Here is a 288,358-nt window from a genome sequence, read left to right as displayed (position 1 = left end):
ATTTATAGTAAACCATTGATAACCGCATACACTACGCTTAGATTAAAAAGACAAACTGCTTTGTAATAATCCTTATAAACAATTATATACTGTCAACACTAGTATCAATGTTTTAGTAATAATTTTATATATAACAAAAAAAAAATCTAGTCATATCATGCGCTTGTTATCTTCAGTTTTTAATATTTAAATAGATCTCTATGTAACGAAAATTCTTTAGTTATTCCTATGTAAAATAACACTGATATTATTGCGTCTAATTTAAGAGTTAGGCGAAAGCAATTATATTATATACAATTCATTGTTATGTCCGATTTAAAGGTATTTTTATTATATATACCTTAATAACAATATAAACGATCACAAGTATAAATAAATTTATGTGGTTACTCCTTAAACTATCATTAAATATTCATTTTCTTCAACCTTTTTCATGTAATTTCAATCCTGAACAAATTTTTTTTGGAGGTAAAGTATATAAGATAAACATTTTCGATACCTTTTTAATGCAAAGATTAATTATTGATTCTCTATTGTATTTGTTCCGTTATTACAAGATAAAAACTTTGTTTCCAATTATTATTACAAATAAATTTTAGGATTACAATATTACTGGATACTAATAGTATTAAATATATAATTTATAAATAACCCTTAATAATCATGCATTTACACTACGGCACAGCCAAAAATTTTCATAAAACCCGCTTATGTTTAAAGACTTACTTATTGAACGTGCTAACTACAACGTGCGCAAGATTGTGTAGACAACATTATCGTTTCGTTAATTAATATTTGTTTAAAAAAAAAGTATTATAATATCATAGAATTCTTATAAACATATATTAATGTATGTGTATTACAATTAAAAACACTTTAATTAAGATATAGCGACCGAGAATTCGGTAAAGACCTACCAGAACTACGATTTTTAATAACTTTAAAATATTTAAATCACAGACTGTTTTGGCTTAACATCAATATGTTTGAAATTTGATTATGTGTTCAGTGTTTAGTCACCTTGTAGCACGGGTAGATAACTGAAATAACGAGTTAGAGCGACTTTTACTGCTTGAATTGTAAACAGTATAAGTAGCACGCTTAACCTATAAAGTAGAATGGTTAGTGAATACGTTGTATAGTTGAATAAATATTCCATGGAAGATATCTGTTTAGGAATCCCCGCTGTCCACAGGCAAAAATTGTTGCTGCGCCACAGATGACAGCACCATATCTATGGGCTTTGTATCATCGTACAAGGAAGGTGCTTCACATAAAATAGCAAATGTACCAACTATGGAAGCAATGGTAAAAATCCAGAGGAACAATCTATCAAGTACCATAGCAACAAAACCCCAGTCTTGATCTTCCTGTATGAAAAAATTAATATATGTATAATTTATCAAGGAAGAAAATATCGTGAGGTAAATTTAATATATTACAATTAACCATTTTAAATATTATTTTACGCTTACCGCATTGAATTCGTCCTGGCGTTGCATGTGATGTTGAATAAACATAACGTTGTGGATGGCTTTCTCCAATTCGAAAGGGTACTTCTTTTTTGGGGTCACATCGCTCAGTGAGTCGTCAAGTCCGGACATAACAGACGGCAAGCCATTGTACCCTGCTCCAAGGTTACCGAGCGCGCCAACAAGACCACTAAATCTATTAAGGCGATAAATATAAATATTATTTCAAATATTTATATTTAAATTAGATGAAATTTTTGCAAAACTAAAAGGGATATAAATGAAAAACAAAAAAAACTTACTTTCACCTTAATATTTAACTTGGCTAAAAAAGTTGAATTTTAAGTTTTGTATAAATATATGATCTTTATAAATGAAAATAGTATCAGTGTATACTATGTAGCAAAACTAGTGCAAAAATAAAATACTCGTATATTAAATACAAGTATCAGTTACCTTTAAAAGTCTCACTAATTTTATCTTTATCATTTAATTATTATGAATGATTAATTGGTAAGACATTTCAACATGTCAGTGAAAGACATAATAAAAAAATATATAATAGAATTATCAGATTCTTAACCTATTAGTAGCGGTTGTTGTATGTAGTCCATTGCAACCTCCTGGGAGATGATGGCGTAAGGAGTCAGGACTCGAGGCATTAGAATTGTTCTGTTCAGCTGCAGCTAAAGCATCTTTGAACTTGTTCTTCATGCTTCTCCCGGCTATTTTTTGCGCAGCCAAATCTCTAAGCAAATCCTTCGGTACTCTCATCAAAAGCAACTTTGGCAACTTCGTTATAAAAAACTTTCTTACCCAAGGTTGCATCTTATGGGTGCTAGGTTTTCGGTAATGAACGTTTAATATTATAATGGTTATAACTACAGAGAGCCCCACCAACAACATAGTGAATAAAAGATACTTCCCAAGTAGAGGCAGGGCGAGGGATGTTGATGGAATAATCTCAGATATTAAAAGGAAGAACATAGTTTGAGAGAGAAGTATTGATATACTTAAAGCAATTTTTTCTCCAGAATCAGCTGGCAAATAAAAAACAAGGACGGACAGATAAGATATTCCAACACATGGTACTATAAGATTGACGGTGTAGAATAACGTTTTCCTTCTTAGAGTTATATTGAAGAAAATATCTGGAACAAAATATTAATTGCTATCAAAATATAATAATGCTTGTAATGTAATCCTTTGCAATTTTGTTTGTTATGACGTTCAAAGGAGCTATTAAGTCGTGATAACAAAATTTTCAGTTATGCTATTAAAGTTAATTTAATGACATTTATATCTCCCAAACTTATCCCTAGTTTTATAAACCAATTCAAAGTAAAATGTGCAAGTGTAATGTAAAGCAAAGTATAATGTAATCTACACCTGCCATATTGATATCGATAAATCTTTTTAAAATTTTATTATTGAAATAAATATTTAAAAAAAAAAAAAACAAAAAATATTTTGCCAAAACGTGAGAAAATCTTTTAAAAATAACAAAACAACATATATTACTTAAATTGAACGCTTGGCATTACAACAAATCCTCAAAAACACGGCTGTTTCCTAATCTTACCACAACGGGCCGTAAATACCCCGCCGCTACGACAACGCTTATCTATGTTAAATTATTGCGTTTAGCCGTAACAGGTAGGGGTTTAATCTGGGACTGAAGCGTCGGTATTATAAAGCATTACATTCCAATAAGAAAACATATTTGACGTCCTCGTGATTTCATTCCGTCAATTTAGAATAGAAATTTACTTTAAAATTAGATTTACTAAAACGCTAAAAGTTACCTACGCTTAAAAGGTTACACGATTATATTATTACGAAGAAAATAGTAAAGGAGATTTCCGAGAAATCGTTTTTGTACGCTTATTTTATCCTTCTTAGTTCAATAACATTTTCTAAATAAAGGTTTTGTTGATTATGTTTATACTTACCAGGGTAAGGTTCTTGGCAGCATGGATAATAACGTTCGTGCCTTTCAGCTGGTACTCCAAGGATGTCCCATTCCACGGAAGGATAGTATTCTCTGAGGTCAATGCCCACCTCCACCATATCACCCTTTTTTTGGTTAATGTGTTTCAAATCAATCTAGAAACGAACGTCATTAGACTTATAATATAATATTTCTATTTAACATTGATTTTATAATACATATATGTGTAGTTTTATGTTTTATGTTTAATATACCTGATCTCCATCATAACTCCAAGAACCGAATTTAAGAAAACAAGTTTGTTGATCGAATGGAAAATAACGGACATCTATTTCGCAGGACGATTTGAAGATGGCTGGTGGTGTCCAAAGTACTTTACCAGTGTGATGAAGAACCGCTTTCGTCATTGTTGTAACGACATACTCTCCGTCAGCACTACGAACACATATTATATTCTATTATTTAACTTTTTGACAAACTAGAATACGATATGCAAAAAATATCTTTTTTTATAATAATTGGAAAACTATAGATTGAGATAACTTTCGATTAAATATGTTAAAGAATAAGTGCTAAAGAGGATACAAGGCTGTCTTGGATTATATTGTGACTTTCTATCAGCCACACTAGTAGGAATAAACTATGATTATAAGAGATATTTTATGCTTGTCCTTAAAAACCGTCGGAATCGTCAACCAGTACATGTGTGGAAAAATTCTTTACACATGAAAACGTTTTAAAAACGCTAACACTTAAAAATACATAGCCATAGCCGACTTTCTTATTTGAAATTATAATAGCCATGAAGACATATAAATATCGAAAGTAATAAGTCCACCCAAACTATATTAGTGCATAGATACATTACGTACCCATATACGAGGGAAGGTTACTAAACCATCTAGTTAAGAGTTCCTTGGTAATGTGAAAATTTTATAAACAAGAATGAATTACATCGCTAAGCATCATTATGCTTACTTATTAAATCACATGAGAATTAATTATATAATATTTATAGTAATTTATGATTATAATATAATATTTTACTTCCTTTTGTTAAAATATATATAATAGTATTTTTTTTTTAATATTGCGTTTATAATATTTATTATTTTGCTATGAACCGTAAAAATATTTAAAGCTGACACGCTTAAATTGTCCCTTTGAGTTTATCCTCTACGACGAAGTATATACAGTTAAAACATCTTATATCCAACCATCCATCCAATAAATCCAGCTATTTGAAAATACGTATGCGACTTAGAGGAATCTGTACCAAATATATTGCTGTATAAACGCCGAAAATCACACGCAAATAAATGGGCGGACATCTGCTTGGGAATATAAGACCAGAAGTAACGTTACTAAGCGGTAAATAAAATATAAGATTGTAAAATTGGTTGCTTTATCAAAATTTCTTCAAATTCACAACCATTCCTTAGCTTGAATTTTTGATATTTCAGTTTGATTAGAAGGAAATTGAACCGTATTTTAATACATTTATTAAATTAACGGAGAAACAAACAAACTATTACTTCGTCGTAATATTTGTATTGCCTCTTAGCTATTAATCTAATTAATTGTAGTTGTTTTGTGGCCCAAGACTTACTTAATATGCTTTAGAAAATAAGGTTTATCTTCTTCGAATTCATCGTATGCTTAGAAAAAATTACTTCGTGTTTTTAGTATCAATTTGCAGTAATTAAGATATAGAAAAAAAGTAATTGTGTTTTGAATAACTTAAATAAATGTTATAGTAAAAATGAGAAATATATAAGAGAATAATTATTATATTTTTTTATAAAAATAATTGATAATCACATTACCACTAACTGTACCATAAGAATTTTATTAATCTATTTGATTAAAAACAATGTTTGTAATAAATGAAACTACTAAAATTGTGGAAAGGATTTTCGGAGGTACAAAATTTATACACAAAAAATTATTTGTTTAAATTTTAATTTGAGGATTTTTTTCCTCTTATAAATTAATCTTTGCTCTAATAAAAATCGTCATTTTAAGCATCTATTTAAGAAAAAGAAAATATACGTTTTCGTTTTTCTAGTATTAGAAATAACAACTGTTTGGCTATCAAGATTTAGATGATAAATACAAAGAGGAATTGAAATAAATGCTCGCGCCCTTTGTGGTTAAAATACATTAAGATACAGGAAACATTATTATGAATTAATTTACCGCTATATAAAGAAATAGGTTGTTAATTTATTAAGCCTCGGAATAAATAACAATTGGAAATAAGTTGCTGCCTTTTACAGCTTGTACCAATCTCAAAGAAGTAAAGCATAAGATCGGCCGCACGTGCGTTCACTCTGTACATGATTAATGGTTTGTTGGCTTGTTTTGACACAAGTGATGTATAATTCACCAAATCTTTATTGCTATTTGGCCAATTAATTAACGTATACGCTCAGAGAGTATACTGGAAATTTTATCAATTAAATTCATTCGCTTTAAGTTCGTAACTTGATTTTATTATTCCGAAAAAATTACGAAGATATTAAACAAAAGTAGTGTAGTGTGTTAGTTAAATTCTACTATTTAATTCTTTTGTAAGTAATAGAAATATGTCCACAGCATTGTTTCGTTTTGTTGGTACGATTCTTCGGGATGTCCGACGATGATTTATTGGACAAACATCGTTCAATCTTGTATCTTGTTGTTAGATTCGATTTGACATAACTTTTTTTAGATAACAATAATTTCAGTTAGATAAATATAGAAATCAAACATAACAAAATCAGAGAGATCATGTCTAGAAGTTTAATGTGACATAAAAAAATATACAGCGCATTCACAAACAAGAGCAAGCTATTAACTCATTTTTTTAAATTATTAACTTTAAAAAGTCGTTTAACCGAGATTTGAAACTGGTTAAACTGATTAAGATAATTGTTTTCGAAAATATGTATATATCGCGTTGACAATTTAAATTAAAATAATTTAGTATTATTCATATTTGTGGTAATAAAATATTTATTGTATGAATGAACAATTATATCAATTATTTTCAAGTAATGAAAAATATTTCTGCTACTTTTGATTTAAAATGTTTTAAGAATATTCCTATTGAAAATAAAATTATGAAAAATAAAATGAAAGTATATCTTAGAAAACCTGAAAAATAAAAAAGAATTAATATATCGAAATAATCTGCAAATAACAAGATCCCAAAAGAAACGCCCTGAACCATAAATATAGTAAAATGCTAAGGGCTTTTTGTATCCACTTACTTGTTATATAAAACGATATCTGGAAGCCAAATGTGCTCTGAAGGAACATAAAGTTCCTTAACCCCACCGTACTCCAGAGGGTCCCATTTAAATTTGTGGTCTTCCCATTCCTAAAAAGACACCCATGTAAATTGATCCGCTTAAGTCAACAATTTGGTATTAATAAGACGTAATAAGAAGATAAAAAAAAAAATACACCAAAAATATTGGAGTTTGAAATTTAATAACATTTGTGTTTAGTCATGGAAAGTTATGAAAAGAATCTTGTTTCAATTAAGTCTTTACTTACATGTTCCAGCCAGACGTTGGTTGTCAGAATTTGATCTTTCAAATTCTGAAACAAAAATGTTTGCCTTTATATCTTGGAATTACAAAATTGTAGAAAATACTCGGTGAAAATATAAGTCTTTATTTCAAAAAGTCGGAGTTAGGTTTTACAGGCGTCTGGTTTAGCCAATCGATTGACAGTCAATTTTGGGATATTGCCAAGAAACCTTGCTACAAAAAACGTATCAATATCCTATAGAAATAAGGAACCGAAAATAGTGTAGAATCTCTGCTTTTGATAAGTTCCTAGCCAGTGAAATGTAATTTTCGCGTTCAATAAATACATGTTATGTATTTAATTCATCATTATTTACACAGCTCCTAGTGATTTTTAACATCAATCAATTGTATCAAAAAAAATCTTAATATATAATTACGTCATAAGACAAATCAAAAAGTTAAGACAGTCAGTAACACTACAGACTCATAAAATTTATTATGTATCTAAATTATGTTGAAATATCTCATCTCAAAGTAAGCTTTATTTAAATAGTCGCGTAAAGTAACGGCCATCATCCAGTAAATAATAAAGCTGTTTAATATGTATGTCACAACCAAGGTACAGTAAATATTTTGTATCCCTCTTTATAAAGCCTCTTTGTGTCCCATAGTTAGCATTCCTGGTGGTAACAGTTGAGGAGTTACGTGAGGAATCTGCACCTCAAGTTATAATGTAATTTGTATTTAAATATATCCCTTTTACGCTACACTAAAGCTTTGTTCATATTTTTACTTTGTTTTTAGGGATAAATAAATGTATACCTATATACTTAATACATATTAATTCTAATCAATTATAACTTACTTTCAATATTACGCTGTCATTAAGTTGATAGATGAATTACTTTCTTATAAACTTTTTAGTTTAAGGCAAGTAAAATGGAGATCAAATTTCTCAAACATTACTTTGAATGGAGATACATGAGCATAGTCTGTACAATTTTTTATACTCATTAAATGATTATTTTGATGAAAAATCATCCGGGAAATAGAAAACTATAAGTTTTTTTAGCCATCCATGAATCGTCAAGCGAAAAAAGAGTCTAACGTTCAACATTAATCCATCATATCATCGATCTTTACACGTGGTACATATACGTGTAAACTAGGGTGTTATAACTGCTGTCCTAGTCATGGTTGGATAGTTAATTAGGAGATGCGAATCAGGCGACGATAATGAAAAATGCTTACGATTTTCGCAGTTAAATTGATACAATGTAAGTGATGTTACTTTAAAAAAATTCAAATTTTCTCATATATTTATATGTCCATTACCTCAAATATTAAACGTAATGTAGATTGATCTATCTGAGTATTATTTACCTGAGATTTTGCTTTTATTGCAACGAAATTATTTAGACTACAAGGATAGTAAGTAATGTAACTTTTAACTCATTTTAATTACCTTTTCTTAATAGTACTTTTTGTTATTTAATTTACATAAATAATGTAAAACATACCGATAGTTACAATAAGCTAGAATAAAAGTTACGCTCGTTCTATATTATAAAAAAAATATAGAATCAGGTCAGATTTTTTGAATTTGTATATGTTTTTATATTGTAATAATTTTTCATAGTTTCTGATGTTTCATATTATATGAACATAGTTTTTGTGTAATACATATTGGGCATAGAGACGAAGCCTCCTAGCATTCCATGGATTCACCGTGCGGGTACCGTGTCCATCGCGTTGCAGGGAGGGGAGCTTTAGCAGTGCCTCGGACTTGCGACCCACGTGTAGGTTTAAGGGTCTCTATTTAACACGCGTTAAACGGTCACCTCCACTGTCCAAGCTCCTCTCTCTACGTAACCAAATTTGAAATGATCCTATTAGGGCTATCTATAGAGTTAATAGAGTATTTGTTTTAGAGAAAATTTGTAAGCGTATATACTAATGCATACATATATAACAATATTCAATATAACAATATTCAAGAAATTTCACGAAGAAAATGCTGACAGCCGTAACATAATCATCATCTCCTCATTCATGACCATTTATAAACAATTTTCAGATGATTTGTCGACAGGAAAATTACTTTTTTCCGTTTGTTATAGGAAACATTAAAATTGTAATAAGCAATCCACTATTAATTTAGCACTAAAGGATTTTTTTAATGTTCGAATGTTCAGAATTTGATACTTTAATTCAAATTAAATATTACTGCTTATTACGGGAAAAACACATTCTAATGACGTCGTTAATTTTTGTTTAATAAAAAAGTTATTGTAAAACAACATGTTTATAAAAAAGCTGTGAGAAAAATCTACTTTTTAACAATATTAAATAAAAAACACACTTACATTTATTTAAAAAAAATGTAGCCCGGATCCAAGCTGTTATAAAAAGTAAAAAGTAAACTTACCAGGTCAATGAGCTGAGAAAGCCGGAGACCAAGTTTTACCAGCACTGTATTGTTATTTTTATCGACTGGTCTGATAAGTCTATTGTAATTACTTAACAAATCGTCATACAGCCTCTTAGCATCGGGGTTAGCATAACAAACACTGCACACAGTCAATAATATTAAAATTGAAAATGCTGACATTTCGTAATATAAAGTTATGAATTTTTTAACAATACTTCGAGTTTATTCGATTAGAATATGGAAGATGAACTGATTTTATTAAATAAGAAAACACCGATGCATGGAATTTGCGTAGTTTTTTGTCTTAAATTTTAGGATAGTTGACAGCTACGCCCGCCGAGCATCAGCGAAAGTGGCGCCTCTACTGGCAGATTAGAGAACCATTTCGTAGGCTATTGCGCACGCTCGTAAGTAAATTTTATAGGGGGAAATAAAATAGGCTATGACTCTTTTTATAACCAATACAAACCTATTTTATAATAATGGACTATGGAAGACACTGTAACTTTAAATGTTATTATTATTTATGTGAAAATACCTATAATTCAATTCAATGATTGCATTTATGAAACAGCAAAATGGATTTTAAAAAACACTTTAGTCATAAGGTATCTTAATAAAAATATATAAGTTATTATCCAGTGTTTTCATTATACCTATTTTTTATATTTTTAACTATTTCGGAATCCTTAAGTTTTTGTGAATGTTATGTCAGCCATATTTTTAAGCAAATACATTATTTACATACCAGTTTTGGATCGATGTTTTACGCTTGCGCGTTGCTTCATTCATTACTTCAAGTAGTGCGTTACGCAACGTAATAGATGGCGCTAGGAGTGTTAATGGGCAATGTTTGTGACTAAGCCTTTCTAGGCAGAATAGAGTAACTTTGAAAACAATTTCTATTAGATACTTCTTGCTGTTGATAATGCTTTAATGAAAATTTTATTTAAATAAATACATGTGGATGTGTGAGTGAGTTTGATTGTAAGGGTTTTCATTATTCTCTGTATACATTTATAATGACATCTTTTCCTCACATTAATTCTGTATAAAAAAGGGAAACGCGATAATTAAAATATTACTTGTTATCTACTTTGTGCTGTGAGTCAAGTATATTAACAGCTCAGGTTATTATCAGGTTAAAGCTAACAAGCCGACATTAAAGAAACCACCCGCCCTCAAAATTGGGAATTTTATAGTTTCCTATAAAAGTACGAAGAGAATGAGAAACTTAAGTCCCTTTTCCCGATCGGAGCAGCAAAAGGTTTGACGGTAATGCGAACATAAAACGAGCGGGTTCTGCAAACTTAAACGAAAAAGTTTTGGCCTTTTTTCAAATCTCGAAATGTCGTTATTTTTTTCTTTTAATTGAAATTCCTATATTGACCCGAAACTGTTTCATGGACTTTTAAGTTTTATTTTGAAAAAAATCAAATTACTTGTGCATTATTAATAAGAATATTATTTTATTAAAAAGATAGGAACGGTCGTATTAAAACTATAATAGGTATCACGATTGTGTTTTAGCTGCAATAGTTCACTTTATTTTAAGGATTAATATATATTTTTTTATTGTAGCACATTTAATTCCCACCAACTGCAATGCAGTTAGCAAATACACCTTTAATTCCGTAACCCTCGAGAATTAGTATTAATTACGGCGCAATCAAATTGAGATAAATTGCCTTAAGCTGCTGCAGTGAGGTTAATGAATCTTATTTCTCTAAAAGTAGTTGTGAATTATTGATGTATTAATTATACTATGATTACCATTGATAACTTTAATTTGGTCAGATGTTACTGGATGCGATGAAAAAGTATAGATGGTACAAAGAAAATCATACGAAATGTATTCATTATTACATACTTATTCGTTAGATAATCACTTAGCTGAAAATTTATAGAAATATAAGTATGTTACACAGAAGTACAGCAATCAAACCATAATCATGGCGTATATTACAATAAAACCAGTAGGTCTCAAACTATACATAGTGAGACAAAAGTTTATTCTGTAAATGTAGAGAAATGAGTGTTGTAGCTTCGCATTTAGTTCATCCCGGCGGGAGCTTGCTCTTTGTTTGCTTTAATGAACGACGTTTCCCAAATTTTATTTTTTTCCCTATTTGCCTATTAAATTAATATATTTTTGCTTGTCTGTATTGTGTTTTTGTTTTCTCTTAGCATCTGTAATACTTATTATCTATAACCAGGTATTCTTAAAATAGTGTGATAGATAATTTTGTCTAATGTTACCATTACAGTGTCTTATATTAGTCAAGACGGTTAAAAGAAATCTTCCTAAAACTTTAGTTCTTGAGAGAACTTGTGAAAGCCATTGACTTAAAATCATGAATCTTAAACAATCAACATTTTCAAATACTTAAAGCTCTAAGGATTCTAAAGACGACAGAGACAACAAATTATAAATTATGAAACTATCACTTTAAAAACCCTTCCTTTGTAAGATTTGTTTGTTTTATTTCTCTAATTAAAAATAATCCCATTGTGTCTACCACAATGGAGCTGTACGTCTGTGTGCATTGAGCGTGAAATCAAGGGCTATCTATTCTTTGCGACGATAAGATGCGAATAATTATCGTATTTAAATGTTTTTAAAAATTAAAAGCAAAAAAATTTTATTCTATATTATAACACTTTCAGTGATACATACAGCTTCATGCGATATACACATGTTAATAGAATGTATATCGTAGAAAATAGATGCTTCTGAACAAAAATATAGAATGTATCAAGTTTCAAATATTGATAAATTTACTACGGGATATTTCATATTGCCAATATTCCAATATTCTCAAAGGTTGTGATGTATGTATTGTCTCCATATTTATTGCAGAACATTGAGTTATGCAAGATTTAATATGTCAGTGTACTGGTTAATCTCATTCTGATATTGTTTAAGCAAGTATTGACAATAAATATTGTAACAAAATATTATTAAAAGTGGACTTGTTTAGTTTCAGCTTTACAATTATTACTAAACATGAAAGCCTGGTAGGTTTATCAAGATGTCAATACAAAATTCCATCGAACGACCACGTTAAGTATTAAGTTACTCCTGTAGTATTATATTATGTAAGTAAATGTACAAAAAATATATATAATTAGATTAAACCACGTACATTTAGTTAGACATAATGTATAAAAGTGGATGTATTAACTCGTAAGGTTCAGCCCCTTCAAGTCGTGACAAGGGTGTACCATTTATCATAATATCAAGATGTCGAGCTTCAGCTAACTCTTATTAGTTTTCTGGGACACTGTTTTATTCAGGAACAAGTCCTAATAAATGGTCGAATCGATGTTTAAGCGCCGGACCTCCATTATTATAGTAATGATGTAACTGAAATTAATTTATATATTATAACAAGATTTTTTTCGTCTCAGTCGTTTAATGCACTACTTCTAGTTTGTATAACCGTAACAATGCCAATTTTAAAGCTGTAATACTGCGTGTCGATTATTTAGTTAATGTGGGAAGCAATATCCTCGTCCTTCTCCTTAGTTTATATATTTTTTATATAATCTGAAATGTTTATTCTTCTTAAAAATATAACAGATTTGAAACCTCACCTAAGGCTGTCTGTCATACTTAATCTTTTGCCGCATCATCCGTTAACATTTCGACCTTAAATATATATCAAAAACAATTCATGAACGAATAAAACAATCGAGTAGTGACTATATCTTTGTATAGTGAACGATACTAATAAAAAATCTGTTATTAAATAATCGTTTCCAATAGGAAATATTCTCTCTCTCTAATGTGTAAAAAATTTGTTGTTAATATTGTGGTGTTAAAAGTTAATGAAATATTATTTTAAGTTGTAATATTAAAGGATATTTTCAAAACGTTAGTTCCTATTTTATTAAAATAAGACAGCCAATTAAAGTTAAGGAATTGACTGTAAAATTTCATGAATAGCACTTTTAAATAGTAATTTTTTTTTAAGCCAACTTTATTTTGTTGTAGTTTCAACGAGCTGCTTAAATGACTGAGATTAATAAAAAAAATATTATAACACTTTGTTTTCTGACGAATTAGATTACATATACTCTTATGTTAACCACAAGTGATTTAAACCTTTAAATGTTATAAAGATAAGAAGAAACTTTAAAATTATCAGCTAAGAGTAGAGTATTTTTGTAATAGATTTGGTATCAACAGTGACTGTCCAAAATTTATGTTAAAAAAACGAGTACAATACTATCATTATTTTAAAAATAAAAGATTTTATTGTGTCTTATTTATGATTTATATTTAGGACATTTTTGGCCGCTGGCTCATTAGCTGGGTCAATTTTATATTTGTTTTTAATGCAATTATTGTAAATCAAACAATTTCAACTGAGATCCGTTTAGTCTTTTCCTCGTTAAAAATCAAAAATATTTATTATATAATTCATCGTCAGAACCTCGAGGTTCTTTGTACGACCGACAGTGCATATGCAATTGTATTCTCTGCTGATAATACACGGTAGGACACATAAAATATTTTAAAAGTTTATAACATTCACACCCTTACCACCTTGGCATAAGATCTATATCGGTGTACACCAATGTTATGGAGTTAAACGGAGCCGCAATGCAGGCGACGTATTTAAAACTGGTATGCAAGCCTGAAACTGATTTATGCTAAGGTCCTAAATTTATTAGAGTCCAGATTTACATCAATTAACAGACTATGAGATTCATGTTTTAATTATAAGTTTGCCTAAAAAGTTTATTAACTGGTGTGTATGGCAAAGTGACGGTTATTTCATCAACTTATTTAACTTGGTTTAGGTTTAACGAACTTTTGTAACTAAAATTTTAATTAATATTAAATGTATGAGAGTAGTTATGCATAATATGGAATAGATATTACAAAATATCACATTATCTCAAACAAGGTATCGGAATATGTTCTTTCAAATGTCAAAGGTATAGAAATGGGATCTCTCAATAGGTTTTTTTGTAACTTCAACGACACAATTCCGATTTCCTTATTATAAGTCGATATGAAATACTCTTTAATATCAACTAACTGGAAACGTCTATCGTTTCCTGCAATCGGTATTAATTTCTAACTTGAGGTTTAAGGCTGTCCACTTACGAGCGACGCCTAGTACTTGTTTTTTTATTAATTTTAAATTTTCGTTAGTTTATTTAGTTGTGAACGAATATTATATAAATATATAAAATCTTTAATATTATTTCTTTTAAAAGTGTGATAATTTTAATTTATGTTATTTATTTTAAAGCGTCGTTATGTACGCATACAATTAACAGAATATTAAATGTTAATTGCATGTCATTTTCAAGGACTGACAGATGTGATTTATCTCCACGATTTATTGTTACTTTACAAGTGCTAAGACAGCCTTATTTCCCACTGCTAAGTAATTGCCTCAATTCCATATCTCGTTCAGCTTATACTTGGTTTGTAAAAAAAAATAAATAACTAACATAACATTGCACATTTTATAGAGCTTTGAATTTTCACGGATAACTCTATTGATGTGCTCTCTTAGTTAAATGGACCACGGTGGCTGTGATGCTTCCTTTCTAACTTTATCTTATATGACCTTTTATGAGTGTATTCCATTTAAATTTAAATATGAAAGTAAAAGAAATGCTGGTGTTCATTTGACTGTTTTAGTTCCTTTATCATCACAGAATAAATAAAACTTATAATTTTATTAAAGCTTTCAAAGGTTGATTATTGTAAAACTACGTATATTTTTTTTTGTAACACTTTATAATTAATGAGTAGAAGTTATTATTATTACGTATTTAATTTATTAGTTCCTGAGATATAAGTAAGACATTTAATTCCATGCTTTGAATGTAATCAGACGACCTTGTCTAGGCTTAACAAAAGGTTATTTTTTTTTATATATAATAAACAAGACAATAGGAGTTGAGTTGGAAATTAAAAACTGACAGGCACAACCCTTTACCGAATAAACAAGGTCGGAAACCACCTTTGTTTCCCCATTGTACCAGGAATTTCCATTAAATGCGTACATTAAAACGAAAAGATAGCGTTTCTCAAGATCCTAGATTACGTCGTAGACAGTACAGAATGAGAGTGCTCTTCAAAAGAATAATTATTCGGGACTATTCTATGATTATACTCGATATTTTTTCGTTCAATTAATTTTTCTGTTATTATTGTTTACGAAATGTTTCAAACTAGAACAGCTGTTTCGTTCATTTCTATGTTGTTTATTGTATGCTTAATAGTAAAAGAAAAAAATTCAATCAATTATAGTATTATACTTTATTACATGGACTTCAAAGAAAATCGTTCTAATATACATTATTGAAATGGAGACAAAAATTTTGAACGTAATTTAACACTATCCAGTGAAAAAATATTTATAGAGATCCCTGTGATTATATGATGAGAAAGAGCATTAAAATCAATCTAAATGGAGGATATAGTAAAAAAATGTATGGTTTTACAAACAAAAAAAGTATGAGATAAACTAATAACATGTACTTATGTATTAATTCATGATTAATATACTCAGATCTTGACATATCTAATATATTAGGGGTTTAATAGCACACAGTCAGGTTTTAGTCAGATCATCAGGCTGAAATGTCTTCATAGATAGACATCAAAAACAAATATTAAATAAAAATATATAAGTGTTTATATTTCAAAATAAATTATAACATATTAACAGTTTATGAGTAGACATATAGTTATGTGTTATTTAGGTTTTTTTAATTTTAAACAGACCATACCCTGAGGCAAGTAAAAACTGAGGACGTGGCATTCACGGAACGGGTCATCATCTTCAGTACTGATGATGTGATGAGATAAGAAAAATAATAATGTACACATTAACAGGGAAATATTAAAGAGGACATATTATAAAATAAATGTAATATTTCAACCTTACGTGTAATTTAGGTTTAAAAACCTATTGTTTGTAGTTCTACTCATATTAGGTATCTAGGGAAATCTAGGATATAAAGTAAAAAAATAAAATAAAAGTCATCATAATATGTATATAACAAACAATACATAATATTAATAGGTTAGAGTCCCCTCATGTATTATGTATGATCAGTAGGTTCAACGAGGGTATTTCAAAACCGCTATATTTAATGTGACAACGCGAACCGCTTTCTTTGGGACTGTTTCGTAAATTAGTAAAAAAAACCTATCATGCAAACATAATACTTATCGCCGTAACAATAAAGGTGATTTTCGGGCAGCGTTTCCCATTTAATAGTAGAACCTAAAAATCTTCCTTTTCCGTACATGTTATGATTTTGTATGTGATATTAATGTGTCAAATTAGGGACTATGATTGTGTCTTGATAAAAGATTTTTTTTCAAAATGATGCCAGTCAATGCACCTTGTGATAATTTCAAGATTATTAAGTTTAAAATAATATTTCTTTATATCCTTTAGTACAACTGCGTTTAAAAAAATTGCATATAATATATATTTGCTATAAGATAAACTGGGTGTGAGAGAATAAAACAATACCAGCATACTAAAGGACAAAAGGACTGTTTTAATGAGCTCACTTGCAATAACTCATAATGTGGCTTTAATAAAAATATAACTGTTTTCAGACTGTTGATTTAGTGAAGCCGCTTTTGATAAAATATTTCATATTGGGAACTAACCTTCATTACTTTAATAGTAGCACTATACATTAATGGCATATAAGTGGATTAATGATTAATATTTATTACTAATTTAATAAAATGTTATTTCATATTAAATCTGGGGATTATCAAGGGTAAATAAAGTACCATGGTGACCCTAAATTATCGCGCCTAAAGTGTTCAAGAACGGCAACACTCGCTGGTCCGCCCATTATATTAAAACAAATACGAGCGTCAATTTCGGGTTACGCATCGCCTCTGATATTTAAATTAATTTCTTGCTATTATTTCGTAACCTTTAATATAACTGAATTTATATTATGAATATAATTCAATGTAATCATTTTATAATTCTCATATATTCATTTATATTAGATTTTTTATAAAAATATCTCATATCTGTTCTATAATATACTGAATTGAATTTTAGAATTAATTACGCTCGATAAAATAGTGACTTAGTATTTTGTTCTTATATTATTTTTCATTGAATCTAAGTAGCGTATCTCACAAAAGAATATCAGAACGAAAGAATTGAATTATAATTGTAAGATATGTTTAACTTGATGGACGTATTCAGACTACACAATCGGGACAGAGTGAACTTTATCCCTAGTTTGACGTTTTAATTGTGACGAATATATTTGATTGCGGTTTAAAAGTATTATGGGATATGAAGGTATTAATGATTCGAAATTATCACTGGAATGCTCGAGGATCCGACCGCAACGGTGGACCATTCATTATTTTCAAACAAATAAAAGCAAGTTGACTGATTTATTTCGTTTGGTTCCTGACCAAACGAATTCGATTTGAGTATTCCTTGACGTATAATATTTATGTGTGAGCTTAAATTTTTTTGTTTGCCATTAATCGCTTACAGTTTTCTAGGAGATTATTAATAAAAATATGAGCAATTAATTAGGGATACAACGCGAGCATTTTATATAGAAACCTATAATATATTATTCTGATGTTGAAGACAAACAAGCTGGAGATTCAACCGAAATTGTTGTTGAAGGTGTGTTGTCACCCTAGGGACAACAAGAATATGGGACGGAATTGTGAGATGGGGCTAAAAGGGAATAGGGTTTAGGGATTTTAAGCATTCAGTTGTTTTATTATTCTCAAATTTATCAAATACTGAATGAAAGTTTTAACCAGTAAAATTATATTTTATATTTAACTATTATCGTAACGAATTTCACAAATTTTTTTAAGACTTAAGTCCGGTATATAATATGTAATATGAAAGTTATTCGTTATTCCATATATATTTACGATTAAATGAGAATCCTAAAAAGTTTTCCTCTCATATTCATTTAAAAGCAGATCATATTTCTCCGTCTGAGTCACATCTGGCCAGTTAAAAGTTGATAGTGAATTGGCATGAATACACCGCGTAACTTTGTCAACGGTATGGTCTAACACATAGGAAATTATAATTTGTATAAAAAAATATTGTTTATATACTGTAAGCTCAATAAATAAGCGTAAATATATTTTTGAATATTTGAATGAAATGTATGTCATTTATTTTTACTTGTAAGTTAAAATGGCTGATTCTTATCTGGATTTAACTTATTATTGTACTGTAAATAAAAAAAATTATAACAGTACTAGAGTATAAATTTAGCGATAAGGTAAAAAATCTTTTTCTATGACTTAAGTCTATTTACAGTATCGTGCTTGAAAAAACATCTTCACATGCTAGTTTGGGGACGGAAATATTTCCATGTACTTATTAAAAATTTCTAAAATTGGCTGAAAAGAATAACTGAAGTACGTTCGGTTTCCTCTTTAAGCAATCAAAGAAAAGTTCTAATCAAATTAGTGTAGAGAAGTTAGTCTATATAATTATGTGGTACCGAGCCTGTAGAAAATATAAAATATTAGTTATTATTGACGAAGGAACCTCGACGCTAAGTAGTTCACTGGCACACTAATTTGTAGGGTATTAAAACAATTCTCACTAAACTGTGAACATCCCTCTGTTTCCGCGTATATGATTATACATAACATACAAATTTTATGCTAAATAGGTAAACATAAACCAAATGAAAACATAATAAATATTCATGCACATGAAAAGTTCTGTTGAGGAGTTAGATAGAATTATTGCTCCTTATATAACATTAAAATTTTCTAATATAAAACATATATAGCAAAAAAATATTCATAAAGTAATATTTTCTACGTTATTCTTTAGCTCAGTTAGACATTTTTATGTAAATAGTCTTAGATTCTCCGGAAAAAAATATTGTGATATTTTTATCAATTGTGTATTAGAATTTAAGCAAAACAGACAAATAATACTTATTGTATATGTATATATAATGGTTGGAAGATTGGGAGAGAAAGTGTTTAATGATCAATAATAATATATAAATATATAAAATTTAAACGAATGTCAAATTAAAATAAAAGACAATATTAAACAAAACAAAAAAAAACAATTCGTTAATCGTGTAAAATTCCGAAACGATTTCCTGAATAGAAGCCGAATTTGTGAAGGAATGAGCAATATTACACTAGATAGCAGTGGAAGTATACACAAGAGGAACGCAAAAAGACCATGACATATAGCTTTCCGTATATTTGGAAAGCATCGCGTATCCCGAGATTAACAAATGGATCGCGTGAAAAACTTCCCGCAATAAATTTCGCCGAAGTCACAATACTCTGCACGAACGACACGTTAAATTTTATTACAGCCCCGAGCCCTAAGCGTTACGTGGCCATTAAACTTTGGATATTATTAAAATGATCTCCAACAAAGGTTACTGGTAAAATGTTAATAGGAAAGTTTAGATTTAAGATCGAACGTATAACTAAGTCAATTTTTTTTTTTTATTGGCTTTCGCATATATTTTTATTGACATTCATTTTTTTTAAATCTTAAATGGACGTTAGTATATAACTACTGAATTAGTTAAGATTTTTGTGTGGAGACATCAAACTCATTAGAAGAATCTATCCATGAAACGCGTGAAATTAAAATCTTATAAAATCGGAAAAGATGTCGTTACACACTAACACATTTGTTTACAAACTAATAAATGCATTTAAAATTATATTCATTAAGCTTTTGCGATTTCCATTTTAAATAAAAGCAGTCTGTAAGTACATTTGAACGGACTTTATATTATTATTTCTCTTAACAATAAACAGGCTACGGGGAAATTTCAGAAACTTTTACTCTGATTAATTGAAATGTTAATGGAATTTCACTTTGAAGAACGAAGTCAAACTGTTAACAGTAATTACAGTGTTTGTCTATATATTTAAAGACGCAAACAATATTATTAACATAGGTATAAACAAACTACCGGATACGGGAAGGCTTGTGTGTCTGCTACATTTTCAGTAGATATAATATTTGAATGGAAAAATATGGAGATTTTTCACATTTAAGATTAGTCGTTATGATATAACTGATATTTGTGAATCTCAAATATGTCTGTAATGTTTCATGTGTATGTATTATAATAAAAAATAATTGAGGAACGAGGATCAAAATGCTGATACACAGTGTACCTCTAACGAGATATATCATGAGTTTTGGCATAAAATAATACTGATAAATCATCATTTTCTTTCCAATAATTGGTTTTTCCTGATTTCTTGCTCTCGTTATACTATTTTGTAACAATATACGAATTAGTATTTAATGAAGTAGTAATGAAAAGGTTAAGCTTTCGTTTGGTATTTTGCCAAGAGTCCAAACTAGTCGGCGATGAATAAAATTTTCAGTTATTTTAACAATTTAATTTAATTATTATCTAAATGTGATTTAAAATCAACACAGATAATAATATTCTCACATCATCTAATCTGTTAAACAATACATTTTGTAAGTCCAAAAGTTGAAAACTATGTCCATCTGATGTTTCATCTGCCTATAATATTTAATGAATTAAAAAGTAAACAAAGATAATATTACTTCTTCTTAGCATAACTTTTATTTAACTTATTCTTAAAGATTTTTCAATCTTATTCGTCGGATGGCAGTCAAGAGTGTAGGGTCAAATATAAACAAATGATTTGGGACAAAAGTTTTTGCTCTTAAATATTTAGAAACTTCAGATGTAACTAGTTAAACTATTCGTTGTTTAAATAGATGCCTTCTCGAAGTCCTGATAGTATTTGCTCAATACCGAAAATAATTATTCTTTCAACCAAGGTACAGTAAAAGAAAATATTTGTTGTTTAAATTTTTGGACAACAGTTTTACCATCTCAATCAGTATAAATAACGTTAGTGCTTATGTCAAATACAAAAACAGAAGTCCACTCGAATAAAATAGTTAAGCACTACTTCACTTCTGCTAAAGGAGTTTTAAAGTAAAAGTTTTCATATAGAGTCCTGTTCTCATTTGTGGTTGGAAGTACGTTATATCAGTGTTGTATTTTGATAGGGTAGCGAGTCCAGAGATGAGCTATGAGCAGTGTTGCCTTTTTAGTACACAGTTATTTATTTATAGTATTTTGTCCTTAAATTTCGGTACTGCTTCCTTACTACTAGTATTCTACTATTTTTTAAATCAAAATTGTGTTTTGGGAATTTATAACATACGGTGTATATTACTTTTTACCGTGCAAGAAGAGTATTCTCCTAGTGTAGAATGGGATTTTTGTACAGGTCGTTTCCAAAACAGCTCAATACCGTGAGCTTTCTAGATACAAAATGAAATTACTACTGCGGTTTTTCTAGAGTGCTTCAATGTAGAGTTCTTCGAGGGGTGTAAACAGGTTCCTTAAGGGTCGACAAAACGCTTGCAATGCTCCTTGTGTCAGAGGTGTCTATAAGCCACTGTAACTGTTTAACTTGAAGCGAGCCATTTGCTTGTACATAATGCTTGTATTAAAATACTTTATACGAAAAAAATAATACCGAAAATATTCGATTATTAACTTTACCAAAATGATTTTCATTAAATTGTAACTGGTAACTTTTGAAAACTTACAATGTTTCTGAACTTTTTCAATGCATCATGACAAGCATTAAAAAATGATTTATAAACTTTGAGGACCAAAAGTTTCTGTTTTTAAAATACAATGGATATAAATGTCATCAATTTTTTACATATATTTCAATACTTTCTTGTTAAACAAGTGTTGTTAAAACATTGATTAATCGCAATAAACAAAATATATTTTAGGTTCTGTGGTTTTTAGATGACAAAACCGCTCCTGAACAACAGAAATCGCAATATTAATTTCAGTCAGAGATTATCTACGGTGTTATGTTAATGCTTAAATTTTAAATAATGTTATTATTTTATTTCTGTTCAACTTAAGAGGAGGTTCTTGAGCGACTGCCTTTATAAGTGTTATACTTACTGCTTTTTTAAATTTTAATTGATTATTATTCATATAGAATTATGGAATGTCTTATTTTAATTTAAAATTGTTGAAACATAAATTTGTAAAACTGGATATCATGTAGGTACAGAACGTGACAATTCAATCACGTCCAGTAATTTTTGGTGATTGTTAGATTTCTCAAAATTGGACAAACATTAATACGGATGCCTTTATAGGTTTTACCGGCTGCGTTGGATGCAATAATTCATTAAATTCAAATTCCGAATTGAAAAAAATTCTTAAGCGAATAGAATAAAGAATATTATAATAATGTACATATATAAAATTATTTGTCTTTTAATGACAACATACTAGGAGTAAACGATCAGATGGAAAGTTACCGTAATATTAATGTTATAATATATTATAAGGACGTCCTATTCATACTTTATAATCCGTATATTTACGAACTGAAAATCGCCGTCGTAATTCTGGGAGATTCAATTTAAAATCACTTGAAGCTCGACCATTCGGGGATGTACGAATAATTGGTATTTCCTTTGCAGTTGCAGTCAAAAATCTCTAGAGATATCACCCAATAGAACCGCGTCAAATCCAATTTCCTAACGAATTGCTTGTTTTAGCAAAATCCGAAGATATCTGGGAACTCCGCAAACTGTCTCTATACCTAATCTCTAGGCATTACTTGCAGCAGACTAAGTGTTTGTTTGTACGATACCCTTTTATTCACGGTAATATTATAAAGAGGTAGGATTTTATTGTTCGCAAGGAATAGGTTTCCTAACTGCCGTTATATACCGTTTTGAGACATTTCTTCTCTGAGGATAAGAGGTCTGTAAGAAAATATGTACTATTTTAACGAAAGTTATTACAAGGATAACCTATATTAGGGGACGCTGTCTAAATTATTCATGACAAATACTTTAATGTTATTAATTAGACAAATGTATAAAAAATAAAAATAAAGATCTGGAAGCCAATGCGTCATAATTATGTAACAATAGCTATTGCCATTAAATTCTAATGTGGTGTCCACCGTGTATATATTTTAAATTTATTAAAAAATATTATACCTATTACTATAATTCGTATTTTCTAGAGAATCTTAATATATAGTTGAATCATGGGTTTCACAGACATATAATAAAAAGCAAGAGATAAATCACTCATATGAATATTTTTAATGAGATCTAAGACTTACGCGAATTTTATTCATTTAAATGAAACTAATATTTTTGGGATATACTACACGTGCTTTATTTTTGGTTAAAACTACATACTCCCGACGTTTCGGTTACTTTAAATGAACGTTTTTAACTCTCGTAATTTTTTTTTGTGTAAAAGGTATTTTATATTTAAAGGGGAACATTAAACTTTTTTTCTAAATAACGAGAGTTATATTACCATTACTACATTGAATTCGCCATAAAAAAGTTTAGACGCTTTTCCTCCATATATCACGACCTAATTTCCAAAGTTTTCGTTTGGGACCTTCAGAAAAATCCAACGGGGATCCAGTCTAAATACTTTTTTTAAAATACTCAAATTACTTTGAAATTTGAATACACTAAAATTAGTTGAAATCTTGATTAGATGTTGATGAAAGCTTATTAAAAAAATGATTTTTATATTTGTAAACGTTTGTTTAAAAAAATATTTCTTTTTTGTTCCTCTACAAATTCCTTTTTCTTGTATGTGCAGATAATATTACTTCACAAAGAAATTTTCTAAATATATCAATATTACAAAGTTAAAAGGACGTGTATTTATCCGTACAATATAAAGACGAATATCTGAGTTAAATTTCATATTAAGAATGACAGAATATAAAATCTTTAAAATATAATTATAATATTTAAATATCACTAAATAAGGTATTTCAGGAATCGATACGAAACAATTCAAACTTACATTATGGTTTAAATTAAATCTATCTAGAATATGTTTGAACTGGTTTGCAATATTCAAATTCCAACGTTTCACCGAACATTTGTCTCACAGATGACATCCTAGAAATTTAAGTGCAGGTTACGCTTTGAAACATTTGTTTTGATCGAGCTATTGAAGAATTCCTCAGGATTTTATTGAATGGATATTTTTGGTAAAATACGTGACGACTCATAGATAACTTGACTTAAATTTGTCGTAATATATATATATATATATATATATATATATTTTAAATTCAATAACTTAAAATAACGTTTAATTCCCGTTTAACTGTTTTTATTGCGATTTTTCGTGTGTTATTTATTGCTCGACATAAAATCGACATTCAGATTATAAATTATTTTCCACTTATTTTTCCTCGACAATTCATAAGTGTTTTCCCGAAATATATGTAAATAAAGTTATTTTTGATTTTAACTTTATATTTAAATGTGAAATCAATACTCATAAAACTGTCGTAACAGTGCTCTAAAGTATTCATAACTTTAATAACACATTGACGTATAATGATCATTTGTGTTTAAAAATATTTTTGGAAGTATTTTTATCATTAACGAGGTCGTCCTTCCTATTGGTTCTCGATATAAGAGACATTTTAAGGTAACTGCCGACTTTTATGTGCTAAAGTGGCTGGAGTGCACTTCAGAATTTCACGTCACACCTATTAAGGGAGGAAACATGCAATCAATAGCCTTAAAGGGCGCCGAAGGCTTTGCCCAGCTGTTCTTGATCGCTGTTGGGTAACGGATTTGAACCATTATTGTTTATTTCGACCTTGTACCTACTTTCTTTGTAATTTATGATCGAATAAGCCTTTTCATTTTGATAATTGAAAGATTTAACATTTATAAATTTGTATTCTACTTTAAATTAACTGTTAATAGTAGTTTTGTTAATATTTATTTTTTATTTTATTATTACGTTTCGTCTCCTCGATGTACTTTTAAATGGAATACATGTAATATATTTCCATAATTGTTTCACTTTACTGTTAACTGTATTTGCTAGATGCTATCAAAATTATTTTCTCTAGTTTTATAGCATCAAAGATAGTTGACTTTATGTGTGCTGTCGGAGTCAGTAAATGTCTATATGTTATTTGTCGATTTTAAAAACCGGCGTGAACCTTGTAAGTGCTATTAATGTGTGGCAAAACATTTTTAAAACATCTTATAGTTGAGTTGGAATTTGTGACATATACTTTTAAAATGAATAAAAAAAAATCAAGCTTACTATTTAGTTTTATTATTTTTTAATACTTCTATACATTCTGGTGAGATGAATGAATCTTTTATAAAAATTATTGGTGGATATTTTTAAGAGCTTAAAAAACTACTACAAAAAAACCGTCTAAAGGCTGTTGAAATCATAATTAAAATAGCATCAACTTAGTAATGGAGCCGTGTTTTGAATGTTTTATTGGCATCTAGAGCAGGCTTTGTAATTCCAATAAGGTATCTTTTACCTTTGCCAAAATGCATTTAAAAATAACCCTTCGTGGGATACGATAGAGATTATTTTGGATTGTATATTTACATTAAAATGACGACTCCTGTGCACTCAAATCCGAGTTGAACGGTATTCTTAGGTTTATTAATATACTTAGGCTTATAAGGTTAGTCGAACCAACCTAATAAACAATCGCGGTGTGGTAATATAATTTTTGTTATATAATAAGAGTATAATTAAGGATTTTAAAATATATTATAAAACAGTCTGAAGCCTGATAAAAATATGGTTTTAAAGAAATTTTTCTAAAACACTTGAATAACAATCAAATAAAAATAATCCTAAAGGTTTATAGCTAATAATATATTGCATATTATTTTAGTGTTACTTCACTGTTATTTTGTTTGTCGGAAGTACATATTTAAAAAAAAAAAACAATCAAATCTGTCTGTTCATTGCTTATGACGTTTTATGGACAGCTTTATAATGTTCTATTCACTGGTAACATTGTTGTAAACATTTGTAAATTGCCTATTCACCAGTGTGTGTGCTCTGTGCATCCACGATAATTTACTGGGACTTCTATTAAAACTGAGTTTCCTTTAGATCTGCAAATTATATAGCGACTATCCTTTGCATAATAGGAAAAAAACGTTGATTGATATATTGATAATATTATTATAAACATGCTTTTCAGTACAATGTATTTTCAATTTCAAAGCTAAACTAATACAATTTGCCAAAGGTTCCTGGGATGTCGCAAAACAGTTTATTGGAACTTTGTGTTTACGGTACACCAGATATTAGGAGCGTCGTCGTGACTCAGGTAAAAGCGATCGAGCCATTTAAGCGTACTATAAATTCATTTTCTTTAAAGTTTTGACACAACATACTTACGTAATATGTGAGGTGTACCTGATGCAACGTTATATAGTAATTTTATTAGCTGGAGATGTTTACTTTATAAATTTCTTGTTATGAATACTATTATGAAATATTGAACTTACAATATTTTGATTAAAAAAATATACTACAGTATTGATTTCAAAACGGTGTTATTAACAAAGTAATTTGGTGTAAAAAAGTGTACTGTCCTTTGTTAAAATGATATAAGTATGAACATTGTATAAAATTTGTAACGTCAGTAAAAAATTAAAAATTATCGATTACTGTGCGAGCCTTCCGATAATTGATAACTACTGATATGATCCACTGCAACAAAAATCAAAAGAATTTTAAGAAGCCTTTTAATTGGCAAATTTCCAATAGAATATATATCTCTCCATGTACTGCTAGAAATTTAAATTTCAGGATATATCAAGGAAATGTAACACGATAAATTCTTCTGTCAATATCAAGTAATTCCATAGCGCATAGACCGATTCAAAGTTATTCGCAGATATGTATAAAGGAGTTTTGATGAATTGAGTTATTGAGCGTGATGTTTAATGATTCGGAGTACGTGAATTTTGAGGAGTTTGTGTTGTTTGTCGTTTCTACAGCACATATATAACGATAATTATGATAAATGATCTCTTAAAACTAATCTCGTATGTGGACTATTGTTTGGCACGTGATAATTTGGGGAGAAAGGTAAAAACGCAGTACTGTATATTTTATAATATAAAATTTTATACGTAATTTAAATAATTTCTATTTTTTTTTGTATTTAAATCGAGAATATTTGGTTAATATTATTATTCTCGCAAAAAAAATATGTAAAAATAATGTTGGCTTAAAATGTGGTTATAAAAAACGATATTGATATAAAAAGAACATACTTACATACATTGATGTATTTTTTTAAAAATGTTATCATTATTTGTTTATAATAAGAAGAATAAAATAAAAATAACAATATAACAACAACAAAATGTAGTGATAAATAATTAAGGCGTCAAAAAAAATATATATTTTAGATACATACATACATAAAATTTTTTAGATGTTTCTTGATAATCTTATATATATTATAAGCAATCCTCCTTTTTGATTTGTTAAAGTACTCACTGGCCACTAATTACTCACTGGCCACTAATTAATTATTCTTAAAAAGATTCTTAAAAAGATCAAAAGATCTGTAGTCTTGTATCGAGTCATGGCATTCCTCGTGAACCGTCGGAACAGTCGGAGCTTTGTAATTTCGGCAACGTGAGACATTTCCTAGTTTTTATAAGACTCTGTGAGATATAAACAACCATTATGTTAATTCATTAATTTGTTAGAATTATTAAATAGTTTTGTTTGTAATTAGTTTCTTTTTAGGTTTCTTTTACATAATGTTCCTAGAAAATAATGTCTCTTATTTTGATTTATCAATCTCATTACTAAGCAGATGCTAATAACTTCATAAAATAATTGTTTCAAGTCTTAAAGTACTTAAATTCCATGAAACTTAAACAACATCTCAAACGGTTATGTAATTTCATACAGTGCATATTTTAAAATAGTTTTTTTTTGGCGAATTGTTTTATGTGATGCAAGAACAAGTATCTACTCTTTTTAACTAAGTTGTGAAACCTAATAAGTACTGGGGTTGGTGAGACATATAACATGCCTACACCTTAGACAAAAGACAACGTCAGTTGGAACAGTAAATAATATAAAAAAAATAACAACGAACGCACAGAAAGAATATATGTTTTATATTATTGTAATAAAACTTTTATGTAATGAAGAAATATTTTAGAAATTAAAGAATATAAAAATGTTTATTTTCACCTTATAACATTAAGGCCGTCTTAAGACATTCGTACGTGTGTTGCTGACCTAACTTAAAGTACTTTGACACTTCTTTGCATTAACTCTTCGGATACTGTTAGTATACTATATTTTTATTTATCTTGAGATAAAGTTTCCGCGTTATCATCTTATTAGTGATGTTAAAACTTTGGACTTTTATAAACGGATCATGTTCTGTAAAATGCATTATAGCAAACATTGTTTCTCATATCTAAAACAATGTCTTCTATTTTGTCCAACTCATTACTCTACTTAGCCATCTCTCTTCAAGAATTTACAGTGATATATATATATATATATATAATTTCAATTAATGTTATATATTAAAAAAGGTAACAGAGCTTAAATAATATCGCTACTAATAAAAAAACTATTTTATTTATACGACTGCATGTAGATAAATATTATTAAATGTTGCTTCATCTTTTAAATTAACTCCGTAGAATGATGTAAAATGCTAATTTCTTCATAAAATTTATTACAATACAAAACAGAGTTATAGCATTTTTCTAAACAGGTATCTCTCTCTATACTTAGCAGTAAGTTAATTCCACACGTACCAACCATGTATTTATTATAAAAATTTGTACAGATTGCACTTAGCTTGGAAGGTGACAAATGATTTGATTTAAATCATACGCCATGTATCTTATTTAGTTATATATCATAAAAATTCAGTTAAAACGATGTCTAAGTCACGTAGCACTAATGCACAAAGAGTAAAAAACCTTGCAGAACGGTAATGGAAATATTAAGTTACCGGTCGCGAGAGGGAATTGATTTCACTGATCTAATAAAAGTGGGTATCGGGACTCGGGTCTCGTCTCGAGATGTATTTGATATCACGTGTCAAAGAGTAAGTGGTCTTATAAAAGTAAAATTAAAACTATAGCTTAGTAGATCCGAATGTTTGTTTTAAAGGGAAAATAAATATATATATTTGTTTTTTTTATTTTGACCCTAACATAATAAGGTTCGATTTAATTTTTGAGAACTTGAGTATTGTAAAAATATTGTATTATATTTTAATTCGGATCCTATTATTAGAAAGAAAATATCGGCCTACCATGTGTTTTATAGTAATCATATTTATTTTTTAACATTTGTATTTTTTGAATATATAAGTAAATATTTCGTGTTAAAATAATATTTTGATTCTCTATTGGTGAAACATGTATTTTGATATAAATTTTATTTAAAAAATCTATATAAGTATTTTATCAATGTGTAGTCGTTTTTAAGATGTCAGTGACATTTACATTTCGCTTTTTAGGGTTTAAAATGAATATACCTAATATTTACATCTACATGTTTAATTACTTGGAATTTGTCAGTAATTAAAGTTAAGCATTTGTTAAGGTTTATCGCTTAGGTTTACATCAACTGAGAGAAAAGTTTCGCAACAAATTATGAATCTGAAAGATTAGAAGGATTTCCTTATACATATTTATGTATGGAGAAGAGCAATTTCAGGATTTTTTATTGAAGTTCATTACCTCCATATATAATTTCTACTATAATGAACATTACTCAAGAGTCAAGGTTAAGGTCTGAAAAAGCAAATCAATATTATAATTCTCAAAAGTCATTTATTAGATTAAGAAGACTGTAACGGGTCAGTCGTGGAAATTGTATGCTAACCTGGGTTAAAGGAAATAAAATTTGACCGCGGTAGCGAAATATAAATATATAGTTTAGGTTATTTAACAACACATATAATATTAGATTTTCTATACATTCACTGTGAATGTCCACAAATCCAAAATGACTTTGTCTGAAAGTTGTTTAATCGTTCCCATTGTCTATGATTTCTCAAGTCATGTTTGACAGCTTTATGAGACTTTGCGGTTAATAATTACTGAGCGCACAACATAAGGTTCTTTGAAGTCAATGTTAAGTTATTTGAAAGTTACGTGATTCAAAATGTAGTTTATCATTTATTCAAAATCTAAAATGAAATTTATATTATGTAGTTATACATACATTTATTACGGTAGATAAAAAAATATTTCTTGACTACAAGGTTATTAGCAATTTTTATTTTTTTATATTCTTTATTTAAATAACCTATACGTATTATATAAACTGTGCTCTTGGAAAAAAATTGTGATGTCCAATATAATTTTATTTCGCACCTCTACGTGATAGCCGCTAAGAATATTATATTATCATCATGGCGTCAGATATTTCTCTTCATATTATAAACACGTTTTAAACATTATCGACACATTGACATTAGAGGATATACAGAGTTCTGTAATAAAATTTCAATACAGCTCATCACATGTCATAGTGGTTTATAGTTATAGATCGTGCACTACAAGGAAAGTTAAAAGCTTGGTGGTTGACAGAATCCAATCTGCAAGTTCGATATTTCACAGTATGGTGGCCACGTCATTGTAATTCTGTAGACAATTCGTCAAACAAAAATGATCTTTCGAAATACAAGTATCTGTTCGGGAATAATTATGAATAGATTGCCAGATTTGATGTGTGATAGTTACAACTTGTATTGAGGATTGCGGAATTGACTGTCAGTATGCAACAAAGTAATACGAAATTTAAATAAATGAATAGAATTATATATTCATCGACACGAGTTGGATGGGAAAATGCGATTTTCGGGATATCGCGTCAAAGTCGTTTAGATTGATTGCATTGATCAGGATTTTGTAAGAAGATATATAGAAAGCGACATTCACAGACTCATGTAAGAGATGATCAGGAAGTTAAAGATTAGTTTGACATTTCATAGCTGCCAAAAATTATCATAGTGACTTAAACTTATTTTGAATATTTTACATTGAGAGACAATATTGAAAATAGTGATTGTTAACTCAATATAGCAATGGACAGTTTAAAATAGTTTCAAAATAATTTTATTAATCAAGTCTTGGTCACTCTACAAATACTAAATGTTTGAGGCTTTGGTACCTATAAGCTAGGAACTGTCAGCTGCACAAAACATTTATTTAGAAATATTTGACAAAATATAAATATTATTTGAAAAAAAATGATACTGAAGAGTGTATCAAAAGTTATTTCCTTTTATATATTTGTGTTGTAACACTGTAATAAGTCAATAAGGCACTCGAATATATCATTGATAGCTAAGAATCGTGTACAGAGAAAATCTTTCGCAGTTGTTGTTGACGCTAACAGCCCTACTTGAGATATCACAAAACACTACTCCATCAAACGTATCTTCTAAAAAGCAGATGCTGATTTTCTGGAATTTCAATTCTTGATCATTTATATTTAATAATATAAGTATTGGTTGTGATTCCATTGAATTGATACTCATATTATTCTTTATTTAAATCACAATTGACCAATCATACAGTTGTGCACTAACTACTGTGACAGGGAAATACCATTTTGAAAATCCTAGGATCCTATAAGTTCGCCTTGTAACTGAAAGCCTTTTAATTTGTTATTATAATGTATTTATAACATAAGCTGGTAGGATTTGTTGAATTGAAGAGCCGTCTTCGGATAATGTTGAACAAAATTATGCAAGACGCAATTTTACTAAAATACACAATCCAAAACGATATTTGGACCGGCAAAATAAATTCATCTTTTATAAAGTTCAAAAATTTACAGCAATATTGCGAGACCAAAAAAAAAAAGTTGCCACTCTATTATTTATTTCACTTAAACGTTGAGAATTGTGTTGTAAGTTCCAATCTGAATTTCGTTTAAAATCAGATCGTCAACGAAAAAGGCCACTTGATTTTAATTATTATTTATTTGGACTAAATTGGTTTAGCTTCGTTTCGATCCTTGTTTCGTATTCGATGAAAATTTAAGAGATATTGTACAAGAAAGTTCCAAGGTACGATTAATTCAATATTAATTAAGAGCCCACTTGAGTCCACTTGATAATGCTACCTATAAAATTCGATACATTTGCGGTTATTAAAAAACTCTAATTGATATTTTACTTTTGTAATATATATAATTCCATCTCGCTTTATTAAATTTTAGATTTATCGACACACTTGAAATTATTTAACGTAAATATTTTTAATACGAGTATTTTAATATAATCGAGAGATTACCTCGTTATTTCTTCCAGTAAGAAATTTCATCCCAGGTTTGGGCTTAATGAAAAAATATCAAGAACTCGCACTTTAACAAGCCTTAGTAAGTATCAGATTTTTTTTAAGAATATTTAATAATATATCTTTCCTAAAGATTTACGATCTGATTCATATAAAAAATGGACTTTTATAATATTGACAATGGTTTTTTATTTGTAACGAACCTATTGCTGACTGAGTCTTGCTAATCAGGAGTTATAAAAATTATAAATATACGTTTACTGGACTATATCCAATAAACATTCAGTCCTTGATGACGTGACGGACATTCATGGTATTATGTTTTTATTAGTCCGTATTTTTGTGTATTATATAAAAAAATGTCCTCATTTCTTTAAAAGAATTTTAAAAGATGGCTACAAATGGTGTTTAGACGAATTGTCATATAAGAGAGGCTATTTATTTTTACTATTAATAATCTGGTGGTTCTAACAATTACTAACAAATACTATATATTTTACGTTCGATAAAATAATTCGTCAATGAGAAAAAATATCGTTAATACTAAATATTATAAGCGGCGATTATACTAATTAAGTTTGATTTTACACTTAATTCGCAAAAATGATAAACGATATATTTATTTACACCTAAATAAAATATTGTTTTATTCAAAAATATTTTATATAAATATGTATGATAAAACATTCAATGTCTTGTATTAATTCATTTGAATTTAGCTTTGACTACGAATAATTATATTAAATAAATTACCATTAACATTAATGAACGATGTATTCCTTAATAATGTTATGATTAGCTCAATCCCGGACAGTTTTTCTCAACAAGACAATATTTAAGAACATTTTTTTTTAAAATGCCAATAAGTCCTGTTATATTAAATTTTAATTCTCTTTGGTATATTATTTATATAGAAAATGCTTTACAGGTTTTAGAAGTAGTTTATAATGATAATAAACTCCGAAATGTTTCTAAAGTTTAGACTATTTACTTAGAAATACACTTTTAATTTTATGAGATCTAAGGCTCGCGAGTATTCATTTAAATAAAACTATTACTTATCACATCTCGTCCGCCCGTGATCACGGTTGCTGAAAAGTAGCCGCAACGTCGGGAGCATGCAGTTTTTTAAAATAATAAAATACGCGTAGTAAATCCGAAAAATATTAGTTTCATTTAAACTTTTAATTTCATTGCATATTTTTTCCTAACCGTTCTTATTTAAGATTTATATATTTCACAATATTTAGTATAGACAATGAGAAAGTGTATTCCAAAAACATGATGCCGTAATAAAACTGAGTTGTAATGTGAAGACGTAAGGCATTAAACTTATGAAGCGGTTGGAACTACAATTTTCTATTAATAGTGTCCTTTCAATACTTATAATTATGTTGATAAATTACATTGTCTTTGTAATAATAACTTATACATAAATTTGATAGAAAATTTAAATATGCAAAGCTTTCTTTCTTATTATCGACTTGTTTGTTATCAATTTGTAAGAAGTATTAACTTCTATATAATTTTCAATTTCTTTATTTTCTTCTGACTTAGAAAAACGGAGTGAAACTGCAAATATTTTGACTAAAATATATGTACATATGTTATATGCAAACAAATTTGTAAAATCCATACTTTTTCTACACAAGTAACACATAAGAACAACAATATACCCTAAATAATATACTCGTAAGTAAGTATTATTAAATGTAATGTCAAAAAGCTTGATAAAAGTCAAATAAATTAAAATTGGGGGTATGGCGTGCGGTGAGAAGGTCGACCCACATTTTTAAAGGATCCCTAAATCGAATGGTCAAAACTGATATTGAAATCTCTTTAATCCTAAGACGCGCCACAATCCGTTGAAAGATTATTATTCAGAGATAACATCTCTTTGATATTAAATGAGAAATTAATAATAATGATTCATTGAAAGTAAGATATAATATATTATCATAGAGCTGTAAATGTTTTTAGATACAAATGTGAACATTTTTTTTTTTGACACAATGTACCTATATTTTTAAGTGTCCTATCGTCATAAGGAAAATTTGAGAGGAAAATACATCTGAAATAAAAATCAGTATGATATACATATATATATATATATATATATGTATAGATTGCTTAGAAAGGGAATTTGTATTCATATTTTAAATAATAATCATCGTTTTAGAATTTGACGTAAGCGGGTAAAGGGTAATTTCCAATGATTATAAAGAAAAACATTTTGAATGAAAAACATCATTCGAAATTCAGTATTCATTTTATTTTACATAGCCTATTCTATTGTCTGCATATTAAAAGTAGCGTTCATGAAAATTAACAAGACCATTCATACCTAAAATAGGGGAAGCGGCGCCGGAAAAACAACATTGTTTGAAATGGTACAAATATTGCTTTAGTATGATCCGCAATGAATAGTCGAAGGTAGCACTTTGGTTAAACCGAATTCTATGAAATAAAACTATTCGCAATCATCTCACCCACAAAAATATTTTATATAATTATATTTTTAATAATTGAACTAATCAAATTATTATTACTGTGTTTAATGACGCCCCATAGCCTAAAAAAATGTTATATCCTAATGAAAACGAAGTTTACGCTACAGGATGAATTTTACTTTTCATGTGAAAATTAGTTTTCGCGGCCCTGGCTGTTGAATGTATTATAACGGTAAATTTTTGCACGTGCTCCGTACATTGGTGAATTACAGCAAAATCATAAGAGAAACTCGATGTATTCCATCAAAATAGGTTGTTAGACGTCGTAATAAGATAATTAATGAACAATACAGTCCAGTTATCCACAATTAAATGTAATTATTATAGGTTAGTGTCTTTGTTCGGTGAGTGGAGACGGCCTTATCGACTGGGCGGCGCCGGTCGCGCGCGTTCGTTCGAGCTCGGCGTCGCGACGATCGCCCGCCCTCGGTAACTTTCGGGTGTGCTCGGAACTTACTACTGTAAATTTAAGGGCTGCGAAAACTCTTTATTGAAAGACGTTGCATGTTGAGTTACTTAAGTTGAAAGGTGTGTCAATGCAATAATTTATACGACACAAAAATGTCCATACGATATATGTTTAAAGATATTTCAATTTAAAAAAATGCTATAAAAATTTATGAGTTAGGAAACTGAAGTCATAATTCTGAGAAAATTGTTTTTAAAAATTTCTTCTTGGGAAAATTATGGTTTTATGGTATCTCAAAATTAGGAATTAAATAGAATTTTCCTTCGAGCGACAACCCTTTGCGTTTGGAGGTCCGGACACATGGCGGTAGGGTGTCGCGGGGCAGGGGGGTGCGGGGTAGCCGCGCGCCCGGGCCGCCCCTCCTCAGTGGCGGCCTGCAGTGCCGAACGCGCGTGTCGCCTCCGACGCTCGCGCCCCGCGCATCCAACCTGCTCATTTAGCAAGCGACGCCGCAGACGGCGGTGCCAGCCCCGCGGCCCGGCGACACTGCAGCCGGGCCGGCCCGAGCTCCTTCGATCGCGACCTCATGTGACAACTCGCCAAAATGAATGTGCCGATTGTTTACGTTAGCGCTAGTTGATAACCGAGGGGCCGACGCTGGCATGCTAATGTGAGTATCCAAATCGATAGCACGAACACCGACACGGGCACGCGATCACCAACACAGAACATAGAGAAGCGCCATGAGACTTAGCGTTAGCAAAATAACGTTACCTCTCCTGCAATGCGACAATATGAGAACGCGTACCGACGAACTTTTCATACATAATTAAAGGCCGTGTCAGTGTAGGCTTCGGTCGGTGGCGCTCTCGTATTGTGAGTTGTGACCGGTGTGCTTGTCGGCAGTCGGACTGTTGGTGGCGATACGTGGACCTCACGCGTGGACGACGTGGCGCTGGACGCGGGAGGGTCGCGCGCGTGTCGTGGTCGCGCGAGCTCGCGCTCACAACCTGGCGACTTGGCGCCATGCGGTAGCGCGGCGGCGCGGCCGAGCGGCGGGCGACCACTCGTACGCTCTCGGCTATGTGCCCCCTTTGCGCTACATTGTAAGTATTATTTTTAATAATTCGTCTCATAAAAAAATATATATTTTTAATTTAGTATTTATTTCAGAAAAACATGAAAATCGTGCTTTATATTTGTGTTGCGTACGTCACACACGTATGTATATACAAATGTAGTTCTATAGTACGTGTATATTATTTTCTTCATTGTACCCATCAACATATTATATTTATTGAATAAAAGTACGTACATGTCGAAATAAAACTATTTTTATTCTTAACAGTATGTCGTAAGAATTACTATAAAGTTTACTACTGATTTAGATCTTTTTTTTATTTTTATTCAATCATAAAAAACAGCGTAACCATAATATTCTCCTCGTAAGTTTACCGTGAATTTTGCGCCATTTTGCCGAAGGTTTTGAAATTATCACGAACCCATAAAAACTAGCGGACCTTAGATTTTTTCCCTACATTTAATATTATACTTGGCGTTCCCTTTAAATTTATTGTATTTTTAAATACATAATATTAAATATACATTTCGTCTATTAAATATTGTAAGCATTATCGGTAACAAATGTTATATAGAAAAGAGAAACAATTTTCTTAAAAGAGAAAATTTTTTGATATAAAAAAATGTATTTCATTGAAAAAAAAAAAACGATTTAAATAGTTCAAATGTAACGTATCTTTTCGGAGAAGTGTAAACTTATTTTCATCCGCCACTGTCCAGCTCCAAGTTCACGACTTTCTTAAAGATATCATCAAATACTTGAGAACAATCACTTAACGCGGTTAAAACTACCTCTAGTTGGATCTTTTTTGACAGTTTAATTGAGTGGCACCAAGCTTATGCAAAAAGCAATTTATGACCGATAACCGAGTTGACCTAGCTAACGGTTGTTCGACATAAATTTTGTAGAAAAATATATTTTTACTATAAATCAATCAAATAAAATTTGGCCTCAAATCCAAACTTATACGTACTTAAGAAGTTGCATTAAAATTTGTGTTCCTGAGAAACTGCGGTTACTTTTATATGGATTTATTATTTCACACAAATAATAAATATTGAAGTTCGTAAATCTTGCATATCTACATAAATTTACAAGAGGTTTATATTTTTTTCAAATACATCAAATTCATATGAAAAATAAGTTATTTCAATCAGTTTTCAAAATAAATTAGAATAAGTATCGTATTATAATAATAAAAAAATATAAAAAAATCATTATATGCATGTTGTTTTTCAGAAATTTTAAAAAAGGTGCTTCAAAAATTGGCGTGGAATATAATATTTATTTAAAACATATATCCTAAATGTTTGAAATAATAAAAATATATATTTTTAATGTATTTTATTTCGTATGTATATCTGTAAAAATAATGAGAACTATTAAATATTTATTTTATAGCTTAAATAACAGTTACCGGGGAGGAGCCATTCTAACATGATGGATAGCCCCAAAGGAATAAAATTCTATTCCAATACGGCTTGTACACTCTATTTTGTAATTTATCTTCGTGTCAAATTTAATCAAATCTGATTTGACCTTTTTCTTACAGCAAAATATATATAATAAAATTTGGATAAAAAAAATCTTATTGACAGACAAAAATGACGAAAAGATGATGCGGATCACTCAAACATTATCAGAAGCATATCTATCGACCGATTATTTCGTAAAAAAGGTGATAATATCATTAGAGACTTATTTTGTGTCTCTTAATATTGTTCTGTAAACCGATTCGCAATAAAGGTTAGAACTGTTCGAATACCGCATTCCGCATAGTTCAGCCAATCTGCGGACCCAATGACGCGGTTTTGAAGTACCCTCACTGGCTGGCACTACCTACTGAACTCGTTTATAAAATTTCTATAGACCTGTCAAAGTTTTACAGCCGGGTTTTTTTTTATGTCATTAGTATTGAAATATTAAACTGTATTTTCTGAGCTAAGCTCCTTCATCGCGTCAATCACCGCGGTTTAGATTTGAATAGTTCAAAAACTTTTATTTACATTGTCTAGCATAATAAAATATTATAACAGAAATTGCAACATTTTTGTTACAAAATAAAAAAGAAATTAAAAAATATCCGGAATATATTATATATTATTCATTATTGAAACTGTTGTGATGTAATAACTTATATTTATTGTTTGATTTGTAATTTTTATATTATTTTTTATAAATAAAACGATGCTTGGCGCGTGAAAATTAAGCCTTAGAGATTCAAAAGAGCGGATGTTTTGAGGATATAAAAAGAAATCGACCAAAGGAACAATTAGGTAACGATCCCTTCAAGTGCGTAAGAAGAAATTTTGTAAGCTCATTAGCCAAGTCAGAAAAATCTTGTCATTTAATAATCACTGCAATCCATTGAAATCGGAGTTTCCTCTATCTTTTTTCTCGCGTTCCCTGTAATCTAGGCATGCATACTTTGAAAGACATTAACATTTCTCCAAAAGAGGACAGAGTAGTTTGGAAGCAATTACTGCGTGCTGTATCCCTGGATGTTTTGAAGATTGTGCATGTTATTTTTAAATTGTTTTTCCTTGGTATCTGCACAGAACAATAGGTGTTCTCGTAATGTTTCCCATGTTTTAATGCTATGCTTCAGAACACTACGTTCAAAGTATCACAATATTTTTATCAACAATTTTTTTTTATAAAAATATATAAACTAAATTAGAATTTGTTGAGTCCGTTCAGTTACTTAATTAATATATGTAACTATTCCAATGAATAAAGCACGAAAATTTTCTTATATTACTTAAATTATAACAACATTCTGTCACTTGCGATTATTAGTTAAAAGTAATATCAAAACGTTAATTTTAAGTTTCCTTAATTGTCAATATATTAAATTTAACTATTTATGTAACACTAAAATTCCAGTAGCTTTAGAACATAACTGTTTTGTTGGAATAATTGCCGTCGCACATAAATATAATAATATGAAATTTATAATAACCTAATAATTACAAACGGAGAAATCGTAAACTATATTAACATTCCACTATTTAATTTAAGACGAGGTTGTGATTAGTAGACGTGGGTTGGAAAGTTAGTTCATATCCAATATTTGGTCAAATGCGATGTTATTCCAAGAATATAATTAAATTTTGACCCAACATAGCAGTCGTGTGTCCATTGGCCTTATTTGAATATTTATTAAATCACCCCTTACCCAAAACCGGGCCATCGTATTATGACGATTTATTTTTACCCTCCATCCTTTTGGGTTTGGGCTTTCCGATAAGTCTTTGGTGTGAATTAATGGCATTATGTTTGTGGTAAATTATGAAATTTTAATATTTTCAGTTCAATTTCATTGATTTTGTGCGAAAAATAAATTAAATTTGACCAAATATAATTTGCTGAATTTAAAACAAATATGCAAATAAAAGAAATGAAGGAATAAAAACTTCATATTTTTTTCTAAAATTTATTTCAAGCTCTACTATCTGAAGTCATATCTCCAATAAGCTCAAATTAACACCGGAAAAGCTATTACCCCTCGAGGATACTGGGAAATAGAAGTTCCGACTCCAACCGTCTGCCGGAATTCCAGCTGTGAGCGGAAGTATCGTTCATTCAATCACTAAAGCAATTAATGCGTAATCAATTGTATTCAAACGTGATTATTGTAACGGTACAAAGTTTGAGGGCTGTGATTTTAACGAGCGATTATCAACTGTCTCTCATACTGTTCGTAACTCCGTACGTGCAGCCCTAGTCGAAAGCACTTTCACTTTCAATATTGTAATATTGAGAATGAGAGTGTTTTTCCACTATCCATATTATATACTATCGTATTTTATTTCTGTTATGACACGAAGTGAACACGAATTTCGAAGAGAATTCTGGGTAACATTGTTCAATAATTTCAGTAAAAATTTCGTTCATTCTTTTTTTTTTAGTAAATTTTCGCGTTTGATAATACGACGAAAATTTGACACGTGTCCGTAATTAGCTAGCGCAAGTTAGTTTGGCTTTTAATTTCACAATTTCTGATATTTTTTTTTTTACTAATTGCTACACGATTTCTATACAATATTTTTTTGCATATATATATATTTATATATATGCAAAAAAATACATATATCGATACTTATTTGTATGTATATACATATATATATATACATACAATTAAGTATCGATGTTAAAAGACTATAAAGTTGCCGGGTTGGATAAAGTCAATACTACCTTTTGCGTACTTACACTCATGGCAAGATACAAAGAGTAACCTGAACTCCTTTTTATTACAATTCATGATATACATTTTAAACACAGAAGACACTTTTCCTGCTGATTGCACAAAGAGTGGCATTGCATACGTTGCCCTCCAGTGGATCTTATAGAAATTTGATATTACACACGCCTTAATGTTGATGGATATTTCGAAATTCAGTATAATCTTTTGCATTTTCAGAAAATAAATTCTGTTTATAAGATTTATGCAAAAAGTTGGACTGGAAGAATTATAAAAATCGATTTTAGGTTCAACTCTTAGAGCGGTATATATGTAACATAAAAATACGTCTTTAGCTCTGCTTATTGACGAGAATTACTTTGAAAAAATTCGCAATGTTTCGATTGAATTTTAAGCTATGTGAACTACTATGGAGCCTTGGAAGCTACATAGTCTTTTTAACTTTTGTATCTTAAAAATTGAGGAACTCTAAGTACGCCAGCGAGTATGCTTCACTTAGAGTAAGACTTTGCTGGTACAGTACATTACGTCAGAATAGAAGTTTTCAAATGTCCGACGTTAAAAAAAAAAAACTAAATTTGTACTTTTGATATTAAATTAATGTACATTCTGAAACATTTTGAGGTACTGCATCAGACGCTAGTCGCCAACTCGTCACCAAGTTTTGTGTGTAAGTTTGTCTTATCAAACTCTCTCATATCAATGTTTGTTCAGACAAGTTAACTTATGAATGTATGTATATCTGCTTAAAACAGTCATGTTTGTTGTATAATATAATAGATTAAGGTAGGGGTACAACATGAAACAATTTGGCTCGATCCATTTACTCACGTCGAATAAGATGATTGATTGTCATTTCATAAAAAGTTAATATTTAATATGCTAAACCTTTATTGAACATGCTGAAGCATTTTCATAGCGATCAATATCTTTAAATTGTATACCCTTTTATTATTTTTATTTGTTATTAAGAATTATTTTCGTTTCAATTTTCTTATTCAGGAAATTTAACATAAACTATATTTAACTTTCTACAAAATGTGCTTAGTTTTTTTTTTTATGTTTTCGTATCGATTTTTTTTTTTGATTATAACTAGCAGTCAATACTTAAGTATATATCTTTTGTTAAGTATTACACTTTTTATCTATAAAAATCATTTCACAATATGCTATTGAAAGTATAATAAATCCATAGAATATAATACACAACAAATCAGGAATGTGGAGTGTTTATTGAAAAAGGGAATAAATCAATGTATAATGCAAAAATAAAAAGCGCTTATAAAAATTGTGGCAAAAATGAAAGGGTTAAGAGGTATCGGTGATGGAAAACTCATGTTCTGATTGCTCCTGACCCGGTTCCCGGTGAAAAGCAACCGACATGTTTACACAATTGTAGGCGGTCGCGATGTCCTAAGGGGGTTATAAACTTCACGATGGCATATATGGAGTAATTGAAGTAAGAATGATCATGGAGAATGGAAAAAAGTATTCTTGATTAATTCCAGTAACATGAAGTAGCAAATGTGTTAGTGATTCTACGTAGCTTTACATTGTTAGAGAACCGTTTTACAATACGATGCAGGTAATCAACTTTTATTTCAGATGAAAAGAAATCAATAACATTCAGTTACGTTCCTTAATTTATAATAAAAGGTAACAAAAAGAAAGAAAATTTACATTTTTATAAAACGTAAAGTAATACCTAAAATCCAAAATATCTCTTAAGTACAGAGACTGAAATTGCTTCAATAAAAATTTTGCTATATCTCAATTTGTATTTTTTTTTATGCAGGAACATAAAAAAACTACGTTTTATAAGTTAAGGCACTCGAACAGTTCAACTTTTGAAACTCGAGTAATTCTCGTTTAAACATCTCAAAACGGCAATGTTTGGAATTAAAAGTTTTGGCACGTGTGAACTCAGGAACCATCCTGAAAACGCGGCGCGCCGTAAAAAGTTTTCACTCACTACGCGGAAACACTCGAACGTGTCCTTTGTTTTTTGGATGATTTCAAATCCCGGCTTCGTTTAAATTCTAACATATTCGTCCCATGCGGTGCCATCATTGAGAGCAACAAGGGAAAACCAGTAGAGTAGAATATGCAATAAACATATTAATTTTAAATGATGTACAAAAATACCTTGGAATACATAAAAATTCCATTCTCTTGATGAATTCCGAAATGATTGATTTCAAAAAGGAAATGTAAAGTATTCAAACTTAAAAACAATACAACGCTAGTAATATATTATAACAATCAGTTCCTAAAATATTTGTCTATTTTACCCTTGTCCGGAATTGACACGGACAGTAACAATAACTGGCCCAAATCGTCTATTTGTCACCCAAAAGCTTTGTGACCGAAACCAATTTAGTTCAATATCATCATACTTCCGGGTAAATAGAGATTCTCAGGACACACAAAGAATAAACATATGTCAAAAATAACTATGTTTTAGACAAGAATTGTTTTCTTTTGATTGGTATACATGACAATTTCAGTACGAAGTTATTTTAAAATAGATGCAATGAAAATGCTATCTTCAATGTGATAACATTTTTTTGACTTCAAACAGAATAGAAAGTCTTTTCGAATCAAATATTCAAGGTTTGGAATTATCATTTTATCAGTGTCGATGAGTTTGGTTATTAAAGCTGTAGTTTCTGTCTTAGAGAGCCTAAATGGAACAGCAAGCAAATAATAAACGGCCCAGACTGGGAAATGATTATAAAAAAAAAATAGATTTTACATTGTTTTAAATAAATTTAGGACACAGAGCAGAATAGCACATATGGAACTTTGTCAAATTGGTATTAAATTCATTTGTTATAAAACTCACAATAGAAATGACATTAAATGTAAACAATGGTATCGATTCAAAATTTAAACCTTCTTACTCAATAACGACTGAGAAAATAGATAATCGTATGATTATAATAAAACCCTTTTGTTCAAGTTAGTGCAAGTGTCATGAAGATGTTGTAGTTGTACTCGGGCTCGCGCTACCGGCTGATTCGTTAGCCATATTCAAGGATCGGAATAGTTTTAGGATGAATCTAAAAAGTATATCGGAGCTCTATAAATACCTAAGAGTTTTCAAGAAACATATCCTTGGGAAATCCCATGATGACGTCGTTACAACAATTTAAAAAGAGAACGACTCACCAGAGCTAGAGTCAAGACTTCAATTTTATATATTATAGATAATGATAGGAGCACACAGTAACAGAGTAGGGTAAGGATCAGGTGAGAAGGCCAAAGATACGGATATATTTAAGTCTTTTATTCGGCAAGACGAGAATGCTAAATATAAAATCCATGCTAAATATAAAATGGAATACCTTACTTCATGATTAGTCGCCAGCACTGCTAAAATTTTCTTACTATTTTCCAGATGACTTTACCAGATCAAAGTAATTTAGTCAGATGGAGTAAAGGTACCGAAAAAACTTGCTATATCTGCGCGGAGGCAGTTTGAACTACTAAACATTTGCTACTACTAAGCATTTGCTGGTGGATTGTAGAGTACTCCTGGATAGCGGTCAATACTCGCGTCGTCACGATAAGGTTTTAGAAATCATACATGAAGTGATGAGACTTTCTGTAGCCAGAGTGCAAAAAGCAATAACCATAAACGAGCGATCAATAGGTTTTGTAAGAGAAGGCACTAGGGCTATAAAATTAAACATCAAGCCTTACTCTCTCCTTTAAACCGGCTCCAGATTAGACTATAATGATGGACACGTATGAAAAACAATATAAAATCCTACAGAATATTTGTGCTTCGGCGTCCAGTCGAGATATATTTTTGTTTTCGCGAATTTTATAGCGCGTTGTGTTAATAAAGCTTGCGATTCCTTGGGAAACCAACATCCTCAAAGACCATGCCATCAAGGTCGATAATTATTACGAGTTCACTAACGAACTCACTAAGAATAGGTTCGTTGTAAATTTGGACGCGGTAGATGTGGGAGCGAGACCTTGGACCCGTCTAGAACTAATATCAATTCATTCTTATTACGTACTTTGAAGATAACCTCAGTAGGTTCGTTTTAAATTTGGTTGGTAAGGCTTGGGCTTGGACCGTGAAGGTGAGCGTTTAACGTTGGATAGGGACCCCTTACGCCTTAACCTGGAATGCAAGTCTCGGGCACTGTTAAAGCTCCTATCTCCTCAACGCGATGGACCCGGAACCCTCATTATCAATCCGTGAAAAGCCGAGAAGTTTCGTTTATGGGACCATAGCGTGTTTTTTGCACTTTAAGAGTAATCTAAGACATAATATTTAGTATAAGTATAAAACATGTATGTAATCTGACAAAAGTTTTAAGGTGTAAAAAGTAATTGATTGATTTGCGTTTCTTCAGACGCTGAAAATAAAGTTAAGGTTAATGTGACGGATGGGGAGCTCTTCTTAAAATAATAGAAGGAAAAACTATACAGAATACGTTTGCCCGTCATGGTTGCTGCAAAGTAACTGAAACGTCGGGAGTATGTAGTATTTAAAATAATAAAATACTCATAGTAATCCGAATAATATTAGATTTATCTATACAGAATATATTAATCACAATATTGAATGTGGTATGATATTTTTTATGACTTTTATTGATCGCATGTCTATCTCGACATGAGAGTAGGTACATTACTCCTGGCATCCACCATTAGATTCTGTACATCTGTTTTCATACAACGCATGGTACTTTCTATCAAAGTAATATAAGGTGTTTCTTATGTCATAGCTTCAATGACGTTGGTTAATTTAGGATGATATATCGTTTTCTTACATAGACAGAAATATTTTTGAGAAATAATTTGTCTGTTTTGCCAGTTTATTTCAATATAGTATTTATAATACAAAAATGCGCATTCAAATCAAAACCGAGCCTTTCAGGAGATAAGGAAGTAGGTGATTAAATTCATATCTTTACCCACGTATTACTAAAAATGTATATATTTAAAACTGCAGGTTTAAAGACACTTTTTATGTAGGTACAATACCAATTAATATTATAAAATATTATGATTACTTAAAATCGGCTTTATATAAAAATCTAAAAGAAAACAGTTATTATATTGAAATCATAGTAAAATACACAACATAGAAATGTTGCTATAAGAATACTTTTAATAAAAGCGCCTGCCGCTCATCACTTGTACCGTATTATACCACCCAAAGGCTCTAGAAAATGGCTACAATAAAGAGGGGGGAGTGTATTCAGTCTCTTTTGTATGTTTTTTAACCGAGCAATGTAATGAAGTGCTGGATTTGTGGAGATTAAGTCTGGTTTAAAGTCGGGAAAAGTAGATTACCGCAATAGCTGTATAAAAAATAAATTAGATTTTTTGTTTACAGATTTTTGATAACTATTTGTTAACTATAATAACAATTTTCTATAAAACTTTTAATTTTGCTCTAAGTTTATTTTTAAATCGAAAATAATTTTAAACTTTATTTATACAGGGTCCTGAAAACCGCTTCCCTTTCATATCACTCAACAAACTGAATGTATGAAGAAATTTTAATTAATGCTAAACGCATAATTCAACCTTAAATAGGTTGCGAGTCTTACTTTTATATAAACAAATTTAAACGCAGTAAATCTAACCCAGTTTCGTTATAAGTAGTCGCGGAGCAACATCCTAACTTCTGCTATGAAAGTATATAATATAAGAAGAAATTAAAAGAAAGCGCACTGCTCATTTACTAACGATGTTTCGGGTCATTAGCGGAAAACTATTTGCCTGTTTTGGAAGAACCATTATATTGTTCTTGACCATTTTGGAAATATACTTTTCCTCAATTAAAATATGATTTAGTATCTAGCCTATGAAAATCTTCAATTCCAGAAGAGGTTAGTTATTGCATATGCTAATTTTACATTTTAGCATATTATTTTTAAACTTCTTAAAAACAATTATGTGTAAGAAAATTTATGAATAAAAAATATTCATTATAGTACTCATAGCCAACAATACCAATACATATAGCCAATAAAATGAATGATACGGAGCCTATAGAAAAGGCAATTCACGGTAGAACGGCCGAAATCCGGTAAGATCAAAGGACGACAAAGAGTAAGAAAAACCCGAGTTTTATAAAGATAAAGTCTTCATAGGGTTATGGGATCAATGACGTCAGCAATTTCTAAAAGCGTTGTCTTGTATGGTCACTGAATGTGATAATATTGTAAAACAACTCTTCCCAAAATTTTGTTCGATAACTACCATTGTATAAAAAGTTTTGACCTAAATGATTTAAAAAGAATAAATTACACTTAATCATAACAATAAAGATAATTTTAATAATCGTCGTAATAGTGATATATAATTGATTAAGTTTAACTTAGTCATTTATAAAATCTTCACTTTCATAGTATCCCATGGAAATGGTTTTGAAAAACCTTTCAAATTCTGTGACCATCTTGTAAAGGCTGTGAATTTACGTTATTGATGTTGAAATACGTGCTGACATGTTTACTTTCTTTTTTACATTTACTATCAACATACTCGTATCTTCCGCTCACTATTGATTCAAAACATGCAGACAAGAAATTGAATTAAATATGCAATCTGTCAAATAGACATTAGAATAATCTTTATGAATATTGAGATACAACAAATAAAGATCACGAAGCTTAAGTTTCTTACTTTCTAAATAAACTGAGTTCTCCGGAGGTTCCCAGGGGATAAAGACGGTATCAAATAAAAATCCACTAAAATATTATTTTTAGATGTTAGCGATATATCTCGAACAGAGCATTTTGGACATGCTATATAGACGACGAGGAAACAAACCATAAACTCACAAACCAAGATTTACACAATCCTTGCTGACTGTCCTTTACTTAGCAGGGACAAAGGATGTTTGAAAGGATTTTGTGGATGAAATAAATCTGAAAGCAAATACTCCTCGATAGTTTTGTCTGACATAATTACGGTTAGAGACTACTTTTTATCCGCGGTCTTGGGATTTAGATGGTCATTATTTGAAAGTTTCTTTTGTTTCGCAGTAAGTCTTTTAAGATGAGCTAAACGAGAAAATATCAAAGTTCAAATGGATTCTTTATTAATTATTCGTTTTGATGGTAATCATATAATGACCGAGGTCACACCTACTTTATATTGTGGATGAAATTATATAAGTATTTTTTTAAAATTAGACATTAAATAGAAAAAAAGTGTAACCATATGGCTGAGCTAGGCTGGCAGGGTTGCTAGTATTTCATTTATAATTACCCAACTCTACGTCACACGTGGGTCACGTAAGACCCAAAATACCTACATTGCGGTGACCCAGAAGGCTCCTTTGGGATCACACGCACACTGAGATAAATAATAAAACAAAACAACACAAATTTATGGCCCCGTGATATGGTACACCACGAGTTTAGTGCAGTTTTATGTTATTTATTTGTACGCTGAATATTTTAGTATTGATTGTATGAAATAAACGATTTTAAAATTTGAACTCCGTTGACAACTCTTATTTATAGTAAAAATTGTAAATAATTCAATGATCACTCATTACCCTTATGTTGTAAAGTAAATTTAATTTATCGGTTTATTATTATAATGACATTTCTGTATTTAATATACGTTTTGTAACTTTTATGCTCAAAAGTGATTTAAAAATCTTTATTTCACGTTACACTACTTTTAAAGTATGTATATCGTTCAATGTACCTGATTTGGCGCCAACTTTCCGGGTTTCTTGCCAAGCCTTCAATCGAGAACGAATAATTTTTATAAACTTTAAACAAAGAACCTATGCTATGCCAAGTCATGAAATCATTAATTTAAAATATTTATCTTATTTTTGCAATCACGCACAAGCGATTGAGAGTGTATTTGTAAGGATTATATTCATATTAAGCAAAATATTTTCCGGTCTATTTCCAATTCAATATTATGTCTTTGTACATATGTTCATATAACTGCTATTTTAAGGGCAACTGGTAAATGTCTCTTCAAAGAGATAAGCTGTTCTTTGTAAAAATATTGTTAGTTATTTTCTTTTTTATATTATTTATAGTGGTGCACAAAAGCAACGATCGTAAAATAGGTAATGAAAAACGCTTAGTAGTATGGATAGTATAATAGGTAATTCGTCTCTAACGTACTAATGTCCAATTAAAACAAAGTATTTTCTAATGTGTAGTCCGTTCTCTTCTTTGCAGTCTCACATTCCGGCTTAGTTTTTCCTTTGCTTTTCTCGCAGTGTTTTATTTTTATGGCCTTGTCTCTTCGAATATTTGTTATTGCCTCGTGCCCCTTTGTAATTTCAAAGAATTTCCAAACACTTGGCAGTATTTCCTACGTGCGAGATGACAGTAGCGATGGTTTTGTAATACAAAATAGGACCGAGAATCGAAACAGGAAAGGGATGATAACAAATTTATATGAACCCCGAGTTTTCTTCTAGCTGGAACAAACTCTTTTTATGTGTGTTTCTAAGATATTTGAAATGGCGTAGCTATTGTGTGGAAATTCAACGTTTCTTAATATCATCTTAAGTTGGTCGCGGAGCTCGTTTGCAAACAAAATGGTCTCGTATGAAACTGACCTTTTTACTCTTAATAAATTTGGCAAAATATTATTTGGTAGAAAAAAGCCCTTCTTTTCTGTTTTCGATGACTGCGACATCATTATAGATTCACTTGTTGCGACAGATATTTCCAATAGACTAGAAGCGTATGATATCAGTGCTCTTATACCATATAAAACAACGAACAAAAAAAGGGAGAATCCAGCGATTAAATAATTCTTTTCAATTCTGTTGAGTAAATTTAATTTTTCATATTCGTTAGGATTTTTCTGAGATATCAGGTAATGAATGTTTTGCAATGGAATGTACATACCAAGATATACAACGCAAATGAAATAGACTGCGATGCCAAGAAAGTAAAAAGTCCTGTGCTTCCTAATGAGATTATTCATGCATCTGGTTACCTTTCTGACGTCATAAATTGGATTCAGCAGTACTAGGATACCGCTCATTTGCACCAAAACCAAACTGCCGAGAATTACGGAACCGGCATCCATTTTCCCGCAATGGCTACTGATTAATATTTTTGTACACGATACAATATTGAGGTGTTTTCATTTTTTTTGTTTAGAATTTTTCCATTATGTCAGCAAGGTGACAAGTCACTGACACGAAAGAGAGCGAGATATTCCTTTTGTAAATTAAACGTTTACTTCTTTTATGGTTACTTATCTGTTATTAAAATAAAAACGAATTCAATAGTTCTATCTTTTTTTAAAAAAAAAGCTTATTAATTAAATTCCAGTTTTACGAATAAAAAAGAAAAGAAATATGAATTATTGTGTATAATGATTCCAATAATATTTTATATTCAATGAAAATATGCAATTAGAGTATAGTAATTTTTCTTCTACAATATATAAGTAAATAACACAAATTCAACAAAAATAATAATATTTATTAAAAATAATATAATAAACGTTTCAGGTTTTACCGGACTGAAGATTTATATTTTCGCAAAGTTTCAGTAATAGCGAGATTTCTATTCAATTTGATCTGTGTGGTGCCGTTTTCTTTTGTTAATATAGCATGCCTACACATTAGTTCAAATTCTAATAGCCTCGCAATTGTAATAAGAAATTGTATAATTCTTTCAATTAGAATAAGAAGATAGAGCGCTAAAAAGAAACATGTATAGCACATTGATAGCTTGCTCGAATAAAAATGCCAAACTAGTTCAGAATTTTTGACACTATCAACTGTAAAACTATAGTAACTCTTCTCCCACATAATTTCCAACATAGAATTTATGAGTAAAGCAATGCTAAAACCCAAAATTATGTTATGTGGGTAGCATGAATTAACTTGTAATTTGCACCAATAATCTCTTATGACGTAAGGTTCTCTTATAGGTTTTAATAAAGCAACCAGTGTGATCAATTCTAAAAATATAAAGCTTCCGATACACGCACTAAAAATATTAATCATCCTTGATTGATACTGTGGTCGACTTTACTTTTTCTGTTGGATCAGAACTTTCTGTATTCTTTTCTTTTAGAATAGTCTGAGCTAAACTTGTTTCTTTGGTATTGTTGGTCTCCTTTGTTTCCAAATTGTCAGATTGTTTGATTGTTTGAATTTTTGCGTCTTTAGGAATAATATTTTCATTTAATTTTTCTTTCGTTGGTGTTACTTTAAAGAAATCTTTAATCCTTTTGTGTTCTATTTTATTTAATTCCGCTATAGATGGCCAACGAACAGTTTTGTTGTATTCATCAATGTACTCGTCAAGAACGTATTTATCTTCGATTTCAGGTTCTTCGCAAGTTTCTTTATATGTAACGTCAATCACATCATAATTTGCCATTAAATTTGAAAATTCATAAAGTTTTGCTGAAAAAGTCACAAAATCAAATAATCTCAAAAGAACTAGCAGAAAAAATAATGAAAATGCGCCTAGAATATAATTTCTGGAAGCATTTGTAGCAATTATTATTCTATTAACTTTATCTTCAGTCGTTTCAAATGTTTTAGATAGTTTCACAGTTTTAAGTTCGTTAAGCGTTTTTGCCGGATATACTATTCCGAAAGTTATAATTGTAAATCCAAATAAGATAACACAGCTTAAGGTGATTACGTTTGTTTTTAAATTATCCTTAATGAGTTCAATATCTTTTGATAACAGCACTATATCGAAGTATGGTATCAGTATGAAAAATAACACTACCATTTCAATCAGGTTTACAGATAGTAAAAACACTGATGATAAATCAGAGATCATGCTTGAACGGAAATTTTGTTTGAATTATTATGATTGTTGTTGTGATGTGATGTGATGACAGCAGACTGTCAGTTTTGGCAAAACTATAATTTTCTAATGTGTTTTTAAAAAATAAAAAGAGTTAGGATATGAAAGTTTAAACATTTTATCAGCATTAAAATAAATCAAAGGACATTGAAGCGAGTCCAAACATGTTTGCCCTATATGTTAAGAGATGAAAGAAGTAACTATTGATAGAGACAGATTTATTAGCTAAAAAATCAGGCAGTCTTTTTGTAGTTATGTAATAGATTAATGTAATCGATCAGTCACAAAAGTCATCCATTATTATTGTTATGAGATCTAAGACCTTCGCGAGTTTTATTCATTTAAATATTATTATTGTTTCTCAACTTTTAAATATACTTGAAAAAGATTAAAAATAATTCCTTAAACTTTTAAATTCGGTCCATGGCTTTCACATTCTAGAAATTGAAACTTCATTATTTTATAAATATGCTCCGCATAAACGGATTCTTTATCAATCTACAAAATAACCTTCCAACAAAAAGTCCATTTACCATGATACCCTAAAACAAAATAATATTAAACACACGCCTACATTTTGTATTGCAACATATGTCATCTCCATTACTCAGCATGGGAGTGAAAGGGATGAAATACGTTCCCTCGCACGTGCTGCCCAGGTGCGTCTACCTTCTTTTATCGCGCCCATTACCTATGTCGATTCAATTATGCGGAACTGTTGACTCTGCTGTATATTCAAGGTTTGTTGTGGGAGCGATTTCGGGCCCAATCTGTAATAAGAGTTGAATTTAATTATATTTTATACTATAATAAAAAATGACGCTATCTTCATAAGAGGCTATGACATTTACAAATGAAGTCAAGACGTATTTTAAAATTATGTAAAATGTTTATTTCAACCCAAGATTTCAAACCAAATTTCAAATCTACGTTTAATAAAAATAATTTATCTTTGTATGGTATATCACTACGCAAGTCTTTAATACTGCCTGTATGATTGCATGGTTATACATAACTATGCATATACAGCGCCATTGTTCAGTCACATATATATAATTTGATGGTGAGTACGAATGTCAATAATATGTGTGTACATGTAATAATAATTTTCTCTTGCATGTGTTTGTTTTCCTACGCTACGCATTCAATTGAATAACTATTATGGATAATCAAGTTTACTTTACTATGAGATATTCAAAATATATTTACTACCTTCTATAAACTAATGCAACAATGGGCAAAATAGAAAGAGCGTCAGTTAATTGTTTTGGGAGTAAAGATGTATATAAAAAAAAATACTATATTTAAATCATCGTGGTTTTAAAAGTAGTGTTAAAAGGAAAATTTTTGCAGTTTGTGAGATCGAAAAATCGCAATGTTTGTAAATGATAACTTGGCTTATTCTTAGATTATAATTTCGTGAGATTATCCTTATATTTATATAGGATATAATTTAACAAGACATGTTTGTACTAATAATATTATTTTATAGATTTATCAGTTTATTTTATTAGACAAAAGTAAATCACATAGTAAGTAGATATTTTAGATTCAGAAAGAAATGTTTCTGTTGATATTCCTATAATATTTAAAAGGATTTTACAAAAAATATGATCTTCATTCAAGCTAAAACCAAAAGTCTATACAAAGAATCTTATGTGTATGAAAACAAATGAGCGGACGACGCGTGACGCGATTATCCGTGGAACGTGATACAGACAATTTTGCGAACGAAAATCTACCATTCTTTATATTATTCTAATTTTTTCGACTTTCCTAAAGCTTTACATATGATTCCCTTTTACCAAAGTTGCCTCTCAGGTCCAAATTCGAGATCGTTTATATCGCGCGTGTTTTACGTAGAAAATATGGAATCATGTTAGATGGGTGGGGTTTTTAGAATTTTCTTGTTCAGGCTTCGCTTTATATTTTAATTATATCAATTAGTGAAGGGGAAGAGTATATTAATTGTACCATTAGATTTGGTTGTTTTTTTAGTAGGTTTTTAATTATTGATTGTATAAAACAATTATATAAGTATTTCATATTTAAAAAAATATGATTTTTGGTATCATTTGTGTTAAGTGTATGGAGATAATAAATATTTTGAGCAGAAAAAATATTTCTCATATCAGAAATTGGTTTGGAAACAAGAGATATTTTAGCATATGTTAAATAATATGTTATAAGGTTAGGAATAAGGTTTGTGAAGTCTTGGTTGAGAGGTTTTTGAAGTTAACGCGACAAAGGCGTATCCTATTATAAGTTTTGTAACGTGAGGCGAGCTTATATAATAAAAATCTTGCTAATATATTTTGAATATATCTAAGCATATAAAAATGTAACGAATTTCCGCATGTACATGAAATATATATGAAAAATATTTATTATTCGTACCTTTACTAACTCAAATAGACCCCAAAACAACGATTTTTAGAATTTTTGTCTGTTTTTCTGTGCATTTGTGAATGCTAATCACAGAAATGGAAATAGAATAGAAATGTATTAAGATGTAGTCTTGACTAACATATTTTGATGAGATTCACTTAACATATAGTGTTTATTTCATGTTAATCGGCTCATAAACGAAAAAGTAATGACAATTTAAACAACCAAATTGAAAATTTCATTCATTATGCATGCATAAAATAAAAATGTAATCCACCGCTAAACAGTACAGTCTAGATATGAGATAAAAGAATATACGAGTATGTGTGTGTTTTGATGCCATATGGCCATACTTCAAATATCGTGTACGGGGAAGTTATATCAAAACTAAGTTGTTTTAAGTGATTATTTCATGCGGACATACAATTCTCGAAATTGTAGTTAGTGTATAATAAAATTATTTTAATTTTTTGCAGTTCACTACATATGAAATAAAAAATATCAGTATCGTGTTTAAAGACGATTTCATTTTGGTGAATTTTAACCCATTTATCAAGTCCACGTAGATCGAGTCGTGGTCAGAATGAAGCAAAAAATTTGAGCTGAGCTCTAGAAGTGGGATAGATTGCACTGTGAGTTGATAGAGACTTGTCTTGAAGCACTGATTTATATCTTAACCGAGTATTCTATCCGTTAATATACCGTAAAGTTTGCTTTTAGTATCCATTTATTATAAGGAATTGTACGTAATTGTTTAAGTTGATACCGAACGAGTAATGTATACTATTTAAGTGTCCGTGGATATTAATAATGATATGTGTATTTTGAATAATTATAAAAGTTTTATTTGAAAACAATCTTTTGTTGTTTTATAAGAATATGAAATTCATAAACTTCTTGGATTCAAAAAACCCTCACAGACAATTCTTCAAGTTATTCTAATAGTTGCTCGTAACTGTATTTTCAAATAAAACTTTCTTACTGCTGCAAATTCTTTGCCCCGGCGCTGAAAAATGTTTGTAGTTATTTGAAAATCATCTAAGTTATGACTCTCAAACCAGGGTTTACTTCATATAATTTTTTTTTTAAATATACTTTCATGATCCAGCTACATTCCTTTATAGTCTAGTAACGTTAAAAAGCCTTTTCTGTGACATATTTAAAAGCTACAGCGTAGCAAGTTATACAAACATTTTTGCAATATTAGTTGATGGTAAGAACATAAATCGTCATGTCAAAATAAAAATTATTGATTTTTTCAAACCATTGCAGTATTTATTGAATGAAAAAATATTAAATAAGTTTAATTTCTAGACATAATTGTTTTAAGTGTCAACCATATATCTTTATCATAATCACAGTTTTGAGGTGTACCTTCGACTTGAAGTTGAATGTTTTAATACTTGAAGCACCAGCGAACTAATGTCTAAACCAGCATAATAAAAGAAGTCCATATTCTATTACCCAAGTATATGATAACAGGTAGTTAACTTTATAGGGCACTAACGAAAAATCGGTGATAAAAATATTTTAAGTCTTTGAAACGCCTCCGACCATTTGATAGCAATTTTACTCGAAACTTTATTGTTAAGAATTTATCTGTTTGCCGAAGTTGTTAAGTTCTTTGAGTTTTTAAACATAACCTTCCAAATCGAAGGAATTGAATAGCTGGAAATGGAATTCTCCACGACGTTGTTATAAAGATTCTTTAGTTAAAATCTTGTTTATGACGAATGAAAAATTATGGCTTTGAAATTTTGTTTAGAACTTTTGTTTAATAATTGTTAAAATTCACGATCCTGAGTTTTAGTTTGGTCACGATTATACGGCAACATAAAGAAATTGGAGTTCTCGAAATGTAGTGAAAACTATATTAACCGGAATTTGTGTTATTACGCTTAAAATTGTGTGGCTTAGAATTAAAATCCTTAAGATAAACTTATGGCAAGTTAATTTTTTAAAGATAATATATATTATACAAAAAGACCTGTCAGTCAAAGACTTTAAAATAATTAAACAAAATAAGCTGAAAAAATCTATAAAGAATTAAAAGGTAACAGGTGTAATATTACCTGAGTAATATTTAAATAGATGTTATTTATTTAAAATTTCTTATAGCCCAGGGAATTAAGGTGACAGTTGTGAACAGCTCTAGGGATGTCTCCTTTTTATACCACAAGCCCGTTGTCACTTTATATAGATCTTGTTAATTTACCTTAAGAAGTTCTTTAAAATTACGACGGAAAGTCAATAATTATATTAAAAACTATAAAAATGTTTTTATTTTTGTTCAACCAAAATTACTTTAATATAAAGTTTTAAAATTACAATAAATTAATTATTTCAGCAGCTCTAATAATTTACATTTATAACACCTATTATTCACACTTCATTCCACAAGAATAGGAGTACTGCAAGCAGGATAATTATTTTCAGGAATACCGAGAATTTAACGCAGTGCCAGCAATTACCATATTACGTGATTTTCTTTTTCAAGCAATAATCTACGCTACTACTATTACATTAAAACTCAAACTTTCATATCAAGACATAGTTATGTAGAGACCAACTTGTTCTTTAATGTGTACGGTTTCCAGGAATTAGCTATATTATAATTTGGAATAGTTTGTTCGTTTCTATTTTCATTTGTTTAATATGAATGTGTTATGTTCATGAATAATTAAATATTATTATAGTTATTCCGTATACAATTCACACGCTGTCTCAGTTATAGAGGTAAATATGAGGACAAATCAGGAAAAACGAATCCCAGATATAGAGGTTTCCTTTTACCTACTAGCAGAGGCCAAAGTGTTGGAACCTGAACATGGCTTACGGTTATGAAGGTTTCTCACTTGTTCAGATCTCACTTAACCAAGTTCTACCTAATCAAAAAAGCAATATAAATCTATATTCGATGCCTATCTCAAAGTGTGGCTAGGCATGAAAATAGGACAAGTATAATTTTCCTGTAGTAGGCCGAAGTTATTTTGCCGGCCACCAGTAATATGACAATATTGAAAATAGAGATGCTTTTCAATTTATGATTTACGATCTCCAGGAATGTTTCTTTCATTTCTCAGAGCTTTTTTCAGCATTGATAAGCATTCGTACCATGATAAAACAGCCAATATGTACTGAATGAGATGTTGCAATCTCGTTTCTAATTATTCCTAGTGGAACGCTTTTAAAGTCGACTGTTTGCTGAAGAAAATCCTTTTTAAGAACGTCTATAATATAAAATCTATTTTGAAACTAATAAAGCCCGACTATGAGTTTTTGATTCTTTACTTCGTTTTCTAATAAAATTGTGAAAAATATTCATATGCCTATTATAAATAAAATTGAATTTGCTTTAAAACTCAGACTTAAACAGGACGAATATACATATAATAATTATATTAAGCACAATTAAATAATAATTTGTTTCTTTGATAATTTTAATATTTTATTTACACAATAGACAGTCAAAAAGACGGCAATCTCTATGTACGTCACGTCCCGAAAATTTTATCCAGTGGAGTTTATAGCAATAGGGCTGTCACAGTCGAATAATTTTAAAGACTTTTTAATTATGACACTGTTACCGTCGAACGGTTTTATTTTTAATTGTTAAAGTTTCAAATACTTATATGCAGGGTTTTGTGATACAAAATCAACGTCACATTTTTATTAATACAATACTTAGCGAGGAATAATATGTAAAAATGTTAATTCCATTAACATTATTTAACACCACACAACAACATTATCTACATAAAATAAATCAGAAACAACAATTTAACTATCTCAATAGGAACAATTGTTTATTTTCCAACTGAACCCGGATGTCAGCCCTACGTTTCTAATTCACTTTATGTCTTGTTTTGCCCCAATTAAGTTTATTCTTAGTTTAAATGTGTCTTTATTTAGTCAGCTATGGCCACTTTCTACTGAATACAATATTATAAACTTGATACTCACCGTCTATATTATAATCCTTTATAAAACACTCACAACTTTATATTAAAATCCATTAACAAATAACAACAGCTTGATAATTTAATTTAATATAATTTTAAACTATATTTTAAGTTGATTTTTGTTTCGATTAGAAGGACTCACAGGTAAATTTTCTTGACGATTTATTTACTGGACATTAGTGTCGCAAACGTAGTATATGTAATTAAGTAAATTAAAATAATATTAAAACAAAAACCGCAACTTAAAAAAAATATACGATACCAACAGCTTATTTTAGATTACTACCTTTTATAGGAGTTTGATGTCGAATAGAAATAAAAATCTGATAGTATTTTAGTTAGACGATGCAGCCTTATTATATGGTTAAAAATTTCGCTTTTAGTCTAGACGAATGTAAGACGAAGTCTTGAAATATAAACAGCAACATCGTGAATATTTTTGTTGTTATTTATTCAGCTTAATTAGCTGTTATCCCTATATCAGCTTCTGTTGTTTGAAAAGACCCAGGGGGAAAGATAACACAGAGCCTAGTATTGTAGAAAATTTTAATTTCAAATTGTTAGTATTTATGAACATTGTTCTGCATATTGTCAACCAAACAAACTGGAAATGTTAATAAATTTAAACGTAAAAAACATATTTAAAAACAGTTTTAATTCGAGTTATTCTTATTAAGTACTTATTAAAAAACCATATTGCAGGATTGATAATAAAAATATCTAATCCACCAGTTTGTATGTTGGACCTAGGATGACGTCATTCTCCTTATAATGAAAGGAATAAAGGAATAAGGGAATAAAGGAATGATCCTACTTAATGAGTGCACAAATTTTCAGCTCAACCGAGTTAATATATCAGCTTTAAAGTTATCTTTCAAAATTCAACCTTAAAAATAGTTATATACACAGCAAATTAAATAAAGCTTATAACTAAATCACACATATTATTATGGACGAACATGTACAAATACGTTTATTGGATGATAGACAACAACTTATTTTATTACTAAGCAAAGGATTATACCTCTCAGTATACCTCTCAGTTTCCATTATTATTAATTACATTCATTCGATTTAATATAAATAAACTGACCTTTTAAAACCTTAAATATTTTAATAAATACAATTGCAAATGTTCTTCTTTACTCTTCAAATACTAGGGCAAAATGAAATGAATAATTTCTGTTTGTCTAATCTAAATGAAAAATTTATTTACGGAAGATACAAAAACCGGACTCACAAAAAGTTCACCATCTAAACCAGAACCGTTTCAACCCCACTAGTTACATGCTGATAAATGATTCGACTTGATAAACTGTATTGTTTTGTTTGTTCCGTTTTTACTGGGTTCGCCCCGTTTTTTACACGGTTTGTCCCGTTTTGTTACTTTCTTTGTCCCGTTTTGTGACTATACAAAGGCTTTTAATGCATTGACCCCACGATCTGTTTGAAGTGACATTTCAATCTGGATTCTAAAAACGGATTGAAATTTTAATGTTATGTGGTTTCGAGATTTCATTATATTATGCGAAATATTGTTTTGTAAATGTAAATTTAAACCCAACCGTCCTTTGTCCCTTATACATTTATTCTGACATATTTTCATATTAATCATATTTTAGATTGCGTTGAAACATGACATACTTTTTTGTTGTGTATTAATCCAGAAACAATTATATCAAATATCAAATGAAATATGTTTACAATTGAAAGATTTTTGGAACGTGGACTTTTCTGTTTGTATCACATACGTTGGCTGTTATTGTATCCTATGTATATCAATAAGGTTCGGTTGGATAGTTTGGTTTGATTCTTTTGATTCAATATGTAAAAAAAGTGAATGATTGCTTTATAAAATAATGATTATTGCACAATTTAGGCGTAGAAGTTTATTGGTAAAAAATAAATATAATCGTAATATAAATAATTGCAATTAAAATGCTAACTAATTGTTTAATTTTTTTCCTTTTTTTATGCTAAAGGGGGTAACCGAGCAGACGGCCTACCTGATGGAGGTAGTATCGTCGCCCTTGGACATCCACAAATTAGTTTTGCGGATGTGCTGCCACCCTTGATAAGGGAGGAGGGGGGAAATATTGGGAAATGAAGGGAAGAGGGACGGGGTAGGAAAAGGTGGAAAAAGGGAAACAGCAACCGGCTCTCTCACTCATTGGATGAAATCCAGCCATTAAAGACTACTTCACGCTGATCTTCTGTGAGAGGGTGGTACTTGCCCGGTCGAGGCAGCCCATGTTCGAGCTGCAGTAACTTGACCATAGCTAGGCTGTACCACCTAAAAAAGTTTTAAAATCCATACCAGACAATTGTTTTTCAAATCTTTTTTTGTCTTCAAAAGTCCATGTTTTGCAGTCCATGCTGAAACTACGATTTGTAATATATCGTAATGTTTATTTTATAAACAATTCGAACATGTAAGCGAATTGTCTTTTTAAACCAAAATTTATATCCAATTAGCAGAATTTCATAAGCTATAAAATATATGAAAATAATAATACAGATAGATCAGCTGATGTTATTATTGCCTATAATTTGCACTATCTTCATATCCCGGAGTCACACATATAATAACGACTCTTATAGATTTATTTCTAAAGAGCTTTATGAAAGAACTGATGATTAAGAGGGAACAAATAAAAGGTTGGGATAATCACTTCCTCTGATCTCCTGTGAGGATTCTGAGAATTTTATGTAGTTACTGATGACACTTTTGGAAATATTATCTTACAAGAACGAAATTATCTAACAAATTTTACTTTAATCACAGCAATGTATATTAGACGGACACAGCCATTGTATTAAAATTTATAGTTCAAAGAGTAGTGAAGGTAGAGTTGTATGGAGATATATATCTGATTGTAATACATTTTATACATAGATATCAGTGTTTTGGAATTGTAAACGACGGGTTTGATTATGTAGGTATATCAGTTACCATAGAAATATATTATATAGCAATCGTACTTAAATACGAAGGGATTAATGTATCTTAGAACATGACCGGAAAAATAATTAGTGTGCATCCATTAACAGTAACTTAATGTCTCCATTTGAGGAGTAATCAGCAAATCAAATTCGCCATAAACTTGCTCGTAAACTGTTTACGTCTCACTACAATGTATGGAGATGTCTTCATTACACGTACTTCAAGTCACAATTACTGACACAAAGCACTCTCTGAGGTGTACTCTACTGGATAGACCATCCACTAAAAGTTTAATATGTTTTTATAAAGTCTTGTAAGGTTATGCGTTCGCTTGAGTCACTAAAGTCAAGGCTTACATTATGTTCACGGAATTGATTTTCGAACGATGATATTCGATTTCGTCCCCATTTTACGCTCATATAAAAATCTTATTTACTACCATACTTGTGTAAATATTCTTGACAGTATACCTTCTTATTTCATGATCATCACGGAAAGAACAAGAAATATCTCGTTTTTTACCTTCATAAGGAAAATTTATATATTTTTCTACATAAATATAAATATATTAATAATATCACATGTGCTCTTAAAATATAGTTATGATAAATATTGCTGCGATATAAAATTTATTTATTTTTCAGTTAATTAATTTATAAAACTTAATACTCCGATGCGTTTGCTTTTCATTTTATTTTGCCTAACAATAACATATAACGCGATCCATGTTTGTAAATTCAATTAGATTATCCACAGGGAAATAAAAGTAAATCTGTCATTTTAAATTACTCGCTCTCATCATGATTTCTTAAGTGCAATGGTTGACTAGTCATTTCTTTCACTTCTTACTTTGTCAACTTTAAAAATATTTCTTATTTCGGACTCTCTCTAATAATGCCGTCATAACATTAGCTCATTAATTACATTGACGAACAAGGTGCAATGCTTTGAATTAATTCCAGCCAAACATTTTCGAAAATAACTAAGATATTTTATACATCTTCCTTCTAATTATTACCAACATCACCAAATTATTAATCACTGACTAATTATTTAAGCTTAAGACATAACTTTAACTATCAACAAATCTTCTAATAAATAGAGAGCTTTAAAAAAATTAAATATTTGAATGAATGGTTCAGTCGCAGAAGACGACGAAGAACAAAAGAGAAAATAGATATACATATATATAAAAAATTTAAAGTGCGCTAACCGACATATTGAAGAGAATACAAATATCTAAAAGGTTAATTAAATCAATGACAAACATACCTGAATCCAAATTAAACTTATACCTAAGTAGAAATTACTTACAACTGATTAATTATTCAACTAAGGTTAGTCACTTGTTATGTGAGAGACTAAGTCTTAACCATTCAACAAAACCGCAGGGAAACTCATGTATGGAAGGCTAAATATATTTGAAACGGTATCGGTATGTGGACACCAATTACTGGACTAATGATAGCTCGATTAGTTCTCACAAGACTAAGGGTCTATTGTAATTACAAGGTGAGGGTCTAAGGAAGTAAAGGTTATTGAAACTGCTGGATAATTGCTTGTCGTCTACAGGTGTGGACGTTTATTGCTTCTCTCTGGCATGGTAATGAATACGTACTTAGTTAACTATCTCGAGAAATATATCGTGGATGAAATAAAGCTCTGTTGTGTTTCTCTTATTGTCATTTATGAAAAGGTTTATTTGTTATTTATTAGTGTTTGTTATTACTGTCAAATAGTGTTTTTATATAGAACAAACAGATAACGATTCGAAAGAGAATATTTAAATAAAATTTTCAAGTGTATTTGATATATGGTTTAATTAAAAATAATAAAAAAATATAAAATGATTTTACAAGAGATAAAAACGCTGTTCTTTATCATAATGACTTCAATGGTCAATTTAAATAACAAGAACGTATATTTTGATAAACATTAATATTCTATTTTCATTGTAATAATTTAGGCGACTTTCAACTAAAAAATAAAGGTAATGAACATTTTTTCAATTTTATTAAATACATATCAACAAACATAGTGTTTAATGGGATCTAAGACTTTCGCGAGTATTCATTTAAATGAAACTAATATTTTTCGGATTACTACGCGTATTTTATTATTTTAAAAACTACATACTCCCGACGTTTCGGTTAATTTGCTACAACCGTCTGCTTGTGATCACGGTTGCAGCAAAGTAACCGAAGCGTCGGGATTATGTAGTTTTTAAAATAATAAAATACGCGTAGTAATCCGAAAAATATGACTTTCATTTAAACACTGTTTATTTAGTTCACTCGTGTGTTTATTACTACATCATACAAAGAAAAACCTTTATTAGATTTCCTTTCATAAGTCTGATTTTTCGCAACTCAATATCTAAAATGGAGAAAGTGGATAAAAGTCACGTGTGAAGTAATAAATTTTATATCAATAATATATATTATATAAGTCACATATTGCTTTTATATTAAACATTTTCTTGGTACGGGCATCTGTCCTTTGGATTGTAACCGCAATCGCGACGTCCACAAACTAAAGTAAAACGTTTTGTTATTACTTTTCGTTTCTCTTTTGATCTGGTCACTTTGATGTATATTCAGCATTTATATTTTGTAACCTTCAGCTGTGGGTTGTATTTGCAAGTTATTGTTTCTTAATAACATCGGATTGCTCCTAGCTCTCTTAAACTTAAGAGAATTTAGGATAACAAACCATTTACTTTTCTAGTTTTTCGATCGTATATAGGTCTATATGCACATATATAGGTATATAATTTTTAAACATTCATTGTTTAACAAGACGACGAAAACTAACATTTTTGCGTTCATACTTCAATGGGTTTTAAGTAGACAAGACACAAATCCTATCTCTCATTGTTTTTCTTTTCTTAAAAAAGCATACAATATAAGCATATTTAAATTGAAATCTTTGTCATCACTCACGTCTCAAACAAGATGTTTACAAAAAGGGGTTTGATATTTAGTTATTCATTGATTTATTAATTTAATATAAGGCATTTATTCGTTTCAATAAATGTGTATAAAATGTCTTTATGTAAATTGTATAAGTTGAATAAATCGTGTTTGTATATTTCACACACTTTATGTCACTGTTTTTCATAAACTTTACGTAACTAGGTATTTCTTATAATCTACTTAACGTGTACCAATAACCTCGCTAAAGTTGTCTTTAAGAGTTGTTCGAGCGCAAAACTTCTTCAAGTTGTTAAAGGACAACTGTTGACGACAAGCTAATAGCTAGTTGATACATGTTTGATGTTAAAGTTGTTTAAAATTGTTTATAATCAATACATGTTTATAGCACACTAGTTATTGATATTATCTTGACAAAATGTTTATTAACCTCCACACTAGGCACGACAAAAGTTATTTTTGAACAGTTAGTTTTTTTAAGTATACAAATGTTAATAAAAAAAATATATTGACGTTTTAAATGCTTCAAATAACAAAAATTATTTTTAAAAACCTTTTACGTTTATTCGTTGATTTGATCTTCCAAAAGATTAATATTTAAATAGTAACAAAGCATATCTCATTATGATTCCGGACAAGGGCGAATTATCTAGTAAGAGCATCTTAACGGGAGATACCGGTCGCTAAAAGACCTTTTTCCTTTGTCGGTGGCATGTTCTAGTCGATGCTTTTAGAGTTAGTCTACTTACGTGATCTAGTTAAAAATAACGCAAAGAAACTATTTCTTTTTGACGTATAAGGAAAGGTATAAGGTCCTTTCTATTAAAATATTATCTTACAAGAGAAGGATAAACTATTTGATTATTGGAAGGAAAAATATATTTTAGATAACGTTGCACTACATCGATGTTGTAAGTGATTCTAAATTGTCTACAAAATAAGGTTTTCATTAATTCATGATATTTGCTGAAATAGTTATCTGGTTGCATTCAAAAATAAGTTCACCTATACCGAGCAATGGAAAATAAATTAAGAATTTTGTTTAATTCCGTCTATTTGACATAAGTATGTGTTAAAAGCAAATTAAAATTGTTAAAAATCGTGATGTAACTCTAATTTCATCATAAGGTCCTAACGCCCAAAATCTAATATCTGTCTCACTCCTACTAGTACATACTACATATGTATCTTAAATCTTAGTATACAATTCTCAACAATATAAATTTATACTTACACTTTCTATATACAGAATCTTTGTTAATAATCTGATAGATTGTTTCAAGAGCTCAGTTGATCTGAAGCGAACTACAATTTTATATTTAAATAGTTTATTCAGGTCAGGGTTTGTTAAAATTTGTTTTATTTTGGATGATTTATCTATGGTATTAAACTGATATGATTAGTTTTATCAGTTAATCGATACGTCTGAAGCTTCAAACGCTCTTATGTCTGAAGCAAACTAGTGCCGTTTAAGTCTTCAATAACACCATGTGGGCCATGGCCGTGTGAGGCTTGAAGCGTTCCGTGTTTCAAACATGTGAACTTTTATATCTTTTTTAACTATTCCGAGTGTTTAATAAATGTAAACCAATGATATTCTCATCATAAATTAATGACATATAAATATTTATTATATACTCTAATCATTTGATACATTACTTCGATATTAAATACGGATCACTTCTTAATTTAGACAGTGATTATATATGTAAACAAAATGTTATTTTTACAATATATAAATGAAGCTAATTATGAAAATTTATGTGCCAAAAAGAAAAATATAAATATATTTCTTTACTATAATTAGCATCAAAACGAAAGATACGACAATCATAATATTAAATATGTTTTTATAACTGGTATCAGTAACTCCAAAGCGACATCAAATACTCAGGTAATCTGGGTTAAGATACATTCGTACGACGGCCGAGAACTCTGACTCGGGAAACTTAAACAAAGGTGTATCTTGAAAAATGTATCTTCGACAAATAGCATGTTTGTATAAGACGAATCTTTGTTTACCTTTGTCAGTTGAAACTCTAAAACAAAGTCACAATAAGGGGATGTCAAAGTACGTGGAAGACTCAGGACAAATAATATCCCGTTGGTATATAGTTTTTACGTTTATTCTTATAGTTTTACGGGGATAGGAGTCATATTAAACCTTGTAGGGATAGGGACATTAACTCCAACATGAAATCATAATATCTGTTAGTGAAGTATAAATAACATTTACAGTCTAAACTCCGATCATTGTTAGTTACAATAAAAAAAAAAAGTCATCGGTATGAAGCAAAAATATAGAATCCTTAATAAAATAAACATCATTTGTTTGCAGGCTGGAATAGTTTCAGCAATCGCTTCAATTTTCTATTCATTTAAACGATTAGTTAAACGTGGTGAACAGTACTGGATGTAAATTATTTTAGTAATAGAGAAACAAGTGATAACACGCCGAAACGAGAACTTGCTCCTGGATTCACAGGTTAATTTCATATTAAATCATATTATATTAGTTCACGTTTTGCGTCCCATTATATTTATTTACACATTGGTGTTTGATTGATTGGTATTATAGTTCACGATTATGTATTAACCAAGCTTCTCTTGGAATAGTGAATAATTTTGCCATTAGATTTCGAGATAAGAAAAATTTATAGCTTCTGACAATTGATTTATTAAATCTCGAATTTTTAAGTTTTTACTTCATGAAATGTTTATACCTCATTCATTGAATTGTTTTTTATAATTAGTGTATTTTTAAAAAGTGTATTTTTTATAGGGATTTCAATAGATAATAAAAATTACGTAAGGCTTTGTTTTTGATCAATCAATATCTTTTTTCTTGTAACAGAAGTTCATTCATATATTCTTTTTTATTTTGAATATATGATGCCTCTATTTATTTTAGAATAATGGAGTATAAATACTTTATTTTAATAAAAAAATGTTTTTAATCGATTGATAACAAAATTAGATTCGATGTCTGAAATCGAGACCTCTCTTAGTAAATATCTGAATGCCTTTAGCAGGACCTAATTAAATCCAATCAGATGAAGATACGACTATCACGGCTTCTAGGTAAAAGACTTCTACTACAATTGTTATAGTATACAATTACTACAATTATCATACCTGCTAAAGGCTTATTAAGACTCGATGACACCGACACAACATAAAGTGAGCTGTTGGTTAGTGTTCCATACTTTATCGCCATGAAACTCTTATCTTATGCAATATACGTAAAAGTGAGGTTGTTGGCCATTTAAACAACTTTAATGTCATCTGGATCGTAACGACTTTTTTTTCTTTCAGGTAAGTCTCGATCAGTCGATGACACAGCCAAGGAGGACCCATGTCTTACTGGTAGGCCTCTATGAAATTTTGTGTGTCTCTTTAATGCTTTTACATTTTTATTAGAAGTTCATCATAGATTAATTATTGCTTAGTACCCACACCGCTATTTTAGTCAAATGTTAAAAAACTAAAAATATTATAAGAAAAAATCAAATTAAGTTTTAGAGTGTATGAAATTAATATCAGTTTTAGTATACAATTAACATCTATTCTGGATTTTAGACGTTTAGAAATTAAAAAAAAAAATTGAGATATCTATAAAGAAATTTTCTAACATTATACAAATTTCGCGACACCAACAATTCTCCGTTCCCATAAATATGTTCTTCAGTATCAATCTATAAATTCATTTCATTTAATTAAAATCTATTGATACCTTTGTTTGATTGAAATGTTAAATAGCGTTTTTCCACTAAAACAGTCCTGCGGCTATAGCAATAAAAATGTCGGATCTGTCAAAGCAAACTCTTAATGGCACGTTGCAACTACTAAAGAGCGTTTCAAAGAAGTGATGGAGTTATAGCGAAATGTAGGAACTATTTCAAAAGAAGTAAAGTACGTTATATATAAGTTTTAATAAGAGAATGTCGTCTTTGTAGCTTTATGCAATTGTGATTTTATGTCCACATTTAGTACTAGTTATTCTTAGTATTTCTTACTTCATTATTTGAATCATAAAAAATAAAAACAAATATTATTGACTTGATCGTCGTTAATAATACTTGGGTAAAAATTTATTATACGATTCAGTATAAGTTTTCTAGATAAAACCGATGTATGGTGTCATTTGATTATCCTTTATGACATTTTAATTTTCTAACTAAACTAATTGAAAGCTTTCGTGTTCTTCTTTTTAGAATGCCACTATTAATTGCAATGAGAGTAAACCCAGGAAGCACTTGAAAACAAACTGTTAACTGCAGGACAAATCAATAATTGTTAGTGAAACGCAAAAACTTGAATAAAACATCACTAGTCTCGATATCATTTACAAGTTCTTTATAGCACTTGGAAAGTTTTTGCTAAGTTCATCCGTAAACTTATATTTTCTTAGTTCGTGCCATCGTTACGGAGGTTCGTGACTGTCTTGATTAATTTATTCGAAAGGGCCATTGTTTTTTTCCCTTTTAGGCTTTCGTATTAATTTGGCACCATTGTTCTATCGAGTTCTGCTTTCGCCATTACAAAACATTAAGAGATGAATAACAGTTAGGTCCCCTATATAAATCCTGTCAGAAACAAATTGTCTTATTGCTGTACATAAATATGCATTACATTCTTTTGTTTTGGTTAAAAATATATTAAAATGGCATATACATTATATTTCATTCAATTAGAGTAATAATATAAATTGCAATTTACTTTAAGAGTTTAGAAAATAATACATTGTTGCTTAAACAAATCTGAAATACGTTTTGGTTAGAACGGTTTTCTCGATGATTCTTGTACTCGTTCAATAGATTCGCAAATAAAAGTTTACTCTTAACAGTAAAAGGTTCACAAAGAACGAGTAAATTTTTAAAGTGCGAATAAACTTGCCTGTTAAGCCCCTAAAGTTTTATTATTTCATTAAGGAATATGTGAAAATATGTTTGTTTATTTACATGTAATCTCCATCTGAAGTAAAAGTGGGAAATCATTCAAAAATCTTAGAAACAGTCAATGTATAAATGCATTGGAATCTATAAAAAACTAATAACTTATTCCGGCTTCGTTTGCTGTGGCGAAATTCGTAAATAAAAAAAAAATGCATACGAACTTTATTCTGATAAAAAAATTGGTTCTAAATAATTTTTTATAAGAGTACTTTTCTATTCAGGTGTCTTCACAATTTTTCTCATTTAAATTATTAGACAAATCATAATGAAGGTTTTATGTTTATTTTGGAGCGTAATCTAATATATGAAAAAAAAAAAAAATTTTGACGAGAATATAGTCTTGCTCATAATATTTTATCAGAGCCGTTTTGCGAAAAAATTAATGAAAAAGTAATTAAGGTGTTTTATATTACATATTCACATTTTCCTTACGTCTTTCGTTAAAGGTAGCTCGTAAAGATCTTTCTCGCTCTTACATCATTCAAACATTTATGCTAAATTGTACATTCAAATGCTAAGCCTTGCAAGAAGGAAAGCGACAAAAACTCTTTGAATCTATTGAAGTAAGAACTTAGATTTGCATTTCAAATACGTAGTAAGATGAAGAGATATAATTAGAATGAAATTGGCCAGAAAAATAGCATATAACTTTGTAACGTACTGCCTAAGACAGCAGTAATCGTTTTTAGATGATCCAAAAAATATTTTTGGGAAATGTGGCGCTCTATCCAACTAACGTCACAGCCAAATGGATACTGCCAAAAACAATCACATTTGCAATTTTGAAACTAGTATATATCTCTGCATAATTTCCTTCGAGGCTATATGCTGCTCAGATTCCAAAACGACTTGGTAAAATATTAAATGGTAATAGAATAGTTTCTATTTCGTACATCCACGATGTTGCCTAAAGCGATCCCTCTCGAGATCTTTCGCCTTTCCATACATTTATATTCAAATACATGGACCCTCGGAGAGTTTTTCTTGGATTACCATTAGTATCGATGCCTTGGTGATGTGGAGAACTAGATTTTTGTGGTCGCGTGCAAAATACCTAAAAAGATTTTATATATTGCATTTCCATATATGTTTAAGCGGACACTGATTATTAGTATTTATGACTATCTACAATAACAACAAAATTACAATTCTAATAAATATATTTATTGAGCATAACAATAGTGTTCTACTAAAGTTATGTTTAGTTAATTAGTTTTTAATATCAAATTCTGTCACACTTGGAACGTTCATAGGAAGAGAAACCGGGAAACAATTTGGTATTACAAAAAATATAAAGTTGATATGACAGATATCTGACACTACAGGAAATAGTGTGGATATAAAAAGTATATTCAATAGCTTTTTTTTACTATTCCTCAAATTTTAAAGCTTCGAAGACTTAGGGTTCTAGTTAAATTAATGAGGGATCCTAGATTTGTCTTCAAGTTGTTCGCTAGCTCCTGCACCAGCTGCACATACTTTTATTTTTAAGGGATAATTCTCATCAATGATTAACCTACAATATAGTTGTACTCACAAGAGTAAGTTCATTCCTTGGTACATTCATCTGATTTTCTTGGAGCTCATATTAGATAGATATATACAATCAACCACTTGGAACAGACTCAAGCTTTTAGAATATGTAGGATAAGTGAATCTAACTTTTTATATTCGCATTGGTCTATTTTGTTCGACTTGGTTGTGGTTGCATCACATGCCTAAGATTGATTTAATATGCCTAATATTTCAATACAATCAGTTTCGTATTTTATATTTATGTATGAAGCAAATAATTATATGCAAAATATTCAACCTCACCCTCTTTTTAGCTTGAATCTAGTTTCAAACAAAAAAATAAAAAACATCAAAACGTTCCAGAAGCGTGTGTAATAAAAAAAGCTTTCATTTAAATATATGGAAAATAACTTTTTCTTTGGTTTGTGATAGAGAAATTGAAATATGAATTTTTTAGTTTAATAAATATTGTATTGTTCACAAAGATCGAATAAATAGACAAGAACAATGAATAAATAAATATTAAATAATAATAATACATACCTTCAATCACTTTAGGAACAATCTTCCTGCATTCAGGAATAATCCTAAAATAACATAATTTTATTATTACGCAAAAGCGGAATATTAAATTCTATTTGCATTATTTATATCTCATCTCTAATGTTTATATTGAATTCGACTTCACATATCCATATTTTCCCTCTTTCATTCGCGAGAGTATCTTAGGCCCCAATGTTTTATCTTTCTAAAGCGTAGGCGTAACTGCCAAGTATGACGTCATAGTGTTCGTCTCTTTTCCAAAACCGTAAGTAACATATGGCAGTCAAGTCAACCTAGACCTTACGGCTAACTTAATAAAGTATCAATTTGTTCATAGGAATAGGTTAACTTATCCTATCCAATTTAATATGATTAGTCAACTTACGTGGGCAGTTAAATCGTTTAGTCCACCGCCCGAGTTTAAAGGTTTCCCTGTTCCAATTAGCTTAATTAAATGTCACAGATAAATAGTAAATCGCACGTTGGACATACATTTTTACTTCTCATTAAAGAGAACATATATGGTTATGTTGGTTCATTTTACAAAATTTTAGACAGATATATATACGTGCTGTTGGATATCGACTGGATGACATCGTCAAAGTTAGTCAAAAATGTTTTCATATAGTTTATCAGACAACCATATCTCATAGAAGCAGCAAATTCTAAGTTGAAACACTGCCAAGTTCTAAACTGGTTAAATTTTGTTCAAGCTATTGCATCTGTTGTTACCTTAAGTTTGTGGGTTTGAATTGCAAGCTGTGTTTATCTCAATTGTATTCTTTAGCTGTACTTGCACACAGGATGTGGTATAATTTAACCCTTATCGCTAACTTACAATTTTCTGGATGATTAAATCCCAATTAATGTATCCAATTTGATCTTTGGTTGAGTATGTATTGGAGAAAGTGGTTAATAATCACTATCATAGCTTGTATTTTTAGATTATTTTAAGTAAACAAAAAGTTTTTGTCTGGCTGTCAGGGAATTTTGTTAACAATATTTTCTTAAAGTCAAATTAAAGTTAAATCGGGTGGCCAATGGGTAGGATTTGGATTTGGATTAAACAAACCACAAGAGCTTTAGTAAACTCGACTGGACTGGAATAGTCGGTACCACTACAATTTATAGCTTCTAGAGAATAGTCGGTAAGAAATAGTGTTTGCGAATAAATTGTCAAACACTTGTTTACTTAAGATTTGTCTTAAAGATTTACAAATACAGTACAGTACAGTTTTTCTGGAGAGTCCTTTTTATTAGTTGTATTATTTAATTAAATATTTTTCAGTTTTATATCGTGGCCGATCGGCTATTCTTATGTTAAAAGCAGTTCGCACGTGTCTTATCTCAAAATTATTCGTCAACATAAAACATAAATGTAACGAAATACATATATTAAAGATAATTTAGAATATGTTCAGCTTTCTGTAAATAACATGCGTATCTCTTTGGAGTTTAAAATTCATGGCCTCACCCTGTTTAAATTTACTCAGTCCTGATTCGCTTGGAATATTTTTACACTCTTGTATTTTCTTCTGATTAAGTTTCACTCCGACTGACGCACTTCTCTTCTCATTGGCAATTTGGGAATTTAAAAAAGTATTAGAGTTAATTTAGTTAAAGGCGTATCGTATATACTTCTTTAAGAATCTTGACCCGCTTCACTTATAAATATTTTAAATGTTAGGGATTCATTACGGAGAGCGAAATTACAATTAGATTAGAATACATTAAAAACGTTTTAAATATTAGGAATACTTGTTGATATCTTTCATTGAAATTAAAACAAGGGCCAATAAATGGTAATATTAAAAAAACATTGATTTTATGATCCTCCTTTCCTAGTCAGTAATAATCATCTAATCGCAATTTTTTTTTTAATTTTATTATAAAACTATATTTTTTCAAAATGTTATCAAATAAAGTTTGTAATACTTGAATACAATAATCAAAATAACTACCAATAAAGCCCCCATTGTTAAAATATAATTATAGCCTTTGTGACGCGATTATTTCAAATAATATCAGAGCCGGACCAAAATTTCGTTAATAAAACCAAATAGCCTAATAGCATCGAAACAAAAGGAAAATAATTCCTAACACGTCCAAGGAATAAAAACCATCGGTTTCTGAAGATAAGGTCCACCCTTTCATGAACTTCACGCTCCACTAAGTTTTACTTAAGCCGTGATCTGGAGAGCATTACACAATATCGTCAATTAAATAAAATATTATAACGACATTTCAATAGAGACACTTTTAGTTTCATCACCCATAATAGTATATAATATTTATTATTCTAGAACAAATATTTTTTTTTATTAAAAATTAGTTAGATATTTAAATTAAAAAAATATAATATTGAAGAAATGGAAAGATCACTTCTCGATATTTTGTTTTCAGGTCAGGTTTGTCCAGGAGTATTTTGACCATCACAAAAATCACCAGAACTATTCTGTATTCGATAACCCCGAAATAATTTGCCCTTGTTACGAAACACGACATCATAATGCCAAGTAGCTATTTGGTTTGAGCAAATAACTTTATTTCTGCAATATCGACAACTTTTTATTTGTTTGAATAATATACGATGGATATTTTGTCAGGAAACAACATCATATCGTATTTGGTGAAGAAAGTTTCCATATATTTATTCCGAATGAGTCTTATTACGCGTAGATTATATTAAGAGGAAGAAAAGGAAGGAAAGATCTATTTGAAACCATTCACAAATTACTCTCAATACCCTGACAAAGTTAAAATAAAGTTATATTAATTTGAAGGAATGTCATAGTAACGATAATGTAGTAAAATTTCATAACCATTAGGAAGGCGGGAAGTGGCCAAGTGTAACGAGAGTTACCGCCATTTTTCTAGAACATAACCATTCCCTACATCGCACGCTGCGACCTGTCAAAGAAATTTATTGATACGGATAGGACCTGACAATTTTCCTTTCTTTTATATTTTGTCGCAAATTTTCCTTAACATTATGGAGCTTTAGTTCAATGTGTGGAAGAGATGTACGGATAAAAGTTGTGCCTTATATTAGATTCCGGCACAAATCTGTTACAACAAGTCGGATGGATAATTGCTTATCAATTAGACATACTCATTTTGATTAACCCAAAAAAATCATTCAGACATATTTTACATACATACATATTTAAGCAAGGCTTGCTCTCTTTACCTCCGCCTGCAACGTTTCAATTTTTTTTATCATTTGTAACATTACATCAGACTACAATTGGTTATAATGTATGTTTTCGAAGGTACCAGACTCCCAGACCCTCTCCACCTTCATGAGAAGAATCCTCTCGACGATTTCGTTTTTTTAAATTTCTTTAAAATAAAAGAGGTACGAAGTTAAGGTCAAGTGTAACCAATTAATTGTTAATTATACATATGTATATGTATCTACAAAGCCCACTACTAGCTGCGTTTTAGTGGTTGTAATAGGGGCTATATAAAGTAACTTTAGTGCCAGTTGCTTGTTTACTATTAGCGCAATACACTCAAGAAGAATAATTCTCTTGTAAGAAATTACCGGAAAACCGGGGCCGATTAGACATTTGTTAGCACCGCATGAAACGGAGGTTAGAGCTAATATCTTAATAACTTCTACTTAAGCAATATGTTGTGGGAACCCGAGTCTCATCACTATTCAATTAATTTGGGATCAGCCCTTCGTAGGTGTTCCCATCTTTTTTATCACCTACTTTCTAAGTCTACACTGTATTTGTTGATATAAGGAATTTACCTTTATTGTAGAAGACGTCGCGTCGTGAAACACTTCTTTGATTTTAAACCCATTTTTAATATTCCCTTCTATTGCACCAAGTATTTCTTTTTTCTTAAATAAATATTTTTAAAGTACATTTACTAATTTATTTATTTTTTTATAAATTAAATGATAAATTCATTACAATGTCCTTATGTTCCTGAATTAACAAATTTCATCTATACTCGGCATTATACGTAGTTAGAATAAAATTTCAATGTCTGGTACATTATAAAGGAGTCAAATTAAAAACGGGCCTAATATAAAACCAATGAGTGAAAAACCAGCAAGATTAAATCTGAAAATCAATTTATTCTTGTTTACACATACGAGACAAACAACAGTAACAATAACCAACTACGGCATTCACTGCAACCAAACAATAGCTAAATATGGTTCGTTCAAACTTTTATAACGAAATACAGAATGTTATGAACCTTATATCTATGTGGTAAAGACTGATTGCTAGTTATTTAATGCCAGATAATTTCGAATGCGTAAGAATATACAAATTGCTATGACGTCCTTGAATATTTCTGATACTGTAATTAATTTCCAACATAATTCATGTCGGCTATCTTAGCCTTGCCATTTAATACTTTACGAGTCATAGCGGATGTTTATTAGCGACAAAAATATATTTTATGTTATATGTAACATTGATATGGATGTTATGAGTGTATTTAGATTCCTATTTACATTTTAGAATTAAATTTCTTCTTAATACTAAGTGAATCTGTAACTTTTTAAATAGAAGGTAGTAAAATGTCTTAATTACTTAAATTCCCGTCTCATTTAAAGGAAATATTCATACTATTATAGGAGTTTTTAAACTTTTCAGAAAAAATCTTTAGAATGTAATGCTTTATTTCGTGAAATTCTAGCTTTAGTTTCTTTAAAAATTACTTAAGAGAAATATTTTTTTTATAAAGTAATATTTTTTCTTTAATATTTTCCTTTTACCTTGCAAGGTTTCATAAATTTATTGAACTTTAAATATATTTTATTTTCTTTTATTTCACCGAAATTTTATATGCGGCAGGATTTGAAATGAAAGATGATGTCTGAATTATACTGAATTTGATATTAAACAAGTTGATTTATCAAGCCCGCAAGATGTGTGAGTGTTTGGCGATGATAAAAAAGATATACCTGACAGGAATGTAAACGCAACCATTTATCTTTTAAGAACAGAAAAATAAACGTAACCTAAAATGGCATTGTTGTCGCCACAGACTAAGTAGAACATCACATTCAACGCCAACGAGGTCATCCCACCCTAAAGTATAATTCCAGTTTTATAACCGCTACTTACCGCATCTACTTATAGTTTTATCCATAGTTTAAAACCCATCCCGACATTTGAACTTGTGGTCTACGGACAAAAGAAGATTTTTTATACCGCGCGGGGTCGATGCTCCCAGAATAATTCTGCGCCAGACTACTCACGGCTTTAATCTTTGCAAAACAGTTTCGCGCATAATAAATTCATTATTTTTATTAATTAGAGGAATAATGGCGCTTCTGATATACTCGGATTTTAAAATTAAATGTGTGTATGAGTTTTGTATGTTTCAGAATGTATCTTCTCATTAATTTTTCAAAGAGTATTTTCGGCTACCTGATACTGTATAGGTTTTGACAGCTGGTTAAGTAAAATTTATTTATTGAGATATTTGGAATAATTCAACACTCTGCTAGCGTGTGTGTTACAATAGGGGCATACGTGGTATTCCACATGAAAAAGTGGTGCACAGCACCTGGGGCAACGACCTGTTCGTCCTTTCGAGACAAGTATTAAAGATTATTTTCATTCAAATTATACTTAAATTCTGATAAGGCTTTGGAGCTGTTCAGTTTGATTTGAAATTATTCGTTTAAACTGTCTTAATTTTTGTTTTTATAGAAAGACCTCTGATTAAATACGATTCATGGAAAACTTTATTTATAATAAATATACAAAATATGTCTTATTATATAAAGTTTAGTAAAAAAAATTATTATTTTCAAGCAAAATCTAAACTTGACTTAATTTTGATCCAGTCAACTGTGTCGCAATCTTAAACAGTGCTGCCATCTACACTCGCAAAAATTTCTACAAGTCATAAAGTTAGCGGCATTATACTCAGCTGTACATTAAGCTCAGCATTATATATAGTTATCGCTGGAACGAAATGTGCTGTATTAATATAATAAATCTTTCCTCACAATGGCTTCGACGAAATAAAATGTTCCAGAACTAGCATGGCTTGGAAGTATCATGATTTACGACTCATGACTTAACGATCATTTCCTTGTAAAGATTTTTTTGATTATGTTTCATTAAAACATCAATCAATCGCCTCTCTCAATCCTTAATTTTACACTAATTTTTGGTTCAAAAACAATGAATAATTCGGGGCTTCTTTTATGTTAATATATCACTGTTCACTATCGAATAAATTATTAATAATAAAAACCAAAATTTTTCCATCGAGATCCGGAAAACTTAACCTGTTCAAGAAAGATATTAATTAATATTATTAAATATAAAATTACCATTATAAAATATATATACGAGTTTTGTTTTGGCTTGGGGTCGTGGTACCATTTTAACCGCTTACAGCTGCGGTGTGGTTGAACAAAATTTTCAGGATTTTAGCAAAATTAGAATTTATTATATAAATAGAATAGCAGCATAAGATAAATATTTTAGCTTATTTCTTAAGTATGAAGTGTAAACAAAGGAAAATTTTCCTTATTTCAGTTTTCAAATCTTTCTTGATCGATATCTTGCTTTGGGCTGACAACTTCGCATTAACAACCAGGTGTTACTGTTAAATCAAACAATGTGCTCTCATTTATAATCTATGCTTTGTTGTGATCAGCAAATGTTTTGACATGAAATAGTAATAAGAATGGAGTATCAGTAATTCTGATAGGGATGTATATTTTACATTACCAAGAATTAGAAGCTATATATAAAAATATTACTGTTGGAGGCTTTATATTAAATTTATTAAAATTAAATCAACTTTATCGAATAAAGTGATCAATTTTCAAAATAATAAGAAACAATAATGCATTCACGAATATTACAGTCAATTGCACGGAATTGTTATCACATTATTTATATCATGTTGCTCAGCGTTCGATTCATACAGATGGCCTATTATAGCACCTCTTTATGATATTTTCTGTACGCCATTTAACTAATGTATTATATAATTATAAACTTATTGAAATAAATATAAAAAATGAGTAATAATTTTATAAAATTGTTTTATAAAATTGTATTACAATATGGACATATTTAGAAGAAGTATTATATATTACATTTTTAAACTTAACTTTATTATTTCAAAACGTAGTTTATTAGAGAAAAAGCAATTTATTTTGATACTCAATTCTATACAGACGCACAAGTTTGCCATTCTGTTACGTCTAGTGAAATTTATTGAGCGCGTTAAAAACGTTTTGATTGTTATCAATTAATGGACTGGAAGAAACTCTAAAATCACAACCTCACAATAGGAATATAGATAATATCGTAAAAGAAGCTCGTTTCAATTAAAGTTTTTATGGTCGTCGGACTTAGATTGAGACATAAAAGTGTTTGTAAAAAAACCTCACAAGGATGTATATTTTATCGATAAGAATTGTCGAACGAAACATAATTCAACACAAATCAAATCAAAATGAGTGGATCCATTTCGACTTCAAAATTATAAGCTATTTTTTTTAATACATTTATCAAAAATTTATATTTTTTACTGTAAAAAACGGTAAAATATTTTTTCACGCAAATAGGACTAAAAACTATACGTAAAAAGGTACTAGAGCGTGTGCTCTGTCAGACTAGTAGATGTCAGTGCTATGCGTATTACGCAACACAGTAGGTCACTCCCATATTTCTCTTTTACAAGCAAAATGGCGTCTGTTTGTCAAGGGTTGCTAAAATTGTGCCTCCGAGGCTTTAATCCCTTGGCAGTTGTGACCTTAAATTGAAATTCTCGGCCCTCAGTTATGGGGTATGCAGAATAATAGATTGAAATTACATGAGTGCGACACGATTCAGATTAATTGTTATTTCTTAAAGACATTTTCCTCTTCAGAATTTGAAAGTAACTATTAAGTAAGTAAGACAATTTCGTTATTGTAGAAACAGTAGCACAAATTTAACATAATGGAGATCTGTTATTCAAATGTCCTGAAAGTTAAATGAACTGTTATTTATTAAGTCCGTTCGTATGAATATTGAAAAAAACTATTTAAACTAAAATCTTCTAATATTCCCAATGCACAGATTACATATTTTTTGTGATGGAGTAAGTATAATCATGGAAATAAAATGCTCCGACAAATTTTGTCTATTTCCGATCGATAACATACTCTTTTGTATTAAATTTGTTATCCTGGATATATTATAATCTGATAAACTTTGCCTATTTTCACTAATTGATTAATGGGATTTGTGGCTGGCTGATACATTTAGAAACAGAAGTGAAATTTATATTTGAAAACTTCCCAATATAATTAAAGATTCCTGTTTAACGACTGCCCGTGCTAATAAGCATTGCAGGAAGATGGAAAATAAAATTTCTAGAAGTAATGGTTATATATATCCGTAACTTTTAACCATTGCGTACTCCCAAATACATTTTCTACTGCATTCACTTATGTATTTTGAAGTATTAAACCAATGAAGCCTTCTTCCAACACTAAAAGCAACGTCACAGACTCAATGTCACTTTGCGATGGCATTTTTCCGAGTGCACTTGTCAGGTGGCTTTTAGAACGGCTTCATGTCCAGTCATCAAGTAATAAATGTTGTAACAATTTAATTGAAGTTGTATTTTAAGAACAATCGTTTTGATTTTTTGAGGTTTCATGCTACAATCCACAGGAAGGAAATCAATGTATGATTCTTCTGACCAGTTATTCATGCCGCGTGTATTTATTAGCTGGTCAAATACTTAGTCAGTTTGATGCACCTGCAGTATAAAAATTAACAAATTCTTAAATTAAAGCAGAAGGAAGACAATAATAGATATGCCCAGTTCGTTTCGCAAATTTTCCGATCACACGGGAATTAAATCTTTAGGTGAATATAAATCGGTCAACTATGATAATTATATTGAGAAACACCAATGGCATGTTAAGCGAATTAACTAACAAAAAATCGTATGCCCCTAAAATGTATCTACATTATAAAACAATTCCTCAGTAACACTTTGTAAATTAACCGCAATTTATGTCCATGTTACGGGATAATAACGACAAAGTTAAATTTATTTCAGACTATTGTTCGTATTTTCGTTAGAGAATTTCTGGTAATTTTATAAGTAATATATTAAACTTTCACTTGTTATTATGACTTTTGGTGTGCAACATTCGGTGTTGGAACTGTTCGGTTCTATACTATTTTTAATAACCGACCTGTTATTACGAGATATCACAGCAGGAAAGAAAGCTAGCGCTACATTAAAATCGGTCAATAGAAGTAATAAATTTGGTCGAGAGGTGGACCTCCGACTTTGGAGAATAAACTGAACCTCCAAGCATTAACACAGGGTTCATATTGCTACTTTGTTCATTTTTACGATTGCAACACATGGTGCTCTCGTTCGACTCTTGACTCTGCAAAGTATTGGTTTATTTCCCAGATTATGATATGTAATGTGAAAATTTTTATAGTATATTATAACTAATGGCTTTCATAACAATGACTTTAATAGTTTTTATTTTTATTGGGGACGATAAAAATAATTAATTAATTAATTTTTATATTTATAACCTGTTATGTGTGGCGGTTTAAAAATATTTATTTAACTTTTTTGACCGTACATACGATTCCAAAGGTTTCTTGTTAGACCTTTAGTATTAATGTAAATCATGAAGGCTTATCATCAAATAGTTTCATATTTTCCCCTTAAATTTTCAATTAAATTAACATCGATAAATATAAGGATAGTTGCTATACAGAATACAAAAAAATAGATTAATCTTCATTTTTACATTTTTAAGCTACGAAAGTAATAAATTTAGTACGAATTGTAGACGAGTGTCAAGAAATTCGACCTAAGATTAAATTTTGCAATGCCTTGAAACCCCTGCTGGCGTAATATAAGCCTATACAGTAAATAATCGGCTTACGGAGTATTATTAAATATTAATGGCCTACGTACAAAATCATATGTTTAGGGCTCCAATTTCGTCACAGAATTGATGATATGAATGATGAATACCATATGTATAATGTATATTTTATTTAAATGGCTTATTTGGATCGTTATTCAGAAATTTGTTTGAAGATGAAATCTTCGGGAGGATTCTTTTCCCTACAGTACCTTATTTAAGTCTTTATTTTGTAATAATCAGAAGTTACGCAATATATCCACGAAGTATAAGCTGTAGAGGTAATGTTAAATTAAATAGCTATCCGATGCACAAAACCCATTCCAGATTTTAAAGCACGTAGTAAATACATTAATTTAAAAGTTAATTTGTCAAAATAACAAAACCTTTCTAAACGTCCGTTTTATCTTCTGAAACAGAAGCTGGGTTCATTTTTAATTGTTACTAAATGGAGAAAAGAACTGAATCTACGTGAAGACCGACTTTACGTGCTCTGAATCTGTCCCCGAATAAAAGATGTCTTTTCTTATGAACATACCTTTAATTTTCGACTAACAATAAATAAGGTGTATTTTTTTTCATATAAAACTCATTGTATTATTAAAGTTTTATCAAAATTTCTTACCTGATATTCTACCAAGTAATAAATGAAAAAGTGGCCTCGTATTGTTTTTCCCTTGTGTCGCACTGGAACGAAATATAGCATGATTTTTTGCAACAACGTTGGTCCGTCGGTCGTAAAGTATCGTGCCGTAATAATTTAATTTCTTAAAACAATTATAATTTTACGAGAAAAATATGTTGCAGACACAATATTGTATTTGTGGGACATTTTTAACATTGTGTTGAAAAAATCTTTTATAAGTGCTATCAAACGATTCTTGTAATACCATATTTGAAACTGATTTTTTATATGATCAAGGTATCGAACTGAAAGGCAAAAAGCTAGCAATAACTTTTATACTCTAATTTAGTGAAAAATAGTAAGGACCTGTATTATAATAACTAAACACTCTCAGTTATTTTAGTTCGTAAATCTAGAGCAGGTGTAATGTTCCCTTTTATAAGCTTTTAGTAAATCCAGGGAGAGTTTTCAAGTACTTTGCAAAGCAAATTAGCGGTACATATACAACGAAAATGTTACCTTATAACTGTCTTTTAAAATGTAAATTTATGATAAAACTAGCTCTTAAAAACTAGTGCCTTGACGTTTTTACAATAAAATCAGCCTAAGTTTTCTCTAATGAAAAATAGTTTTGCTATTAGCTCTAATAAATAGAAAAAAATAATAATAAATACATTATAAGGCTATGATATATGTGCATTTGTAGAAGTCTTATAAAAACGTTACTTTATTATATAAACATGTATAAATATGCAGTACTGACAACGAAAATATCACAATATCGCTTTGCCCTAGAATTAAAAACAGTGGATATAAAGAAAAAGCATTAGTAAATAATATGAAAGACATGTAAATAATAATCAAAAAACATGAAATCTGCCTGTAAAGCCTTCGCCGAGGTTATTATGCTTGTATGTTAAATCTTTATTGCCATGTTTTATTGTAATTGTATTCATAGTGAATAATAATTCTATAGTGGACAGCCCTTATATTTATATATGTGTATAAAACTACAATACTCGTATTATTTTAGCTTTCAAATGTTATCTTCTCTATTAATCTAAGTGATAAATGTAATAGACAGGTTTTTTAAATTACTTTTCACTTCATTCAATTAGTTTGAAGAGAAAGAACCTCATTTAAATCTGAGCAACCCAATATATAGCTAACAAAGTATTATAATACCGATCCTATTATAAAATATTGCGGTAAAAAATACACTCAATCAACTTCAATCTCATACATAGTGTCTGTAAGACCAACACTATCTCAAACCGTCGATAGTTTAACCTATGATGCTGAAGTATCGCCTGCTTGCTTATTCATAGATATTTTTTGGTTCTATCTGTAATATAATGTTATATTCAAAGACCTTTTTGAAATTTATCTTTAAAATTCTTATAACTTTTATATTAATACAGAGTATTTTATGAGTGAATTTTTAAAACATTTTATATGGCAATAATTAATTCAATGCGAACAATATTCCTTTGTAGCAATGAAACATGTAGTAAATTTCAATTTACTTGATTTATAGTCGGTATATTGAATGTGAATATTTATACTTTGTTGTCAATAATATTGAAATTGTTCGTTTCTCTGTTCCAGGTAAGTTTATGACATCTGAAAGGCCATTACGAAAGGTAACAGCAGGTGTGGGATATAGTTGCGGTCATCTCTATGATATATCTCGTTGCTTTATCAGAATCTAATCCATTATCTTACTCGTTGCTAATATAAGAACAAGTACATAAAGGTTTAGAAATAATTACTTAAAAACACTAAGACAAATAGTTTTTGTTTTAAAAGATAATGCTTCAATACTTAAAGTAGTTTTTTATCAAATTCCTCTTTTTAAACATTGTCCACAAGACATCCATTCTAAACTGATCCACCCTATCAGCAACACTAAGAAAATTTACATCCTTATAAAAGGGAATTTTAGGGTCTTGTAAACTGGTCACGTAAATGGGAGGGTATAAATAGGTCAAATATATTTTCCGATATACATAAGTCATTGTACAATTTTGTGGAATCGCCCCTCTAAGCTGCGTCTGAAATTGATCGTGGAACCTACATATATCTAATGTGAATTTATATTTTTTGGGCAATTTAACGAATATGAGTAACTATTTTAGCTAAAAACGCTTTAGCTATTTAGCTAAATTCGTTTACCAGTACAATATCTTTTAGTATCGGAACTCGGAACTTTTATGACAAATATCATGAAAATAATATATTCAAGGTAAATACAAAAAAAAAAATCATGTATAATATGAATAGGAATATCGATACTTATACAATATAGAAAAGCGCATACAAACAACTATGTAATTTTAATAAGAGATAGTCATGTGTGTCAATTCCAAAATACGCAAAACATATTATTATAAATAAAAAAGCAGCAACATGGGAAGTCATAAACATAAATACAATCTTTTGCTAGGAACAACCCTTGAATCTGCCATTCTTAAAAGTATTCGCAGAACAATAATTCATAAAGCATTACTTCCTCATAGTGGCCTGTTTACATGGCCGGATTTCCTTCGGCTTATTTCTTTGAAGTTATTTATGCTAGTCGTAATATTCGGTGCACGAAAAATGCTGATAGAAAAACCTAACGATGATTTACTGTGGACTTCTATTGTTCCTAACCATTTATGTCACATTTTGTGTTTACTCATTCAAATACAATGTTTCATATAAGCTTCTACTATAAATGTATAAAATATTGTTTTACAATACACTACTATATAACGTAACAGTTAGAGACGAATTGATTCAATTTTTTTTTTTCTAGAAAAATCATAACAATCTAGTTTGTTCCAGCGTCAGATTATGTGATGTTTTAAGAGGATTGCGTGTATATAAATGATCAAGAAAATACAGACCCTAAGACATTAATAATCAAAAAGTTAAAATTAAAAAATAATAATTCAAAAGTTGTAATTTAGATTTCATATTATGTTTAGTAAAAATTAATTCATCCGACTAAATAAGATATATAAAAGATAAATTCGTGGAATTAATTAAAAATTTACAAAGAACCTTTAACATGGAATCATTAAATATGTTTTTTATTTTATTATTTCGTTATCAATTTCTACTTATTCAGGGTATTTTCTATTAAAAAAATAATCTTATTTAATCTGTTATGGTGTAAGTACTAATAAAAACTTCATACACAGGACTGTAACTTTAGTCCCATCGTTACCTCTTCCCCTTCATGAACCGCAGTCATTGAAATCGATTCTGTTTCTTATTCGATACTGGAAGTTCCAAAAGCAGATTACGAACGACTGACATTAATTAGTATCCTATATTTATATCGGATATGCTGTATGAGTAACGAAATGTACCGCCTTTTATGAATGGTATGGGATGATGAAAATTTATAACGTAATATAATAGACATATACACGAATAGGAAAATGTATGTACCCAAAGAAATAATCTGTAAATTACAAATATTACACTATAACACTGAACAACAACTATTCCTCTATATATTACCTTACATTAAAACTATGAAATGTTAGCTTTTACTCTCATATTTAGACTAAAGCTATCAGGGGCTATCAATTCACATGAACTTTCCCTTTCATCCCGTCTGCCCATAATCACAGTTTCTGTAAATTAACCAAATTTTCGGGGAAAATGTAAAATGATAAAAAAAAAAGTTTAATTTAAATGTATACTCTCGTAAATCTTACCCATCATAAAATTTTATATTAACAAAACAAAAAGCAGATTTTATATGTATAATTGATTAAAACACTTTTATAAAAATTTAATTTTAGTCTTACAATAATTTACATTCCCATTTTTATATTTACGCATCTTACTAGAGATTACATCTTGTATTGAAATTGAACACACGTTTTGACATTAATATTACATTTAAAATAAGTATTGCAGAGAATTGAAAATTGAAAAAAAACAGTTTAAAATGTTCAAAATTAATTATAAGATATAAATTATATGCTCACATAAACAAAATCTACAGTACTATTACTCGGGTAAATAAATAGCAAATTTACTCTTTCACAGGTATAAATAAATAAATAGTAGATATTTTCATGAAAAGGAATACTACGACATTTCAAACTAGATTATTAGTAATGTCCAAAAAGAAAAATCAGTTCATTTATAAATAGCTATGAATAATTTAAGCCCTTCTAAAGCATCACATATTTTTATGTTTAATTTCAGATATAGGTAGGTCAATAATCGTAACGTCACTTCAAAACCTTCAGTTTTCCGATTAGTCGAACAAATTTATGCTTGAATCGACGTTCCCTCGTTTTGAGATCTCTCTGGGGATGCTGCGACACGAGATTCTGGAATGTTCGCTATTAGCGAAAACCGCTTTGTGGAGTGTTGACATCGGGGAATCACTTAATTTGTCGTTGACTTTATAAATAAATTCAGATAAGGATATAATTGCATATATTTACTTAAATTTGACAAATTTTTATTCAAATTACTTCATAAATATGCAAAAGAATATGTCTTTGAGTTAGACCACTTCACGAAAAGGAAAATAAAAATGGAAATGTTTTATTTTTTTCAACCCCTTTTTGTGGGTAGATGTCGTACAGGTACAACAGGTACAGGTAGTAATATTTTGTACCAGCTATCCGGCCAAAAAAAAATCTAGTTGTCGAAACAAAAGATATTTGTTTTCATTTAAATATATAATTGACAAGATCTCAAAAAAGACTGACATAAATTTGTGACAGTATTTGAGCACGAACGGGATAGTTATTACTTCATTTAACCTATGCAAAATATTTTTTGTTCTTATATTTTATAAACTATTTTATGCCATATTATCTTAATACTTATCATACTCACGAGAATATAATAATGATAAGTGATATTGTTCTGCACCTGTTGTCTTGAAATTGTTTATATGGTTTTTTTTCATCAATGATATGAATGTTATCGTAAGTATCAATTGTACTTTATTAATTACAAAAATGATCTTAGAATTAAAATTTCCCGAGTGTAAAGCTAATGACAAAGCCTGGACCAAAGCTTATATACATTGAAACAATATATAATCAATTCGAAATTAAAACTCACCTCGTTTCTGTCCTGTAATGTACTGTTTTCATTTGTTAACATGACACGAACGTATACATACAAGTGAGATTAAATGAAAGCTTTTAAAAAGAAGACTATTTATAAAATAAACAAGAGAAAATAAGACGAGCTATAAATATGCGTTACTTTTATAAGTGGATAAAAAGACGCTAAGTTTTTGTAATAAATTCTTCTTAAAACTCTTCTTACTTCGACTATAATACACTAACAAGATTTATTATGTAACTTAGACTGTTTGTTCTTAGATTTTAAAGAGACCTGAGTCAGAAACAACAATCTTTCACAATTTGTGGTGCACATAATATGTTTAGAGTTATACGCCCAGAACATGCCAGAGAGAACTTTAGTTTAAGATTACAAAAGAATTTTATAATGTAATTGTGACAACTAATAAAAGTTTGTCGCTTTGTTCAATTTATTATTTCATTTTATAGAAATTCTAAACATATATCTAATACAGTTGTGACCACACTATATAAATTAGCAAAGAAAAACAATTTCAGTAGAATAAACTACACCAATAAGCGGTAATGCAATATATAATTTACGACAATCGCTTCTCCGGTTTCAAATGGCTGACATTAAACTAGTAGACGTGTTGGGAGATAGAAATGAATCAATAAAACCCACATTATTCAACAATACTGAGGTGCGACTGGAATCAACATGTTACCGCGTGTAAATTTTAAAATTTCTTTACATTTTAAAAGACTTTAAATTGATATTAATCCAATTCTTCGCATTGAACTATCAATAAAATTTCAGCCTACCTAGTTCAGAACTGCAACTATTTATAAAATTGATATATTAAGAATATTATGCTCCACATTATTACACAGAATTTTTGACGAATAAACGCAATTGAAGTACTTAGATGATATAAAAATATTGTTTGTTTTTTTGATAACTTTATAGGGAATTACAGCAATAACGTTCTATGAAGCTATAACTTTAATTTTACAGAAAAACGGTGAAGAGCTTATCCACATTTATATACAAATAAACAATACTGAATAAATATGTTTAAAATGTTAAGAGCTTAAGAAGCTCACCAACACTCACCGATATCACAGGTTTTAAAAACAATTAAAAAAATAAACAATACATGAACGGTTTACTAGGATTATAAGCATCTAAATGCTTTTATAACTTGCACTTGCTTATACATAAGGAATTGCCAACGTGATTCCAAGTACCGCAACACGCTATAACCTACTTTGAGGCAAAGATACTTGCCAAAAATTATATTACAGCACTGTAATATACTTACGGAAAGAAACACTCGTGAGATAAGATAATTTTTAGCATAAATAAACAATTTGTCTTCTGTATTTTGCCTCTATGATAGTAAAAAGAGTTTTGGCAATTTTACAAATTTACGATTGAATTGTACAAATCAATTTAAAACAAACTAACGAGAAACAATGGAAAGTTAAAATTATATTAATTTTACATCACTGATTATATCTAATATAACAAACAAATCGTTTTCAGTGATATAATGTGTACCTCTATCATAGAAAGGTAGTAAGTAGTTATTTTGTTCCTTGTTAAAACCAATTTATTATTGGAAAATTAGTGCCACGGAGCCGCCAGTACAAAACGATATTGCTACGTTCCAAAAAACAAACACAGTACAGAAAAATAGTACAGGATGTAGCCACAAAGTTTCATCGTAAATTAAAACCCAACTGGGACGGCTGGGAACATCAACGGTCCTCAAATTCAGTGGAACTGCCAACAAAAGCGTAGGAAGCGTTCCTTTTTTCGTCCATTCTTGGGTAATCGGTGCAAATTAAGAACATAAAAGCTAAATGAGGTCGCGATTTCTGTCAATTGTCACCGTCCTATGCACAGTGTGTTTAAAATAGAAGTTGAATGAGGATAATTTTTTGGAAATAATGGAAAGAATAAAACTGAATGCTAAAACAATAAAAAAACATCTTTTCGGACTTCTTATTTAATGAGTTACAGAATTTCGGCATTCGTTTCTATATATTTAGTTTAATGATCCAAAGCTTTTTATTAATAATAAAAATGTACTCTTCACCAAATTTTGACTTAATATTTTCTATGAATCACATTAAATGTTGATTTTAAAATAGAGACATTTTTTTGGGATCTGTAAATAAACAGGATTCAAAAAACTGCAGTATTAGTTACTATCTAGAAAGTATCCGCAACGATTCTAAATTCAGCTCAACTACTGGCCACTAGCGCCATCTGCCGCTATCATAAACTACATTGTCGTTGGCTTGGCACTAAGCCGATGCGAAGGGTTTAACCGAAAAGTCGTCAATACTCTATGGATATTACTGCGGATTTGTAACAATGTACGAAGACACGTTTAAAAATAAACAATATGAAAGTTTCTAGAATTATTTCGAAATTTTACAAATTATGTAATAAGCAGAAAGTAATTCAGCACTTCAGCACTTTTGTTTTATTGATTGCTCATGACAGTCTTCCGTAGCTGACTCCCATGCAATAGAATATGCATTACCGCTTTGGAGGTCATACTGATTAAGCTTTAAGGGTGGTTAGAAAAATGAAAGAAATTTGAGTATTTAGGGTTCCCAATTTTCTTTCTCTCACAACGCTTTTTCAACACAATATGTTAATTTTCCGTTTTCCTCACTACTATTTGTAGTTCCTACCATACATGTATATTAAAGAACATCATAAACGTCCATTACAAAATAATACGTTGATACTTACAAATTAATTAATATACTTGTAGTAATATCATTCTTATCTACGTTTAATTAATAATTAACAATACACAGACTAATTTCTCTTAGGAAACATAAATCGTAGTTCCTGATGCAATGGGATATAATGATGTATATGTATATATGTAGGTAGTGATGAAAATGATTAGCCTCACTTGGTTATGAATATGGTGAAATTACGATCTTTATCCTTTCGCCATTGTAGCGTTAGCAAGACTGTTTAGTTAATGATGAATAGTTTCATAGAGCCGTTCATTATATACCTAGATATTATCATATACTAATACATATCTGTATTACAATATTCAAAGAGTATTCTTTTGTTATATCTTCATATTTAAGCTATTATGTCGGGCTAATTGTGACTAATTATTTTGTAATATGATCCGGAGAAGAAATAAGATAATCTTCATTAATTAGTTGGGCACGAAAATATTTCAAGATCATGTTTCACCTTCTAATTAAAGGCAAAAAATATTACGATGATGGAACATATTGTCTTCAATTATTGACTTAATATATTGAAAATTTTTAGAATTATAAAAAATTTCGGATATTTTCTCGGATTTCGCATTGCGACAATCCTATTACGACGACATGTTGGCTATGGACACGATTATATTTTGTCGCATTAGACTATTAAAGCGGATATTGATATAAAGGATAAGGAGATGTGTATTAAAACAATTTAAAATATACACGCCCGTTAATTCATATGTATGAGTAACGCTAGACTGATTGATCTTAGGTAATGAATTTTACAAGTTTTATTCGCTCTCCTTTACATTATTTTGCGAAGCTGAGTGCTTTATTGCTTTAATAACTTCGACAATTTATTAATTTCCGAACGTATTATTTATTTTATAATATTTCTATACACTATCTATATATACATAATACCCTAATTATTAAACAAGTACAATAAAAAAGGTTTTTTATATCACTATATTATATATTTCACTAAATATTTGATTCAGCACACAGTATTTCAATGACATATATGTGTAGCAAAATATATAATATAAGATTTCTGTACTTTTAAACATAAAATGTTGACATCATTTAAGAGCTTATTTTATTTATAGCAAATAAATTAAGTAAACCCGAAGTGCTCCATCAAACATGTACCACTAAAAATTCCCCGTTGGATCATAAAAATTACTAGTGTTACAAAACGTTAGCGTAGTGTGGCTGGAGAATGTAAATACGATCTTCTGACATTATCGGTGAGTGTTACGTTCGAACCGATGTATTAGGGAAATAAGGCCCCTTTTATGTGTAACAGAGAGGAAATTTAATAGCCATAACTTGTACATAGTTTTGGCATAAAGTTACATGAAATTTATACAAATATTTGCTACCTAGTGTTATTAGTTTTGTTATCAGATTCAATCAACGAAGTTCACTGGAATTATTTATCAAGTATATTGTAGTTAACCCGATATTAAATTCCATATAAAGTTTGTTCTAAATTCAAAAATTTTTTTTTTTTTGGTTAGACACGATTTGATCATGTGTGTTATAAAAAATATCGGTCGAGTTGCCAAACTAGGTAGCTGGCGATAAAAAATTCCATACCGTTAAATAAAAATGCAAATTTCCCTTTGTCCTTTACAGTGTAATTACTAGAAACCATGATTGAAGCTGTATGTACTCAATTTTACATCACAAACGATTATTTTAACTAAGGTAAAAGTAGTGAAAATTCCCCGGATCCACATAATTTACATGCTTTGAAAGCAAAGTGTGTGAGCATTAATATTAATGGTTTTATTATATCACTCCTGTGGGACGTGATATCTTTTATGTAAAATGCATATAAAAGTATTATGGAGTATAAAAAGATTTTTTTTTTATTTCTAAAGATTTATTTAAAAACAGTTAACACGTGTTAAATTAAATACATCGTCTTCATATATTTATGAAATGCGCTGGCAATTAACTTATAGCACAATTTTTTTATAGAAATGTATTTTAATATAAATTCGTTGCTTTAATTTTCATATAAATTGAATTAGATTTGTCTTTTTTGAATTACAGTGAATTTATATCAATATTCCATCAGCTAACTGTGGTTATAAAGAGCCCGACTATCTCTGGTTCTTTTTTCTTTTTCTTTAATTTCGTAAGTGGACGTAGGCAATTTAACAAAGAGCTATAAGACAAAATCCACAGTAATTTGTGGAAGCTATTTGGATATAAGTGAAATGAAAATTTTAGACTAGAACAATAACTTCGCGATAATCGCCTACCAGCTTTTAGCAGAGTTAATTTTGAATGTATTAATATTTTATGTTTGAAGCGATTTTCTTTAAATGTTAAGGAGAATATTTAAATAAATGAACTTATCGTGAAATAAGTACAATGTTGAGATGAATTTTATCCGTATGATGTACATACATAGATATACACGTTGTTAAGAAAACTTAATTTCAGTAGAGTTTAATGATTGGTAAAGCTTTTTTTTTTTTAAGCAATTTATTTAACGTATATAGAGAATAAATAAAAAGGAAATGTGTGGTAGCTTATAGTAAAAACATTTTCACATATACTTTTTAAGGTTCATACTTAAAATATTATATATTTTACCACTAACAGACTTAAAAGGGATAAAGTGCTCAGATATTATATACGCAATGTTTGAACAAGGTATCGAACGTATTACCGTTACAAGTCCATAAGTATCTTGCTTCCATGTTTCTTCACCGTGTCATAAATATTTATACTGAAAATATTGTACGGAAAATGCTGTATTAAAACCGTAGAAGAGCTCAGAGCTGTTGTAGTATAATAAAACTTAAACACCAAATGAAAGTAAATATTTGTCGTAATTTTAAATCTTCTATGGTCTTGATTAGCTAGGCGTTTTAGGCTATATTAATATAAATAATATATATATTAATTTTCATTTCAATATTTTTTTTTGTGATTTAGTTAGCTATAATTTTTTTTATTATATAGATATCTTAGTAATCAAAAAGCAACAGAACCATATTTTTAAAATAAATTCAAAAACAATGATAGTTTAAAAATAAAATGTTTCAGTTATATATTTTACATTGATTACATTCAGCTTTAGCGTTTATGCTGTAAGGGTAAAAACATCGTATTTGAAAAAGGTAGACCACAATCTGCATTTGACATTATGCAAATCTCAATTAGTACAAGTTTGGTCATGACAAACGATATCGACGCGTCCAATTTGCAATTACATGAGGGTTCATTCATTTCCAACGTTAATTCTACGTGCAGCTATGAGGGTATCAGACTTCATTTCGTTCAATACAAATCACATTGTTTTACCTTCCTCGCTAGAAGTTATAAAAGTACAAATCTTAAGAATATGCATAGCCAATGAATAAGAAATTTTTGGCAAACAATAAGACATTGATCTGGACACATTAATCAAGCTGCTTTAGACTACACAACAAGTAGAGTAAAATATAAAAATAATAAAACTAGGGTACCTTAAATAATAATTTTCTTTCTTCTGATAAGCGACGAGTAGCAGTTTAATTAAAGTAGCATTACAATTATATTTCAAAAATGTTGATTTCTGAACGCAATTGTATCAAAAATCTATAGATAGATGTCAGACATTTTTTTTTTAAATTGAAAAACATGTTCGCTTTTCCTAATTATAACTTAGTTCCCAAAATTTTCGAAGCCTAGTGTTTTTATCGTGACCCATATCTTTAAATTTATGATAAAATGTTAAATAGAATTGAAATAGCCATCCTCTCTATGGGCACATGTGGAATGTAGCTTGGCGCAAGTGTCCTCTGAATATGCATGATGAAATATGCTTAAATAAAGTTAAAATTCAGGAACAACAACGCACGAAAAGCTGAGTTCTTATGTAAATATGTGTGCAATATCTCCGGTCAGTGTTTTTCAATCTTTGTGGTCGTTGTTGTAGTTTTTAAACAAATATCACCTGTTATATGAAAATAAAACCTGCGTTGAAATATTATCCTCTCAATGTTCATATAAAAAAAAATCTCTTTAAAAAAATAACTGTCGTATATTAAATGACTGGCATATGGGCTATAAGTAATGTCGTGTTTGAAGTGATATTTAGTAATTAAATGATTTTGACCACACAATTGCGTTTTGATACGGATATATTAATTATGTATGGACATAAAAAAAATTATAACAAACTATTTCGCGAAGATCTTGTTTGTTGATTAAGTATTAAAATATTCAGGACCGTGAAAAGCGTATTATAACAATGATAATATCAGACGGGTCATTAAAAAATCTGAAAGAGCTGCACAATATAATTAACAAGGAACATCTCGTTTTGTGAGACTTGAAAGCATGAAATTGCAGAAGCAGCGTTTTATATTTATTATGAACAGTTGGTGATTAATGAGCAACAACTCTTGCCATTTATATAAAATAACCTGATTAGAATGGATTGCCTTTCACAACTTTGATAAGAATGTTAACTTGACACGACCGAGAATTAATGATGTTTTTTAACAGCCCCCAGTTTATTAAATAAGAATTTTATAGTACACTTAAACAATTTGTTACAAGTATTTATAATTTCATTATATAATATATTTCAGTTAAGAAAGTTACGTGTATATTACGTTTTCTTCTTTTTTCTAAAAACTTATTATATGGGTAATGTGTTTGAGATAAGAGTTAAAGGATAAATGTGGAATGTTATGAAAATCGAGGTTCGTCTTTGGATATATTTATTAATGTTAATGATTAAAATCTTTCAAACATTTTCAAATTTATTTTTCTTAAATTGTATTAAAATAATTGTAAATTAATTGTACATTATTTGAAACAATAGATAACAGTTAAATGAAACTTATTTTATTCGGATATACTACGCGTGCTTTATTTTTGTAAAAAACTACATACTACCGTAACGTAAACTAAATACTACGTACAATCGTGATCACGGGCAGATGAGACGTCGTTGCTGAAAAGTAACCGAAACGTCGGGAGTATATAGTTCTTAAAAAAAAAGCACGTGTAGTATATCCGAATAATATTAGTTTCATTTAAATAAATAAAACTCGCGAAAGTCCTAGATCTCTTTAATAGATAACAGTGTTTATATAAAAGATGCCTCTTACAATTTTAAGTAAGAAAGTAAGCCGAAGCGAATACTTTTAATTATATTAGTAGCAGTTGATTACAAACAAGATAATCTTGTAGTAATTAGACCCTAATTAAGAGATTGGAAGCAAATCGATTGAGTTAAGATAGAAGGTTTGAGTTTCAGAAGATGAAGTTAATTTGCTTAAGAATCTTAACAAAATAAAGGATGAATTGCAAATGGATAACATTAGTAAATATTGAAGGAAAAAATCATTTACCCTAATACGAAACTACAGATATTGTATTCCAATTATTTAACCTTTTGAGCTGTCGTACCATCGTAAGGTTGCAGATTCGAATCCAGTTCACGTTGAAGAATTTTTCATTCTATGTGTTCTCATTGAAATTTTAATTTAAATATTAAGTCAAAGTTGCTTTATTTTAAAATAAAAGTAATTACTATACGATAAAACAACTAGTGTACTGAAAATACTAAGACTATGAAATAGTATCGATCTTGCAATTTATTAAATGTCATACAAATTTTTACGAGGTAATTTTAGTTTGAAGCTTTATATTATTAATTGTTTTTGTTGTGTTTTTATGCGCTAGTATGACAAATCAGAAGAAAAAAATATTTGAGGGGAATCGTTTAGCAACGGTCATCAAATAATTACCTATTAAATGAAAAGTAATATTAGTTCTTGCAAGGACTTTGAAAGAATATTTTAAAAAGAGATTCCCTGAAGCTATTTTGGTATGTTAATTTCGTAATTCTGTACAATTTTTATAGAATTAATTATTTGTTACTTCCTTCATTAATATAGAACAATTGTTTGATTTCATTTTATGAGCAATTGATAATTCAAATTGTAAACCTTATTTGACCACCGTTTATAATTGATTTTGAAATAATATTGAAAATTGGTGACCTCAAAACTTGGAATCGAAATGGGAACCACAGCGTGAAAGGGATTGTGATTAATTCGCCGAATTTGGCCCATTACATCGAAGGGATCCCAAACCAGAAGAGCAAACTATTACAAGTCGAAGAAATTACCCATCGCCTCACCGCAGAACATTTATTTATATGCACATTAATTCTGAGTGTACCTACAATATTCTCCTCGAATGTAAAACCTACATACTACATACAACCTAAACTACACTTATACTAATAATACAGACGCCGGAGAAGATGTTATCTACGTATTTTCTGTTAATAACTCATACAGTTTGAAATAATTTTGGGTAAAGGTTTATCCCTACAATTTTTTTTTGTCAGAAAAATCAGAATGAATTTTGTTTTAGAGCCAAGCAAATCAAATAAATTCAAATATTGTCCTTTTATAACGATTTAATTAAGACAGCAATATGAACCCAACAGTTCGGTTGGCAGTACAGTAAGTAAATAATTGGCTACCAAAAGCATAATACTCGTATTAAACTTGAGAGTCAAACACTCTATTATGGTCCTTGATGTAGCGCGTTTCCTTTATAATGGAATATTAGATTCCATCATAAACCCGCCCGAGGCATGACAACTTGTCCATTTAAATTTGGCCTCTAAATTCCTTCGTATTCGTTTACCCGATTACGCAACACAAAACAATCCCAGCTCCTGTTAAAATGGTAAGGTTATCCTGTTTGAGTCCGTAAACATCGCTCTCGAAGGGAAATTGCCGAAGGATCTTTTGAAAGAAAGCGTCTTTAATGCTGGAGAGGCAAAAGTAATTGAAAAACAGAATTATTTTTTTCTTACATTTAGCGCGGCCAGCTTAAGTAAAAACTTGAAGTTTAATCATTTGAAGAAATAAATACAAAAAGTTTTAATTGTTTTTGTTTCATGAAATTATTAAGAGTTTCTACAAAGGAGTATATCTCTATTGTGACTTATAAGTACAGTACGACAAAGAAAATCTACGATATAAAAAATATTTTATAATAAAATTGCTGCTGGCTTATTAAATATAAATAAAAAGTAACTTTTATTGAGGTTCTTTATAGTTTTAGGACAGTTTTGAAAACATACTTTAAAAAAATCAATTTCGACATTGAATATAAACCGTAAATGTATATCACACATAATTTATGCGACCATTACTCAACCTTTGAGTAATCGGGTTTGATTCTTTTCGGTAATTTATTACAGTATATTTTATCTCATCATCTGAATAGAAAGGGAACATATTCACGGGAAATGCAAACATTAAATGAGATTTATAAGTTACTATTTTAAGATTGCAAGGAAAATTTTGCTTTATTATACCTAACATTTGGGGCAAAGGAATTCCTCCTGTGGGTACACTAATGTTTAGTTATTTTATTACAAATAGCTCGGACTGGAAGCTGCGTTATTAGATAAGATATTCGATAAAATTGTACAAATTCATGTCTTAATCAAAACAAGCATTTCGATTATTGGCTTTATATTTCGGGAACGCTGACTCGTCATAGTTCTAGATTCCCTTTAGGACTTAAGCTATTTCTAGTCGTAACACGACCGCGCTATAAATTCTATTTAGCTCATGCTGTCAACTGCTTCTGCTCTAATGGAATATTGTATTAAACTGTCCTTTAGCTATGATTAAAAAATAAAATGTTTCCTTATTTATTATTAGAATACACTATATCTGTGAGGAGATCGCTTGATAATGGTGTACCAGAACACTTAAAAATATATTTCGGCTTTAACTGTAATCCCAGCATATATTCCATCCAAGTTATACAATGACTATATATTGTCCGTTAAATGTTATAAAATCAAATCTTTCCTATATATTTGTCAGGACACTGTTTACCTGAGAATTAACGATGCTCACCGTCCAAGATATTTGTCACTCGACATTCTAACAAATTCGCCTTTGACTTTATTTTTAGGCGCCGCAAACTTCCGAAAATAACATTCGTTTCGTGATATGCTACGCAGATCCATCTGCCTCACAGCGATTTATATTGGATTAAGCGTAACACCCCATCCACCAGTCGTATAGTACCATGACATCGTATGATTTGTATGTACTTTAGTAAAATCTCGATTTTATTAATGTCCTCTACATCAATAACAAAAATACATACAAATAAGCAAAAAAATTACATTCGAAAAAAGTTGTATCTGTTTTAGCACTTTTAAAGTATTTCTGAAATAAATAAAATATCTGCTTTAAAATAAACAATTTAGATACTTTCAAATATATTTTTTTATGATTTAGAAATATATGAAATACTTTTCTAAGGCGGACCAGTTCAAGAAAACTTATTCAATTCCATTCACAGAAACGCGCATAGCTAAAGATAATTTATGTAAGCCGAGCAAATAAAATTATTACAATTTGCATTCGAGGCTTGGCGGAAAACCGAAGAATTACATTTAAGAATTTGAATGCCATTCATCCGTACGAGGGAAGTTCCGTTCGATAACTGTTCGCTTATTCATTGGTTAAACAAGATCAGATAAAGTGATTTATATGAGAGTAAGCGTTTATTTGAATTTATATATCTAATTGTATCATTACGAACGAAGTGTATGACTCCGTCAAATAAATGTGTTGCGAAAATATTTTCTAATACTTTACTTAAAGCTTATTTCGTTTTATTTTCTTTTTTATTTTGATATTAAACATTGATAAATGCTGTCAACCTTAGTTGGCTCCTCTTTCAAAGGGCCGCAACAAAAAAGTAAGAGGCAATCTATAAACTTCGAGCTCAAAGAAGATCTATGTATACCTTTTCTCAAATTCGTGGAGCAATAACATTTAACAGTCTATTAAAGGAGTATCGATCTAGGTAGTTTTGCATAAAATTGTTTTTATTAGCCGCTGACGCAATTTTCTTTGTAACATTTCCTCCTTAAATATTCTTTTGACTACAAAGGTTAACTGACTTAATTGAATACTTTTGAAGATTTATGCTTCCCATTTTAAGTATTACAATTAATGTTGTTAATTTACTTTGCTACTAAGTTCCTATAAACCTTAGAGCCTTCTTCGTATATCTGAAAACGATATTACATTTGGAAATTATTACGCATTAATTTAATTCTTCGTTTCCATGAAATTTTTACTCCTAAAGTACGAGCTGGCTACGCGACGTAGCATTTTCAATTATTTGGTAACAATTGCTTATTTTGTTAACAGAAAATAATATGGGTATATCTATGATGTTTATTATATTACACACTGTTTTTAACTCTATACGGATAAAATGTTACAGTAATAAACTTTTAACCTACACGTTTAAAATGCTTTGAGATAGTTAACCAGAGCTTTTTTAAATATTAATACTATTTTCAATTATAATTTCTAATTTATTTCTACTAGATATTTCATGAAGTAATAACCATCTTTTTTCAAGTTTAATATTGATCTTTTTACTAATGTATATTATTATATGGATTTGTATGTTAAACATGTTATAAAAATACATGTATAAAAAAAAATTAAAATTTGAAATGAGAATATTAAGTTTAGTTGACATTTTAAAAATCGAATATAATTTTTTTCCAGTACATATTTCAAATAAAATATAATTAATATTTTCATATTATTGAATTATTATTAAAACAAAATTTAATACAATTTGATTTTAAACGTAAACGCCAACTAGCTTTATTAGAATTGAATTCAAGAAGGACGGAAAACATTGTCAAGTCTTTAAAATTTTATTACATACGTTCAGCTAAAAGCTATTTTAAAAAGCTGAATTTGAAAAATAAAACAAAACAAAACAATGACGCTGAAATAATATATAGAAAAAAGTGCAAAATAACGGAACGCGGTTTGAAATACAAATAAGTGGAATTAACTGCACGCCACTCTTCTGGCAATTATTCTCTGTCGGCGGTGAGCGCTATTTTTCGACGCTTGTAATTTGGATGGTTAATATTTGCTCCGCATTGCCATGTTATAATTTATAGGGAATCTTTATTGATAAATTACAATAGCAACAACGGTAAATGTTTAAATGTTTTATTTGGGATTATACGGATAATTAATTAAAATAACCTCTTTGAATAGCAATTTAACCAATTTAATTCTGGTCTATATATAATGTGCGAAGGTATTATGTATTAAAGGTTTATATATGTGGTAAAGAGAGCAAAAGTATTTGGAAAATTTTGAAATGCTAGTTCAATTTATAGCATACTTTGAATAAGAATGGAGAAAGGTTTAATAAATAATCAAGTTTCATTTCCACATTTTTATAGAATTTTTTTACTGACCGCAACGTTGGACTGCAATGTTTATTAGCTAATACAGTGTAAACATGTATATTTCAATCGGTTGCTTGATCGACTAGTAATTATAGAGAATCTTTGATCAAACGTTATGTTAATTGAATAACAAACCGTCTCTAATATGAATTGACAGTTGGATTTCACGGAAAACCGCATACAGATCGGGTAACAGAGCATACTATAGACCTGCTTAAATAGGCCCTGTCCAAAGCATGTTCAACTGCGGTTAGAGAACATTCGGCTTATCCATCCATTCCATTTATGACGAGGAACCTATGCTATGTAAACGAACAGCTATATATAACGTCTTTTACAAATTGCTGTAGTTTTAATCGAGTTCAGTGATTGCGAATAGTTTGATCCGAAACATTGATTGAACTTTCTCAGTTTCGATGTGATGATGGGAATACGTTATTTAATTAATCGCATCGTCACTGTGCCTTTAATTAGTTGAATATTGTAAATTATCTTTCTTGTGCGAAATAAATTAATAAAGTTTTATGGATTTATGTAACACAACCGTCCGCCTACCGCACCACATTTAAATTTCGTCTGTGCCAAAAAAACAGATTTATAATTCATATAAAATATTAATTTTTTTATATTTAATATTTATAAAATAAACTTATAATATTAATAATAAAATAAAAATCTGAAACTACAATTTTACTCTTTGATTATTTTGTTACTCTTAACTTCACCAGTTCAAAAAAACATATTCCCACAATCCTCAATAGAGTAGATTCTGTTGGAACATTTATGACTGGTTTAAAACTAATGAATTGATTTATTTCACTTTATAAAATCAAAAGACATTCAATCGACAGGATATATATTATATTTCATAACATTTTTTATAAAATTCATTAAACAATTAATTATAGTTAAAAACTAAAAACTTACCCAAAATAAAACAGAAAGCACACCGGAATTCATTTTTGTTACACGAAAATTTCAAATTAATTTAAAGTTGCTTCTACTTTTTAAACAGAAATATAAAGTGCTTTTAACAAAATTGTACGCAGCAAGTTACAGAACAACTTTTAAATCACTCCTCACCTACTGGATTATCATACTAACTGTTCTCATATACAATAATTTTTAGTCACTTTTCCAAACTAAAAGGACATATTTATAACAATATATACACACTTACATAAAAACATTTTATGTTTACACATACTTGAAAAGGAACCATGGAAAACTATTTCCTTAGTAAAATTATACGAAAATCGACCGACAGCTCACGTAGCGCGGAGAGCTGTGTAAATAACGCTTAATGGAATTTCTGGTTCGACGCGAGTATTCGACGAATACGAATACCGTATATATAGCGATTGTATTCGTTTAAATAATAGAATACGTATACATCGAGATACGTGACGGGGCCCGTTAGGTCTCTTTGAATCGGAATTTGGAAATTGAAAATCGGTATTTCAATTGGTTTGTGGTGTCACCGTAGCAATCGTAGAATGTAATGCTACGTCACTAGCTACGAGCAGTAAAGTGCTACAAGCGTTACAATAGTACGGTTTAACGGCCGTGATTGTTTTATTACAGTTACATAAACAACTAAGGCTTTCAACGAAATTATTCGAATTTTGAAAAAATACTATGAATTGTGTTAAAATATAAGTATGATTTGACAATAATTATTTCGAGATATTCGTCAACCAAAATCAAGGACCTTAAAAAGTGAAAAGCTTTGTGAAAATCCAAAGAAGCGTTTTAAAAAATATCTGAATATATATTATTTTTAAAATTTTGGCGAATATTTTACGATCAAATAACACTTATTAAAACTTATTGGACAGTTTAAAATATTTTTTCAAAAACGTTAAAGGCTTCTGTAATCTCCATAAAAAAAGAAACTGTGACTTTTTTTATTGCTCTCGAAACGTATTTTTCTGTTTTTGTCCAACAAAATAAATTAGAACCAAAACTCCGAAAATAAACATGGGTACGCCTCGGGGGAAGATTGAGGATGTCAAAATATTGGGCTTTAGAATTCTCTATACTTTTAAAAACAATTCATTGATTTAAGCTTTTAGTAAACTACAGATTCAAATCAACTATTTTTGTACAAATTAAATAACCTTTAAACGCTCAGAACAATATATACTCTCATAGTGTTTTACTATTTTACAGGTCGTATAATATTCGTCAAAAATATGTGAACATAACAAAACGAAATCACACTTCAATACTTTAACAATTAATATTAAATGTTAATAAGCGCAACGAAATTTTCACCACAAAATTTAAAAGGCAACAACACAATTCAATATCAGTGGAGCTCAAGTGTCAGGTTTCGTATATTTCTGTTATTCAGATATGCGACAAAAGCAATTCCACACTATAAACTTTTCAATATACCATAGATTTTCCCGTTCAGTTTGTAAACTACGAGACCGATGTTATTCTTGGCGGTTTTAATTTAAAAACCTGATATTTATTCTGGTTTCTTTCCTATATTTTTATAGCTACCCGGAAAGATGAAAGTGACCTATGTCACTTCCTACCCGAGGATCGTTTCGGTACAAAAAATATGTAGATCGTATCCTCGGGGTCATGGAAAAAACGACAGACAAAAACTTAATCTGACTGAGCCAGGGTATACAGGATTATTTGCTTTTACTGGCGCACCTGTATAGTAGTACGAACCAGTAGTCTCATCCTAAATGATAAGCATATTTATTTTTTTATTTTTAGATAACAATTATACTTATAAATGATGAAATATCTGCAAAGACAAATGTATATGTCTAAATTAAGCAGACTCGAAAAGGTTAGATTAACTTGGTACAATCAGTTTTATTATATCTTAATCATAAAACCTATACTTGTATACAATATTTCTTGTTTTATTCTATTAGATATTATTTTTCAAAACAATACATAAATAAGTGACTTTTTGTTTGATAAAAACATGTATACCTAAATTATATGATAAATCAAGCAATGTAACATTTACTGCAGACCGCTATATCCTCAGGATCGTATAATTTTACTCGTACATGAGTGAATTTACAAACAAAAGATACACTTGTTACGACTGATGTATTCACGAATACGAGAAACTTTCTCTCGGTTTAAAAGTTTTTCAATTAAGTGTGTCCCAATCGTGCTGGGACCGAAGTAAATTCTTAAAAACACAACCTTTTTATTACGAGTATCATTCCAGTACCAAATTTAATATATTCATTTCAGAGAATTGTTGGAATTTTTAATTCCGTATAACTCAGGTAATCAAATTTTTATAATTCTCCGAGCGAGAAATGCTATTATGACAATATTACTTTTTACTTTCGACCTTTTCATTTTTGACTTTGGACTTTATTTATAACAAGTTTAGAATTCACTATACGAAAAACGAATAGCTTATTATCAGACGTTCACGAAAGTTTTATTAATCTAAATATTCTTGTGATATTTTGTCTAAAAATTTTAATATAGTCATTAAATATATTGAATGAAATATGCTTTATTTTACACCAACCAAAATAAATTAAAATCGGATTCACTTTTTGTAACTCTTGCACCAGCACTAACATGAAGTAAATTTTATAACATTTATTTGAAAATAAACTACCTTGTATTCCAAACATTTCCAAACGAAGTTGAACAATATAAAGTTGATATAAACCTTGTAATGTAATATTTTATAAACATTGAGACGTGTAATCGAACTTAGATATAAAAGCATGATAATCATTGCACATTATTATACAAACAAATACGAACCGGACAATTAAACGCCTCAGTAACACATTAAAGAGTCAAATTTACTTCTTATTCTGTTAAGCATAAAAATATTCCGGGCTCGAATTTATTTGTAAATACCGGTATCTGTTGAGCGCGTAATTGGATTGACATGCTATTCATACAAAATCATTTCCATGCGGAGATTATTCGTAATAAGCGCGGATATTGAATTCTGAACAGGATTGTGACTTACTGTTAATCATTTGAATACTTTGCCCCTTCTCAGATCGAAACGTCACTCAAAACACTACATAAAATAAAGGGGTACATAGAAATTTACTTATTTTATAACTGTTATACGGATCGCATAATTTCTTTTTATATTTAATTTTTATATTTCAATTCGTTTAAAATCAACAGTTCTCTCAGCTTTTCATTCAATGAGCGCTTTTCAAAGTGAATTCGTAACGAGTTTGTAGTGAGCCCTAAATTTTTTTTTTGCATCTGAAGCTTAACGAAATGCGAATCGAATTTACCATCAAGCAAAATTAATGTTACTTATGTACATTAAAATAATCACGGATTATTTTAATATGATTAAAAAAATAATAAAGTTTGATTATAGAAGAGCATAAAAAATAAGCTGAACAACATTTTAATTTGTTTATTAATAACATTAGAACTATACGGTTATAAATCCAATGATGTTGGAAATCTTATATCGCTCTATTAAAGTTTTATAAAGTTGAGAGGCGAGACTGGTACAAAGGGCTGTGAAGAGGATAGAGAGCAATCAGGCAACAATTCAGCCCGATTCAGCAATTAGACAGCATTCAACATGAATTATTCAAACTATGTCGAGTTGCTTACTATAGATTATAGGGAATATGATAATTTCGTAAATAATACTTCATCAATACATTCAGTGTATGTATTTTGTATGAGAGATTCGTTTGATTAAAACTATGTAGAATATATAATGTATTTTGAATATGTTACACATAACATTGTTTATCCTTATTTGTTATTTAAATTGTATCCGAGAATACGGACTCGGTAGTTCAACTTATGCGTAATATCTAACGAGCAGCCATTACTGATTGATTATTAATTACATTATAATCGTAGTTTTAATTTGAATCTTATATCCAAGTGATACGTTCCATTTCGGATTCGCGTTGAGTATGTAAGGATTTGATTTATTTATTTACAACCTTTCCCTAAATCTACAAGATAAATTGATTTTGTACACACGAAGTTAATGATTGGTATCAAATGAAGTCCATTTATTTCACTACGCTTATAATTTTGTTTCATTTTTGATGTTTGAAAAATGTTTACAATCCCATTTTTCAAAGCAGTTCTTATCCATGAGAGTTTCAGATCACATGTTCTTTACAAAAACACATGTTAATTGAAGTGAATACAATTTTTAGTCATGAAGTAGAAATTGTTGAGCTTCATCTAAAATAATTATTCAAAAGGATGCCAAAGATATCCTAAAAGGTGACCAAAACCAGCTGTCAGATGTTGTTAAAAATAATAAAGTGAACAGCTATTTTACACATCACGGCATCTAGCTCCAGTTAATGTTACTAAAGTGACCAATTTACGAAATGTTACTAAAAGTATAACAATACATTCTGTTGCTTTTTTATTGACAATTTATATATTTACAAGCCACCCGCTGTGGCTTTGTACGTACAGCCTAGTAATAAATTGTTAAGACCTTCTCTTAGAGGTAAATACTCGCGTGAACCTTAAAGAAAATTTTTAGCAATTTGTGTCTTGTCAAGTTTATTTCCTTACAATAGGATAAGAATGGGTCAGAAAACAGAGCGAAGAATAGATTTATTCGGATATAATAGTGAAGATTTTCTAATCTTTTTGTAAGAATATTCTTGTATAATAAAATTACTAATGGGGTTTTAATTGATCAAATAACAATATATTACACCTTGAACAGAATATGACGCAAAATTTGTGTATAAACATATCAATTTCAGTTAAAAGTAAAGTATTTGTGATGATATCTCTTTATATCTTTGTCTTAATATTATGTTATAAAATTAGACATGTTAGAAACAACAAAACATAAATTTTAATTTTAAAATAGCAAATTAAATATATGGCAGCTTCTGGCTGTTATCTTTCCGAAGCAGTTAGCCCATAAAAAAGTTTTGTCGTTTAATCAGAGTATATTATATCAAACATAATCTAGTAAGTGTTTACAATAGCTTCAATATTTAAAGTATTGATTGACACTAACTATACTTTGTTTTAAATATATACATGATCAACTAATTCACTTTTATTTTGGATCAAAATCCAGACCCCAATTGTGACATGTAAAAATGTTTTGACACTAGTTTTTTCGTTTTTCTAATGCACGTAATTCAAAAGTATTGACAGAAAAGTATAAAAAATAACCACGAATAAATTGGAAGCCAACGTAGTCAAATATAAATATTCACCGATGAGGGGCCGATCCCTTTTAATCTATCCTCAAATTCAAACCATTCCACAGCTTAACTATAAATAAAGTATTGTTTTTCAGTTTAATTATCGGTACTAACTTACAGAAGCACCATTGAGCGCAAAGGTCTAACGCGGCTCCACGTCAGGAACAATTTAAGACCCGAACCTAAAGACCATGAATTCTGAATTAACCCGTAAATAATCTTGTTAAAACGAAAAAGGATTAATGGGAATTAATTTTCAAGGCTGTGCCGTGAAATTGACTAATGCTTTAAAGGCAATTTTTATAAAAGCTTTCCATTATCACAATTGCCTGACCATCGAAATTTTTTTTACAGTTTTGAAGTTGACACTTACAACTTACTTACTTACGTTGACAAGTTTTGAAGTAGATCGAAAACGCTTATAATATAATTTACAGAACGAAAATTATATGAAATAATACAACCAAGGAATAGGAAATGATCGAAGACGAGAGCGTTACTTAAATAAAAAATATTTTTTATTTATATTTAAAATTAAGAATAATGTATGTAGGAGTTAAAAATCTTGGTATTTAATAAAAAAAAAGCTTAATAATTATTTGATATGCAAATTACCTTAATAGGCTTTTATGGATTTAAATATTTATACACAGATCCAGTGTTCTCAATACAGATTTCTCTATTAAAAAGAATTTTAACAATTTTTTATTTATAATAAGTAATAAGACTGAGGTTGAGATAGGAAGTTAAATAGATTGACTTTTATAAAAATAGGCGAGGTTTAAGATAACCTAATAATCCTGAAGATTAAACATTACCATAAGAATTATTCGATTCTGAAAGAGGTGAAATTGGTTTTTAAAGAAAATATAGAAGTAACATTATATTTGTCTTCAGTTATAAATTAAATGAAAAGAATTAAGAGTTTCATAGTTTTTAATCATGAAAATGCAATTTATATCTATGTTTTATATTTTTTCGAATACCATCCTACGAAAAATATTTATGAGCAGTGAATTTGGTACATATGGAGGTATCTTTCATTCGATGAATTGGATCGGAAAGCCTTAAATTCCACTTTCCCCACCAGGCTCTTTCCATTGTTCCTTTCTTCTACTTGCTAAATTCCATTAGAGTTTAGACCTCACTCTTACCAACAGGTGGACTATTCGCATTTACCTATGATATTGAAAAATTAATAATATATATGAAAACTTTTTATGTAAGGAATATCTTTAAAATCAATAGATAAACGTGTTTATAGATATTTATTTCAATTACTTATAAAGTAATTTCTATGGGAATACCGAACTCAATTAATGTTAAGGTCCTTATTACACTCCATTAAAGCAGTAATATATTTAAACTATAATTGTTTCAGGCTATGTTTAAGTGAGTTATAGTAACTACTAGAATTTAACCGTAGCTTAGTTCACTTCACTGGAACTTACAGTTCAGCTTATTAACAAACTTTTTACTTTCACAGAATTGGAATAACGCATATTTTAGGTAAAATATTTTCAACCTGTTCAGTGTCTCTCTCTGTTAATAAGACAATGTATTTTACTTCAAGTCGAAATGAGCTGAATGAATAAAGAATAATATTATTATTACAATAAAACCGGTTAAACGAAATCGCGGTTAGGTAGAACGAGTGTGTAACTAAAACAAAATATTTTTATACTGCACTATTAGCATAGCTAAGCCACTTTAATCACATAGCTTCTAACAACTTTGCGGTTTAGCGGTTCAGTTTAGTTTACGTATGTTTTAAAGCGATTTAAGGCTTTTATATAACATGACACCATAGTAACAGTTTAAGAAATAAAATTGTATCCAGAGTAAAGTTACAGTAACATATTGCTGTGAAGTTGTTGGATTTATGGCATTGTTTTTACATTTTTTCACTTCTGTACAATAGATGTTTTAGAGCATTCATTTTGCAAGAAGCGGAACACCGAAAAGGATTATTTGAGTATATGTAAACACAAAAAACAGATTATTTAAATGATATTACCTTTAAATAATTCAAGTAGTGAATTTGAATCCTCAAAAGTAGTATTTTAAAATACAGTAAGTGTACCAAATATCTTCCAGCTCCGGTATATTTTGCAGATGTAAGAAATTTTCTTTTAAAAATGTTTAAATTTTGAATTAAAATAAAGAAGTGATTTTACATTTAATTTAACATTAAGTTCATTTTATAGCTATATGCAGATAAAATTTTTTAACAAATAAATAAATGGTACCTCCTGATATTTCACCCTCTTAAATAGACTGTACATACATATTTTTACGTATATAAGTATATAAACTCATATATGAAGATTTTATGTGTTAATAAATTTCAAACATAAACCAAATGTCCAATGCGATCTATCCGAGTTGCTAGACGATAAATTGAAAAAATAAAACATAATTTAAGACAATTCCAGCGTTTTATAAAAAAAAAATATATATTCTTTTTTTATATGGTTATTTAATTTTCAATGTGTACAAAATATTATGGGAAGCTGAGTAAGATTTGGGACAGAAACTTGATTATATATTCCGTTTAAATTTTATTCTTTATTCCTATCCAGTGAATGTAAATCGTAAAATAAAAACCTCTATGGAATCTATTAAAATGTGAGCTCTTAGTATAATATTATACTCATAAAACTTTATTTATTTTTTTAAAAGCCTGGATTTGCAAAAGACTTAAATAAAATTTGAATTCTTCAAAGTTCTCTTACTGAAATTCATATTTAAAGCCGATAAGAATTATAATTAAACAGAACAAGACCGTACGTTAGTTGAATAGACATGTAGTGGATATTATTATAAGGCGCTGTAACTTGAAGTCCCGTAGAAAATTAAGCAGAACTATTCAGTTATTTCCCGTGAGTCATATAACGGGGAAGACTGGAGTATATTCAAACGTTCTAATCTTTTGGGGATCTGGTTCTGACATGGCATCATGTTTCTTGCTTATCTCCGGTACCTCTGCCGCGGAAAGATCATAAAGACACGATATTATAAATTTTATTTGATATTCCTCTTGTGCAAACCTTTTGTACTATAGTTGATATTTTATAATTCTAAATAATTTTAACCAAAAAATTTACCACTTGATGGTTGTATTCAGTCCGTAATAATTGAATATTCCAGGGCTATTAATAGAAACGTTTGTTTTTTGACTTAAAAACATAGAACATACCCTTTTTGTCCAAGAATAATAATATTTATGTATTTATGAATAAGGAAACAGAAAAAATTAATGCTTTAATTTAAAAAAATTAAAAGCATTGGAAAACATTTGGATTAAATGGAATTTAAAAACATCTGTTTCTCGCCAGCTTTATCCACAAATCCAGTGAAGAAAATACAAAAGATTAATGTCACCAGAGCACTTCTTGAGACAAAAACAGGCATAAAAAGATCTACATTAATGCCTTTGTCTACGTATAGTAATTTCCTTAAAGGCATAAAAACTTTTATTGTACTTTATTGGAACTCAAAAAATAACATTTATACAACTAAGTTACTTATCAGAAATGATACTTGCTTAAGATAATGATATCTAGGATTTTTGCGAGTATACATTCAGCTGTTTAAATAATTATACAGTGTGTTAATAAGCTTGTATGTATTTTTAGAAAGTATGGTTTTCTAGATAATCATAAAATTTTGTTTTTTTTCAATATTCACTAAATTAGTCAAGCTTTTCCACTTGTTTTTAACATCTTATACGACATGACCACTTACTATAATTCGAGCTCCATTTATTACTTAAAATTTTGGACTACTTTGCAAATAGCAATAACACCTGGTGGCAAAATAATACCTAGAAAACCATTTTTGTTATAAAGATGTATGGGAATTTATTGCTCAAAATAGGAGAATTCCTTTTTGCAAGTTTATTGCCTTCGTCCTCCGTCTTTGAGCAACACAAACGTGCAGTATGGAGTCGGGATATCCTCTTGGCACGTGATACAGAATGAGCACGTGACTTCATAAAAATGTACATATATCTCATAGTATTGATTTAAACTATTTACAGTTCTGCATATTATAAAAAGCCATCGAAATATTTAGTAGCGTAAGTTGACAATTCTTCGAAATACTATAGTTACTAAAAAACCAAACAACTTTATGAACTTACTTATTACTTTATGAACACTACAAATACAACTGCAGTTTTCATAGACCATTAACAAGATTCAGTCTTTTGGTTCTAGTGATACCTAAAACTTTCTTGAATTTATCACCGAATTGATCCATATCTACATAGATATCTTAAATTTAAAAGGGGAGGAAATGGTTCAGCCATAAAATTAGTGAATTATTTTAAAATGCTTAAAAGTTATTTTATTTTATACATTTCAATCATGAGATTGAAATGTATAAAATTATATTATAATTATTAATATAAAAATAAATCATAATATACTTGAGATTAAATGAAAAACAAAATTCAATACTATACAGAGAATTTATATTTCTCACAATTTTAACTTATCAAATATATTTAATTTCTTAAAGACTGGATTTGCCGCAGATCGTTTCCGAAGTGGCTTCGGATACTTTCTTAAGTTTATTTTATTACTTTGTGTCCTGTTCTCCATGTTTAAAAGATTGGAAATTATTTATTAATTTTTTTTTAAAGAGAAGACACTAATCCCTTATTAACATTAAATTAACAATAATATCTCAGTAAATATACATATTATATGTCATTTATTAAAATGTCTAATCGTTGGCCCAATAGGTTCTATTTCAAATATAGAAATAGCTATCCCTATTAATATTATCAAGTTAGATTTTGTAAAAACTACATAAAATTATTAATATAAAAAAATATAATTCAATTAAAATTACAGCAATTAATAAATTTCAATTGAGAACATTTTATCAATTTCGTACAGACTACATTGTATTCATGAGCTGTTTATTCAATAGCTGGATGAGTGTTCAAATATTTTTGGCATTATCATTTTTGGACACGCATACCGGCTGTCCGAGCTTATTTAGGCATTTGTTTGCAAATAGTTACACCCTCGCGGCTATAACATTGGAATTCGAACACACGCCCGACGTTTTGCACGTTCAGTTCAGAATTTCAATTCAACATGTTTCGCCTTCCCCCGCTTTTGCCACGTACTAGCAGAAGTTACGGATGAATTTTAAATTAGAATTCCTTTTTGGAAGCGGGTGCTTAGTTCAGAAAGGAGATTAGTTTTTTTTTTCTCGGGGAGTTATTTTTTCAAATGTATTTTTGTTTCTAATTTAATATAACAAGTTACGCGTCGCTTTGACCGACGTTTGTTCATTTGTTGACTATATAACACGACGTTTAAAGGAAAATCCTGAATGTGCAGTCGACTTTAAAAGGTTTCTTTTTATGTAAAATCAACCGTATTTATCCCTAAGTGTTCGTGAGATCAAAGGCTTTGACTGCAAAGCATATAATTTAACTCTTTCCTAAATTTAATGAAACATTTTTAATTAATTATGAATAATTAATCATCTATCAATATATCGTTATATCAGTGACTTTTGTTTTATGAATATAAATTATTGAGCATATACTACATACATATGAATGTTGCCAAATGGTTTAATTTTAAAGCCCTCAGATGTCTTTCAATAACTCTCAAATCAAGAGTGCTTTAATGTACTAAGAAATTTACCCAAAGAACCACTCATGTTAACATTTTTTGTTGCTCAAGAGTTTTATGTTCAATAACTTAATTTATTAGTAACACCTCAACTGCATAATCGTGAGTTCGGTATTTAATATGCACTAATCAAGCCTCGCGGTTTGCTTAAAACTATATAAAAGATGTCATCTTCGAACTCAATTCACTTCGCACACGTAATTAAGTCCCGCCTGATAGACTGCCACTTCAAGACCTAATTAGCGAGTTTGATTGAGGATGTTTGAAATGTTTGAAAGCAGTATCCTGTTTCAGATCGTAGTGTGATGATTTTTGATTTTGTCATTGAAATTGACTATATATGTTTTTGTATAAATATATACTATATATATATAAATTTAATTCAAAACTTGGACAAATTTAATAAAATCCAATATAACAATAATCCATTCACCAACGTTGGGAAACTTTCATACTTTTAATTTTAGGAAGATCTTAAAAACATAGAAAATAAATGAAATAAAACTTGAGTCTTAAACAAAACTCAATAAACATCAACTTTTTGTTTGCATTACGCTTTTACGCTTAGATCGCATCTTCAATGAATGCCTTAATATTATATTATTATATATATAATAATGACTTGTATTTATAACTAAGGTGCCTATAAAGTTTTGATTTATGTAACTAAATATGAAGTAATAATTAATAGATGTCCTTGTGGTAACGGAAAATTGCCCGGAATTGTCATATAACGCCCACACGCCAGTATGAAACCCACAGTTTATTCGGACTTAGATTAATATTGATGTGATTAAATATCTATTTATGTACATGTGAAACATTATTCATGGTAGCAACCTTACGTTATTATTTAAAACATCTAACACCACTTATAAATAGTATCTTTGAATCCAATATGAAAACTTTCAACGTGTCATCACAGGAAACAGCAATAAAAGCTAGCATTCATTTGAAAATAGCATAAATTGAAAACCGGTGATACTATTAATAAGACGCCACTTCTGGTACGCCAGTATTGGCAAGCCTAGCGATAAATCGGTATTTCCTCAAATATTGTGTCCCATTTTGTAAGAGACTAGCGATTTATTAATTGAAACTAGTTAAATTATAAGAAACTTAGAATCTTCTTCTTCTTCTTCTTCAGGTGTAACCACATCATTAAGTATTAAAAAATTCAAAGACAAGGATATAACCAAATGTCATACAAAATCAGAAAATATAATTTTCACACATATTAATATATACACATATAAACATATATTGTAGTATCTTTTCTCACTTGGACACTCAAAGTTGGGTCTAAGTCTGTGTGTTATTTGTGATATTTGATCAATGTCTGATCCAATCGACGGACATTCCCGTTACTATTTATTGTTTTGTGTACATTGTTTATATTTGCTTACGATATTTTACTATCTGGATATTAAATCTTCTCTTAAAACTGATATTAATATTTCAATTATGTGTCAAGATTAATTTCAAACCATCTTTCAGTTGACAATACTCACAAATAAAAATTAACTTCATGGTAAGTTGATATAAAAAATATGTAGTCTATTTTTCTATCTTTCTAGTCTATTTTAAATCGTTTTTTAAATAATAATTTCATCTTGATTATTTTTATTAATAAATTATTTTAAATTAAAAAAGCATAGTGTTGAATAAAATAGTAATGAATTTATTGGTCTCAAAGAAAAACAGGTTACAATTATTATTCCACTTTTAATTATACACTTGCATTAAGTGCATAATTACAATATTATGTTCGCTGGAAAGTTCTTCTGTGCCTTGTGCTAATTATAAAACTGTATCACAGGGCCTTCCGCTTGTTATTAAATTGTTTGATACAATGAGATCTAAGATTTTCGCGAATTTTATTACTAATCCCAATTTCCATAGTGAAGATGTCTGGAATCTATCAAACACCTGGGACCCCCTTCTTAAAAATATAAAAACCCATGTCCGTAACCACACCGCAGGACCTCGAGACACCGTAAGCGCATTCTACTGGCATCCAGAGCGATACGCCAAAAAATTAAGAGGCTATAGATAATAAATAACAGGACCAACTGACAGACACTCACATCTCCTCTGCCCGTGATCACGGTTGCTGAAGAGTAACCGAAACGTTGGAAGTATTTAGTTTTTTACAAAAGTAAATCACGCGTAGTTTATCCGAAAAATATTAGTTTCATTTAATTGTTTGATATATTTTGTATTGAACACACATTTCAATTCCCTTATAATAAAGTCAAACAAAAAAATATATAAAATAAATGTAACTATCAAACTGTTTTTCAAAGAAAAATAAATATTATATATAGTTTTTTTTATTGAGTTCATAATTATTTTAAGGATGTAAATATTCAATTTCTTTTTACTTAATTAATTTAAATCACATTATCTAACGAATGATACATATAATTTAACAGTTTAGTTAACATCACATTTAGCTTACAATGATGATGCTTGCAGCCGTTTAGAACGATCCCAATACACATATAGTCCATTAAAGTAATTATAATATAAATGTTGGGTGACAAAGGCTGAATTGGTAAATGCCTGTAATAAATAGCGAAGGTTGTATAATTTAGAGCGGCTTACATAGGCCTTAGTGTTAGCGCCTGATGTACTCAGATAACTGTTATTGCCCCATCTTATATCTATTTACTCTTGAATATATCTACATATGACATACTAGTATATGAATATATATCTACATAGTACGTACTGGTAGCATGCAATCTTTATCTCGCGCGAGCAACATGTTAATTTACTTAAAAAAACATAACTCTCGAATCTGCTTAACCACTAGTTTTGCAAGAATAATATATTTATATGGTAATACTATGTTCTATTTCAATCCAGACGTATGAAAGTGCACGTGTCTAGACCAAATCTTTCAAGTTATTTGGTTAAATGAATAATTTAAACACATTTATAAACTTTGAATATTAGAAGGATATCACTGACACTTCAAGCTTTAGATCTATAGAAATAATAAATACGAAATAAGTTGGGAGTGTTGTAGACGAAAGAAAAGAAACAATAACAATAGCTTGCATTTAAGGTCATTTGTATCGTATTTGGTATAAGAAAATGTTTATTAAAACATTATAAAGTAGATACATATTGAAAAGCAAAATCACCAACACACATTCAAAACAGCACACTGGATCTAATGGTGATTAAGGCGCTGACAAAAAATTTAATCCTTAAAATTGTATTCTAAAAAAATACTATGCAAATAACAACAAGAACGAGTATAGTGATACATATGATTCTAAATTTAATTTACTTAACATTTCATATGTCATATAACTGATTACAATTAATATTAATTTATTTCTAATAGGTACTATTTTTATATACATTTTAAAAGACACTTTAAAATTATTAAGAATATCGTTGAATCATTATGATGTTGTTTTTATGAAAATCTTAATAGCTGGAATGGCCGACAGGCTTGAGTGGTTTAGACCCCTTACGAATAAGTGGGCCAAAGTCATCACAGAACTCGTGGCAAAATTTTAGCTTAAATATTTTACGTTTACAGCCGTGTTGAATAGATTACATTTTCTCTTACACATTTTCAGTTTAAAGTTAGATTAAGACAAAATTAGCTAAGGAAATTTAGGCGGAATTTTAAAAGGTTTTAAAGATTATTTTAATACTTTTATATCTGCGTGTACAAAAGGCTTTCTTAGTGAATGTTTATTAAAAAAAAACTGAGTTCAAATAAATATATATTTCATATTTTTAATTTCTTTGTTACAAGTTTCAGTAATAATAGATACTGTATGGAAATAACGTGTGGCGAAACAAGCAAATGATAATGTAAGGAATTTTATACTGATGCACGGTAATAATCTTAAATACATATCATAACACGGTCCGTACGTAACAGTACTTGCTTCCGCTGTCAAAAGTCAACTACACTTTACAACGTTGCGTTATATATTTGACAGCCTTTTGCGATGACGTCAGCAGGCGCCATCTTGTTTCCGGATCCTGACTCACTGAATTCTACTGGGAGTCGTCACTGTATACATATTTACAGTTTCTTTGGTTTATTATTGAACAATGTGGAGTTGACGATATATTACAATATTAATATTGAATTAAATAATATCTGGGATTTAATAAGCAATATTGATTTGAAATGAAATATAAAACAGTATTCATATTATATAATAAATGCTTAATGAAAGTGGTCAGAATTATTTAACGTATTTAATTAACTAAACAGGACTTACAAAAGTATTTTAAAAAAAGCAGAGCTAAAAGCAAAAGTTCGCAAATATGAAATCTCATGATAATAAGATCGACTAGAGACAAATTTTAAACACAATACCCAGAACACGAAATTATGTCACTTTCATGATTATTGGATAGGGTGTCTTAATTGAAAAAGTTTTGAGGTCTCCAAAATGTTGAAATAATAAAGCCCTGTCAAACATTCGGCTCAGATAATGGCGTTCCGCCTTCTGACGTATACAGAATAAGTATTGTACATTTTTAATGCGTTGAATGAATACAGAGTAATGTCAAACATTTTGTCGGTGACGTCCAAATATATGAGGAATATTGTAAACTTTTGTTTTGTTCGTTTCTTTGGCATTGGTTCAAGTTTAGAAGTGATTGTTTCTATGTACTATTGTTCTGTGGTACACTATTTGGCAAGCCGCTTAATGCTTTTAAATACAACTGTCAAGAACGATTGATAATATCAAACATTATTATTTGAAAAAATATTTTTTTATATTAAAATTTGTATTCGTTATCTCTTATCAGAATTACTTTTTCTAAAATCTTTAAATGTTCTCTCTACAATATCTAAAAGTATAGCAGTGACCATTTACAAGTGCTTAACGAAATTGGCTAGACGTAGATTAACTTCTCCGGGGACATTGTTTTACAACTTGCATAAGTCTAAAACTTTTGTTTAACTTACTTAACTTATCAGCTTGAAAGTTATTGTAATAAGAATACATAAAAAATCTTAGTTGTCAGGTCACTTACACATTTAAGTAAAAATGATTTAAACTGTAAAATGAAATTGCAAATAAAATCTTTTAAAATAATATATTTGAGGTCCGCACTTTTCACTGAAATTTTAGTCTGTTATGGGTTCAGCTGTTTCATAACTGGGGGTTTTGAAAATTTCAACTCCTACAAAGTCGTTTGACCGCGTCACGACACCTATCAATCAAGAGCGTTTTCGCTCTACGCGTCATTCACAAACCTAATGGACGTTAGGGACCGGATCCCTTTGTAGCGCTTCCACACTACTGGGCTAGAAAATAGTGACGTTGCTTGCATAAAATGTTCCGTAATGACATAAGTATAAAACTCAAAAACTATTATTCAATGATTAAGAAACAAAGTTTTTATCAGTCATAGTCAATTAGATTAAAACCTTCATTTTTAAGGCACCTGGTAATAATATTTACATTATGACATATTATACGGAAGTGTCATGATATACGGAAGTGTACATTATATACGGAAGTGTCTTATAAATTTAAATATTATACTGTATACGTATATAATATATTTTCAAACGTTTTTTATCGTAATTCATTTTCTTACTGAAATAAACAACCTAAAACTATTGCAATAAAAAAAATAATAATTAAATTATAAAAAATGACAAGTAGGCTTTTCTATAAAATCACTTTATAAACGGTATTGTAAATTAATTGTTCAATTCAATAAATAGTTAAAATGACGTTTAATTAAAATCAGATTCTTTGATAAATAGCCCTCGATGTCACATTCGTGTTATTTGTGAAGGGTGAAATTTCGTATGTGAATATTCGGAAAGTTTCAAATATTCGATTTCACACGAGTTTGGTTTTATCGATTTAATTATTAAGACCGTTCGCAGTATGAATTCAGCTTAAAACTGATAAACATATGTTACGGTGCTTTGATTAACACTTTTAAATATTAGTATATAACGAGTGTGAGTTTACCTAAAACTAAGTAATGATTTCGTAATATCTCTTCTATAAAATACGCTGAACATGCATGGTCTATCTTTACCGAGATTCCATGCCTAAAATATTAAAACGAGAATAGTAAAGATAAATAAAATATCTGTATTCAGTAACACTCACCACAAGGTCATAAGTACACAACTTTTCACATCCAGCACTCAATTTATGCACTGAACATAGAAGTGGTCACGAATGTGAATCTTATGTGGTCATAGAAGTGGTCACGAATGTGGATCTTGGATTAAAACAGAATATTTCGTTACGATCAACATTATAATTCAATGAAAATATTATAAAGAACTCCACTGACGTATTAGGTATGCTATTTATTTTCAATCTTGCTGATGCAAAATGTTCAGCACGTTAGGAAAAAACGTAAAACTTACCGCGCTCAATAGTTTCATTTAAATATTATTTCAAATAAGGTAACGTATACATTTCGTGTATTAAAGGTCGTGTTTTATATAAAAAAAAACTGCTGAATTGCTGGCATATTCTCTCTAGCGTACCACAAATGCCACTTCTCATTCAAGAGCGTGTGCCATACAAAATTTCACGTGAACTGTTAAGAGATATTTCCTGAAATTAGTGCTTCGTTACAGGTATATGTTTGAATGTTTGGGTAAAAGCTCTTGCAGCTAAAAGTGGTCAAGATATTTCGTTTATTTTTTCGGAACAAAATATTGTACCCAACGTTCTATTTTTATGTGTACAAAGAGACTAAAAAGAATTTTTTTGCCAATTTATAATTATTAAAAATAAAACTTTATTTTACTATTGTTACTAGTCATAAAATAACCGTAATTTTGACACACTTTACTATTTAAGGCGACGTGTGTTTTTTATAACTAATACTATTTAAGTACAAATAATCGATACTAAATAACAAACAACAAAAACATTAAGAGCTTCAGTGACATAACATATTATGCTTGAGTGACAAAATATGCCCGAATGACTTAAGATATGCTCGAGAGACGTCAGATGTGCTCGAGTGACGTCAGATTTGCTCGAGTGACGTAACACATGCTCGAATAACGTAAAGTATAATATATTTTAACGGCGAAAATTAATAGTTACGTAATATATTTCTTAAGTAATTTTTATCATTTTAGAAACTTTATATCATTTTATAGTATTTTTACTTATTATTGCAGTAAATCACAAGAAATTACTTTGTAAAAAGGATAAATTATTGCCGACATGCGTCTCGATTATGATTATACAGGAAATAATGAATTGAAATACGACACTTTACTTCGGTACAATTTCAATGGATTCTCAGCAATATTTAACAGATTCTGGTATGAATGATAAAGTTTTATGAACAAGCTTCGTACCTTTTCTAAAATAATCGAATTGATTTGATTAAAAATATAAACTTTGAAGTAGTTTATTTTGAACTATTTTGCGGTTGAAAAATTTTGTATGCTGTTAAAATATATCCCTGATACCAATTCAATTGCATAATTAATAAGTTGCAATTTCATTCATGGCAAGTGAAGTAACAGGTTAGTATGAAAGACATTTGTTTATTTAATGTTTTTAAATATTTAAATCCCATCCATGAGACTGCTCGGCATATTTTCAACTAATATTATACTAACTCTCCTCCCTGACTCTGTTATTGTTCATTTTATTTGCGGTACGCAAGAGTGTATAAGTGATATTATACAGCCTATATCTGGACGTTGGAACTACTCTTATAGCCTTCAAAATCTATTGAGTTCGCACGATTAAAATTACTTTTTTGTGACAATCAAAAAAGCAGAAATAAAAATTAAAAGGAAGTTTTTTTATATTTTTGCATCTTGTATGTAATCCTAAAAACTTAAATCATAGTAGGACTAACATTATTGATATTTGAACCTAGATAATAGAGACTTCTATTGCTACTCATCTTGTTCAAAAACATCAAAATCTTATCTGATTTCAAAAACAGCTCAATATCTAACTAGGAGGGACTGATTATAAAAGCTTACTTAGAACGTATTAATATTAAGAAATATTTTTCTTCTCCCAAAGCTCATCTACTATTTAAAGATCCCATCCAGTATTCAGTATCAAGATTAGACCCAGTCCAACTCTCAAAGTCCCAACTTTCAGTTCACTTCCTAACTAGCTGGTTCCAGTAAATCGATATTAACTGTCAAGAGACGAAAGTTACATTTTAAAATGTAGGTAAAGCGTGAAGCATTTCTATACCAGTGTTGTGTAACGTAAAGTCGCTTGTAAAATGTTCTAAACAGGTCTAAACTTTCGTTTCCAAGGAATATTTTTTAATTATTTTGCTGTTTTTTTTTCTCATATTTGTTTCTATATTGATTAGTTTTTGTTCCTCAAATTTGTATCATAGTAAAAATATTACGTATTCAATAATAACTAAAATCTGTAAATAGCTTATTTCAGGCCATGTTGGGTCACAATATATATATACGCCATAGTAGATCACTTAGACTTTATAAATGGCTTTATATATCGTCCTGATAAGAATAAGTTTAAATTATAGTATATTTTAATTTTGGTCTAATTTATTTTTGATATTATCTTCATAGGCTATTTTGCCAAACCCATGAACATAGCTTTCTTAACGATAACTACAACTACCTTAAATGTTTTCTTCATTTATCGGCATAGTAATTCAGGGTGTTAAGTCTCGTTAGACGTTTCCAAGCTATCTAAAAGTGAAATAATCTCATACGTGCTGTATTCCTTGTCGGGTAGACTTTTATCGATCCTTTTATAGATTTTACAATATTTCCTTTGACGTTTACGTCACCCTTGGGTTCTAGAAATGCATCGATACTTACTACTTTTAAAAGATGGCGGCTTTAAAGATATTGTATGTGATATAGAAGCAACAGAATATAATACTGATATAGTTCTATTGTAACATATTAATTTTTGGCTCTATATAGAACGTGTATATATATTATGATTGAAATAATGTAAAACAGACGTAATGTGTTTTATAGATTACATGTTCATTCAAAATGTGTTTTCTACGAAAATTTATCAGTTCTGATGTTAACTTTGCTTTTAAATCAAGTTAAACAGAATAATATTTGGTATTTAATAATAATGATCTACATTAAATATAAACATGCAAAAGTAATTCTTAAAATTAGAAAATTTGATGTTTGTTCAAAATACAAAGTTATTAAATTAGTGAAATTCTATTTATTTAGGATATTTACTTTTACTTTGACTCAACACAAAAAAACAGTTCAGAAAACTTACGATTAACTAAAAGGTTTCCAGATTCAACGTAGTAATTTTATCGACCCGTAATATTTTCTTGAATATCTTCATTCCGAAAGTAAAAACAGATACGCTAGATGCTTGTTTACTAATGAGTGTAATACTTTACTACTTTATTTACTATTTTATTTGCTTGTTTACTACTTTATTATAGAAATAATAATAAATAAAAAGAAATTATTAATATTGATAATAATTACTTATAAATTTACTTATATGGTTACAGTAGTAATATTGTGATGTTGTGATTATATATTGTACGAAATAGTTGTCCGTCTGTCGTGTTATAATAACTTTCGAGTTAAAACTAACTCAGTTATCACTATAGCCAAGTTGCTGCATATTAGATCCAGTTATTTACCTTGACTTGTTAGCGTGTTGTGGGTAACATTTTGCATATCTTCGGTTGGAAAGGTACTAATATTTTGACAATTTGATAAAAATTTAGATATTTTCTGAGAGCTTCTATAAGTTGTTGTTCCAAGAAACGTGAATATGAGTAATTTTTATGCATACTGTTTCTGTTAAACTCTTTTAATTTTTTTTTAATTTATTAACGACCGACTACCATGCAGGCAGAGCGTCAAACTTAACCTGGTTTTATATATGAATTCGTTTCTATATGAAAAAAAAGAGACAAAAAACTATAGGTAGTTATTAGTTATGCTACAGATTAATTCCAACTAATTGAAATGTTGCATTTTTTTTTATTTATTACAAAATTAAGAGAGCATAACGTAAATGTTATAACTTAAAAATACCCGTCTCAATCAAGGAATCTAAAATAATTTACCTACATATCAGATAGAAATCAAAGGGTTTAGAAGTTAAACATTTTTGATATATCAATTCTAATACCATTCTGCTATTATCCTCATTTCAGACGAAGGTTGTTGCCATCTTCGGTGTTCCGGTGAGGATGTTCATTCGATATCCGGTTACGGTTACAGATATTTCTATCGTTTTGAATTTAAAACATCAAAGATTTGTATTATTCACATAAAATATGTCAATTAAAAATAACGAGGACAGAAAACAATAAAGGTAAAATAATCCACAATTCTGTTACTACGACCATTTTTGAATTTTACAATATTCCATTCAATACTACTTCGACCGAAACGAGGTGAAATCAACTGAAAATCGAATGTCAAAGTAATTTTTTATCGACAAAATTGACATGTCGTTCTTGATATGGATTTTAGTAATGATTTGGCGTGCCTTTGTGGTGTTATTAGAATATGTTGACTAACTAAGAACAACTTAATGGATATTTTGATTTTATTTGAGATGTATAAACCTGATTTTATTTAATACAGTATATATATTTAATATTATATTAGTTATTAAACACCTTAACGTAGCCAACGTTAAATTTATTAAAAAGTGTAACAATTGTCTTTTATAAAAACCTCCACACTTTCGCTATTTATTTATAATTCTTTTGATCTGATAGAAATTTTGTCAACTGGTCATCTATTGGATATTTTCATACTCAGTGAACACTCAATGCTCACCGTGGCAGGCTAAAATACAAGGCCATACCGAAGTTGGAATCCACAGACAACATTACTACTTCAACAAGGATGGGGAGAATGGTTGTTTGAGCACCTTGAATTAACGACTGTCGAAATAATTGAGTAGTGTCCATTCACAGAGTTTCTAAATTTGGAGGATTGAGCGGCTTGGTTCTCAGTTCACTGACTATTTACGCAAAAATGCTCATGAATTTGCCTTAGTTAATAGGTTTTTACAGTTGGACAATTCTCTGACAAGAAACGGAGATATTTAGAATCATACTAGTTCTTCTTTTATATATTGTAGATGCTATTGGATCTTCTGCTGATTCTATCACTGTGTGTGTTGGACAATTCTCTGACAAGAAGCGGAGATATTTAGAATCATACTAGTTCTTCTTTTATATATTTTAGATGCTATTGGATCTTCTGCTGATTCTATCACTGTGTCATTTGAATTTAAGTACCATCCATGTCGTTGTAAGGGTGGTTGTGGTTACGAAGAACTTCATTCCAAATTCTTTTACTAATAAGAAAAGCCGATCTATTCGAGTTTGATTACGATGGTATTCCCGCGCATGGTAAATACTCTATGCATGACATAAGCATATCGTTAAGGAAGGTTAACCAATCTATCCCAATACGAGTCTCTGCGCCTTCTTACCAGAAAACTCAAAATTCGTGATTGTGAAAGACTATCCAGTTTCACCCTATGGATAAAATTATCATAGTTCAGATGGATATTATTATAGGTCTATTTCTAAAGTCGCTATGTCGCTGTTATCTCCAAGTTAATGGGGCGTTTGAAAGAGACAAAAATCCTGAGATACCTGGAAGAACACGATATTTTTAGCGACCATTGATACGACTTTTTGCTGATCTAGTAATATATCTGAATTGCCGCTGGGTTTCCGTCACAAAGAGTTAAGGTGAGGTGTAGGGTATCTAGCTTGGATATGACAAAGTCACTCGATTGTTTCTAGTAGCGGAACTTTCTATTAAAGTAACCATTATACGGATTGCCCGAGACTTTTTAAAAATAAATCACTTGCATTTTATTGTAACCGACAGTTGCTCTAAAGTTATGGATTTAAATTCTGGATTTTCACTAGGCTCGTTGGTATCTTGACACTGTTTCTCCTTCAAGTCAATGATATATTATCTATTGAAATCAGTCTTTATAATGTGAACAACAGTGTCTTCTACAAGAATTTTGTTAGACTTCGGCCAATATCTCTAGTCAAGTGGTAAGAAATAGTTGACAGCAACTTGTACCTGATATCCATAGTCGCCGTTTGATGGCAGTATAGCGTTTTCTAATTTAACCTCGTTTAGAAATAGTTTTATGAAATGACCACTAAAAACACTACTCATTGTGTGTGGGAAACACTTTCAAGACAGGTACTCAATTATCTTTAAGAACATTGGAAACGAAGTTACGTCTAATTCCAGAGAACAGCGCAAGGAGGCACATACCTCGAGACAAGCGTTATTGCTATATGATTAGTAAGACCGACGCTAAAAGGAGTAGTGATAATTTCTGGACTGGTACCTCCTCATATAAGATATATTCCAAGGAACTGTTTGATATAACGTCAACGGTTACTTTTTATCATCACATCGCTCATAACCGGAAGGGAGTCTATCCATGCATCTTAACTCGTTAATAGTCGGGCACAGTACGGTTTCATACGAATTTCTTTCTGTGGATGCTGATGTTAGAAAATAAACTCCGTGTTAAAATTTACCCAACATACTACAGTATAGGGTTCTTTAAGAAAGTTATTTGGAAAGTCGACAACGCACATGTGATTCCCGTGGTATTGTGTCCGCAGCTGACCACTTAACACTAGGAGAGCCGTACGCTACCTTTGCTATCAATTTGGTATGAATAAACATTTCACTATGTGGTCTTAATATACAAATATGTACATACTTTTGAATTTCACAGCAGAAAACTTAGTAAATTTCTTAATTCAGCCCTATGTCACATAAAAGAAAAACTTCACTAATAAGTACCTTCTGAAAACTCGGCGAAGCGACTAACTCAAAGAAAAAACTTAAAAATTAAAAGAGAATCTGAAGGTATGTGAAAACCGCAGTTCACAGACAAAATAGAATTTTGTTTCAGTTCCTCTCATAAAAATAAATCAAAAGACTTTAAAATCAGGATCGCGAGTAATCTCTCTTTCCATTACCTCCCAAAGCGGTTTACTTTGGACAAGCTAAATTAAGTCTTAATTTAAAGGCGTTGGGTTTTATATCATTTGTAGTTAGAACCGCATCAATTTAGTTCCAAGGGGAGCTTATTAAATCCAAACAAGGTCTTATTTTCTAAGTGATAAAGTTTTATTTAGCTTACTTTGTAATCATTGTCATTATTCCAAAATGATAGGGAATGGCCAAGAGGTAAAGTACTGTCTATATTCAAAGTAGGCTTAGGACAGACTGCTTAATTTTTATGTCTCTATTATCAGTAGAACTAAAACATTAATTTTAACTAAATCTATATATAAATCTTACCGTAACTTGCTAAATAGTCAATAGATTTAATATTGAATAGTTTGCGAATCTAATCGTCTGTGTAGATTTATGTTTGTTATTTATTCCCTATTATCCGTCTAATCTTCTAATTAAATCCGTTTTCCCTTAATCAAGATACGTAGGAATTCTGTGGTACTTGTTTCCGTTTCGTTTAAAGCCGAATCGTGGGTGAACAATAGGTATTGTTATTTCAGTTTCCTTGTATTTGTTTACAATTTTTATTGCTCAGTGGCTACCAAAAAATATAACTCAAAAACATAAATACTATGATGTACAAACATAATTATATTAACGAAATGATCAGTTAATTTTGTGAAATATAAATTGTATGTGATAGGATTAAATAATGCTATGAACTAATTTATTTTCCAATAAACCGAATTAAAAACAAACGTCTTTCGGGATTATTAAAGTAACATAATTAGAGCAAGTTGTTTTTACATGTTCATTCACGCACCAGATGTTTTAAATTTGATTTCCACAGAACGGTCGATCCGCACGACTTAAGGTGGAAATGAAAATTTAATAACGAAATTACCTACAACTTTATCAAAGTCACACAAACAAATGGAATTAGCTCTTAATTAATTTTGTTCTAATTTATAACCAGTAGCTGAAGAGTAATTCTTCATTACGATGCAGCGCAACGCGATTCTTGTAATAAACTATTATTACTTTACTTTTTACTATAATTAAAGAGTATCACGCTACCAATTACTTATGAATTATTACTTTATTGCAACTGCCTTAAATCGATACAAACATTTTAATCGATTAAATACTTTTAATCAATGATTCTTATTGGTGAATTACCAACAAAAATATGGTTATAATACATAATTTTGTATTCCTTTCAGGGGAGGTGTTAGCCTAAGATGGTGTTGGCGTTTGTGGTCGGAGTGCTTTGCGTGTGGGGCCGCTTGAGCGTCGCAAACCCTGAAGCGAAGCGGCTATACGACGACCTCCTCTCCAACTACAATAGATTGATCCGCCCCGTCGGCAACAATTCAGATCGACTCACAGTTAAGATGGGTTTAAGGCTTAGTCAGCTCATTGACGTCGTAAGTATAAATCGATGATAATAGTTTAGATCTCATTTACATTTCACAGCTCCGACTATGGCATTAAATTTCTCATACTTCCAAATCGTTTCCATCGTGACATAATATCATAATGAAATGAATAATAAAAGAACCAGGTCGTTTGTATAATTTTTAAAATTTATTGGCCCTAAAAGCGAACTTTTTCGTCTCGTCACCGATTTTCTGAGCATTAGTCAAATACGGCGTTTTATTACATTACGAAACAGTTTTAATATTGATGTGTATTGATTAAATATTATGGAACTCTTGTATATTTGTTTTCAATTGATATAATTAACATTTAAATTAATTAAACAATTTATTATTTACAAATAAAATTTTTCATATTCGTTAGCAAATTAATTATGAATTTTAACATTTTCGCATTAAACCATGCAGAACGCTACGCTTAACTTTCCTATATTATCAATTACCATGTGTAATTACATAAGAATTAATTATAAAATTCTTCTTAATCCTCTAAGCCTTTTCGATCTGTAAATTAAAATAAGAATCATGTGATTAATAAATAATAATTAAAAGAAAACTTTAAAAAATACCGTTTTAAAGTCAACCAAAGTAAAAAATAGAAAATAATTTTAATTACTATGAGTTTCCATTACAGTAACAGAAGGTTGATCAGTCAATCGTAACTAGTCTCAAAATAAAATTATAATGAAATTTAAGTCACTGACAGAATAATTAAATTCAGATTAAAAAGCACTAAACGCTTGATATATTTAATTTTACGAGAAATCTAATTTCATCTATCCTTGATGTTAGTTATGAAAATGGAGTAAAATACAAAATTTCAAATTATTTAGATTTCTGATAGTTTAAAAACAATATTATAATAGATACGATTACATACATACATCATCATCATCATCATGATCAGCCTATCGAAGCCCACTGCTGAGCAAAGGCCTCATCTCACATGGAGAAGGTTAGAGCATTAATCACCACGCTTGCTCAAGACGGGTTGGCGATTTCAATCTTATAATTTAAAATTATAAGACTAGGTTTCCTCACGATGTTTTCCTTCATCGTCTGTCAGTGGTGTCTCAAAACTCTTAGAAAGTACATATGAAAAGATCACATTGGTACTTGCCAGGTTTCGAACCCGCGCCCTCACGTGTGAGATGCGGGCCTTTAACCTCCAGGCCACCATGACATACATACATACAACCCAGCTTATTAAATCGTGTTAAAAATAGTTTTTGAGACGACAATATAAAATCATATAAATAAATATTAAAAACAATTATTTGTTGCTACTATATCAGTACATTAATACTTGCTAATTAAACATCTAAGAGTAAATACAGTGCAACTCTCAAAACCTTTTAATTGCTGCGTAAAAGTTTTAATGACGGACATCGTATTGAAATACTAAAACCACTAACTAACTCAGAATTTAAAATCTCTTCCTAATTAGATGTAGTAATCGAATAGTCCGTGCATTTATGAATAAAGAATAAATTCTATAAACATTTTTGTGTGCAATAATGTTTCTAATTTAACTTTTTGTTCAAATTAGTTACAGGCATCACACAATAAATGGTAGCTAGCGACATCTGTGTTTCTAATGTCTAAAGATTTGTTTTATTAAATCATAATAGCACACGATCTTTTCGAATAAAAAAAATGATTTTAAAGATTAGATCACATACTTTTTATAAAAATCCATACACAAAACATTTCTTTATATCTGGTAAACAATATTGATATACACGGAACTGAAGATCAATTAAAAATAGGTGATAAGTTTCTCAAAGAAAATAAATTCAAAAACTTCTCCATATTTTCCACAATCACAAACGTTAGTTACATTTTAACGATGTCTTGAATTTAAATAAGATACGTCAATTACTTATTTTTTTACATAACATATCATTCGTAAAGCTATGTAAACGTAAAAATGTATTATGTCAACAGCTAATGACCTCAAAACAAATGTTATTAAGGCACACTTTTTCCTGAAATGAATTTGATTGAGGAAACTCCAGTTTTTGTTAAATATTCATGGATTCGTTCGTGAAAACGTATGTAAGTGCGCCACGTCTCTAAATAAATGTTTTTACATGAATTAATAATATCAATTTCATACCTAACGCTTAACCTGAATTATGAAAGAAGACAGTAATATATCTACAAATCAAATAAATGTATAAAATATTATATCAACATTTTTAATTAAATAAATGACTTGGCCATCATTTTGGAAGCAAATAAGTTTGCCTTATCTGTTTACTATATATTTTTTTTGCTTATTTTATTTAATACTTTTCTTGTACACTAAAATGACTTTTAAATCTTTTGTATATTAAAAATACCTGTGGAAAGTTAGTACACTTATTATAACATTTCTAGTATTCCCAAAATTAAACATAACATTAGACTTACTTCGAAATGATAATTCTGATTTAAATGAATAATATGGAGATAATCTAATTAGTACTATCAGGTAATGTTTATTTTAGGTTCCAAGTAAGGTAACATAATTTAGTTAGCATTTTCTTTTAACATTATTACTTAAGTGGAAACTTTAAAATGAGCTTACATCTTAACAAAAACGACGACCTAGTTTAACAACCTTAAATAATACCAGTAATATCATAGTATTTTACTAAGTGAAATTTAAGAGTAAACAGTAATCACGAAGTACGCCATAATAAAAGAATTCAGAAAAGGCTGTAATTTATAATTTATTATATTTACAACTTAATACTGTTCTGAGTCATTCTACAACTAAGATCGTTATTTATAACAACAGGAGTTTTAAAATTTGAAAACTGTATGTACATTATATTTTAAACAACGTGTATGCGGGACCTCAACTATTTACTTGCAGAAGTATGAATTGTTAAGAACCTCGGCTTCCAAAGCTACATGTAAAGTTTCTCAAACTTGTAACAAGAACTTAGCTTAGAGAATCATGTGTCAAAGTTATCTTTGTGCAGAACTATAAAGCATCATCATTTCTTAAATGGAAGTCATGACGTAACTCAATTTAAAGAATTTTTAAATCGGGCTATAGTAAACTTGATTTTGAAAGATAATTCTAAGAATTTATCTATAACACAATAATAACATTTAAAAATCCTTGTTCAATATTTTGAGCTCCATTAAATTTACTTTGTTTATGTTACTATGAATACACGCTTTGGAATAACAAACAAATAAATTGATACTAACATTATTATTTTCCACTCTACATTTTGAAAACAATTTTTCTTCAATAGCACTCATCTTGTATACGGCGAAGTAAACCGATAAATAACGTACTACACTAGATACTGAATAAGATATTTCAGAGGAAAGTGCAAGCATTTACAAAGTCGAAGTCAAAATATTTTTATCTATATAGGCACCCACCAGAGATGGCTTAGATCGTTTTAAAATATTGCGAGTATATTATGACAGAGCTTAAAAATATTATAGAATATGAAATAACACTATTAGTATTATTTAGTTAAATTTAATAATGTTATTATTATAACAATTTTGAATTATCGAAATAAAAAAATGTATAAATAAATAAAGAAAGACAGGAAGACGACTTTCATTATATTATTTTATTGAAACAAATGTGCACATTAAACACAATAATTATAAATGTCTGACAAAAAATTTCATACTTGCAAAAATAAATAACTCATACTTTATTTAAAGTTCAACCATCTGGTAACACAATTCTCGTCTAACATTTAACGTCTAAGTGATATTTATTCCTCATTCACAACTTAATTTATATTTTTCGTGGAAGATCTATTTATGTACTCAAATATTTTTCATCTAATCTATTGGTAATTAATGATTGAGTAATTCAACATAGTAATATTTTGTTATAATACCAACAATATTTATGCCAGAAATAATGCTTATGAAACTTCAACATTTTACTCCACACTAAAATGACTGCAAACATATAAATTTTTCATCAACTTACAGAAGCTAAATTCGAAGATAAAATAAATAAAATTTTATACATATTATTTCTAGATTGAGTTTTGTTAGTTTTGACACTTTAATACTTTTTTTAAAGTTACTTTTGTAATACTAAAGCCTTTGGAGTAAAGGTACGAAACTTTGTAATAGGTCTAGATACAGCAAAAGCAAGCATATTATTATAAAGTAAAGCATTAAAAAACTGGTAATACATCTTGCATGTGTTGAAAATGTAAAAAAGGTAAATAACAAAAAATATGGGCCAAGGGAAAAGTTTGATTTAAAATTTTCAACATAGCCTGAAGGCATTGAGAACAGTAAATTTAGAAAGCTGTCGTCGACAGTACCTGAAGTAACTGTGAAAGATTGCTTTATATCCGCAGGCTTCCTCTTATAACTCAAAACGTTTCTGAAACGAATTCTAGAATAAACTGTATCTCATTGTACTTCCATGAATGTCCAACATGTCTTCTTGATATGAAGTTGATTATGTCAATTTTTATTCGAAAACATATTTTCTCGACTTTACTGTTTATTGTGAATATAAATTAAAGCCATAATATACAAAATTGTTATAAATTGTTTCGATATTGTTTACGTATTTCGGTAATAACTCGTACATACACACAGAATAGAAGTTTGATATTTTACAATTGTTTTTTTTATATTTTTATAAAAGTATTATCTTCATTAATTTTATTATAAAAAAAAATGAAATAACAAATACATTTTTCGATATGTTCCCAATGATGTGTAACGAAATAATCAATAGTTGAAAAACTAATTGGACTACGTTTGGTTTACTACAATTTATAACGTATTCGGTTCGCGGATTAATATGTTTTGGTCTATAGAGACTATTAATTGCATTTTCAATCTGTATTTCATTGTTTATTTTATAAAATTTTCATTACATTTTTTTAAAGCAAAGTTCATATAGTTATATCATTAAGCAATATTCAAATTTCAAATGAAACAATTTAGTCAAAACAGATTTTTTTATGGAACAATTTCAAAGACATTTATAATATGTAACATTGATATTTTTAAAAAAAGAATTGCATGGAAGCAATTTCTGTTCCCTTGAGACATTTTAAAGCAACTTTGTTATGTTTATACATCCTGCATTTTTGAGGAAATGCAGTCTAAGTCTAACGGAGAATATAATGGAGTATTGTACGACGAAACTTTAACAAATTTTAGACCACATTTTACTATTAAAGATTTGTTTGACTACATTTAATTAAGCTTTAATAAATATATAAGTCGATAAAAAATAAATCTATGTAAAATATTTTTTTTTTGTAGCAAAAACAATATTAATAAAAATAACCGCATTTCGTACTATAGCCAAGATAATGAGGTCTAAGACTTTTGCGCGTATCCATTGAAATAAAACTAATATTTTTCGGATTATACTACGCTTATATTATTATTTTAAAAAACTACATACTCCCTACGTTTCGGTTACTTTTGCAGCAACCGGGATCATCTCGTGAACATCTCGTCTGCCCGCGATCACGTCGAGAGTATGTAGTTTTTTTTTTAATAATAAAATACGCATAGTCAAGATACTTTTATTTTTTTATACATTTATGTATGTACATTATTCTAAAGCTGAACAGGGTCTACTTTTAAACGTGTAAAATTCTTAAAGGATAACATCTACAATTCTTATAGAAATAGGATTTTTATAACAAAACAAAGATCTTTAAATTATACCTGGTTAAATGAAATTCTACTTTATGTAAAGATTTTAAATACGATATATGTTGGTATAGTTTCTATCCTACAATTATAATTAACTATCTTGAAGGACTGATCAATCTTGCTCACTCATGAATTCCAAATCAGCTTGTTTATTTGTACCATTCATAGAAAAAATATTTGTAATCACAATATTTATTAGAAATTATTTCTTGAATCTGGAAAATAAACTTTCTTAATTCATAATATTATGAGCAGGCGATGTCATCCAATCTGCAATGTAATGCATTTAACAGAGTTAGTTAAATATTACCTATTGCAGTCGCACCCAAGGTACTGACGCCCTGAGACATTTAGCGAAGGAAACTTTGAATACTAAATGATACAATTTGCTGAGCCATCTGAACCAAGTAAACAATGAATTAATGATGAAATGCAGCCTTAGATATGGCCGCTATGGCTAAATTATTAACCAATGCGCACATCTTGATAGTCTAGTCTAGAACAAAGCAGAGATAAATCTTGGTTTAGAAATTTAAAATGTTGTTCTGTCTGAAGTCTCCAGATATGTTACTCTTTTATTTACATGAAATGTTATTTATTGTGGTAATCCACATTATAAAATTGTTGTGGAGAAATAAATGTGTATTTTGTGAAAATATTAGTCTTGTAATATTTTTAACTATAATGCCATTTCTTTCTAAAACCGTTTGCACGTCAACAGTTATTATAGCTTATAAGTTTTGTTCTTTGAACATTTGTGTGAATGTTTGTTACACGAATATCGTAAGAAATTTTTGTCGCCTCAACGTTAAAAATATTCTATTCTACTTGATAATTAATACAAACTTCGTCCGAACAAGAACCGCCAAACCAAATATTTAAATACATAAGCTAAGAAAGAGCTCATGATTATTTTAAACTTCAATGTTTTGTGTGGAACTACAAAAGAAGAAACATTTTAGCATCTCTTAACGAATACAATAGACAGTAAGCTTAATTTAAACAATGTTGTTTTCAACTTAAACTGTTTTGTGTTTCAAACTTACATCCATTCATTTAATTGGCTGTCACAAATTCACGTCCACTCGTTACTTACAACTGTGTATAGAAATGCAGCCGCTACAGCTGTTGCATGTTTTAACAAGATGGTTTTACATATAGCATATTTATATTGTGAGCCACTCTAGTCTCTTCTCATACCACTTACAGGTCAAATTCACTTGAGGGTTTACGAGATATATACAAGCCGAAGTTGCAAATATGTTAACAGGTAAATCGATCTTGGAGTTAGTGCTCGGGGATGGTTCGTATGGTATTTGTTAAAAGCAAGTTTGCCTTGCGGGAGCGGCGGGCTCAAAGTTTCCCAGCATTAATTGATGTACCCCGTGTTCGGATCAGCGTGTTATGCTTAAAATGGAAGTTGATTAAAAAACTTTTTCGTTCTACTTCATATGGTCGGACTTCTTGCGTTTAGTTAATAATATGAAAACCAATTTAAATTTGAGTCAGAGTTTGTATTCAACATTCGTATGTAATCAAAACTTTAATTTATATAACTCTATTTCAATTAACTTTATTTTTCTTAATTTAACAGATTAACATTGAATAAATGAAAATTATCATTAAAAACGATCGGCAACCGCAAGCCAAGGTCATCATTTTAATGTTCATGAAAATAATAAGTCGAACATTTTTTAAATGTACAGGGATACGAAAAAAAATAATTTAAAATTAATTTAGTCGATTTATATAATTAGACCCATGCTCTTCTCTTGGAAATAGAACGGCGAGTCGACTAAAATTATCTTCAGCCATTAAGAGGGTATCAAGGTCCATTTGTCCTACTCAATTTTCCCTTTTCTCCCCCTTTAGGTCAAAAGGGTCAAAATGGATGCTGTAATTGATAACGGAACTTGATTTTATTCTAATTTATAACTTATGGAACCAAAAATGTATATCAAAGTTTTATTTATAATGTCATTTTAAATTTAAGAGCATAAGATGATTTAATTCACAATTAATTTATATTATTGTTTAAATTGTTTACCAGAAGTTTCTACACTATCTAATTGGAGCTCGAAAACAAAGTTTCGTCGCTAATTCCATATAATGCATAGTTATTTTGTAAATTCAATTTTGTTTTTAATGATATATTACAGACATATTATAGTAATTTGAATTTATATGGAAATTGTTTTGTTACAAAAACCATCTTATTCAATTTTATGAACTTTTTCAATAAAACTATTGACGCTATATAGTGTCGTATCCAGAATCGAGTATTTACTTTGCCATATACATTTATTGTAATTAATCATTATTTCAATAAAAATCGTGTAATAAAATACACATTATTAAATTTTTTCTGCTAGTCACTACTATAAGGAAGTTTTGACACCCAATTTCCACGTTCAAGCTATCTAATTAACCTGAAAATTGCCACGTGTGCGGCTTCGATGTCATTGCATTTTGACACTTTATGTCATTAAATTTTAGATTAACCTCATTACCAAAAACTTTCGCTTTAAATAAAACGTAAACATTTTAAATTCAAAATTGTTGTTTGCTATGTTTGTTATTATAAGAGAATTCTCCAATTCGATCGGATACTATTTATGAACCCCCTATATCATCAAGTCACATGTGTATAAATCAGGACGCTGAAATTGCAATCCCAGTTATCAATAGACAGCCCTGTTCCTCAGTCATGTCGTAAACAACTCTGTCATCGTTCGAAACATGTACAATTAATCTCTATATGCCGCTCATCGTGTGATACTAAAAAAATATAGTAACGAATGTAAGACAATTTTATCTTTACTTTACCACTTTTTGTACGATCAAGGTCCCGTATAAGTGATAATTACATATTTATAGTTTTCGACATGCATTGAATATTGTATTATGATAAAAATTGAAAATAACTGTTGCGTTGTAATTATTGTCTTGTCACTAATATGTATCAAAATATTAATTAATTAATATTCAAAATATTAAATAAATTAAATATAAAATTTTTATTTAGTTTATTGAGTTGTATAGAACCCAGTTAGTTATAAGTTTCTTTTAGCTACTAAAACTAATGAGGAAAATGTGAAATTATATAATAATTTTCGAGATTCTCATTACATTAATCAGGCTGGCTGTTCCGAAACAAATTCTTTGATACTTACTCCATTCTTTATTACTAATTATATTTAAATCCTAAATCATTTTGAAACTTCACCTAAGGAGCAAAAAAACCAAAGACACAAATTTCTGATAAATGATCGTCACTAGCTCTTGACTTCTGTTATTAAAGATTTTTTGTTTGTATAAAAGGTATATATGAATCTTATTTCACTAAACTAGTACTTCTTAACGTGAAGCCTTATCAGACAGTAGAGTTATAAAAGCTTCCGCCACAGAAGGCGCAGTTACTTAACGTTCATGACAATAGTTGAATTGTGCTATGAATGATTATTTTCTTAAAACTACCATCATCTCTGATACACTACGGTGGAGTTTTTAATTTTTCTATTGATTTCTTAAACTAGCTATGATAGTATTTTTTGCAACCTACTAACTTTTAGCATTAACATTTACATACATTTCAGCATAAACATACCTATTAAAATTTTAGCTAAGGTTACGACTGGTTCGATGTATATACGAGTCAGCTTACAGACTGACCATACTGATCATCATATATAGTGACAATTTTGATTCTTCGAACCACTAGCGGTCTTTTATCAGAGCGGGCGCATAACTTTCTAGGCTAGCAGAGTGGAATTTCAATCCATATAAAGGTTAATGGGTTAAAAACCGCGAACAATTTCAGGTGATCTCCTCTGACCTCGTACCAAAAGAATCTCGATCATTCGAATCACACTTAGAGTGAAAAAATACAGGATGTAACTGTATCTATCAATATAGTAAAAAAAATAATAATAATAAAATAGAAAAAAAAAAACACATAATTCATCATCAGCCTATCGGAGCCCACTGCTGAGCAAAGGCCTCATCTCACATGGAGAAGGTTAGAGCATTGATCACCACGCTTGCTCAAGACGGGTTGGCGATTTCAATCTTATAATTTGAAATTATAAGACCAGGTTGACCTCACGATGTTTCCCTTTATCGTCTGTCAGTGGTGCCTAAATACTCTTAGAAAGTACATATGATTCGGAAAAATCACTATAGTACTAAATACTATACTTATATGTACAAATATAATAGCTAAGCTCTACCAAAATGTCTTTCTAATTCAATTAATCTATATTAATTAAAATTTCTATGACATTGAATAATTAACTGTCCCAAAGATTTCGTCTGTGAGTGGTTCTTGGATAATAAAAGGGATAATAATCTAATTTATTTTAGAATTTATGATTATGCTTACCATACGCTATTAAAAGAAATTTAACATTATAAATACTTTGTTATTGTTAATGTTAATGAGGCTTGCTATAAAATTAACTAACTTTCTTAGCTTGTCATAAAAATTGTTCCTTTTTAAAAGTGTATGAAATAATATTAACATATTTTTCTGCTTACCTAGCTTACCGCATTAAGTTAGTTAAACGGCAATCAAATCAGTTAAATATAATAGACAGAAATGCACGGGAACAACAGACAAAATATCAAACAATTGTTTCGGATATTATTACTTTCAGAAAACTACTTAAAATATTCGAATAACGTATTTATATTTCATTTAAAAATAATTTTTAGATAGATAAAATTATATCACCTTTAACCAAACAAATATAATTAGCACCACAAAATTTATTATGTTAAAAATATTTAACATGATTTGGGAATAAAGAATAAGCTATTAAATTTTTATTTTCTTTGAATCAAATAAAGAAGAACACAACATATACATACATGTTTCCACAGTAAAAATAGACAAAACCATATTAGTATTTTAGACTATGTTTCTGATTGTAATTTACAAAACAATTGTATTAAAAGAAGGCGAGCCGAGAGCAGGTGGCAGACCAACTTGTTTTAATAGAATTTCTTATTCATGTCGAGAACTACTTCGAAAGAAAAGCATACATAGAATAAATAATCATATGATTTTTTAAACAAAGCCTTCATGAAATAAAACCGTTTCATACCAAAACATTACAACAATCCTTCGGATTAATAAATTAGAACTAAATACAAAACTATTAATACATAATTTTTTTTAACATTACGAATCCTCAAGTACTTAATTTGAGCTCACTTGTTCACAAACTCATTATTTTATACTTTCACTCATTTATTATATATTATTATTGCTACAGTATCCACATATTAATAATAATTAGAAAACTTGATCTGATTAGAACTATTAAAATTTTAACTACACCCGAACTACTCCAGTGTGAGACAAGTAACATGAAACTTCACTCAAAACATTTTGAATACTCTAATAGTGTCAGTTCATATTAAAGATATTCTGGGATGCGTCACGTCTGTTTTTGTTTAAGTTGCACTCTCTGGTGTGTTATTCAAGCTATATGAGATGCATCCCTCATTTTCTCTGGTGACACTATGTAAATTAGGATCTTGGTTTTGATTTTAACAAACCTCGTTATATGCTGATATGACAGTTTCATATTAGTATGTTTTGCATTTGCGATGTGATATTATTCCGACGTCTTTGTTTCTATTAACCAAGAAAATGACATACATTTCAAGGACTTTTAAGAATGCTATACATATTATAAGAAAATTTCGTACAAATTATAAAATGTTTTTAAGATAGCAAGTTTCATTTTTATTTGTTTCCTAAAGATATCCAAGGATTATTATTCCTTAAAGATGCGTCACTTTATTTGCATAACAAAATCTATTTTAAATCCTCGCTGAAGTTATTCTATCGAATGATCATTTCAACTCAACAAATAGGAAGGCCAAGACCGTCTTTCAGCAATCACTCGTTTTTACAGTGGACTTAGTGTAAAACTCAATTAATTCCATTAATTCACCCACATAAATCCCGTAGGCCGGTATCGGATCGCATTGATCCCAGCTTTGTGTTAAGTCGACCGAATGGAGGAGTAAATAGCCAGAGCTTTTTTTTTCTTTTAACAAGGCGACTTTTATTTAGATCCTACTTTTTATTAATCAATTAATGAAATATCTCAGTTTCTATAAATTTTCTTAATGTCCCAAAAAAAAGACGTACCTATAAAAAAAATATTTTAGATTAAATTCTTTATTAAAAACAAGAATAAACATAAAAATGTGTACCACAATAAAATTTATACTTTAAAAGTATCTTATTAATATCTATATATTTTACGTACTAAATTCATTTAATTTCATAACATAATTACTTTTTAATTCATTTCAGTGACCCACTTTGATCAACCCAATATTGTACCTCTCATGATTATTGAATATCGAAAATGACCTGATTGAAATCCTCCATAAAGCTTTTGTTTTGCTCTAAAACAAATATATTTGCGAAGTAATATTCATGAGATTAATTATAATGATCACTACATATACAAAACAACTAAATAACTCATTCCTAATGAGTAGCGAGTATGATTTGTCCTATAAGCTTAGAAAAATAAAATAGAAGTAAATATTAGCATAATTTAAAATTCTATTGTATCTGAAAGAATCATCCTCCACTATAACATTTGTAAGCAAAATACCTTATATTCTAAATTGATATCAATACAATCACTTCGTCTAGCAAACATTTACATAACAACTTCGCAATATTTCAATCATACACAGTGGTTAGTGTTTCAGAGTGCCGGTTTCAAAAATAAACCTTCCAATCCCTTATCCAAATAGAGTAATCTATGCTGTGGTTGTTTTGAATTGGCCCATTAGCTATATCTCGCAGTTCGATAACGCCAAAGGTGAGAAATCTTTGAGCCGATATCAGATACCATCTCCAATTCCTTTGAAACGCATAAACACTACGACTTAAGTTTTTGTTAAAATATAATTTAATTCTAAATGCGCTAATCCCGTAATGTTCTCAAATCCACTTCTGACCTAAAACACACAATACCGAAATCAAATGTGGTTAAGTAGGCACTGATTACCAGTTTGAAAATACTGATATCTGATTAAAATTATCAGAATACATCTGTGTTCCAGTTTCTAATTTGTTCATTTTGTATTTACGTCATCATTAATGGAATACTAATTATTAACTATTATGTATTAAAAACAAATAAGATTATGCTATTTTATTTTGAAATATTATATTTTAATGTTTTATCAAGTACTTTAACGTTTCCAACTACAACCCACAGTATGTAAATAAGAAATAGATGTACTAGAAAATTGCTAAACCTAATTATAAAAGCCGTCATTAGCTATTTTGCTCAGTCGCAGCTCAGTTATAAACGAGATGCATAAATCTGGGTCAATTATACCGACCCATACAATTTAATAACGTAAGTATACAAAGTTTGAAAATTGAAGGTAGATTTCAAAGCACTAAAAAGTTGAGTCGTAAAATTAAATTGATTTGAACATTTAAAGTTTATTAACTGAAATTGTTAACTTGAGAGGGTTTTTGTTTTTTTGTTATTTAAGATACGACTTTAGGTTTTTGGTGAAAATGATGCTACGTCGTAAACTTTAAATGCAAGTCATATAAGACTCGAGAATTTTCCTAATTCTATATAGAAACTATTATATGCAATTAAAGTGTAATAGTAAAGCAAAAGTATCAATAACATAAAAAAAAATACTCTTACTCAGAATTATACATTTACTTTGTCACGACTGTACCCAGAACTATTGTTCCTCAGACATTGTAATTATTCTATAAAATTCAAGAACACGTACCACAATGGAATAGCCTGTAGGATACAAGGAACGAGTCCAAAGTAAACATTTTTATATTTACCTCCAGCTTCGGGCTGCGTCGTTAGATTATTTTTATTTTTCCTTTCTTATCGCATAATTTATAACTTTGGGTTAGTATGATATAACAAAATGGGCCTTGGGCCTCTTTTGAATAACTCCTTTTGAATTAGTTCCTTATAGATTTTAATTATTTCCTACGTGATGTTCAACGACAAATTATCCTACATTTTAAGTACATACAACAAAGTGTTTTCTTATAGGTTATCGGAATCTAAGAGGTATTATTTTTTATAACAAATGTTTTATTTATAAATTACAAGAAGTCATATTTTGTGACTTATCACAAGAAAATATTTACGAATATATTTCAAAACCAAAATCTTGATAACGATGTTACTTCATTTATTTATCGGATGAAAAGAGAATGGCTGATTAATAACTTATGAATAATTATTAAAGTAGAGAAGATACTTCATAAATAAAATATATGTATTACAGGCATGACATAATTTTTGTCTGCAGTGACTTCAATATAAGAAAAAAAATTTACACAACTTATGAAAACAAATAAATTAAAATTAAAAAAGAAATCCATCCATCTAAGATAACATATTCACATAATTAAAACACTTACGATACTTCAACAAAAAATATCGCAAAGTACGTTTTTGTTGTTAAGCTCTTGCCTAACTATAAAAAATACGACCATTACTATTCCATATGACCATTTTTATCTAAAAAATAAAAACGAATGGCCTGCATTACTGTTTACAAGATGTTTATGACTGTGTATAATGTAGTATCGTGGGGCGAAGTATGAGGGCGTAAAAGGGTACAAAATTAAAGAGTGATGTATACGCACTGAAGGTTTTACGATGGATATTTATCATACTTTTAGTTTATTTGTTGTTATGCTGTATATATATGTATACATGTTTATTTATTTACTTATTCTGTTTACCGTTCACTGAAGACAGTGTTATAATACGAGTCGTATTATATATTAGTCAGTAAATATTTACAACCTGCAAAAACTAGACAAAATACTTTTTTATTATTATTTATAATCGATTTCTAATTATAATATATAATAAACTTCAGGAGCTGTAGTTCGTTATGTGTCTACTCAAACGTTACATCAAGCAATAAAACCCAGAATATAAATTGTTGATATTAAAAAAAAGGACACAGGTAAGATTTTTATGTGAGTAGGATAATAGGTTACTATTTATATATTTATACTCTATTGCCAATAGCAAAGCGGGATTAATGATAAAACAAATCAACTCTTGGAAGACACATTCGTAATTTATATATGAGTATAATTTAATATTTCATTTAGCTTCAAAACTTTATGTATGTGCATGAAATTTAATATAAAACAATCAAACAGCTCATCTGTGTTCATTTTATTGAACGGAAATTTATTTTAAACACAGAAATCTTCATTATGTAGATTCAAATTATACCATCCATTCTGGATCCACCATTCATTTGACCCTTACATCCATTGTGCCAAATCCAACAGTGACAGATGACTTTGGACTACCGCCAGTGCAATTTAACGATAAAAAATGTGAGCTATTTCTATAAATAAATGCCGGTTCTCAGCCCAATTTCAAAATCTTGATCAATCTATTAACTTCCTTAAAATAAAAATAATAAAAAGCTAAACAAAATATGACAGTATTATTTAAAATTTGTATCCCTTTAGGATGCATTATATCATTCCCTTGATATTACTATTTTATGGCATAATTTTTTTCATTTTTAAAGCATCAAAGCAAATTTTATAAGGAAATTATCAGACAAGACACAAAGGCATTTAAAAAATGGGTAGATCCAATATCGGAACGTCATTTTTATTAATGCCCCAAAGAGGTCAGAGGAAAATCCTTATCCCTAAGGCGGCTGTAAACATCCTTAAGATTGTCAGAATTTTTTCTGTTGTAAGAATTGGGTGAAATGTAAATGTGACGAGCATGAGGGTGACGCCGGAAAACCAATAAAGAATATATTGTATCTGAAATACGACTACGTTCTGTTAGTATTGTAATTATATCACTAAGATATATATTTTATATCTCAATATATATAGAATCACATACACAATATAATCAAAAATTGGAATAACATCACGTCTTATTTTTAATAAGTTACAGAGAGATCTGAAACAGACCTTCTCAATACAATCAACAAATTTGTAAGACGCTGTTCATAATCCTATTACTGAAATGACATACTCACCTTCATACATGGGTAATGTAACTTACAATTAACTGAACATAAATTTCAACATATAATATACACAGTAATAAGCCTCCATACCACATCCGTTTACAGGGATTACTAGGTTAATTTTCACACAATTGAAAGCCCCGTAATCTGAGTAATATCGGCATTACAAAGACGTTTAATAGACCCAGTCTGTTACAACTGAATGTCAACAAATAATTAAAGAACTTGTATTCTATAAGTACACCGTTCATTTGAATTCGTTAGGGTTGTCGATTATTACGCCCAATAATTTTATATTTTAGATTCAGATTTTTAAGCAACTTACACTTTGGATTGGAAATGATTCAATAATATCGAGAATAGGAACTTTTTAATGGATGGTACTTTTTAAACATTTACGTGAATTTTTCAACATTTATCTTATTAAGCTCAATGTTTTTTTATTTGATAGAATCTGTTATCATATTATATTTAAATATATATTTAAGTTTGAATTAGTTACAGGAAAGAAATTGTCCTATAGCCCTATATGACGCACAATGTTGTTCATCATTGTTGCGTTGTCTCTTTTAAATCTACGAGAATTTAAAAAATGATTTGATACCACCAGCATGTTGTGTAACAATATTGAGTGTTGTTTTTATTTATTTAAAATTAAATTGTTATAAAAAATATACAAAAGCTAAATTAAAATCAATGTTTGAATTAAAATATACGTGAAAAATAAAAAAAAATATAAAGGGAAGAAATGAAACTTATAAAAACCATAAACCATACTTGAACTATCGGAATTGTGTTTCTGTAGCGAAGACAGCCCCTTGACATTAGGAAAAACCAAAATATCTATATTCCCGCAGCTTATTTGAGATAAGGATACAAAAGATATAGCGGCTATTGTTATTAAAAAAGACGTCAACTTTAGTGCCTACTTGATTTATGGAGGCGTTGTGGCAGGATAATAGAATTCTGTTACGTAATGCTGCGTAAGACCTTATTAGTGTTACGACTCATTAGTGTGACAGCGGGGATAATTTCATTAAGACATAGTTCATCGGTCATAATAGACGGATTTTGTTAAAGAATTAATACAACATATTCTTACAAAATAAACACTGTATATATAAAATAACAATAATGGATTAAAACAACACCATATATATTATAATTAATTGCCTCTTATTAGGGGATTCTTGATTACAAGCTATCGTGTTCACGGCTAAAGACTAAATGGTAATTATAATTTTATACGTATTCTATTACATATTCTTAGCAATCATAAAAACGAAATTGCATATTTCGTAATAATTTTCTTGTATCAAATATATATTAAGGTGGATAATAATGGTAACGTTAAAATGTTAAAGTTAATGAAATATGATCATTATCATTAATGATAAAAGTTAAAAATGTATAAGGTAATAAAGGCGGATGAATTGCTTAAAAAAGTAACAAGTAACAGGTAAAACATAACTCTGGATTCATATTTCTTTTTGCGACAACAATTTGTCAACGTCAATATAGCTCGAACTGGATTGTGGAAAGAGTTTTGCGGAACTGTGTTCATTTCCATTTTAATCATAACAAAACAATGTACACTTATAAAGTTTCCTTTTTAATAGAAATAACGACGAAATAAGAGAAGTAAAGATATAATTATATATTTCGCGATATCTACGAACAAATCGTATAGTTTTGGTCCTTAAAGTTCGCTAGTTGATTCCAACTTATGTATATTTGCATAAAGCCTCTTAATCTGCATCATCCTCTTATTTAAGCTACATTAACTTGGACTTCCATAAAAATCGGTTTAGTAGTTGTTATGTGAAGGAACCGTCCTCATATACGAATGAATTAATAATTATGTGCATAAAATTGTTTATAACCGTAATGAGTTACGCTCATATTATCAGATGCCGTAACACGGATGAACAATGTCTGAAACAACTTTCATTGGAAGTGACCCCGAGTCATCCAATTACAAAGTTTAATTACTCGTCAGAGAGATGACCTGTCATGCTTGAATGCTGTAACTTTTAGATTCCGGTACGTTGAACCGATCCTAGTTCATATCAAACTCTATATCTTTCTAAAGATAAATAAAATATCTTCTATTACTTCTATAAAGAAAGTAGAATTTAGGTTTATATTTGTACAATCTATTAATGGCGACCAATTAATTCCCATTAATATGTTTTTGTTCCTGATACTACTTAATTATTCTTGCTAATTAATATGCAGAATAATTATGTGACTGACCGTCCATCCAATCTTATTTCCGAGGGTTGCACTGCACGGATGTAAATAAACAGCAGCTATCTCCCAACACTGATGGTTCATTAAACTTTGTAATTGGCTTTTGTAGGTAGATGAGGTGATAACTACATCTTTTCATTGTAAAACATTTCACAGTAAAATCTAGGTTAGACTCAAGGATTCATTAGCGTAGTAAAACTGCATAAAAATAATTGTTTATAACGACTCTCACATCGCCACGTGACTGAGTTTTTTTTTTCATAAAAATATAAACCAAACAATTAACAGCCAACATGTGCATGGATTCAATTGGTCGGAAATATTACATCAATTAAAAATGTAACAAACATTTGAATTTTGTGAAATAATATATTTTTCAGATTCAATTGTTAAAATCTTAAATATTACAAAAGTATTGAAACGATAGTAAGAAAAAGCAGTAACGAAAACCTTTGGAACTTCTAAAGTTAGATACTTGGAGATTATTCATTTAATTACAAAGCCTTCACATGACTGGATAAAATTGCATTCCTTCCTAAGTTTTGAACTCCACTGAGATTATAAAACTGTTTCCAATGGAATACCTTCCTGTAATTATATTGAACGCTCCGGAGAATTGTTTTTTTTTTATTCAATTCAATTGAAATTCTCGACATATATTCTTATAAGAATAATTGCTTGTTACATTTTATTACACTGCATATTCTTCAACTACCTTTTGTATAAGATGTACTCGAGAGTTCAGAGAGCAAGAGAAATACCAAATTAAGAAAATAAATTCGACAAAGTTTCCATTATCTCGAACTGTGAACAAAGATGATATCGGCAACCCTCGGTTATATATCAAAACTGAGTTAACTTTGTTCGATTGTTTGCGAGAAATTTCATTAAACTGCCTCAACTCCCACTCAAGCCTCGCTGACTTTAACTATGATCCAACTATTACATAATACGGCTGTTGATTCTTATTTAAATTTATTATATTTTTATACTCTCAAGTTATTTTATTACCAAACATTTTATAACTCCGTGTGTCTTTTGTATGTAAACGATTTAATTTAAAAACATGAGGGTATAAAACCTATTTTTTATGTCAACGTATATCGTGTTGACTGACATTATATTTCCTTGTTTAATTTTAAATGTATGTTGTGTAATGTTTGATGAGTTTTTGTACACTGATTAATTTCACTTTTCTCTCTTTTCAGAATCTTAAGAATCAAATTATGACAACGAACGTTTGGGTAGAACAGGTAAGCACGACAAGAACGTTAATTCATTTAAGAATTAAATTTTTTAGTAGTTTTCTCTCGTCAATTTTAATGTCTTTAACAAACGGTCATATGCTAGAGGTTGCTAATGTTTTACATGTAATAAAATATTACCAAACAATTTAATACATTGGGCAATAAATATTACGTGAGAACATGACTTGAAATTTTTTCGCATTCACTTACTAATGAAATAAATATGTCTTATTACTTTTATTATAATTATTATTTGTTCGATAAAATAATGTACACAAAAATTGCTTTTTTCATTTATTCAATTTTAGTTTTTAACAGGGCCAAATTAGACGGAGCATTTCGCAAAAATTGTTATCAATAGATTATTAAAATTAAAAAAGATATCATACTATATAATATACTAATGTGTATATGATATATACTATATATAATCATACATATCACACTAACTACATGATTTATACGTTGGAATGAGTTATATGTAAATTACGGATAGCAAAATTCCGAAAAACCATTGACATCTTAACAATAATTTGGTGTAAGTCACTCTGTCAAGTCACTTTCCTGACAAATGATCGTAGTCCAGTCGGGAATTGACGTCGCAAGAAAGACGTCCCTTTCTTTCAAGTTGTCACCCTTGTAACTAATAGAAAATGTCGATGTACATCCCCATTTTATTGCTATTGTTCTCTTCTTTAGGAATCATTGAGGTCACTGCTATATGTAAAAGTTAATTTGTCAATCTCTCTTTTTTATATATCCTTGCACGTGCTTTTTACTAGCTCCAACATAAATGGATTTCATGTTCCACACGTAGGATGATCTTAAATAAATAAAGCTTTACTTTAAGATAGTTTATAGCAATATAATTTTTTTGTAAATTCCGAATCCTAAGACACTTTTTCAGGTAACAACAAGACGATTAGTTTTATAACTTTCAATGCTGTTATTGAAAGTTCATGTTTAAAAATCTAAATTTCTCTTAATGCTATCAAACTTCTATTATGAAACGAACTGCAATATTTCAAGTAGTGCTGAGGCGATAAACACAAAGTATAATTCGAGATCCAACTAATTTCCAACGTGTTTTGTTCAGTGAGAATGAAAAGTTTGTTTTTACCTTTTGAGTGGTTTTGTGTATTGGATTACCATTTTATTACAGAAAAGATATATATCTTGCAGAAACCGGGAACTGAAGAAAGCGGAATAAATAAATCATAAACTTGGGTTCGATGATCATAACATTTTTATTATCGGGAGGGTAACTTACATTCCCCTTCCAAAGTTAGTAACGTGATAGGAAGGAACACTATTAAGCTTCAGTAGTAAACATTAGTAAAAGCAGAAGAAAGACAAAAGATAATAATTACTACAGATGTAGCGTTCAAAAACAATGACATTGAATAATAACATTAAAATTTATTACAGTTTTATTAAATTCTTGATCATGCTTTGTCTGCTACTTTTTAAAAGTTGTACTAAATTATAGTGTGGCGTACTTACGGATATTTTACAATTTTTTTTTTAGTCTTGAACTTTTATATCCAAATGATTTGCATGTCGTTACTCGAAAACGTGTTAAGTGCATGTTAAGTCCCCAATGATTTATGATATAAAAGGTCCAAAAGGGAGAAACTTGACCAACGAGGGAGAAAGTTTTTCCTGTGAGAGAAAGGGATGGCAAATTCTAACCTTGTGTGCTAAGTAATACGAGCTAACTAGAAATTCCTCACATATAGGCCGATGCTGTGTCGTTGAATTTTATATGAACTTAGTTGTCAGCGATCTTTTGATGTATTTTCCCCAGTTTAATCCTGATACTTTTTGTAGTGAAAGATAAAAGGACATGTGTAGTGTACGTGACTCACAATATTATTGTTAAGAAGCTTTCTCGTTACCTATATAAATAAACTAAGTTCTAAAATACTTCTATTTTATTCTCTATTGTCACAACAAACATGATACTAAAGATAGATAAACGGAAAATCTTTATGTGTTCAAAGGTTGTACTGCCTGCAGGTACTCTTAAGATAATCAAAGTACGTATGAAATTTTTCTTTTGCGTTATCTTTAAACGCAAGCAATATAAAATTTTACAAAATGGATTCAGTACAATTTTAATAGGAAAAAATATCTATATATCCTTTCGTATATTGGTAGGATTTATAAAACACATTTTAAAACCTATGACTAAGGTTAACATGAGTAGATCATTTATCTACGTCCTCCATAAAATTTTTAATAAATCATTTACGGGCCAAAGAGTTTTAGAGCCAATGAAACTTCACAATGGTTTTAACTTTGCGAAGTCACAACTTTTTATACTAATAGACGTCTCTTGTTATATTTTGTTTCTAAGCTAATCTTTTAAGATGTCATATTTTTTTATTATTCTATCAAAAATCTCTTTTACAATAATCATCAAATATTTTAACAACATAAAATCGTTACTCTGTTCGTGATTGAGCTCTAAAGAAATTAAATAGATTAGAATTTTGGCAGTTTGTGAAAGATATATTTGGATGAAAAATATTACATAACTAAACGAAAGAGCAAAGCCGAAAGTTCAATAACATTTTTCAATAGTTTATTAACCTGGTTCCACGTTACATTCTTGCGAACAGCAGAAACTTGCAGCGTATTTTGTTTTCGAAAATACTCAGAATTGGTTTAACTTCGTTGTTTTTCATACTACGATGAGATAAATTTGTTTTATTTTGATTTGTGCTTCAAATCCTAATACGTCATATTGAGCACAAATATTTATTTAAATTTATTTTTAAGAATATTCTCAATATTTATTTTCTTTATACCTTCGGCCTTAATAAGCAAAAATATATATTTTTACATTCTTTCCTTCCATTTATTAAAAAAGTATCTCGGCATAGCTCTAGATACATTCTTTTAATACAGGCTGGAGATTAACAAACTAATATCTTTGCTGTTCCTTTAAAACTAATTGACAATCATCGTAATCCGGTTTGATTAAATTATTCCTATTTTTATTACGTTCGTTTAGGTTATTAATTCTACCCATGTAAATATACCGTAACCTTGAGTCCACAGACCCGGTTTGTCTTAGTTAGCTGTTTTTATAATAGTATTCATAAAAAAATTAAACATAGCCCGTACAAACAAACGAAAGTAACAAACTTAAACATTTTAAATCAACACGACGTCAATCTAAGCCGTTTGAATGCTCGGTTACACCAGGATTACAACGCCAAACGTTTCTATGACTTCAGATATCGACATTATTATACCCATATGTGATTTTTTAGAAAGACGCTTCCAAATTAAGGCCACGTCGTCAAATTTAAATTGAGTTTTACCAACAGTAATTACATTTAATGTACAAAGCCCGCTAAAATAATAATTGAGTTTCATGAAGCAGCCATTCAGTTGTTTTAAGGAGCCTTATTTTAAATACATTTTATTCGGAATAGCTATTATTGCTGCATTGTAAATCGTGATTAAATAACTATCCGAAAATATTTAAAGCAGTAGTTAATTCTTATACATGTAGTGTGACAACCATTCATCCATATTTATTATATTCCGAAAAATATAGATACCGTTTAAGTCAAAAACAATAATTTTCCGAGAGTAACATCAAGCCTAAACTAAAAAAAAAATTGAACCAAGGTAAGCTTTTGAAAAAATCCGTTAGAAAATAATGTGAAAATAAAATAATAAACACATTATTCAATGTTTAAGATGACGATACTGACAAGTGAAAAATGGCCAAGTCTATTTTCACTTACACCCATCCAATCGACGTTTGGAGCCGGAATCTAATAAGACCCCGCAATTTCCGACGCTAACGGTTCTAAGCCAACAGACCGGATTTATTTGGGCTCAGCGAAAACTCTTTTAAGACCACTTTCTAGAATATACGTAGCCCGAAGGCATCTGAAGTTAAACGCTCAGATGGAATGGACTTCCGGGATATAAGTGGACAAGACCTTAATGATGTTTTAGTAATGACACAAGCAAGCGGCTGTCAACAAAATTGACCTAAAATATAAACAACAAAGACAAATCTGTAAACATTAATTAAGAACTAATATTTAGGAACCTGTAGCTTAAGGATGTTATCTGAAATTAAATACTTTTACCCTGACATCCACATCATTCCATATAAAAAAACAGAAGCCTTATGAAAATGTGGTACTTCATTTATTTAAGATTATTTTTTTTACCAGGAATGGAATGACTACAAATTAAAATGGAACCCGGACGATTATGGAGGAGTTGACACCCTGCACGTGCCATCAGAACACATATGGTTACCAGACATCGTTTTATATAATAAGTAAGTATAAACAAGATTTAAATTTATACAAGTACAAACAACAACACCATGGGAAATAATAATACTATCATTAAAATTATCACATTTATTAAAGGCCACCAGAACACTAAAAATTTAACTTGGATAAATACGGGACAACTTTATCAATAGGTAATATTGTCTCATTTAGTAAATCCAGTACATTGTGAGACCCGTGTAATGAAAATATTGGACGCTGTTACTTTCGTTTAACCTAAAAGACCTTAAGGTCCTACGAACAAACCCAAACATTAATCTAACTCAAGGACTATTTACTGTGAAATCAATTTAGGAAACTTCACAGCAACCTGCGTCCGCTATCCCAACTTTTACTAGTCCAATTTCTTTCAATAAAAGCAAACTTTGTCTATAAAATGCGATTTTATTTCCTGGTCCCCTTATCTCTGTATTTTCCCCGACGACTGCCATTATTTTGCATTATCACCATGACTTTACAAGTTTATCGAAACCACAACAAATATACTACTCGCAACTCTCTTTCATGATGCAAAAGTTGTCTCCCTGATATTTTATTGTGTAAATTGCATAGCAAAGACCTTAAAAGCGTCTATTTTATTTTGTAATCAAATTGTATCTTTTGGCTCCAATTATTTTAATTCAAAAGTTAATTTAAACAGAATACTGAAATAAGAGTTAATGAGAAATTAATTAGAAAAAACGAATTCAGTTCAATAAATTCTTAAATCTAATAGCAATGAGGTCATCTTAGTTACATCCAATTGTTATTAGTAGCTTATCGACGTTTCGGTACATTTACGCAACCCATAACTACTTCAAGGGAACACAGTATTTATTTCACTTTGCATAGAGTCGAATTTCAACTTGGGCAGATAACAGCATTACAAAAATGTGCCTGAACTTAGTCGAGCGAAATTCACGATAAGTTCAGGCTTTAATCTAAATAGCTTCAAGGTGGTATTAAACATGGTACGATAAACACTAACTAAATCGCATCAAACGGGAACAAATGCTTCTTTCAACTGTAATTGCAAAGAAATAAATGAAGAATTAGTAGCCGAGAACTTTTGCCTTTGTAGTTAGAAAGTCGAAGAGGAGTTGCAATTTATTTAAAGAGAGAACAAGATTACATTTAAAAAGATTTCATTACAGGTTAAAGTGTTAAGATTTTTACTTATGTGAAAAGAAACTTAAAGATCAACATCCAAGAGTAAATAAAAGGCAATGGTACTCTGTTACCGCATTTGAAATAAAGCTATACTAACCAGAAGACTGGTTAGGTTAACTATTTTTCCAAATCCTCGCAGGATCTGACTGAAGCAAAGACCTCTGATAAATATTAAGAAATACCGATAGTATATATTTTATATAAATAAACGTGTGTTTTGTAATGATGTATAAATTTTTCTTAAACACACAGAATATAGTTCTCATAAGATATTCCTTTCACAGGCTCTTCCATTCTTCATCTGCCATCCTCCCGCCTTTTACCGTATCGAAATATCAATAGATATTTGACTGGAGTAAAATATTTTTTTCATATATCTTCTCTGAAAATCATATTACCGCTGGAACCCCACATTCGTTTCCTTGATATGCTAGAGCGAAAAACATTTTCTTTGACATTGATTTAATTTTGACTGACGAATATATTAAAATATATATGTGCAATAAAAATATATAATTCAAACTTTGAAATAGTATTTACAGCAGGACGCATTATTTTGTCAAATGAATAAAAAAAGGTCTTAACGATCTTTGAATCTTTAAGTATTGCTTGTTAGTGCTGTTTATGTGTCCTATTAATGTTATAGTAAATTCATAATACAAATTGAGTCTGATATGACGGTAATTTTTTAAATTTAAGCGGGCAGGGGTTAGCGTTTAATGCACCTGTGACTGCCCTAAAAGCTCTCTCGAATATTCGTTGTAAACTTTATTTTTAATGGTACGTTAGCGTAATGGAAGACAACATGGCTCGTATTTTATGAGACAATTTTCACGGATGTGAAACTTGGCTATGACAACGCTTTTAGAGATGCCGACAACGAAATTTGCTTAAGTCAGTCAAGTCTTTGAATGAAGTGTTTTCTTGTAACGAAATTGAAGGCTTGTTTTTAACTTAAACTGATTTTGTAAATTTGCTACGTGCTTTGTCCTCATGTTGACATTTAAGATTTCATCGTTTACTTCAGTTTGATAAAGTTTATTAATACTTTTTGACTTCTGAATATTTATAAGATGGGATTTTTAACTTTAATTAAAAGTAGATATTGTAATAACTCAAATAAAACTTAGTTACTTACTTAGATTGACGCTATTTTGTAAATATTGTAAAATCTTTAAACTATTAACCTTATAGGTTGGAATCTCTAAAGTAAAAATTAGTTTCAAATTAATATTCTGTGATTAAAATTTTGTTTATATAGATATTTCAAGACCTTTTTTAAATAATGTAAATATGTAGCCTTTTTAAGATTTCTTGTAGACTTACCATCGATGATAAATATGAATAATAAAAGTAGGTTTTATAGATGATTGCGAATGGCGGGAATGTCTTTCGGTTGGCTGTCATTATATATTGGAAAAATATTCTAAACGATTTTACATTTACCATCCACGATGACTTTAACCAGAATTCCTCTTTTTCCAAATGAAAGCTACTCCAATTTACACAAATAACTTATACGTATACATATCACATAATTATAGTATTTTTTTTTATTTGTTGAATAAAGAGCAAGTTTAAAAAAGACAGTACAATAAGTGATTTCATTAAAAACCTAAGTAACTAAGTAAAATAGTAATACATGGTATTAATGTATCAGTGTAAACATCGAAGTTACCGGCTAAGCTAGCTATTTGCGGTTTCCGACGTAGTACGATCCTTCCACAACCAGTTCTGTAACCGATATCCATTGGTCGTTATTAGTATTAAAGACATACAGAAGTCACAATGTAAAGCAATCACATTGTTAATTACACATAATAGAACAGAGCATAAACAAGCAATATAATACGTATTAACAGTTTGTTAATTACGTCAACAAACGTTATAGCATAATTTTATATATTGTACATATAAACCAAATGTAACTAACTGGTTTCTCGTTGGCTTATAAATACACTAACTCTTTAAAATTAAGTTTGAATTTATTTAGAACATTTGTGTTGAAAAACACAAAGAACAAAATATATAATCTTATCATAAAATAAAAGAAAAAACATTTTGTTTGATGAGTGACATAGCGATAATATTTATTTACATGATTAAATTGTATATAATGAATAACCTGCTACTCAAAATTGTTCCATACTATATATATTTGAAACATTTCAGCGCGGATGGAAATTACGAAGTTACGATTATGACAAAAGCGATTCTACATCACGACGGAAAAGTTGTCTGGAAACCGCCTGCCATATATAAGTCCTTTTGTGAAATCGACGTGGAGTACTTCCCCTTCGACGAACAAACCTGTTTCATGAAGTTCGGCTCATGGAGCTATGATGGCTATACGGTGAGGAAATCTAATTTGATATTAAGGTTACATAAACTTATATTTTACTTTATTTGAACATCTAAATAAAAATATCTCATAATAAAAATAGTTTATCGTCACATCATCTGATAGTGTTTAAATCAATCAAATAAACCGTAAATGCCTTGATAAATGTTATTTCCTTTTTCAAAAAATTTTTCCCTATACAATCTCAGAAAATATATTGACGTTCTATAAATAATGCGGGCGGTGAGATATGCTTGGCAATGAAAGACGGGATGTTATAAAAACTCGGGGATGGAGTTTGGCGATAGGCTGAAAGACGAACGAATCTATCTATATCAAGTGAGGAAGCCAATAAATCTAGAAGGTTCCGGTTTTCTCATAAATAAAGCAAAGGCTTGCGTTTACGGCTTATATCGCCACTGTTAGGTCCACTAGGGATTTTTGATATCTGTCTGTTTTCTACTTAGGATTATTAACCACATATGATATTTACAAATAAAATTTTATTCTACGAAATTATGCTACAACTTCTAAAATTTTATTATGATCATAAATAATATTGCTGCCTGCATAGCTTGATAGATTAATTTAATATATTTTTTTTTCATTATGATTATCATTTCAAAGTAATTAACAATAATTTACAAAAAATAGAACATCAGTAAAAAAAATATATAAACTATACAATGTGAAAGGTAACTAGGTAAAGATAAAGCAATAATTAATATAATGTTGAGGTATTGTCAGTGTATTATAAGTTATTATCATTCCAGGTGGACTTGAGGCACTTAAAGCAAACACCAGATTCCGATCACATAGGAATGGGTATTGATTTGTCGGAATACTACATTTCTGTGGAATGGGACATAATGCGGGTACCGGCAACGCGGAACGAAAAGTTCTACTCGTGCTGTGAAGAACCTTATCCTGATATAATTTTCAACCTCACACTTAGGAGGAAAACCCTCTTCTATACGGTCAATCTCATCATACCCTGTGTTGGAATTTCATTTTTATCAGTCCTTGTCTTTTATCTGCCTTCAGATTCAGGAGAAAAAATTTCACTTTGCATCTCTATCCTACTTTCTCTGACCGTGTTCTTTTTATTGTTAGCAGAAATTATTCCACCCACTTCGCTCACTGTTCCTTTATTAGGAAAATATTTGCTATTTACAATGATGCTTGTAACATTATCGGTCGTTGTCACTATCGTGGTGCTAAACGTAAATTTTAGATCACCAGTAACTCACCACATGGCTCCTTGGGTACGAAAAGTCTTTATTGATTTTTTACCCCGAATATTATGTATACAAAGGCCAGAAAAACCACCCGATGATGACGAAAATGATAAACCCTCTGAGGTAAATAATAAATTTATCTCTTTTACACACATTATTTACTAAATTCAAAACAGCTAAGTTATCACAATAGTTTTATATATATCACTATGCCCTGAAATTATATTATAATATAAAAAAAGCGGTAATGTTAACCTTTGTATGCAAACAATGATACAAACTATTTTCTTACTGCTTTATTCAAAGTATGAACAATGGAGTAGATTCAATATAACTGATATAAACTCGTAAGTCCTTTAGCAGTTACAATTTTAATTATCTTTAACCACACACTTCGTTATAAAATACTTCCAAAAATATTGTAACAGAACATTTCCGTTGGTATCTTGAAAATTCCAACCCAATTTTATTTCATTTCGATTTTCCTTTATTACTCAATGCCGGGGGGCTTAACGAGCGCGCACGGCCTCCCTTATTTATGTTTCTCTGGTGACTGCGGACGGATCGCGATATACGAGCCGGCAGACATGGCCTGAAACCGAGACCTACACTCCAACTTAATTGTGTGTCAGCTTAAACTACGACATTACAAGAATCTCGTTGAACCCTTACTGAAGCTTTAATATCAATATATCGGATAAGACTGTTTTTAAATTACTTCTATATTTGTTATTAATTAATATTTATTTCGTAGGTTCTTACGGACGTGTTTGGTGAAGACGACATGGATGGAAAATTTAAAGAGTGGGGATGTGAAGAATATGAGCTACCAGGTATGCCACCGTCTCCTCCACCTCCTCCGGGAGGTGACGATGAGTTGTTTTCCCCACCTCCAGGATCACCTTGTCGAATAGAGCTCGATGATGGTAGTCCATCGTTTGAAAAACCTTTTGTTAGAGAAATGGAAAAAACGATAGAAGGTTCCAGATTTATTGCTCAGCATGTAAAAAATAAGGATAAGTTTGAAAGTGTAAGTAAATTGACTTGTTTTTTTTCTCATTCTCTGAAAAGCAAAATAATTTTATTTTATTTCTTAGGTGGAGGATGATTGGAAATACGTTGCCATGGTCTTGGATAGAATTTTCCTGTTTGCGTTTACGATAGCTTGTGTACTGGGAACGGCGCTCATTATATTTAGGGCGCCAACATTTTATGATAACACAAAGCCCATCGATATTCTGTACTCGAAAATTGCTAAGAAAAAGTTGGAGCTACTTAAAATGGGTTCCGAGGGTGACCCGGGTCTCTGAAATTCGTCTTACGTCTTCGGTCACTCGCCGCCGAAGACGTTCTGGGAGCTAATCGTTATGTGGTGGCACGGATGATCAATGTAAAGCTCCCGGGGGGGAACTTTGAGGCGAGAACATGTTTTGTGCTCAGTGTGGTGCCAAGCGCTTGGTGCGCCGCGGGACGTATACACGCCGCTTGAGTGTCTAAAACCGTCTTTTATATACAAACTCTTTGTGAGACTGTGTCCGTCGATAGTCAAAACAAGAACGGAGAAACCTCACAACATAGCCACGTTATGTTGACGTCAAATTTGCCGTCAGTATTTTTTTATATTTGAATGGCTGTATTAATGTAACTATGTAATTCATAAGCGTATTTTTTTTATTTTTATTTTTATGATATTCTTTCTTTTTCAAATGTTGTTTAATATGACGCACAAAGAACGTTAAAAAGTTTACTTATAGAGATTGTATTACTTTCTTGTAAAGTTGTGTTGCGTATTCGAAATGTGGAAAGAAATTTTGTCACACACTTACCATAATAAGGTTTAATTCGAATAAACGAGCTCAATTTCGTAATTATTAAGTAATTAACGTAAGATGTACTTTTCCCTTATTATATAAATATAAATCAAACGTATCTACAGTTTCTTGAAAACGTCCTCGTTTTGAGTTGGACAATGTAGTGTATACTTAGTATTAACCGATGATTTGAAGACAGTATTATATATATTATGTACATCTAGTATTTTGTAAACTACGTACTCGCGTAAAAATCATAAGGACAATATCTATAAAATGACGAATCGTAATTTCCCTGTAGTTATAATAAATAAGTGACTGTAGATATATTAGGTAAGCCTATACATCTGATATGATGAATACTCATATTAATAATAGGTATTCTATTGCCAAAATTAGTTATATGTCACGTGCGACGGTGATAGTATTGTTTGATTAAATATATTTATAAACGCAATTGACTGCCAATTGTATTAAATTTTTTATAATATTCGATATTCTTAGATAGTTTGATAACTTGTTTAATTAAATTTTTAAAGGTGCCAAATAATGCCAACTACATTTCGGATGTAATGCCAAATAACTATTATTAATTTTTAAGAGCTATCAACCGTTCGTGTTTTAAGTATGCTTGTTCATTGACATCTAAAATATGCTTACCCTACAAAGCAACGACTGATACTTTTCCGAATACGTTCGCAAACCTTTTCAGGTTAATTTATAAATAACATGTTTCATTAATCCTAGAGTACAGGGTAAATTAGTAAACAACTTTCTTCCCCTGATTTTTATTCCCACTTTTTCACAGATTGTAACGTATTATAATCACTTATCGGCACTTTAACAATTTTAAATATATTATCATTGTTGAGGTTGGTGAAATTAATATGTAACTAAGGATAGTGTAACTGTAATATGTATCTAGATAAATTATATGTTGTAGTTGTATCCTTTTGTTCATAACTGAATCACGATCATAATGTATTAGGTAGGTTGTATTTCAACATCATTTAAATAACCTTTTATGTAAACGTTGCATGATACGTCACTTCGACCCATCATTTAGGGTAAAGTAGCCTTTCGTCTAAAAATGAAAAAAAAATATTTCGAGCCGCGTATTTGATATGTCAAAGTAATTCATAATAATGATTAGATTAACCTAGTTTACTCTGAGACTATTGATATTTTAATGAGATCAACTGCGCAGTTAGGAAAACAGGGATGATTATAGCAAAAAAATAATTAAAACTGTGTTTTCTAATGGTTTTTTGTGTGTTTCGTCTTAATTAAATAATAAGTGTTATTGGATGTATAGCTGTTCGTGCTCACGAAGCATCGGCTAAAGTAGATTAGATATTGTAAATGCGTTAGTCGCATGGAATATGGACTCGGATGGTGCTTGTTCAAGCAATCCCCCGACGCTCGCTAAAGGTTGAAAATATTAGATCTGGTGGTCGTATAGTGGATGAGATTCACAGCCCTTAATATTAATATATGAATCTACATCATAGACTCCGAGGCCTCTATAAAGATAACTGGCAACACACTACATACAAATCCTTCTATTCTTGTGAGGTCTTTCATTCTTTGCAACAAAAGCTGCCGCAAACGGCGACTTTGTGTGGAACCCACCAGTTTTATCGTCAATGGAATTTTTGGAAGGAATTGTTTAAATTAATAATATTATTAAAATTAATTTCGAATATGTTCACGACTATAAAAGAGAGTAGGCATGTGCTATTGCACGCACCGAAACACACACCAATATAGAAATATTGTCATTAATATAATTAGTTAAGTCCACAGGCTTCCCTCACTATTCCGATATTATCCAACTTTTATTGTAGATATTTGCTAGGAAATAAACGGTCTGTTGTTATTTTTATATGACTGCAAATTATATAATAGATAGATTTTCTAAAACACCGTAGGCTAATATTTAGACACAAGTTGTCATAAGTGTACTGAAAAATATGGATGGTAGTTAGTTGGTTAGGAATAAAAGCGATGTACATAACAATGTGTCAAAGAGAGCATGGACATAATGTCAGTTATAAACCGTTAATGCAACACAAAGTTGAACCGCTTCAAGATAAATCTTTGAAAGATTTGAAGGTTCTTATTAATGGTACGCGTTTGTTAATGATATAGCATAGGTCATATATTTGTTAAAACTGGATGAGCTAAGCCAATACAACGATGACTTAATCCTAATTCTAACGAATAAATTTTTAATAATTTTAAAACCTTTTAATTTATATTTCATGTCTAAACATAGCTCGCGCGTGCTCTGACTACTTGTGATCTGTAACTTTGGTTGTATTCTTGTTATCGTCTGTAAGACGGACGTATTGTATTCTTCCCCGTTATGTTTAACCTGTTCTTTGGTTGTTAGAGGATCGTTATATTTACTTGTATGTCTGTATATGCATGTTTCGGGTGATAAACGGGTAAGATAATGTAGTGAAGTGTATCTGGTTGTAGATAGGTAAATAATAAATTAACAATAAATAACGCTAGTCACACCGTAAGTAAGTTGATCGTGGTTAAGTATGTAATGTTTAAGTGGTGTTTTAGCTTCTCAATGTTTATTAGAGTTAGTGGACGAATGAGTCGGTTCGTAAGCGCGATGTACGACAAATTTGCTGCTTAAATGGTTATCGGTTAAAATGTAAATCATTAATTCGAACAGTTCAATATTATTTATGATATACTTTCACGATTAGCTTCTTTATACAACTTGATGGAATTGTACCCATAATGAAAGAGAGAACAAAGAAAGACCATCAAATCAAAAATAATGTACACGTAGCCTTGAATTTTTAATAAGGTTTTCATTAAATGCCATTTCTTTTGTATTGTTATAATTTAATATGTTCTTGTCGTATTTTATTTCTTGAAATGCATCGAATTTGTTTGCAACGCGTGATGGGACTATGAGCTCATAGTCAGCTATCACATGGCTGTCAGTAATTTTAAGTATCAAGGTAACCGAGGTGTTGACATGTAAATATAGCTGATCAACATAGAAATTTAAAATAATATTAAATTGACAAGTTATTTTTCTACGTTCCTTTCACTGTACCCTTAGTATAAAATTAGATGCGTAGCGTAGTACATTTTATTTATCCATAAGGATTATATCATTCAGCAATAAAGTTATGTTCTAAGTGATTTTATTATTTTGACGCCATTCATTATATCCGTAAATTTAAGTTTTAGTTTTTTGAATGGTTGACGATAATCCGTAACGCTTTATAATTAGGTTGATCGAGATATAGAGTTTCGTATAGCAGTTTCTTCTACGACACATTCGCATATGTTTTATTGCACACACATTTTATACATTAAATATTCTTTGTAACTATATACTATGCATTTAATATCGACGTAAGTTAGTCGTATTCACGTGTTTAATCAAACGTCTTCCAAACGTGACGTAATGTAAAATTTTTATTTATTCCTTTTAGTACTTACAGAACACTAACCGGTTGAAAGATTGAAATTAAGTTATCGCTACACCTTTCCGAGAAATAGTATTACCCGTAGATCGAATTGTAAGGCTGGAGAGATGCACCTTGTTATTTATCGAATCCCCTGACAAGCTGTGTCTTTTTTCATTTTATTTGTAGCTTCTTCCCCCCTATATTAAGATCAAAATTTTCAATTTCCTCTTCATAGGTTATATATTAGAAATAGATCGTAATAATTATAAATAAGTATAATACCACACAATTTGCGTTGAGCTTCCAACACGATTAGATGTAAATACAGATATATATCTATTAATGTACCTTTAAAATTAATTTTAGTTGTTTTAATGATAAATGTATTGTATACGCTTCGTCGATACAATTTTCGTTATCAAACATTTGTTATGGATCTCTCATTAATATTTGCTTGTATACTGCAGTATGCGCCAAATCTACGCAAACATTATCAATAAGTTATGAGTAAACTGGTAAATATATCGCATATGATGACACATTTAATAATATTAAAAAAAATGTCCCATGTTTATATAATTAAAATTCTCAAACGGTATCTCACTGAATTCGTATAACAATAGATTTGGTGCGTTCCTTGAACAATTATTATTTACCTAATTGTAATTAACAGCTACTTCATAAAAGAATAATTTCTTTGTGCCTTATATTTAATTAGCACTATTTAATGAAATATGAAAATTCTTTTTTCTTTGTGCTATATTTATACCATACAGTATGTATTATTGTAATCGTTAGTAATCTAGTTTCTTTGTTTGAGCCGCGTTGGCGGGAATGTAGCATAACTTTCAGATTTCTTAATATAAATTGTTAATGTAATGTAAGTTATGTCCTCTACTACTAGGGTTAATGATTTTGTGTTATATTAAAAATTTTATTTCACATTTCTAGTCACGAGTAACGGCATATTTGTTTGGAAATTTGAGATGAATTAAACCTTCATAGGCTGTTATAAAGGTTTAAAAGTAAGATATTATTGATTTGAACATAATATTTTTCCTCGTTTATCTATAATCTGTTAAATACAACTATACAGTTAAAATTCATCACAATTTTCAGACTAATAATGCGACCGTTGAAAATGGCGAACGCAAAACGAACACCATTATATTAATATAACAAAATTATTGTTAATAGATAGATACACGAATTCCTAAATTCATTTTAATATAAGATAACAAAGTAATAGAAAAATTCAATAATCATTAACTTAGAATAGTATTAATTCGATCGTTCTGTGCAACAGTGACAATTAATTTTTGCCACTCTAGTATAAGGTACGCACTATAATCTCAATAAGTCATAATAGCTCAAAATGTATGGGGCTCTACTTGTAACATACTTAGTTTTTAGATGCTATTGTATAAGGAACGGAGAATAATTATACATAACTTAATATTAAGTCCCATTTTGTAATGTTACAATTAAAAGCACTACAACATACTATGAATACACCCATGACTTCTTAATGCTAATATTGAAATGTATTATAATAGTAAACTAAAAATATTAAATGTTATGCGTTAATGATAATAAACGTGTTTCATTTATAATGATATTTTATTATTTTCTTTAAAATACCTCTTCAAATATATGTAAATTAATATGCTAAAATTATTAGGATACATAGATACAAAAACATTTGATTTCATAATTTAATCAACAAAAAATATTAAAATTCATTTATCCTGCGATATTGCGTGATAAAGCAGAATAAATAAGTAAGTGTTCACTGACATTTATTCTAAAATTAATACAATATGAAACGCAAGTTATTTAATTGAGACGAATACAAACTTTTTTATAATATCTCAGAATATTACGTTTATAAATGCTACTTAACCGAAGCTACTGCTAAATAATGCCCAGGGACTCTTGGCGGTGTCAACATTCGGGGCTGGTGCATTATAATAGCCTTTGGCCAAGTCAACCAAGGACAAAGGACAGTTGAAAGTATCGCAGGACTTCAATAGAGATCCTAGTCGGTGTGCTGCATCATATATAGTATGCTCTAAAGGCTCCGTTGGTAGAACCTTCGTCATAGGCATGCTGAAAATATTATTTACCACATTTTAATTACTTGCAAATTCAACTAAAAATAACAGTTCTTTTGTTTCATTAAATTCAACTTGTGTCAATTATTTTGAAAGCATTATATAAGCTAATAAATTTCACTTAAGTTTGCCTAAAACCGTCTTACATTTGGTAGTCATTTATAGTTCGGGTTAGGTTATCGAAATGAGATCAAAATTTTTAGTTTTTCTTAATAATAGCCCAATCAAAAATGATGTCTTAGAATGTCTAAACCCAACATCGCCACAATAATAAAAGATTTCCACTGAAAAATTTATTTCTTTATTTTGGAGTTGGAATTGTTGAGTTCAATTTTGTGCCAGCCGTTAAGGTCTGTAAGTATATAATACACATTTTTCATCGCTTACTTGTGATCCATATAAAATTATTTCACACAATTTACCGACATTATTCTTTTGAGATAAATAATTCTTCAGTAATTCAATGTTTACAGATATTACGTAATTATGCAAGAGTCGTGAACGTTTGACTTGTTTAATAAAAAATGCATAAAATCCTATAAGTTATGCATACATATGTATATTTCATATAACGCCACCCGAAAATTTAATCTATTTATGTTATTTTTTTGTAACTTATTATTTTTTAAACGGCTGTTTTATATTTAATTAACAGTTATCAAGAGTTCTTACGTAAACAAAGTCCTGAATATTTCCTCAACCATGTTTCCGCCGTGGGGCACGATTCGCTGAGTCGTTTCGCAAAGGGTCTTCAATATACATTGTCGGCCACTGTATCCCATGCTAAAAAAAATAAAACACGATAAAAAAAATATTATTTTTAAACACAATATAAATCAAAATGATAATGACATACGCAATGAAAATCAATAACTTACTTATCCAATATGACCTCCAATTTCTCATATAATTCTCTCCTGCTTCTCCTCTGTGCTATACTCTTGTGCTTTTTACTTCGATAAAATAGAGCTGTCTCGGTATTATTCGGTAACTCGTACGCTATGCCCCAATTTAAGCCGAAGGTGAATGTTCCCGGAGCAGTCGTTGGCGCTGGTTGACCTATTACTCCAACTGTCATACATCCTGCACACTATAGAAAATATAATTATTAACTATATGAATGAAAAAAACGCAAGCAATTATCATTTGGGTCCATATAAATTTAATGCAACTGGAATGCAATATTCTAGATGTTAAAGATTCTAATAATACTTAAGTCGATGAACTCCTTATTCTATATTTGTTATATAAATTTTAATTTAATTATCAGCTCAACACTACTTTAATGTTAAAAAAACGTAATTACGTTAGCTTAACAGCGATAAAAATAACCGATTTTTTTTACAATCAAGGCGTCATGCAGCAAATAAGTTTTTAATTAAATCTTGACATGCTGACAACTTACTGAGAAACTGGAACCTTCTGGGAAAGCGACGTATCGCTTCCTTCGGGACAAAATTCTCGTATCAACATTACTCACAGCACAAATTGTTTCAGCACAGAGACAAATTACAAACACTACATTTGTCAAGGAATTGTACATTTTATTATAATTATTTGAATTCTTAGATATAGCGAGATCGTTGTCTAAAAAAATACTGCCATAATACTGAGGACTCGGCTAACTGTGCTATATTCAGTAACGGTTCAAATAATTTTCATACATTTGAATGCCGTTAATGAAAGAGAAATTGTCGCTAAGCGACATCAATTGAACTCTAAACATGGTATTTTCAGGTCAAATATTTGGGTTAGTCTCTTTTAAAATTATTTAGTTGTTCGAGAATTTACTATTAGTAAAATGAGACCGTTTTCTTTTATATCATATAGAAGTAAAAAAACACACGCCGTGTTTAACACATTAAAAAATATATATCAGTAAATCACGAATCTTTTAACTTTAAAACTGTAATTTCAAAGCCTGGCAATAAACGATGACTGACAAAATATACTGAGATTGTTTTCTTATATAAAATAGAAGTAATATTCTCTTCTATCAAATTTAATTGGCATAACATCTGAAATCAGAACCGCAGTTTTAAATCTCAATATGCTATTAAGATAGTTCCGTACAATTTCTATAAATTGATCACTCCACTATATGTAACTTATGTTAAATTTACATACACTTTTTATTATTTAGTAATATTTTTTTACTTAGAGATGTATCATTTTTACAAAACAGATCAAAAAGAATACCGAGAATAAAATATTTTAATAATATGATTGTAAGTATTTTTTGAAAATTAGAAACTGATTTTCTTTAAAGAAAACTAAAATGTATCTTTAGGGAAACGAAAGAATGTATTATCAAAATCGATGATTTTAGAAGGTAAAAGAATAGGTTATTTGTACAACAACATGGTAGATTACATGAAATAAACTTATAAAACAGATCTTTACCTTATTTTTGGCACATTTTAACATACCTCATAGGATACCACCCAAAGCTTTACATACTTTTGACTGCTGTTTACGTCTCTAGTGTTTACTTCTACCAGGCAGATCGGATTGAATTTATAAATCTAGTTATCAACAAACTCGCGCTACATAGAAGTTAGGTAATAATATATTTGTAAATAAAATCATAAAATCGATTTAATCTAGGCAAAATCAAAATAAAAAATAATATTACCTATAAAACCTAAATGACCTAACCACTTCTTTTTTTGTACGCTTTTGTGAAGAATATATATTAATATATTTTAAAACGTTGAACCTCGATGCGACTGCTTCAGAAACCTAATAAACATACCTTCAATGTAGGTAATTATACATAAATTCTTGCTATCCTTATCCCACTTTCACAATATACAATCTACCATCTCGACTATTTTTGGTAAGTTTATCGTCCCAAATCTGGGTTACGCACGCTCTTATTAACTTCCTACATATTATCCTGATGAAATGAAATTTGTATAGTGCTGCCGCAGAGTGAACACTTGAATAATTTATGAGTGTGTGTGATGGCTGAGGGCAGAAATGTCATTATATTTTATCCGACTTATACACAGATGTAAAAGAAAAATTGAATATATCTCATCTAGTTGATGTTTACTATACAAAGGGATTATGATTTTTGGAAAATAAAAAGCTTTGCCATCCAACCATATCATCTTAGTGTCAAGATTTGACCTGGGCTGTTTTTTTATTGAGACTGAATCCACATGTCCTCAATTTAGGAAATTACCAACTGCTATTTAATAAGTTTTCAATGTATTTATATAGTTAAAAATATAAATTAACATATTTATAAAAATATATATATAATAGAAGCTATAATGGTATCTTTTTATAATTTTATCATAACAAGACATTAATCGTATCGATTGTAAATAGTGTCGTCTATCGCCACATCTGTAGTTTTCTTAATACTATTCTTTCAAATAAAAATTGTTTCGAATAATCTATCAAATAAAATCAAAACCTCTCAAGAAACTATTTTTTTCTATCTTGAAAGCAAATCAACTTTGATTAATCCAATGAAATATCATAAAAATACAAATCAGATAAAAAAAAACGAAGTTACTGCAATCGTGAAGAAATGGAGACAAGCAAACACAAAAATATCGCAAGACTTATAAATGAGGAAGAATTTGACAATCATTAAGGGCAATAAAAAAAAATTATGACCTGTTTTGAACGGAAAGTTTTTATGTTTGTTTTATAATTTTGTTTAAATGACTCTTGATAATAGCTATTGCAAAACTATTTTATGTTTTCCCGATTTGAATTTGAAATGGTGTCATAAATCATCATATTATAAAATGAGGTGCTGAGTTATCCCACTAACTTTCCATTTATGACACAAAGTGACATCATTTGATCTATTTGTCTATAACACGAATAAAAACATTTGGTTTGATTATTAACACTTAAATATTTAATAAATTGGAAAAATACAATATTAAGACAATAACATATTTAATAAAACGCATTAAAAATATTTGCAAATTTATTAGTAAAACTATTATCGAATATACGACATAAATTTAGTACCAAAAAAAGAAGAGACACACATTATCTTTACCATATATTTTATGAAGAGAAATAACTTGCAAGTATTAAGATCTTACAAAACTGGTGTTCCAGCAGTTTAAAAGATTTATTGGAACCAACGTCAAGCGCCGCAGTTTACTCTGAGTCGTATTTTCTTTGTAACAAATTACATATGTGTGGGACATCATAGAAAAACTTTTTTTTTTATTTTTAAGCAATAATAAAAATATTTATTACAACAAAAAAATTTACAGGTTCATAATATTTTTTTTTTAAATAATCTAACTTACGTGTGTACTAAACGTGTATACTAAATATTCATTGCCAATATTATTCGCGATATCAACACGGAGTCGGTTTAATATAATCGTATCAATATGAGATAGCTTTCACGGTGGAGGAAGTCAAGTGTAGGGGAAATAATTCGAAAACTATATAATTGCCATCAACAGAAATGAGTTTCGTAGATAAGCCGAGTTCTAATTCTACGTAAAATTAATCTCATTTGATTTAATCCAATCAATTTAGATATATTTTTACTTGTTTTTCTCTGACAGAATAACCGGTAAAAATATGAGTAAATACAATTTAAAATAATTAATATATTTGTTTGTTTAACGCAAAGATGAAATTAAGAAGAGAGAACGGGCAATCCATGGGTTGTTGGCAGAAGTCAGGGTCCAAAATTTCACGATATTGATCCGTCATCTCATTTGTGAAGTCCTCTTGATGAACAGGTGCTCTGAAAGAAGAGAAACAGTCAATGGATTGCCAGAATTTAACGAATTGCCAGAATTAAACATGTTCAAGCAAAGCCTCTATATACACACGCAAAAGCACACGTGTGTACAAAAGTGATCGGGCATACACGTGTCTATATAATTATACAAATAATTTTGAAGTAGTAAACAGTCTTTACAAAGCACACTGGATGAGGAGAACGCCAAACATTTCCATATAAATCGTCTTTGGCATAACATTTAATTATTATTTTCTCCAACTGGTTTCAAGTCATTATAAATTAATTTAATTCCTAATGTTTTCTTTAAGACTGTATATGTATTTTTGTGTCAACGATTTTAACATGATGACAAAAATTGTCATTTGTTTATTTCATAATAGTCTCAATCAAATAAAATGTGAAAAAAAGAGAATGATTAATTATAAAAAAAAAAAAATACTCATTAATTTTTTAATTCATAAGAGAATTATCATTATTTTTTATACAATTTTTTTCTTGCATTTATTAGGACTTTTATTTGATCCCTAACACGTCTTGCACTTTACGTCGTACGTGTTAAGAAGCCACTTAAAAGTATACGATTCGTTACACTCCCTTCCATTCCAATTACGAAGTATTCAAGTTGAATATGAATACCTCTCATAATAGACAGCATAATGGCATTTTATTTTCAAGGTCAACTTTTCTAATGCATAATAAAAATATCTTAAATTTTCAAATAAATAATAAAGCAAATTATACATATAAAAGATAAAAGTTTTTTAATAATTTTTAAATAGTATTTCATTCTCATATGTGAATTTATACACTCAAACTTTTATTATTTGAAGGGGATTCCTTGGTGCTGGCAAGATAAATAGCACAGTAGGTGGTTAAAATAATTCAACAGGAATACTTTTATTACTGTAACGCAAAATTAAAGATATAACAACAGATTTTTCTTAAATATATTTTTAAAAAGTAGTTATTAATTGTCATTTCTATAATGGGACACTGATAATGGTATTTGAGTATGAAATTTAATAGGCTGTTTTATTTTTTAACAATTACCACTCTAAAAGCTTCAAAGATCTGTGAGTTTACCATTACAATATAGGACTTTCGTGTCGTAACAAGTACCCATAATTTAAAAATAAATATAACTTGTATTACTATGCTCCGGTCACGTGTTAACTTTATTATCAAACTACTAAATGATATTCCGAAACTATAGCCATCCGAATTAAATAAGAAATATACACATTTATTCACATAAACTAAAATTTCGCATTTAAATTATAAAGGGTTTTTAGCTACTTTTCGAGATGAAACCGGCATCCCTAAAGTTTTCGTACGTATATTCTAATCGATACTTTAAACGATGGCAACACGATGTCGCTTATTTAATCCTGACTCCCTTGGAGCGTTGTAAAGTGTTGTAAGGCTTAAAACCGTTTGAGTTTTTATAATATACCTCGACACCACAAAAACGCGGCTGGTGTTGTCGGCAAAATATATCTTAATACGTGTGTGGATCGGTTTTAAACAGATATTATTCACTTAATGCTACCGAATTCACAAAATTTTAAATAACATCCTCATTAAAACTGAGTCGAATTTGTTATTATATAATTTAATGAGATCTTATATTCATACTATCTCTCACAGTATAATAAAAATAAAATTTCATTCAGGAATACGTATTTGTAAAACACAGATGAACCAGATATAGCGATAAAGGCTATATTAATGACGTCGTCAGATTTGTCACATGCAGTTTGCGGTAGATCTGATTGATGGTACTGTCAACGGCTATGGATGTTATAACCTCTGACCGCGAACACATTTGAGTTTACGTACGAATTGATAACTCCTGATCGTACCACTTTTGTGATAAAGCCCTTTTTTCTTTCAAGGGTCAAAAGAAATTATTATGTTAATTTTAATCCTCCAACGTTTTTCTATGTTTATAGGACCACAGTATCTTAAATAGGCTGTATATCACCATAACCCTACTCTCGTGTCAATTCAAAATAGAGCACTTTCACATATATACATATAATTCTATGAAAATAAAAACTATAAAAGTCAACATTTTCCGATGAGATTCTTTAATTTAATCGTCATTCAAATGAAAATAATAAATTAATCCTGTAACATATAGATACGCGTCACGTGCACGGATTATAAGGCAATTAATTTGATATGGAGAACATTCGATGTTACAACACACGAGATAATATTACGTTTTAATCCGCTACCTTTTTGTAGAAAAAAAAGTACATATTTTTTTTTAAATATCACGCAAATCAATATTCAACATATTCGTGTTATATTCTATAGATTCTACTTATAGTTTAGAAATATAGAGTTAATTTTCTTGTAATAATGAAGCTTCTTATATTATCCTAAGATACTTCAAACTTTATTGTCATCGCAATTATCAAACAGATAAAGCGTACGTGTTTAAATCTTTGTTTTATAATATGCTAATTACCTTTCTTCGAAAGATAAGAGTTCAAAAGAAGTCATAGAGAGTCTTTAGTTTCTAAACTAGCAAGTAGTGAAATATGTTGATCTATTATATCCTAGCCATTGTGTGAGTGAGTTTTCCTTTATGTAATGTATGCAGGGCTAACATAGGAGAAAGTTACCGACAATTTCAATAAACTAGGATGATTTTTTGTCGTTATAAGTTTTTTGTTATTTGTCTGGTCATATATACTTACGTGAATATCGCGCGTAGCAAGTCGTGAACTAGAGATTTTCCAGGTTCAGCCAAATATATTTTAGCATCACAAATGCTTTTTAAAACACACGCTTTTCCATTTAAATTATGGCTGAAAATGTTTAATTAATTACAAACAGTATTACTAGTTTGTTTTAAAGTTATCATTAACATTAAATTAATAACTATAATAATAAATAAACGTGTTATACATCATATATTACATTTTTATGTTGTAAATATACTCACAGGTTGAAGGCATTCTGCAGTCGCTCCCAAAATTCTCTTTTCTGGCGATGATGAAGTTTCTTCCTCCAATGTTTATTCGAAAATTTTGCGTCTGGCAGTGGGAATAAAACATCTATTTCTAAGGCTAAATTCCATCCTGCAGGAGCGTGAGTTAGAAATGCCTTTACAAGTGATATTGTGAGCTGAAAAAATGTTATTTGAGATGATTCGTTATTTTCCATTTAAATGTCAATATAGATAAAACTTTTTAACTACTACCCAACATATAAATGTATCGTTAATCGGCTTAAAAATAAGAAGCTAAAACACATAGAATATATTATTAACCAGCTTTTGCCCGCGACTTCGTCCGCGTTTTCGTCGTTTTTCGTAAAAAAGTAGCAGTCCTACCTCACGGTTCAGTGATTTTGATGTAGCAGACAGATTAACTTTCGTATTTTAGAAGGGCAATATTATATGTCAATCCACAATACTGTTGAAGAATGTAAGGAACCGCAGAATATTATTATTAATAGCTGTGCTCGCGACTCCGACAGCGTGTAACTCTTGTTTGTTATTAAGTTAATGTATTGCTAATATTGTTTAGATCAGTTTCACATAAGGCTTAAGTAGCAATGAAAACCAAATACTTCCGGGTAAACTATGTTGAATTTTACGGTGGACCCTATCATTTGTCAAACGGTTTTCATATTGAGTAAAAGGTTCTGATTCTCGAGTTAAAATATGCTGTTCACGGTCAGATATGAGTCGCAATTCCCTCTCAGTGTAGTTTTCAGACTCACGAGATAATGTAGTTCGCAAACTTTACAAAGTTCGCGGTCAGCGGAGAGAGTCAATTCTCTCGTCTCGTCAGCTCTCTCGTCTCTCTCTGTCAGCTGCTATTCATATCTCTCTCTCTGGAGAGCTTTCATTGGCTCGAGAAGTTGAGGCCCTAACTCTCATAGAGTTAAAACGATGTTCTGTGCTCTGCCGATTCGTGAGAACGCGTAATTCTCATTCTCTTAACTTGACTCGAAGTTCGAGATAAATAAATACGTTTTTTTTATGACATTATGTATTTTATTTTTAATCGATGGTAACTGAAAGGCTGTCAGTTACCTAACAAAATAATCCACGTTAGAGGTCCTAACTATAGATACCTTACACATAAAATCTAGAGTGCCTATTTGAACTAAAATATTCTAATAGAATTATACCCAGAAATATGTACAACTTGTAAAAGAGAAAAAAGAAAATAAGGTTGAAAAGCCTGGGCAATACTATCTACCTATACCTATTTTACTTAAAACTAAATACCTATAACTACTATAATTACTAAAAGTACCTATGCTTTTACCTATTCAATACAAAATAAAGACTGAACATAAATTAGCCAAAAGTAACCTATCAGTATTTAAAAATCTGTGCGTACTACTTTTACTTCAACTTAAAAGAAATAAAATGGAAACTATTAATAATTTGAAATTTGAACGAATATTTAAACACTACCAAAACAACTAATACTTATTTTATAAAATAACAACAAAAGAAATTAAAATAAACCATTTAAAGACTAAAAAGAGCGCTGATAAGCACGGTTTATAATATCAATTACTATCTGTCAATAAAATCGAACGCTCTGCACGCATCAAGAGCCAAATATTGAATGAAGCTTTCAGTCGCCTCCCGCCTTTATATACCCTACAGCCGCAAGACGCGTCGAGCGCGGCACCCATTACGCTAAAATAATCCTTATAGCATGATTGAGTATTCACGCGCGATGGCTTATTAGCGTATTTTATGTATAAGTTTGGTGTTTCTCTACCGATTTCTATGATTCATTTCTTATTGAATATATAATAATATATATATTTCTTAATTAGGGATGAGTGAGAGTATTATAAACGTAAGAGTAAACAAATATATTCAGAAAGCTCCGAACTTCTAAGCTCTCAGGAGTTACACGTGTTATTGTGAGTCATCCATATAATATAGTCATATGCTCTTGTGGGATATTTTTTATATAATTTTATGTAAAATATTTCCGTTTTATATGATTTCTATGTAGCTTTAACCATTAAGGCTGCACACGCGACGGAAGCTTAAAAAATTAAGTAATTTCTCCCGTTTTTCCAACATTTCTCTACACTGCTCTGCTCTTATTAATTGTAGCGTGATGAAAAGTATATTTTAACTTGCCCAGAAGTATGAAAAATAATTGTACCAAGTTTTGTTAAAATTCGTTGGGCAGTTTTTGTTTCTATAAGGAACATACAGACAGACAGAAATTTTACCGATTTCATTTTTGGCATCAGTATCGATCACTATTCACCCCCTATAGTTATTTTGAAAATATATTTCATGTACAAAATTGACCTCTGTACAGGTTTATTATAAGTATAGATTACATTGTGTATCCATCCAATGAAAGCTATAACGTTTGTTTAGTGTAACATTATTTTACTGCGCTACTGCTAATTAATCTGATATACAATTACAATGCTCATCAAATATGCCAGAAACTCAATATATTATTAATCCATTAAGCTATATTATTAAATTGAACACTTCGATACTGACTCATTACTGTAGAGTTATTTAGATAATTTCAATCGTCGTATTACTTACATCATATTATACACACATGCATTTATATTTACATACACTACCTAGAGCTTGTTAAGAAGATCAAATTATAAAATTACACTATTAAACACAACATATTTTTCTTGATTTCACCGAAAACATATTCTCTATTACTCACCACAATATTACTTTTGTCAGGAAAAGTAAGATGTCTTCTTTTTCTCAATAAATTTAAGGATGATTTAACATTTGGACACTGTTCCGTGGAATTAGTATTATGACACATAGTAACCATCAAAATTGATAGAAAAAAAAGGAAGAACACTTTCATTACTGTTACAGCACGTCGGGCCGAAGCGGTGATCACTAATGCCTTGGTTTACGTTGTGACTATTTGCTGTCTAGGTTAGCGAGGAGCTGCCTTATTTGGAGATGCTTTAAATTAAAATTCAAGCTTTAATTCGATTAAAATTACAATTTGGTATTTTTACTATCCCCTTCTTATTGTTGAACACAAAGTAGAAAAAAGTTGCAATATTTAGTCATATTTTTACTAACAGCCAGCTGAGAAATATCAGGAAACTATAACCCTTAATGATATAAGCTATTCTATAACAATCAGAATTAAAATCAGTACACGTCAAGGTTGGAAATCATGTAGACTAAAATTTACTAACTTCTTATTAATTAAACCTTTTCCACTTATTTCCTTATAAAACTATAGAATACAATTATCAATAAAAAAAATCCTTTATACATATATTATATGTCAGTCTTAACGTACAAAACTAACAACAGTTGTGGCATAGAAACGATCACAGAGCAAAAATAAAATGTCTGTGCAGTTTTCAATAGTTTTGTCAATCTGTTTGAATCAAAAACTTGTCAGTTTTTGATACGCTACCAAATTGGAGTTTATCAATTGGCCCGACGTTTTTTGTTTACATTCAGGTGAACGCTAGGAGATATCAGATTAACAACAAATTGAATAACTAGCTTTGCTTTTTTCTTTCTATTCAATATTTGCAATTGAAACTGAATAACGAATTAACAATGTTTATTTCCGTAGGAACGATGTGTTCCATGTGTAAATTAAATTTAAAATATTGAAACTTTACTACTGGGTTTATTTAAGTTTAATTAAAAAAATATATAAAACCAACCAACCAGCAAACTCGTTTTTATTTTGGATTAATTTCACCTACATATAGTATTTTTATAATGTACGATTGGACTGCTACATACTTCCAAAACATGATTTGAGAGCGAAATCATAAAGTTTTTTTTTATTTAAATAATAAAATTCATAACAATCTCGGAAGTTTTCGTGAAGTTGTCACACTATTAATAAAATTTTTCATTACATACATATATTGTAACGTTTTTAAAAGAATAGATATAGAAAATTTGTTCAATTTTAAAAGTATCGTTGTTGAGATATCTAGCAAATTTTTATACAACATTCATACTTTCGTCATAATTTATGTACTTGCTTACGATTCGTAAATACTTATTCCATAACATATAAATCACGACAAACTAAGTCTACCTGACATTTCCTAGAGGCTGTTCACTGACCCAGGATGTTTGATCAAAAAATTAGAGCGGGTGCCGTCTCTCATTACGTTAGTTTAACACCTTCATCTTCCCGAAATTTCGTCGAGCAATCTAATTTATGCTCTGCCTTCTTGACTTAATGTTTACATTTGCCTATTAACTTTTGTCTGGAATTTCGTCTTCGAATTCTACAAGTCTATTTGGACAGCGCCATTGTAGCTCTGTTGAACTTTGTCCCAATTGTGTTGCGTAATTTTGAGTTTTTCTCTATTTAAAGTACGAAGTAAATTAAATTAAATACATTAATTATGATGGATTCAAATATTTAATATTGATTAACATTTACTTTTCCTTTTTTATAATAAATGTTTTAAAATAAATTCTTACATAATTCATCAGAAAGCAAATAAATTTTAATTGAAATATATTTTTTTCAATTATAATGTCAATGCTTTAATTTTCTTAATTTAAACAGTCGACATGTGTTTTTAATGCATGTCTTAAGTTTACTGTAAAATCAAAAAAGGAATTTAAAAAAATGTGGATAAAATTATAATTCGAGCTTGTTTTTTATATCTGCAAGACCGCAAATTCGATGTGTTATGCTCGTATCCGAGCCAATAAGCAAGAAAATTAATGAAACATTGGCCGCAGATGTCATTTAATATGATAAACTAGTACTTTTGGTTTTAACGTTAAACGTTAACTACAAAGTTAACGAAGCGTTTATTTAATATCAAATATTACATAAATAAATAAGTTCATTTCGGGAATATAGATTTTTTAAATCATAACGTCGTCGTCAACTTCGTAAAATAAAACCAAAGTATGTGTCTATAAAATTATAAATTAAAACTAAAATACTATACTATTGCTATATATAAATATTTATAAGGTTAATGAGTTATTTGGATTTGTGGCAGTGCTTGTATAAATTATCGCAACTGCCTTTGCTTCTATGAGCCGAATCGTATTGGCTTAATTCCTCGCTATCATATTTACTCCCCTCGGGTAGACTGCAAGTGAAATGGTAAATTATTATCATGTAAATCAAAAGCTAATTAAGTTTTTAATCACTCAAATATAATTAAATTGTAATATATTTTACTTAAAAATATTAATAGAAAATTTACAGTGGAGTTTATAACTGGGTCAGAAAACAAAAATACTCCTTTCAAATTTCATTAAGGAGCATTTGCTCCTCTAACGACATAAATTTTAAGTAAACCCCTTGGTTATTCCAAGCGATGTTCTAAGAGAACTAAATAAAAGCTAATGTAAGTCAATATTACTCACGTAAAAGTCACTCTCAAGATTTCTTCAATAAACGTGCCCTGCTTTCCACTGCTTCGTCCGGCTTCGCATAGCAGACGGAGTATACATTCTCGACCACTCCAACCAAGTCTGTAATAATATGAACTTAATTGGTTGAGAGGTTCAGAAATTTTCAGACGCTGTTACAAGATTTTTTTATAAGGTCGCTTATAAATATAGATTTTAAATTGCAATATGTCCTGACAGCTTGTTTTGCTTAAATAACTTTAATCCTAATTGATTCTTAATCACGAATCAAATAAGGAATATTACATATAACAATAAACATGAAGAATTTGCTTTTGGTTCCCCAGTACAAGTTATTCGCCAAATATTTTGTTACGTAAAGAATCAAGGATTGTCTAAAAATATAATTTCCGACAAAAAACACATTAAATGTCATTACAAAATTCTTGCGATCTTTGATAAAACAGTCGGAAACAGAATTAGGACGGATGAACGGTGTGATAAAAGTGTGATATAGAATAGTGGAGGGAGATACATGAAGGTTCACATTATTATATAATCCTTTCGTGTTACACTTCGAACTTGACAAATTCACTTTACAAAGTTAAATCCAACTAAGCCCAGCAGCGAAGCGAAACACGTATAAATGTTTTTGAAGAATTTTAGTTTTAGAAGTTTTTACCTTATAAAGGCACGTATTTCTACGTTATCTTTTACTGAAAAATGAAAAAGGAATAAAAGTACCGTAAATTCTTAATACCTTTGTTTTTCTCACAATGTCGATGAGTCAAAATTACAAAAAGCAAGAAGAACACGAAATCTTTAAAAAAACTGTTAGGTTATTTAAGAATAATGTCAAACTTTCTCTCATGCTATGTGACAGAATAAAATAAGTTGTATTATTAATATTTCTTTTAAATATCTCTATTGAAGGCGCTAAATAGATATAGAACTTAAGAAATTTGAAATTTTTGGACTTAATACAACTAAGAGAATAAGTTAAGTTATGGACGCTCGCCTCCACATAATATGATACTCACGCCTGTAAAAACTTTTCAAGTTGCGTATATAAACTTTTCCTCCCTTCTCTATGAAAGTCGATAGTTGATGTATCAGCGCCTTCGAACGGCTTAATACTTTTTTGCTCCTCATGTAATTTCTGAATGGATAGAGGATTATCTAAACCATCCAAACTTCGTTTAGCGAATGCTGGATTAACTATTGGTCTCCTAGAATCGAAAAATAAATAAAATTTGTTATTAAGCCAAGATATTATTTACTGGAGTATTAAGAAATTGCTTTGAAATTATGACTATTGATTGTATTTCATTAAATCGTTTTCTAATTACGCCTAATAATAAAATATATACAACAATAATTCCAAAAGCAATTAAAAATAGACAAAATAAACGCAGTAAACGTAAAAATAAAAAAACAAAATGCACCACGCCAATACAAATGCTTTGAAACGAAATTGCTTCATGATTAAAAATGGCTACAGTTAGTCAGCTGACAATGTGCGGATTAACTAATAAATCACTTACAACATTGCTACGGGAAACTAAATTGAACTTAATCGATACTACATCGTATACACTCAATTTTCTAAGACAAAATGAATAGCAGTTATTTATAGAATGCTTACTTTCTGTACGGCTTTTTTGTTATAACTTTTCCTGTCTCATCCAGATAATAAATTAGCTTTGAAACGCCGTCTCTGTTCTGTGCTGTGTGAAATTTATCGTATTTTTTGAAGATATTAAATAATTTGGGATCAGTCGGTAATTCCCAAGCTAGAGCGGCCGTATTACCAAACCACACGACATCACCGACTTGCAAATATCCTTGATTCTGAGCGCAAAAAACTAAAAAAATATCAATTGACAAACGTTGCTTTGTTAATTCATAACCTCAATCTCAATTTTCAATGGACCTACCTAACTGGAACGAGCTTCCATCAGGAAATATGAGATATCGCTTTCTTCTTGAAAGGATCTTTGAGTGGCTTTGATCTTCGCTTGTATACGATATATCCGTTAAATTCTCTCCACATGATGACAAAACTACTTCTAACAATAGAAGCAGTAGAATTTTGAAGCATTTCTTTTCCATTATACAAAAACTAAATATGTTACGGAAGAAATTTTATAACCTGAAACTTAGACACATTTGATATACTTGAACAATAAAACAATGGTAAGAATGAATACAACATAAACTGAACGAAAAATTAATAGGTCCGTATTTCCTTTACAAGCATATATTTCTGCTTATACCTCAAACTGAAATCAAACTTGACTTATGCTTGTAAAATTACTAAGATTATAAGCTTCGTCAGGACTTTCAAGAACAAAAATTTTATTACACTAAAACCTTAATTTGAATGCATAATTTTCATACGCATATTTCATTTAGTTAGTATTTTCAACACTCAATTCCATATTTCCTATACTTAATTGCACGTTAAAATTCACAAATATCGATTACTTCGTCACACGATGCTATATTATTTATGCTGTATTATTCTTATGCTTTGCAAAACAGAAAAAACAAATTCCTTTTTTCAGCTGCGTAAGAATTAAATTACGTTTGAATAACTCGCTGACACTTCAGCATTAAATTCTATTCACATAATAAAAAGGATAATTTAACTTCAATAAAACTTTTCGTAAAGGTTAAAAGTTCATTTGCGTTTGTATGAAATAATGTTAGACATTTATTAAATAATATTTTTTGACTCAGTCTTAGCTACTTAAACCTACTTAATTTAATTAAAAAATCTTTCTTACCTGGTTGTCTTAATTAAATCTACGTCTAAGCCACCAGTATTACATTCAAAATAAATTGAAACGTAAAGCTTTAAATTCTTGGAGTTCACTTAAAAATTCCAAGTATAACTTTAGGAATGTATAAGAGTAATGGTATGTATGTTATGTTGACCGCTTTGTTTTGTAGCTAATAGATGGTTGAAATAAAGTGATCTGTTTTTCTTATTTGCATGTCTCTGTTTCAATTTGTAGGATGGTTCAAATGGCAAGCAATTTATTCACACTTTACACACAATTAAGGCTTGTGAACAGTCAAGGAGAAAAGTTTTCAGAGTAAAAAAAAACCTTTCAAATTCTATAAACTCTCAAAACAAAAATATTTTTTTTTTATTACTATTCATTCGCTCACATTCAGATAATATATTAAATTTAATTCGGTTGTACACTTTTATGTCACTAGTGAAAGATTAATTTAAATGCCTATATTTCTTTTCCTAAATTTTTATGCATATTTGTATTTACAATTTAATTTATTGCTCAGATATATTTATCATCACATTTAACTGAAAATACATAAATATGTAATAAATGAGGTCTTAAAATTAAATATTAGAGTAATGAAATATTTTATAATCAAATAAAATATTATTATAAAAATTGAAATACAAAAATAAGATTTGTTTTGTTAAACTATTTTTTTTATTTATATCACTTTTCGACACGAGTATACATAAAAAAAAATTCTTGAACTGTAACGACTAACTGTAACCATCGCTATAACACGTAGGGTATAATGAGCGGCAGTCGTCTTGAGATGAATGGGCCTTGTCGTAGTGTCCGCCTCCTGAGTTGCCCTTTGGTAACCTAAACAAATAAACAATGGTTATCATAACTTAATCTTAACCGATAAAACTTACTCATTAACTCATATTTTCAGTAATTATTTGTAAAGTAAATAAAATGGATTTAATTGTTCATTGTATAAATTGAAATTTCAATTCCTTTGTTCTTCCACTCACATTGTGTTATTAAATTCAAAGTACATACGTAAAATTAAGATAGTTTACAAGTATTTCAAAACAAATAAACAACTCCATAACATATAATTTTGAACCAAAACCCTCTAAACTAGGAGCATCCGAGATATTCATACTTACGTAAAGACAACGCGTAGCATCTCCTGCAAGAATGTACCCTGTTTCGAAATCTTCGCCGACTCGCATAGTTTGTAAAGAACGCACCGAGGACCGTCGCCCCCCAGACTGGAACAGGTGTTACTTGACATCAGGTATTTCAACATAGCGATCTAGCTCTACGTAAAAATAAAATTTCAAATTTCAAAAGGTTTTCTCTTTAAGCTGGTAAGAAATTCTTGGCTCATTTAACAAATTATTTTTTGTAGACATCGGTATTTTATGAAACGGAGAAGCCCTTTGAAAATAGAATTTTATCGAAACCAAATTTTGCTAATGATAAAAATCTATAATTTTAATATTTATGAAGGTATTTTAATCCTATTCAACATTCCGATATGATATTCATAATATCCTAAATATACATATACATATAGCCTTACAGTCTGTTATATACGTAAAAACTTATCAAGTTTCAAATAATCCCGTTGTAGTAAGTTACGGATAATATTGGCATTTAAAAAGACTAGTTTTCAATAAAGACTAAGGTAAGAACTTCTTCTTACCTTAGTCTAGTCTATCTTCCAATGACATTCAAAGGTGCCAATTTAAGCCAACTAACCGTTGCTTTTTCTATTTTACAGCTTAAAAAAAATATTATAATGTTACGGTTAAGATAAGAAAAGAACAGCATTATGGCACAATATTGATAATTCGAACCTGGCTAGTGTGGATGAACTTTATTTGAAGCATTTAGGTCAACATTGATCGAAATATCACAAACTTAATTAAATAAATTCCAAATGAATCACCATTACATAACATTCATTTAAATCATTATATTAACTCAATAAATGCAATGTATGTCATTGCTTACATTTTCAACATTAAAATTAATGTACTTTGATTTCAACACAAATAAAATTAAAACATTACATCACTCAATAAGGACACACATATATATTTTTATTCTAAACTGATATTTATTTATTATATTCCTGTATTATTGGAATTTCAAAATTGATGCAACAAACTTACAGCTGCGAAGCCTTAAAGCTCATAATGTATATTACATTTCCATACTGCATTAACATACGGTCTGGCTTTATGCATATCGAAACAAGTCTTCATTTTCAAATATATTTGTCATGCGAGTTTATATTACCAAGTAACTTGATTGTTTTAGTACCTATAATTGTGTACAATAAGGAAAAGGCACAGTTATAGAAATACATTAATTATTACGTTTTAATAACGACCTTATTTAATTATGACTATCTTGTTAATCGAAACATCTCAATTAAACAGACGTTTCAATTAATTCATAACATTTCATTTTATTAGAATTTCATAAAACATTTACCGCTGTCTGTTAATGAATACCTACCTCGGCCTTAATAAAAACAATCCCAACGAAATTAATAACCCAATATCAACAAAATTATCAAATTAATAATGCACGATGGAACGGTTCAAGAATGATATTAACTAATTAATTTTGTATAATACTGTTTTGATTTTAGATTAATAAGAAAATTTCTGAAATTTGATTCTCGAATACGTGAACAATCAAGCTTCAGTTCGAAAGAAAATTCAATTAGAATTATAATGAAGCAATTGTTGACTCCGTTAAGTTCCTTTTAATTAGAATGTTCATCAATTTGAATAACTTTATTTCAGAATAGAAATTGTATTTGGTTTAGAAATTTCTGAAATATGTCTTTCACTTTCGATGGTGTGTTTGAAATCAAAACGAAGTATCTAAATTAATTTCCCTTCCGTTATCTGCTTATGTTTCTATTAAATGTCATGAAATTTTATTGAATAATTTAGTGAAACCAATGTGTCGTTTAGGATTCCTAATGTATACCAGTCTCTTAAAAGTAGAGAAGATTTATCCTAAAGAATACGACTTTACGACTGATACTATTTTGTACGAATTTTGTGTTACTTTTGCACCTGTTATTATTGCTTAATATTCTTACAACTCTTAGTTTATCGTATATATCCGTAGATTATTCAAACTTTATTTAAATTTCATAATTGTACTAGATCTCAAACATGACATGAGTCGAGAAATTATTAAATTTATTATATTAATTTTTCAATTAATTTAATAAAGTAATAAAAATATTTTAATCTTATTTATAATATTTACTTAAACATTAAAAAAATCACATCAATATCAAAAATAATGTATAGTTTTTATAATGACCGCATCTTGACATTTAATTAATACTGCAAAATAAATTTTACTAGCAATTTTTGTTTTAATTTTGTCAAGTTTCAAATTGATTCTAAGATTGTCTTTTTGTCATTCCATTCAAATTACAACTGATAGTTTAAGATAAACACCTTTAAATGTTTTTCTTTGTTAATTTAAAATTATATACATTTAAATATTACACTTGTATTTGCTTTTATATAAAGATTTCTATGTTTTTTAACATTTTATTCGGAAAAAGAGAGATGTAATAATAAAATAAAGAAATAAAAAATGAAATCGAGACGTGTAAAAAAGTTTATACTTACGCTGTTATAAGAGGTGCTAATTTCTTATAGAGATCAATTCTACTATATCTGTGGAATTCAATACTGTCTTCGTCCAAGTGATGTTTTTTTAAATAATCTCTCTCGGCCTGTTTCTCGTGCATTTTCATCCTATCTAATTTTCCTTTGAGTTTCTTTTTGAAGCTCAGCTTCTCATCTATGCTTCGTTTTGCAAAAGCTGGATTAACTATAGGACGCCTGTACAATATTAAATATAGGTTTTGAGACATATAAATAATTTGAAATTTTATATCGTCACAAGCAATTCAAGTAATTTACCTTACATAGGGGACTTTGGCTGCTATCTTTCCTTTATCATCCACATAGTACATAGTTTTCTCATCAAATCTCCGATTAGAATATTTCTCGTGATCCTTCAGCATAAGGAGTAGCTTTGGATCGGTTGGCAAATTCCATGCCAAAGCAGCAGTATTACCATACAGAAAAATATCCCCTATAGTTATCAGAGCTGATGTTTGAACACAGAAAACTGCAATATATTAAAATATTATTAAGAAAATTCTCTCATAATAACCAAAGATATAAAGTTGTTATGACGGCCATATACAATTATGTTGCTATATATTTTGAGACAACGTCGTTATGAGATTCAAGCTTTCTTACTGGACGATCCTGGAACCCCGGAACTACCAAGTCTAAACCTACCACTACTACTACCACTAGTCTAAACCTAACGACCAGAAATTAGTCTTTTCATTATTATTAGGAATTATTAATTTATACTATGTTATATTGTAACTCTAATATACACAGGTTTTATTTTGTTAATACTAAATAATCCTCATAAATACTGTAGAAACGTATTTTTATTAAAATGAACAGAGATTAATTCACATTCCGAATATATCACTTACTTCCCCGAAAAGCTGACGACAATTATTATACGACATACATTCACTGTTATAATTACAAGACAACGACTCATAATTTAGATTGTACTTAAGCCACTCAAAATTGTATTAACAGCAATGTTTTGTTATCACTGATTTCATTGTTACACATAGCCACCGGGCTCAAAGAGGGTTTATTTTGGGGTATTTCCATTGTATTTTTGATATATGTTTGTACATGCGGCTTTGTAGTTTTATCCATTTTTGTTTAACTGCAGATTATTTATATCTGTCAGATCTATTGAGATATTTTTTTGACATAAGTGATTTTTTTTCTAATTTGTTAGCATTTTAAGCTTTGATAGCAACACTTTGCTTAGTTGCTGTTGGAGTTGAAGGTCCTGTTCGGGTCCTGCCATTGAAATCTTTGTCCTGAAGGTCCCCACGTGTACTGCCAATACAAGGATGCCTCTAAGAAGCTTAACCTTTTCTTAGAACATAGTTAAGCAGAGGTTGGCATCTGAATATGTGAAAACGTTCCACCCTCTAATGGCAGGTGAACGGGAGCCAAACCGGTGCAACGTGTATGATCGAGAACTTTGTCATTGACTACGAAGATGATGTCAGTGTGTTGATATTTTATTGCTACAATCTAAAAGCAAGTCTTTTGAAAGTCTCTTATCATGGAACAAGGCGTTTACAAATGCTTTAATGAGGAGCAGGTTTGTAGAGCCTCTTGATTTGAAGCAGGTTTGAACCTGTTACAGATTTGAGTTCTAAATATAAATAAGTGCGCCTGGTAGCTATGAGCAGTTGATTAAGGGTTGAATGTTGAAAGTGTCAAAACACACGCTGATGTTCAACATGTCATATATTATGCAAGTGTTTTAAAGTGTGACATTATTTATAATGGACCTCTTTCTCTAATTGCAGAGTAAAGAGTATTAGGGGCTTAAAAAGTAGGAGGTTCTATTTCAAGCTGATATATGTGATAGAAAGGTGAAGAAATTCCAGGATAAATCATAGATGTTTGACAAGTTTACCTAGTCATGAAATTAGAATTTTACTTCTGCTTATGATAAATAAAAATATGGTTCTCGTTTTAAAATATATGTCCGTCCTTGGTCGGCGAAATCATTTTCCCGAGGCTTTAGCCGCTTTAGAAGTTGCGAATGAAGTTATGTCATGTGATATATAATTTAATAATGAAAAATTAGCCTGATAGGTTATAACGCAGAATACTATAAAATAACTGTGACTTTACTTTAATTGTAGTAATTACAAAATAAAAGTGGAAGAATATAAATATAGCAAGCAAAAGCAATTTCTTTAGTAATTACTTAAAACACTCGAAACTTCGGGCTAGAATATCATTAATAAATTAGCTATTAATTTATTAAAATATAGTAACTTCTTCAAAAGAACTTAATAAAGTTATTTGAAGAAAATGTTCTCATTTTCTTAACTCATAAACAAACTCGATTGTAGTCCACCAGTTACTTAGTACCTACCTAATTGAAGAGAGCTGCCCGTTGGAAACACTAAGTATCTTTTACTTCTAGACAAAACCCGCGATCTGCTCTCATTCCTTCCCAACACCTCGTCGTCATAGGTATTTGTAGCAGCTTGAACAGATCCACACAATAAAAAACCAAATATCCACATACAGTTCCCGAAGAACATCTTAATTAATCATGTATCAATACAAAGCATAACACAATTTCAAAATAATACTTGTCTGTTGGAAAACATAGAATGAACTATCCAGTTTCACGCACGAAGTAGTTGACGCAAATATGTATAAATGTAGGAGCAATTAACAAGTTCTGTGTCAATGGCTAACAGTTATTCTGTGTCAGAAATGGATTTCGAAAAACAAAAAAGGCAATCAAAATTCTGCGTCACAATTTGAAACGTGACATTTGAATAATTCATGTTAGCGAGGGTTGTTGCTAAGAGATCGTCTACTACTAAACAGAAAGAGAAAAAGAACACCTCTTTAGAATTCAATTTTTAATAGCCATATCATAAAAAATGAGGTATATTGGATTTTATTAAATTAATTAATCACACCATCACATAAAAGTAACAAATTGTATTAGAACTTCGCTAAATTTATATTCGTTAAGCTACCTTGTTTTATATTTACGTGTGTCGTTTGTATGAAACATGTATATATAAAACAAAATAAATGTAAATTATACAATAAAGTTTCTTACAATAAAATAATCCTGTGACAAAAGGACAAAACTTTTAAAAAGATTTGCAAATTAAAACAATACAAAAACCTGGTAAGTCATACAGAATATTAAGGTTGGTTTTTAAATCGTGCAATAGCAATACAAATACATTCCGATTAACTTATCAAAACTGCTGAATTCTTTGTTAAATTTTCGTTGTGAGCTTAACAGTTCGGGTAAAGCTCATGACAGGGCTCTGTTGCTGTATGCGCTATGTCGTACTCCTCATCAATATCACCGGATGTCGTGCCTTTTGGTATTCTGCCAAAAACATATAAAAATTTAAGACACGTAAACCAAATTAAAACTTTCTTAATTTCTAAAAGCATTAAACTCGTAAAACTAGTCAAAGTAAATACGACCAAACGTGATTAAATTCTAATAAAATTTTAATTAATTAATTGCAATTAAAATGTTCTTATGTTGAATGTTCTTTAAAAAGGGGGTTCTGATTAAATTCGTTATTTAGTAGCTTAAAGTCGTTGATTTATTAATAAATATAAAATTAATTAGGAACTGGGCTTATTTTATAAAATTGTATCAACATTGAGAATAGATTGTAGCGGCGTCTTTTATTCCAAGTGGTCACTCTATAGAGTTAAGATATAACTTTTAACCGCTAATGATGTTAGTCAATTGCATCTGATAGTCGCAAAGAATCAGCCACAAAAACAAGCCAGACGGTCCTTAGAGACATTATCATTTGGAAAGTTTCTTTTGTTATTTTAACAAAATTCTGAATGACATAAAACCGTCAGACATTGGTTGAAATAGAAATCAAACATAATTTATTATAATTTTTTTAGATTACCTTTATTTATTATCTGTATTGAAAACAGTTATGACTTACGTGAATACGGCTCTCATAATTTCATGTAAGAATGCACCTTGGCTATCCTCCTGTGACTGTCCTATCACACACAATGCTTTCAAAACGCAATTCCTCCCATCAGAACCGAGTCTGGAAAAATTATATACATATAAATTTAATGACTTTATATGTATTATTACAGTACATTAATAAAACGATAAATACCCTTGTAAAAGTGTCTCAATCCGTTGATAAAGTGACGCTCTACTGATTCTATGAAAGTCGATGTTTCCCAAATGTTCCTTCAAAAACGTTCTTGTGTGTTTTGAGGCGTGCATCTGTTTCTTTCCTATTTTATATTCGAAGGATACCTTTTCGTATTCGTCCACGCTACGCTTCGCAAACGCTGGGTTTACAATAAACTTTCTGCAATGGGTGGATTTATCTTTAAATCTGTTATAGATTTCAAGTGCGATGAAATTTGTACGTATTTCTAAGTTAATGCACACATTAGATTTAATACAAAAAAAAATCCTCTTTACATAAATGGATTAAGCATTACATGCGTTATTGTTTGTTAGTATGTTAAAGAAAGTCCTATTGTTAAATTCCTTCACTTTTATTCTTTTATCGAAAGTTGAGTTCTTGATATCTTTAAGTTTAACAGGATATTTTTCTTCATATATTATATTAAGAGAAAAACTTTCAAGATAATCAATTTCACAATAAGTTTTACAATAAATTCTTACTTCACGTATGGCTTCTTGTATATTATTTTTCCATCATAATCCGTAAAATATATGGTGTTTGTATCCATCCGTCTGTGAAGAGGGTCGGCTTTATGATTAAAAGGGGAATAAGGATCTTGTGGCAGTTCGTACGCTAAGGCAGCTGTGTTGCCCCAGAGAAATATGTCACCTATTGAAGTCAGCACCGGATATGTAACGCAAAATACTGAAACAAGTCATCCATAAATATATAAATTAAAGCTTGTGGAAAAAATTAAAAATTAATACAAAAACATACCTAATTGAAGGGAACTGCCTTCGGGGAATATAAGAAATCTTTTTCGTCTCGATAAAATTGTATTATTTTCTCTGCTTTCTATATTCAAACACAAAGAATATTGGAGTAACATCAACACCGATAGCGAATGTAAACATAGTTTTGTTAATATTTTTGAATTCATAATATGATAGAGTTGTCAATGTTCATAGATTTAGAAAGAATTTCGTTTTGGATAATACCAAGCGCTCGACTGATCGTGAGTGGATAACTCTTAAAACGTTAATCACGATCTCCAAACAGATAATCCGTTATTATTATACACAGGATGATTAAATTTTCGAATTTATTTTTTATAGCATTAATAAGGTTTGATTAATCTTTTGTAAAAAAATTGTGAATCTTATTTCATGTATAAGTTGATTCAGTTTTATTCATTGATTGATAGACCATTATTTTAGTTTAAAATTCTTGAGATAAAAAATTTATTCAAACAATCGTAGCAGTTTTTAATATAAACAGACTGTTAAAAGGAGATGGACTTGATATGAAGAGGTCACATCGAAATCAAACACCATTGCCATTTACATGAACAACAAACTGACCCTAAAAATATTCTCCGTTTAAGGTTTTGTCGACCCATTCATACGTTTAAACTAAGTAAAATATATCCATATATAAATAACACTAAAAACTTAATTAACGCTTATATTGTAACAAAATATATATGATGATTTGCAATGATAAATGTTTCATAAAAAATATTAATCTTGAAAATTTATATTTCTTTTTAAATCAAAGGGAACTTATCCTGTTGCAAAATCTTATCACACCGTACTGAGAAACAGCATAGAATGCAAGCGAAACAAATTTAAGGACATAAACTTCACTAAGTTTAAGCGAACGTGATAATGGCTCTACGGAAAGCATTACTTATTTCATCCTGAAGATATTACAGCATTATGTAACTGAGTGTAATGTTCTGGCACATCAGATAAGCCGCTATTCTTAGTATTACGCAAATTGCCTTTGTGTTTACAAACAAATATGCTTTGTTTTATTATTTTTTACTTGAACTTATGGTTAATCATCGTAAACTAGTGTAAGCTAGAATATATTTCTTTATTAATTAGTACTTTGCAAAATAATTGTATTTCTATACCATCACTACACCAAAACTGCCTGAAATTCAAGTGTTATTCCAAACCGACCACACTATTTGATATAATTTCAAACAGCTTATAAATGTGTTCGATATTCCACAGAATAAACCCCGATTTTCTTAACGATAGGTATCCTACGTCCTTCCCTAAACTGTTGGAAATAGATAAGGTAAATTTCATAGAGATCCTTTCAGTCGTTTGGGCGTATAGGAACAATATCCATACAAATGTATTCCCTCTCTTAGTCCACTAATACAATGAGTGTGAAAGATTATTTTAATATATTCTTCGCCTACTAAACCTGTAAAAGTAGTAAACTGATTTTGATCAAATTAAACTTATAGATGGGAGAAAAGATAAGAAGAAATTCTTGTCAGTTCTATTGATCCATAATGATTTATACAAAATAATTTATTACTATCAAGTCTTTATAGTTATTACAACTTAAAAGTTTATTCAAACAACCTGTATATATTTCTATTATTTATTTTATTAGTAAAAAGTTCAACAGGTTAACAAAATTGCCTGCACTCGACAATTTTAAAGTAAATAGATACTAGTATGTAAATAAGTGCAAGGTACTTTTCAGAACTACACAGTAAGAACGTTTGTTATGTAATTCTTTAGTGTTTAGTCTAACACATGTGAAAATAAAATAAAAATCAATCATGTCCTTTTGGGGATAAAATTAATATTTTAACATCATATTAATGAAGTAAAAATATAAATTTTGTTTTATATATATAAAATCTCGCTCCGTATGGCTTTTCTTTCTATCTCTCGTGACAGTTCCACCAACAAAACCCTCAGGTTTAAGGGTCACAGGTACCCATAATTATAGCCCAAAGCGTCACCAGTAATTATTCAACGCCTCATGTGAACCGCCTTTATTCCTGTCCCTTTTTGACGCGCCCTAACACAGATTTAGATAACCACATTTGAATTTTAAATATAGGTTCCTTTATATTAAAATGTAAATATCACTTTATTATTAACCGTTAAGAAAATTATTTCATTAATATTATAGTTATTTGTTTCCTGTTAGTTATTATTCATAATTATTATGATTAATAATGTTTCTAAATATTTATTCTTAATAAATAAAATTCAAGGTAGACACTAAGTTTTAAATAGTTTGAGGATTGAATATATCATGTAATTTATTTTTATTTTATTTAAGCAAAAGTAAACTATCTGAAACATTGTGAATGTAGTTTCTATGAGTTGGGTTCAGATAATATTTTCCATGACTCGCGGATTCAGATATTTAGTTGACGCATTGGATAGCATATCTTTCATATTCAAAGCCGGCCACTTCGACGGTCTTTGCGTAATAAAATTAAGATTTTATTAATTAATGTTTACCACTTGCATATTTAAATATAAGATAAACTGAGTTACTGCTGTCATATATCAGAAAGGATTTCCTAGTTTATTGTTATCTTTTTTATTTATTATTAATTTAAATAATTTTCTTCAGATAAAGGATAGATTTTAAACAGCATAAGCATGAAAGAATATTTTTTATATAAAATTGCAATTCATCCCCCGATTATTTTATATTATCTTATTTCCATTAAAAGAATAGGTTTGAAAAATTATTTGAAAACTATGTTAGTTAATGTTTAATATTTAGAAAAATAGGTTATTCTAGAATTAAAATGAACAATAAGACCATAACTTTGTAGTATTCCTCCTCTTCCTTATATTTAATATTGATGATTTAAAGAAAAATAATTGCGTATACAAATATCGAGGTTGGTTCACTTCACTAGTGGTTCACCGAGTTCGGCTCATGATGAGTTACTTAAAATAAACAAACGAATCCAACCCATCATAGATACAAAAGGAGCAAGTAAGAATAAATTTAAATTTAAATCTTAATTCTATATTTGTACTTTGGATATCACAGTTATTGAAAAACAATGTTTAATGTTTATCTACTTTTTTTTTTGTATAACGTGCTCATAGAACTTTCTTATTTATTTACTTATAAAATTACTTTTGCGCTGTACAAAAGAAAAATCTCATTTGCCTTTGCCAAACACCATCCAAAAAATACATTTGAATTATGTTCACAAAATAACAATGTAATTACTCAAATAAAATTGATTTTAATTTCTCAATCACATATATTAAAATATCTTAATTCATATACAATTGATTAACTACCAATACGAATTGATACATCAATTTTCAATTTTGAAAGATTTCGTTTTTCAGAATCCAATCGTTTATATCGAAAAACGAGAATCTGCACGAGCTATGACTGTCAACGATCTGTCTACTCGTGTCTATTACTAATTCTCTGTATTGGAACGTATAACCTCGAATAATATACGAGGAACAATTTAAGACTATACATTTCTTATCCCTGGAAATGTTAATATGAAATGATTATGCAATAACAAATAAATTTACAAACTATTATGTATTTTTATTTCAAGTAATGTATATAGAACCTTATAAATTCGTTTGTTCTAGAATATTCATGTTCAAAATTTTAAATAAAATTTAAAATTTTTCATACAGTGCAATGAAATGAGTGCAGAGTCATTATTTATTACTATGTCTTGCATTTCATAATATAAGTTAGGAATCCATAAAAACAAAAATCTTAAAATATATACACTAGCATTCGTTTTTATCATATACAATTATGGTATATGTATTACACTATCGATTTCTAAAGCCGTATACTAGCCATTACTGGAAATCCTCATATCCATTTTGGGCTTAGACCGCTCGAAATTAAAAGCCGATAAGCCGATGTATATAGATATATTGTATTGAATAAATCTAAATTAAAAGTAAATTTTAGCATGTTATTTCGTACATAGCATAAATGTTTAATGTTAATTTAAATAATATACCACGCTTAAATACAAACTATTGTATAAGTCATATTAATTTTTTTTTTTTAATTCCGTTTCCTCGGGATTCCTTTTGATTAGACTTTCACGGATATAATTATTTATGATGCACATATTGTCTCTTTATCTTGTTTAAGCTTAATTATAGTTACTCGTTACAAGTAAAACAGAGATAGATAGAACTAGCACGAGCTAATAGGAATATATCGTTTGTGATAACAAACGAGACTTAACAGTTATCAGGTTATAATAAGAAGCCAAATATCAAAATTTTGTGTCAAATTTACCGTAATTCGTTTAGAGCACATAGTTAACAACAATGTCATCCGATATTACACGTATGATTTAACTTTAATACGTAAATGGTTTACGTATATGATTTTTAATGTTAATTAAAAACTACCAAACTAAATCGAATAGAAATATTATCATTATCTAAAGAGGAAAAATATTTTTACAAATAACGTTCGATTAAACTTTCCGCGTAGTTTAGTCGATAAATATTATTGTGATTTTGAATTTCATATGTATATTAAATTGTCTTTGCTAAAACTTTATACTGTTAAACAAATACGTACATACAAACTCGAAATTTTACATTCGTCTCACTGTGTGCCATACTGACACAGTTGTTTATTGTCGACATTCGATCATGAACGGTTTAAATTTCTGCTTGGAGTGAAATTATTTCTAATTTTTCTAGTTTTTACAACACCAACTCCAAACAACGTACTTATAAGTTTTTAATGACACCGAAAGAGTTTCATTTATTATAACTAGGATCAATAAAAATGTATAGACAGATCCAAATTGTGATATTAGTATATTTAGTTTTTGTTGTAACTATGATAATTGTGAGTGGTGACGCAAATGATGCTCAAATCCATCGCTATAAAAGATATCTAGGATTCAGCAACATTTCACACTTCTTTGTGAGTATATTTATTTAATGAATCCAATATGTAACAAACATTATGATTTATGTCACATACGTATTTCACATAAACTTTTTTTTTTAAACAACTTTAAACTATACACTACCCATATATGAAGAAAGATTTCTATAAGACATTCATAATATTATGAATATCTATGTCAGCAATTATTATTTTACCAAATTCCTAGTATTTTTCACTACATAGTGTCATGATATGACAATCTTAAGATTCTTTTTTTCGTTATTAGATCTTCTTCCGAAATGTATATTCTTATGAAATCGATCGTCACAAATTCAGTGCTTTTTTGCTTCCAAAATAGAATACTAAGAGTTTTGTAAGAACAAAAAAATTTTTTTTACATGCATGTAACATACATATTTTATTTTATTGATACATTAACACGTGACATAAGACTCACTCCTTGATAATTTACTGTTAATTTGAAATAATAGCTTCTTTACAAACTAAATCATCATCATTATGAAGCACTGCCAACTATATATATATATATATATATATATATATATATATATATAGGTATCATATCACTTATATATTAAAAATGAATGAATCAAAAATGTAGAACTCCATTTGATATATTTAAATGATTTGATAGAAATTCAATAGAAGAAAAATAATGTTCCAGGTCCGGCTAAATTTCAAAGCTAACATGGTCCCGTGGAACCAGATATTTGCACAAGCTATTGGATACCGCATGAATTGGGATGACCCGCCCGACTCGTTCCATCCTTACCATCACCTCAACAGGAGAGATGTGTATCACAATTTAGAAATCTTATTGGACAGGTATTTAAACTATTGTATGAAACAAAATGACTACCTCTAAGAGTAAAAAAAAAAATTTTAACAATTAAAATATAAAATTTATGTCGAATCAGTGATTCGACTGAAAACTTGGATTCATTAAAATTCAAGTGATAAACATTTCTTGAAGTGAAAAACGTATATAAAACACTGAAGGCCTATCACAGATTGAAACTGAATTAGCTTATTATTTAATTATCGATGAATCGAGAACCAACTCGTGGAGCGTGTTCAACACATCAATTTAATCAATAAACTACATTGATTCCTGCGAATAATCGTTTATGCTATGATATCTAAACGATTATTATCTAGCTTGAATACTTTAGTTTCCATCGCAATAGTCAATTTAATTGAAAGATGTTACGAGTTTGCTTAACAAGTATAAATAATACACTTTTTTGTATTTTATACTATACAAGATCAAGAAACAGAGCAAGGCTATATTTCACTTCCGCATACAACATGTTTATATACTTATAACAAAATCAGATTAAACAACGATTGCGTAACAGAAAGTAAAGTGCCCTTTTATTACAAATAATCAAACGGACGTTGAGTCTCTTCACTTAAAATTTGATAAGGTTGAAAAAAATATATTTCTAAATTTCAGAAACGGCTTAAACGGTTTTCACTGCGTACGACGGGCGATTTGTGAAGTTAATTCTTTATCTGACGCAAAGGGCATATATTTGAAAATTCTTCAAATGATTTTCAGGTAAAATTTATCAATGATTATAAAAAGATTGTTGTCTTTGGTTGACATCTAAATTAATGTTACGTTTCAGAAAATCACAAACTTTGGTAATGAACAAATGGCACGATTACACTGACGAGGATTGTCAACTTTCTATCAACTCATGTCCATTCTCAGTCATGGAAATATCAACTTATACTGATATCTAAAAACTAAAAATATATATTTTTTATTTGTTGCCCGGATGGATTTTTTTTTCTAATTTTGTTCATCAGACTTCCACTCGCATAGACTGTTTACCATAATGTCGGATTTAAGATTCCCTTCCTTTAAAGTTTTAATTTTTCTGGAAGTTCAGACAATAAACGTGAATTCTTTCTTATGTCCGCATAAAAAAGTAGAGCTTTTGTGAGCTTTTGACGAAGTTTGATATCGTTCAGCGCTTGTAAAGTTTGTTGGTTTGTAGGTTTAAAAATAATTTAAATTTTTCCTAACTTCAATTATATGAAAAACAAGAACTACTACTCATGACTACACTTTTCTAGTTTATTGTTTGAATCCTTCATATACTTCTACATCAAACATAATGGCTCAAAGTTACAACTACGGAGTAATATTGAAATTTCAAAATGTACAAAATAGTGAAAATAATAATACATCGTACATTTGAACATTTTGTTTACAAATAGTTAATCTCACTTTGTTAGTCAAGTTAGTTCTTAAACTTAATTCAAATGTAGTCTCAATATAATTATCATAAAAGAAATACCTTCCACTCACGGCATTTACTCCGTGCTTCTATTCTGAATAAAAGGTATTTTGAAAGACTTATTACCTCAGATTGAAACTAACTCAGATTCATGTGACAATTCAGCATTCACAAAACTCTAGATGTACCCCAATTTTATGGTGGGGCAATAGATATGATATTTAATTTTTTTAACAGGGAAACCCCCAATGTCAGTCGTTCCCCTCTTCTTTATTGTAACAGACCTATTCTCAAAAGTAATTAGGCTTTAATTAACAGAGGATCAACGTTTCTTCACGATATCGAACCAGTCCTTGTGAAATTGAAGTCATGGTATTATTCATCATGTACGTACAATGTACATATATATGTATGTTAACATACTGCCAACTTTGTGCATAATAATTTTATATTTGAGAAAATTTTATATCCTGTATTAAGATCACTGCTAAAAATACCTAAGCTCGTAATGTATTTTTCGAACTCCTTAATATGAATATTAATAAAAAGTAGAGAATTTGCTGTTTCTAACAAAACTAAGATTTATAAATCTTTAATAAATCGGATGCAAAGCAATCAAGATAAAAATAAAGATAAAGATAAAGATATAGATCATCATATAAGATAACATTTACAACAAATTTACAACATCATTTTATACAAACCAGTATGATTTTTTAGATTCATTTCATTAAGTAATTCAGAAAATTCTAAATGTATAATCTTTTTTAGAGTAAGCTCAATGCTGTCATCAAAAACTATACATTCAAGCCAAGCAAACTCTATTATTAAATTTACGACGCTTCACATAATTAACTAGAATAGCAAACAGAAAACAAGAAAAAAATTAAACACTTAAAATAAAAGTGTCTTGAAAAAAGTTCAGATTAATTAACTAGAAAATCTATATAGTTGGTAAGCCTTAGAACCTTGTGTAACATCTTTGTTTATCGTTCTTTACACGCGATGAACTTCCGTTCAATTTTATAATTGTTTGACATTGATTAACTCTATTGAAATATAATAAATCGTTAGTCACACAACACTACTACCGGTCCGTTAATTTTTGATCAAACAGCAGTAAAGCGAATTAATATTTGTCCAAACAAAGTATTTGTCGTAATGTTGACAGCTCCACATTATCAATACACACCTCTAATAAATTTTGATCCCCATTAATCCGTTTCTGATTCATTTGTACTGTGGTCACAATAACGCGATCATTGGAGTGATTTAGGTATTCGCAAAACATTTATGACTTATTGAAATTTACTCTTACAATATTATTAATTTTTAAATTATGATTGCCGATTCCTATAACCGTATATTTCCTTTCAATTGATTTTTATTTTTGCATATTTTTTCAGCCGGAGCTGTATAGTCTATATATGTTCAAGGGGATTATGTTAAAAATCCCTAAGAAAAATTTTAATCTTTCAAACTATAATCCATAAAATCCTTTATGTCTCCCTCAGGACACTGAAGCAATATCTTAATCAAAAATGACCTATGTTGCTTTGTAAGGTAGGATTGTAGTGAAACCACAAAGGACCTCAATCGGTTCACTATGGTGTATTCTAAAAGATGAATTTATTTCCCCATGAACGAGTCTTATCGATATTGGATGCAAGTACAAGCACTATAAAATTTTCTACGCTAAGCAATGCATATACAACACCATAAAAATCCCTATAGCGTTGTACATATCGCGTTAAGTATGACACAGACAAAAGACTACATACAAATATCAGAATTAATGAAATAATATTCGCTACTTTTGTAAAAAAAATCCTTTAAAGTTATTACTTTCACATATTAAAACCATTTGTATTTTTAGAATAAAATATAACAAATTTTATTGCATATTTTTAATGATTATTAGATATTTAAAACATGTTACTATGGATTTCAGATTCATAGTCTTGAGAGAGTATATTTGAGACCAAATGTATATAAATATACGTAATTGTATAAAGTCTGCACCTGCCTTTATGAGAGCTGAAGCGTGACTGGGGTATGAGACTCACTTAATTTACTGAAGTGATGTTCCATACAACAAAGTCTTTTACGAGTTTTTATGGAAGATACGAGTGATACGTTTTGAGGAACTGATTTCAGTAATCAACTTTACCTTAACTTACATAACTATGGATATTATTAATGAAAAATATCATTTGTCTGTGCATTATATACATATCAATTAAAGAAAAATATAAGAATGATAAATCAATACAGCGACAGAAATGAATATTTAATAAATGAAAATAATCATATAATAAAAATATCACTATAACGATAATTAAGCTATAGCGATTAAAGTATGTAAATACTCTATTCACTTTAAAATATAAACTAAAACAATGTATTATACTCTCAAAATAAAAACTACTTAAATAACAATTTATTCCTTATATTTCCTTTGAACAACATGCATAATGCATCGATAATTTTTACAATAGTTGCTATTCCAAGTCATCTCTCAATACACTAATCAAATCTAATAGGCTCTGTTCCTCCGGACAACCATTGTATATATAGCCACAGTTGAACATCTGCTTGCCTGCAGTTGCCGCATCCTTATACATTGACATAACATCCGACCAGTCAAAATCTTGCTTTTCAAATGCTGAATACCCGTAGTCTGGACTACAAATATACACGAAATTGTAGTCATGTATTTATCTTTGATATCTTAAACGTTTTACTTGAAAATAGTTGATTATTTATCTATAAAGGTAATGTAACATTAAGGTATATTAATCCTTAAAACAATCTTTTTATGTAAAAATGTTGAACACATTCTATCAGCTCTTTGAATAGTAAGTAATAACATCAATACAAAACGTTCAAAAGCATTATACGTTAGCTTACATTCTTGAAAGTTCCTATAATCTGCTTTGGATTCTGTAACACAACAGTGGAGTTTACAAGATACCACAGGGAATAGCTTGAAATTTACGCCATTATGATCTTTGGAGAGGTTTAAGATATATCGAGAATCTCTACTGTTTATTGTCCCCATGAAATTCAAATCAAACACGGGCTTTAATAGAGGAGAGAATTGTTATAACAAGCAGCTATAAACTATTAAAGGTATGTAACACATTAGTTTATAACACTAGAAAAGTTTTACTGTCTTCATCTAATTTACAGTTTTAAAATAAATTTGAATCGCAATCAATTTGACAAGTGTATACCTTACAAAAAAAACCAGAGTCAGATTCAAGAACCACCTATTTCAAAGTCGTTATACACTTACGTCAACAAAATATGTAAAATCTCTCCCACTAAGCCCTCATCTTCTAGTGGATATTGTGCATTTTCGCAGATTGCTCTCAACACACAATCCTGACCACCGAATCCTTTCCTGAAAAACACGTTGGACTCATTTACACGTCCATAATACTCTGCATCAAGGATGACCATTATACATTCAACAAACAGACGAGGAAAATTTAGTACATGCAACAGAATAAAAAAAAATGTTAACTTGAGAAAGTAATGATATTGTTGATAATTCTAATATTACTAATGATTTTTTCTCTTCGAAATCATGTTACCGATCAAAAAAATATATCATTTATTTTATTTACTACAAACATCGTAATTAGCGACGCTTAATTCTCAATTTTCATCGAATCGTAATACCCAGGAGACCCATTATAAGGTAAACCGCGCTTAGTGGAGCGGATAGGCCTTTTATATTGACTATCGTGATTTATAATTTTTGTGCTCACATTTATGTGGGTAGATAAATGTAAAAGTTTTATTTTTTCTGTTCCTTATACTTTTTGGACTCCTTGTTAATATTTATGTACATGACCTGTTTCTCATAAACGAGCTGTTTTTATTTAGATATTACGGGGCTTTGTATACCTTGTACACTCCCCGAAAGTGGATGGTTGTCTATTGTCATTGAAATTATTATTCTTATACCAGAATTCCCGTTCAAATTACCTTCATTGCCTAATATTAAAATGTAGAAATATATACTCACATTTCTAACATATCTGCTAACGATTTATAAAATACCAGCCTTTCATCTCTTCTTGATAGTAGATCAGCGTCTCTTTCTTCTCTAGACACTTCTTTTATGAAATAATACTGAGACAAACTTGATATGTTTTGAATCTGTAGATATTGATATTGGAAATTGGCAGCAAAAAGCAGACTAATGTAGTTTTCTACATGCACAGGTGCGGCAAATCCGATTAGAAGCTGAAATCATTATTGTTATATGTAATATTTGAGAATTGTTATTTGCTACCTTCGGCACATTTATCTCTTGATGGGTTATGAAAAATACATTTCTCTTACTATGATTACTCGCCTGTTTTAAAACAATGAACTTTTTTTAACTCTATGGTTATAATAAATATAACGTAAAACTTCACAAAATTAAAGACATTTTTTGTAGTGCCAGGTCAAAGTAATAATAATAACTAATCAGTTAAATATCCAATAAATATAGCTATGTTTATTGAATATTTAACAATTTATATGTCATTAAATAATTATTATTCTATCAGTCATTGACATAATGGAAAATAAAATACGTAAATTACCGCAAGCTAAGTCAGAAACGGAACTACATACATAGTTTTATTCAAAAGTATGCTTTCTAGTGACAATAACATTTGAAATCTTTGATAAATAATTATTTTATCAAGCAATTTATATTTTTCAGTAATTATTTAAATTATTTCTTTATCGGTTTGGCTCGCTGGCACTCCATTTGTTCCCTCATTGGATCGTACCGTGTTTAGCCTGATACCATTCCGAGCTGTTAAATTTGTGGCATGACCATAAATTCCAAGAAGGCCCGAAAAATTGATTGCCCTTTGAGATCTGTTTTGCGACCAATGTAAAAGATCTATTGATTGTTCCCTGTTCAGAAATGGAAATCCCCTTGTACTTATCCGACAAACACGAGTCGAACAGAGGACCTTTCACAAGAAACTCGATTGAGAGATAGCATCTTTTAGTATACTTTTATACAGAAACAGTACCATTTTTCCATTACCTTTCTCGCAAGAACATGTCGAGAAAAAAAGTAAAGGTGTTTACTACGAAAACTGACTAAAACAAATCCACAACATATGGAGAAACAATTTTATCTAATTATAAACAAAAAAATCCATTATGTCCAAAGTTATGCTACCAATATGATAGAGATGAATCTGACATCTCCACTAGTACAAATGTCACAGAATGTCTAAATAACGGGATGTAACATTGATTTTGCTAATAATCTTATTTTTAAATAATTTATATAAGTCTTCAGTCTTCTAGTTTCTGTTTGATCTTGTGCCTGCAACTTTGTTTAAGTGCCAATTGCCAAGAATTCTAAGATAAACATGAATAAATTTACATTCATATAAGCTGTGCTTTTTGATATGGAAAATAAAACTTACAATGCTATTTTTGAAAGCTTTCACCTCTCTAAATCATAGGTTCATAAAGTTTTACTACGATGTCGGTACTCTTTGCATTCCTCACATCTAACATATTACTTGATTCCAATGTTAAAAGCTCATGTACTATTCACAAACAATATTTCTTATATTTCGTAACTGTCAAAAGCTGCAACTCTTTCACATTTATACATCTTTAGAAAGGAATTAAGTTTTCCTTATAAATTTAAGTTAACCTCCAAATTTTAACCATATATATACAGATATGATTGACTAAAAAAATTTTAAAGTAATATTTTTCAAGTAATAAAACTATAAAAAGGCTGATTTGGCTCGTTAAAGGTAGCATACCACAGGCTTATCTAGAGACCTTAAAGTCTTTATACTATATACGAACTTTTATAATCTTAATAAGATATACGAACTTTTAATAATCTTATATTTTTAAAGAAAACAATTGAGTATTCTGTTATAAATCTTCTAAAAGAGAATCCTTTGTCTTGCACTTTTATAAAAGCGTAAAAGCTATGGCTATATCTTTTTTGTTACGTGCTTAAATAAATTAACAAAAGTATCCCATTTTTAAAAATACAACCTTAAACTTCAAACCATATTGGAAGTTTTGAAGATAAGTGTAATCAATCGCAATTTTTTTAAATATATAACAGAGCATAATTATTGTTTTTATTTAAATGTAGTTTAAAATAGTTTATCAGATAATAGTACCTTATACGTTCCTCCATATGGATAAACTAGGGGAAGACTATTTATTTGCCTCTTTTCTCGAAAATTTTCTTCAAGGGATTGTGAATTTTCCGATTTAAACGTCTTCAATGTTGCGATCATAAATACTAAGATGAACAAAAACCTGAAAAGCATATGATTTCAAATATAATAATAAACATATTTAAACAATCTTATTCAAATTAGGGAATATAATGACACATATGATTACCGCACAAGTCAATATAATATGAATTATAACCATTTACATAAAAAAAAAATTAAAGTATATACATTTTGATACATTTTGTGTATTAATTTGAACCATAAACAAAAAGATGTGGACTATCCAAATGAAATTTATTTAGTAGAAGATTCCATAAAAACAAGTAAGCTAATAATTTCCTTACCTTTCATTAATCATCTTGTTTGTCAAAGAAAGCACAAAGCACACATGTTTCCTCAAAAACCCTACGGCGTGCGTCAGGTTGTGACGAAATTTCGGCTCCACGGCACACGTCTTTAGGAATAGTAAGGCTGCGTCTATACGTGAAAATAAAATTAAATTTGTACCACATGAAACCAACCCTATGTCATAAAAGATAATATATGTCTTTCTAAAATACAAATAATGTAATCATCAAAGTGAATAAACAGAAAAAATATATAATTTTTTACTTCATACTCTCATAAGAACGCTACTAATGTCTACTTACTAATCGTATTCAATAACTTGGGACCAAGTAGATATATTAAAATCTATTTGAAGAATAAAGTACTATACTTTTTTTATTTCATAATAAATCGTAAATATAAAATCAATAACGTGAATACAGCCTTATAAGTAAATCTCAAGAGTCACATGATTTTGAACTGCACTAATTTGTTTACCTAACAACAGACGAGTCACGAGAAGACCAGGCGGATCTATTAGGTGTTAACTTTAACACACTTGTAACTAGTTTAACCGTACTGTGTAATTAGATAAGTGACATCCATGAATATCGTTCCCGGTTAATTTCAGTTAAATAAAATATATCTATAAAGTTCTTACTATAATCTGTGAATGGTGAAAAACTAATTGGTATTATTCAGTAACATTTTATACTTATCCATTGACGATAATAGTTTTAAAATCTTATAGATACTAACTTAATGTGTAATTCACAAATTGCAAACGGTTTAATTTATGCAAAACGGACACAACAATACACTTACTGTATCTTTCTGGTTGCCTCTAAGACATCACGTACACATTTTATAATGTTGTTTAATGATAGAATTCTTATCTCCACAATATTTACGACCATCATCTCCTTTTTACCGATCGAAACTAGTTTGGAAATAACCGACAACTCACATAGAAGTCGAAGGCAGCTATTGTTCCCGAACTCTACACTACTGCAAGTAAGATTTTAAAGTAACCTTTACTTATCTCACTCCCAATAGCTTAAGTGGATGTGTAAATTTTGCATGTATTATAATTGTGAACAACGTTCTTTCTTCATATTCTAAAGCTTACCATCCAAAATAAATGTAATTAAAGACGTAATGACAAACTTGAAATACTCATAAAAGTACTTCATAATTAAAAAGTCAGACATGATCTTTTATTTAGAACTATTTCATTCACAAGATTCTGAATACACTTAGAATTTTTGTGATGTATATATTTCCTAATTGGAGTACATTCATCTTCTAACAAATATCGTAATCAACTTTACTTGGCATCGCAGGCAACTTGACATAGTATGTGGAAAGGTCAAATATCCTTATATAAAATGTCATTAATACATATTTTCAACATATATGTTTATTTTTTGTCGCAGTAAAGCATTTCTATACCAGAAAAGATTGGCAACAGCTAATTCTTATCCAATCAGTGTTTTATAATCTATCGTAAATTTGAATCTACGTAACTAAAAAAGAATAAGACGCTTTCTAAAAATCGTCCTAAAAATTTATTTGTCTGCAATCACTAACGTTGGTTCTTCGAAAGTTTAATGATAATTTGCTTTAAAACATTATCAGCTGTTCCTTTGAAAAACTATAGCAAGAGATGATAAAGATTACTATACGATATATTATTACAGCGCGGTGATATAGTGTCTAACTCGCGAATACTTCGAAGTTATCAAGTGATAAAGCATGGACGTTATTAACGACCCTTCTCTATCTGCCTGTCAGTTTGTTGTATTATATTTGTCTGTTTATATTATATGTTGAAATATGAATATTTACACGATTCTGAATCATTGGCATTTAGAATTTATTTGTGGTTTTCAAGCTAAAAATCTTATATTCATAAATTTCAGTGCAACTTTGGCATGGCAATTCCAACTCCTGACAAGGGCATAATTGTTAATTGGGCTATCCAGACAAACTTTCAGCTGCCGTGGAACAGGTCCCAGATCCCAGTGGACATATTTGAAGCCAACTCAGGTTATGTTGGCACAGCAAGAAAAAAACGCGATCTGGACTTACAGTACAGGAATAATGCTAAACTGTATCACTTTTATAAGCCATCGAAGATATTGTTACTGGGTAAGAAGCTTCAAATTTTCTAATATTTTAAAATAAATTCTATGCAATTAATTAAATAAATCAAAATCATTATGCTACAAATAATACCATACCAATCAATCGTTTACTGAACAAAGCAATAGACGGAATAAAATATAGAAAAATGTACAAGTAATTTAAATAATATAATTCAAAAATTATTTATCACTTTTCTTAATAATAACACTAAGCTATTGTTTTCATAAAATCTGTTTTAAAATAAACATTTCAGCTAGTTTTAGGAATTTAAAGTTTTTATAGAAGTGTAATTGGCTAGACGTTTGGTCTAACGAATGTTGGACGTACGCCAATCATGCTATTGATTGCAACAAAATGCAAAAATTTTAAACAAAAAATTCTGGCGGTTTAAATCGTGTATTGTTTCGGCCTTTTGGTTATTTAAAGCTTATTTTATGACCCCCGCAACCGGATTCGAAAACGCGGCGCTCTTAAGGTGATTTTAAATGCTACTAAAAAATCCTTAAATATAAACACTTACCCTTAAAACGTTATATAATCCATCTTATAGAATAATATTAATCTAAGATCTATGTTTATATATGTATTACGTTTTACCTTTAAACGGAACGATATATTAAATAAATCAGTGAACCGAATTTTATCAATTTGAACAACATAAATTATTTGGGCCAGTGACCTGGACATTTCTAGTAAAGATCTTTTATATTATAACACGAAATTTATATAAAATTTTGACTCGTTTTAAGTTTCTAGAAGCTTTAGGAAAACCTTACCTCAAAGACCAACTTCATATACCGAGCCATAAAACAATGGAGGTATGTGAAAGATTCAAGGATGGGAGAGATTTATCTACGATATGACAGTGCCACTGCATCGGAACCAGATAAATGGTTTTGTCAATGTCGTTTTCCGAATGTGATTTTATGCTATTTACAGTCTTTATTCTTGTGTTATTTAATATATATAACTCAAACATATAACCTACTTCATAATACAATGCATGCTAAATTCAATCATATAAAATGTATAACAAACAATGTACCCAAATGTAATAGGAAGATTTAATTATCTTCATAATTTAAAATATACTTCTACTAATATTTTAAAACGGGAACTGATATAATAATTTGCGGGTACACGCGTTAAGCTCCGACAAAAGCTAATTCTTTATAATTACACCGGCGTTATTTGAATTTTATTCATTTCAATTAAGTCTTCGACATCTGTTTTTGATGTGAAATCGATACTGGCTGATGTAAAATTAATGTCGAAGAATTATGTACTTTTGTTTCACGGAACATCGCTGAAATATATATAATTAGATTTGATCATTATTATATTTACGTTATAAAATCATTCGTTTATAAGAGATAAAACCAAACCAAACTTTATATTATGAAATCTGACACATCAATTATTTCTTGATAAAATAATTTTGCTTTCAATTACACTAACAGCTACTTATTTTTTATAATTCCTATAATTTTTCTTACGCCATTGGCGATGTCATGCCATAATAATATACCATCTTTTCCCATTTTCCTTATTAAGATAGCTCTATATTTTTCTATTAGATACAGCCCTTGAGTTTGACCAATTTGTAACAAATCATTTCTCTTTCTTATTGATAAAATGCATCGCTATTTGAGTGCTGTAATTCGATTTTTGAACTTAATTATAAATAATATTATCTATAATTCATTTTATGTCACGAATAGACATTTCCCTATAACAATATTATCAAAAGGGAACCGTTTCGTTACTGCATCTACTAAAAAAATTTCCGTGCTGATAAAAGAGGAAATTCGATTTGCATTTTTGTTTCATTCCAGAATGCAATAGATACTGTTTTGTGATGCCTTTTACATTGAAGTTTAAATAAGAAAGAGCTATTTTAAAAAAAAAAAGTCGCAATACATTACATTTCTAAGCCTAGCTATAATTATTTTTAATGTAAGAGTGAATCCTTAATACATTAAAAAATATATTAAAATTACTTTTAAGTTACTGCAATAGCATCCGTTTCTGTTCAAGTATATAAGTCACATAACAATACAATGTTAAAATAAGCTCCGTATTTATCTTATTAATAGAGGAAAATTGCGTTTCCGTAACAGGAAAATATTGGTCCGTTTTGCCAATCATTCATATTTCTTCATTAACAATATTATTGACAAAACAAATAAAAGTCTTATTAGTTCCAAACGAATCATAGTGAACCCTTGACATGGTTCTCTCCGTTAAGAATACTCTTAATTATTAAATCTGGTAACATATTATAAATAACTTACTTAAAACTGTGAGTGTTGTGCTATTATGTGTGTGTACTTATCCGAGACGAAGTTCAATATGATTTTTTAATTCATTTGCTTAGTATAAAATCTAAACTAAAACAAAAGACTATCGCGGTCTTAAAAAAATTATATTTTTAAGATTAATTTAATGCTGCTCAATGTACGGTCCTTTTAAAATATATTTCAACCGTATGTTTTTCAAAAATATCACTTCATCCGGAGCTTGATATTGTTTTGCTGCTTCGCTAGTAAGGACGATAATACCGATATATTCACATACATACGAGTACATGTATTTGTAATCTGCTTAAACATACATTTTTAATGTGATCTCCGCGTCGACGCTATCTACTATGAAACTAACCTATATACTACTATAGTCAAATATAAAACGAAAGATTTGTATGAATAAACATAAACTATGAGACCTGAATGGATATTTCGAACTTTTATTTAACTTTGACGGCTGGACTCCATTACAAATAATTATTGAAATAAATTTTAACTTTCCAAATAAAAATAAAATTATATTATCTTTGATAGCAATGTACTCTTATAGAATAAATATAATTTTTAATCCTTATGTTTATTGATTAATTTCAGATTTGGACATAATGGCCAAGGATGTGTGCTTCGCACCCTGTGCCAGCTTGGAGCCGAACCACTCCATACAACGGGTGAGGACGATCTTCTTCACGAAATAGCCACATATGTACTCAAGTAAGTTGAAAACTCATGAGGAGTAAGGATATTTTCATTAAAACAAATTATAAAAAAATATTTTCCTCTCTTAAGCGTATGTCATATGTGATTATATTAATGAGATCAATACTATCCCAGTAATAGTTTACCTCGTAATTAATGAATTGAACTCCGAAGTCGCTAGCCTATTGCTGGTCGACTACGGAAATAGTGATTAAGATTATTTTTTTCAGTAACTGTCTTTGATATGATACATTTAGTTGCGGACACAAGGAGTCATCGTAGAGATAAAAATATATTTAAAAAAAGAAAAATTCTCAATCATAATTTAATTTACATTACTCTAGCGTACTGGCAAAAATTTTTTCACTATAATGGACGTTACTTCATGACCTACCTGTATATTATATATAATTTAGTTATTTTTCGCAAGAAACAGCGGCGTACAGGAGTATATCCTCCCGGTTTTATTAATAACGCTTTCCTTGATGGTTATAAAGTTAATCAACTCTTTTATGAATTTAGCTTAAAGATTAAGTTGAAAATAGTACTTATAAAAAATGTTATCAAAGAAACTGTACCGTTATTTATTCTTACTAACAACCAGTTTATATATTAATAGAAAAGCTAAAATATTTAAATCACAAATCATATCCATCTTTGTAAAATCTAATATCTAGTGATATTAAACGGTTATGTCATGAATACTCATTTACTCGTCACACACACACCTCGTCTGCCCGTGTTCACGGTTGCTGCAAGGGAACCGAAACGTCGGGATTATGTAGTTTTTAAATAATAAAATCCGCGTAGTAAATCCGAATAATACTAGTTTCATTTATACTCATTAATGGTTGAAAAATATACTAGCACAATGACAGCTAACACAACAACAGCTAACACAATGACAGCTAGCAAGCTGTACCTGGTTCACAATAAGGAACATATTCAAGGACCGGCGTTGATGACTTAGCACAATTACGTTTTTACTGTTACCTTTACTCTTTAACTGCGTCATCAGTCCTTAAGTTCGCGTTAGAGTGGAATCAATTCACTTTATAGTGACTTGTAGAACTACCACCAGTGACGTGTTAAGGTAGAGGTAGCTTGTCCCAACGGTTATGAAACTTGTAAACATGAGAATCTTCATACTTTCTTATGAAAATTTTTGTAGTGTACATAAAAACTTGGAAGAAATGTGGTGTCTGTTTATGTTTTATCATGCGTACGTATCTATGGTAAAGACTCATTGCCGATGTTTCTTCTAATAGCCACACGTCGCCTGTCATACACACAGGTTTTTGATTTATATTAACATTATTTATATATAAAATGGTTCCTTTTTTCCAACATATAACCTGAACTCATATTAAAATATTTAATTCTAATCGATATATTTACTGTCTTGTTCGACGATGAAATAAAATTGTATCAGGGTTGGACTAAATCTATAATTTTTGTAGCTTAACAACGATTGTATTTATCTCCTATCTTTACCACTAAATTTGGATTATTCTACGAGATATTACAACATGCAGAACATGCTTTACAATTTCTATATAATATATAAGTTACACGCTTTTACAGAAGAAGATACTTAAATTTTTATTTATTTATTCTTAATAATGTTTTATTTTATATGTTATGTAAAACCTTCATGATTATTTTGCAGTTAAGTAATATTTTTTCATTTATTATAAAACATACATTATTATTTAATATAATATTTCTAAATTAAAAACGCTAGATATTTTTAAATAACTATTGAAGTTTTAATATGACTAGTACATTTTCATTTATATTATATGAAAATAAAGAAAAAAATTTTTTTTATATTTAGTTTTAAAAGGAAACTTTGCTTCTCCTTATAGGGTATTATAACGCTGTTCTATTCTAGACCACTCTCGTATTGCATGTCCATCTAATTTCTTATTTAACATTACATTTGGGAAACATCTAAATAAAATTCAAATTAAATTTTAAAGTTGCGAAACAACAACTTTATCGCATCAGCGTATTTCATCAGTAATTAGCTTCATTGCATTTTAATCGAATAAAGTGCACGGCGACTCCCTAACTTAATAATTACATTTTTAACGACCTGCATTAATTAAATATATTTTCTTTTAGTATATTTATTACCGCCACATAATTGGAGCTTTAAGAATTTAAGTTAATAAAAAATTAAACTAATATTTTTCGGATAACTAAGCGTATTTTATTATTTTAAGAACTACATACTCCCGACGTTTCGGTTGGTGCGAAGTATTAGTTTCATTTAAATGAATACTCGCAAAAGTGTTAGATCACATTAATAAAAAATGTTTTTCATTAAGTTTGTATATTGGATGTTCTATAAAATTTCCATTTAATTTCAGTCCTCTTAACGACATTGAAGATGGTGTGAGCGAAGAGTCAATGCCCTATATAGAAGCGCTTCAACACGGTCGACAACACAAGAATTGTATTAAAATTTACGACAATTGTTCATTATCACTAATAGATTTGTTTACTATGTTACATTAGTGCTATTAATTAAACATTTATATAGAATTAAATATATGTTCAGTTCTGGAACTTAGATTTAGTTATAGGAATATATGATTTTTTTATTTCTTTTATTATTTATTATAAGGAATAAAAAAATTTAAAGAAAGATGAAATTTATATGTAAGTTTTATACATATAACATTTTATAGATTAACACTAAGATTATTGTTAGGTCGTTCTTAAATATTGATTATGATTTTGCACTACTACTTTGGTAGTTTCTGAATCACCAGTCTTTTTCATAAAGATAAATTGGTATTTAATTCATAAGTAAAATATTGAAACAGCATGTATTCAATTTAAGAATATGCTTACAGTAAAGGATACAGAATGTACACTCTTCATATATTGAATATTAAAAAATATCCCAGTATATTTTTCAAGGGATTTCAAGAAACTTTAAAGCATAGTCATTAGAACCGTAATAATATTTCCAAAATCATTTTTTAACTCAGTTGACTAGCGAGGTTGCAGATATGTATAATTTGTTATAAAGAAACAAAAAGTCCCCATAAAATAATTCAAAGGTCAAGAAAAAGACGATTATAATTAAAGACTATTTAATATAATTTTAATAGAGTCCAAATTTATGCAGCGTTTCCATTCCGATGCCGGTAAATGTTTCTAGAATTGAAGATTCACATTCAGGGAAGAGTGATTCGCAATTTCGACCGACGTCTCTTCCAAGTCTTTCAGCAGCATGGTACTCGTTGTCTGTGTGATGTGACAGACTGTCCTTGGTTGTTGACGGACTGAAATTATTGTAAAAATTAAAGCAAATAAATAAACGCAAATCTTTTTTTCTTACCTGCTTTTAAGAGGAAACATTTAAATAAATATTAGATGTTACCTAAAACTGATTTATATAATATAATAAATATTATAACATTTTAGATGAGGAACATTATTTGAATAAAATCAAGGTTCAATAGACAACATTAAAACACAAAAATATTATTTAAAACAGAAAAAATAACTGTATTAACAAACAAGAATTTCAAACATTTCAGAAGTCGAAATCTCCGTCACCTATCTATTACGACCCGACATCTTTATTAAGCTTTTATAGACTACAAGTAGCCAGGCACTTACGTGAATAATATATGGCCAATTTCTCCGAGCAACCCGTTCTCGTATGTGAAAGGCACCTCGGCTGCCTCGCAGATGGTCCGCAACAAGCAAGGCCGACCTGAATAACCGTACCTGAGGATTTTAATAAAATCTTTATAACATTTCTAAAAGATTAACAATATTATTACTTAATTTATAAGTCTACAGTTAATCAACAACTTTGACTCGACAAATTTACTTTTCAACCTCTTATTAAAACTAGAACTAAATGTTAAAAGATTAAGTAAAGTTCGGACAAATTCAAGTATCCGTTTATACGCTTTGTCATCTGAATCAGTCCCTTAACTTTTAAACAATGTATACAAAACATAAACAATAACTCGGAGCCAGCTTTGGTGAAATCAACAAACTTAATCCGTGAATGCGAGGAATAAAAGCAACTCTGAGGGGGTGAAGTTTACTCAAGTCGTCAACAGGGTATTGAAAAACTTTTAGTTCTTCTGAAGAAGGCTATTGTAATAATGTTAGGTTAAAAGAATTATTTCTTATGTAAAATCATTTCCATTTTCCAACTTACCTTCCATCATGTGTTCCATAATTTTATAGAAATCCCATCTATTCATTCTTTGTGGTTCTTCTTCTTCTTCTAAATGATTGCGATCGATTAGTTCTTGGCGACGGATGGCTTCATCGAGAGGCAGTTCTGTGTTTACATCTGACAAATCAATAGCATTCATAGCGCCTCCTTCCGAATAAACGAGTGATCTTTTTCTTCGTGTATCATTGAAAGTGATATCAACCAAGGTATCGTTATCCGTGTCAGATATAACTTCTAATTCCTTATCCACGTCTCTAGAAGTATCTATACTGTTTCTTTTATCATCGTCGCCAGCATCATCATTACCGTCCATATCTCTTGATACCGTGTTAGCAAATCCATAAATTCTACTCGTATATTCCGAACTATTTGTTGGTAAGTCATATTGAAATTTGATTACAGTACCAACAGTCACAGACGCTTCTTTTAAATCAACCGGAACTCCCAGACCGATAATGAACTGAGGATCAAAATATTAATATAATTGCAATACCAATTTAAATACATATCAGATTTTATTCACAAATGCATTCGATAATCAATATCTATCTAACTAATCAAGCATCAGCTATTACACTAAAATTTGAAATCGGGAAACGATCAAATGTTATTGCTATACTCCTCTGGCGTGGTTTTATTATTTAATAGGATTGGTCCTTTCTCCGCGTCGTTTAGTTTTATTGGTTATTAAACCTTATTGTAAGGTAACTTATTAATAACCATTGCTTTTAACAAGTTGAGCTTCAGATGTAATAAGTTGTTAATAGAGCAATAAATATTCCGTTCCCTCCTGTAGATCCTATAACGTTTTTATTAATATCAATATTTATGGCTCAAGATATTTACTTACTTTTTCATACTCTGAGTGCCATTGGTTCGATTATAATGAATTCATAATTTTGCTTTTATTATTCTTAATCGAAAAATAAAGCGGGTCGTGAACAATGTTAGAAACAAAATAAATTTACATTTAAATTTTAAACATAAATGTATTTTATTATGATGTAAGCTATTTTTTTGAAAAAGGTATGAACATAAATAATGAATTGTCGAAAGCTACAGTCAACTTGACTAAAGGCACACAAAAATCATCGAAGATAAATATAAAATTAACTCGAGCGGAGCGAGAAAGCGTGAAACTTAATTGCATTTGAATTCACGAACAAAAAAAATGCTTCGTTAAGCCGATGCGAGTTAAGGGAAATATCATTTACTTAAGTTTATATGTTCAATTCGATTTGTATTGATGAAATAAAAATTACAAATTTAATACCTGAGTCCTTGCGGGCCCTCCGTTCGGATACACGAGGTAGCGTTTGCTCCTCGTCGCATCTGTGAAAGGCGCGAGGAAATTGAGCAAAATTAACATCAGCAGCATCGTTACAAACGTGCAGTTCAGCCGTTGATGTGTGAATACGATGTAAGATAAAATGTAGAATGTTTGCTTAGCGACATACGCCTAATGAACCGTTATGTTTTCCTAGCGATTTGGGTTGCGAACGGCAATTTGTGATCGGCGAACTAGTTATCTAACGTCATGTGCCATAGTTGTTTTGTAAAGAATTTTCAGCGGAGGCTTCGTAAACTGAAATAGGTCAACTTTTCAGAGAACTTTATTCGTACAACATTATGAATATAAGGTAGATTGAAAACAACATATTCAAAGACAAACTCGTTAAGTCTTGTATTAAAGTCAATGTTGAATATGAATTTGTATTGAATGAAAAATAAATTACTTTATTATTTAAATCAAAATATCTCACAGATAAGACATAGGACATACATTCTGTTTGTCATCAACAATGGGTAGTAATTGAATTGTCATGATTTGTTGTACACAATGTATTCGTTGCGTATCGCCGTCGACTCGATTTTCTTTTATTTTTAAACTATGATTGTAGCAAGTCCTTTTCCGGCCTTAATTTATCCTATTATAGTAACCCCACCAAAACCTTGTAGTCTCCAAAATAAAAACCTTTCCGCAAAAAGTGACAAATCTTCTTACTTTATTCATATTATAAAATAGTTACAGAAAGCTTAAGTTTTATTTAAAAATATATATTTTTTAATTTCATCATCATTTTAACATGAGTTTGTAAGATTAATTAAATTTTAATAAAAAAAAACATTTAGTTTCAAACGAACATTCTCGTTTTTAGCCGTTCAATTGAGTCTGCGATCTATAAAGGACAATAAAATTAAAATCCTCGATGTCGATAGTCATACATTATGATAGATATAGTGCGTCCCAAAAGAATCACATTCCAATTAAACCAGAATATTTCAAAAGCTGAGAACCATCAATATTGTAATCCAACTGAGGAATTCCTCAGGAACACAGCCAAGAATCATTGATTACACTTTCAGTAACTTAAATTAAACGTTTAAAGCTTTCCTTTGGGCACATATATTATAAAGAAGCAAAATTGTTCCATTAGAGCAGTATCAATTAATAACTTATATATGACCTAAACTAGTTCTGTGAGGTCAAATGAAAATTTACTTTGGTATTAATTTAGAATACCGCTTCAACTACCAATATTTAAACAGCACGAACTAATTTAACTGCTTGCATACTGGATCGGTAAATGAGACGCAAAACGGTTGCCATATATTAGCATAACATGCAATAGCCAACAAAAAGATGCGCCAGGTCAACATACAAACCTATTATTACTTTAATAATAAAAACTATAATAGATACCTTTTTCTTTATTTTTAAATAGATTATAATATTTAAACGCTAAACATTTACATTGTTTTACAACACATAAATTCTATAGATTCTATTGAAATTAATAAAAAAGTCGTAATATATAGAATTAATGGCAGTTCTAGATAATTTTTAATCTATGATTATACAGAAACAAGAATTATAAACGTGAAAGCTTTGAGCTTAAACATGAAATTAGGTACGTTTTGAACGACCGCAGTGTAATGGTTGGAGTTCTATGTCGATGTTCATGAAAATATTATGGCTGAACTGATGTATTTCTTTTGGAACCAGTTCCGTTTGTGACTTAGATCGTTACAGTTTATTTTATTCATAAATTTTACAAACTTATTTTTATTAGAAAAATATTGTGTTAAAAACATCTAAGGATTATTTTGATGATAAGTATTTTAATTACGTAATATGTATGTTGAATTGCTCAGGATAAATAAATGTTTTCGGTTATACAAACAGTGTTTGTAGTACAGTTTGCTTTACCTTAGCCAATTACTCAACAAAGACAATTAGTGACGGAATGCATAACATGTGTAACAATAATTTGTCATGTTAAATGCAATTTACGACCGTATACATTTGGAATTATTCGTCAAATGAAGATTTATTCAATTATGCAACTTATCCACACTTATATTTAAAGTCAACAGCTCTGATATTCAAATAAAGCTGACGAACCAAACATATCGAAACGTACTAGTCGCATTAATGGAAAGCAGACTTAATCAACCACTACATAACATACATAATCCAGTGAAGCATTTACGGTAAGGAAAGCTATATCTATCGTACATTTCTGAACATACACGCCGTTAATCCCGCGTCGGATAGTCGTTTTGGAAAATTAGTAGGTTTATCTTCAAGTTATGTTGATCCATTACATTGCGATGTAAGTATTTGATTTTAATTAATCTATAATTCTACTATCTATACACATACACTACAAACATTTGCTAATGAACGTACTTCTCTTTCTAGATTGTACTTCATTAAAATATTATGCCTTAAACAAGCCGCCGCCCTTGAGAGACAAAGAAGATACCTTATATTCACGCCAAGCACACAATGGGGTGTGAGTTTCATTTTGTTATTGTTACTTTTCGGTTATATATATATATATATATATGTATATAAATTGAATATTCTAGGTTTATTCTCTTAGTGGTATAGGATTAACACTAAAGCTTCAAGAAACGAAGGCATACTTGTCTTTGTATGTACAATTCATTTTAATTCGGGAAGCAAATCATACGCAACGACCCGAAAAAACGAAATCCATACACAAGATCTATATTGCGAGCCATTTAGCTTAATCTAGTGACATCTTTGTATTTCGTTTGAGTTTCTATTTACTCTTCATTCATAAAAAGTCGGCGAAACAAATGTTCTTCATGATTAGTTTAAAAAATATGTTATGCTGTTATTATTAAATTTATATGAAAATTAGGTTCTTTTTTGGTTCTTGTAATACCAACGTAGTTAATTTATTAAAATTATAATGGTTAAAAACAGGTATTCGCTACGGTGTCTGTCCCACTTCCAGAACCAGACACATTAGTCAGTGTGGCGTGGTTCTTTGAAGCCAATTACTACAACGTGGCAAACGCTTCATATTTTGACCCATTGCTTGGTGACATTGAAGTAAGTGAAATTTGGTTCTAAATAAATCTTCGATCTATTTCAGCACTTAGGACAGCTTCATATAATTATTTACATTAGTATTATGTACGCAGAGGAAGTTCCAAAACAGTGTTTTAACTATCGATGGAGAGGATAATTGGACATAACATTATATTATTAAGACGTTTATTCCAAAAAGTAGAGTAGTCATGGCCGAATTAACAAAGTGACTTCAACATGATATACTTAAATTAGCATATTAAAAGTCTACTGTATTTGTACAAATTTTCTCGCCGTGGTTTTTTAATTTGTTTTCTAAGTTTTTCTAAGTTTTCGACTGCAACCACATATAAAAAATAATTATAGAAAGTAAAGTAAGATCATGGAGATGAGGCATGTACCATATTTTTTATAAATTACTTACAATAAAATATAGACCAAACTTTTCATTTACAGCTTTCAAGTCTTCGTACTCAACGCAGTATATCAAATCTATTAACCAGGCGCTGTTTATATACATTTGTGGAAAACATGCTTGAGAGGTACCATAAATGATTACTTAGATGAAAACACATGCTACATTAAAATAAGTCATTAAGGGATAACAAACAAAGTCATAATGACCGTGGATAAAAATCTATCCCTCCCTATAAATATCCCTTGCTAACTGATAACCCACACCAAAAGATTACACTGATGAAACAAATTTATATTAGGAAAAGCACGGAGAAGATTTCAGTCAAATAAAGCGTTAATACATGGGTCCGTAATCCAGTAATTCCGCTGCCGAACACGGCTCACTGAACGTCTCAAATAAATTACTCGTCTCGCTATATACATACGTAATGATAAAACTGTCTTAAGACACTAAGCGAGTTACATAGGCTTGATGTACGTTTTATAACCATAACACAACTTCTTAATGAAAGAACTTAAATTGTTATATTTTCCTTATTTATTAACTCCAGTTCTTAAAGATTAGCTATAGTTATTATGACAAAAACTTTCTGAAATCGTAACGGAATGTTTGACGTTTTGTCAAACCGCACAAAACTGTGAGTATCAAAGACAATGAAGATAAATCACGGCATGCAAAAACAAGGGAGGAAAGCTCGCTCTTTTACAAACGTATCACATTTTAAATCGCGTTGTTAGTACTTCTGTGTCACCGCTATATCGATTTTACGCTAGATATTTGAGACTAATGTTCTTTTTATTATCATTATTTTAAAATCTAAGATTTCTGCTTACGATCAGAACATATTTTAAGGGGGTTTTATAGGTCTAAGTATTATAAAAAAGATAGAATTGATTCAATATTTAAAATTTTGCAATTTAAATATAAACTTTAAATTTTAAATATTATTTAAAATTAAAATGCCTTAATTAATGTTCCGTGTTAAAATAGATTTTATTTTGTTGGGACGTTTGATTTCGTAATTCAACACCTATAGAAATCTAGTTTTTCTGTAACAAATATTTTTATTCAAAATTGTTATAGAATTATAAAAATCAATTCATAAATGTAAAATAATTAAGCAAACATACTTAAAAAATATACCAGAATTAGGAATACACCTTATTTAAAAGTCGGTAAAAACTTCGTATTTACTTGCAGACACGGTTATCCGGGGCGGGAATGCTTACTCAGAGCGATTTGCGAAAGCTCCTCTCAGTTTCTACATAACGGCGTTTTGGGAGATTTACTTCATCTGCTACTCACGTGAGTTTCTTATATCCGATTGATATTTAAGATTCTGTTCAAATACCCACACCAGAAATAACACTAATAATTTAAACAAATATTCAAAAAAGATAAAGAAAGGATTTTTTATTTACTTCTTTAATTTTTTTTTTTTTATGTTGACACATATCTTCTGTTTTATAGATGGCTAGAAGAAAGATTGCTATTTTAAATTTTCGATAACCCTACAGCTCAATAGTTTGGTCTTATTATATGGGATACTATAAAATTAAATTTACAAATGCGTTTTGTGTCTATGTCATGTAAACGTACTAGTAATTAGGAACGTGATGCTATTACAAATACCATACGTTTGACCAACGATCTAGTATGAAAACCATTAATCGGTACATTAGTTTTCTAAAATTTTACTATTTTGAATATTACACTCATAGCCATAGACTCCAAATTTGTGGATACAGCGAAATGTTTTACTAGCAAAGTAATGTCAGAGCACGTGGCGACTGTGAAACATTGTGGCAGATGAAATCTAATAAATGTAAGCTTTCACGAAGTGTGAGTCGCATCTAGTTTTTGTAGAAATTTTATATGTGACTTTACAATTAAATGCCAAATAATTAAAGTACTATCTTATGAGATTATGAGATAGAATAAGAACTTATTTTTTTACAGACCTTCAACATCAATTTCTGAAGAAGATGTAGAAGATATTTACTATGAGGCAGAGTACTGGGGTTTGGAAGGAAAATGCGACCACTACAACTATCACTGTCCTTCGAATCCTGTAGATAATATCTCTGTTGACTTAAAATAAATAATGTAATGATAAAAAAAAATTCAAACAATGAATGGACAATTGATGAAATTAACAATATTATTATGATTGACAGTGGCCCTAGGGGTGTAAAAAGTCTTATTGTGTCAAATATTATTAGCCCTAATGGCTTTGACAGTGCTGCCAACTGAAGAGAGCAAGATTTTCACAGAAAATATAATTTTTCTTATAATAATAATAAGGAAATCCGTAATAAAATAAATGATTCAGAAAATAATTAATGGTGAAGTCGGAAATTGTTGAACAACATTAATGACATTCGTATAATAATTACTTCATGTTACGAATGAATATTAATAAACTTGCTCGGTTTTCCTTTTATATTGCGGTCGCGAATTCTATTTTCTGCTCCAAACGTTTAAATGAATACTAACCACAAAACCAAAACAAACCGAACGAACCTCACGCCGTTCCGTAAAAAAAAAAAAACAATTATCTCTTCGGTCAAAAGTCTAAGTAAAAACGAAAAATACCACATCACCAACGGGTGTGCCATGAACACAATCAAAATATCGTTATCGACAATATGCCAGACGGTGTTGCAGTCGATTTACACAATATTGTACCTTACTAATATACAAATAAGAACGTAGCTAATGTCAACTTCTATTCTCATATAAGGGGCTTTACGTCAGTGGGTGCAGTTGACGCGGCAAATATTTGCATATAGGTAAATTGCTTGCACATTCGTTCCACTATGATGCTAGAAGCTTTCTGGGATTTACATTGCCTGTAATATGAGAACTTAGCTCTCATGATATCATTTAGTTCCCTCATAAATAAGGGCATCTAAGACTTCCGTGCATTTTTTTTGACACATAATTAAAACATGTGAATTATATTGAATAATTTTAAATGGGCACCAAAAAATAAATAAATGTACCAAAATACTACAAGAATATTAATGAAATAAATAGATAACTTTAAATAAAAAAATTACATCAATGTATATCAAAATGAATGAATGAACGAATTAAATGATTGTTAAGTATTTTGTTTTTAACTACATCTACCCTCCGCTCCAAGCTCCATTTTTTATTTCAGGCCAAAAGTACCAGAAAGCCAGGAAGGCAAAATAATTATCTAACCACTAATTATACACCAAATGCAGATTATCAAATTCAATAATTAAATTATTCTCTATTCGCATATATTCAAAGCTATATAAAATTGGATTTCAATCAACGACGCCGAAACAGATAAGTAAGTTCTTCGAAGCGCGTAAATTAATGCGAATGTCATCAAAGAGTAATGAAGGATCCATAAATAAATTGTACAATGATAATAACATTATAATTATAATAATTATAAATCAATGTATGATTATCGTTACCAAAATCTCGAGAGATTTAATAATATCAGGCACTTCTGCGATGACTAATTTTGCAACCTAATAGATACGCGCGGCATGAAATCTATACCAGAACTCAAAGTTACTGCATCAGACAAACAAAGAACGGCCTCGAGTTAATTTATCGAAGCCAATTAAACTGTTTGCGCCTGTTGTTTGCGTTGCAGCGATTTTATTGCTTGGAAATGCCAAATTATTGTTGACGTACCTTGTCTAGATGGCATACAACTTGAGCGTTGACTCATAGGTGATTCTAAATATTATCATATAAATAGATGTAAAAGCTTTTAACTAAACTTTATGCATTTCTAATTACAGCTCTGTCTACTGAAACTGAAATATATTTAACTTATAAGAGGTGATTATAAATTATCAGTGAAGTGTACATGACTAACTACTTATACATAAATTTTTGTACAGACGAATGACTGAATTTTGAACAAAATCAAAGAGATAACATTTCTTTAATTCACGATATTACCTACTTTAAGATCTAAGAAATATCTTGATGCGAAATTCTTATTTATAGCTCTGATGACTGCTGATGTCTCAACAGCGTGTACCTCAATAACTTGATATCTATTCCAATTAGTGCATAGTGTGACTGGTGTACCACCACCCCGTCAAAAAAATACTATCATAACAGAGTCTATAAAAACTATTTTTGTAAATAGAAAGGAACAAATTTCGAATAATTTTCTTTCCGCCTATGAAATCCGTTCTCTCTTTTATTTCCACTAAAGTATAGAAAATGATTTAAATCAATAAATTCAGTTAATATTTCTATTATCTGAGTTATCATACGTTAATAAAAGTAATGTATGTAAGTTTTATATTTGTATTGTTAAACCTAACTTAGTATTTAATAAATATTACTGTACAGTTCTGTACCGCATCAGTTACATATATTGAATTACTAAACTATTGATTGAACAACATTATGAAATACGATTTAAAATCAAGAACTAACAAAATTCAATTCGTAAACTTCCAAACGTCCAGCTTATTCAATATTCAAATATTCTTCCTGTCCCAAACATTCGTAGCGATTTTCTTGTCAAACTCTAAGTCCAACTATTCGTTAATGACGTCCGTCAAAAATGAGATGAATTCATTTTAAATTCTACTACCTTGAGCTAACCTGCAGCAGACTTTAGAAGCAAACAGGATGTAGATTTTATGTTACGATAGTAACTTTGTATGGCCCAGGAACATTTACTGCATACATATTATAACGTAAAGAGAAAGTTACATGGTTTTTAAGCATTACCTTTTCTCGTTTACTGTCGTAGAGTGAACTTATAAATTAGAACTAGTTTAATAAACTGATACATTAGAATATAAAATATCTTTTAAAAATAATAAAGAAACGAAGATCAATAAAGTCATTTGCACGTGATACATCTGCGAATACCTATTTAAAATACGGCAACATAGATCTTCCTAAGGTAATGTGAAATGAGACAGTATTAAGTGAATGGGACTCCTAAATCTAAGTTCAAGTAAGAGGCACACTGCGCCAACTATATAATGACCTTGACTTAAATATATATGACATAATTTCAAACTATAGTCCAGGCACTAAGAGATTTCTTAGCAACCATCAGTATTAAATATTAAACAACTCTAATACACCTAAACCATAAAGATATCGCATATAATATTCCAGTTCGTAAAATTGCTTATTAATTGTCGGATTGTTTTGTCAGTACATAAAAGTAAATAAAAACATCCAGATTAATAACTCAATAAAAATCACGATATGCATTCACCTTTACTCTGTTGATTGATACAGCATCGCGATAAAAAAAATCTATTTTAAAATACACATTCGCTGCAGAAGCGCACAGCTTTGTGTTCGGATTGTATAAAGAATCCAACCTTTTTGATTTAAAATACAGCTAATGGTAATAGAACTTCCAATTTCGCGACTACAATATATCAAAAACAAATATTATTCCAGGTAAAGGTAAATAAAATATCGTTTCTAAAAAAAAAACACACATTTTTTACATTTTCGTTTTAGCTATTGCTCCCAGTCCTTTAATTAGAGTTATAAAATAAGTTCAAACTATTTAACATAATATTTTATTACGTATCTTGTTTAAATTTTCAGAATATCCCTGATTATTTTTCCTATAAATTCTTCTCAACAAATCCAAGAAAAGGATTTAAGGAAAAGAACTAATTAGTTGTCAATTGGGACTAATACGACTTCACGACACTTTTTAAAGTTAATTCTACATAAGGGCAAGACGTGTAAACATAATATTCTTATAAGGGGCCAATGACCTCCCAAACAATAATTCCAAGACGATATTTAATCTTAACAATATTGTAAGAATCTATAGAAATTCTTTTTTAACGTTGAGTTTTTACTTCAAAACTCTTTCAGTTAGTTTATTATTTCAGAATAGTGTTCAAAAACTTTATCTTGTTTCTTACCAAACAACTTCTTTTACTATAATTTTATTTATTTATTACTATTGTGATAGTCATGTTGATTATATGAAATTTAAGCCTTTAGTTTTATATGACGTGTTAAATAATTACATCACGTATAACGATTAAAATTAATGACTTACAAGCTTCGTCGTTATACAATTTATGTCACGAAATATCTAGAACAATTAGCAAAATATTTCACTAATTATCATTACTTGTGCAAATAGCTTTACGGAACATATAACGGTACTGTTTTCTACTTCAGGAACGTAGCGATCTTAGTTTTGTTTTGAGCTAGTCCCGTCATCTGGTTTAATTTGAGTAATCATTACTTCCAGCTTTGAATTCACGCTAACTATACGGAGGTGTTATATACAATTAATATAAAGAAAAAATTAAAAATATATATTTTTTATTTTGTACTAAAAGTGTTCCATGACAAGTTTTGCCTCCACATTTACGTACGACTATATTGATTTAGATTTTAGATATGTGTTATGTTCATAAGAAACTTTTCTTGACCGACATACTTAAATAAGTGATAACACTATTAGAAAAACGTTATATTTTTTTCGTCTGTTCTCATTCCAGCCACGAAATTCAATAAATAGAAGGGAAATTAGCGTCCTTAGCTAGATGATGTTAATTTTGAAACGACGACGGTATACTGCGGGTTTGTGTACAGAGTTCTGCGTGTGTCAGAGTTGAGAAAATTTTGTGAAATGATATGAATAGTTTAACATGGTTGCTAACAAGACATACGTATTTATTTTGTGAGTATGAAATATATATATTTTTTTAATTCTATTTAATTAATAAAACTATCAATGCATTCCTGTCATCACCGTCTCATATAAAATTATATAGTATATTAAATAATCAAACACATTCACATTGTATAAATCACCTTTATATTCCAAAATACAAAACCTATTATGTTAGGAAGCAAAAATTCTTTAGACCGGGAGCCGTCGGGCGCAAACTTCATTTTAATTTTAAATGTTGCCCTCCTCAAAGGCCATATTTCGTTCCTTGTATATTTTTCTTTCCTTAAAAATAATATAAATTCTAATATTTCATTTATTTCAATGTTTTAATCTTTGTGTTTCTTGGATTTATTAATATTTAATTCAAATAAAGTTTCGTAAGTAAGTCGTGTTTCGCAAGTCAAATAAAATGTGACTTAAATATTTTTAAGTAAGATTAATTGCTTCCATTTCAACGACAGCAAAAGTTATTTATAAAATATAATATTTAATTATCTAAAGCTTCTTCAACAGCATATCATTTCCAATATTAAAATAATATAAGGAATATGTATTACCTAAATGTGTATAAAAATACCTTATTCTTATTTGCAGATTTTTAAGTTTATCTTGTTCGAGAGCCGATATATCGAAAAGGGCACTGATATTCCCACCGACAAGTTTGTACGGTGTAAGTACAAGGACAAACATGTACTAAATTTGGATATAATACATGTCAAAAAACGAATAACTTACTGCCACCCATAATAAACTTTATTCCTACTATCCCGCTAAGAATTTCCTAAATAAATAATCAATAATAGATATTAAAACGATTTAATACAAATTAAAATTCTACCTACGAAATTCAATATTTGATAAGTAACATATTCCCGACTTATTTTCACGTTTCTTAACATTTGAAACTGGCTTAAAGTAATAAAATTAAGGACATAAGACAATTGTTATATTCTTATAATGTAATGTTTCTCATACGTCATCAGTAAAATATACACATATTTTTGTGTTACAGACGTTCGTGGCGATAGCCGTGCCGCTCGACATTCCGGACAAAAATGTATTCGTTTCATACAATTTTGAATCAAACTATTCCGTTGTCACAAACATCACGGAGCTTGACGAAGTCATTTTCCCCAATCTTCCCGTAAGTATTGCTTTTATTGCATTTTAATATCACGAGTGGTAATTCCTACAAGACTCTTGATAACCATTCTTATAGTTTTTTATGAACATTATAACAGTATCCGAAATTTTATTAATTTGAAAGGAAATAAATGACAAAGGCTATATATAGATACGATAACAGTTAGAAAAAATTAAACTCGCCCTCAACAAATGTTTGTGCAGTAGTATATACACAAATATTTGTATTTAATTTTCATCAAATGTCTGTGATAGCGTTAAAATTATTTAAAATTTATTACGTGCCCGTTTCACATTATGAAACCATTAAACGACAAAACTCATTGCAATAACATATATACTTAATACATTTAGTAATAAAACGTCATTATATTCATTATCATTCAATTCATTGTTCCTATTTATTATTGGACTGGATGTACTTGAAAATTTTATTCTTAACAATTTTTTCAAATATTTTGCTGTTAAACTTGAAAAGGCTTTTTGGAAGTTTTCTGCCTCCTCCTCACAGTTCGACGCGTATATTTATACTTTTATAAATCCACATTTTTTTACTTTTATTTGAAAGGAATTGTTGAGATGTAGTTAAAAGAGCCTCTAAATTCATGATAAGAAATTAAGTCGTAAAACACAAGCGGTGGCAATCCCGTACGCAATTATATCCCTACCTGCGTGATATTATTGACATACAATGTTAATTACATCAATTTAAATAACCACCGATTTTAACCAACAACTTTGCAGGAAACAACATTACAAGTTGAAGGAAACGATTTATATAAGAAGTATTAATAATCACTAAATCGATTGTCTTAATATAACAATAAAGTGTACATTATACATTTCAAGTAAACTTTTTCTCCAAACATTACTAGCACGTTACATTAGAACTAGCTCTCTTCTCTTGATTTCATCGTATATCTATTAGTATAAATTAATATTTTTCAATTCAAAGCTACATATATATATATATATATATATATATATTATTCCTAAAGTCTAAGATTATATTATATAACTATTGGAAATCTATAAACTGTATAGCTATATAAATAGCGTATATATAATAGCTATATAATCCAAGTGACAGTCAAATTCAGAATACAGGAGGTACTCAATATTGTCATCAACTTGAGCTAAAAAAAAATACAAATACAACCTAAATACAACCCTAACGTTATACAAATGCAAATTTTAACTCTTACAAAAGCAACTCCTTAGCAATATGATAGTGAAAAATTTATAGTTATTTTGCTCTCACACAACTTCACTGTTCATCACAAACACGAAAAGTAGCCTCAGTCACTCAATCACGAAATGAGTCTGATTCCTGCAATAATTAATTCTGCTACACAAATGCGATTCCCAGTCAATACAGCCGCAAGCAAGATCGGTTTGCTCATTATATTTTAGGTAAACATTTTACTGTCTTCTAACATAACATCAGCAGTCTAGTTCTTAGTCTAATTAAAAACTGTGTATTGTTTGTAATTACTCTGTAATATTACATTTATGGGTCAAATTCAACACAACTGGGTCAACTTTAATAGCATCTTCGCTTGTGAGTTTCTTGCAACGTTACTCATAATTTTTATAAAGAACGTAATAGTTAATTGGTTTATTATATTATGAAATGAAATAAATGTGTTTACGACGCGAAAAATCTAATTACGTCTCAGTCAAAAACTGTTGATTATATTTCGATTTTACTTCATAGGATATAGCATATATGTATAACATAAAATATATGAAAAATCGAAGTATATAATTTATTTATTAATCTCATTAAAGCCCAACATATTCAAATCATGATATCTTACATCACGGAATATATTAACATAGTGTTAATTTTCATACTGACCAAATATTATTGAGATAGCTTGTCCGTATCATCAAATCATTTGTATGTTACCATTATGCATATGCTTACAACAAACATTGTAATTCATAGACGCTAAAATTAAAAAAATACCTATCTAGTTAAATGGAACTAAGTTTTTCGGATACACTTTCATCTCGTCTGCCCGTGATCACGGTTGCCGTAAAGGAATCGAAACGTCGGAATCATGTGGATATAAAATAATTAAAAAACGCATAGCATTCAAAAAACTTAGTTTCATTTAAACGATTATCCGTGAAAATCTTATATCTTAATCTATTTATATACAAAAAATTTAATCAATAGTCTCTCATCAGGTCATAACCAGCCGCCAAAGCCGTAGTATAACAAGAGAGTTGACGTACACCATGTTGGAAACAAAATTTAACGAGTAAGTAGTTACTACATACATACATACATACATAGTTATCTACATACATTACGCCTTAGGGTTCATGAGGGTTTGGGAACTCAATAACGTGATAATAGGAAAGAACATAGGAGCAAATTAATTTGTAAATCTTATATTAAGAAATTACTTCTTCCATTTTATTTTGTATAAAAAATTGTATAATTATTATGCAATTTACTTGTTCTTGCTTTAAAATTAAATCAGAGCAATTAGTTGTAATGAAATAAAATAATGAAAATAATCCATATGACCCAATTATTAATTTAAAATAATGACTATTATATATAATTGTTATATTAATATTATCTTACATAATGTGTTAACATTCTAGACACGGGATGAACGGCAAAGAATGCTTGCTGCGAAATATATGCGAGGCTGCGGAGACTCCGCTTTACCACAACGGGCTTCTGGGACATATTATGCACATTGTTTTCACGTAGGTCAAATATTTCATGTAGGAATTGTAGGATGCGCTTTATTTAAATTACATAATAAAACTCAATACTGCAACGGTGATAGAAGTGACGCTTGTTTATATTCAGTTTACATGATAATATGAAAATAATTTATTTAAAAGCAATCATTGTTTTTCATTATATTCTTAGATAGAAAGTCAAGTATCTAATTTCTACGTTCAAGTAAAGTGCTTTCCAAGTTCTGAGGCATCATTAGTTTTAATTAACTCAATCACTTGTAACATCGGTTGACAATTGGTAACAGATTGCCAATTAATTAATGTTTATAAATTGATGGTGCTCGTCCTTATTGCTTTGCACACACTCTATATAATTAACAAGCAACATACACCAATTTTGCTTCCAAATGATCAAAGTTTTTAAAGCCTAAATATAAAAATACACGTATAAACTTAGATCTATCAGTCCAATGTTTACTACAATCGACCTTTAAAACGAGATATACATTAAACAAATGTATGTAATATTATGATTTGATTTTTTCTAAGTTCCAAGTTAAAACGAGCATGTTCGAGTCACATTAGTTGAATGAATATATATGGACCTTATATATCTTTATGACTAAAATTTTACTCACCTTCCATATTAATGAACTATGTAAAAACAAACGAATGATTACTGTTGAATCAAAACATCCACGAATGAATGTTATTATTTGTTATAATCATCAGGGAATTTGATCATTTATGATACATAGAAAAATTATATAACTTTCTGATTTATCATAACCTTAATTTCAGTTACGAGCAATCATAACAAGACTCCGATGATTTCGGACTAAATATATAGTGGTTAGGAAATATATCTTTTATTTCTTTATCTTTTCCAGACCATCTGCTTCAAAGGAGGAAGGTTTGAGCGATGAATACTACGAGGCGGAGGCTGACGGTCTACGAGGAGATTGCGATAAATACATGGATGACTGCCCATTGAGCCTTTTTGACTTCATAACACGGCTGGTCGAATTACCACACAATCAATAAATATATACATCAGGAAATTATTTGCCAATATTTCAATTTATTTCCTCAATTTCATTACATCGTTTAATTGCAACCATCTCTGCCAAAAGTACACATACGATATATCCCAGCAAGACATAGTTTTTCTTGATTTTGCTAAAGAAGGACCAAAGTTTAAGTATAAAATTAATAGAAATTAAATTTGAAATCAGATTTTGTGTATTACAAAAAAAATATATAAATAGACCATTATTATGATAAGTAATCAATAGGACGCTAGGCAATGACTCAAACTCAAAAGACTCGCCTGTTATTATTTTTGTTACCTTGTTGTTATAAAATACATCCATTAAAATTTTATACTCTTCAGCACTTCCAGGCTATTACACAGTCTGAACGAATAAGAAAAAGGTTTTATTATAATGTTAAATAGCTTTTGAATTATATAAAGTTTTATAATATTAATATAATTCAGAAACGATTTAAAAATATTATAAATTTTAATCAAGTAGAGAAATATATTTTATTCACAAAAACATCGACGTGTGGCTTTCCTTCTAACCAAATTTCCTTTTGTTATATAACATTAACCTCTCAGATATAAATAAAACGTAAATGAAACGACATTTCGAGTTACGCATTTAATTTAATTTATAATGTGTTAAATATTTATAAATATTATATTTAATAACAATAAATTTATTTTCTTATAAACTCACAGCCTTACACTTAAAAGTGAAACGAACATGACATATTTTTTTTTAATACGTTCACTACAATTATCTTTATAATTTACTTCTAGTTTGACAATATTATTGAAATGAAGGTCCTTAAATTTTATTCATTAATAAATATATCTTACAATCTAAACTCGTTTCTAAACATATTATCGTGATATGTTAACATTGTAAATTAAAAAAAACATAAAAGAATGATATTATGATTTACTAGACTTAGATTAATGAATTTTAACAGAAGAACTAATAATCAAGCTACTTAACTAACTATACCAATAGTTTCAATATCCTTAGGGTAGAAGAAATTGTTCTTTCGCATAGGTATTGACGATATCTGTTGGTCCACTGGCACCCTGGTGTCGTAAAGTGACGGTGATTGGAAGATAATTCCGAAGGTGCCCACAAAACAGGCGATGGTGAACAGCCACAGAAAGAAGCGGTCCAACACCATAGACATAAACTTCCAGTCTTCCACAACCTGATAAGAAATCGAACTGATTATCTCAGAAATTTCAAAGAAATGTAAATATTATCACGTCCCTAACATTGCATAAGTTGAACTGAGCGCAAACTATTTCACAATTACTAAAGATGCACTCTCGCGAGTAATTACAGCACGCCCTTTAACTAGAAACTGAGAAAATTTGCAATCTAAAATGTTAATTAAAACTTTAAGTTGAAAGCCTAGCTCTCCTTTATAAAGTAACATTTAATTATTTGATACCTTCTAGATCAATTCTAGAAACAGGATAGACGAGAGCGGCGTAAAGATCAAAAACACTGATCTGATTAACGCGATACCTATTCCAAATGTAATTTAAAAATTGAAAAGATTCCAGTCCAATTTCGTCAAGAAGCTATTAACTGGAAATCTGTTTATTAGTTTTCAAAGGTCCTTAATTGAATCTTTTTTAGATGACAATAAAAACGCCTTCCATTATTTCACTGCTTACATAAGTAATGAATCCCTATTATAGAACAATTTCCTGTCAGAAATTAAACTCTGTAGCGAGGTACAAGGTGGTCTTATCCCGTGTCGCTTTGAACATTTAAATTTAAAGTTAATGAAAAATGATGAAAAACTTAAAAGATAATATTAAAGAAGAAAATGTAATAATATATTACTGAAACCCACCAAAACTTTTTGCATGTTTTGAATAAAATAAACAAAGATTGTCTTACGATAAATAAAGTTGAATATTAAATGAGTCTTTAAAATTAAAGTGATACTTTTCAAGTTTAAGATGTTTACAGTGTTTGTTTTGTTCTTAGTAAATTATCGTGTTTGGTTTGAAAAGTGAAAACTGTCTCCAAGAACGTGGTTACTATTTTAACTCGAGCAATTCTTCGTATGGCATTAATGCAAATATTTATAAGTTCTTCAACATATTCGACAAATTGCAAATAATTTAGCTCTATAAAAATCAACACCTGGATGTAGCATTTCCAGAGTTTCTTTGCAGAGGGAAAAGCAACGTTCAGATTAAAAATACGTAATAACATTAACGTTATTCGCTTAAATATCATAATGAGGTCATATTGAATACATTCATGTCTGATTGTAATTCCGTATTTGTGTACAAATATTGATACATTAACTTTACTGTTGTCTTTTTGTATTGAAAACGAGAAAATTAAATGGAATCACAAACAGTGAAATCAAATATTAAGCTTCATTTAATTATTCCGTATTAAAAAAACGTGTAATGATCGTTTCTTAAACACATAGTTCTTTTCTATTATACAGTTTAGTTAAGAAAGTACAGTTGCATTTTCATATAATTGATAGCATTATAATATTTTTATCGCTTTAGATCACTAAAACGTGCTTGTGGAATATAATAACTATTATTTTGTGACATCACCGAGTGCAAATTTCCAATATGTATGACTGCGATAACAATCCACTAACAATAACTTAACCACAATGTTTTCTGGCATTCAAAAACGGCATTTATTTTCTTTGCATTAAGGAATACTGCTGTTGCAGAATTTACAAGGGATAGGAAAGCAAGTGCGATGTAATCCCGAGAGAAGTGTGCACTCGGAGTAATTCTAGAGCAGGGGTTGCTTCGTTTGCCACAACTTTGTGCTGCTAAATGAATTCTAGAGGGACCCCCTGGTGTTAATTTACTATATGTCTTAGTAAAACTTAATTAAAAGTATATTATTAAATGTCACCAATGTTTTTCGGAACTGACAAAAAACTAAATCTCTTTGCAAGCTACTTGGCTTTTTTATTTCATTGGATATACAACTATACATAATCTACACTAAATTGAAAACAATATCTAAAAAAACAACGAAAAGCATTTTGTAAGCGCAAGCACATTTTTCATATTTGCTTTAAAAATTCACGGTGTAAGATTCGCTCTTGTGAATTTGAGGGTAAATCGAAATTCAATATCCGTTTCAGAAGTGAGTGCAGTCCATATAACCGGTTTTGAGGATATTCAGAGACACCCGTTAAACTTTTATGATCACTCTAATAGTCAACTGAATTTCCATTCCAATATCAGTGTAGAAATTGAGTGGACTATTAAGTTAGGATTGTACAAGTGGACTGTTTAGCGTTACTTCTTTTAAGGTATTCGAACTTCAAAAGACATTTCCGAGCCAGAGTATTAGTTATATAAAATGTAACGAATAGTCCTTTAATGTTCCAATGCTAAAACCACTTCCACTAATTATACTAATAACATATTTCTATATAGAAAATATTGTAACAGATTCATCAAATATTGTGTGTTTGTTACTTGACTTATATACATGGATTATAATATACTGTACATTGAAATGATGTGTTGTCCAGTTGAAAAATCATGAAACATATTTTTTTTTAATAAAATTTCTGAAATGAACCAGTTTAAACTTCTGACACGCGGAACAGAATAAATCTAATGACCTCACAGAAATTGAATATCCCCATTTAAATTACTAATACTCTAAAACTATGCTTATAGTTTTAACAAAATTCATTAACTTTGAACAACTTAATTAACAAGTTTTTTGCCGCGCGATAAGTTTTCTGAGGGATAATTAAAGTGAAAATTTATTGTAAATTAAAGTTAAAATGAATTAAACAACGAGCTACTCTCTCTGTAACGCTATCTTAATGTGAAGAGACACGCCCGGTCACAATAAGAGACGTGCGTACTCTTAAGCATGGGGACGGTATTAGTACACATAATTAATTCCCACCCTTCACGAGTCAGTGATGCTTTACAGGAAAATAGAAATGTTTTTTTCAGAATTTATAGAAGCAATTGAATATATTATACATTGCATACAAGTTATTTAATTTGTGCACTATTTATAATTGTGCCTTACTACTTAATACAAGGAAGACAAAGAATCTTATTGAAATTGGTAGGTGATATGAGTAATTTTCAGCTTTATTTTAGATGTAAGTTATTTTTTATAAGTCATATAACGAAAATTTTTATCGTAATAAGTTAAGCAATTTATTTTATGTACATACTATAGTCAAACTATTATTATATATTTTTTTTCTTAATTATATATTAATCTCATAGCCAATAGAATATAACTCAAAAACCTTTTTTCCCCTCCAACTAATTTTAAAAGACGATAAAACCGCGTACACATTATTTTACAAGTAATTTTGGGCTTTTTTAAATTCAAACCGCATCCCTCCCATTAAGATAAGGGCCGGCCATTAATAAAGGGGCAAACAAAGTGAATAAACCATTTTTTAAACGTCACAATGTTGGAATATCGCTTCATATTGATGAGAGATCGGTTTTGATGGATGACTTGATAGCTGGCAATAGATTTTTAATACAACTAGTCGTCGTGTCCAGTTGCATTAACAATCAAAAACAAAATATTTCACCTTTACTCGTACGATTTTTTATTGCGTCTCTCCCAAATAAAAACATGATAATATCAAGGCGTTTCAACCTTTTTTATCTTCTTGGGTACTTTGAACGATCTTTAACCGCAACTTCCCCTCACAACCTCTCCACATTTTCATTGTTATACAATACATCGCTGGTACTTGGTACAAGTTTGTTACTTTATTTAATGCCAATGTAGTTTAGAACTAACTGTAGGTAGACGACATTCTAAACTAAGTTTAGCGTTATACACAGGGTAGACATACATTTGATAAGTTTATGTTTTTCCATGTTTATATATTTCATATAATAGTCCACTGTGAAAGATGATAAATATACAGCGAACACTTGTCACTTCGTCTAAAAGATAAACCAATTATAAAGTGCCTTTGCAAAATCCCAATAAAATAACTATACAACATAAAACTGTCCTACATATCTCTAAAGTAACAAAAAAAATATATTAATTTTATTGAACTTCTTATAACTTGTTTAATATCAAAAGAAATGTTAGACATTTAAATTCCAAGAGACCCGAGCTATAATTTAACGTGAAAATCTTATTCCCGATTGTCTTAAACGCTCCCCTATTACGTGTATGTAAACAGTTGGAAATAAAAAAACCGCTTAAGTGCTCCCAGAACCGAAGATAAATCCACATTCAAACTGGATTCCTTGGTTAATCCGACGAAATGGTTTTAAAATTTATTCGCCCGACGGGTGCTATTTATATCGGCGTCTCAAAAATGAACCGCAGTTATCTACGGACCGTAAAAACGTGTCCGGAATTACAATTTCCAGCAATCATTCCGTTCTTTGTATATTATGAAGCAAATTGGCCTAGTTTCAACTGTCGGATAAACGATCTGAACGTATATCAATCCGATTCAACTATTTCTTCAACTCCATTGCCTGTTCGTGATTACGATATGCTTGAACAGCATATTTTCCAAAACGTTATCTCAATTTTCAACGTATCGTTTAATAACTTTGTATAATGAACCTAATAATACAACGTGGAAAGTTGGCTAACAGAATTTTAACGTTCGAAACCTTAGGGCAATTTTAAATTAACTTCTGGAAGTTAGTCATGTGCTACGCGTCTGATCAATTCCGTCTTTGTGAAAGTTTAAAATAAAAAAATATATATATTCAATACATCTTTCGTGTTGCCGCTGAAAGTTCCATTCCTTCAAACGTCAAAGTTTCAGCCAATGAACGTTAACCTATTCGCGGTGAATTCCTTGTTATAAGAATGACGTCTACCCACATTATTATAAAACTTTGCTGAAACACTATGTAAGGGGTAAAGTTTGATGTTTTGGTAATGTGATTCGTTATTTTAATATAAGTTCTGATTTTACAGTTAAGGTTGCGGTCGTAATAAAATTATGATTTAATTATCCAAAGTTATCTGAATCATTTAAAGCGTGATGACTTATGGCTCAACGAATTCGAACGAACAGTGTAGGAGAATTATAATTCTGGTATTGGAAAATTAATAAATCTGGTTTTGTTTTGTATAAAGTTTTTAAAATAGACATAGATGTATATGTTAAAAATGATTCTTTTGTATTTCATCTAAGCGTAACGAGTACGTAAAAAATATATAGGGCTGTCAAATATTTTTACTAATTCGTTGGATGCTTTGATGTGTGTGAAATAAAAAAAAAGCGTTTTGTTAAAAATGCGCACAACATTTGATTTGGCTACTACAAATTACAAAATTTAAATTTCCATAGAAAATCTTTTCATTATACATAAATTTTAATAAAACATCTAACTGATAATAAAGCGAGAGGCATCTTAATAATTAAAAGTCATAATGTAAATTATGTTTAAATTTGAATTTAAGACGGTGACAATTAAGGCAACGTCTTATAAAGAGTGAGTGGATGTAATTTGGTGTACATTATGCAGATTAATATTGTTAATCGAGTTCGGTCCTTGAGGTGAACGAATTGTTCTCACAAGACCTGCGAATTATATTTCAATGAAAGTTAATTTTGAATTTCTGAACTGAATGAGTTCCGCGTGTCAAAATCATTTTACCTTTATTATGGTGTTGACGTTTCTATGATTATTCTAAGCTTATATGACATATTATTATGATTTATAACCGACATCTTAGTGTTACATGTTATTTGGTAAACATTTACTGTTATTTGGTAAACATTTTAACATAAGCAAACAAAATTACAGTACGGAATATCCTTTAAACGTCTTTAAGCTTTTGAGTTTTGATCGAGTGGCTGTGGGATCAGAGCGAAGTCTAATTACTCTATCTCATTACGTGATACGAGCGACGAAATCAGCGGATTTAAATTACCGCAATCGATCCGATCCCAAAGGAAATATCCTCGATTCTTACGTCTCCTCTGGGTCTACTTCAGAGTGCAAACGTTGGCCAAACTCTAATAGGCAATTCGATTAACGATAATTCAAATGAAGGTTTCTTGCGACACTTTCTTTAAATTTATGTCTTAGATTTGATCAAATATCAATGATATGTGAATCTTTGTTTTCATATTGCTTATATAGGTGGTCTAATTTAGTGATATTATGATGTATGCATATCGATAAATTCAATAAAAATTAATGTTAACATTTCTTATATCTATTGATACTATAATTTTTAAACATTTCCAATTTACATAATGGGTTGTTAACAATCAAACTTAATAGTCTATTGTTATTTATAGACGAAAGTGTTACGTGAAAAGCTGTTGAAAAGTTGTGCTGAGTTCAGAACTCTGCGCACATTGGAAGATGTCTGATAGCCCAAAACAAATTTTAAACAACATATCAATTTTCTTGTTGATCGTAAAAACTTTATAGTAAATTAATTTAATTATAAAGAACGAATGCATTTTATATATAGCGTATTTTTGTAGTTGTAGTGTTAGCAACATATGCGATAAGTATTCTCACAGTGTCAAATGTCATCTTTGTATATTATACTATGACACCTGTCAATTTGAATAAAAATAGTTTACGCGTGGGATAAAGCATTATGAATGTTTATATGTGATGATCAAATTTTAGTAATTTGGATAATATTATAAATGCCTTGTAGTTACCGCAGGTTCAAGTCATAATGTTTGTATTACGTATGAAATCACATGACACAGTCTATAGATGTCACTCATAGTTGGCTAACATGTCTATTACAATAATGCACTTGATACATTTTCTTTTAGATCCCAATTTTAAATTCCGACCCGATGAAGTCGCTAGCAAAAACTAGTAATTCCATTAAAATTTGTTTCTTAAGTGGAAAATTATTGTCAGTCTTTGCGAAGTTTTCTGCCATTCACTGTCACCTCCCACGGTGTTAAGAACTCGTTGAAGTTTTGCTACGTAACTAATCTTAAGCATTTTATTAACGCGAGAAATAATTAGAAATTAAATAGAAAAGTTCATATATTCATGGGTGTCCGTGAAATGTGTAAGAACGCAAGAATTAACGCAACTAAATTGGGAACTGATGCCAAGGAATTTTTTTAAAACAAAATTAAAAAATCGTTTACACTACTTAACTATTAGAGTTAAAATAGATAGTAAACTGAAAAACTTATTTACTAGAGATGTAATTGTAACATTATGTTTTATACATATTTCAGAAAAAATAAGTCTGGAAATATCGAACCAGTACTTTTAAAACTTCTACCAATTTTTTGAAGTTACGGCTTCATTCGCACTGTTGGGTTTTTCACCCCGCCCTGGAAGATGCCACAATGAAAACTATGCATAAAATAAAAAAACGCACACTATTAGTTCAATTAATGTCATTGTAATTTTGACAAAAATATCACATAACAGAAATGACGTCATATTGTTTACAAGCTGTTTTACAACAAATATTGGAAATTTGTTTTAAAATGCAAATTTTTAACTGATTGAATTTTTTTTTAGTGTTTCTTTCAACTTCCATCCGAATATGGTGGAAAACGTCAGTCGGCGGATTAGATATCTTAACGAGTTATTTTACAATACGAGCCTCAAAGTAAGATTGCTGAAAATAACTGAAAATAGCTATTCATAAAAGTCTTTTAACTTTATACTAAACTGATATGTATCAGTTTTGCTACGAAATGTAATAAGAAGCTACAATTTAAAGCTGTCTTTTGTTGATTTATTTTGTAGTATTGAATAGAATTATAACAAATTAATCCCCAGCTAAATAAATCTTAACGCTAAACCGAAACAAATTCGCGCATAAAATATGTAAATATTTACTCATTTGTCTGTGTCACGCTGACTTTAATAAAACATTCACTCGTTCATTATAGCTCACTGGGCCTTGGGGATAATTCGTTCACTCTCGCTGAGTGAGCAAATTCGTTATAAGCTCTGTAAATATACCGTGATTCTAGGACGTTTCTCGTGTAGGCAACGAAAGTTGGAATTTAAAGCAAACAGAAGCGCCATCTTTGATTCCAAATTGGAAATTCGTTGCGATTTTAAATATACAATAAAAAAAATATCATCCAATTCTTTCCGTTTATTTATTTTTAAAAATGGAATTATATGTAGCTACTAAATGGTAGCAACATACAAACTAGATAGGAATTACAAATTCAAAAGCAAAATTTCGTTCTCGCAGCTGGTGATAATTTAGTCTAAGTAACAGTTCCAGTAGTGTCTTACAAAGTTTCAGATACGACCACCATTTCTTACATCGAAACAATACAGATTAAGTTATGAATAAAATCTCTATTAATAAATAGACACAAATTTTGATGCGCTTATTATTACGTAATAAAGAAATATAAAATGTTTCTCATGTGTTATTATATCATTGTTATGGTATGAAATAATTACAAATAAATTTATCAAAACATATTAAAAAGGTTACAAAAGACCATTTAAATATAAGGACAGAAAAAAATAAAGGCTTATGTACAAATTTATACCCTGTTGATAGGCAAAATAATTATAAAATCTATATACGAAATTTATTAATTTTCTATAAAATATATCAAAAACGATAAAGAAAACCGTATCACGTAATACAATAACAAATTTATCGTATTTGTATTAAAATCTCATAGCTTTTATCTTATACACAACCGCTCCTATGTAACATGAAAAACTATGAATGTATCATAAATATTGCAAACTACTATATTCAAAATAAAACCGAACCTACGATGTTTTTAAATAATTCTACAATAAGGAAATTCGCAATAGCGCTGAAACTTCAAAGACTTTAATATTAATTGATAATATTAAAAAAGATGACGGCTATAATACCTCGACTTGTGTTGCCACTACAAAAAATAACTATATTTGTACGCACATCTCGTTTTTAATATTAAATTTAATACATAATTATCTAAGTAGTCTACTTAGCAACCACTTAACGAATATCTATTCGTAATCCACAAAATTTCAAACAGCTTTATACATAAGCTCAGTAACGGGGCATAATTAGCGGACTTAATATAATATTAACAATGATTTAGAAGCGTCTGCGAGTGACATAATATTTTAACACTATCCGCTAATACCTCTTGAATGTTTAATGGGGAAATTCCGCTCGTGTAGAACTTTTCTTTAGACACATCGCTTACGACACGACATTTTATCGTTAGGTTTAAAGAATTTTATTCTCTTTAATAATATCAATTATAAATATCAATATTTATATTTCAAGTTTAACAAAATAAGATTATAAAAATATATATGTATACATATATTATATAACATTCATCGCAATCACGCAAACGAGTCACGTAAAGCAATAAAAGAACATAGAATTTCGGACAAAATAAGAAAATTGTGACTAATAATAAAATAAATTTCTTTACAAGAACGTTATAAAAAGAACCGTCTATATAATGAATGGCACCTCCACATAAACATCGCGAAGTAACGTATTTTAATTAAGATCACAGTCTTGCAATCTGCGGGCTTTAGACTCATATAAAATACTCCAGCGATTTCACGTGACTTGTTATTTAATGCAAAATGTCACCTTTGTTCACACTTTTAGCATAAAATTATACAAATATGAACTTGTATGTTTTGACTCGGTCTTTGACGGCTTAAGTGATTTAAGAACTTTTGAAAGAGATCTTATAAACATTGTGTTTCATATAAAAAAGGAAAGAAAAAAATACTAACTCCTAATAGCACGGTTATTTGTTGATTAGACGCTCTAATTATTAATAATTGTAAAGTACATTTAATCCATGCAATATTATTTATAAGGAATCATGTCGGAATCGACAATTTATTAAGTTTTCATTTGTAGAATCATATAAGAGTTATTTGAAAGCTTTGCAATGGTTGCGTTAACCTGAGAGTTACATCAAGATAAAAAAAGTGGAGAGATTCTACTATTTTATCATTAAATTAAAGTGTTGTATAAACCACGTATGAAACCTTAAAAAATCTGAAGAATCAATATTAGTATTTTTAATTACTATTGGATTCATATAAATTTGTATCAGACCGTAACTTGTCACAAATGAAGGGGAGCATTGATACAAGGTTTGGTAACATGAGACTTTAAATATAAACGTGAATAGAAGGCGATGAGTGAACATACAGTGAACAAGCGAAACCAATTCTTTCGTTTCCACAAACCACAGCAGCTCGCTCGTAAACACACGATATACTCGTATCAGGACAAATTTGTGACTTACGAAAAAACGTAGTAATTTATATAGAGAATTACAAAATTTCGTTCAATCTCAAGACATACTTGACATGTTCTGCTGCCATTCAGAACAGTGGCTCCTGGAATTAAGATCCCCTTAACGGGACACGACAAATAGTAAGACTAATTAAAGGACAGACATTTTACTAACAGCACTTGATCAGAGCAAACTCAAAACGCAGGAAACAGACGAAGACATTAATTTATTATTTAAGCAAATTATAATAATTACAATTATTTAATAGTAATGTGATGCACAAATTATATCTTATATCTGATAGGAACCCTATTTATAAAAGAGATAAATACAGAAATTTCAGTGTAGAGCTTAGACATGTATAAACTCGAGAAAAAAAGAGATGCTTAAAAAATCATACAGATAATTATATGAAAATAGATATTTTACACATACATAAATATATACATATCAAAATAATTATATTTAGTATAAAAAACATAACATATTAAACATAATAGGGAGAAAAGTTTCTCAAGTCCAGATTTAAAGGAAATACAATATTATAATATAAGGTTATTAAATCTCTAAGTATACTAAGTTTAATAAAAATATGTGCATCAAAAATTCTTGTAATCATAGCACTTGCAGCAAGAGCATCAATGTCAATTCGTGTGTATAGTTTTAAATTTTAATCCACTATTTAAGTGACGAGAGACAGTACTAGCCATATGTCACGTCTGTCGTATAAAATATGCATATAAGACGTGTAACGAACACAATCGATATGAAGCGAATGTATCTAAAAGCCCATGAAATATTCGCAATTCAAAACTTGATGAACAAACGTACGCAAACTGGTGACAACTCTCAACAAATACGACCTGAAAATTCAGTCGCAGAACGAGATAAATAACAAATGAACACGAACAGGAGGCGAATAGCATCAGGCGACTAGGTTACTGGGTTGAAGGTGGATACAATTTAATATATCCATCAATGCACAACATAAAAACTAATACTACATATGTACATAAGCCGTAACTTTGCATATTACATGAGGCTTAATTCATAAGAAAAATACTTGTCTTTTTTCATTAAATCCTAATAGTTAAAGTTAACTCTTATTTTTATAACTTGGATTCGTCTCTTATTAACCAAAAACTTATTTTGTAAATTCATAATATTCTCCTTCATATTTAAGCTCAAACGCTCGCAAACCGAGTTTTCTTATGTCGTAAAAGTTTATATTGCCTTACATTTTTATGATTTTAGCAATTGTGCACGCGACTGTACCTGTACCGAGGAACACTGAAAAATTCGCCATAATAGCTTGAATCACGGAATTTATATGACTCCCATCGAAATAACAACTATTCAACTAGGAATTAGGTACGACTACAATTAACGTTACCAAGCAACATAACTTCAATGAAATAATTATAAAAGATTTAAAGGCGTATTAAAGTGTTGAAATTTTTCTTTCAGAACCAACCATCTTCAAATTTAGGAGCCACAAATCATCGGAATTTCCTCGGCCCTTGATCCAACTTGAAAAAAAGTCTGCGTAAGTATGATTTATCTTATCCCAAAATCTTGTTTACAAACAAACTCAGGCATTTTACTTTTTGTTATTTAAATACTTTGTATTGTACAAATACTTTACAAAGCTTAATGAGAATTTTATAGTCTGAAATATTCAGTGCACTGAAAGAATTTAGAATAACGCTGTTTTTATTTGTTAGAAGACTTGATTTACACAAACTATATGAAACGAACCGATACCTTTCCATTGAATTCTTTTTGACTTTTATATGAAGTTTAATGCATTAAGTAAAAACTAAGTACTGTCAAACATATCACAGCAAACCTCAATAGAAAAAATGAAATATAAAATAAAAAAAATACTTCCTTCTTTATTAATATTGATATATAAAATTAATTAATTATGTATATTAGATAATTTTATGTCATAAACATTTTTTTTTATACTATCACTTCATTCGCACATGACTTGTCGGAAGCATATGTGTGATTTTATTGCGTTTTATTTACCATTAACGTTTATTTAAAATGTTTACCGGCTCAATGCTATCATATTAAAAATAACGAACTTTTTCATAGAACTTTTAATCTATTTAATTAGAGAATATTTTAATATCTACGCAAGTAGAAAAATATTTCTTTAATAAAAAAAATCATTAAACTGGTATAGTTAAGTAAACATACAATCGATTTTTAAATGAGTTTCGTAACGTAACAAAGATACCTACATCTATGTGTCGGTACACATACTGTTACGTGTCAATAGTATAGACGGTGATTTGAATTGGAAAACCGATGAATAAACAATTCAATAAAACGGTCAATATACGGAATTGTAACGGGCGATGCAGACGTCAAACGCGTCTGATCCGTATGATGAACTTATGAAAGCATTCAACGGAGAGCCAAATGAAAATTATCGAAAACAATTATCGTGAGTGGCTTAAACACTTTTTAATACGAAAAATCTTTTTCTTTGCAATCTCCATACTATTGATAGTCACTATTCATCAAGTACGTCACGTGTTCCAGACGATTTATCAAAACATAATGAGATCTAAGACTCTCGCGAGTTTTATTCATTTAAATGAAACTAATATATTTCGGATATACTACGCGAATTTTATTATTTAATTTTAAAACTACATAATCCCGACGTTTCGGTTACTTTTCAGCAATCGTGATCACGGGCGGACGAGACATCTCGTTTTAAAATAAAATAATAAAATGAAAATAAAAAATAAAATAAAATAATAAAAATCACGTATTATATCCGAAATATATTAGTAACATTTAAATGATTTATGAAAACAGTAAAAATTTAAATTAAACACATGTATAAATTGCATTATGAAAGAAAATTAAACAAAAGTAATCTTAATTCACTTTATTTAAATTATCAAATTTTTGTTTCCTCTATATCTTTAATAATAGGGTGTATGACATTAAATGTATGACATATGTCAAAGATATCACGTCCTATATAAAATATATATTACGTGACATCTTTTACATTTCCTGTTATCTACTACATTCAACTCACCTCGTTATCCTTGTCGGCGTCTTTGATGTGCTGTGCTATGAATCTCACGCTTTGCAGCGCTGCCGCCACTTCCGGTGATAAATGACGAGGCAGCATATTTTCCGATTCCGTCACTGTTTCAATATTATTAATATTAATAATATATTATACGATTCCGTTTAAATACAATAAATATTAACACAGGAACTAATTGCTTTAAATGTCGATTATTATACCAAGTCTCGTTAACAACAACCAAAGCAATGATGAAACACAAACCAGACCTTTATATCAACTAACCATCCTGCGTTACTTAATTATTATCTAATATATATAGGTTAGTGAATACGATTTTAATGTAATACAAATATTCCTACACCATACAAATTTGTATTTGTGATAAAAATAAAAGGATTTTTTGTAAGTCCCATATATTTTTTTTATAAATGTGCATTATTCTTACATATTTAAATGATAACATATGTATGAGTAAACACAATTATACAAATAAAGTCTATATCAATTTGCTTCGACTTTATAAGAGTTTCCATGGAAAAAATTTTGGTCACACTGGCCAATAATACAAGATTCTTAATTTTAATTTATATCATGAAAAATGAACTCTCATAGTAACGTTCTAGTAAGTCTTTCATAGTTAGTCTTACCTGAAGGTCTCTGATGAACGCCAGCTCCCATCATATCATCCTCAGGAGCTGGTGATTTGCAGTAGTCACCATCATCTCCCTTGGTGCTTCCATAAGCATCAGTCAGACTGTCCCTACTGAAATTAATTTGGTATTGTATCTGATTGAGCTTAATTGATATATTAAACAAACTTAATTTATACCTAGCGAAACAATAATACGCGAAAAATAAGCAAAAATAAACAGAAATTCTATTTAACAAATATTTTTAAAATACTAAACAAATAAAAAAAACAGAAGCAAAACATCTGAAAAAGAATTGTTATTATTTCCACTTGAAAAAAAAAGTAATAAATACGCTATCCGATTCTGTGTGATATTTTGACATGGTAAAATTATTTTTGCAAAAAAACTGTTTCGTGTTTAAAAAGTATGTGGATAGCTAAAAATATTCCGTCATATATTTATAAAAATATATACGAGTATATAGTATCTGAAGTTAGTAGACCCAAATATTTTATTGTCAAAATTATCGCCACGACCGCAGGCTGAATAAATAAAGTCATAAAATACGTTACATTTTATGTCTCTTATAAACGCAGCCATGAAATAACATTATAAAGGCAATGAATAAAAAATAAAGGTACTTTATGGCAATAAATGTTCAAAGAGAGATGAAAAGACCGTAAAAAAATCTACAGCCAATTACTATTCAAGGAAGATTATTTTACAACTTCTACCCCAGGGACTGATTGCTGAGAACAGTGTCAATATGATAAAATATATACTGAAATTTTAATACGAAAATACACATGTATAGAGCTGGAATAAAGATAACGTTGCTTGTGCAAAAATTTCTTCTTAACCCAAATAAATGATATAAATGACCGTGGCGTTGTAAATCTTTATGGTACATCAATGTTTATAACGTCATTGTGGATAAATATGACGAGAAATTAAGTGACGATTTTATATCAATTCAAAACGTAGAAGTTTCGAAATTTCGACAAAATAGATTTCATTTTACAACAAAAAAAAAACAATAAATAGCTGCCGTTTTAAAACGAGGAAAATAAGTTTTTAGTTTTATAATGGAATTAGAAAAACCGGCTAAGAAATTACAGTCGTATATATACATGCTATTTTTTTTAAAAAAACCTTTAGGAACTATTAATATTAATGTAATTTTTAAAATTTTATGTAGAAACATATTCTCCATATTTTACATAAAGTACAATATAGAAAAAGTCGCAGGGAATAAACTAACGGGATCTGTCAGGCATGGAAATTGATTTATTTATAGATAATTCTTTTAGTTACAATCGATAGTACTATGTCTATATTTCCTTTTATTTTCTCATCTCTTTATAAATAAGTCAAAACAAATACTTCTCATATTCAAAATACTGTACTAAGATATATGTATATTCAAAATATATTTTTATCAAACACCGAGTAAGACTGAAATCATTGTAACTATATCTTAATACAAATATAAAAGTAACCAAACGACTGGAAGGCTATTCAAAATAAGTCGGGGGTTTAAAGATAAACCCATTCTGAAACTTGAGTTCTAATTGGGATGTTTTATATCTGACAATATCTTTAATAATACAAATAAAATGAGTAACTATCATACAACTATCTGACACATCGAAAATTAAATCCGTAATCCGAAGATATAGGATACGAATAACAATATCAAATGATAACAAGCAAAAAGTAACTTAATTATTACAAGCATTACAGTTCAATATTACTTTACTGATAACATCATATTACAAAAATAACGAAATTTCAACCTCATTTCCAGCTCATTTGTATATCCGTTAGAGACAAAGGTGTCGTCGTAGTCCGGAAGGGAGTATTTGGTTCTTCTCATCATCAACAATTTAGGCATCAGCTGAAGGAAAAGCTTCTTCATCCATGGAGACATCGTGTGGGTCGAAGGAGACCTTGAGAGAGAAGGTTATAACAACTTTGCTTTCAAGAAAATAACCAAATTTAACAAGAGACATTATGATTGTATGGCTAAACTCAATATTAATAATTTTTGTGAAATGACTTAACAAAATATTATTTTTTTATTAAATTTATTTTTGTCGAACACTCATCCAAGAATTATGACATAAAGGTTATCCTAACATATGTATCAAATATACGCATTTAATAAAAGCATCGCAATCCGCGGCATCGGCCATATTTCAGCATCTATTGTTCTTTATCGAAGTGGCAACGTACAATGAACCTAGATTTATGAGTCACGCCGCCTGCCCAAACATTTCGCCTATCTATTTTGTTTTGCAATTTCGTGTGGCTATGACAAAGCACTGTGTACATGTGCATAATTCTGCAGTTAACCAGGGAATATTTTTTATTATATTTATACGAAAAATATTTTTCAGACTTCATTCAAATACAATTTAAAATGTTACTGAAACTATCCTCTGTAACAAGTAAGATATACATACATGATTGAAAATGTGCTGCTTGTGAAATTTGTTACGAATTATATTTAAATCACTTAGGTCATAATATAACTACTCGTTGGTTATTAGTATCGCAGGACTTTCTACATTAAAAGATCACAAACAGTGAGATAAAAATAATAAAAATCTACAAGAGATTAATCTATTATAATTGTGTAGTAAATTTTTGTACCTGTATTTTTTTCATAAGATAATAACGTTTTGATGTCTACTTAAAAACGATAACTTTTTTAAATTAATTTACATCTTCAATCTTACTCTGTCTATCCACGTCTTATTATAATAATAAATTTAATTAATACATACCTTTTAAATTCCGTAAACACTACTTTTTAAATTTTCTTTAACTTACCATATTTTTGAGTTGCTTATTATTTTCATTATTAAAACACATTGTTTATTTAATACAGGCATTAATCATACTGCATTATAACTCAATATTAAGGTTTCACTCGTTTTAAAGACATCCATTCATTTTAAAGCACTACAGAAATGAACAACTACATCTACAAGAGAAAGAGGGTAGACAGATAGAAGGAGAAAAACTAAATTAAAGAAGGATTAGGGAAGGACCTTTAAAAGTTGATCCACTCACCTAAAGTGAACATTTAAAACGCATACCGTCATCCATACACTGAGCGATACCAAAATCATTGTAAACAGCAAATACTTCCCTAACAACGGTATTGCTAGAGATGTGGGCGGTATGATTTCAGCCATCAACAGGAAAAACACGGTGAGTGAAACCAGAATCGAGATGCTTAACGAAATCTACGAGAAAGAGAGAATTATATATTATTTACCTGAAATGGACGTTTACAATGCATACAGTGACCCAAACGCTGAGCGACACGAGAATCATTGTGAATAGTAGATATTTCCCAAGCAAAGGGATCGCCAAGGATGTTGGCGGGATGATCTCGGCCAGACCAAGGAAGAACACAGTGAGGGACACCAGGATGGAGATGCAGAGCGATATCTAAGAAGAAAAGTCCTTTTTGAATGACATTGTACATTAAACGCATTACATATTGTCTTTCCACTAGCGATTATGTTACTTAAAACAATCATACACTTAGTATACTTCAGCTTCTTATACATAAAACATATTCAATATGACATAAAATTTAGGGTGTCTGCAGAAAAATTTTCATTTCCAAATTTTTAAGGAGTCGGCGTGGTATCTAATCATCTCGGGGATTTCAGATGCCTTGGACAACCGCAACGTCATGCATTCACAATAAAATCATTTCTTTGATAATGATTCCCCTCTCTTTTATACAATGACAAAATAGTCCCTGGCTAGTGTCTACCGTTCTTCATTTTAAGTAATATTATAGGAAGTATAAGAAACAACTCGCAGGAAATTGCTAACGAGAGGTTGAATAAGACTTTGTAACAGAACTGAAGATACTTGAAAGTTTTTCACACAATGAAATTCTTAACGACATCTTTCACTAGAAAAACTTCTAACAACTTTATATTACAAGAAATTATAAGGAAAAACGTGACATATGAATTCAAACATATGATCCAAATAATATAACAAAACACTGTGAATGGATACTCCTCAAGAACAGACACTTCTAATAATTTCTTTTCCTTGAAACTAGAATTAACCACCGTTATAAATTTTCTTTTTTTTAAATATTTTTGAAACAATCAATACTAAGTGTAACCAAATTAAACAATCAAGTATAGAGAGGTTATTAAATATGAAAGTCAAAAATTGTTCGGCGGACATCCTTTACATGGCAAAATAACGAAGTTGTTACAAACGTCTACAACATTATCGATACCAATATATTTACATACAACCAAAATATTTTATACACATGTTACTAACTGGTGGAAAGACAACGTAATTAATAAGCGAAATGATATAAATGATAGCGCATTCCCACATCAAGCTAATGAATCAAAAAAGACCACGAATGGCTTGGAAAAGGATAGATGGATGAGCGGATGGAAGCACGGAAGAAGTTATATCCCACAGAAGTTACGCAAATAAAAAAAAAATAGAAACATTCGGAAACTTTATCAGAATAATTCATATATCAATGTTATTATCTGTAAAGTTTATATTATGATATAACTTTGACATGTACAGTGAATTTAATTTCAGTTCTAAGATAAAAGCATCACTATATAACTTATAGAAATCTTGGGAGTTCTTACTAGATAGAAAAGTGATATTTTCTCACATATTCGTCGAACGAAACAGAAAAGGCACGAGATTATAACAAGCTTAAACAGAAGTGAAATCGAAAAGGAAATGAAATTATATCAATGTTTAAAATCAGATTATTTTGAGCACAACGCTTCGCGAGTTTCAACTACCACAAGACTATGAGAGGATCACATCACACAATAACTAATGTGACGACTGAACACCACACGTGTTACCTTTTCACCAGAATCCGATGGCAAATAAAATACAAGCACAGTCAAAAATGTCAACCCAACACAGGGTATGATTAAGTTTACTGTATAGAACAGAGTTTTTCTTCTCATAGTTAGTTTAAAAGTTATGTCTGAAACAAAAAATAGAGCTACAGATATGGCAAATATATGTTCAAGTAAATAACTTATGAATAGAAATTAAAAAGTATGTCAGTTTGTTAAATCCAATTTAAAGCTGGTTTCTCTATTCTAAGTTCAAAACGCTTTAGATTTAGTTATTTTAAACTTTTAATTCGAAATAGTATGCTACTAATTTGCTAATTTTCAAATCTTATTGCTGTATGTGTTGCAATAACATAACATTTTTTGTCATTTAACTTACCAGAAAATGGTTCGGGACAGCAAGGATAGTACTCCTCATTTCTAGTAGCGGGCACCTCGAGTATATCCCACTCTACCGATAAATAAAACTCACTAAGATCAATACCAACATGAACGAGACTACTCCCAGGTAACTGGTCCATATGTTTTAAATCCACCTGTAACATTTATAATCCTAGAATTTTGATTCTAAACAGACGTCCATAGGAATGTTTAAACTCCTTAACGATGACAATCGTAGAATATTTATTGAATAAATAAATTATTCAAATTATAATCCCTTCGTTTGAAATATACGAAACAAAGTCTATATCGTTAGGCATATTGAAGTCCACAGAAAATTTATCAATAATTTTTATTATGATGCAAATGGTGCAAGAATAATAGCTACTTGATAGTAAATGCTCGTAACAATTTATATATTTAGTAGATTAAACAAAAATGTTTATGTAGCACTATTGTTTATGCTAAACAATCACCAACCAACGGCCAAATCGTAATCAGATTGGACCGTGTAATAGCTACATAGTCTGTTATCTCATTTTTGAACATTCTCTAAGACATTTAAAAATGACCCATTATATATCTAATAGTCGTGTGCAGATATTTCAAATGATTCTAACTTGTTCCTTGCATGGATATTTTAATTTCATCTCCCATTATAACTAATCAATAATTTCTATATATTCTTAGTTAAATTTAAATATCAATTGTCTATTTAACTAATGGCGTACATTATGAAAATAGACTCAGCTGTTCGTATGACGTACTCACAGAGAAGTAGCAGCAAGCTCTCGTCTGTAATATTAATATGATTGGATAGTGACAACAATATTACCTGAGCTCCGTTGTAGGTCCAAGAACCGAATTTCATAAAGCAAGTCTGCTCATCGAATGGAAAATATTCAACATTTATCTCACACGAGGACTTGTATATTGCTGGAGGCTTCCAATTCACTTCTCCGGTATACTTTAAAGTGGCTTTTGTCATAAGTGTGACCTGAAACATCATATGTAATCATTAGGAAAGGAAACATTTCTGTTTAACTTAATTACTCATAAACGCCTTTTTAATACCAGATTGGTATTATTCGTATGACAAGAATAACATCATAATATTTATAGATTTAGTATATTTATAATTTTGAAAAATTGTTGCAAATAGGCTTAATTTTTTATTTTTTTCAATATACAACCGACCGGTAATGAGAATAACTATGAAATAAATATTACTTAAGAATACATACTACTTAAAATAAACTGTATACAAATGCTCTTGAATCTCAAAATTATATATTTTTATACATTCTGTCTACTAATTAAAAAGCGAGCTACGGCTTTGTATAATAGCAAAAAATTCAAACAAATAAAAAAAGGCTTTTCTCGGTATATACTAAAAACATTGTAAAGATATTTTTATTTATAAAAGAAATAATTTTCAATCACCAGTTTTAGGATTTGTTTCTTTAATAAGTATTTTTTTGATTTATTTTTTTTATTCTAGTTTATCTAGAATGTACAGTTATAATTAAATTATAAATCTTATTTACTCTGTTAGACTGTATTATTATAATTTGCTTGCTTTAATTTACTATAATCTACTTATTATTACGGTTTTTGGATTATAATTAATAATTCTTTTTATTGTCTAAGCTGCTGGTAAAAATGTAACAAGTCTTTTTTTAAAAAAAGAATTAAATATAAAATAAACGACTTTATTGCAATTAAAAAAACTCCTTCCTTTTTTCTTCATGCAGCACTGAAGATTATAATTCGATCAACAACTAAGATCGTTGAAATTGGTAAAATTTTATACGTTTCCAGTGCAAATGAAGCCTTAGTTTAAAAAAATATACAGATTGTATTTGTATATAACCACTTTTTTCAAATTCACCTCTCAACCCTTTAACACGAGTCATTGCTCAACATAACCTAGTCTACTACTAGGCTTTAAGTATTTAAAAAACAACAGTACCTACCATTCCAAATTTTAGCTTCTAAATATCAATAAAATAAAAAACATTTATTGTCCCTTAAACAAACTAACAACGCGCTTATATATTCATATGTGTATATATACTTCTTTTAGTACTTAAGTAGAAATAAATAGCAGAAGTTTCAACAAAACCATGGTTTTCGGACATACTGCGCTTATTTTATTACTCTACATTAATTCGACACTACACCCGTTCACACTTTAACTTTTTAAATTTGGCCTTCCCGTGATTATTTCTTTAAGAATATAATCATAGAATACGTAAAACATTGTTTTTTTTTAGTATAAAATCGTGAAAGTCTTAGGTTTAATTAAAATACAAAGACGTAAACTATATGTATTACATAAAGTACACCAAAGGCTCAGCAAATGTAAACTCTATCAAACTAAATTTTATTATTTTAGAAAAATAACCAGAACCTATTAAAGTATGCATGGGAATTCAAGGAAATGTTATTAAACCTGTCTTCTAGAAATGAGTCAAAATTGTCTGTAGTTAAAAGATAATCTTACTAATTTTAGAAATGAAAATATTCTTTAACGTAAATAAAATTAATAAACATGTAACGACGTTAAGATTCTGTGCCTAGAAATAACCATAGGTAAGTGAGATGCGATGGAATTATTTACTTATCGTAAATATTTACTTCGTACTGCAAGCATAGCACAAAATGAAAAGCAAACGATGTTTATATGAATAAATTCTCTAAGTCATCTACTTTTAACTAGAGATACAGAAAATCTAAGGAGGAAAAAGGCTAACGAGCAATATATAGCGGTTATTCCCAGTAACATTCCTTACGAGTAACGAAGCAGCCGGCTACAGCTAGTTTATTATATGCATACAAACTATTATTCAAATTCTCATTCGATATCGCCAGATGGGAAGTATGATAAGTTTGTTTTATATGTAACATTATTGTAATTTTTTATATTAACTATAACACTTAGATTATTAATAAAATGTTGGCCTATATATACTGTAAGGAATTCCTAGTTCCTTTGTAACATCTCGCAAAGAATTCTACCGTCAAGAAAACCGAAGAGAGTAGCACTGTTAAGAAAACTCAATTCAAACACTTAATAGAATTATATATTTCTAAATACATACTTCGTAATTACCGTCCCAGTTATTATAAAGGACGATATCAGGCAGCCAGATATGCTCTGAAGGTACATACAGCATCTCAACACCTCCATAGTCATCTGGATTCCATTGAAGCTTGTAGTCGAACCATTTCTGGAAATTTCGTTTACTGATGTAGCTATTCCGCGATAATTCCTTTAATTGATGGTGGTTAAGATAGTATTTGTAGGTGAAAGGAATGATAGTGAGACAATGATAAGTAAGCGTAAGTGGATGGTTGAATATTATATTTGGTTAATTTTATTTATTATTATTAATTTAGTTTTGTATTAAATAATTAAATTAAGGTTAAAATTTAGATTGTCTCTAAAAATGCCCTGTCTCTTTCCAGCGAATTAATGAAAACACATACTAGCTAAGGAAGAATGAAAATATAAATCTTATGAGTCCTTAAACAAGTGCGCAATAAATCAAAATCTGTCTGTACTTAGTTCTTATTAAGTTTATAGGATTTAGATGAAAGCCGGAATACAGATAATAAAATTCTCTATGAAGGAAAACAGCAGAGTTCAGGGCATTAATTCTATGACCATTGGAAATAGTGTATTGTAATGATCCATACTAATATTATAAATGCGAAAGTAACTCTGTCTGTCTGTCTGTCTGTTACGCTTTCACGCCTAAACTAGTGAACCGATTTTGATGAAATTTGGTACAAAGATAGAATAGACCCTGAGGAACAACATAGGCTTTTTATTGCAAACAAATAAGGGAGAATGGGTAAAAAGAGGGGAAGAATGTTCATATGGAAATTCGTCATTTTTAAAGCTATAACAATGAAACTTTGTATTTAGACACTTTATTAGGAATGATTAATTTGCAATTTTTTATTTATTTATCCATACTAATATTATAAATGCGAAAGTGAACTCTGTCTGTCTGTTACTCAATCACGCCTAAACTGCTGAAACAATTTGCACGAAATTTGGTATGGAGATATTTTGATACCCAAGAAAGGACATAGGCTACTTTTTACCCCGGGAAAATGACACATTCCACTGGGATCATTGAGGTGGGCCGATCGCTTTTACGCCTAAACTACTGAACAGATTTAAATGAAATTTGGTAAGGAGATAGTTTGAGACTTAAGAAAAGACATGAGTTACTTTTGACCACGGGAAAACAACGCATTCCCATGGGAAAAATTACTTTTCTGGCCAAGGAAGGAAAAACAAAAACATCGTATATAAAAATGTATTGCAGTAACCTATCTTCTTCTTAAAATGTATTAACCTAACCTAACCTATTACAATCACACATAGTATGGCCTCATCCCATCTCGGCACAAAAAAGTACAGCTCAGGTTTTTTCATACTACTATACAAAAAAAAACTATCCAATGCGAACGAAATCACGGGTAAAAGCTATATATAACTAATTCAGAAATTTACGCGGACGAAGTCGCGGACAAAACCTAGTTAAAAATAAAATAAAAGGAACCAATGTATATTGCAATAACATAAAAGCCGATGAAGAACATTTATAGGTTAATTCAAATAAAATTATCAAATAATCTTTATCGATACATATGAGAAGAAGAAAATTTTTTTGTATCTTCAACTACATACTATGTTAGTTGTCACTAAATAAAACCGTTACCTGTTCCACCCACAAGTTGGTTGTCATGACCTGGTTCTTCAAATTCACCTCCATGAGTTGCGACAGCTTCAAGCCAAGCCTGACCGTCAGTATGTCACTCACATTGGTCACAGGTCTGATCAATCGATTGTAGTTGCTGAGCAGGTCATCATAAAGCCTTTTGACATCTGGATTCGCTTCCAGCAGTTTGACAGCTGTAATTATTTTGTTTAAATTATATACAAACAAAAGTAATCTAATACAACAGCACGAAATTTTCGTAATTATAATTAACTATTATACTTAAATTATTTTAGATTGTATTTCTAATTGAATTCGTTTCTAACCATATTTATAGTTTCTTAGACTTACCAAAGCAGCTCCTTATGATATTGAACAATAGCAACAAATATCCAAACTTCATATTTAGTCTTTATATCCTTAGAGAGTGTTTACGATTGATGCTGTGAGACATTAAGATGAATATTCACGGCGCCTGCGTAATCAATAGTCTACGAATCAGCACTAGCGCCGTTGTAATAGTGGACGGGAGATGAACTAAATTCAGTTTTCACAACCCCTTTCAGACAATAGATGGCATTATTTTAAGATATTAATTTAAAATTCAACGTTTTCCAATTGTAACAGGAAAAATTAAAATCCAAGGATAACTTTGACACATTTTATTCATCATTTTGAAAACAATAACACTATATACAGTCAGATCAAAAAAACTCGTATTGTAAGTTTTAAACAAGTGAGAGATTATTTTAGATGTACTTAAAGTTAACTTAGAATTATAAGTTTCATTATAAACGAAACCATAACACTATCTTTTATTATTTTCAACTTTAATTTTCTTTAAGGTCTTTCCGTTGTAAATATATTCGACTGTTCGATCATCTGAAAAATAAATTGTTTATAATTTTCATATATGAATCTTCAAACCCAAAAACCTGAGCCTCTTAAGACATAAAATATTTTTTTTATTCACCTAACACAGGGTTCTTGGGAAGTGGCCAGAGACTAAAGGGATATATGTATGCATTGGGAACTCGCCTTATCACTATAGTCCTTTCCTGCGCCATGTTTGGAGTTTCTGGAAAATAGATAACAATGAAAAATTCTTTTTATATTTATGTCCTGTCCGGTATAAAGTTAGTCTTAAACATTATTCTACGAAAGTGAAACGTTTACAAATCAGTGTATATTTATGTACCAATATCGACTAATCTATTATAAGATTATTTTGGCCATTCAGTTTTGGAAAGTACCTATGAACAGCCAACCAAAACTTCATGGTAATTTTCAAATTCACACAAGATAAACATACAAGCAATCACAGAATCATAATATAAAATTCCACAACATACGTTAGAAACATTTTAATTCCGAACGTATTGTTCAAAAAACAAAATATCATAGTTTAAAAAAATGGTATATAAGAGTTGAATAAGAAAATAATTAAATTCATGATGATAATTTAATCTGTGTTTCCTGAATCATAAAATCTCCGTTCATATAACACTCCTGCATCACTTATACTATTAATAAATGTGAGGTCTCGGAGGTGATCAGTATTACATAAGAGTTCAACATACGATTGAGGAAGACAAGCAGTAATCGAAGCCATCTTCCTTCTTCCTAGAGCAATGTCAATGTTATTCTAATATCTTCCTGCTGTATACACAATCAACGCTGACACCTTTATTGTATGGAATATTTTCGCTTCGCGATTGATATTTATGAATTTATTCAATTATATTTTGAATATCACTGTATTTTTTAATTAATACATGTTTGTAATGCATATAAAATAACAGAACCTCAGAAGGGGGTAGTTCCAAATCATATTATTATAAATGAACTACATATTGGAATATTCCAGAACATTTCATATTATTTATACATTTGTGTTACAAACTACTAAACAACTTAACAAGAAAATCACTTATATATGAGAACAAAAAGAATAAAAATTAATAGTCCTAGATATCGAAGGGTTATCGAAGGCAATATATATCATATCAGTGAAGCTACCAGGCGGAGAGGTGCTAAACTATTATACCTATAAGGTCATAAATATGCAAATGTACGCATCGTTAAGGCTACTTCCTCATAGCTCGTAGGTGTACCATTTTTCACTTAAGAGGACAGTAAATACTCCGTACGTCATAGATTTATGGTTGTTTATGTCTAACTGTCTGTTACAATGTCCGCGAGGACCATGGGATGGGGAACCTATATTGGTGATGAAGTTTCAATTTGAGGGTATGAAAATTTGGGGACTGATATTGAAGAAATCAGAGCGTAAAATGTGTAGAATAATTTTCGCTTCAATATCATTGTAAATTTGCTTTGAATTCAGTCATAACTTATTATAGATAATAGATTTTTAAAGTTATAGTTTTTTTTTCCAATAAATAGTGACTGAACCGTAATTAGGTGAAAAACATTCGAACAAGTCTATCAGGAGACAATTATTGAGAAAGTAGTTCAGTCACTCATCAATACCAGGATCGATAAGTAAATATTTTTCTTTCAGCACGACTCGCCGCCGTGTGTGAAAGCACAATTTACCCAAACTTTGTTAGAAACTGAAATAGCTTTACATGAAGGTAATGAACTAAAAAAAAATCCTTATGTAATGGTCATAACAGGACTAAGAATAAATGGATATCGTATTAAATTTAATTAAATAAAGATATTTAGAACTTACCTCACTTTTCCCACATCTAAATAAAGCTCTAAAGTATATAAATATTTTTTTATTAATATCATTAAAATGGAAGTTTGTGAGAATGTTTGTTGCTCTTTCAAGCAAAAACAACGAAATGGATTTTAATGGAACGTAAAAATTTAAAAATCAAGAAAACATATAAATCAAATTAATTAGATATTGTTTAAACAAAAAAAATAACTGACATCCATATATTTAGTAAGAGAATTAAAGTATAATAAGAGTCGTCTGAGGAAATCCTAAGAAAAGGAAGATAAAAAAGTAGATTTAATGAAAATACCTAAACAAGAAACGTTTAACTTCTATAATGCAATCGCCAAAAAAAAGGTGATGCGCAAAATTCTTCGAAAGATACACAAAGTTTATTGTGTTCAATTTTATTCCGCTTCATTTCGATTCATGGAAAAATTTAAATGACTTACTCTAGTTTATTCCAAAATATAAAAATAAAATAACAACATAACGAGCGCAAGAGTTACTTTCTGGCAACAAATATGTACAAAAAAACACGATTTCGAAGAAAATATGGTTTTTATTATATAATATATAAATCTACATCCATAATCCAAGCACCTAGAATAGAAAGAGTCGCAGACAAATGCTAATTAAAAATATTATTGGATACTATTGAATTTAAGCGAATCACTCCGTAAAATCTGAAATGATCCCTAATTCCCACGAAACAATCTGTCCGATTACGTGTTAATAGACTAAGGAAGCACAATTTATCACTTGTGGATAACCAGAGATGGTACACTAACCTACCTACTTATTTCAGATGCCTGATCTGTTCCGTTGCATAATATTCGTCATAAGAACAAGATTTCTTAACAATGAATTTGATTTCATTTGCGTTATAATAAAGGCTTTAGTACTTTGCACTTTTTAAATATGTTTGATAGGGTCATGTCTTTGTATTTTGTAATTTTCACCGTTCTTACTCATTTTCGTCAAAAAATAACGCAAATATTGTAAAATATGTAAATCTTTAGGGTTTTTTTTTTATTTGATTATTCAACTACATATCAACCTCTTTAAAAGTAACTGAAATGTTACTATTGAATACAAAAATCTTATCTCATCTCCGTTGTTATTGTTTCAAATATACAGTAGGGGGTATACATTTTAGAAAAATATTACAGTTGTGGCTCATACAGTCGTAGATGAGTTTATCCAATTAAAGTTTAATATATCACAATAACCTAAGTGATGTTCATAATAAAAGCTGGACCCTGGCCTACCGCAACACGACTCAGTAGTGTCTGTACTGACAAAAATCTTCCTTGCTTTAAAATTCTTGCCTCAGAAATTGTACAAATACGTATCAAGTATCCTTAATAAAATGAAAAAAACAACGTCACATCACAAACCCCATAAATGAGATAAGTGTGTCAAAGTTAATAAAATAACTGTAAAAAAAAATGCCGGCGATCAGAAACGAGGTCACATATAAAAGTTGGTGCCCGATAAATCATTTATGGGTCAGAAAATTGGACAAAAAAATTAATCCGCGTTTGGCGGACATAAAAGATATAAGCAGTTGTCGTTTTATTAGAAGCTGGGGCGGTGGCGAAGTTTTTGGTCGTCTTTATTTCCACAAAGTTATTGCAATATTATTTAGTTAAATAATGCAAAAATACTTAATAAATTTAATGATTAGAAGTCGAATTAAGGAGAAAAATGGTTCGAAAATTGCCTCTATTTTGTATATTGATTTTGTTACGGAAATTGTATTTTAATTCTATTAAACAATAATATCAGCAGCGGTTATATTTGACATCTACTTTAAATTCATTGAATAACTCAAACCGTTGTCACCAACCTCATTTTTATGTTATCAACGTAAAGGGTGATTTATTGCAATTTCCTATTAAAACGTCTAACAAAACACCTAATGTATATTCCTTATCACCTTTTTTTCTTTATAGTCGCACCAAAGTTTATATATTTAGGTTTTTGGAATAACTTTTTTTAGATTTTTTTTTGCACTTACTTATTGAATCAAAAAGTGCTTAATTTTTTTATTTTGATGTACCTTTTATCATTCTCACTAGTCAGAAGAATCTATTCATAGCCTCATATAAAGAAATGACACACTTTAGGCTCTAGGCCGTGCCAAAGAAATATATATGCATCCTAAATATATATGTACAGACACAAGACGTAGCCTTCTTTCGCAATCGGGTAAAAATATAATATTTATTTCATTAATATTTTTTTCTTGTTTATCATAATTAAATTCTTTTTTCAAAATACATAGATCCCGATTCAAACATACATCCATTCTATGTATGTCTAAAAACCTTATAATTTTTTGTTGCTATTACAGAGGCTAAGATTAAGTTGGGGTGACAATTGTATCTTTTTTAATAAATTTCAGTTTAAAAAGAAATATAAAGTAACAATTTTCTACTATTTTCGTGACAATTGAGAAGATAAATGACTATAAAAAACAACTAGTTTTATACTCGTCACTGGATCGAACTATCGAATGATATTCCTCTGAAGTCCATCATACATACTTTTTACCGGAAATGAAATCTAAATGCCTATAATCAAAAGAACTTCTTCGTCCAAAATTTTAACCAGCCGAAAGAAAATCCACATATATATAAAATGAATCGTATGATATAATTCTGGAATTTGTATAGGATCTATAGAGTATTTAGGATAACTTTAAAATGATATCTTCTAAAACTGTGAAATATTTCTTAAAATTATATTTGGCATGGTTTGAATTTAATCTTCAAATGGACTCAAATTAATTGTCATTAATATAATTCGCTGTATCCCTTTCGCCACACAACCTTTTGATTGCAAAATGTCTGTTGTGCACATGTAAAGTTTTTGTATATTTTGCTAAATCACAGTGCCTTTTCTTATACGCTCGTATGATAATGTCTTCGGATAAGATATACTTTAAAATTATTCTCAATAAATATAAAACGACTCACTTTTCAAAAACTTCATGGACGTTATTGTCATCAACGGTTTTTAAAAATTTAATTCTTATTCTAAAGACATTCAAAACTATCATCGTCTTATTTTAAAAGAACTTAGTTTAGACCATGATCTTCTTCATGATCCATAATTGTCATAAATCTTATTTATTTTATTTAAACCAAATGTCCACAAAACGTTTCAAACAACCAATGTTCTGCAGGTGTCCGAGTACTTTGCTACGTCATGTGGGTCACTAGCTCATCAAAGACGCCGCCCCTTGGTCAATCCTGGTATAGATGTCAATGATCTAAATATGAAGCGGTGCGAGTGGCTTGGACTAAATATGCTAAGAATATTTGGATGCAATTATATTTTAAGTATTAACCTACTTCTTAAAACTACGCCTTTATTTAAATTATCCGTTGTAGATATCTTTGCTTTTTGATAAAAGATAATAATATTAATTTATTACCCAAGACCCTAAAATATTATGCCAATAATAATATTATATGTTATTTGTTAAAAAATATGAATAATGAAAGGCTACTTAATTAATGTGCAATCTTATGGCACCTGATATTTTATGAATATCCAAAAAGGTTAGGTATAACAGAACTTATATCTTAAATTACAACTAAAAAAATACAACTTAATGTGAAAATCTCAACAGTCAAAGGTAACAAATAATATAAATTATTATAATAACTATACCAGATATATAATAATAAGTTTAACTTACCTTGCTTTTCGTTTCTTCGCGGGGGTGCAGGGATTGCAGTGATATTTGCAAATAGCGCCCACGCGCAAATAAAAGCTGTCGCGCGTGAATGCGCCATGCGTGCGGTTTGGAAGACGACTGCTGTAGACACTGGACCGTCTAATACTTGATGTTCCCAGTCTCATCCCAGTGTCGGAAATTCCGCTTAGGCTAATATAAGATCGTAACTATGATAAGTATTTGAGATTAGCTTAACACTTAACACTGAAACGTATGAGAACTTAAATATACTCCTTCCTATAAGCAAGAAATTTGGATTAGTATTTATATCTAGTATTAATATATTATATAAATATATATCTTTTCTATTATAAGTTTTACAATCACCCTTACTTCTTTCAAGAATAATTTTTTAATAAAAAAATTATGAAATGATATTAAAATATGTAAAATACCAGTAAATATATCGATACTTACTTCCTTTTAACGCAAAATATGCAAACAAATAAATATAAATAATAATAATATAATAAAAACCCCATGACTTGATTAATATCCATCTTAAAAACAATATTCTTTATCAATTATATATTAGCGTAGATCATTGGCCACTACTTCATAAGCCAAGAGATGAAGCAACTCAATGTAAATAGTAAAAGTTAATGGAAATATTTTTGCCAATGAAAACTGTTAATAAATTTCACACTGTATTTAAAAAGTAAAAGATTTTAATTATTTTCTTTATGTTTTAAAGTTATGAAAACATCCAATAAGGGTGCTAGCGCTAGCTAAGAGGCGACGTCTCTTTGGAATTCATTCAAAAACAACTGAACCGATTTCGATAAAATTGTAAGGGAGATTGTTAGAAATCTAGTCATGACACAGAAATTACACGAGCGAAACCACAAAGAGATAACCAAATTAGTTATTATTTTAGATAGATCCAATTATTTTTTCCAGATTACCAGTTATAGATTCTAGATTCCATATTAAACAAAAAACCGAAACTATCCTTTTTTGAAGATGGCTAAAAATAATTAAGGTATTATGTATACGTTTACTTTTATATAAACAAAGTATTGTAACAAAGGAGTTTACAATTTTGCTTCTATATTTATTGAACCATTAATATTTGTTTTTTTTATCATAAATTTAACATATTGCAAACTTTTTCGTTATACATCATTACCTCAATAATGACAAGTAGTAATAATAGACAATTCGAAATATGTTAATCAAAATTATCGGCGTCAATTTGTCCTAAAAATTACAATCATACCAAAATTAACAAGTGATAATATGATATTACAGAACAGCCATCGAGGTCACCCTGGACACAATTTGGCGATAACCTTAAAAAAATTATTACAAGAAAATAAGAGGCTCAGAAAAGAGTTATTCGATGCTACAAACAAGCAACACCAAGAAATGTTCAGAGCCATTCAACTTAAAGAAAAACAATTTATCTTGTTAGATAAATTACGTGAAGCTCAAATAGAAGTAAGTCTCTTAAGAGACTCAACGAAAATTTAAGAATTTTAAGATTCAGGACATTGTAATTCAAAAATTCCTTTTAACAAATGTTTGTGCAAGAGAAATTAACATCACTTATGGCTGAAAACGAATTGCTTCAATACCATATCACTCAGTCTCTCATAAAACGCCTAGAAGCGAGCAGGAATGCTGCGAAGTTAGCAGAAGCTAACTACTATTTAGAAGAAAATCTTAAAGAAACACGTAATGAAGTGAAAATGTTAATACGTAAAAATGAGTTTTTATTGTCACAGTGTGAAAAATCGTCGCATGAAAAAGATTAGTATATTAATAATAGCAATGAACATTACTTAAATTGCATTCAACACACTTTTGAGAAAATTGTTTTCAACATTTATTTGTAAACTTTTTATAATTACATCAATCCATAAATTAAAATTATTTCATTTGTATAAACAAACATAACTTATCGGAAGGCAGTTTTCAATTAAATATATGTGCATATACATGTCAAGCTTTTTCAAGCATACTGCGTTCAGCACTTAGGGATGCATATGAATTTGACATTACCTGCATTATTTTGTTCTTTACTGTTTTCAGATCTGTTCCTAATAACCACCTAATACATATTTTTAATTTTGCCTTAAGAGAAATTACTATTATACTATAGGCTAGGCTTGGCCACAACTTGATACCTAAAACTTAAAACAATTGTGAAATATTATTGAACAACTTTGTTCCTAACAAAAGAATCTTTGCTGTCGCAAGAAATCTAGATTCATGGAAAATCTTCATAGAATATATAGAACATAGAACATAGTACTTATACACAATAGACAAATCTAGCTCAATATGATCAATGATATCAATCTATAATCAGTACAGCGGGACAAATAAAAACATATTTGTAGTAAGTCATTTATTATTAACTTATTCCCTCATCATCTTCTCCTTCTGGCGGGCCAGCTTCTTCTTGGACAGTTTCTTCTTGGGCGCGTCGTCTGTGGGAGCGGCTCTCGCTACAGCGTCTTCCCTCTCACTGAGACACACTTCAATGTGACAGGGAGATGACATATAAGGATTGATACGACCATGGGCACGGTATGTACGACGGCGCAGGCAAGGGGCGCGGTTCACCTTGAAATAGACAAAAAATATTTATTATTACAAGTAACCCAACATTAATTACTAGAAATTTCGTAGTCAAGCTTAATTTTTGATCAGAAAAATCTGTCATTCATATTTCAAACAAGCTGCACTTAATTACATAGCATTATGATTAATTCAAATTTAGAAGTGGGTATGTCCGTAATTTTTTTATTACAACCTATATAATTAACAAGAATAAGCCTTAATTGATATTAAGAAATCAATATCTACTTCTTTAAACTCATCTTAGGAGAAATCATCTCACCTCCATTCAAATGAATAAATAATTATATGACTTGATTTACATTTTAAAAATCACTTTTTATATGAATAGGCATCATAAAATTATATGTAATACATACATTATAAAAAAATGTTTCATTGATTGTTACCATTAATAAAAAAACACAAAATTAAAAAATATATATGTCAATGTGAGTAACAAAAAGTTTCAATAACCAAGTATAGGTTTATTATATTTATTAATGTTACTCAATATAATGTTTGCCTTCTGAAAACAGAATGTATCACGGGATATACACTGTCAAGCAAGATAGGCACATGCACTCCTAACATTGAGACGAACATACACAAAGTTGGCTATACATCTGTTATGATAAAAAGTAAAATTGTGTCCACTAAGACTGTACTGACTGTATTGCTAAGTAGTGCGAACTGAATGACGGAACATAATTTAAATAAAATGATCTACCGACATTATACTTGGCATCATGTCAATATCCCATACCGAGCGAGTACAAATTATTTGCATGTATGAAGGCCATATTAAAACAACCTAGCAAATATGAATAATAAACAACAAAATTTAAGCAATAATTGTTGAAAATAACTCCTAGATTTCACCTAAAATGCTGAACACAAATTTGCTTTACATACATTAATAATTTTAATTACATCTAAGAAACTTAAACTAACCTCGTCTCATACATTTAGTGAATCACCAATACTTTTAAACAATTACACTAGGACTTTATTAGTTTTTTCTTATTTTTGTTGCAACTTTACAACAATGCAAGAAGAACACAATCACACCATTGACAGTTTTAAATTATGATGTTTTTTTAAACTGAATGAGTGGTTTAACAAAAATGAAAAGAAATCTAATATAAATAATTTTTTTATAAGCCTAATTTGATATTATAATAATTGTAAACATAAAATGATAACACAAAATCTTTTTATGTCATTAGAACCAGTTTTAACTGTCTGAACTCGAAAGATTTAGCTCAATTATGGTAATCTTAAATGAGGATTTATTCATATGTGAATTGATGAAAAGAGAAGAAATATATAAGAATTTTTTCTACATTCAGTTCAGTTTCTATTCATAAAATGTATAAGAAATTTAAATATCTATGTACATTTATAACCATGTATTTTATTTACGTATATACATCCTTATGAAGTGTTAAGTGTAGCTAACCTGTATGTGATCAATGACGAGCCTGTCGGCGTCCAATCCCTTCACGTCAGCATTAGATTCAGCGTTCCTCAAGAGCTGGAGTAGGAACTCGGCGGATTTCTTCGGCCAGCGACCTTGTGTTGTGCCGAACTGCTTTGCTTGCGCGCAACGACCGACACCGCCGTTAAAGCGACGGAATGGTATGCATTCTTTTTTGTCTACTACATTTTTTAAGTAACGTACAGCACGACGAAGCGGCAGCTTCTTAATTGCCATGGCTGTTTCGTATGTGTTCTGAAATTGATAGGATAACATTGAGTAAACAGTCCATGTGGATTTTGCTAGTTTATTTTTCTATTTTCACGTACCTTGAAGTGAACACGAAGGTTCGAGCCACGCGCCTTGCATGATTTGGCGGGATTATCAGGCTCACGAGAATAACGACCCATTTTTGTTACTGAAACAGAGCGGTAATGTCACTATCACGAACTGAGGTTATTTACTCATAAAATTAAAATATTGTCACAGAAACACTAAAATAAACATGTATTTAACATTATTGCACTTCTTATTATGATATCATAGGCGGTTTAAGAATATATTTCAGTATTTATTTGGATTAAAACAGATTTTCAATATAAGCAACCAACCTCTCAATAGATATTTTAGCAGGAAAAGGAATAGACAACAAAATTTGACACTTTATTGAAGTTTGACAGATGACGTTTCAATATTGCCATGTCTGTTATGCTATTATAGAAATAGAAATCAGAAATATAACGTTAAATTTAATACCGACAAATATCAAAACCAAAAAAGTTTTAGTATTAAATTAATATAATTAAAATTATATGACATCCATATGTTGTTAGAAACATTGATTAAAAATGTAGAATATATTATTATATTTTTAACATTTCATGCCTTCCGTCGTTACAAATACTTTGAAATTTGATTTATAAGTATTTAAAAATGTATACATATAAGCAAAGGAATAATATAAGCAAAGGAATAATGGGTATTTTAAGCAAAAACTCAATCATATGACTGTACTATTAAGCAAACGATAGCTAATAATTTTATGAATGCAGGGTATATATTCTGTTCCTACCTACTATTTATTTTATTTAATAAATTCCTCCTTTTTAATTTTTTTTTTTATTAAGTGTAAAATAAAAGAGGTTGATTTATGAATTTTAAAATGTAGGGCTTAAATTATATATTTTAACACGCCACTGCCAGAATATACTTTGCACGTCTTTGCACGGATGAAAGCCATATTTAAGTCAACCTATCAAAAATTCTTACTATAAATTTATGATTAATAAATATTAAATGTATTATTTGCAAGAAAAAAATATCTTTTTTCTGTTTTAATTATCTTTTTTTTTAGTTTTGATATTTATTTATACGAACATTTCTTAGTCTGTATTCCAATAAAAAAATTGATAATCCTCACTAAGTACAATTACTTAGTGAGGATTATCAAATTCTGCTTCGTTCTAGCGTTCGGTTTTAACTGAATGGGCAATATGGTATTATGTATAACGTTTAAAAATGAAAAGTCATTATAATTAAATTGCTTAACCCGTTTAAAACCGCAACATTTAATTGCTTTTGAATTATGTGGCTATGGCATCAGGTCTTAATAAACAACTGGTCCATAGTACAAATTCATCAAAAAACTTTATTATTATATCAATCATGTAAAAATTATGCAGATGCTTCGGATCTCTCATAACTTTGTCGGTAATTTTTTTTACGGTTTTCAGAATACAAATTGAGATAACTCATACTTCCAGATTATAAATTTGCTTAAATTTTTTCCTTTGAGGATTTTTGACACATTCATTTTTTTTTTGTACAGAAAGGTATATAAAAAGTATATATATAATTTTAAATCTATAATAAAACAACAAAATTTGTTATCTTCGTGTTATATTAAGTGCCGCTAAAGTAATTTATTAAATACGAAGGTAATAGATATCTACATACAAGTTATGATATGTATTTAGGACTCAAATAATACAATAAACATGCTACATAAAGCATTTAAAATTCGAAGTCATTACAGGTACAAATAATAACGATGAAATAATTTCAGCTGACTAGAGCGCTTAGTTTTAATTATAGTAAATATTTACAATTAACATACTAAATAAATTTAATACTTTGGCAATGGGTGCCGGCTGTAGACATGAATCTTTATTTAAGTAAATCATTTTAACCTTAGTAAATTAAATAGTAAAAAGTAATGAATTAAATTCATTAATTCATATTCATTGCTTCAATACACATCCTAAAAGATTAATCAGTATCTACAAGTAATTAATCTACATAACTATGACTAGATTGGTAACAATTTATTCGTTCTAATATTATGTTTTAGAGTTTTGAAGCATGGCAACATTAGTGCTAAGACATTTCATAATAGTGCCATCTACCGGATTCTTCTCAAACTATTATTGCTGCTTCGTTTCGTTGTTAGTGCGGCGCTGTGGTAGGTGGCGGTAGCAGCGTTAAAGGTGCCACGCAAGCTGCACAGCTTTCCCTCTCTAAAAGTATATACATTATTAAATTAAATATGTATAATATTTCGTTTTATTAAAAAAAAAAAACACCATTTCACTAAATTATTTATGAGATACGGAAGAATAATTAGAAAATCATTACAATATGTAACTTAAATATATATCAATAAAGTTCAATATTAATTGGTTATAAGTCAAATGTTTTTTTTTTAATGTTTAATAAACCAAATGAGAAAGTTTTTCAAAAACGTCTTTAAATATGAAAATACATATTATTTAATTTATAACATTGACTTACGATATATTATGAAAATATACAATTTGAGAGATGTTACTAAAATTTTCTGTATAACTAAATCGATGCCGTCGCCTAGGCGTTTAATCTGTATAATTGCGGCGCGTCCTAACGACCAATTAGCCAAAACGACTCAACGGTAAACATGACTTTAGAATATGTATAGCCTGCATTATGATACGTTTGAGGTGTCATTGAATAAGCGTTACACAATTAAGAACCAAAAATAAACATTCAAAGAATGGGAATTTTACGATATTTATAAATTTTTATGTTAAGGAATCTTAAGTCTAACGTAGAATAAAATATTAATAAAGTTAATTATATCATGCCGTGTACTTGTGCAACTCAGGACTTGCGCAAGTATACCGTAACTTGTATTGGAAGAAAACTGCGCAAATTTCCGAAATGCCCAAGAAAAAGTTTGCTTTCTAATAGCCGCCTCGTGCAATCTTGCGTTGTTTGGTAGCAGTTTGCATTTCGTGCCAGTTTCAGAATTATTTAAGCCACCTACATTTGCACGTCATTTTCGCGCCAAAATAAACGAGACTACAGAGGAATGGAGTTCGTGCTATACTAGAAGAAATTATAAACATACATAGAATCGAGCCTTATCTTTGGCAAATTAAAGGGACAAAAAAAAATTAACTAGTCAGTCATCTTTAATCGATACAATTCGGTAGCTCTTCTGAATTTTCAGTTTTTTTTATAGCTTAAATGAAGCCAAGTACGGCCATTACTTCATTCTTAGCATAAGTAGCTCGCTGAATGTACGCTCACTTGAACGGTATCAGTATAATAACATTTCTGCAAGCATGCTTGAGCCATTGTTGTTACCTCCGAAAGACGTGTTTGCAAGTCTGGACTTGCTCAAGTCGACTGTAACGTGTGTATCCAGATAATATTGACAGATATGTTTACAGATTATATAAAAAACATTTTATACAGATTATATAATATAATGTAATTAAATGATCTGTAACTAATGTGCAAGTCTGGACTTGCTCAAGTATACTGTAACGTGTGTAGCCGGCATTATATTGAAATTGGAAAATATTGTTTACAGATCATATTGAGAATATATACAGATTATATAATATAATGTTAATAAATTATCTGTAAGTAATAATTGATAATTAGATTACCGCGATCATGCAAATAATGCAGCGGTGGACGAAGATCAGGAAGCCGCCACGGTTCCTCCTCTCTCTCCACCTTTGGAACCAGCGCCCCCCATTCTTCACGAGGCCTGGCTATTCCACGACACGGCCAGGTACATCTCTGTAAGACCACGTCACTATAACAACCTTCCTATTACGAATATAAAATGTGTTCTACGTTTGATATATTGTAGTTTAAATCTAAATTTATATATATATTTAATACTAACAGACGAGGTCGGAATAGAAGCGATGTGCCTAAATTTTAATTTTAAGTTAAAATCTTTCATGGTTGAAAAATATATATATAAAAATGCTAAGGATCTGCATTTTTGATTTTTGAGCGCATCGTAACAGAGGTACTCGAGCCATTTTAACAATATTTTCGTTTTTTTTTTTTGTATAATCAAAACATATTTCACTATTATCATTAATACAGATCATTAAAGTAATAAAAATAATGTTTTTAACCTAATTCATTTAATAACACGTGTACAATTCTTTCACATCCAAAACTGCTAATTCGTGTATCAAATAATATGGACGAAGTCAAGAGTATGTTTGAATATTAGTTGATCTTTCATACTAAAATTAGTTTACGGAGTTCAATAAAACTACAAAATTGAGCTTAAACATCAGTATGAAACATATCTAGTTTATCCCGGAATTCCACGAATAGCCCGCAGGAAGAAGCCATAACAGTTGAATGTTGCATGAAATCACGTAACAGATTATATATTACTTTATTCCATTTGTCGATTTTTTCGGAGTTCGCGCGGAAGTAGTCGCGGGAAAAACTAGGAAATTTACATTACCCAATCGATATACCATTCCGTGTCAAAATTCAGTGTGTCAATTACACACACGAGAGCAACACAACATATTCTATTATATCAGATACAACACGAACCAACGATTACAATAATAACTATCACTTAACTAATAACAGAGCAAGATATGTATAATTAAAACCATTTTTGTTTTGACTTTGACAGTACTCACGCTTTGAAAATTTTATATTTTGACAGTTGTCATATGAAATACTTATGATTATATTTTAAATATAAACTTTTGAGCCAATATTTAGAATAAAATATGAATAAGAAAATATGGTTACTTAACAGCCAGTTTAGTATAAGATAATTTTATTGGTAAATCAAATAGTATTCGATATTCCGGCAGTAGCAAACTCTAATCCTTTTTTCGAATGACTTTTTCATTCTATATTTTGTAATTAATATTTAGATTAAAATTTTCATATGAATAAAATATTCAAGATATTATAGACAACTTTTTTTATTTATATGCGATTGTTAGACCTATAAATATAATAATACGATGGTTATTTTGCAAAATATATTATGAAGGTATTAAATATAATTGTATAGAAGCTCTCAATCAACGGTTCATTTAAAGTCACGCTGATAGTGACATAACATACAAAGCTCACAGTAATTATTGTTGTTTAATTTTAAAGCAATCAAGTTCACATGCAGATCTTGTAATGAAATAGAGATGGCTACCATGTATTTAATTTAATTTTCATATTAAAAATAATATGCATATATTTATATAGACTGATTATAATATAAAAGAAGAGACCAATTTTTTTTGGAATTTTTATAATAATCATTTGAAAATATTCTTGAGATTCCATTACATTGCTATTGCTCGAAATATCTTTATATGTATAATTTTCTATTTCTTGTTGATATTTCTATAGAGTTTTATTTGTAAACTACTTCATCATGTGAGTGTTGGTCACTCTGAACGTTTCAAGCTCTACGGTAAGCTCATATATAATTCACTGATATTTCCGTGTAATTATATAAGTATCGCGTTGTTTGAATCGATTGTGTTTTATTCAATAAATAAATCAAGGGGCTATTAACTTTCATAATAATAGTATAACGCACGCATCACTTGAAAGAGCTATGTTATTTTGTTGTTTAAATGTATTCAACTTTTCTTTTCAAAAGCTGTGTATTGAACTACGTATCCCAATTAGGCTTTGCTCTGGTTGGGGAAAGGGTATGGGGTCGGTCTTATCTATATCAAATTGTTTTAATATCTGTTATCTTTTGGCATTCAATAATCCGTATGTCGCCTAACATTGAATGGCGAAATTAATGTTCCGAGCCTGGCGTTACCAATAAAAATGGATCGAAATGTCATCCGAATGAGGTCCGTAAATAAAAACTAAATGTCACGCCGGCATTTGTAACCAAAACTGTTCGAGTGTAGGGGATATTTTAAAAACAAACAATACGGTAACTTCATTCATATTTTCTTAACTTTGTTTTGTATAGTATATTCCCTTTATTTACATTCCTCCAGATATACAAACTTTTTTAATTTCATTATATATTCATGTATTGTCTAACACCTGACAGCAGCTGTCAGATATGAAATATGGCCTCTCATATGTCAAAATTCGGTCCTAGTGAAGATGAGTATTTCCGATAACATAACACTTTCCGACAATTGTATTAAAGAATCCTCGATTGATAAGCATCGCTTCCTTTGTTTTATTAAATTCAATACATTAAGGGTGACACGTGTTTTGTTTTTTTTTTTATTATTTTAATGTAAAGAACGATGGTTTATGAAAAATTTCATATAGCTGTCTTTTCTTATACAACATTATATTGTTAAAACTGATTTGATGCGCCGTCTTAGAATTTTTCTTTGAGTATATACAATATATACCGTACTTTTTTTGTGTTTTTTATGTTATAATTTACTTCAGTTTATGTAGTTTTTAGGCAATCTAAAATTTAAATAAATATGTAAAGTTAAAATAAATATGTAAAAATGTAATGTATGTAGGATATCTAGAATATAATCTTTACTCTGTTGTTAATAAGAAACAAATCCCAATGAACAATATACAAATTATGGATAAAAGTCACTTATAAAACATAATCTTAGACATATAAATTAAATAATCTCCTTAAAATATTCCTAAAAAACGTGCCAATCAATTTTGAACTCTATAAACAAGAAGCTTGTCCAATGTATTTATTACTTTATATTTAACTTAAAGCCCATTGTACATAAGCGTTAGAGCAGTGAATGAGACAATCTCTAGTAATTAACGCGCCTGAAGAACCCTTCCCTTAATACCCTGCCCCTGACAAAGGGCGGGGGTCTGTCGGAAAATTATATAATCACTCATAATCGACACTTGCTAACGATGAGATGTACTATATCGAGACTTGAGATTCGTCATGCAATAATATTAAGTAATTATTATACAAGATAACATTGCTTATAGTTTTATGAGTGTGAGTGCTTATGTGTGTGTGTGTGTAACATAGATTAAATATATAAATGAATTTTTGTTTTTTTTTTAGGTAGAAATAGTTGGATCAATTTTTGTACTGCAATACAGTTTGTTCCGTAGTAAGAAAAGTCTTATTTAAATCATAAAACTTTTCAAATGATGACAAAACAATTTTTAAATTATTATCTGTGTCCACATAAAAAAAATATTGAGCCAAACGGAAAGATATTTCTGTCTCTCTCTCTCTCTTTCTATATATATAGAAAGATTATTCGCATATTTAATCACTTAGCGTGATCACAGCGAATGGAGATCGAGTCTAAATCTGATTCCGGTCTAGATGAAAAGAGGCTTAGTGCGCCGCTCGCAGGCCTCTCGGCTTAACAAACGATTTGTTCCCTTTAATAAACAAATTAAGTTCATAAAAAAAATATACATATGTATATATATATGTGTATGTATATATATATATATATATATATATATATATATATATATATATATATATTAAACTATTTCATTAGTATATCTGTTTAAACATAACATCGTTGATTGTTAATTAAATGTTTTTCATTTGGTTTGACTAAAATATTGAATATTATTGTTATATTATACATAAAAAATATATAAATTTTTAAATTCATTAAAAATTTTACAATAATATCCCTTACAAAGAAGGCTTAATTGATGTGACGTAAAACAAATATATCGTAAAAGAAATGTTTAATTATGTGACGTATTAAATGTAATTAAAAGATAAACATTCAATAAAGCATTTATACAAAATCTAAGCTCGATAAAGCACTTTAAGTTAAACTGTCGTGCGCTATACAAACAAGGGCGCGTTCACAAACAACTTATGAGCTATTATGATTTGATAAATTGAATCGTTTTTATTTATGTGATAATTTATTTATATCATCGATAATTATTTTTACATTACAATGAAACTGATAAATAAATTTATCGATATTTAAATCATCTCAAATATAACATAAATATATAATTTTTTTTTTTAATAAGAATTAAATAGAATTCGATTAAAGCTGGTTACTCATAATTGCTAAATTATTAGTTTAAAAGTTATAAAAAAATTACCTACTTAATTTTTCATTAATATTTAGTGTTAATTTCATACATTAAAGAAAATGCAAATTTGTATTTATTTGATGATATATGACTTACATTTTAAACTACGTGCTACGGTTCGAGTACAAGCTAAGCATACTCGCAGCTAGTTATGAAACATAAAACCTGCCTGAATAAAAGTAACATAAAGAATGAACAGAACAAAACTAGAGTATAAAACATACTAAAACATTTAAAATTATAACCTATGTTACGAATGATAATCAAAAATAATTACTATCATATCCTAATCAAATAAAATACAAAAAAAATTAAATAAAAATGCACTTTGTTGGTTACGATATTCAACTTAAAATAAAGCAAACTAACAAGCAAACAGTACCAAGACGTATCGCGTAATTCTCAGGACATATGAAATCACGCGGGTATGCCCGTCACGTACTTAATAGGTGCTTCGCTAGACGATTCAATTGCCGACTTGATGTCCTTATAAATCACTGTACTATTTACGTTTATACTTTTTACGTGTTCTCTTTACGTGTACATTCTATAATAGGTACAACAGTTCCGTCCCTATTGCTTCCTTTGTATATAAACTGTGTTTTATCTGGAACTATTCACTTCGGAATATTTTTAAACGAAGTATTCACACTAGATTTTATAAAATCAAATTGTCATTATATTTAATATTATAGAAATGTCTTGAATAGCATATTAATAACAATAATACATAAAAAACATTATTATTCAAAATAATACAAAGAAGGATAAAAACATCTATTATATATGATTATTTATATTTAGTCAAAAATATTGACAAGATTCGTAATTAACAGTCTCTTGTCAGCAGTATTTCCAGCTACAAAAAAGCAATTATTTTTTCATAAATAATGCCAATTTACGAATTAAATGTAACATAATTTTAAAATCAACACTAAGTATGATATTAATCGGCAAAGACACCGGAGGCGACTTTTAATTGAATCGAATATAAATGACATATGCACACTCCAGGGACTAGGGCTGTTTGTTAATTACACGCTTCACGTACATACAATGTGACAGATTCACTATTAATCATACCGCATATAGATACTTATTATTTGAGCTTATAAGAAATGTGTGCAATAAATTTACTGATTTTATTATGGTACGCAGAAATTAAACACTTTTTTGTGTAAACCGTAATGTATTTTATATAAAAATATTTTTTCAATACATGCAGCACTAGAAACTTATGAATAAAAATTGTCTATGCTTATTTTGAAATAATTAAAAAGAATTACAAAGAGTTTATTATTTATGATTTTATGAAATTTAAGTTAAACTATATATTTAAGCTATTTTATCTCCATTTTATACATCTTTTACATAAGATGAATAAATTAAAAAAGAACAAGTAATATAAAAGAACGCTACACAAAAGCTTATTCAAAGTTCAATAAAGACAGAAAAAAAGTTCCGTTTTAGCTGAACAAAATCCCCAATTAATTGGTGCGGAATCAGATCAGTGCTAAATTAAACATTTTCTCTTATTTAAAACCGAAATGAAGTCCATTTGAATTCGGCACGTCAGTAATTACAGAGTTTACAACGTGCCATGCTCGCGTCGGCCATTTTACAAAATGGTGTCCCCAGGGAAACGTCACTTCGCAACTTAAATGGCAATTGTTTGAAACTAAATTTGAATTAATCAATGTTATGTTCGTTATTTTGCCTGATAGATCAACAATTTGGTTATAAAAATGATGCTTATTAGTAAAAAACAGTAAGATCTTAAGGAAAAAACTGTCACTTTTTTGTTATAAATAAAATATATAAAATTTCATTGACTAGATTCTATATGTAATTTTGTCTTTCAGCCCGACTTATTCTCAAGTCCCTGTAGGTAGTATAAATGCCACTAAGTAACTCAAAAAGGATTCTAATCGCAGATTACGTACAAGATGTGATTGGAAAATATTTCCTCAGACTTTTTAAATTGGATTCAATTCGAGCTCCGTTTGCCTCGAATGTTGCCAGATAATGAGATCGCTACAGCTTATAGTATATATTATATTGCATCTTTGAAAAACGTTTACGTCTATAAAATATACTAGGTATTAGGAAAACTAAGATTAATTATTGATTTCTAGTTTCGAGCTTGTCACGACTTTAAAAAGATTCGATTTTATTTAGCAATTAGTTTTGTATTGATAGACTAGTTAAAATTAAGATTGGTACCCTTTAAAATATATAATATGCACATACCGCGTCCTTAATTTGATCTTCCTCTGTGGTCTCAATATCGACGCTCTCGTCACTGTCTCTATCACTTTTAGACGAGCGCGCCGGTGATGAGCGGAGCGGCGAGCGCAGCGGGGAGCGGAGGGGTGAGCGAGATTGTCGAGGAGATGTAGTCGGGGACCTATTCACAATATTAGTGATTATATAATTTACTAACGAGATCAGAACACACCATTATAGTAAATAATTAGTGAAATTAATGAATAAATTCTGATAGCTGAATTTAGAGCTTAAAGGCTAATAATAAAGTTTATATTCCTTTTGTGAACATACACGTATAAGCAAACAATATATAAATACATTGATTTGCTTGCGATCGAGGTAAATTTACATTGAATATTTCCCTTTCTAACGAATATTGTGAGTGCTTTTCTTAGATTATAGTTAAATTAAACTACTAGTGAAACAAAAAAAAAAAGCAAGAGGTTATCAAATACATAAATCAACTATCACATCTATATAATTCATAATATTAGTGAACCAAAGGTATGGTTAAGTTAGGCTTAGACGGAATCCGTTTGTTTAGGACCATTGTTAGGTTATTATTCCATTATAATATTTTACCTGGATGGTGTTATAGAGGGAGACACTGTTGGTGAGAGTTGTGGTGACTCCAGACGATGAGAGCGGACTGGACGGAAAGCTCGCGGCTCTTCTATACCACCTACACTGCTCAAGGCTGTTAGGGCACCTGAGAGCAGGTTCAGTGTTTAAAGATTCAGGCATTGATCATTAGTTTTTGACTAACTATTATTTACGTCATTTTAAAATATTGTAACCTAGACTGACCTTTTTGTTTTAGGTTAGTATGTTATGTGTTATTCCTTACGTAAGTAATTATTTCCTTCCTTAAGTAATTATTTAAACGGGCTAATAAATTATATAGAACAAAAAAACTCGAAGTCTTATTTTGCGCTTGTGACTTATGGCTTCCGACTTGGTCGGAGTTGAAGCAATCCAGATGAAAATAATATTACTGATAATAACAAATTTATTTCAACATAAACATGTTCGAGTACTACATAAAGTCTACCAGAAAATGGTCTAGACTCACCAGGAGACCATAAGGTCGGTTTCAGCCAGGGTATAGCGTACGGCAGTGGTAGGCGAGCTCCCCATACATAGTCCGCTAGTCTCGGCACGGGCGGCGCTGGGGGACTCGACGCCGCTCGCTTCGGCTCCGGTTCCTCCCTGCGAACAACGCGTCTGATGCGGAATTTAAGACCGAAAACGATGCTACGATTGGTTTGGCAACATTTTGTACGAGTTAAGTGTATTTAAATCTTTTATCATACGATTGTTTTTACGTTCTAATGAATCATTAACACGATAAATGTTTATACAGAGAATGCTTCCATCCAAGAAAGTAAATTAATTACTATAATTAGGTTGTGTTAATTGTTTATGTTTGATGTATTTTTAGGTAGAATTAGACTAAAAAGAAAATAGATAACACTGTCCTATCTATGTAAATTGACTGACGTGGAGCAAAACATTAGTTAGCAGTGATATTTACTTAAGATCAAGGAATTCATGCAGAAGTCTATTAGTTAAAAATCTTATTATATGCACATAACCTTAAAGCCAAAATAATATAGTCATATATTTATACATAATGTGATATACTGTATTTTATTTGACCACTTGCTTACCTAGCGGCTGATAGCATACGTTTCCTAGTTCCGCCGTTGAACATAGCCTTAACGTCTTCCCAAGCGTGTACAACCTCCACGGGCGGACTGCCGCTCAGCTTCATGTGCCGTCTCCAGGAGTTGAAGTTAGCAGCGTCAGGCTGTACATACTTATCACCGGGACCGACGCGGTGAGAGTGGAAGATGAATTTGTTTGGCGAAAAAAACAGACCGCAGTAAGCGCACTTGATGCACTTCGCGCGCGATGAATTGTACCTTAAACAAGAAGAATCTCCTTATTGCTAATATATTCTTATATATTATATTACAAGCGCAATCTACAAATTATAGTATCTTCTTGATTTTCATTTTATTAACTGTGCGACCACATTTTTATACGTTTTCAAATTAAGGTTTTCCAATAATAAATAAACCTTATATTCTCGAATTACTACGCGTTATTTTAATCATTTTCAGACATTGTCATCTCGTCTGCCAGTGATCACGGTTGCTGCAAAGTAACCGAAACGTCGGGAGTATGTAGTTTTAAAAATAGTACAATAACGCTTAGTAATCCGAAAATATTAGTTCAATTGAAATAAATTTTCGCGAAAGTTTCATTATTTTCAATAATATTTTATAATTAAATAGATATAATTAGCTACCTCGCTGGCAGGAATGCTCCGCGACAGCCCCAAGCGCATTCGTGATGGACAGCAAACGCGAAGTCATCAGGGAGACGAGGTGGTGCGTTGTCTCCCAAAAAAGACTTGCAAAGACGCTCTGCCTCACGACGTGTTATCATACCTTAGTAAATTAAATGTTTTATTGTATATAATATACCAGTTACAAAAAAATATACTGAAAATATTTTATTGTGAAAGCTAGTACATATAGAATATGCGTGAAGTAAATAATAATGGTCATAAATATTACTGGCTGCTTGTATTATTATGACATATAAATGAAATGTTCAGTTTTATAAAAAAAAAACTTCATAATAAATAACCGCTTAAAATTATACATCAAATATTTTATGTTAAAAAAGAAAATATATATATATATATACACATATTTTTTTATTACCTACACATAATTTTCCAATTTTAAACAAAACAAATGCAAGAATAGATCTGAACGAGAAACATTAAAGAGAAAATCGATCGGGGATAACATTAAGTGTGAGTAATCCGCTGAGAATTGATGCTATCTACAACTGAGACCAGGTGTATGTTTGTCTCCATGACTATAAATATTTACTATTAATATGACCCGGTTAATATATAATAAACATAACGAAAATATCGAAAGTGTTGTGTTAAAACCCAAATTTGGATAAATGAAAAACATTATATATATAATGTTGGTAGTATATTACTTCAATGTTGCTAGTCAAGAAAAGAATTTCTCTCTTAATGTTACCCTAAACATAGAGTTTATATATATATTAATATTCGTATTGAAAATATTATGTATTCATACCAAAACCATACTGAGTTGAGATTATGATCAATAAATAAGAAATAACTATAGTATTTACCGCATCGTCTAGACGAGACAGGCATAGCGCCGGCTCGCCTCAATATCTCCAGCTGTACAGGCGTACATTGGACACAGGTGATACCCAGCGCCACTCTCCTATTATGAATCTCGTTGTATGAGAACTGCTTCAACAGAGTGTTTGATATCTGAGCGAGACACAATCTCTCCGTACCTTCAATAACTAGGGATACAATCGGTACGCCGTATAGCAGAACTGTTCCGACCTGAAAATAAATATGTATAAAGGATTTCCATAATCGACTGCATTTTCCTGTTTAAATGAGATCTTTTTATTATTTGAATTAAACTTATATTTTTTCGGATATACATACTACGCGTGCTTTATTTTTTGTTAAAACTACATACTCCCGACGTTTCGGTTACTTTTCAGCAACCGTGATCACGGTCGGATGAGATGGGAATATGAACTCCCGACGTGACAGACGAAACTACATAGTTTTAACAAAAAATAAAGCACGTGTAGTATATCCGAAAAAATATTCAAGTTTCATTTAAATTAATAAAACTCGCGAAAGGTTTAGATGTCATTATCTTTTTATTATTTGTCTAACATCACTTAACGGCAGAAGATTTTGTTTGTTCTATAATATTGAGTTAAATGTGATTTACTTAAGAATATATATATCTTTGCCTTCCCCAAGAATCAAAATATTGAAGTCTATTAACAATTCATTCATTTTTATTTCATTGTTCATCTTAATTGTCTATATAAAAGCATCCTATACGCGAAATCGGAAACCTAAATGTAGGTATGATTATATTATATTTTAACACAAAATCAATTTATATTTTTGTATCAACGTACAAAATTTCTCATTTACAAGTCTTTAAATCATTGCTTGATATGATAAACTTATGATATTTTCTAAATACCTACTTGATTTGGTTTCCCGCCTGTAATTTCTAAAGCCTTGTGCTCTGTTCGAGGCTTGATCGGCTCTCGGGGCGACATCGCTAGGTTTGTAGCCTCCATCCTGTCTTACGATATTTTAAAAGTCAGCCTTATTATTAAAAAAAAAAATACGATAAAAATAATAAATTTAATAACAACACTAATAACATGTGTTCGTAGATTTTGATTGTAATAACATTATAATATATACTTAACATGCAAATGCATGCCATTTATTTATATAGGAATAATAATGGCGTAAAATAACATAATGGTATCAAACCCCAGAAATCCGCTTACATTGATTGAAACATATATTGCAAATGAGGTAATTCGGACAAAAAAATAATAATAGACGCAATAAAAGGAATGGTAATTTCTGCCGGATCATAAATTGTATCGTAACAGTAAAGGACAAGTAACGTGTGAATCTAGTGTATCGAATATCAATTGGTAAGGGCAAGGGTGATGATACGGAACATAGGAATGAGGGCTTGGTATTGTAAACAATTTATTTTAAGTAGAAATGTTAACAGAGTATTGTATTCCATGTATGCTTAACTATAAAACTATTATGAATTAAATTTTGATTACGTTTAAGGTTTAATTTCGAAATAGATTTACCGACGGCAAGTTTACTTTGGAATATACTTGATGTATCATATATATTTACGATTTAAACGACATACACACACATGATACAAAGAAAAAATTTCCTTATAATATGCAATGATTATATATATAGTTTTTTAATAAACACTCCATTTTGGGGAAGTGAATATATAAAAATTGTAACAAAACTTCCTGATGAATCTTCTTATAGATTAAATATTAATATAGTAATTAAAATTCACAAAAAATGAAACAATAAAAAAACGTAATCCTTAATCTGCTGTTATTCAAAAAGACATTTAAAAGTTAACAAAACATGTCACTTTTATAAATCACCACTTAATACTTCTCCCCAATGTTAAAGCAACAGGGATACATTCAGGGTTGAAAAATATAACAGTGTAAGTTATTTAAGTTACCTGCTGTATGTTTGTAGATCTATATTATGCCTAATTATGGTCTATAGATGAACAGAGTTGCAGTGTCCTGAAATATTGTGAAAAATAAGATATCCTAAATGTTTTTCTTATACAGGGATCTTAAATGAAAGCGAAATATCTTGAGGATACAAGTCAAATGACTATATAAATAAATACTCTAATAAAAATCATTGTTACATAATCAGCGACCCAAATTTATTATTACTTAATGAAGTCTTGCGTATTTTATTCTTATTCTATTTGAGAAAACTAAAAGGAACTCCTTTAAAATAACATGAAGTTTAAAGTCAAGGAGATACAAAATTTAGAGTCAATAGAGCTCCCAACAAAAGTTATTATTATTTGATACGTAATTTAATATCCAGCGACACCCCTGACCGGTATCATTAGGGGGTGTTACTAGTTAATTTGAAGCACCCCCGACCAAAGCCCAAATTGATTACGCTAAATGGCATTACATTATAGTAATGATTGCATATGCTACGTTTCTCTACGTTCCGTTCTATTCTGAATGAATTATATTTTCATGAAATCTTATTAAAGCTGACTTTTAGTTTCATATACATATTTTTTATGCTAATTTCATTTTTACCATTTCCATTCATATAAATAGCACAAAAATTTCTTTTAGATGTCATGATTTTCATTTCGATGAAATTATATCGTTCGGATTTAAAAATAAAAGAAAAAAGAATTGTAACAAAAATGAAATAAATAAAAAGTATATCAAAACAAACAATATTTCACGGTACATCTGACATCGAGTAAGAGATAGTTTCGCAAATCCCAGCATCCCATATGGCATGGCCCTTAGACCGGGGTCCCTTAGACGGGGTCCTGCAGTCCGGGGCCGCTCCACCCGATACCATGTGGACCACTTGTATCGGAACTAATCGTTTTTCAAGGGATCTCTGAATATGATACGCCTTCTGGCTCATTATTGTCTTGTTTTAATTTTGCAAAATAACAAACATATTTTCGCGATGAATAAAACAACTACTTCGGTTAGGGGCGATTAAAAAAATATATTTACAACCAAAAAAAGATTACGAAAAAGATAACTTAAAAGTTATAAATAAGGTGACAATGTTGTGATTGCATAATCTATATAATGTTGTATTATCTATTATAAAATGACAGTTGACTTTGGCAGGTCAACGTCAATCCGCAAATTCCAAAACAAATCGAAACCGCAGTGACAACACGATGTTCATTTCTGTTGTTAATCCGTAACTAAAGGGGACTAAAATCCAGATAAGTGTGGGGAGTTCTGATACCAGGGAACCTGTTTTGTCGATGTTTTGAAAGTGAACCGTATTAAATTTGTTTGATATAGTTTATAATGAATATATGACAAAAAAATATTCTAGTTTTTACTCCATTAATATTTTTAAGGTACCGTTAGTAGCCTTTTAAAAAGTATGTCTAAAAAAAAACATAGAATTTAATGAAAATTGTATAAAATCGTTCGTATAAATCATGATTATGAGTACTTATGACAACAATTTAATTTTTCTTATCTATAATGTAGGTAATTGTAATCTACGCCTTTTTCGTCTTTGGGCTCACACTATAATTACATTTTGATTTATATTTGACTTAAATTATAATATATAAACCAAAATACACAAATAAAACATGACCTTAAAAAGATAAAACATTAATTTATTTTTAAAAAATCTAACGTAATAGATAAAGTGGAATAATTTAATTGTTAAACATATTCTACCGACCTTCACTGTATGTAGGTTATTGAAATGACGTCACTGCTTTTCACGTTGTTTTAATCAAAAATAGTTAAATGAAACTAATTTTTTCGGATGATGCGCGTTTTTTTTTATTATTTTATACGTACATGATCGTGACGTATCGGTTCCATTACGCTTTACAGCAACCGTGATCACGGACAGACGAGATGAATGTCTCTTCATCTGTTTAGTTTCTTTTATTGTGTGCACGAGAAAATCTTACATATAATTACAAAAATTGTTATATTTTAATTAACATTAATTGATTATTTATATATCATCTCAGATGACATTCCTTTGCCTTTTAACTTTAATAATTTAAGCTTCTATAATTAAATTTTATAAATTTCTTTAATCTCCGTTTAATGATACATATCTATTTAAGAATAATGAAGTAGCATTTTATTATTATTTCTCAACAAATAAGGAATTCAAATTAATTTTCTAATGCTAATTCTTTTTTTTTATTTGTCTCTTATTGTTAATTATATCAATATTCAGGTCTCCAAGAAGAAAACTTAATGTGATTGAAAAGCCACCCATATGGGACAATCGAACAGAATGCTATATTAGAACGCTATATACTGCGTGTTCTAGAAACAAAGAAAAACAAGACGGAATTTTTATAAACTAAATTCCATTTAAATTTACCGAAAAAACAGACCAAGATAAAGGCCTAAAATATTTTTATGTAAAAATAACATACAATAAACAATAAGTTATATACTTATTGTATAAAAAACATAAATTATACGCTCATGCTAAAATTACACGAGTAATCACTTGTACAAACAGTTCCCGTGAATACATCCAACAATACGACAGCAGGCTTCAGAGCTTTAACGTTTAATAAATAATGCGTTCCATAGAATAAACCATTTCTAAAGCGAGCGCCGTAGAATCTTTAAACAAACGGAGCAATGCATTGAGTTACAAAATTAATTCACGTTATTTACTCTACCCTGTCCGCTTAATTGGTGTCGACGAAGACGTTAATTTGTCGATTAATATTTAATAGGCGCTCGGCGAAAGTGGATTTTGCTAAAATAAATAAATGTTAGGGGTTTTGTTAACTCGCCCCGCTGAGATGACGTTCGTCTGTGCTTTATTTCATTTCTGAATATTATATGTCTGTGCGCTGTGTCTTAGATTATAAATGGGACAGTTTAATTGTCTTTTCAACGGTCTTGTCTCTTAAACTTTGGCTTGTATGTTTGAAATGTCATTTAAACAAAAAAAAGTAATTTTAGAAGTAAAATAATTTGGTAAACCACGGATAGCGTCCAATATATCTATTTTATATATACAAAAAAGCTAATTTCTCTCTGTACATAGAATGTATTTGAGGAAAACTATAATTTCTAACTTTTTCTAAAATTTAAGGATGTTCGTTTGTTGATTTGTACACTCTGATCTCAGAAACAATTAAAACTTTATAAACTAGTTGCCTACATATATATTGTTGACCTCATTTAAAATTTTGTGTTAATTACATTCCAATCTATTGAATAATAAAAAATATAAAGACATTTAAAGAATTTAAATGACACTAACACATCTCGTCTGCCCGTGATCACGGTTGCTGAAAAGTAACCAAAACGTCGGGAGTATGTAGTATTTAACAAAAAATAAAGCACGCAGTATATCCGAATAATATTAGTTTCATTTAAATGAATAAAACTCGCGAAAGTCTTATATATCATTATTTAAAGAATTTCTGATTAGTTATACCGAAAATGATGAGAACGTAATCGAGGGTAGACCTAGTTTATGAAAAAAATATGTATAAATAGCGTTAGTAAAGTTTATTCCAACTTCTGACCTAAAAATATTTTAAGCGAATCCACAAAAAAAAGCTTCATTGTGACAATTCTTGAATCGCATGTTGACATTCGGACGGTAGGGATTTTTCGGACAATTGAATTTTTAACTAATACGCCATCTATTGTTCGAAAAATGAATACTTTGTTTACTTCCAACATAAATGATTTAATTTTAAAATAGATGAACATTATTGTATCATTCGTTTGCTTTGAATGCTATTTAACGTTTGATTTTTTTAAATATAAGAATTAAATTCACTTGTATGTATTTTCATATAGTAAACATACTTATAAAGAAATCGATATTATCAATGTACAGTGATTATTTTATTTTGCTATAACTATATAATTCTAGTTAGCTTAAATCCAAACAATTTAAATAACGCAACGTAAAAAGTCGTTTCTTTATCTCCGTAACGAGAAAGTTTAACTAAGCAGCGATAACAATTGATATAAAAATCATAAAAATGCAAATCGCCTCTCAATTTACTTAGAAAAGTAATGGAATAGCTCCTACGGAATGACATCTGCTGATTTGATGAAAATTACAAGGAATCTTATTATTTGTCCCCCAAAAGTTGTGATGGAGTTCCGTAATACAAAAATTAAATCAGTTACATGTGTATAATATTATAAGATTGTAATTTAAGTTGAAATTACGCATATATTATGTGTTTAATGATAAAAAAATATCTTGAATGTTTTTTTCACTATTCGATATTTGCATTACTTTCTTGTCCTTTGTTCTTAGTTTTTGTTCTCATCTTCGTAGAAGAATAAAATGTATTTCAATGTTTTTTGACTATTCCGTATTTGCATTATCTTTTTTTTCGATATTCTTAGTTTTTGTGCTCGTCCTCGTATAAGAATAAAATGTCTTTTCAACCCCAATAACTTGTTTTTATAAGCGATTGTTGTGAATATTCTTATAGTGATTTCAAGACATTTCAAAGAGTGATATTTGTATTTCATTATTTCTCAAAAAAAAACTCAAAAATCACAAAGGAAGCACTTACTACTCAAAAAGTAATATTTATTAAATTTAATTATATTACCCCTTCTGGAATCTGAAATTTCATTTCAACAATAAAAAAAATGTTTTTTTTAAACCTTCAAATGCATAATCCGTGCAACAATGACATTGAACTGACATCCTCATCCACTTAAAACTATAGACAAGCTCTATATTAAATAATTTATTTTGCAAACTCACAAATCACTCATATTAAATCACCTTAATAATATCAATGTCATTTTAGTTAAAGCAAATTTTTTATAAGCCCTAAATGATAATAGTTATATCTTTATTTCATATATACATTTATATTATTGAAGACGCGAACGATAAAACATTTTATATCAAAAGTTTAAATCTATAAGAACTCCTTTGAACAATCTAAAACATCAATTTTAAAAGCAATTTTGTACCAATACGGAAGACGGATTCAAGAATTGACTTCGCAAGTAATTCTCGACCGACGCCTCGTTTCATATATTTATATTGGTTTTATAAGAAAAAGTTAAACAAAGATACTTAATTTATATAATTATCCGATCTATGCTCATGTCATTATTTGTATGGTTTGCAAAAAAAATAACCCTAAACTAGCTAAAACTAAAAAATATATACTTTCAAAATTTTTACGCTGTGGTATAAATAAATTATAACATATCTCTCATGACAATGAAGATGTTTCTATTATTTAAAACTAAAGAATTATTTTCGAATAAAAACCAAAAATAACTTTTTTTGTGACCACTACTTTTTATACCTAATTAAAAAAAGAAATGAATTTATTCAATACATAAATAATTGTAAAACAATATTTATTTTATCAATTATATTTAAATCCGTATGTATACAATTATAAATACAGTTTCTTTAAAAAATATCGGTTAGACTTTTTTTCAGTAAAATATTATTACAGATAAATGGTTCCTTATTTAACAGTTTCTGGATTAGAAATCGTATCACGGGAAGAATTTTTTTTGTGACAGAAATGCCCTATATATAAAGGCAATATATATAGGCGTTTCAACCAATTTATTATTAGTAAAATACCACTATGACGTTGAGCCACAGTAAGAAAACAGCGCTTATGATTTTAAATTACGATTAGGTAAACCAGAATTAAATAGATTAAAGTTAAAAAAAAATATACTTTCAATGATTATAAAAAATATAAAGAAATAAATTAATATAGACACGGTGACAAATATAAACTATAGTTTGTATTTTAAAAAAAAGTTATTTATTAAAAACAATAACAAAATAACACACAATAATGGGATACAGCGTCTACCCTCATTTGTTTTTCAATCACGCGTCCCCGGGGAAGTACCGGTTAAACAAAACATCATGGATATTTAACGAGAACAAGAAATTAAATCTCATGTCTCTCATTTGACTTTTAGAGCTATAGTAAATATTTAGTTATTGTCCAAATATAAATATATAAAATACATTTACGTTTTTAGAACACTATTAACGGATACTTTTAATAATTATAACAACTATAAAGAGAAAGAAGATTAATAACATTTGTTATATATGTCGCTTCTGTAAGCTGTGAATGAAGATATAAAGATATATATTTGCGATATACTATTTAGACCCAATATACAGTTATTGAAATCTTTACCATTTTATTTCATCAAAGAAATCATATAACGAAACAAAAGTTATGATCGTTTATGTTAATATATATTATCATAAAAATCTTTATATTGATGTAGCCAAAATTATAATATCAAGAGAATGGAGACGATTGGAAACTTCGCCGAAGAAATGTGATTTTTTTATAACCTTTAAAACTTACTAGTCTCTGTCGTAATATTAAGACGTCACGGAATGTGTTTAATGAAATTAGGAAAATAATAACGTAAATTATGAACTAGAAAACTTTTTTAAATACGCATATCATCATATTTAATCAAAATATGTTTAAATTTGAAATTAAGTAAAAGTAACAACGTCTTTGTATTCATATAATTTATTTGAATTAAATGAGAATTTTTAAATATACTTCTACTAACATTATTCTTATATGAAATATTTTTCTATTGACGCCTAACTTAGCCCACATAAACTGTAACACAAACTTTCATTATCACAAAAAACACAATTAGGAATAATAAACTTGTGAATAAAATAACACGATATACTCGTTTTTATTCAAATGCGTATTATATCGATAAATTACGAGTATTACAAAAAAAATCTAAATAACAGTCCGTATGAATTAGACTTAAAATAACACAAGCCACTAAAAATAACACAAATTAAAATATATATATATCTCACCTGCTCGCGCACAATCAGAACGACAACATCAGAACATTGTGAATAGGGCCGCGGTCGAGTTTATACTGCCAACGTTCATTCCATAAAGCCAATGTCAGTACACGCCCTAGCCGCCTACCGTAACTGGCTACAGCCAATAGTTGAAGCGCTATAACTGTATTTACTTTTGCCGCCCGCCCTCGCTGCCCAGAGTTATCGATTGGGCGGAACAGCTTGTTTAAGGCGGGCTGGCTTAATGCTGTGATTGTATTCATTTAGGTTTGCCTTCGATTAATACTTTCGGGTTCTATTATTTTGTTTCTCTGTTCTGTATTTTTCTTAATGATTTTACAGTTTATCTTATCTTTTATATAGGCCTTTAACATTTTCTGTCATTTTAAAAGAATTTCTAATTTATTTTATAATCAAGTATGATATTATTATTATTATTTAAATATTTATATGGTATATATTTTTATAATTTTTTAAATAATTTTTGTACTCATATAACGCTAGGTAACAATTAATGTGTTTAGGCTTACTTCATTAAATATTTCTCTGTTACAAAAATATTTCTATAATGGTATTATAAAAAAAATATCTTAATTTGATGATAAAACGGTTAAAAAATAAATAATGCCGTTAAAAATTTTTGATTAATAAAGCTTTTTATAGTTTTTTTATTTTTTTTTTGTTAATTTAAGTGTTCTTGTTGGATAATGTAATATTTCATGTTTAACAGAATTCATATTGCCTCAAAAATATTCTTAATAATCTAAAGAATTTATAACATTTTATATTTAAATTAAGATTTCAAAGATTTTACAATCTTTCCATAATTTAGTTGCAACTGAATGTAGATAATTTTAAGAAAAAATAAAAAAACTCCAAAAAATAAATCACCTCATTGAATCGTTCAACAAATAATAATTTTTCAAAAAATAATAATAATAATAACAATAAATAATAAATCTGCATAAAAAATCAACTGTAAAACTAATAAAGGTTTACTCTTTACATATTTCCAAACGTTACACGTGAATGTCAACTTCAAATAAACTGAGATAATAAACGTCTGTGACGATTTAACCCTCAATTATGGAATTAAGCTGCGAGGAAGGGTTTGGATCCCCTGCTGGTCTAGTGATTAACATTATTTTATCGACGACTGCGATAATAACAAATAAAAATAATATAATAATTATAAAATAAAAATAAATAATAAATATTTTGCTCTCGAAATCCTTTCGTCTAAATTAATATAAAATTCAAACAATTCATAATATAGATTTTAATTATCAATACTGTATTGCTAATGATTTTATTTGTATCAAATTGCTATGGAATAATATCGTACACTTTAATTATCGTAAAATATCTTTAGACAACATCACATCACTAGTTCTCAATAACATAATGAAGTGTCGCTTCGTTTACAAACTGTCGATGTGTTTAAGTGATTTCGCTTTTTATTTCATTATGTTCATATTATTTTCAAATAATTGTAATATTATTTTTTACTGTATATATAATATTTTTAATAATATTATACGTGTATCAATAATAAATTAAGAAAGTTTATCAATATTCAAAATCTGAATTGTCGTCGTTTTAGTAATTAGGTTTAATATATTAAGGAGTGAATGGAAATAATTATGTACTCGTTTCTATAGGATTTAGAACCAGCACCTAATCATTCGTTTCTTGTAACAAAAAAACACGTGCTCTTTATATTTCAAATACCACAAAGTATGGGAAATTTCCCCATTGATTTATTACATTCAAATTTAAACTTTATGTTCAAAAACTTATGGTCTTAAATGCTATGACAGCCGTTTGCCTATTTTTTTTTCTGCTATGATATGATCAAAATTAATCTGCCCCAACGTTAAGACACCAATTAAATGGGGATTTTTATGCGTACTTACATTTCAATAAAGAATTCATAGACTTCATTAAGAGGAAATGAAAATATAAATAAAAAATATTTTGCGTGTAATCGACTGTCTAATATACAAATGATTAACTTATACAATAATAAAAATTTAATGTATTTTATTTCTCTTCAAGTATTATTAATCTAGAAATCATTTTAAATTTATTTAAAGTTTTTCTTAATGAACTATGTCCATTTCATATCATAATCATTTTAATACTATAAAAGCTTCATTGACATTTAATACAATTACATTTTTTAAAGCTTTTCAATAGTTTTATAATTTTCTGTCCTTGACAATCAAATAAATATTATTTTCGGATTTATCTCGAGTACATCCATATTTTATTTCGATTTTAATTTCAACAAGACAATACAGAAGTTTGAAACTTGCTAGATGATAGATATATGTAATTTATAAAGTAATTACAACGTCGTATAAAACGTTAATATTAGAGTGAGAATCATCCGGAAATTCATTTCTATATAAAGCAGTTGTAGGTTAGCTATAAATCACAGAATCTCATTAAGTTCTTCATTATCTAAAACGACTACTTGAGATGTGAAGTATTAAAAATAATAATAAAAAAAAATGTCTTTTAAGCCATACATATTTGTTGTAATTTTTTTGATACAATTACCGCTGTACAAAACGACCAGCGGCTTAATTACTAGGGCAGAGACAAGTTTGTACTGAAACACTAAACCGAGGGTTTGGCAACTCATTTACTAATCTATTTATATTTGCTCGATATTTAATATGTGAAGTAGTTAAAATATTATTCTAATACATCGTATGACGGATAAAATCTATGGTTATGTATTTTTTTTTTATTTCTGCAAGCCCAGAAAATTTATTAAATTCAACCAGAGAGCATAATCCTAAAGGGAATATAGACAAAAGATGATACTTACACAGATATTAAAAAGTTACTCCGCAGGTTGTTTTAACTAGCCAAAACCTCAGGAAAATCTCATTAACGTAACTTGTTAGATGAAATAGCGTTCCTATAACAGTGCTCTAATATAATTGTTATTTAAATGAAACTAATATTTTCTTATTACAACGCCTTATTTTATTATTTTTAAAACTACACACTCCCGAAGTTTCGTTTATTTTGCAGCAACCGCGATGACGGACGGACGAGATCGGCACATCGTATTTGAAATAATTATAAACGCGTAGTAAATCCGAAAATATTAGTTTCATTTAAATGAATACTCGCGGGAGTGTTAGATCTCATTATGTGTACCAGTACGGAGAATTGTTATTATTGAAAAAGATCGTAAAATGAAACAAACATAAATAAGATGCTTGGAAAAATTATATTCTCAATAGAAAGAATCTGGTATAAAAGTAAAAACGACAAAAGCAATATTCCATAGACAAAGCTGGCAGACAGAGCAATTTTTTCACAACGCTTTTATACGTCTGTAACGTTTTCATCTGTAGAGTTCGGTGAGAATTTTATTAATTCTGTATATGTACTATGCTTTTGAAAATTTCACAATCAACTTATTCAATTTACCATACAAGCGTGTTTATTATAAAATAAACGAATATCATTTAAATATATACTTAGAATAAATGGAGGCAGACATAACTAAGAGTGGGAGAGCTTTGTAACAACGGACCTCAGTTAATTGAATACAGCGCCACTACTACCGACTGTCACGACGAGTCGAAAACACTTTAAATGTCAAACGAATGACAGATATTTTTGACAGTTATTTATTTTTAAATCCGATTAAAAAACTTAATGTAAACTCATTTATCGAATTGATTAATTATGTAATGTTTTTATTTTTGAGAAAGAATACTTAATATCAATATACATATATCTTGTGCTATATTGTAACAATTTAGTCTTACACAAGTTATCGATACTTGGTCACCATTTATATGATTCCAAATCGTTATCTGTATAGAACTATCTTTTATGAACATTTTATTGTTATAATGTTACAATAGTAACGGTTTCAGGGATCAACGGTGCGGAAAGTTAAAACGAAAAGCTCCCCCCTCCCTCCCACCCAGACAATACCGCTGAAAATGTCGGAATTAATTAACATCACGTGCCAAAGTAATTTGTTTTTAAACATCTTAACAAGGAATTGTTTACAATTAAGTTGTTTTTTTTTTCTTTTAACAAGAGCAAAAAGCGAGTGCTTCTTTTACAGGTTGTATATGATTTGTTTTATAAATAATTGATTGCTCATTGCAACTATAATCAAGTATTAGTATAAAGAATATTATATATTTTTATGAACTTCTCTTACGAGCACAATAAATAAGGTAAAAGCTTACATACCAACTAGTTGACATTGGCGGAATACAGTGGTCCTTATTCTCATAAACGATTGCTGAAAATTAAAAGTATAACATTAGTACTTTTGTTCTTAAAAATAATAAGCGAACATTAACAAATACGTTTACTTGAATAACATTAGCTTGGAAAAGGTTGAACAAATTATGCCTGTGATTACTCGCAACCCGCACATATTGGAAGGGGTCTGTTGGACCGGCAAATAGCATTACTCTTGTTAAACCGATTACAGTAACAGCACAATTCAATATTCGGGATATTCCAAACAAACTTGCATAGCTGTGAGGCTGTAGAGGATTTAGTTTGTTATGATGGCGTTTGAGTTCGACAACAACGTTTTGTTTTTATTTATATAATACATAAATTTAATTGAAAAAAATATATTTTATATTCATTCATAATATAATTTGTAAAAAATGTACATCATTTAAAACAGTTTTCACTATATACGTATACGATATACATACATTAGAACGTAAAAATTAATACTTATATAGATATGCATATGAAAATATTTTTTTTACAAAACAATACCGATTTCATTAAACTGGCTGACAACGTTAGACCACAATTTAACATGTACTGTTGGTTTTGCAAAATTTTCATGTCTACATTGAATATAATTGTTGAGTTTATCTGATATAGGATTACATTCTGGGATTATAGACGCCCGTCGGGCTGCTCAAATTGAATTGTAATATTCTGCCATTATTAATAACGTTGCAGGGTTGAGAGCTGAATCGTTTCACTAAAGAGGTTCGTGTCCGAATTGTCGGTTAGTTTTCATATTAA

At 29.6% G+C, this 288,358-nt stretch overlaps 17 protein-coding genes across 20 annotated transcripts; 5 read left to right on the top strand and 12 right to left on the bottom strand.

Annotated features, from left to right (window-relative positions):
- Positions 1–109: 109 nt before the first annotated feature.
- LOC116768056 (acetylcholine receptor subunit alpha-like 2) lies at positions 110–9,698 on the bottom strand. Its single transcript, XM_032658675.2, has 8 exons — positions 9,373–9,698; positions 6,967–7,011; positions 6,678–6,787; positions 3,678–3,858; positions 3,425–3,578; positions 2,056–2,623; positions 1,476–1,668; positions 110–1,370 (listed from the first exon to the last, which is right to left on the bottom strand). The coding sequence occupies exons 1-8, from the start codon at positions 9,553–9,555 to the stop codon at positions 1,173–1,175; spliced, it is 1,632 nt and encodes a 543-aa protein (XP_032514566.1). The 5' UTR covers positions 9,556–9,698; the 3' UTR covers positions 110–1,172.
- Positions 9,699–48,845: 39,147 nt separating this feature from the next.
- Positions 48,846–49,927, bottom strand: LOC116768186 (uncharacterized). The gene has a single exon (XM_061523546.1). It carries the CDS (start codon positions 49,805–49,807, stop codon positions 49,184–49,186), a length of 624 nt encoding a protein of 207 aa, XP_061379530.1. The 5' UTR covers positions 49,808–49,927; the 3' UTR covers positions 48,846–49,183.
- A 99,202-nt stretch (positions 49,928–149,129) lies between these two features.
- On the top strand, positions 149,130–160,775 carry LOC116767885 (acetylcholine receptor subunit alpha-like 1). Its single transcript, XM_032658397.2, has 5 exons — positions 149,130–149,233; positions 152,571–152,751; positions 153,513–154,100; positions 154,732–155,007; positions 155,075–160,775. Exons 2-5 carry the CDS (start codon positions 152,599–152,601, stop codon positions 155,285–155,287), a joined length of 1,230 nt encoding a protein of 409 aa, XP_032514288.2. The 5' UTR covers positions 149,130–149,233; positions 152,571–152,598; the 3' UTR covers positions 155,288–160,775.
- Positions 160,776–160,880: 105 nt separating this feature from the next.
- On the bottom strand, positions 160,881–162,968 carry LOC116768185 (uncharacterized). The gene is made up of 4 exons (XM_032658864.2): positions 162,754–162,968; positions 162,227–162,438; positions 162,021–162,131; positions 160,881–161,343 (listed from the first exon to the last, which is right to left on the bottom strand). Exons 1-4 carry the CDS (start codon positions 162,889–162,891, stop codon positions 161,133–161,135), a joined length of 672 nt encoding a protein of 223 aa, XP_032514755.1. The 5' UTR covers positions 162,892–162,968; the 3' UTR covers positions 160,881–161,132.
- Positions 162,969–165,368: 2,400 nt separating this feature from the next.
- On the bottom strand, positions 165,369–172,041 carry LOC116768040 (uncharacterized). The gene is made up of 4 exons (XM_032658655.2): positions 171,789–172,041; positions 169,046–169,227; positions 168,798–168,908; positions 165,369–166,089 (listed from the first exon to the last, which is right to left on the bottom strand). Exons 1-4 carry the CDS (start codon positions 171,939–171,941, stop codon positions 165,945–165,947), a joined length of 591 nt encoding a protein of 196 aa, XP_032514546.1. The 5' UTR covers positions 171,942–172,041; the 3' UTR covers positions 165,369–165,944.
- A 789-nt stretch (positions 172,042–172,830) lies between these two features.
- Positions 172,831–177,424, bottom strand: LOC116768184 (uncharacterized). Its single transcript, XM_032658863.2, has 6 exons — positions 177,238–177,424; positions 176,386–176,600; positions 176,094–176,313; positions 175,489–175,677; positions 174,464–174,571; positions 172,831–174,183 (listed from the first exon to the last, which is right to left on the bottom strand). The coding sequence occupies exons 2-6, from the start codon at positions 176,558–176,560 to the stop codon at positions 174,072–174,074; spliced, it is 804 nt and encodes a 267-aa protein (XP_032514754.2). The 5' UTR covers positions 176,561–176,600; positions 177,238–177,424; the 3' UTR covers positions 172,831–174,071.
- Positions 177,425–177,936: 512 nt separating this feature from the next.
- On the bottom strand, positions 177,937–183,654 carry LOC116768183 (uncharacterized). The gene is made up of 5 exons (XM_061523613.1): positions 183,262–183,654; positions 181,179–181,389; positions 180,882–181,097; positions 178,374–178,478; positions 177,937–178,080 (listed from the first exon to the last, which is right to left on the bottom strand). The coding sequence occupies exons 1-5, from the start codon at positions 183,431–183,433 to the stop codon at positions 177,975–177,977; spliced, it is 810 nt and encodes a 269-aa protein (XP_061379597.1). The 5' UTR covers positions 183,434–183,654; the 3' UTR covers positions 177,937–177,974.
- A 149-nt stretch (positions 183,655–183,803) lies between these two features.
- Positions 183,804–186,051, bottom strand: LOC116768062 (uncharacterized). Its single transcript, XM_032658684.2, has 5 exons — positions 185,828–186,051; positions 185,551–185,755; positions 185,027–185,227; positions 184,841–184,951; positions 183,804–184,251 (listed from the first exon to the last, which is right to left on the bottom strand). The coding sequence occupies exons 1-5, from the start codon at positions 185,988–185,990 to the stop codon at positions 184,155–184,157; spliced, it is 777 nt and encodes a 258-aa protein (XP_032514575.1). The 5' UTR covers positions 185,991–186,051; the 3' UTR covers positions 183,804–184,154.
- Positions 186,052–190,487: 4,436 nt separating this feature from the next.
- LOC116768180 (uncharacterized) lies at positions 190,488–192,511 on the top strand. The gene is made up of 4 exons (XM_032658844.2): positions 190,488–190,774; positions 191,427–191,587; positions 192,219–192,323; positions 192,394–192,511. The coding sequence occupies exons 1-4, from the start codon at positions 190,634–190,636 to the stop codon at positions 192,509–192,511; spliced, it is 525 nt and encodes a 174-aa protein (XP_032514735.2). The 5' UTR covers positions 190,488–190,633.
- Positions 192,512–195,395: 2,884 nt separating this feature from the next.
- Positions 195,396–200,556, bottom strand: LOC116768158 (uncharacterized). The gene is made up of 6 exons (XM_061523655.1): positions 200,406–200,556; positions 199,598–199,730; positions 199,191–199,332; positions 197,048–197,268; positions 196,310–196,417; positions 195,396–195,696 (listed from the first exon to the last, which is right to left on the bottom strand). The coding sequence occupies exons 2-6, from the start codon at positions 199,609–199,611 to the stop codon at positions 195,513–195,515; spliced, it is 669 nt and encodes a 222-aa protein (XP_061379639.1). The 5' UTR covers positions 199,612–199,730; positions 200,406–200,556; the 3' UTR covers positions 195,396–195,512.
- LOC116768157 (uncharacterized) lies at positions 200,114–207,299 on the top strand. Its single transcript, XM_032658816.2, has 4 exons — positions 200,114–200,594; positions 201,503–201,731; positions 204,629–204,745; positions 207,106–207,299. The coding sequence occupies exons 1-3, from the start codon at positions 200,343–200,345 to the stop codon at positions 204,727–204,729; spliced, it is 582 nt and encodes a 193-aa protein (XP_032514707.2). The 5' UTR covers positions 200,114–200,342; the 3' UTR covers positions 204,730–204,745; positions 207,106–207,299.
- Positions 207,300–207,778: 479 nt separating this feature from the next.
- Positions 207,779–210,356, bottom strand: LOC116767993 (uncharacterized). Its single transcript, XM_061523656.1, has 4 exons — positions 210,220–210,356; positions 208,922–209,406; positions 208,370–208,480; positions 207,779–208,029 (listed from the first exon to the last, which is right to left on the bottom strand). The coding sequence occupies exons 1-4, from the start codon at positions 210,322–210,324 to the stop codon at positions 207,849–207,851; spliced, it is 882 nt and encodes a 293-aa protein (XP_061379640.1). The 5' UTR covers positions 210,325–210,356; the 3' UTR covers positions 207,779–207,848.
- Positions 210,357–212,362: 2,006 nt separating this feature from the next.
- Positions 212,363–216,320, top strand: LOC116768053 (uncharacterized). 2 transcript variants are annotated; one of them, XM_061523523.1, is made up of 6 exons: positions 212,363–212,441; positions 212,653–212,746; positions 213,187–213,315; positions 213,751–213,836; positions 214,913–215,017; positions 215,672–216,320. In XM_061523523.1, exons 1-6 carry the CDS (start codon positions 212,383–212,385, stop codon positions 215,811–215,813), a joined length of 615 nt encoding a protein of 204 aa, XP_061379507.1. In that variant the 5' UTR covers positions 212,363–212,382; the 3' UTR covers positions 215,814–216,320. The 2 variants fall into 2 exon arrangements, with proteins under 2 accessions (XP_061379507.1, XP_032514562.2); XM_032658671.2 differs by lacking the exon at positions 212,363–212,441 and adding an exon at positions 212,458–212,563.
- A 3,939-nt stretch (positions 216,321–220,259) lies between these two features.
- Positions 220,260–225,313, top strand: LOC116768060 (uncharacterized). The gene is made up of 6 exons (XM_032658682.2): positions 220,260–220,403; positions 220,992–221,067; positions 221,410–221,541; positions 223,737–223,810; positions 224,163–224,270; positions 225,140–225,313. The coding sequence occupies exons 1-6, from the start codon at positions 220,372–220,374 to the stop codon at positions 225,291–225,293; spliced, it is 576 nt and encodes a 191-aa protein (XP_032514573.1). The 5' UTR covers positions 220,260–220,371; the 3' UTR covers positions 225,294–225,313.
- A 685-nt stretch (positions 225,314–225,998) lies between these two features.
- On the bottom strand, positions 225,999–256,745 carry LOC116767862 (acetylcholine receptor subunit beta-like 2). Of its 3 annotated transcripts, XM_061523547.1 has the most exons (12): positions 256,620–256,745; positions 251,192–251,296; positions 250,219–250,412; positions 248,584–248,712; positions 246,315–246,476; positions 245,478–245,634; positions 245,099–245,226; positions 243,496–243,671; positions 242,006–242,158; positions 240,225–240,340; positions 239,581–239,693; positions 225,999–226,487 (listed from the first exon to the last, which is right to left on the bottom strand). In XM_061523547.1, the coding sequence occupies exons 1-12, from the start codon at positions 256,714–256,716 to the stop codon at positions 226,269–226,271; spliced, it is 1,749 nt and encodes a 582-aa protein (XP_061379531.1). In that variant the 5' UTR covers positions 256,717–256,745; the 3' UTR covers positions 225,999–226,268. The 3 variants fall into 3 exon arrangements, with proteins under 3 accessions (XP_061379531.1, XP_032514253.2, XP_032514254.2); XM_032658362.2 differs by lacking the exons at positions 251,192–251,296; positions 256,620–256,745 and adding an exon at positions 250,570–250,670; XM_032658363.2 differs by lacking the exons at positions 225,999–226,487; positions 239,581–239,693; positions 240,225–240,340; ... (2 more) ...; positions 251,192–251,296; positions 256,620–256,745 and adding exons at positions 242,865–243,463; positions 250,570–250,670.
- Positions 256,746–258,996: 2,251 nt separating this feature from the next.
- LOC116767863 (large ribosomal subunit protein uL22) lies at positions 258,997–261,386 on the bottom strand. The gene is made up of 4 exons (XM_032658366.2): positions 261,315–261,386; positions 261,033–261,121; positions 260,686–260,958; positions 258,997–259,229 (listed from the first exon to the last, which is right to left on the bottom strand). Exons 2-4 carry the CDS (start codon positions 261,111–261,113, stop codon positions 259,023–259,025), a joined length of 561 nt encoding a protein of 186 aa, XP_032514257.1. The 5' UTR covers positions 261,114–261,121; positions 261,315–261,386; the 3' UTR covers positions 258,997–259,022.
- A 1,373-nt stretch (positions 261,387–262,759) lies between these two features.
- On the bottom strand, positions 262,760–275,478 carry LOC116767998 (SKI family transcriptional corepressor 1 homolog-B). The gene is made up of 9 exons (XM_032658603.2): positions 275,383–275,478; positions 274,483–274,708; positions 273,608–273,749; positions 272,964–273,218; positions 272,366–272,517; positions 271,876–272,002; positions 271,276–271,432; positions 264,636–264,771; positions 262,760–263,219 (listed from the first exon to the last, which is right to left on the bottom strand). Exons 1-9 carry the CDS (start codon positions 275,476–275,478, stop codon positions 263,149–263,151), a joined length of 1,362 nt encoding a protein of 453 aa, XP_032514494.1. The 3' UTR covers positions 262,760–263,148.
- Between the last annotated feature and the right edge of the window lie 12,880 nt (positions 275,479–288,358).

Source organism: Danaus plexippus, chromosome 19, assembly GCF_018135715.1.
Source record: "Danaus plexippus chromosome 19, MEX_DaPlex, whole genome shotgun sequence".
NCBI lineage: Eukaryota > Metazoa > Arthropoda > Insecta > Lepidoptera > Nymphalidae > Danaus > Danaus plexippus.
This window is presented reverse-complemented; position numbering and strand designations above follow the sequence as displayed.

Coding starts and splice junctions, on each gene's coding strand:
- LOC116768056 (XM_032658675.2), bottom strand. CDS start 9,555: ATGTCAGCATTTTCAATTTTAATATTATTGACTGTGTGCAGTGTTTGT. Junction 3,579..3,677: donor GGAGTTATGATGGAGATCAG/GTATATTAAACA, acceptor GTTCGTTTCTAG/ATTGATTTGAAACACATTAA. Junction 1,371..1,475: donor GCCAGGACGAATTCAATGCG/GTAAGCGTAAAA, acceptor TTTTTCATACAG/GAAGATCAAGACTGGGGTTT.
- LOC116768186 (XM_061523546.1), bottom strand. CDS start 49,807: ATGGATGCCGGTTCCGTAATTCTCGGCAGTTTGGTTTTGGTGCAAATG.
- LOC116767885 (XM_032658397.2), top strand. CDS start 152,599: ATGACAAAAGCGATTCTACATCACGACGGAAAAGTTGTCTGGAAACCG. Junction 152,752..153,512: donor GGAGCTATGATGGCTATACG/GTGAGGAAATCT, acceptor TTATCATTCCAG/GTGGACTTGAGGCACTTAAA. Junction 155,008..155,074: donor ATAAGGATAAGTTTGAAAGT/GTAAGTAAATTG, acceptor TTTATTTCTTAG/GTGGAGGATGATTGGAAATA.
- LOC116768185 (XM_032658864.2), bottom strand. CDS start 162,891: ATGTACAATTCCTTGACAAATGTAGTGTTTGTAATTTGTCTCTGTGCT. Junction 162,439..162,753: donor CAGAAGGTTCCAGTTTCTCA/GTAAGTTGTCAG, acceptor TATTTTCTATAG/TGTGCAGGATGTATGACAGT. Junction 162,132..162,226: donor TTGGAGGTCATATTGGATAA/GTAAGTTATTGA, acceptor TATTTTTTTTAG/CATGGGATACAGTGGCCGAC.
- LOC116768040 (XM_032658655.2), bottom strand. CDS start 171,941: ATGAAAGTGTTCTTCCTTTTTTTTCTATCAATTTTGATGGTTACTATG. Junction 169,228..171,788: donor CTGACAAAAGTAATATTGTG/GTGAGTAATAGA, acceptor ACATTTTTTCAG/CTCACAATATCACTTGTAAA. Junction 166,090..168,797: donor TTGCTACGCGCGATATTCAC/GTAAGTATATAT, acceptor CTCTTCTTTCAG/AGCACCTGTTCATCAAGAGG.
- LOC116768184 (XM_032658863.2), bottom strand. CDS start 176,560: ATGGAAAAGAAATGCTTCAAAATTCTACTGCTTCTATTGTTAGAAGTA. Junction 175,678..176,093: donor ACAAAAAAGCCGTACAGAAA/GTAAGCATTCTA, acceptor TTTCGATTCTAG/GAGACCAATAGTTAATCCAG. Junction 174,572..175,488: donor CTTGAAAAGTTTTTACAGGC/GTGAGTATCATA, acceptor ATATTATTACAG/ACTTGGTTGGAGTGGTCGAG.
- LOC116768183 (XM_061523613.1), bottom strand. CDS start 183,433: ATGTTCTTCGGGAACTGTATGTGGATATTTGGTTTTTTATTGTGTGGA. Junction 181,390..183,261: donor GGGCAGCTCTCTTCAATTAG/GTAGGTACTAAG, acceptor AATATATTGCAG/TTTTCTGTGTTCAAACATCA. Junction 181,098..181,178: donor GCCAAAGTCCCCTATGTAAG/GTAAATTACTTG, acceptor AATATTGTACAG/GCGTCCTATAGTTAATCCAG.
- LOC116768062 (XM_032658684.2), bottom strand. CDS start 185,990: ATGAATTCAAAAATATTAACAAAACTATGTTTACATTCGCTATCGGTG. Junction 184,952..185,026: donor ATTGAGACACTTTTACAAGG/GTATTTATCGTT, acceptor TAATTTTTCCAG/ACTCGGTTCTGATGGGAGGA. Junction 184,252..184,840: donor ATTATGAGAGCCGTATTCAC/GTAAGTCATAAC, acceptor TGTTTTTGGCAG/AATACCAAAAGGCACGACAT.
- LOC116768180 (XM_032658844.2), top strand. CDS start 190,634: ATGTATAGACAGATCCAAATTGTGATATTAGTATATTTAGTTTTTGTT. Junction 190,775..191,426: donor GCAACATTTCACACTTCTTT/GTGAGTATATTT, acceptor ATAATGTTCCAG/GTCCGGCTAAATTTCAAAGC. Junction 192,324..192,393: donor ATTCTTCAAATGATTTTCAG/GTAAAATTTATC, acceptor GTTACGTTTCAG/AAAATCACAAACTTTGGTAA.
- LOC116768158 (XM_061523655.1), bottom strand. Junction 197,269..199,190: donor CATATGGAGGAACGTATAAG/GTACTATTATCT, acceptor TAATGATTTCAG/CTTCTAATCGGATTTGCCGC. Junction 196,418..197,047: donor TTAGCAGATATGTTAGAAAT/GTGAGTATATAT, acceptor CGTGTTTTTCAG/GAAAGGATTCGGTGGTCAGG.
- LOC116768157 (XM_032658816.2), top strand. CDS start 200,343: ATGTGTAATTCACAAATTGCAAACGGTTTAATTTATGCAAAACGGACA. Junction 200,595..201,502: donor CGAACTCTACACTACTGCAA/GTAAGATTTTAA, acceptor CATAAATTTCAG/TGCAACTTTGGCATGGCAAT. Junction 201,732..204,628: donor ATCGAAGATATTGTTACTGG/GTAAGAAGCTTC, acceptor GATTAATTTCAG/ATTTGGACATAATGGCCAAG.
- LOC116767993 (XM_061523656.1), bottom strand. CDS start 210,324: ATGCTGCTGATGTTAATTTTGCTCAATTTCCTCGCGCCTTTCACAGAT. Junction 208,481..208,921: donor GAACACATGATGGAAGGTAA/GTTGGAAAATGG, acceptor TAAAATCCTCAG/GTACGGTTATTCAGGTCGGC. Junction 208,030..208,369: donor ATTGGCCATATATTATTCAC/GTAAGTGCCTGG, acceptor CAATAATTTCAG/TCCGTCAACAACCAAGGACA.
- LOC116768053 (XM_061523523.1), top strand. CDS start 212,383: ATGGAAAGCAGACTTAATCAACCACTACATAACATACATAATCCAGTG. Junction 212,442..212,652: donor AATCCAGTGAAGCATTTACG/GTAAGGAAAGCT, acceptor TTCTCTTTCTAG/ATTGTACTTCATTAAAATAT. Junction 213,316..213,750: donor CATTGCTTGGTGACATTGAA/GTAAGTGAAATT, acceptor TTTCATTTACAG/CTTTCAAGTCTTCGTACTCA.
- LOC116768060 (XM_032658682.2), top strand. CDS start 220,372: ATGGTTGCTAACAAGACATACGTATTTATTTT. Junction 220,404..220,991: donor AAGACATACGTATTTATTTT/GTGAGTATGAAA, acceptor TCTTATTTGCAG/ATTTTTAAGTTTATCTTGTT. Junction 224,271..225,139: donor ATTATGCACATTGTTTTCAC/GTAGGTCAAATA, acceptor TATCTTTTCCAG/ACCATCTGCTTCAAAGGAGG.
- LOC116767862 (XM_061523547.1), bottom strand. CDS start 256,716: ATGGCGCATTCACGCGCGACAGCTTTTATTTGCGCGTGGGCGCTATTT. Junction 251,297..256,619: donor GCGAAGAAACGAAAAGCAAG/GTAAGTTAAACT, acceptor TCTATTTTCCAG/AAACTCCAAACATGGCGCAG. Junction 250,413..251,191: donor TCCCAAGAACCCTGTGTTAG/GTGAATAAAAAA, acceptor AAATAATTACAG/CTGTCAAACTGCTGGAAGCG.
- LOC116767863 (XM_032658366.2), bottom strand. CDS start 261,113: ATGGGTCGTTATTCTCGTGAGCCTGATAATCCCGCCAAATCATGCAAG. Junction 260,959..261,032: donor ACCTTCGTGTTCACTTCAAG/GTACGTGAAAAT, acceptor TATCAATTTCAG/AACACATACGAAACAGCCAT. Junction 259,230..260,685: donor TCGTCATTGATCACATACAG/GTTAGCTACACT, acceptor GTCTATTTCAAG/GTGAACCGCGCCCCTTGCCT.
- LOC116767998 (XM_032658603.2), bottom strand. CDS start 275,478: ATGGAGGCTACAAACCTAGCGATGTCGCCCCGAGAGCCGATCAAGCCT. Junction 274,709..275,382: donor CAGGCGGGAAACCAAATCAA/GTAGGTATTTAG, acceptor ATTTATTTTCAG/GTCGGAACAGTTCTGCTATA. Junction 264,772..271,275: donor AAGATCAAATTAAGGACGCG/GTATGTGCATAT, acceptor GTGGTCTTACAG/AGATGTACCTGGCCGTGTCG.